At 40.1% G+C, this 243,793-nt stretch overlaps 2 protein-coding genes across 3 annotated transcripts; one reads left to right on the top strand and one right to left on the bottom strand.

Moving 5' to 3' along the window:
- The first annotated feature begins 10,283 nt into the window (after positions 1-10,283).
- Positions 10,284-26,574, top strand: RNF20 (ring finger protein 20). Of its 2 annotated transcripts, none has more exons than XM_067315832.1 (20): positions 10,284-10,339; positions 12,686-12,851; positions 13,003-13,170; positions 13,281-13,428; positions 13,602-13,784; positions 15,007-15,125; positions 15,924-16,070; positions 16,251-16,328; positions 16,624-16,743; positions 18,085-18,264; positions 18,487-18,622; positions 19,357-19,478; positions 19,838-20,235; positions 20,813-20,930; positions 21,661-21,810; positions 22,731-22,943; positions 23,443-23,568; positions 24,719-24,859; positions 25,242-25,343; positions 25,589-26,574. In XM_067315832.1, the coding sequence occupies exons 2-20, from the start codon at positions 12,723-12,725 to the stop codon at positions 25,763-25,765; spliced, it is 2,955 nt and encodes a 984-aa protein (XP_067171933.1). In that variant the 5' UTR covers positions 10,284-10,339; positions 12,686-12,722; the 3' UTR covers positions 25,766-26,574. The 2 variants fall into 2 exon arrangements, with proteins under 2 accessions (XP_067171933.1, XP_067171932.1); XM_067315831.1 differs by having other exon boundaries at positions 12,682-12,851.
- Positions 26,575-31,226: 4,652 nt separating this feature from the next.
- On the bottom strand, positions 31,227-111,427 carry GRIN3A (glutamate ionotropic receptor NMDA type subunit 3A). Its single transcript, XM_067315445.1, has 9 exons — positions 110,606-111,427; positions 80,321-80,925; positions 73,417-74,464; positions 57,268-57,413; positions 55,704-55,819; positions 52,035-52,186; positions 38,803-38,967; positions 37,442-37,515; positions 31,227-31,908 (listed from the first exon to the last, which is right to left on the bottom strand). Exons 1-9 carry the CDS (start codon positions 111,425-111,427, stop codon positions 31,572-31,574), a joined length of 3,465 nt encoding a protein of 1,154 aa, XP_067171546.1. The 3' UTR covers positions 31,227-31,571.
- Positions 111,428-243,793: the final 132,366 nt, after the last annotated feature.

Below are 243,793 nucleotides of genomic sequence, written 5' to 3'. Positions count from 1 at the left end.
GGCTATACACCATCCAGGCTCCCTGCTTCTATCAAAGGGAATCCATGCAGCTCTGTTTTCTGTTTTATCTTGCCACTCTGCTTGTTGCTCACTTCTCTCCTGCAAATTTTTCTCCTCCCTCTCAGGCAGCGAGGGTGGGATTAAAGGCATCTAAGCCTGGACATGTGACTACACCAACAGGGAGATGCTTAGAAAGGGGACAGACAAACTGACAAGAGTGAAAAAGCCAAAATCGAAAGAGGAAGAAGGTGTATGGAAGACAGTTAAGAAACAAAAAGCAAATTGTCTGAAACACGGAAGGACTTTCCAGGGTGGAGATTCCCAGCGCAGCTGGAGTCCCTGATTTCTGCTCTCGTCCCTGAATGCTCTCCATTAGGAGTAGTGAAATGTTAACCCGACTAGTGCTGGAGAGCTTTGTGGTCCTCTGCGACTGCATAAACCTGACCAAAGCCCTACCCTAGCTAGGAGTTAAAAGGAACCCCGGGCATGTCTCAGCTATATTTATTCATTTCTCTGACCACGCCTTTATGACACTGCCCTGTCTTGCTTGTTCTGTCACCGCTCTGATCTTTCTGATTTCTCCAGGTGATTTCTGTTCTGAACTACTTGTCTCACGCCGTACACCATGCTGGCCCTTTGCCAGCTGTCAAAGTCATGATGCCTTTATGGATAGAAAGATCACTCCCACATACTCAAGTTGGAAGTTAGTGCTTCAGAATCATCAGGAGGATGTTTTACCTGTACATAAACTATGATACATAGAAATAATACTGCTACCATTGATAGTATATTCATCAAAGTAAGTGGGGAGGCTCATCAGCTACACCAAATTTATATCAGGCTGTTGAGAATCCAAAAATCATATCAAAATGATCAAAGAGTCCTTCTGACCCATTCATTTCCTCCTCCCATTTTTCTCTGTGTTTTATTTACCTGTTTTTCTTCTCCATATATATTTTTAACTCTGTTACCATATTTCTTAATTCTACAAATTATTTCTAGCTACAGTTTATCTGAAAGATGACACAGACTATGGAAATCCTTATTTTTGTGCCTGCAGCTCCAGAAAAAGTGAGTGCATATTATTTAGGCTAAATTATTTTCAGGCTCTAACTTCTCTTCAGTAAAAAGATTTGAAATAAAACAATAAGAAAAAAAAAGAGGGAAAAATCCCTTACACTGTCTATTTCAGTGTTCTGTCAAACACAGCCGGAATTTTGCTAGAGCCCAGTCCTGCAATCAGAAGCTTCTAGCATGATGCGTGTTCTTTCTTTTTTTTTTTTTTAATTTTAATGTCTCAGTTTATATTGTTGCCTCTAATAAACATTATGGATCAAACAACTTGATTATGCATGCCTGTGATCCTCAATTCTTACAAGTGACAGAAATTATCACTAGCTAGGGCTTCTTATTGTTGAGGTAGTGTTGATGAAGGGGAAAACAACGCAAGAGGAACAGTAATGCTCAGAATAAAAATGCAATCATGCATCAGGCTTGGGTTCCTACAGTGACTTGCTCTCCCAGGAAAAGGTATTCTCCCAGAAGATCCACCAGACGTGCCCAGAGGCATGTTACCTTGTTACTCTATGGATGTAATAAGTAAACACAGTAGAAGAAAGCATAGTTTCTCAGGTGATTTGTTTTCCAGTATCCTTCTTTGCTGACCACCTCTCCTCTTTTTCTGCCAGTTTTTAACGATAATGATTCCTCCCACTCAGATTCATCCCTCTAAATCACACTCAGATGTTATCAAGGCCTCCAAATATTGCTGTACTAGAAAAAAGACAGATCATGGGACAGAACAGAGGCAAAAGAGTATATGAAAGTAGCAGATATGAGAGACTGTGCATTCCTGGGAGGTCTGTTAGCATGTTCTTAGGATTAGAGCTGCAGAATTCATGAGAAATAAAAAACGGGATGATATTTTTTTTTCCCGTTGTGTGGCAATATGTGTGTGGGAGAGCTATCGAGTGACATCACCAGAAACACATGTCACATTGTATCTAGTATTACATTTCAGATGGATTTTCAGCCAGCAGAGCAATCTGGCAGTAATAAATTAACAAGAATGGCAAATGTTCAGGCTAAATGTTTCAGTAATTGTAATTTTGTGAGGAGTCTGCTGCTGTGTCTCTTAGTTGCCCACTTTTCAGGGAACACTGAGCGCTCACCTCTAAACACTTACTCCTTTAAAACAACTCCTGTTAGACCTGAAAGACCAAGAGTGAAAAGTTGCTAGTAATTCTGGGGCAATGACACAGTTTAAACAGCAGTCCTGCCTTCCCTGACTGCTCATTCTTATCATTGGGTTGTCCCTGCTGTGTGCTAGCATAAGGGAGACTGGTCTGGCTAAAGAATAAACCTTGTTTTATGATGGATTATTTCTTATCTGGATCACTTCCTCTCTTCAGTTCACCACACAAAACAATTATGCCAGCACAGCAGGGAGGGGTTTGGAGAGCAGGAAGGATACATGTGGGAACAGCCACCACTCAAGCTGTATTACCTAACTGCCAGCTAAAATGCTAAGAAGAAGTAATTATTTCTGAATTTATTTGGCCTGTACAATAACAGGACAACACTTTAAAGTTATAATCAGGAAAAAAGCACATGGTGAAAATTTTCTCCAAGCAGGGGAAGTTCAGCCCAGGCATGCAGATCTGAGCATTCTCCTTTGCAAGAGCTGTCTTCCCCTCAGTCATCCAGTTAGTCACTCTAATAGCTCTCACAATACCGAGCATTTGTGCAAGGGAATGGAGCTAATATTTCCTTTTGGTTTGCTTGAGATCAGGTACAACTCTTGTCTTGCGTAGAAAATGTGTGTTAGAAGAAGGATGAGTTAGCAAGGTAATTTAGTTACTTGTATACTGTGTTTTGCATTCCTGGAAAGCAGCAGAGCAGAAATTCAGTGTCTTGGGGCAGTTGAACAGAGAAGCCTGTTTTTTCATGGATTTGTGTTGTTTCTCCCCTGTGCATCCCTATCAAAACATCCTTAGCTCCTGTACCATGTTCCTTGTCACCCCACCACTGTCCACATTCCTTAGCTTTCCTCCTATACAGTATCTCCTGGTCCTTCACATGTTTTTAGCAGAGGGAAAGGGGGTTGCATACTCTAGTTGATTTTGACCTACATGTGCTGATTATTCATCTGACAAACCAAACACACAAATACCCATTGACCGTATGCTGAAACCTTTCACTGTTAGATGGAGATGTGGGTTTTTGTCCTGTACACAGACTCTGCATGAAATACATAGTAGCAGACTTAAATTTGAGACTTCTCTTTCAGCCAGTTAAAATGAAATTTGACAAATGTATTCAGAAGTTATGAGAGACAGGGAGGAAATAGTGAAAAGCCAGAAAAAAATATTTTGTAAACCTTGTATCCTTAGGAAAACATCCAAAGTGATTGCATTCTAGCAGGAGGAGTGAACAATATGTTTAGCACAACATGTACTTCCGGTATGTATAATACATGATCAGTAGTTATGGGCTGTGCCTCCTCTGCAAATACTTTGGAGAGTTCTTAGTGTAATGACTGTATTATTCCTTTACCTTCAGCTATACCTTCAGATTATAATAATTATCTGGTTATTTCTGCACTTTCAGCTGCACAATTGGTATCTTCTCCCTGCAGGCTTTTGCTGCTGTCTTCAAAAGGTGTTTTAATATATTTTTTTCTTGCTAATTATTTAAAGAAAAAAAATACACAGAGAAATCAGTAACTAATATTTCCCACTTCTATTCTGTCTTTTAAGAAGCAGCAGACATTTCTGATAGCTATTTTAAAAATGAAATGCAATATTGATGAAAACCAAATTACATGAAATGGCTTTCTCTGTTTTTCTTTCAGACTCAGTATTGATCACTAGGGACAAAAAGTGTTCAAAGTCCTTTGTTGTTTACCAGAGGCATGGTGAGCTCATATGTCAGGACTACTGTGTTTGACTGTAGAACAACATTGGTGAGATAAAATACAGCTCCAAAGGGGATGAATTCATGCTGGCATGGCAGTCTAGGGTATATAAATGTTCTCTGAAGGGCTGGAATCTTTTGGTCTCTTCTTCATGCTGGTGTGTACATTGGATTATCCATTTAGGACCAAACACTCCTCATATACTTCCCAAGCCTTCAGTCTATGCAGTCTGCTATGTACAACTGCATTCCAGACTTTTCAGGCTTATTCTGATAACTCATATAATCATATTTTAGATACACTCTGATATACTGTTCCTGAAAAGTCTTCCAGCCTGGCTGTAGACATCTGCTAATTGCAGTCCAGTTCTTTTTAGAGACTTCTGCATGCTGCACGCACACACACACCAAGGTTTTCCATGCTTCCTTTGCCTCTCTGATCAATTCATTAGGTGGGCTGATTATAACAAAAAAAATACCAGTTAGATAACATAGCAATGTGTTAAATGATGACAGAATTTCAGAAGGACTGTAACTGTGGTAGCACTCAGAGAAATTGATGTATCTTATCTGTTTAGTTGTATATGCTCCAGTGATCTGACTTACTAGCTGTCTTGCTCCATCATTCTGAACTCTTTCAGTCCATGGAGTATTTCAAAGACAGGGACAAAGGTTTTTATTTAGAAATGGAATCAAGTGGCTCTCCAAACTATCTGCTAAAATACATTGGTTCTCAGATACTTGTTCTATGTTTTAAGATAGGAGAGTAATCTGGAACAGTGTACTTTTTGCAGATGCTAATAAAGAGAATCAGAGGCAAAACACCAGACTGACAAATTGAGGATCAGACAGGAATTCCCCTCAGGGCCTGCTGGAGAGCTTTTAATTTTCCCTTACAAAATGAAGCAAGGTTTATTTTGTATGGTTGCTGGGCACATTTAACTAACAAATTCTGTGCCTGTGTGAGAATCACAAAGAGTTAGTCATTTCTCTTGCTGTCTTTCACTGCAGATTTTTAGGTGTGGAGCTTCTGTAACTAGAGGTCTGCTGCTGGGAAAAGATATTTAGCCTACATAGCCAGAAAGTTTGGGTACCAACAGTGCAAGGTTTTAACTACACAAAGAATCAGGAAAATTCTACCAAATTATGGCTCTTTTAAAACTGTTTGAAATTGCTAGGAAAAAATTTAAATGGTTTTAATTCAATTTAGCTGAATGTACTTTGAAAGTGAAAGAAGCAGAATAATTAAAGCTTTTTCATTCTAAATGACAGTGTCTGTACAGGATGTAACACAGATAAAAAATATGAATTGAAAGTGAACTATTTAGTAATTAACTCAGACTAATTTTCTTGAGTGTTTCAGTTTAGACAAGTCACTGGCCTTACTTAAGAAGGACATGAATGTCTCATCTAGAGACACAAATGTCCCATCTAGATCTAGAAGGACACCCTACTATAACAAGTAGGCCTGCATTGGCTAGAATAAAGATCTGATTTCTCTATAGTTTATTACTTTTGTAAATTTCATTGCTGATAAGTAATGAGCATGTTCAGATAAATCTCACTTTCCTTGCCTGTCTCATAATGCAACAATATATAGCTTACCAAGATACAAAACAACTTCTGAATAACAGCTCTTTAAGTGCATTATAGGTAGGGATGGTAGACTTAGGCTTATTTTGAGGAAACTAGTCGCAGCACTGTTTCCAGAATCATATGTTCACAAGATCCCTCCATATACAGGCAATAAATTAAGGGGGTATGCTGCCCCCAGCAGATAGAAACAGGAAAAAAACGCTCAAACCCTTGCTCCATTTGCTGAGACTTTTATCCCTCATGATCATTATTGAAATTGGGCAGTTAGATAGCAAGGCCATAACTAGTAATCCTGTCGGTTCTACTCAGTCTGGGTCTACTCACTGACTGAAGTCATTCATTCTTCTTTCTTCAGATTGCCTGCCAGGATGTTTTGGGATTCCTGAGAGAGAGAGAGCTCTTTTCTTCTGTGTGGTCTTGACTTTAAATTGAGCTGCTTCCAGCATTTCCCTTTTTGGAGCTCTAGGGCTGTTTGGTTCTTCGTGCATTCTCATTGTGAGTAGTGTGGGCAAACAGCCTTTGGATTATTAGGGAAGGTCCTATTTATGATTCACTGAGCTGCGCAGAAGCCACTGTTGGAACTATTAGAACAGATCATATTCAAAGCTTATTTTGGGGAAAAGCATGGAGGGCCATCTTTGTCAGTTAACAAACAGGAGAAGTAAGTAGTATGGCATGTTTCTCAGACCTTGTTATTTCATAAAATACAACAACATAATCATCTGCATTCAAACTTGTATTCTCCATTTGCCTTATAGCATCAAATATTTCTTTACAGCGGGAGGACAATTTCAGAAGTCATGTCTGCAAGACAAAAACAAATATGAATTTCTGTGCAGAATATGAGATCCATTTTTATATTTCTATCCCAGTCAGTTCAAATAAGGGGAAAATGAAATTTCATTCCCAAACCAAAGAATATAATTCATATGCCCCTTCTTATGTGTGTGCACTAAGTATTCTTGCCCTAGAGCTGTATACTACTATGGTGAGCTCAAATGAGCAATAATTAAAAAATCTGGTTTAAAAAAAATAAAATTTCTTGCTGTAAAGTAGGAATGCGTTTAATAAGTGCATTGGCTATGAAGTTTCAAATGTGTTCATTTTCTTCAGTCTGCTTTTCTGCCAAGAAAATTATACAATCTTAAATAACATAAACAGCAATTGTTGTATAGATTAGGGATGCTGATGGAATAGGCTGCAAAGTGGTGTCTTTTTGTGTGATGTGATACACATATTGCATTGGATTGGTATTATTAGATACAGTGCCCTTGATGTTAGTAAATACAGTTCCATGGGTATCCTTAGTAAATGTACCCCAAGCCTGGTGCACTAACATGGCTTTTTCATTCCTTTTCATACCCACGGCAACAACATTGGTCCCTTTGCAACATTTGTGAGAGGAGAAAGAAAATTGTCCTACTTTCACAGTCCACCCTTTGGCATAGTAAGATAAAGGCAAAGCGATAAAACAGCATAGGATACTAGAGTAAACCTTAAAGAATCAAATTTTGAGCAAGGACTGAAGCTGTGTGCTTCAAAGGTCATATTTAAAATGTAAGCTGGTAATTTTCTTATTGGCTGTCAGACTTTGATAACATGCAAGTCCTTGTTACACAAATCAACCAATAAGAAAGGGGTGTCTTTTAAGGCACCAGTGTTTCTATTTTTGCTTCAAGAAGCCCATGATCAAACTAAGATATAACAATCTTGGAACCAGTAGTAGATGAATCAGGAAATGAAGGGGGTTAGGGAGTTCAGTTTAAACCCTTCACCCTATTTATTTATTGTGGTTGTTTTTCCAAGGAGAAAGCTACATTTGCTTTGAAGCCTAAGACTTGCACACGCACAGGACAGGATCTGGAACTTTCTTTTGGAGGTAAGTTGCACTAATGAGCACCTTCCTTTTTCTTTTTTCTCTGTTTTTCTGGAGACTTTCCTAACTTTTCCTGTCAACAATGTGATCTCATCTAGTAGGCTCTGGACATATGTGTAAACTACCAGAGAAAACAAGGATTATGTTTCATACCTGGTATTCTAAGGTAACTGCCCATCTGCCTGCCTTCTACTAAATATGTAAGAGGAGAACCTTGTACTAAAGACTAAGCAACCTTGTAATGCAACATAAAATCAGTATGTTATCATGAAGTAACTGATTTGCTTTCAGTTCACAGTCTAGCTAATGAAATGCTGACTTGTGTGCTCACACAAAAGAGACTTTTTCCACAAAAAGATTTACAGCAAGGGCTTAGCTCAATTTAATTGTGGGCTCTGGTTAGCTCTTTTAGGGCAGTCACTCTGCCGTTCTGGACACTATTCTGCTTTGGCCTTTCACAGCGGTTGCCCGACGACTGTGTTTTTATAGCTTATTATCTCAGGCTAGCTACTGCTTGTGAGGCCTTAGTCCTCAGTTCTATTTCTTTGACCCCTTTCCTTGTGTATGCAACTCACAATCCCGTTGTTCATCTTCCACTGACAGCATCAGGAGCTGACTGGCTGAAGTGCTTCTGGTCCTGTCTTTGGGATACATCTTTCTTCTGTTACTTGCTCAGCAGATTCCAGGGCACACAGCCTTTCTGGCAAAATAGAGGATTTCGCTCAGCCATCTAGGGCAAAGCCTTCTGTTAGCCCTGTTCTCTGAGTCAGTTTCACTAACAGGTTTTTATTAGGATCAGCTATGAACATCATGCTGTCTTTTATATAGCAATTTCTCCCAAGAGCACAGTTCTGCTGGATGAAGGATCTTTTCAGATATTGTCCTGGGTGTGTCAGACTTCCAAATTTAACCACATATCTGCATGCTGCCTGCCCAGACATACCTGAATAGTTTGTGAATAGTTCACATCACTGAGTCTCCTCACCTTGGTTTACTGAAGAGGAAGCATTTCAAGCCAGTTTCTAGGACTTCCATACCAAACGTTTGTTCTTCTTTCTGGGATGTGCATACACTACTTTCCTTACAATTTGAGGGACAGTCAAAATTTGGGCTCTCATAGGTCCTTTTGATTTGGAATTGAGATTGTTTTGGCAAGAGGTTCAGGTAATCTCAGCAAAATTCTGGTTACGAGACAATATAAAGTCTTGTTTACACAGGCAGAACCAGTCAATCTGAGAGCCTTTTGTGATCCCAGCTGTAGCATACTACTACTAGGAGCTCAGAAGTGTCCTCTGTAGGCTGTTCCTTACCCTTACACAACTTTATTTATTCAGTTTATCTCTAGGTTTGGGTTGATGCATTTCTTCAAATCAGTCTCCTCTCTGCTCATATTCAAACATGTACAGATGCTTTTCCAGAAACCCTCAGCCCCAATAATTCAAATTCCTGAGCAGCTGTAGTTTCGAATTAAGTATGTGCTTAACTTTCTGCTAGTGTTATTGCAATTGAAGGACCGTGGCTAAACCTGCCAGTTTCAACAAGGAGCAACACTAATTATAACATTTCTAACAGACTGAAAGTATTTCCAGATTGCTCCTGTACACCTTGTAGTTCCTATTCAGTGATATTAGATTGCTCAGTTCTCCCACTTTCTTCACACAAGTATCTCAAGTATTAATAGTCCCTCTCTTTCTCTCTCTTCAGCCCCCTTATCAGTGCTTGGATTTCAGTGATATTTGCCTTATCACCTGCACATAACAATTCATGAGAATGTGACAGTGAATCTATAAACATCACTAGGGGAACTGCATACTCCTTCTAAAGAAGGGGAGCAAGAATCTCAGTGCTCAGAGAAAGATTACATGCTTTTCAGAAGTTATATATAAGATTGGAGTGATAAGGGACAGGAGGAGGAGGGCAATTTTTCTGTCTTCAGTTTGCAGACTGTGTGCAAAAGTATACAGGTATCTTGAAGTATAGCCATCTCTTTATTAGCAATACAGTCTGGCTTGCTAAAAGGACCTTCCCTTTTAAGCCCCTTTTTAGGGCAAGTGCAGACAGTATGTGGTATACACTGGGTAAAAGAAGAGCTCAAAGATCAGACTGGATACTTATCTAAAACACAATAATTAGCACAGATACTGAAGAGAATGTGCTGAATGGGAGGCTGTTTTGCAGGAAAAGGTTTTTTTTTTTTTTTTTTTTCCCCCTCCTCTGTGAGGGAAATGCCAAGGTATGCAGAGAAAGAAGAAACAGAAGATGAAATAAAAGTTTGTGACTGTCCATGCAGTTACAGTTTTGCAGTGATGATGTAAGGCTAAACTTTTTTCCAGTCTACACAAGATCAGTGCCCAAGAAAAAAAAAATTAGAGGGGAAAAATAGCATAAAGGTGGAGAAAACACAGAGACTGAAAGCTATGCTGATTTGAAGACCTGATTTTGAGTTCACTCAGTTCAATAGAAAAGCTTGTATTGGTTTCAAAGATTTTCATCAAGGATTGTTTGCAGTAACTACCAATGAGTCCTCTTAGCTTTTATTCTCAGCAAAGTATTGTAAAAGTTTATATACATATATAAACGCCGCCTCGCTCACGCCCCGCCGGGCACCCCCAGGGCGGGCGGACGCCGCCGCCTCGCTATCCCTGAGCGGCTCGGCGAGGAAGGCGTCGCCGCTGCGGCCGGGCGGCAGCGGCGGCCATTGCACCGGAGGGCAAGGGCGGTGGCTTCAGACGCTTCGGCAGCGCCATGGCAACGGCCGCCATGTCAGACGACGGCAAGCGGCGGGCGGGGAGGCCGCCATGACGGGTGAGGGCGAGATGGCGGCCGCCTGGCGTCTGCGTAGCTAGGGTGGGGATTGGGCGGGAGGCGGTGGCCGTCACTTCCGGCCGGCCTCGGGGAGGCGGTGGCGGCGGGGGGCGCTTATGGGCCCGTGGGCCGCGGCCGGGAGTGAACGTGAGTGCGCTGCGCGGCGGGGGGCGGCGCGGCGGGGGTCGCCCGTCACGGCGGGACCCGGGGGCGTTGTGGGGCGCGTTGGGGACAGTGGCGGGGGGCGTGGGAAGGCCGAGGGTGCGGCGAGTGTGGCAGGGCTCCCTGAACGTCGGTGCTGGTGTGCGTTGGGGGCGGTCGTTGGCTGTGCGGGGCCGGAGCGGCTTTGCCGAGCACGGGGGAGGTGAGCGGGTGGCGTGGCGGTGGGTGCGGAGAAGGCCTGAGCCGTGCGCCTCGCTGAGGCGAGGAGAAGGCACGGGGGGATGTATTTCTTTGAAACTGGGGTTGATTGTGAGCTGTGGTCGGTAGGGGTGGGCAGGAAGAGGTGAAGGGTGGGACCTTTGTAGCGAGGGCGGCTGTGTGCACTGGGCAGGAGTTAGTCCTGACAGGTGGCAGACAGGAGCATTGGAGGCATGTGTGGTCGGTACTGAGTCAGAGAGCTCAGACCTGACTAGCGGGTAAGGGGCTGTATATGAGTGGCTAAATACTTAGTCCAGGGAAGCTTGCTGTCTGCAAACGCTTGAGGGGCTTGACTCCTGGCCAGCGGTAGGTGGGGGCGATGCCACGTGGGAGTGTGTTTTGGTGTCTCTGCGTGAGAGGGGTTTGAAGGTAAGAGAGCTGCTAAGAGAGAGATCAGAGGTACTATAAAGCAGAGTTGCTGGTAGGGCAGAGTGTCAGTCTTTGGTCAGTGTGGTCTGTTGTGGAGGAATGAGTGTGAATAGACTGCTGCTGAGTGTGGGATTTAGTTCCTAAGGGAAAGCCAGGGGCCATGGTCATGAAACCTTAGGGGCTGAGTCCTGCCACAGGGTACATGAGAAGGTGAGTCTAATGGAGAGGGAAAGCTAGGCCCATGAGAGATGGTGCCAGGAGGCAATACACGAAATATTTTGTACAGGGACAAAAAGGCTGAAAGAGGGTAGTCATTGGTAGCTTCCTGGGCTGATACATAGCAATATTCTTAGCAAGACACTTTTTGTTTGTTTGTTTCTTCTCCTAATTCTTTCTAGCTAAAATTGTTGCCCACTGAATTACATTGATGAAAAGAGGAAAATAATTAAATGAAAGTTGTCTTTGAAATAGCTTTTTGATTAGAGATGTATTTTAATATTTGTATTTCAAGACAGCTTATAGGAACACTGGGAGAGATGTGTGGTATTTCAGTAACTCATTTTGAAATAGCCTTAATACTGTTCTGGGTATGGTGAAAGCCATTGTCAAGGTAAAATGCTTCTTAAACAAGATTTGGCAAAGACATCGGTGTACCAGCTTAATCTTAAAAATACAATAGTCTCATTACTTTCAATAGGACTACTCAAGTAAAGTAAGTACATAAGTACTGGCAGGTTTATTTTGTAACCCCTAGTTGCACTGTAAGTGCCATTTTAGACTGAAATAGTATAGAAATAAGATTTGTATTTTTCTATGAGTTTTATTTACTTCTATGTTTTATTTAGTTGGAGATAGAGAGAGACCTGTAGATTGAATGGACATTGTGAATATGGGAGAAGAATGCTGTTTACATCAAAGGAAGATCTAATTTGTTACCTTGGCCAGCACTAGCTGCTGTATTTATTTTGGAAAACCTTTAAATAAATATTTGTTGTTTAATAAAAAACAAATTATATGGAACTAGTAGTCGTAAGTTTTTTCAGATTTCATTAATTTGGTCCAAGATACACTCTAAAAATGTTTGTGTCCCTTTTGAAACACACGCAGTAAAATTTGTCAGATGAGTCTTTAAAAACCTTTCTTTGGAATTGCCTTTCCTTTTTACTAGTGTTTCTAAGGTCTTTATGTAAAATCTTATAGGGCTCATCTTTGAGGTGCTGCTGCCCTCGATTTAAATTGACTGTGCCTATTGGTATAATAAGAATTTGACTGATGTGAAGTGTATACAAACTCAGGAAGTCTTTGGGTTATACATAGTCCCTTTTAAAAGGTGAACACAAATCATTTTGGTTAAAATAAAGAGATAGAAAAGCCAGAGACTGAACCTACGTGATTTTTTTTTTTTCAGAGGGGTCTGACAAGGTACAGTAATTGCTTCTGAACATTACAGAGCAGTGGCTCTAATGCTGTGTTATTTTTTCATCATCTTGCTGTTCACAGTGCTAGCGCTACTGGGGCTACTCACTTTTGAACAGCATTTTCAAAAACCTTCCGAGTTAGATTTCCCCTAATGTGTTTGGCATCTTATCATGATGAAACGGAACATTAGAAACCGTAAATGGAGTTGACTGTGTGTGTGTGTATGTATGTTTACTGTTTTTTCTTTTTCTTTTTTTTTAATTGTGTTCCTTAATGTTAAGGCAGAACTTAGAGAAGGGAGAGTCTCTACACATCAGCCGCCATGTCTGGAATTGGCAACAAACGGGCCGCTGCAGAGCCTGGCCCTTCTGCACCCCCAGAGAAGAAGGCAGGGGTTGAAGATTCAGGGACCACAGTGGAGACCATTAAGCTAGGTGGTGTTTCCTCAACGGTATGTCTTCATTGTATACCTGCACTCAAATTCTTGCTTATCTGGAAGCAGAACCATCTTATTTCCTTATTTCTGAGCCCAGTGACCTTGCTTGTATGTAACATGCCAGTGCTGTGTCAAATGCATTTATCTGACTTGTGCTTCTGCACAGGAGGAGCTGGACATCCGGACCCTACAGACCAAGAACCGGAAACTAGCAGAGATGCTGGACCAGCGGCAAGCAATTGAAGATGAGCTACGGGAACACATCGAGAAGCTAGAGCGACGGCAGGCCACTGATGATGCTTCTCTGCTGATTATCAATCGTTACTGGAACCAGGTTAGTAACGTACTTTGTTATGCTTTTTGCCCTTGTCCCCTCTTCCATTCACCTATGCTCGGTTATTTTATATCTGCCATTTATCCTTTTTTGCCTGTCCCATCTTCCAGTTTGATGAAAATATTCGCATCATCCTTAAACGCTTCGACCTGGACCAAGGTCTTGGAGACCTTCTGTCTGAACGAAAAGCCCTGGTGGTACCAGAGCCTGAACCAGACTCAGACAGTAATCAGGAGCGCAAAGATGAGAGGGAACGAGGTGAGGCATCTGGAAGGGTAATTTGTTGACTTTGACAGTGGAAAAGCAGAATTTCAGCTGTGGACAGTGTTGGATGTACTTTCTAAAAGGTGTCATAGTCTCTCCAATTATAAAGACTAATATTATGTTGCTTGACAAAGTGTGTTTATTTTATGCAACTCTCTCTGTTCCAGGTGAAGGTCTGGAGCCAGCATTCTCCTTCCTAGCCACCCTGGCGAGCAGTACTAGTGAGGAGATAGAGTCTCAGCTGCAGGAGCGTGTAGAGTCCTCCCGCCGTGCTGTTGCCCAAATCGTGATGATGTATGACAAGTTGCAGGAGAAAATGGATGTGCTGTCCCACAAGCTGAATAGTGGAGGTATGACTGAGCTGGCTGGTCTCTGGCTGATAGTCAAGGATCCCCACCTACCTCCAGTCTAGGGATGATCTTTCATTGAAAGTGTTAAGGCCTAGTTCTTCTCATGCTTGTTTAGTTGCTGAAATAGATTGACCTCGCTTTCCAAACTCCCAGTAAACAAAACATATAGAGCAGCACTCTATGCTAGAAGAGTATTATAACTGCCTTTAAATCTGAATGCTGAGAACTCTGTCTAGTGTGTTGAGCTAAGAGGAGGACTTGTTCATCATTGTGATGTGCTCATGCACCTGAGAAATTATTGATTCCAGTTAAACCTTACTTCCCTGTGAGCTTTTGAGCTTACAAGTAAGGAAATGAAGCCAGTATTGCAAACTGATGCTGGACTTCTCATTTTCAATTCAGTATAAGGCTTTGGTATAACCAACTCCTCGTTTCCCTCTGGTTTTTGAGCAAGTTGGTAGCCATCTGATTTCTTTGGTATGCCTGTCAATTTTGAATGCAAAGCAAAGTTCTGCAGAAAAAAGCTAAATGATTAGCTTCTGAAAATTAGTGGTAACAGATCAGTTTACGCTTAGATGAAGCTCCCTGAAAACCTCTGAGCTTGTTAGCTCAAGGTTAGAATTTTTATCTTTTTGGAAACATTTGATTGAAAATGTAGATGGAATCTCAAGTCAGCCTTAGTTTTCCTATTGCCCAGAGTGTTTTACATTCTCTGATAGAAGAGCTCTGGCAAATCTGGCAGTAGTATAGTGAAGTATTACATTCTTGGTTGACAGTCTCACACTCTGTAGCAGCACTGGTGTGAATGCAATGTGGCCTGTACTTAGTTGCTGTAATTCATGATCTGGTATATTAGCTGAAGCCACCTGTAGAGGCAGGTGTATACAGTTTTGAATTTGACCTGCAGTAGAGTGTCACTGGGCTGCAAGGGCATGTTCTGTTTTGCTGACGCTGACATGTGGGGAATGATTTCTGCCATTAGGGGACAGTAACAGATGATCAGGAATGCATAGCATCTTAAACTGCAGAGCCTTTTGCTTAGTGACTGCAAGTTGAAGCTTTGTGTGGCTAGAAATGAGACTCAGAAACCAGCTAGAGAAAATAATGGGCAGGGGTTAAATAGAAATGTTGTTTTCCATTTTATTTTTCCTTCTGCTATTGAAGAATTAAAAACAATCCTCCTTGGCTTTTGTTCATTTCCTGTTCTTCATGCATCTTTCAGATATTTCATTAATGGAGGAAGCAGTCCTGGAGCTGAATTCCTACCTCTCACATGAAAATGGGCGGCTGCAGGAACTGGCCGATCTTCTTCAGGAGAAGCACCGAATCATGTCTCAGGAGGTATAAAAAGGAGAGAAAAATAATCTGTCTAGAAGTCTGTGCTCAGTAGTTTCCTACTTAGAATAGCTGTGGTTACCATAATTTAGAAAGCAGATTATGCTTTGGAGAAGGACAGGAGCAGCAAGAGCTGGAAATCAGATTCTGGACAAAGGTTAAGGAAAGAGTTGTGGAGGATTTCGCATGGATTTTCTGTGTGATTCAACAGTATTTACTTATTGCATCACAGAAACAAAAAGGAAATGGATCAGTGAGTTGCGTGGATTCAGTTTTAGAAGAAAAGGCAGCAGAGGAAATGGTGAGGTGATGCTAAGGTGGCTGTGTAAACGTTAGAGACTTGACTTTTGGAAGTGTAACAAACTTAGTTATAACATGATCCCAGTCATTAAGGGATTCACATTACCACAGTTTTTCCTTCTGTAGTTTTCCATTTGTGTCAACCCTAGTTGAGTGCTAACGCAACAAATACTTCAACTATGGGTGTAATAGATGAGCAGAAGCATTTAAAAGGTTTAACAAGTGCCTTTTAATGTGCTTATGTAGGTGCCTCTGTCTGCTGCTGGCTAATACCAACTTCTTGCCCCTTTTCCATTTTCAGTTTTGCTTGTTTTATTTTTATTGCTGTGTTGTGATTTGGCTAGTCCAAAATTCAGAACAATTCAGGAAGTAATCTGTCCTCATAGCAAAAGACAGGTGGAAAGCACAGGAATCTAGGGTACACTGACTAAAGCTAATATTGAACAATCTTCGAAAACCTTATTTAGGTTCAGTATGCTGGCTGAAACACTGTTTTGGTTGCAGTTCTCCAAGCTGCAAGAGAAAGTGGAAACAGCAGAATCTCGAGTGTCTGTATTGGAGACTATGATTGATGATCTTCAGTGGGATATCGACAAGATCCGCAAAAGAGAGCAGCGACTCAACCGTCACTTAGCAGATGTTCTGGAACGGGTAAGCACTGTCCTCCTTGCCAGGAAATCCAAAAGAAGGGCATAGTTTTGAACTGCTTGACATCTTCCTAGTCACTTTGTGATAAAATCTATAAAGTATCATTTTCAGTCCTGAATTTGCTTTATCAGCAGAGTCTTGGCATTAAGTGTGTACTTATGAAATCTCTTGTCTTTTTTGCAGGTAAATTCCAAAGGCTACAAGGTGTATGGAGCTGGGAGCAGTCTCTATGGGGGCACAATAACCATTAATGCTCGCAAGGTAATGCCAGAGGATCATTTGTGGGCAAGGGGAAGAACAGAGACACAGAGAGCTTGTTAGGGCCCAGCTTGGATCTGAATTTAAATACTTGCTTTGCTACAAGTCTCCTGCGTGACCTTGGGCAAGACATTTTGTGTTTTGTGTTAGTTCCCTACTTATGAAACAGACCTTATGGAAGTAGTCACTTGGTAATGGTGAGACTTAGCTATTTCTGTTACCGTAGAGACAGCCACTTAATTAGTGCCCTCAAAAGATATGCTAGCAGTGGGGTTTACAAGCGTGTTATCTCCAACAGTTTGAAGAGATGAATGCAGAGCTGGAGGAAAATAAAGAGCTTGCTGGGAATCGCCTCAGTGAGTTGGAAGAACTGCGCCAGGATCTTGAGGAAGTAACAACACAGAATGAAAAACTCAAGGTGGGAGATGTGTACCTGTATGAGGATGAAGGTGTCCTGATGTGGTTGGTAACACTCTGTCTTGCTGTACTGTGTCTCTGGAAAGCCTCTTTAATGATCCTCAGCAGTGCTCTCTCTTTAGCTGGATTCTGTTTTCCACAAAGTATTAGAATCTAACATGTTTGTGTGACTGATGCTTGCAGTTCAGTGCATTGGTGACACCATGTGGTCACCTGTGAGAATCATAGTGGTTTTTATTTCCCGTTTTCCGTTCTGATCCACCCATTTGGTACATTTTTAATGATCTCTGGTTAAAACTAATTTCACACCTTTACAGGTCTTGACTCCCTCCTCAACCTTCTTCCTCCTACCCACCCACCCAATGGACAGGGAACTGAAAGAATTCAGGAACTTGTTCAGGAAAAGCTGGGCTCTTGGAACAGTGGATGCACTTAAATCTTCTGCATGTGGCAGAATAGTTAGGGCACAACATATGAATTCCTTATGTCTTACTGTTATTATATGGTAATAGCATAAAAAAGATGTGAATCTGTAGTAGATAAATATATGATGATATATAGGATAATCTAAATTTTATCGTGGTGGTCAATAACATATGTTAGTCTTTTAGGAGAAATGCCTTAGCTGATTACCCAGGTTTCAAAAATGAGGTTCTAGGAACTGTCTTTTATCCATATGAACTCATTTTGAGGGAAACACTGTTTGAGATACAGCCTTCCTTTTTCTCTTAATTAATGTTAAGCTGTATGTGTGTATATATGTATCTGTTTCACTATTGCTATTTACACTCATTTGCTAAATTTTTGCTTAAGGAAAATTCAGATTCTGTACTTCTGCTCTTTCTTCTTTGCTTTTGGTCTTTGTGGCTCATATTATTAAGAAGTCAACATGAATGCCTAGTTGGACCTATAATTTCTCTAGTCTTCTGTCATACTTTTCTGCACTTCCATCTTCATTGAATAAAGTGATTATGGTTTTACAGAAAATCCATTAAAAAGTTTTTCTTGTTTCCCTAGCTTATACCTTTGAAACTACTGCAAAGCCTGAGAATCAAAAAATCTTATCATGTGGCTGTGTGAGAGAAACAGCCTACTGCACAGAAGTAGGAAGAGATAATAAACTGTTTCTGAAGTTGCTATAAAAGCATATCACTTGCATCTAGTTCTCTGCAATACTATTAAAGTTATACTTTTGTCTTTGAGGCTTTTAAAATGCTTGTGCTACTGCCACTCTGAAGTTGTCTGTGTCAGCTCAATTCACTGTTCACCTGCCTTGCAAAGGTGATGCTAAAGACAAGGAGATAATGTTTCTCTCTGTGACATCTCCTTGTGTCCTGGCCAGGTTGAGCTGCGACGAGCAGTGGAAGAGGCTGTGAAGGAGACCCCGGAATATCGCTGCATGCAGTCCCAATTTTCTGTTTTGTATAATGAAAGTCTCCAGCTGAAGGCACATCTTGATGAAGCCCGCACTCTGCTTCATGGCACCCGCACCACACATCAGCGCCAGGTGGAACTAATTGAGGTAGCTGTATTATCTCTCCATCTGTATTTCCCCAGGTCTCATTAGACTAGGGGACATTGTTTTGCCATTAACTATCACTGTTGATTGGCCTGGGTGGCTCTGGGAATAGTCAGGTAATTTGTCTTCTGGGTGATAATTAACCTATTATTGTACCTCATGTTGATGAGTTGAGAGATATTCCAGGGTTTCAGTGCTAACTTCCATCCCCTTCTTGTTCCTCAGAGAGATGAGGTCAGCCTTCACAAGAAGCTACGCACAGAGGTTATTCAGCTAGAAGATACCCTGGCCCAAGTCCGCAAAGAATATGAGATGTTGAGGATAGAGTTTGAACAGACTCTTGCTGCCAATGAACAAGCAGGTATGGAGTTCCCTTCTGTTGTGTTTAAAAATAAACAAAACAAAAAGCCCATTAGAGACTGCATTGCAGTACAACACCTGCTTTGATTCTTTTTCTGTTGTTAAATACTTGTTCAGGCAGTTCTCTATCTCGGGTAAAAAAAAAAAGCTTTTATTGTAGTTTAGGGGATGGCAGTTCTGTGTTATCTGACTTATTTTTAGGTGTTGTAAATACGTCCAAAAATGTTTTAAAATATTTTGCAAAAATCTGGTTTATGATAGCATAGAGATCCTGTGGGATATACAGTACTTTTTGTATTATTAGAAATTGCTTCTGGGAGGAATGAATTTATACATCTGGGATTACAAGCTGGATAGGAAACCAGTAATGTTCTTCTTCTTTTGTCAGAAAGAAGTAAGAAGATATTTCTAAAGTAGCATTTAAATGCTCAGAGATTTCTGATAGTATGACACATTATCCCTATTAGGATTTAGAATGGGAATACGTGAAAAAGCAATGTTAAGAGGAATTTAGGGCTGACAGTTTGCAAAGGTATAGGGTAACGTAAAACTGGCATAACTTCTGTGAATATATTGTGTTACTTTCTTGTGGAACAGAGTTATTATAGTCTTACTTTGATTCTTTGTCATTTGTTTGTTTTTTGTTTTTTGGTTTTTTTTTTTGTCCATCTCAAAGTCCTCTCAAGATCAGCAAAACTGTGGCTTCTTACTATCATGTATGTTTCATTTTTGTAGGCCCAATTAATCGGGAGATGCGTCATCTCATTAGCAGCCTCCAGAATCACAACCACCAGCTGAAGGGAGAGGTGTTGAGGTACAAGCGCAAACTGAGAGAGGCCCAATCTGACTTGAGCAAGGTATCGGAGCAGGAAAGCTGGAAGAGAGCAGATAGTGCTTAGGAGAAGGATGAAGGCTGCCAGGCCTCACTTGTGTTATCAGCCTTTCTGATCAAAGATGCAGTATGCTGTGTAATTTTCAATGGAGCTCTAAACAGTAGCCCTGCATTTGTACTACTCGTACTCACCGAGTAAATGGACTTCCTTCTGAGGTTGTACGATGCTCCATGAAAAGTTTTAGCAGTAGCAACTGTGAGGGAGTTATGCAAGAAGGGACCTGGGAAGACTGGGGAAAAGTGGATAACTGTGAGATAGGCTTCTGGCTAAGAACTTAGAAGTTTGTTTCTCTTTGTGTTTTCTCTATTGCTATTCCACAACAGATTCGCTCTCGCAGTGGTAGTGCTCTCTTACAGTCCCAGTCCAGCACAGAAGACACAAAGGAGGAACCTCCAGAGATCAAGCAGGAGCCTGATGATCCTTCTGCACAAGTGTCTGTCCCCAAGGCTGCTTCTGAAGATGCTAGTGAAGCAAAGGCCAGGCGAGATGAAGAGGAACGGGAGCGAGAAAGACGGGAGAGGGAGAGGGAACGAGAGAAGGAAAAAGAGAAAGAGAGAGAGCGAGAGAAAGAGAAAGAAAAGGAAAAGGAGCGAGAGCGGGAAAAGCAGAAGCAGAAGGAGTCTGAGAAGGAGAGAGAGTCCAAAGAGAAGGAGAAAGGGAAGCATGAAGATGGAAGAAAGAAGGAGGCTGAAGTGATCAAACAGCTGAAGGCCGAGCTCAAGTAAGAGTTGCTGTCTCTCCCTTCCATGCTTGAGCTGGGCCTATTCTGAGGCATTCATGTAAAGTAACTCTTATTTATGAGACTAGCTCCTGAAGTTTGAGTTTTCTGGCACCCTCTTCATCAGATTATGATTCAAACAATGTAGTAACATTTCTCCTATGACAGCCTGAGGCATAAAAGACCTAACCAGATACTCTGTAGTTTAAGTCCGGTAATTTTTATTTGTTGCTGGCATTACGATGATGTAAAGCTTTACAGATGCAGTAGTCTTCCCTGTCTTGGATCAGTGTGAAAGCACAGATGGATAGTTTGTTGCTTACTGTTATGGTACACTTTTTTCTTTCTTTCTTTCTTTCTTTCCTTTGCTTTTCGATCCGTAAGTGTCTGAACATGTCCATTTTCAGTCTCCAGCATGTGCCCCTTGGTTGCTTACATTGCCAGGATAAGATGAGCCAAGGATATGCCACAGACCAACCTGTGGGAGGCAAAGAGAATATTGCTCTTGCTTTCAGGCTGGTCACATAAAAGTGTAGCTTTCTGGCTGTATTCTCACAGTTGTCTGTCTCCCTGTTTCCAGGAAGGCCCAGGAAAGCCAGAAGGAGATGAAGCTGTTGTTAGATATGTACCGCTCTGCCCCCAAGGAACAGAGAGACAAAGTGCAGCTCATGGCAGCCGAGAAGAAGGCAAAAGCTGAGGTAAATCTCATTTCTCTTCCCTTTTTCTTTTTATCATGTTACTTAAAGGTTCTTCTCAAATCCTCTGCACCTAAGCTATGTTTTTTGTCTTCAAAATGGAGATTGTTGCTCTTCTCATCTTTGTCGCTTAGGAGAGAGATTGGGACAGTTGGGAAGACAGGAGAGAAACAAGGAGATTTGGGGATGTTTTCCTTCTAAGGGACAGTGTTGTCATCACTAGTGATAAAAGCAGTTGCTCTTGCAAAGGTGTATTTTGCTCTCCATTGCAGTTACTTGTAGATTTGATATTGTTACAAACATTGGAACGACCTGAAAAGGATAGAGGGGCTAGGCAGCCAGTTAGAAAAAAACTATCACTTGATGTATTTAAAAAGAGGTTTGGACAAGAATTAGGCCAAAAATTGAAAAATGTGGCATCTGAATGGAGCTGCAGAGAGAGCTTAGGCTGAACAGAATTATTCAACTACAAGAGACTAAAGTTAATGTTCCTACTCTGATAAAAGGCACTGTGGCATTTTCAAGGATTTTGAAATCAAGATCTTAGTCTTACAGCTCATTTTAATGGTCCATCTGCCAGTAGTGTCCTGTCAAGATTAGAGGTGTGTTTCCTTTTCCTGTGTTTTGAAGGCATTCTTTAATATTTTAGAGAATTATGGGGAAAACAGGTTCTTAACAGAGTCTGGGCCACATTCTTGTGCTTAATCTTGTTTCTCTTTCATCTTTGCTGTAGCTGGAGGAACTGAGGCAGAGGGTGAAAGAACTGGAAGACAAGGAGAAAAAGGAGAGTAAAAAGATGGCTGATGAGGATGCACTCCGCAAGATCCGAGCAGTGGAGGAGCAGATTGAGTATTTACAGAAGAAACTAGCCATGGCTAAGCAGGTGAGAAGTTAGGAACAAGTTCTGTCTTGGTTTGGGCACCTGGGAAGTAAATACCTTCAGGTAACAGCCAAGAAGATTATCTGAGGGAAGGCATTCTACCCTGTATCTGCCAGATGCAGTTCTGCTTTTATTCTTGTTTATTGAAGGAAACAAAAACAATAGAAGTCACAAAGCTCATGGTGGGTTTGGGTGTGGGGGCATGTTTAATTGTCTGTCTGGCCTAGGTGAAGAACACGGAGGGCCAGGGTTTGTGTCTAGACGCAGAGGTTGCTATTTCATTTTAAAAAGTATTTTATCTACACAGTTCATGTAATTAATGAATGTGCATGGTGCTATGATATAAGCCCTTTCTTGTGGAAAAGGATAATATAAATTTAGGAGAGCAGGACCACTTGAGTAAGGGAGAGGCAAGCCAGTGACTTGAGGCTTGAGATGTACCTTTTTAGAGCTTATGTTTGTTTATAGTGCAAAACAGTTCTGTATTGTCCTTTACTCCATTAATGCTGAAGTGGCTGAAGTCAGTTTAAGGGCTTGGCAGCCAGTTAGTTAGGAGCTGTTGAGTTGTCCATGTATAGAATTATTGTTCTAGTTTGTATAACAGCTGTTCAGCTAACTGGGAGATCATTTCTGTCCAGTTCCTTTTCTGGGGATGACTCTCTGCCACGGTTGATTTTCGGAGCAGGTAAACCAGTCTGTGAATGTTTGCAGGGATAACCATCCCTTTTGTACAACCTCTAAATCCATACAATCTTTGCTTTGGTGCATACTTTTAGGGAGCATTTTTTCTGTTTTTTGGAAAGGTAGAGACTGATGCATCTTTTGTTCATCTGTGCTAGGTTTTGGTGTCTCTGAGTAAGATGTTCAGGTTCATTGTGTAGGTACAGGAGACAGTTGTGCCAAAACATTTTATCCTCTTGCAGGAGGAAGAGGCCCTGCTCTCAGAAATGGATGTCACAGGCCAGGCCTTTGAAGACATGCAGGAACAGAACATCCGCCTGATGCAGCAGCTGCGGGAGAAGGATGATGCCAACTTCAAGCTGATGTCAGAACGTATCAAATCCAACCAGATCCACAAGCTACTGAAGGAGGAAAAGGAGGAGTTGGCAGACCAAGTTTTGACACTGAAGACACAGGTAACCTGACAGAAGGAGAGAGGGCAAAAGAACTGATGGGAAGGTAGAGGGAATGTCTCCCTGATCAATCTAGGTATGCTACATCAGACTTCAAAGATATCCTTCTCAGTGAGCAACAGAGAGACTGCATATGAGTATAAAATTTCCTGCACGTTCATTGCTGTGTAGAGCAGGAGGAAGGAAGGAAAGGCAAAGTCATCTTCCTACAGTAACAGTACTTCCGGATATATTTTCTGCCATTCTTGGAACTAAGGCAGAACTGTTCACAGCCTTGGAACAAGTTCCTAAGCCACCTTCCAAAAAATAAATTAAATCATAGCTGCGAGTATTTGGCTGCCAGTCTGACTGCATCAAGGGGGAGAAGGACAAGCTGAAGAGAGGCTCCTTGGTGACAGGGAGGCAGGAATAGTTTTAGCTTATAGCTTTCATGATGACTCTGAGGACCTGCAGAACATGCATCTCATTCCTTTTTTTTTTATCCCCTCTATCTCTTTCCAAGGTGGATGCCCAGCTACAAGTTGTACGTAAGCTGGAAGAGAAGGAGCACTTACTGCAAAGCAGTATTGGAACAGGAGAGAAAGAACTAGGTCTTCGAACACAGGCCTTGGAAATGAACAAACGCAAGGTAAGTGATTGTTTTTTATTCTTGGATCATAAGGTGGAATTGTTGTCTTGTTGCAAGCATAGAAGGTGCCTAGCTGTCACTGGTGTTATGGAGCTTAGTATTCCCTAGTTTTGGATTAGTTTGTCAGAAGGCTGAGCAGTCCTAAAAAGTGTTCTAATTAAGGTATGGTAGACTGATAGTTCCTTTGTTAAAGAAGAATCAGGCATAAATGTGTCTTTCTGAAAGTCTGATTAGGGAGCTGGAGTAAGGTTCTGTTGAAAGGATACCTATAGTGGAAGTGGAAGAAGGGGCAGCAGCCAGGGGAAGGTAACTGGGGTTAGTTAGAGCTGGCACAGAAGAGATGAGGAAAATAAAAAAAGTAAAATGAGCTCAGGAGCTCATTTAACACATGTATAAGGTAATTAAAGAGAAGGGGTCTGTTATGAGTAGAATAAGACTGAATCTCATGGTAGAACCTGGCATCCTTGTTGAATCTCAAGAAACATAGGAATGACATTCAAACAGACAGAAGAGAAAACAGAAATATCACTTTGAAGAGGAGATGAGGGAGTTCAGTGCAATCACTTGAGCTGGATATCACAATCTCTAGTATTGAGGAAACTTGACTAATAAATTTATTGATGCAGTGGCAGTTACAAAGTGATAGAACTGGTGAAGAAAGAAAATTATGTGCCAAATTAAAAAAATAATAATAATAATAAAATACAAAAAGAAAATTATGTGTATTTAAAAAATAAAAATAAAAGCTTATCTTGAGGTTCTGTCTAAATCAGTTATACAACTGCCGCTAAACAATTTAGTAGAGAAAATGTTGAAGATGGAAGACTGAAAATATATGAATGAGAAAAACATCGTATGTGGGCATTAGTATTTTTCTAAGTGAGATGCATCGTAGTGCAACAAGAGTTGGTTCTGTTGGAATAAAGAGGAATTTTCAAGCTAAATGATTAGACTTTGATGATAGTAAGATATTTTGGTACTGAAGTGATGTTTAGGAAATAATTCCAGTTCTTCTGTTTGAAACTACCAAAATGAGACTGAAAAGGTAGGTATCAGCAGCCCTAGAAGTGCCTCTTGTGAGCAGTCTTGGATTGCCAGATAAAGGAGCTAGAAATCATCAGGACTTCTTTTCTCTGGTTTTCTTTTTCAGGCCATGGATGCAGCCCAGCTTGCAGATGATCTGAAAGCCCAGCTAGAATTAGCTCAGAAGAAGTTACATGACTTCCAGGATGAGATTGTGGAAAGCAGAGTAACTAGAGAGAAAGAGATGTTCAACTTCAAAAGAGCTGAGGTATATGCCTCACTCTCAGTCTCGTAATTTCTATCTCCCCTGGTGTCTGCCTCCTTATGCATTCAGCTTGGAATGGGTTTCTGTTATGTGAATTTCTTCACTGTCTCCTTGTTATAAGTGTTTTTTTCCAGTTTCACTTTTGCTTCAGCTTCATCAGTTCTTGGTTAGTTCAAATTTTGACCATTGATAACTGACAATACACATGACACCAGATGATGATGTAATCTGTCATAAGTCTGTTGAACAATGCGGGAAGAAAACTATGAGTGGACTGACTTAGTGAGGTGTGGTGTTGGCTACAGGTGCTAGTTCTCTTTGGTCCCTGAGAAAGCAGTGAGAGAGAGGACACTACTCACTTGTTTGTTCTCCTGTTTTTATGCAGGAAGACATTTCTAGGCTACGCAGGAAGCTGGAGACCACTAAGAAGCCTGATATGGTACCCAATTGTGATGAAATATTGATGGAAGAGATCAAGGATTACAAAGTGAGTACCTGTCTCCATCAGCCTCCCTCTGTAATTCTGTTTTAGCCAGTAGGCTGTGTACTCCTGTTTTCTATATTTCACATCCCTTGTCTGGATTCTGGCACTGTAGACGTGTTCTACATTTGAAGAAAAAAAAAAAAAAAAACTTTTCTTTTTGAAGAATTGTAAGACCTTCATCTTCTGTCATCTTTAAACTTTTCCAGTGCGGTTCAGTGGGATCTCACTAAAGCATTTCTGTCTTGCAGGCCCGCCTGACCTGCCCATGCTGTAACATGCGCAAAAAGGATGCTGTGCTCACAAAGTGCTTTCACGTTTTCTGTTTTGAGTGTGTTAAGACACGCTATGACACCCGGCAGCGTAAGTGCCCCAAGTGCAATGCTGCATTTGGTGCCAATGACTTCCATAGGATCTACATTGGTTGACTCTTCCCACTGGAGTGACAGAAAGGTGCCGCTTATGCTGACCACCCAGCCTCCCTCATTTATTCTGATTGTCACTTTTGGGGCAGTCAGTGCTTTTGTCAGATGACCTGCAGTCTTTTCCAGGAATTATGGTTAGAGAAGGGAAAGGAACAGACTGTGGATGTTAGTTCCTTTCCTATCCCTTTTCTTTTATTCCTTCCTTCAGTTTTTGTGAATTCTTTGTGTCTCAGAGGCCATTTCCTATCTATCTTTTCCACACTGCCAGGTTGGGAACATCTATCTGAAGTCTTGCCTTGAGGAGATGGGAACTGTCCATGCTGCAGCATAGATAAGTGGGGCCTTTATTTGAGGAATTTATTTTGGATATTTAGTAAATCTCATCAAGGTATGCGAGGATTTCTGAGAGTGAATAGCTTCCCAGTTAAAGGACCAAATAAGGAATGAATTGGTACGTCTGCAGGCTTCAAATTTGTAAGCAATGACTTAAGCAATGACTCCATGGGCACATATCTTCTTGAGTCAGGACGAGAATCTGTGAAGGCTGGGCATTAGAAAACATTCTTCCTACCCCACAAAGCATATGCACATCTTGGTATCCAGAAGGGGAGAAGGATAAGTCATAGGAAAATATTTAAGAATAGTATTGCACTGACAAACCCTGGTTGATATGGAAAATTTTCCCTTGGGCTGAGGCATTACTATCATTGTCCTTTTCAGAAAAGAATTTGTAGGGGTTACTTTGGTGCAACTTTGCCACAGAGATTAACCCTGTAATGCACAAACTTTAATAAAAGCTGCGGTCTGAATAATTTTTTCTGTTTTGCTTGCTTTTGTTGGTATCTAAATGTGGTTCTGTCCTTTGTTCAATCATTAGAAACGTTTTTCCAGAAGTTTTAATCTTCTAAAGTAGACAGATGAATTTCTTCCTCCCGTTGTCTTCAGGAAGCAGTTAAGTAGTATAACCTTTGTTCTTCTGACTGTGCCTTTGCTACCTTATTCCTGACCCAACAGAAAAGCCACACTGCTGCATTCTTTAAGCAGCCATTTTGTCATGACTGCTGAGAACTTCATGAAAGGACATGGCTTTACTTTTAGACTCTGGGTTCCTTGCTGCAAGGCCGTGTTTGAAGTCTGCTACTAAACATGAAAAGCTAGCCATTTATGTACAGTGTTTCTTCATAAGACATAGTGTTTTCCATGTAACTCTAATTTTCTTGGAAGATGTTACGTCGCAGAGATTTATCTCATCAGTGTACCTTCCTAGAATCATAAAATCTGTATTATCTTCCTATAGTCACTTTAAGAGATAGCAAAAACAATCATGAGGAGAAAGTAATTAATCAGACTGTCTTGTAATGTGCATTACTATTTTTCTTTTCCAAAACATTCAAAAAATATGAATAGAATTTTGTAAATTCATTATTATTCCTTTTTAATTCTCAGGATTCAAGGGGAATGCTGAAGGTTTGCGACATGGCTTAAGTTTTGTAATACAGTGTGTAGAGGAAATGAGAGCAGAACCCACTTTGCTCTCATCAGAAGTTGCTCACTGGATTCCAGTATGGCGTCTTGTCGGAGAAAGAACAGGGTGCTTTAGGAGTACTAATGCAGAGGTAGATTTTGGGATACAAATGCCTGTTTATCAAAAACCAGGACTTAAATTACCAAGAAACATTGTCTGGACCTTTGAACAATTTTCCTGTAACAGCAGACTTTCTATCACAGATGGGAATGATGAATTAAACTGCTCCTGTAGAGGTCTAAAAGCCCCTTACCCTTTCTCAGTCATTGAGTTGCATCACATTTCTAGTGGAAGTCAAACTTGAAATTTTTTTGCTTATACTAGCAGTGTTGGGCTCACTCTGGTCAATGGTAGCAAACAAACATTTGAAAGAGTCTGGGTTTATTTCACAGTTGAAGTTAGGAAACTCTTATTTTCACTTTCCTCACAGAGGTAAAAGCATTTTCTTATTCTAAAATATTTTCATTTAAGGTCAAGAAGTTCTTAAATCTCATTGTGGAATTGACTGAATTTCTCTGGGTGCTTATAATTTAAACATGGAGAAACAGTGAAAATTTTAAATGATCTATTCTGACTTGCCAGAATGAGTGGGAATAATTAAAGAGTTTATCAAGACTAAAAGTATTTTGGGTTAAAAGAAGGGAATGGATGACAAGTGTTCTTTAGAGGAAATCCATCTAAATCCAGTGATTGAGCCAGAGTACTTAAGTATAAAAGAGGAAAAAATTCTTGCAGCCCTAACCACATACATATATTTTTAAAAGTAAAGATTTTTCAAGAGCTCATCTTACATCTTTATTCTTACTCAGTAGGATTTTGATACAACATTGTTATTAAAAGGCAGCCTACAAACGTGGTAACGTGTATCATGGGCAAAATGAACTAATGTAGAAAAATAAATTGAAAGGATTGCAGTTAAAAAAATGCAAGATGGGGTCAGACTGATATAAAGCTACAAAGTCTGGAAATTTTTTTGCGTTTTTGCCTCCTGCTAGCCACCTTGTACAGGATGGAAGAATCTCTGGACTGGCCCAGGCTGATCAATGACAATAACTTGACCCTCAGTCAAGAACCAGGGAAATTGTTGTGTTCCTGTTTGGTCCAGAATTTGTGTGAGGTTATTTTCCTCTTCTGATTATTTTAGTTGGAAAAGCGTTTGAACTAACTGCTGTCCCTTTCCTTTTCCTCTATGAGGACAAGCTAGTCATAAGGATAGTGCTGTTTTTCCAGTCCACCAACTATTATTTGCCAGTAAGCTATGACTTCTTTTGCTTTCTTCCCTATGGCCTTTGCTTTCTTACACGGTGCTAGATAAATGCAGGTCTCTGTGGAATCCAGACAGGATGAAATCCTTGAGGAAATTAAATTCCTCTCTTGGTTTGAGGATGGAAGGAATCAAATGTGAGCCCCAACAATATGGACAGGCCAGGACCCTATACAGTATCCAGCGCATTTTCTTATCAAAGCCATTTTTTCCCCTGTGCAGCCTGCAGTGATTGACATCTGTGTGATACTCCCCATCCCAAAGAAAAGCTTTTTTCTCTGGCTCCCTTGGGACCAAGTTGGAGCAATAGCTGTATAAGACACTAACATGGCTCTGGACCTGCAGCCCAGACAGGAAATTGCTTCTCACATTTTTCCCCTGCTACCTGTTTTGTTGTTTGGGGTTGACAAATCTCAGATGTGAGAGGCCTGACCTCCTCTCCAGCCCTAAGTTTTTCAGCCATGGGGTCAATCCACTCTTCCCTATATATGTTCTTAGTCTGATGAAAAAGGTGAACTGCAATAACCTTTCAGGGTTCCTTTTTTTCTGTGTCAGGCTGATGTTTCTGATAACAGGGAATCCATGTGCCTCTATCAATTAAGTGAGCTTAGCATTAAACTGTGAAGCAGCTTTCAACTTTGAGTGGTAGCTGCATGACTATCTGAAACCATCATGATAGTGTTACAGAATATTTTTGTTTAGGAAGATGGCCTTGAATAAGCTGTTGAATAAGAGCTGCCTGTTGACAAATTGTCTCTATGTCAGGCAACTATAACTTGGACCCACTCCCAATAGGTTCCTGGCCATTGTTGCAGAAGTTTAGAGGAATCCCTATTCAACTTTTGACATGGGAGCATACCTGAAGGCTTCCACAAAGAATACAGTTTGTTGTCTGCCATCAATTATTAGCTGATTGACATTTTATCACTTAAATTTTTGCTTTTAAATGAAAAATGACCTGTTGAAGTTGCTTGGATGTTTGGATTGGAACTTTGACCTAAAATACATAATTTTTTGTTTCTTTGGCATTTTTGCAATTACTTTTATATTTTTTTAAACTAAAATTAATGATATTTTCTTGGGCTCATGCATATAGAGTTAGGGAAGTAACAAACTGCTGATAAACCTACTGATAGAATTGATTTGGGGTATTTCTTTCCTAGCGTTTGTCTCATAATAATGAAGAGAACTGTGTTCATCCATTCTAACCATATTAGAGATGTAAGTTCTGTGTACTATACAGTAAAGAGCTCTTCCTGAGAAGCTGATGATCTAAATAAGGAAGGGAAGTGAGGGGAACGGAACAGGTTAAGTGACTTGTCACTGGTCATACAGCATGTCAGGGGCAGGGTGGTAAGGAGGAGATCCTAACTCTTTCAAACCTGTCTGATGTGTGGGTCCCTGGGTCACACTTTTCTGTTTTATGTCCTAATCCAATCTTTTCTATATAAATGACTATGTTAAAAGAAGCATCCACAGGCCAAGGACTGAGCAGGGAATAGAGTAAGAACTCCTCTTGATGGGGCTAATTAGTGTGGGTATTGCTGCGTGCAGCTATCAGCTTTTAGTGGTCCATGCTGAGCTTTTCATTTCCCAATGTTTTTCAAAGGTTACAGGATCCAAAATGTATGCCTCTTTGAAACTGCAAAATAGTGTCTCAGATCTGCCTGTGACCTTTAATTATGCCTGCTGAGAAGATCACTTTTGGCAATATTCACACAGTTGGCTGGACATAGAGAGTGGATAAAAAATTACTTTAGTGACTTAGAGATAATTCTGACAGTGTTACAAACATTCCTTTTCTCTGTAATACAAGATGTGTTTGGGAGTGTTGTGTAAAAGTTAATAGAAATCGTGTTTAAATAACACAGTCACTTAGATTGATGTATTATTTATTCAGATGCTGAACAGCTTACCCTTCCTTCCCCTCTACTCATCATCCAGGTGGGAGGGAGTTGCACTCAGTACATTCCCTTTGAAACAGCAAATTTCATTCTGCTTTGCAGTAGAGCCCAAGTCCACAAAGAGACTTTGGTGCCTGACTCCCTTGACTTTAGTGGGAGTTAGATGTCAGAATGACTCAACAAACTTGATCCCCTTTATGTTACTTTGGCTGTGAGAAAGAACTCTGTTATCAGTTGTAGACAAAGAATATTAAGGGAGTAGTTTCACAGTAGGAGCCTTGGGTAGTAATTCTGGTTTGCAGTACCCTGCTCCTCACCCTCCTCTTCCACTCATTCTTCCTCTGTGCTACTGTGAACCCATCCCCTCACTCCTGCCAGTGCAGCTGTTTGCATGCTTCTCTCTGAGTGAGAGCAGAAAGTGAACCTGGCCTCAGAAGCAGACAGAGGTGGTGATTTGTTTCTTTCCGAGTTATTTTTAAGTTAGGTGATTTCCTTTATCACAGTCACAGAACAGCCACATCTGCAATTATGCTGATAGAGCTGAGGGAACAGTGAGTACTGGGATTGCCACCAAGAATTTATCTTGTGAAACCACAACCTGTGCCGTGAGGGAAGGGGTTGCCAACATAGAACTAGCACCTGCTGTAATAAGGCAACCAAAAGGAGCCTTAGCACAAATGGGGACTGGGCCCACAGACACCACAAAAACATACCAACCATACCAACAATGGACATGCTTCCACAGTTTAGATTTCCTTTTTTTTTTTTTTTTTTTTTTTTTTTTTTTTTTTTGAAATAATGCACAGAAAGGGCTAAAAAAGTGGGAACTTCACTGTAATGTCACGTGAAGGAACCAGGAACTCTTGCTGTTCAGATGCTCCTTGTTTCTCTAGTCCTTTGGGAATGGCTGATGTTTGCCAGGCAACCAAGAAACTTGTTATGAAAGGAGGACTCAGGAAGGTGGCAGTGGCTGTGGCTGCTGCAGTTTTGCTCTCATGAAGAACATACTGCCAGCTTTATTTTCATGCCTCTTTCTGGCATTACAAAAACGTGTTACAAATTTCACAGAGGAGGGGGAGAAAGGAAGAAAAGGGGAAAGGGCCAAAGTATGCTGGCCTAGGGCTCTGCAGTTCTGTTTGTCCTCTGATACTCTTCCAGCTCTGTTTTCCTGTCTATGGCAAGTTGCAGCTCCTGCTTGATGAGTTGGATCTGCTTCTCCAGTTCTGTGAGCTCTTGGATCACTGAGGTCCTAGCAATATTAAGGGAATCTGCTTTCCCATTGGTTGTTAACGAAGCTGGAGTCTCTCTCCTCACCTGAGGCAGGGGGATGTCTTGGTGCTTTTGGATCATCGTTTCATTTTGCTCTTCATCAGTGCAGATATATTTTTTCCGGTGACAGTTGCCTGGATTGGCCGTATTCCACACGGCATGCTGACTATTCCCTACATGGGACCTGAATAGAGATGAGAGAGTTAATACAAAATCATAGCCTCCTCTTGTGTGTATGCAACCCTTCCTGTGAGTCATTCCACTGAAAAATATGATGCTGCTATTATGAATTATATATAAATATTATTTCTTTATCCTTAGCATTATTTTCCTCAGAAGCATAAATTTGGGAATGCAAATGGCCAAACTTTTGTGATAAACTATTGGCAGAGACTGAAACAGAATCATGGAGTTCAAGTTCCTGCAAACTCTGTTGCCTAGTGGGTTACAGTCCCCTTAATTCCAGCTCAGGGAAATATAAGTCCTCCTCCAAAGCTTTCTGAAAGTTTATGTGGCTGCAACATCCAAGTTCATTACAGTGTCAGTTCTTTGTGCTTCAATACTCTGTGCTAGCTTGAGAATTTGTTCTCAAGGAGGCAGAAGAAGGCTATCTAGAGTTTTTGTGAACAGATTAAGGAGAAAATGTACCCTTTGCACTTAATGCAACTACAGGCCAGTCAGTCTCACCTCAATGCCATCTGAAAGGTGATGGAGCAGCTCATCCTGGATGCCATCTCCAAGCATGTAGAAATAAGAAGGGATCAGGAGTAGTCAGCATGGATTCACAAAGAGGAAATCATGCTTAACCAAACTGATAGCCTTCTATGGTGGAATGACTGGCTGGTAGATGAGGGGAGAGCAGTGGATATCATCTCCTTTGACTTCAGGAAGGCTTTTGACACTGTCTCCCATGACATCCTCGCAGGCAAGCTGAGGAAGTAGGGGTTAAATGAGCAGACAGTGAGCTGGATTGAAAACTGGCTGAATGGACAGAGTTTAGTGGGTTGTGACGAGCGGTGCAAAAGTCTAGTTGGAGGCCTGTAGCTAGCAGTGTCCTCCTGCGGTCAATACTGAATCCAATTCAGTTCAGTTTATTCATTGATGACCTGGATGAAGGGACAGAGTGCACCCTCAGCAAATTTGCTGATGATGATACAAAACTGGGAGAAGTGGCTGATACAGCAAGGGCTGTGCTGCCGTTCAGAGGGACCTGGACAGGCTGGAGAGGTGGGCGGAGAGGAACCTCATGAAGCTCAACCAAGGGAAGTGCAGGGTCCTGCACCTGGGGAAGAATAACCCCATGCACCAGTACAGGTTGGGGGTTGACCTGCTGGAAAGCAGCTCTGCGGAGAAGGTCCTGGGAGTGCTAGTGGACACCAAGTTAACCATGAGGCAGCAATGTGCCCTTGTGGCCAAGAAGGCCAATGGGATCCTGGGCTGCATGGGAAGAGTGTTGCCAGCAGGTCGAGGGAGGTGATCCTACCCCTCTACTCAGCCCTGATGAGGCCGCATCTGGAGTGCTGTGTCCAGTTCTGGGCTCCCCGATGCCAGAGAGACATGGAGCTCCTGGAATGAGTCCAGTGGAGGGCTACTAAAATGATTAATGGACTGGAGCATCTCTCCTATGAGGAAAGGCTGAGAGAGCTGGGACCGTTCAGCCTGGAGAAGAGAAGACTTAAGAGAGATCTTATCAGTGCGTTTAAATAACTGAAAGGAGGGTGTAAAGAGGATCGGGCAGGGCCAGACTCTTGTCAGTGGTGCCCAGTGACAGGATGAGAGACAATGGGCACATATGGAAACACAGGAAGTTTTGTCTGAACACGAGGAAAAACTTTTTTACTGTTAGGGAAACAGAGCACTGGAACAGGTTGCCCAGAGAGGTTGTGGAGTCTCCATCCTTGGAGATATTCAAAAGCTGTCTGGACATGGTCCTGGGCAATGTGCTTTAGGTGACCCTGCTTGAGCAGGGGGGTTGGACTAGATGATCTCCAGAGGTCCCTTCCAACCTCAACCCTTCTGTGATTCTGTATTGTCCGTTGAATAGCTGCTTGCACTTTGGAGGGAGTGAACCTGATGACAGGATTTCTCAGACCTTGGAGTAAAGAAACATGAGCTTCCTGATAGAATAAATAGAGTTTGGAATTTTCAGTCTGGGAGAGGAATCTTGATATTAGTCTCCGTTCGGGAGCTACGTTTCAAATGTTTCAATGTTCTCCTTTGGCAAAGTCTTTCCAAAATATTTTGATTAAAGTTTTTTTTTTTTTTTTTTTTTAAAGCATTTCATCACCCCTTTCTTGGTAACTTCTCTTTACAGCCCTTTCAAATTAGGGTGTTTCCCTGGATTTCTCCTAAGGACTCTTTTCTGTATAGGGAACATTGTGTGCTCTCTGCTCTTCACCTGGAAGGTAAGAAGCACTCAGTTTGCCCACACTGGAAAGAAGCTTGGCTTTCCTATCTGTTTTACCTTTTCTGAGTAATCATTTTATAAATTCAGATTGAAACTCTGAAGTAGTTGCTATGAAAACTGCTACATCATAGAAGTCTTATGTGGGTATCCTTCCTGAACAAAATGCCCATTAACATGAACCTACCAATCTATAGGTAATGAAAATGATTAAAATTTAAGGAGTGGAATTGCTGAAAACCACTGATTTGAGGAAGAGTCCGGAGCTGTGTGCAGATACTTTCCTAATCTTGCCTTTAGAGAATAGAGTTGGAAAGTGGAAATTCCCTTAAAGAAAGAGGCTTTAGGCAAGCCAGAAGCTTGCAGCACTAGCCTAGAGCACAGTCCAGCAGGCTAAGGGACCCCAACCAGAGAAGTACATGTAGGATTCTTCGGTTTTGTGTAGATCAGTTGTTTTCTCATGCTACAAAATGAAGGGCAGGAAGGCTCTCCAGTCTTGTGCTAAGTTGGATGTGTGTTTTGTGATACAATTATGTTAATCCCCTGAAGAAGTCAAAACAAACAAGCACCTCTTAAGGACATTTCAGACAGGAAATAGGATTAGACCTGGGAAGTAGAAAGGGGCAAAGCATTCCCAGGGCCAAGAACAAAAGGCCACCACACTGCATTTTCACACAGATAGCCAGAGGCCAATTCAAAAGAGCCATGCAGCAATAAGGGTCTCCACAGAGCTTAAAACACAGAAATCTGAGGGACTGGAAAGCAAATAGTGTTCTGGTGATGGTGCATCTCTGTGTCACCTGGGTTACACTGAGTTTGCTCCACATCATTGCTGATAGACAAGAGATACTAGAGACATAAGCTGTGTTTGTCAGCTGGGACTGCAGGTTAATATCAGCTGGGGAGCTCACCTCAGAGAAGGAAGTCACATGGAGATTTTGAGGGTGGGCAAAAGAAAGGCCCAGTAGACAGGGGTAAGGCGTCAAGGCAGAGAGCTTTAGTTGTGTTGTAGCAGTGGGAATCCAGAAAAAGTAGTCTCAGATTTTCTATCATTTGCCCCCAACAGAGATGATGTTGAAGTAGATAAATACTAGAGCCTCATCACCCTTGGCCTAAGACAGAAGGTGGTGTAGGAGCAGCTGGGGTTGCTGTGTAGCCAATGGAGCCTGGCACCATGAAGAGAACTACCAAGACTGAGGATTATCGCTGCTCCTTGCACAGCTGTAGTGCATGCGAAGGCTGACCTCAGAGGGTGAAGAGGGAAAGAAAAGCATGAGCAGCTGTGATGCCTGTTTGTGAGCAGGGTGGCAGGATGGCACAGGAAGGCCTTGAGGGCTGTGTGCCCAATGCTGTGACCTTGCTGTCTGGTGGGGAGGCTCTGCAGAGCCTGTGGAGCCCCAAGTCTTGGGCAGCCTTGTGCAACAGACTTGCCTTGAAGCAGAAATATGAGCAGTCCCAGAGATGCTGCAACTCCCTGGTCTTGTAAATATTTCTCAGTGTTGAACTACTAATCCATAGCTTCTGTTCTTCTCCCCCAAATCAAAAGACAGCTTTTTGATAAAGTTTTAGAAACTGACATAGCTTCTACTGCTTGTGCTGGAGGCTGTTCTGTCTGGGGCTATGGGCAGGTGACTTTAACAAAGGCCAGTGTCCACTTCTGAACACTGTCAAGTAGATGAAAACCCTTACAGCTTGGCCACTGATGCTCTGCAGTCTTCAGAGTTTAAAGATCTTTTTGTAAAGCTATGACCTAAAAAAACCAAGGCAGTTTCCTCCCTGAGAAAAATAGCAGTAACATAATACAAATTCTTTCCACCTCTTTTCTACTTCGTGGTGCTTTTAATAATTCCACAGCTTCCAGGAGGAATAAAAGAAAGTGTTATAAGATAATTGATTGGAGAGCACTGGGCTGTACCTTGACACATTAGTATTCATTACAGCTAGGTCCAATGTTACCAGGTTTCTTGAGTTAAATTCACTGCAATCCAGTTCAAATGGCAGCTCAGACCATGAGGAGCAGGGAATGGGTGGGTGTACATGCATGCACACATGCACGTGCGCACATACACACGCACGCATGCATGCACACTGGCTGCTGCGCAGGCAGGGATATTTTAGGAGCAGCAGCACTTCCTCATTCTTAATGAGGAAAGAATATTTTTGTGGTTCCTTAGTGTGGGCTTTATGGCCATCTCCTTGTGTTAGGGAACTTCTACACCGCTCGTTATCTGGCAAATAATTCAGCTGGTGCTTTTTGTACCATCAGTGATAGAGAGTTGGGGGTGTGCGTGACTGTGAATGCTGCTGCTTCAGTGAGCACCCAGTATGTGGAAGAAATGTCCTGCACCAGTCAGCTCCTGTTACTGCTGCTCAAGCACAAGGAGGTGCTGCACTGGGGTTTTTGTGGGGTGATAAAATGAAGGAAAAAAATGAGGAAATTAATTGTATATGTCTTTATGTACTTGTCTTATGTAGGCTGTCTAGAAGCCTACTGTTTACTTCTTACATTTCCTGCCATTGATGCAGGAATAACAAACTAAACAAAACAGGTTTATGTGTTTTGACAAGATTGAAGTTTCTGGGGAATTCAGTCATGCCAAATATCTAGACACAGCCTGGAAGAAGTTGCTTTTCTCTTGTCTGTGCCTCCTCTTCAGGAAAGCAATACTGTTACCTATACCTTTTAAAAGTGCCCTAATAGTTTTCAGTGAATTAGCAAATGTTTAGTTTTAGGAAAATGTGTTGTATATTGGTAGCTATAGAGAAGTAAGATTGTCTGTCCTTCAGAAGACCTGGGCTATGAAAGCAAAGAAGTTTTGTTACCTATTTTTTTCTCCAAGAGTTATTTGAGACAGAGGTTTTTGAGGGACTGCATATTCTTTTTTCAGCCTTTTCATTTCAGAGCTGGTGTTTGTGTGAAAAATTTTCTAACATACATACCCCCTGAGCTCTCCTTCACTGTGAAGCTATCTCACAGGACCCCTGGTTACCTGCTAGTGTTTTAGTATATGAGCAAATAATTCTCTAAAAACAAGGACAGCAGATTTCACAAACTTCAAAGCCTCTGCTTAGCTTGGGGTTGCTTTATGAGCCATATGGGAAATCATAAAAGAACAAAATTTCTAGAGTCAATAGTTGGTATCGGAAACAATTTGTTTCTACCTTACCCCAGAGTGTTATCTGTCCTGTTTCCTTTTTATTGGTCTATTATCTTTCAGGTATGTTAGACTCATAAGTAGGTATCCAGACACAATGTATTTCATTTCAAAGTAAATTTTGTAGTTTGTTTTTTAAGGCACGTGGAACTTCCTACCTCTTTTCTACTCGTTTTGTCTTAGGTTGGCGTTTGTCCTCAATAAATGAACTGTTCAGGGCATGATGTAATCTCTGCAGGGAAAAGAAGAAAATGAATTAGTAAACACAAGATTAAAAATAGCTCCATAAATGCGTAAACAATTTTTGGCTTTGTGTGATCTACTTGAGCATAAATTATTTTGCACGTTCAAGGATACCAACAATGCCTGTGCTTTGTCATTACAAGTTCATTTCTCCACAGTTCCTGAGGAAGGGTAATTTGAAGGGTGGATAAGTAGTTTGCAAACACTCCTTGGTGTTAGAATTCCTCGGGAAAAAGGATGGATCTTAGCAAACTTTGTTATGTTCTAAAAGATCTCTTTCACTGTACTACTCAAAAGTTCTTCTTGTGCCTTTTGCTGCAAAGTAACTTCTTTCAAATGCAAACACCTACAGCAATGTCCCCGTACTATTTTCCTTAGAATAATGAAGGAAGTTACCCAGTACTTGTGTGTCCACCAAAGGGCTGGGAACTCGTTACAGGGAAATAAAATCTTCTGTTGAGCCAGCCCAGCAAAATAACATTGTTGTTTCTGGTGTCTAAAAGGAGCTGTAAGGTTAATAGTACAAGTGGAAAGATCCTGTCTGCAGGCTTTGCAGTTGTGAATATTTGAACTATTTCCTTTGTGCTTCTCATTTTGTCATTTCTCATTTGTCATAATCCTCTTCAGATTGCAACAGCTGCTGTCACACTTCAAATGCCAGTCACCAGTGCCTTTCTTACAACCACTAACGTACTGCTATTGCGAGGCATAATCCAGCACAGGTTCAGAGGGCACTGTACTGTTAGGCAATATATTAGAAGTATTGTGTAATATTTTGTGTAGTCCATAAATGCCTTAGCATTCTGACAGTGACCTGTTTATGGTCTCTTATGTTACTGATACCATGAAAAAATGAAAACAGAATAAACCCTGGTTCTGGTGACTGCAGAAAGGGTCTGACTTATGTGGTCTGCTGTGATTCTCAGGGTCTTAAAGCACCGTGCAAGCTCAGATGCCATCACTATATGTAGAATTGGAAACTACACTTGTGTAGGTGATATCCTTAGACAAATATTGGAGGAGGACTCACTGGCAAGGTAGCAGGTTTTGCAAGAAGAATTCTGGATCTCAGAATGGGCACAAGTCAACAATACTGTTCAGCTACAACAACATTTTACTGGGATGGATAAATAAGAGTAAAGCTTATGAGATATGAAAGACAGTACTTCTGTACCAATCCATTTCATCTGGTGAGACCTTATCTTAGCACTGAGCCATAAATCAGGCCTTCTTGAACAACAACATGACTTTGATGTAGTTACTACTAAATACATACCTGGCTTGTATGGAGCCAGTACTTCAGCTTGGATTTCTTCTTGATTCGTGGTAGAAGTAGTCTGTACACTATGTGTTCCCCAATGGTAGTGAGAATGGACAAGCCAAATCCAATGCACAACATCACAAAGAGTCCGGAAAAATGTTTGATGCCCATTTGCAGTGTCTGTGAAAAAAAATAAGAGTGAAGTGGGCTGTTAGTGTATTTTAACAGATCCTTCTGTTTTCTCATTTGGAAATGTGGTCTGATTGAATACAAAGTGGTGATATATTGCAGAGTAGTCTGGATTTTATTCATAGTAAAGACTTTCCTGCATGGCCATTTGAAAGCTTGCTGTCCAGTCAGAGCAAAGGAATTCCTGTAATTCCTGTAACTGGAATGAGAATCAGGCCAAAGACCAGGAAATATTTTCCTTATACTTTTTCCCTAATGAGACTAAGTGTTGAACCATGAGAATCCAGTACTTGTGGTGTCTTTGCACTTGAATTTAGAGGAGCTTGACAGAACACAGTAAGTGAATTGTAGAGCAAATCTTTAGTCAGCAGTGAGCTAAGACTGACTGTTCCTGCTTTCTGGAAATTGATCACTAACTGCCCTTTTCATGTTTTGCCCTTGACAGAAGGTCACGAAAAAAATGTTTCTAAGTAGTAGCACAAATGTGGCATCTCTCCATTCCCTGAATTAACAGGACTAATTTCTGTTAGCTGGGAAGCCTGACTGCAATTATGAAAAACAGGAACATTCTCACTTTGTTTTCTCCCTCCCCACTTTTCATGTAGAGGAAGAAGCCTTTAGTCTCTTTGAGACTCTTACTGAGTCTCAGATTTGAGTCTTACTGGCATTAATCATGTTTGAAAGCTTAGCAACCATGTACTGTGGCAATCTGTACCACACATACCTGCACTGCAGTGCATGGGTTGGGTTTGCGTGCTATGTATAATAATAGTACCATTATTCACATACCCTGTGCCTTTATGGTTATGAGTTTAACAAGAATTAAAAATACTTCCTAATAATTACTGCCCACAGACTAGTTAAGGAATATTTCAAAGAATTCAAATTTTATCTGTGTATCTCTATTAAATAATGTGAGTCAGTAAACAGCCAAGCAGAAAAGTTAGTTCAGCAGCACTGAACAGATGTTGCTTGGGTAGGACAGTGTGTTAGTGGATGACATCTGAGATACTATCCCACTGAATAACTGACCTGTCTGTGCCTTGGTTTTGTTGTTAATTTGTGCCTGTATGTGCATGTGTGAGGGGGTTGTGCTTTTCTATGACTACATCTGTGTAGTCCAGAAAAAAAACTGGGCCTAGTTTGAAATTAGATACATAACAGAATGTTTGATAAATCCTGTTATGAGGTCATCTCCATGCCAAAGATTTGATTAGTGATGAATACACTGAAGTTGAAGGCTTGAAAGTCTCTTTATGTACTTCTGTTTTCTTAACAAGATAGAGCTTCAGCAGTCTAGCAGAGTGTGAGTTCTTGTATCTGCTAGCACTGGCAGTGAACTGTTATTTCAGGGATTCTCTGCCAAAAGTAAGCTGTTTGTCCAGAAGTGTTGAACAGAATTTCTGTGTTCCTGTACCAGGGAATAAACATTTGAAAGGCTATTATGGGGATGTAAAAGCAATTTCTAAAGAAATCTGCTGCAGTATGGAAAGGAAAGCAGAAAAACACTAGAGAGTGTTTCTGGGAGAAAAGGGCATCAGTCTCAAAATAATGATTTTCTGATATTGACAGTTCAACAATTCAGCCTAAAAGTGAAAGTTCTTTCTCAGCACTGTAATTTTTTCTTAGTAGGAACCTGTTATCCCATATTTTGTTTTTCCAGTTAGCAGAACAGGAGGAGGGGAAAAAACCCTCTGAGGTGGTAATACTTTAAACGACTCCAGCTGTTTGAGTACTAGCAGAGTGTATACAGAAGCCTGGAAAATCAGTAATGATGTAATGAAAGACTCCTCTTGTCAGTCCTATAATCTAATTTCCATGATGGTAGAAGGGCCATAGTTTAAAGAGCAGGACAATAATTTTCCAGGAACTGTGATTTAAATATCCCCATCTAAAGGACAGCAATAGGATTGCTAGAGCCCTGCAACAATGCAAATGAAGTATGATGCAGAATTGCCCTAGGAATTTAAGCTCAGAGGCTGGAGTCCTGTGTTGGTTTGTGAGCCAGGATATTATTGTAGATACTTGAAATCTAAAATATTTAATTGGATGTAGTGTTAGTTGGTCTGTTTCTTTTTTTTGACTGTAGACCACAAGCTGAGACTCACCCATGTTCCTAATTAACTTACGGTATTCTGCAATATGTATTAATTGCTGTTTCCTTGCCTTTTTTTTTTTTTTTTAGTAGAATCATTTTGTAATAGTCACTGCTGGACAGTTACATTCTTAGATGTTATCATGGCCACTGAAAGAACATACAGCTCTGTTAAATTTTGTGTGGAAGAGGGGAAAGAGTGAAGTATTCATGCTTCAAGGTAAATGTCAGCCATGAACCTGCTGGGGTCAAGAAGATGCTTTTTGTCTGATTACATGGATTCTTGCACCTTTTCTCTAAATTGCTCTTAGTGTCATGTTAAACAATGTACAGTGCTGATGTGGTACAAAGATTCCCATATTCTTACAATTGATGGAAAGATAAAGATATGGGTGTAGACTGGCCCATTCATTTAAGCACTCCTGTGAATATACTGCTGCTCAGTGTCTGCTCACCTGCAAATTCAATGAGATGGGGGGGTTTATAAGGTTTTGATGCCACTATTACATACGTATTGTTGCTGTTCCAGCATTTTAATACTATTAAAATTAGCAGAAAAACACAAGTTTTCCTCTAAGTCATGTGAAAGCATAATCAGGCCCCTGGTCTGATCTTTTTTTTCAGAGGTCTTTAGAGCCAAGATCTTAGAATAACCCATTTCTGATTTCAGCATATGTAAGTATCTGTAATGACTGAGGAGCAAAAAGGGCTTCTATCTGTACTAGTTGTACATACAGGCTAAATGTTCTCTTGTTAATTTTCCAAGAAGTGCCATTGCAAATCACTCCTCCAAAAAGGAGGACTATAATTGCTCAGAGGCAAGTATGAATCAACTTCCTTAGAGCTAGAGTTAACAGGAAATGGAAGAAGAAATTGAATGAGAAATAGAATGATAAATAAAAGAAACAGATTCGCTTGGTCATCTGAAGAACACACCTGCGTATACTCTCTGGGGCTCCTTAGCTATTGAATGGCATACAGAAGAATAGTCTAGGGGCTGGCAGTTTTCTAGGCTGAGCTTACTATAAACACTTGTGGTGACAAGAACCTGGAAATCCTCAGGGTGAAGGTGCTTTTCCTCAGCTATGTGAGAAGTAATGTAGGAGAGGCAAAGGCAGGAAAGATCAGTAAGGAGGCTTGATCCACCAGTGTTGGGTTGCTGTAGAGAGCAGAGAGCTGGAAGTGTTTAGGCTGGAGAAGAGAAGGCTCCAGGGGCATCTTATCAATGTGTGTAAATACCTGAAGGGAGGGTGTAAAGAAGACAGATCCAGACTCTTGTCAGTGGTGCCCAGTGACAGGACAAGAGGCAATGGGGCACAAACAGAAGCACAGGAAGCTCTGTCTGAATCTAAGAGAAAACTTTTTTACTGTGAGGGTAACTGAGCACTGGAACAGGTTGCCCAGAGAGGTTGTAGAGTCTCCATTCTTGGAGATATTAAAAACCATCTGGATACAGTCCTGGAAAACCTGCTCACAGTGACCCTGATTGAGTATGGGGATTGGGCAAGGTGATCTCCAGGGGTCCCTGCCAACCTCAAGATTCTGTGATTTTGTATGCTAGGGAGCATTTATATTAATCTGAGGAGTCAAGTTCAATGCAATATGATAAAACTCTTCCAATTGCAACAAATAACAAAGGAGACACAGTGACAATTGCAGTGGGGATTCTTGCATGCCTGAGATGTCTCCTGTGGCCTGAGGTTGGTGGCTGCTGCCATTCCAATATCCTCAGTACTGGCTGCAGAAGGAAGTCCTGAGCAGCTCTTCACATGGGAAAATAACTCCCTTATCTTCAGTAAAGTTGCACTGATTTATGCTGATGAGGGTCTGGCTCACTCTCTTGTCAGCTCTGCAGAATGACCAACCTTCCCTGGAAACAGGTAAAAGAAACTCCAGCACTGGTATCCCAAATGTGTTTTTCACTTGTAATGGATAGCTTTTTAAATTGCCCCAAACAAGACATCTTTCCCTAGGAAAGGAAATGACAAAGGAAAGCATCAATAATATTTTATCTAGCAATGAAGAAGATAAATGCAACTACCTGAAACAGCTACCTGATAAAGGCCACATATTAGAGGGAAATTTCTGAGAATAAATTAAGTGAGGCAAGGAGGTAGGGCAGAAATAATTAGCACAGTGTGTCTTAAGAGTGTATGTAGTAATTATCTTTAGTGATATTGGCAGATTTATGTACTACTGTAAATAGGCAATTTCTCCTCTGTTGATATTACTTCTGTCACACACATATGTCAAATAATAAAGGAAACCATCTAATAGAGACACCTCTCATTTTTATACCTTCATGCTGATCAATATCAGAGCAGAAATCTCCAGTAGTTATTTTGTAGTTCGTATATGTATTTGTAGATGTGTAGATATGTTATATTTGGAAAGAGCTGCAATAAACTGGCTACTCTGTATCACTACTTTTCTCTCTGCTAAAGTGAGGTCAGCTGTATATGCTAGCTCCTTGCTAGTAGTATAAAACCAACAGATGACTTTTTCTACTGCAGTATCTTTTTGGAACAACTTCAAGGAATTATAGTTCTAATGTGCTGTATTCTCTCTTAATCCAGAACAAAAACAGAGTTCTCGCCCCAACTTTGTAAGCATCAGTTCAAGAGGTAGCATCCTGCATTTTCGGAGAAGGAGCTCAGTTACACCCATGTGGCAGTTCTGAAGTTCCAAGCAATCATAGTAAATCCTGTGATGATTATAGCTAGTGGGTGGTAGGAACCAGTGGCAATAACCTCTAAGCAATTTGTTACTTACTAATTGGGAATGAGCATAGTGGTAGTTTCTGAAAACCAAAACATACAAGAATAGAAGTGGAAGTAGCAGCCTTTTTATATATTCTTGGAGAGACGTTTCTGACAAAACCCACAACTGCAATTGCTTTCCTGCTGCCTCCTCTGTATATGAGGGTCTTATATGTTTCTTCTTTGAGGCCTGGGGAGAAGGAAGTGTGTGCAGAGAAGAGATTTTGATGTTTATACTCAACAGTGTGCTGTCTGAAGGGGGACTAGAGACAAAAAACAGCACTCAGTGGTTTCCTTGTTAGATTCCATAGGCAAAACTCCTGATTTACTTCCTTTAAATGCTTAATTCTCCCTGGTGGTACTGAAGGCAGTGAATAAGTCATCAAATACCTCTGTTGTCCAGCTTTCACTAATTAGAAGGCTCTAAAGATTTTTGTGGATTCCTTGTGGGCTGACAACACACCACAGCTATTGATGCCACACACTGCTGAATTCAAGCACTAAATAGTGGAGTTACAGGAGTTACAGCTATAACAATAAAATAAGCTATCCTTTTTGATAGAATTACCCAGGCAAGGATTTTAGAAAGCTTTACTGAGATCAAGAAGTTAAATTTTGGAGCACCTCTGTGAAGAAGGAATTATTTCCAGCTTTACTGGGGATAAATGTGTATGAAGGGCAGATTTTTAAAGCCATTTGGGCATCTCAGTAGGTTTTCAAAATTCTGTGGATGCTGTTGCATATGTTAGGCAACTAAACAGTATTAAAACCTACCTTTCTCCCCAGATTGTAGCATTTCTTGTAACTGCATGGAAACTGTTCTTTTTATTCATATGGCTTTATGTGCTATTAAAGAAGTGGTAGCATTGAAGTAATATAAATTAAATTCCTGTAGGGAGCTTATTCCTGATAAAGACAAGTGACCATGGCCTGAGGGTTTCAAGGGCCAAAGCTTAAGATATGGTAAATCATTGTGTCTTGCACTAGCAGAACAAATTCCTTTCCTCTCTTGTTGTGCAGTTTTGCACAGATCTGTAAAAATACCTACTCTCTTTCTTGACAAATCTTTTTCTTTGAACAACATCCATTATTAAAACCCTATCTGTAACAGATAAAACAATACATATACCATCATAATTAGCTGATGTTCCCATGATATCACTGGCTGGTGAATTGGGAATAACAGTTTTGTTTCCTTGGATAATGAGCCTTTTTTGTTTTCTTTTTTTCAGTTTGGAGAGGTGATTACACATCTGATACTCATTTTCAAGGATACTCCAGCAGGTGCTCTTCTCCTATGTCTGTTGTCATACTTAATACTCATCTACTCCTTTCTTCAAGGACCACTGTGGAAAGTATTTTTCATCCCAGGACAAGTCCACATGGTACTGCCTCTTCCCACACTGAGACAGCCCTTTTACAATTCAGTGTCTGTCACTGTGTGATGCTCTCCTTCCTAACATTTCCGGTCCTGAAGTGAGCAAGGACCAGTCCTCCTCCCCAGATAGCACACATGCAGACTGACAGAGTAAATTGTCTTGGCAACAGTAATTTTGTTCCCATTATTTGTGCTTGTTTTTCACACACTGATAACAAATTACCCTGAAAGGTGACTGACAGAAGCCTTTTATTTATGAGCCAAACAAGCACAGAGCAGTATCTTCTCACCCTGCAGATGTCTGCATAGCCTTCTCTTGACACCTGCAGTGTGCCAGAGACACATACAAACTCTAATGTCAAGATGACAGGTAGAAAACTAACTATTGAATTGTAAGGTGATTGATACAACAAAAAGGGAAACTAACCATTGACCTTTAAGGGGACTGGTCAAAACTAACAGCAGAAAGGCATGGTTTGCCACATACTGAAGGCAATTGCATAAAATCATGGCAAGATGAAGGAGGTATGGCCTGATTGTGTGTCCCATGTGGTGCCAAGACCAAAGATCACCAATATAGGCACAAGCCACAGCAAGTCAAGTTTGGAGTATTTCCTTCAAAGACCCCAGAAAAGAGCTATTGGTGGATTCCACCACTGGTCAGAGAGGAGAGGATGCAGGGGATGCAGTCTTTGCTGTGTGTTGGGGGCAGAGAAGCTGCTATGTGTGGGCACCCAGGTCTGGATCGGACAAGAGCACCCCGGCTTATGGCAGTTCCCCACCATCAGCTGCGTGGGTGCCCTTCTCCAGGCACTGGTTGGGTGGTGCACGGGAGCGCAGTGTCCCCCATGTTGCCATGCTGAGTCCCTGGCATGCAGAAAGGTGGTGGGTCTGCCGTGACAGCTCAGTTAGTGCCGGCATTGTTTGTTTGTGCAAGATGGCTGTTGTGTCAGGCAAGATGCCAGTTGCTGTGAAGCATCAGTAAGCTGTTTTTGATACTAGTAGCTAGAATATTGTTTTATGTAACAAAGAAAATATAATTTTATAATCCCTGTGTTGGTTGTCATCTGATTCAACATTCAGTCTTTGTGCAAATCAGTCTTTAAGTTCCACAGCTCCAGCTGCCCTGTAACATTTACAAATGGAGAATAAGCAAGCTTTGGAAGTGAAGTAGAAAATATAATTTCAAGGGTAACATTTTTGTAAATGTATCTTAAAAGCTATGAAACAGTCTGTTAGCTTTCTCCAAAGACTGGCTAACCCCTGGTTCAGGAACGGCTCATCTCCTTCATACCTTCCTGAGAAGCCTGTTTGGGCCAGCTTGTTTCCTAAACACTTTGCCTTGTCTGGTCCTAACCTTAAAGACCATGGCTAACTGATAGGCAACTTGCCTGTTCAGGTTATTCCCCCTGCCCGCTATCACAGTGGCTAAGTGCCGAAGCTATTTTGCTAGCAGGAGCAGGAAGTTGCAACTTTACCAGTTCAGTGTATTTTGTTTCCCAAAAATGCCACAGAAAGAAAGAATTTTTGGTCTCTCCTGAGCTTAGGTGGAACTAATGTGCTGGATGGGAAAAGTCTTAAACGTCTAGTTCCTGCTGACATGGCAGTTATTCATCAGCAAGAGTGACAGTGGGGCAGAGGAAAGGCTAAGTGTATTGTATGCAAATTGAAAGTCTTGGAGCACACTGATTAAGTCTGGATGTAATATGTGCAACTGTAACTCTGCATACCCCACTTTCCTTCTGCTCTATGCTCTGCCCTAAATAGAAGCATAGCAAATTTTCAACAAAGAAATTCTACTGAGACTAGAATATGACAATTTTAAAACAAGATTACTGAAGTGATAATTGCTAATAACGGTCAGCAAGAATAAGCACTACTACCAACAATTACTTGTGGTGAAGAGGGTAATGTACGATTCAGTGTGGCAATTCATCCAAGTTCATGTTAGCTTAATCCCTCATGAATGACCCAATGCAGGGTTGTGGTCAGAGTAAAGGGCCTTGGGCAAGTTCCTTTGCTGCAGACATTCACAGAAAACAGTGGGGTCAAGCCCTACTAATCTCTGCACCTTCAAACTCCTATCTTAATTTGGTTTCTCAGCTTGAGGAGGCACTGAAAATTTTCCAGCCCCAGTCTAGATCATGCCTTTCCAAGACAACTCTATTTTCAAATGCAATTCAGAATAAGTAAAGTGCTGCCAAATAGAGAGAAAGATGGAAGGAGCCAGTAGGGAGGTCTGCCATAGGAAATACCACTTCCCCGTGTAAGATTTGAAAAGAATGATGAGTAGGAAGAAGAGTCTCAAAATAAATCTAAAGAAAAATTAATCTCAAAAGGCAGGAGTGGCAGACATATGAGAATCAAGTACAGCCTAAAAAAGAAATGACAGAGCAGGAAGATGGATATTTCATGCATTTAAAGGCTATACTGGTCAATATTTCACCCACGTGTATTCCCATTTTTAGGTCATTACTCTTGGTTGACAGGTGCAATGTGTCAAAAGCCAAGTTTATCAAAAAGAAGTAGGAAAATACAAAGCCTTACTCCAGCAAGGCAATTACTTACTCAAGGCAATTGCTGGGTCTTAGTTTGGTATATAATCAGCGTGAATAACCTTCCACTTAGAGGCTGAGACTTTTTTGAAAACGAGAGAATTATCTGCTACTGTTGATCATTGTCCATACCTCAGAGAATCTGTTCAATGTTTTCAGGACTTACTGCAAGAAGCTAAAGAAAGGAGATTTCTGGACTGTAAAGGAGTAAAGGACACAAACAGATCACAAAGATAACACCAAGAATTACTCCAGTGGTTCTTGAAGAAATGATGGGGAAACTATGCTATAGGGAGTGTCCCCTGCTTGGCCCCATTTAGGGTAGCAGATTTGTCCCACCTGTGAAGTTGCAAACTCTAAAACTGGCAAGTTCTTGGCCTAGAGAAGCAGTGGGTGGAGATGGGAGACACTCAGGAGGAATGCAGCAGGGGTAGGAAATTCAGGAAAAGAGAGGCCTGAACTTAGTAGAGCTTATCCCATACTAGCAGGGAAAGAATATAGCATTGGAAAAGAGTGAGATTATTAAGTGTTTTTTTGTTTCTGCTCTTTCCTTCTGATGTCATAGTGCCTTGAATAAGTGAGGGATTGGTTCGAAGGCTCTATTTGTAGTCACCTTATCTAGCTTGTTGGACAGTGGTCTCTGGAGGAAAACTCAGCTCTGCATGCTGGGTTAGCACAATTGAAGATGACATAAGGACTACAGTCAGATAACCAGACCAAAAGCATCTAGGCCTAGCCTCCTTTTCGACCATCACATTGAGGTTACACTCAAAAGACTGAGTTCCTTTAAAGTACAGCATGGCTTCCAGCTGTGGCAGCATGCTAAAAACCTCGTGTCATTGAACATTCAGAAAAACAGAATGCCCCAGGACCATGCATGTGACAAAACTTTTTTTTTTTTTTTTTAAGACTAGAGCACTTCTTTCCCCCACCTTTTCTCCCATTCTTGGTAGACTTTGGGGACTCTTTTAATCCTTTAACAATGTCATTGTTTTTTTGTATCTTGAACACAGTGAGGGAAGTATAGGGTTCACCTGGGAAACAATGTCTCTCAGTATTGCATCAATGAGTCCAGAGGAGTTAGTGAAAATTTAGGAAAGTGAAAAAATTAGTTTTGCATCAGAGATAAAGTGTTAGCAATGGCTGTGCAGGAAAAATTATATAGTCTTCCCTTGTAATTTCAAATTGCAGGGGCTTTCAGAAGAGTAACTGTAAAAAATGACACGCTGCCTACCATATCATTCTCTCTGATTAGAATGCAAGGTTTGTTATATCATTACTCATATTTGATTTTCTTCACAAAGAGACTGGTTTTATAATACGTCATCTTCTGTAGTTTGCCCAGACAGGGCTTATTTTCTCTATTACTGTCTTTGCTATTTTAGAAAATGTTCCAAGATTCTCAAGACACTTTTGAGAGCATCAGGCATAGAGGAGCAAATATATGTTTTGGGAGAAATAAAGTACTAAACAGAACCAAGATTTTTAACTGGAAGATGTTTAAAATTGATTCCATGGTTAGATATTTCTCTAGCTACACTGGGACAGCCGTGGGATAGAGCTACTGGAGTTAAGATACTGACAATCAGAGGAAGCTCCTTATGTCTCATTTGCCTTGCAACCCCTTATCCACATATGATGATGTAGGTGAAGGCATTGCAGATCTCACGGCCTTAGTTCTCAGGTCTATATATAGCTGAGCTATTTGTCTTCCTGTTGTCTGGATCACTGTAACTTTGGGAAGTTTTCCTTTTCTAGGTAGGAGCAAAGAAGCCACATGATGGTGACATGATCTAAGCCATGTGATATGGAGGAATGTATTTTTTTTTTCATTGTACATCTGTTTCTTAAGTAAAAAACTGCATAATGATGGACTAAATCAGCTGCTCCAGAGACTCCTAAGGTCCTTAGGGATCACAGGTATCTCTGTTGTCTTCCACAGTAAAAAGGGGTTTTATACTGTAGCTTTCTAAGCAATAGGACACTTTGCCCTTACGAAGATATCACCAGGCTCTGATTTAATTCTAGCATCTGGCATCAAGGGACTTGGGTAGCATCAGCATTTCCTAGGTATAATCTTTTGCTTGAATCTGTGTATAAGGATGGTAAGAAGGGGAGGAGCAGGGAAAAGAGGTAAAAGATTTGGTGGTAACAGTATGGTTGCAATGGAGGGGGCCTGAGTCTGTATCAGTGTGGGAGATTATGTAGGCATTTAAGAGGAAAGAGTCAAGGAAAAGGCAAAGGCTTTGACTTGGAGTGTTCTCCAAACTTTTACACTGAGTCTGTTACAGACATTGGGGATACCACAGTCAGGCTTTTGGATGTGGGTATCACATATAAATATAAGTGACAGCAACAACTGTAAAGCTACACTTCTATGTGACTAAAGCCTATAAACTGTAGAGGAAAGTAATTTTCATGAGGCTTCTTGTTACAGCTTCACACTTAATGCAAGCTCACATTTTGATTCAAAACAAATGATGCCCTGCCTTGCCAAGACTGAGGATTATTTCAAAAGATACTTGTCAGGTATATTTCTGACCTCTTTGCCATATTTAAAATGTACAAACTTAATAAGCCATTTAAGTGTTTCACTGGAGAATCACTAACAAGGTAAGTTTGTCTCTGCTGTAGGAGAGTTTTTAGTTTTAAGACAATTGTGGTAATTAATTTCCATTACCATCTGGTATTTTTTATGAGATTTAATTCAAAATAATGTGTTAAAATGTAGAGTAACAGGAGGTCATCAAATGAAGTTGTTGTCAGGAACAGCTATGTAAGCTACATTAAAAAGAAAATTCCCTGATACCTGTCCTTTTAGATGATAATATAGTCTTCAGATAAGCCGGATCAGAAATGGCCATGACCATACGCATTTTTCTTTAATTGTGTCTTCAATTCAGAATCATTCAATTGATTCAAGAATGATTCGATCGTTCAATTGAAGAATCATAAAACTAAATAAATTAAATTTTCTTCTACAAATGTCTGATGTTAAAATATAATTTGCTTCATATTGAGAGGATGCTAATGAAAAAATTAAAAATTAAAAAAATTAATAGGAGATGCAGAAATACTCAAACACCCTATGTACTTAAGCAGTTGAAGTTTTTGCTTGGTCTGATCTCTAGAAAGTTTTAGTTTTCCTAGTGATTCGGTCAGCAATGAGGTTTGCAAACAGGTTCAGATGACTACTAAAGAATGGGAGCTGGACTTCTAGGATACTGGGCTTCTGTTTTGGGGGTGTATGGTTATGATTCCACTTTCTTAGGGAAAATCAAGGGTTGATTTGATATTTGACTGAATCTGCTATGGAGAGGAAATAGCACACTTCCAAATACATGTTTTGTGTCAGTGAGAATATGTAACTTACGTCTTTTGGAACAGGTTGCACTAAATAATAAAGTACAGCATCATATGTTCTAAACTGCATGCATACCCAGTCATTTACTTCCTCAACACTTTTTATCTTTTTTCAGCTGTCAGTCTTGGGAACTTGGGAAAAACTCTTATTCAGTCTTTTTCTCGTAAATAGTGGCCCACATCTTCAGCTGCCATGAGTTGGCAAAACTCCTCCAATTTAATACCAGTTCCAGCACCCATGGAGATTTGCTTCCATTTCCTGTAGTTTTACTAAGATCTGAGAAGTGCTTCTTATCTCTTCTTAGAATGATATATTACTGGACCTTTTTTAGGCTGAAATCCTATCTTTGGGACAATTAGCTGCTACCCATGCAAGGAAATGGTCACCATTCCTGGTAACAATTTGGGATGTGCTTAATTCCCACTATCTCTGCTTCTCTTGCTCCTGCCATTCTTTGAGTTAACTATTTTAGATACAGATGTAGCGTGAGATAGTACAGGATCACTGACACTCTGTAGATGGTGATACATATAACTAAGTGGAATCAATTAGATTTGCTGTGCAGTGTGAGAGATCACTTAAGAATGCAGCAATCCTTTTTTTTTTCTTTTTTTTTTTTAAGCAACATTACACACCATGTTTTTTTCCAGAAGTGCTCCAATGCATGCACGGCCAGCCTCACTTAGCAGTGCAGTCTTGTCACTGTTATTCCGGTGCTCTGATCCTAATGCTGCCAGGCTTAACGACTGCTGCTCCTGAAGTTTAGTGCTACCCCTCAACTGCAGCCCTTCCTTGTCAGGCTTTTATGTCTGTTGCACATTGTGAATATTTTGTGAGAGGGGAAGAATGAGCAACTTGAACAAACCCTCAGCATCTTCAATTCTGTGACCGATTGCTCATTGCCTACCTTGGTGACGGCAAAACTTCTTTTCCCGCACGGAATGACCTTGTACCACTTGTCATGCAGAATGTCCATGAAACCGTGGGACTTGTACTGGCTGATCAATTCTGAGATGTTTGAGGTGAGTGGAGAGTTGGGAGGAAGGCCAATGCCATATCCTAGAAGGAAAAAACAGTACAATCATCTCTTTCTTAATTTGTTTGCTTTTTGCTAAAGTATGTTCCTTTCAAATATCAACTACCAGTGTGGTAAGTTGAGTTGGCTTGGCAGGTTGATTCTGCTTCAGAAAGCCAGTTCAAAGGTAGATGTTTGCTTACTGTGGACTGAAAATGCTGAGATGAGATTTTTTGCTTTGCAAAGTATCCTAATACAAACAGGGTATGTAAATTCAAAATGATTAAGGTCACAAGAATAATATGTGAAATTAGAGGTTCAGAAACTTAAGGTGGGGGTACCTGCATAAATCTTCTATCCTATATCTAGAAACACAACCTTTTTTATGCCTTTACCATAGGTTCTTTCTTTTTACACTGTTTTAGCAATGCAGAAGAGCCTTAATGTTGAGTAAATCTGTGATTCTATTTTTCACTGTTAGAGCAGTGCTTATGCCTGTAGTGGCAGAGGTGACATTTTCTTTCCACCATGTACATTTTCTGATGAAAAGCGTGCTTGTGTATGTATATGGGAGCTGTCTGTGTTGTTATCCCACAGCAATTTAAAACCCAGGGACTGTAATTTCCATTCATGTAATTCTGCTCTGGCAGTGACATGGGCCTTCAGTTAGTAATAAATATAGTTTTTAGGCACTATGTGGTCTTTTACCACTTCATAGTGCTAGTAAAGGACTTAATGTAAATGAAAGTAGATTCAGTAACTATAAAGGTGGTCTATTACACTTCAGAACAGTGGCTGGATTTTGATTCTAGAAAAACAAATATGATTTGTGCCTGTAATACAGTAGTTGCAAGCAGAGGTATCCTGCCAGCTACCTGCAGAATTTCCTTTCTAGCCCACTCAGTACTGTGGATTTTTGTTTTTGCTTTCGGTTCAGAACTCAGAATTTCAATCCATCTCCTTCACAAAACAAAACAAAACAACAACAAAATCCAAACAGAAATAACAAAAAAAAGAGAAACATAAATATACACTAGTGGTACATTTTCCAGCTCAGTGGTTTGCTTTTCAGTGATGCAGAGTGATTTTTTTTGATATGTGTACCCATAAAGTGATGCTTTCTCTTGCTGCTGATATTTGTGCATTGTGCCAATATTTCTATCTGAATATACCTGCTAAAAATAAAGGGATGGCCTCAGAGAAGGAGTAACTGGGATCTGTGAATACTACATTTTCATCATGTTTAAGTGTCTGGAAGTTGGGTGCTACAAAGTAAGTGGTAAAAATATGCAGGCAATATGCAGTAAAAATATGCAGGTTTGGGTTCATTTTGTTTTTCTGTATTGAAATTTGCTTTAATTGATTCAAAGTTGTGGAAGCTGGTGGATTACATCAGTACAGCTAACCTTCCTGAAATGGAAAGTTTATCGAGTTACATGTGCGTGATGAAACATGCTGCTGCACCCACAGGCAAATCCTGTCACAGCATAAGCAGCTCTCTCCCTCTGTGTCTATCCTCCCTGTTAAAAAAAGAAAAGAAGAAGATAGATGGCTTTCAGGTCTCTGGTGTGGATCCAAAAGGGAGACACTACTCAGGAATAGTAAAAGGGAGATTTCTACAAAATGTTTACTGCTGGTCACTTCTGCAGTTGAATTGATCAAAATGTTCAGCTTCCCCTGGCCTTCATGTAGGACGTTGCCTTCCTGAATCACATTTGAACAGTTCAGAAGGAGCTTGTTTTAATGCGTGATGGGGAGGGAGCAGAGTGATTGCCCTCGGAGCGAAGGAAATAGTGAGCTTCAGTCATTTTCACTCGCCACAGAAGTGATTTCTGAAGACTAATAGCTGGTAATGTCTTCACCCATGCTGGAGGCAGGTTCGGACAAGCCTTGTTTTCAGGCTGCCTGATCTGTTTTTGTTAATATGCCAGGATGACAGGAGTACCGGGAGTAGGCTCTATTTTTTTATTTTCAATTAGCTGCTGCTTCTGTGGGAACCTTAATCTGATCTTTGAAAAGGGAACAATATTTATCTGCTATGGATGAGAGTGAAACTGCAGAATGTCATTATGAACTTATTTTGCTGAATTTTGAACACATTGGTAATGAAAGTGAGCCCTGAAAAAAACAAGCCTTGTTTCAGGATCCACTTTACTCCACTGTGAGTAGTGAAGTGGGCTGTGCTTCCTACTTGTTTGGAGGGTGGACTTTTTTTACAGTGTTTTAACCAGATCCTGTTTACTGAATCAAAACTGCACATCATGGGGTTTGTATGGAGTAGTCTTAGACACTTACAACATCCCTGTGAGCAGAGAGAAAGTAGACCTGAAAGCATCAGACAGTGTCCAGCATGCCTCTGTGTTTCTCATTCTTCTCTTGCTTCAGTGTAGAAATAACCCATGGGAAACACAATAGCAGGGATCGTAAGGGACAAGGTTCCCCAGTGACCTCTTTGTGTGTCCCACAGAGCCATCCACACTGCCTTTTCCTCCAAAAGGAGGAACAGAATTTGCTCCCCAGCTGCAGGCAAATCTCAGCTGAAGTGCGTCCCTACACCTTGCAGGTGCCACTGTAACAGTAGATATAACTAGTGCAGTGTACATCAGCCCCACACCTTTTATCTAGCAGCTCTCAAGCCACGATATCCTTCCCAGAAATGATGCTGTGTTAGGTTACATGACAAAAGGCTCATCACCGTGTAGCAAAAGAGCATGGGAGCACAGTGGTAGTGGGATCCCCACTACTCCTGCCAGCCCCAACAGCCCCAAGGGTGCCCTTGCGCAGGGAGGAGCCCCCGGTCCAGGCCTGGTGACCCCATGGGGCCAGTGGCAGAGGCGCCCGGGTGGCCGTGTAGACCGTGGGGTTACTGCCTCCAGGGCTACAGGACCGTCAGGGGGTGGGAACAGCACTGGGGACTGGGCAAGGCTGATTATGGAGAGCCCTCGGGAAGCAGCAAAGGTGGGGAAAGGGAGGGATCGTGGTGCTTTGGGAAGGAGCAAGCGTGGGAAAATGGAGGGATAAGGGAATAAAAGGGACAGTCATGTTAACAGGCAACAAGCGGATCAGTATGCTGGTCTGGCCATGCCTGCACCTGGTCAGCCCAGTGTGTCCTGGCGTTTTGTTAAGCTCCATTTCGACCCGTTTTCCTGGGTGAGGGACCTGGGACCTTGACTCTGTCGTGCTGCTGGATTCAGCAACCCCTAGCGTTATGCTTGTCCACATTAGACTTGCTGAGGTGAAAAATTTAGACTGCTGTCTTTGGCCAGAGATCTGTGTGGTCTGTGTTCTGGACAGTGTCCACAACAAAGGATTTCTGTCCAAACCTGAACCTTGTGAATGCCTGCAATAACTACTACATGGAGTATGGCAATGGATGGTATCAATTATTCAGAAGTTCAAATTTAAACCACAAAAAAAGGGTGAAACCTTGGTTCCGCTTCATTGTCAAAAACCTTACCATCCACAGTTTATCCTATATTTTTCCATTGAGAATACCAAATGACAATAAAGCAAATGTAGCACATTAGAAATAGAGCAGTATCCTACAAAACTGATTATTACCTTCAATGGCGAAGGGCTTTCCCACAGTTAGAAGCTTGCAGTCAGCATCTATTGATACTTCATAATCTAAGAGTGCTTTATCCATGATGAAGGCATCAAGTTTCTCTGGATCATTCCTGTATTCAAGATTAAAGTCAGAAAGAGAATCACTTCACAGGTGAAGACTCTGCTCAGTGATACTTACTGAACATTCATCTATCTAGTTCTACGAAACCTTACCTAATGAAAACAGCAACCAGAGACCGCTATTTTAAATGCAAAAGTGATTTATATTTTGAAAAAAGGAATTGTGCATGAAGGATATGAACTTTGTGCATCTAAAGCAGAACAGCAGAGCTGGGACCTACTTTGCTCCCAGTGATACAGAAATGAAAATACCAGTGATCTGGAAGATGGAGAGTACTACAACGTTTTAGACTTTGACTCAATTTAATGGTAGCACAAGGCTTTACTGGAAGGAAAGAGCAAATATTGCTCACAAACTTGTGCTATTTGGGTTTCTTTGTGCAGTTTACGTTAAGATTATTAGAGTAAAAATGCAGGAGAATAACTCACACAAAGGTGTTCCTCCTCCTTCCTCCATAATATGTGGTAAATTAATTGCCTTCACCCAGATCAGCTTGTCTCTATGTTAAGTTTTAATGAACACAGAAGGATTAAATTTACCAAGATAACCATTTATGGCTAGCACATTTGCATATACTGATTGTATAAAAAAACACTTGCAGTGCCTTTTCTCTGGTGATCCAGGGACACCACCCCTTCCCCCTTGTCACTTCAAAGGTCCTGGTCTCCTGATGTGAAGTTACGTTACTTCATTGATGTTGACAAATGATTCTGATTTAAGAGGATAAGGAACTGCCAACTGCCACGTATCTTAATTATCATTAGGATGGATCTGGGAAAAATATGTAAACAGGAAACAACTTTTGACTAAAAAATTCTCAGACCATCTGTTACACAGCTCCTATCTGTAGAATGAATGAATTATTACAAGTCTATTAGCACCTTGCAGAGTGAATCAATCAGTTCTGTAACTCCAGACTGTTAGAAATGAATGTCTTTGAATCACAGTGATATCATGAATCCGTAAAGCAAGAAGATTTGGTGTTTATTACTTTTTACCAGTCTAATGCTGATTTTATTCATTTTATTGACAAATGCTCCAAGGTTTCTCTCTGAGAAGCCTTGTCTCCTACGAGCTTGCCAGAGATGCTGAGAATCCTCATGCTCAGCTTTTGCCCAGACTGCAAATTTTTTCTGAATTTCACTGCCTAAAGAGGCACTGCCAAACACAGAAATATGCCAGGATTTCTACTTCTCCACTGCTTGATGGCACACTAGCAGGTAATGTGAAGCACTGCCTCCCTCAGTAATACTCCAGCTGGTGCTGTGCTAGTCAGCTCTACAAATATCACTCCAGGTGATGATATGCTTACTTCCCTATCTGCCATGCTGCTTTCAATGCCTATTTAATGACACTGCAAGTGGGAAACTCATCATCATCTCAGTGCTGCTGAGCTCTGGTTGAGGGACTGATCTGCTGTTGCGTGCAGAAGCTCACTTTAGGTTTGCTACTCCATCTGGGGTTGCTGGGACATTGTACCGCCTCATGTACTCGTGCATCTCTGGGAAGCTTTGCCTCACGTAATCTTCTGCACTGCTTTCTCGCACGGTTCCGAAGCGAAAGCCTTGGGATGGGTGGTGGAGCTACGGAGATGAAAATATAGATTAACAGAGTCATTTGTCTCCTTCACAGCTCATATCTTGGTCTTATGTGTGGAAGATCTGTCAAAAATCATCAGCAATCCTAGACCTGCAGCTAATATTTTCCTGCAGCCAGCTTTCCATATCAAAGAAAAAGCTTGCAAAGACCTATCAGGTCCCTGATTAGCTTGTTAGTGTACTCTTAGGATCTTCTTAACAATGTGAAAAACATTTCCCTTGAGACATCCAGAACACCCAAATCTAAGTGTTTTGTTGTATTATTTGTCTTAAAACTAGTCCAAGTTTGAGGAAATGTCATGGCAAATCCAGTCTTTGCCCAGATCCACTTCTTGTGGCCCTGGAAATCCAGTAAAAGGCCCAGTATAGCCTGAGTTTGTTTTGGCTGAATGGATTTTATTGACTCTCTAAGAGTGTAATTTACTCTTCTGCAGAGGGATAACATCACCATTTAATTTCTAGAAGCCTAGAAAACATGTCACAGACCACTGCTGTCTTTGCTGTCATTTTCCACAGAGAAACTAAGGACTGAATTGTTGTGGGTAATGAAAAATATCCCCTGGAGGTAAGAAGGAGGAAGAATACCCCACTTGGCAAAGACCAAACAGAAAAGTGGTCTGCTGGTCCGTTTAGCCCCCTGCATTATCATCCATATAAAACAGAGTGTAGGGCAATACAGAGACATCCAAAAAAGCTTTCCCATCCCTCTCTTCATTGACCCCATGGACAAAAGAATATCCCCAGCTGTTACAGGAACATAGAAGTAAGGCACAAACCCAAGGTCGTCTACTTCAGTCTGACAAGGTAAAGAATGAGGTGTTTTGGATGGTATTTTGATGCCCTAGAATCTATGAATATCCTATATTTCTGGTAGTTTTTATCTGTAAGGTAGGCGCATGCTTTCCACATGGTGCTCTGCTGGCCTGGTTCCTGTGTTGCAATCCATGAGTGAGATCTGCAGGTAAATGCAAGTGTGTAGGTGTGGAGGGAGTCTTGGCAGTGGTTTGTGGGGTGTCCTGGTCTGGATGACCATGGAATCTGTAGTGCGGGGTATGCCTCTGTCAGGATTTGGCCATAGTGCACATTGTGCCAGACGGACTGTGGGTGCAGAGGGAAATTTTCTTGCCTGGAAGTGTGGAAGTAGCATTTAAGTGCCAAAGACATAAATAACAAAGTGGTGAATTAACTATACATTGTGAAGCCTTCCAGCACAATGCTGCCAGTCTAAATCTATGTCTAGTCTTGAGACATTCATGATAGCCTGGTTAGAAAATAGGCTTGGAATGGGTTCTGTGCACTCCATATCCCAGTGTACTTGCACTCCATATCCCAGTGTACTTGTCACCATATTTAGCACTAATTATTTAGGTTTTATTTATTGGCAGTTTCAATGGAGAGACCAAAAAAAATCGCTGGGTCTGAACACTGAACCATACTGCTGCCTCCCAAGTCAGCTTATGCTTTTGTTGTGACCTTTGTGGCCTACCTAGTGACGCCAATTGCAGTACAACATCTGATCTGCAGGCTTCACCGGAAGGCATCCTTCACTCAGACTTGCCAGTGTCTAAATCTAGCTAAATTTTTAAGTCTGTATGAGGAAGGCAAGAAAAGTTAAGTGCCTCTCCGTGCAGTTCTCGTGCTGAGGATTTCACTGGGGACTGGTCAGGCTTTGCTTTGTGTTGGGCACATCATCAAATTTCACCACAAATGATGACAGCATTGGAATACGTATTAGATCAGAAGTCCATCGGGGCTAGTATCGTATCTCTAGCAACAGCAGATGTCCGGAGGGAAGTCTTGTAAAGTGTGTGTGGGAAAGGTACAGGCTGATCCCTTCCTTCTTATGCTCTTCCTGTTTCTGGTAATCTATGTTTTTTCCTAAGCATAATAATGTGTCTTCAACTTTGTATTTGATGACTCTCGATTCTGTCTGAGAAGGATAAATCTTAATATTGTTCTAAACCTATATGTTTTTGATGACTCCTGTTTTTGTCTTACTGCTGCATATCCCAATGATGAAAAAGCTTGCTTGCAGCTCTATGGAACAGATTAACAGCACAAAATGCTGCCAAAAGCAGATAATGGATTAACTGCACTTCCTTCAATGTCTAATCTACTAATGCTCCTAGGGGTTACTTGCTTCAACAGCAGATACAAATTTCATTATGGAAACAAGATTCTTCATTTGTCAGTATTGCTTTCTTACTTTATATAGTCCTCTTTTGGGAAGATTCTGTGACAAACTGTAAACTTCAAATACTTGTATCCCTATACTATAGCTAAATTTCACAGTCTTCATCTGAGTCTTGCCTTATTAGTTGTCTCTTTTTATATTTATCTTTTCTGTTTCCATTTTCTGTTCCTTTTGTGTTTCTTACGTGCTAGAGTCCTGTGTTGAAAGAATCTCTCTGTTTCCTTATAATGCATAACAGAATGCTAATGCCTAGGGTTTCAGAGAAACCCTAAAAGAATGAACTCTGAGAAATCAAAAGCTAGACGGATGTTTGAATCTGAAGATTCAGGAACTGATTTTTTTCTTTTTAGCTGGTGATTTGGGGAAATGTAATTACTTATTTTTGTAATCAATAACAGTAAATATGGGAGCTGTCTTACTGAGAAGAAATGGTTGTGAAGAAGCCAAAATTATGGGCATTTTTAGTATATGAATACCACGCTTCTGGGTATACTCTATCGTGTTTTCTTTTCATTTGAAGTCTAGTCAGTCTGAAAAGTGAATAACCATCACAAAGCAGGTAACAGGCACAGGGAGCTGTTGACACTTCTCGTGCCTGCACAGTACCTGGAGATTTGCTGGTGATTCAAGAATGATTAAATATGAATGAATGCAAAAGCTGCAGATTCATCTCCAGGTTGTGACATGAGCTTTCTTGTCACACAGCTTAGATAAACTCACAAGGTCCCTCCAAATTCAGATATCTATGGCTGTAAGAAATCGAAAGAACAAGGCTTGCTTTGGCCTAGAGACAGGCTTTCATCCTCTTCAGGAGACAGAGAGGATCCTGCTTGATAATTCATAGAACAAGCTATAAAGATAGTTAGGATTACAGATGATATTTCCTTCTTTATTCATCTCTCCAACTGCCAGACCTCCCTTTGAAGGCCTGGGAGCAAAGGAAATCACTCATTCATTTTTTAAAAAGGGTCATTGCTCCTCAATGTAATAACTCCTCAGCCAGTAGGCTAACTCTGCGTGCTTCCAAGCAGCCTCTCCCATGCAGTGCACGGGTGTCAAACCCTGCTGCAGAGCACGGGGCTCATTAGCTTTTAGTGAGAAACCAGCAAGGCTGCTGCACTGCGGCAAGCCGCAACCTGCACAGTTGGAGCTGCGGGAGGGCTGGGGGTGCGAGGGGGTGCGTCCAAGGGCAGTGCAACCCCCAGCTGACACCCCACGGCTGGGCTGGCCAAGGAGGCAGGAGGGCTTATGCATGCCCACTCCCACCAGAGAGCTGCATGCCTGCATCCCTACTGAAAACTGAGAGGGAGATGACCAGTTTGAAGCCTTTCAAACTAGAGCCCTTTTAAAGGGAGTATTTTTGCAAATAGTGCCAGTACTATAAAGTTGTATGTAAAGCATATCTGTCATTCCCAGAGGCTATACAGAGCCTTTGAGCTCCTATATCTCCTAGCCTAGAATTAAAATATGATATCTGTGTTGGTGATACAATGCTCAGCCAGGCAACATAATAGTTAATGTGTGAATGAGTATATCTCTGCAGTAGTTAAAAGCCAGTGTTTCTCAGGATTTAAAAAGCTATTTAGTGTTGCTACTTAATGGCTCTCTCAGAAAAGGCGGGGAGCTCTACTGGCTAAAAATGGCATTCCTGCAGCTCAAATACTGGCCATCAGGGATTACATATTAATAAAGAAGACTGAGTTTTACCTCTGTAGCAGTGGTGTTGATCATAAATGGTTGTACTACCTAGATGCATCCCAAATTTTTAAAAGCATCTATTGTGAGATGGCTGTTACCCATGAAGTCAAATGAGGCACATCATGGTAGCCTCTTATTTGGATCTAGTTTCGTGTGGGGAGCAAACTTGAAAAGGAAGAGATGGTCATGACAGCCTTTGCAGCAGGGGGATGCAGGGGTCTGAGTGCTTTTCTTCCTGAAATGCAGAACCAGGGCTGTGAAATGCTGAGACCAAAGAATCTTGCCTGCACAGGGCCAGGGACCAAAAAGTTGGGGAAGAGGAGATGACCCTCCTTCTGGTGGAGACAGAGCTTTCAGGAGGGAGGCCAAGGAAATGCTGCAGGGAAGAGCAGGATGGAGGTGCAGGAAAAGGGCTAAAGAGCTCTGCAAATGAGTAGACTTTGTTGGAATTGGGGTACCAGTGCTGTCCCTGTGACCTCTAAGAACTATATCTACTGCAGGATGCGTGGGCTATGCTGGTATTTGTAAGGACAAGTCTTGTGTTAGAAAACAACGTATCCAAAGCTGGGGTAATGCTAATGACTTGAAGTGCTGAGGGAGTGAAACGACTGTGATATCTCTTGAAAAGAGTCACTGGAGCACTGAGGCACGGAGGTCAAGCATTTAAGGAAACTCAAGAACGCTGCAGAATATCCTGCTTCTCTGACGGTGTCAGCGAAAGCTTTGGAATTTCTCAGAATCATCTGTACTTCATATAACATTGTGCTAGTAGGCAAACGACGTTTGTGGTGCTTTCTACCAAAAGTGAGTACTGTAGTTACCAGTTCTCTTGACTTGACACCTCACTCCTAGATCTTCTTGGCTTCTGTATTCTCTTATTAAAACATCTGCTGAGTGGGAACTGGAGAACTTGTGTTTCGTTTGGAAAGGAGATGTTGAGAAGAATTGGGCATGCGCATAAATCTACGGCTTGGGGTGCCAATTATGCATGAAAATACCAGTGTGATAAAACCACAGGAGCAGAAACACAGAAAAATAAAATCCTAAATGTCAGGGATTTTATATTACTCGGCATATTCCAGTTTATGTAATATGGTGAGAGCTTATTATGTATTAACACTGTCACCATTGTATCTAGTGGCATCAGTCAGGATGAGATCACCTAGACTCAGACTTGAAAAGACTTATGCATAAAAATGTCCTGTGCAAGGTGGGATTTAAAACTGCACATCCATGAGATGCTGCCTGGAGACAACCCTGACATAGTCCAAAGGTGAGCTGTTGGGGTCTGAGATCTTTCTAGCAGGATCTGACTTCTGTATGAACTTTTGGTGCTACAAGGACAAAAGATTTGACTTGAAGACTTTCCCCCTCCGTATCTTGGTTACTATATCTAATATCATTGTGGTTTACATTACATTCAGTTTCACAGGTATCCTTGAAAGGTGTAAGAACCCTAAATTTTCATGACACAGATATAATGAAAAGACAGTCTCAGCTCCAGAAAGGTAGGGTACACAATATGGTGAGAAAAGCTGCCCAGTGTGAAGACCATATTTTTCTTGTGGAAATTCTGTGTCATGTCCACATGGTTCTTCTAAGTAACCAATGTTTGTGAGTGCATATGTGAATGAAGGGGAAAAAATGCATAGGAAGCAGGTGATTGTAATGCCCCACTGTATTCCTGACAACTTTAATAGAAATTAGTCACTGAAGCAGGACATACTGTGCTGTCTCAAGACTACTTAATATGTGAAGCACTGTGGGGTCTCCACATGATAGGGCTTGTTCTCAAGCATGAATAAGCTGGGGCACCTGCTGAAACGTGGTTTGGCTTTGCTTCCTTCCGCTTGTACAGAGTTTGAGCTTGCAGGGGACTGTGAAGATGTAAGAAAGGTTCAACACTGAGTGATTGTTGCTAAAGTGAAATTATGGCTAATTTGTATAAGCAGTGAGATTAATGTATCTATTAGTGATTTAAGTCTAGCAAATGCTTTCCCAGTACTTGATTGATGGGATACTGTGACTGCCTCACTGAATCTGCTTCAAAGAATGTTTTGTGCACCTTGATAGCTGGTTGGAGGAGAAATGCTTCTGGAACTCGATTTCTAATCTGCTGCTCAAATCATTAAAATGATTTCATCATTCATTCAGTTAGCCTTTCCCTTCCAAAAATACATGACCTTCCATTTCGATGAATTATTTGATGATGGAAACGAGAAAAAGGGCCACCTTTCAGTGGAGCTGCAGTGCTAGTGACTGCATCCTGCAGTGACTCCTGCAGAGCTAACAAGGATTCAGCTTTTACCACCATTGACAATACTGCTTTTTAATTTTAATAGGACATAAAAAAGAGGACAGTGGCTGAAATAACTTTCCTAATTTTTCCAAGAACTCCTGAGAAAAAAAAATATTATGGAAAGATTTCTGTAGCTCCACCACAAAATATTGCTTGTTACCTGCTATAACACCAAGTGCAGTGCTTAATGGATATCTCATATAGTAGCAGAATCTCTATTAATGACAGCACAGTTTCTGACAGTTGCTGCAAAATCTTGAAATAATATTCATTTTCAACTGTTAATCTCTGGAGGGTGGTGACATTAAGTGGTTGGCTCTGCTGTGAGGAACTGACATGCTTTTAGAGATCTGCTGTTTTGCAATGAGTCTTCCATCTTTGGCATATGAAGCAATAGTATTTTATCTTGTCTTATATAGCTAACACATTTAAGTGGTTGTCTAGCAGCTAATAGATTTGTCCTGACCCACTAATAAAAGAAATAGAGTTGCTAATGCTGAACTAAGTTTCAGGGGAAAAAACAAAACAAAACAAAACAAAACAAAAAAACAACAATATAGAACTCTGTTCAGGAACTTTCCCCAATTTATCTGCAAGGGTTTTTGAAAACTGACTCTAGTGAATATTTATGGGGTGGGGAGGGAGATGAAAGAAAGGAAAATTATTCATAGTGAAACACATGAATTTCAAATTTTAGAAGATGAAAATTCACAGTTGAACTGAAAGTGGAGGCTTTGTTCAGAAACTATCCCATGTATCCAGGATTGGGATGTGGAGGTGTTTCCAGGGTCTTCAGGAGCTGGTGCATGCAGGATAGATCTGAAAGTTTACCTTCGCTTCTCTATTTCAAAAAGTGTCGGTGGAGCTGGTTCTTGGCTTGCCAGGATAATGTCAGACTTTGTTAAAATCTCGTCACTTTGAATCCAGCTCAGGTAGGTCATTAATTGTCATTTATCTTTACAGCTGCATTGAGGTCTATGAGCAGTTTTAATCTGGAAACCAATGCAGTCCTGAGAGTTTATTTTCCATTATCCCAGCCTGAGTATATAGGAAAGAAGGTGTTATTTAGGCCTCTGTTTAAAAACATAAAATCTCTTTACTGACACTCCCAGTGTGAGTGCTAAGAATTAATTATAAGAGCTGCTCTATTCCTCTGTGTGCTGCAGAAACCTTATTGCTAAGGGGTAAAATTGCTCTATGGTAGGTGTTAATTTGTCAGGATTGCTCTGTTGGTTAGGTTGCTGGGCAGTGCCTTAGAGCAAAAAGCTCCACAAGAACAGAACTCTTGTGAATATCAGCGTAAGGGTGTGTTTATCTCTCCTCAATAGCACTTAAGTGTTTCCTGGACAGAGGGATCTTTGAGCTGAGATTTATTCTGCTGGATTGCAGAGCTGAGAACTGCAAGATACTAAGGGTAAATAGTTGTAGGCAAAGTAGACAGATTTAGGGGAAAAAAGAAAGGAATGTGATTCTCAATGGGCAGTAGATCACTGGTTCTGGTTGTACCTTAGCACAAAGCAGCCATAAAAATGTTCTAGATGGAGCCACAAATCTACTGCATTCTTTTTCTTCCTACCTGTAAAATAGGACTAATACTGCTTTGAGATAAATGAAGTCCTTTTCAAATTGGGACTGACAGAAGAGGGCTGTTTGGCTTAATATATGCATAATCTACCAAAATGACGAGGGAGATGATTGCTGGTTGAACTGTCTGAGACAGCATAGCATGTCTCTCTCTGCCTTTGAGACAGCATGGTATGTCCCTCTCTGCCTTTCATCTGGGATCAGGTTTGCTGAAGAAAAGGCAGAGAAGAATCTTCTCTAAAACGAGCTGGATGGTGGAGGGGGAAACCTAACATTATAGTAGCATATAGTGTAGGCAGCTTCCTTGACACCAAATGTTTCAAAATAATCTCCTTTCGGAACATCCTACAAACTTCTGCTCCAGCTATTGCTGGTTGATTAGGGCAGAGCTGTCAGCCCTGGCCATATGACATTTTTCTTCCTTGCCTGCCTCACCTGGCTAAATGATACACAACTCAGCTAGTGACCAGGCTTGTACCAGTAACCAGAAAATGGGGCTTAAATGGAGCTAAAGCTCTTGGCCACTTTTCTCATTCAGAAGGTCACGGAGTTAGGCAGGGGAAGGGGGTGGTTCATACTAGTGCAGAACCAGGTACCACGGGAATCTGTTAAGCACAGTTCTCTGGGGTGACTCTGTCTAAAGTTGTGAAGCAAGGATAGTGCTCTGTGTTTGCCAGAAAAGGAACAGACAACAGTTTTCATGTTGCAAATAGGTCACTATTTACTAGAGTGAAAATAATGTGATTAGCATGTTGTCCTTAGGGACATTAGAGCTTTTTAATTGCAGACTGTGGAACTTTACATCAGCAAAATCCTGATTTCCCAAATATGTTATCTGCTACTGGCTTTTGCTTGAAAAGCATCAAATGAAGGTGAATGACAGTGACTTTGCACCAGTGTTTCTTAGCTGCTAATAGATTCAACCTTGCAACTAGATGTTATTTGTGTGCTTTTGGAATTAATTTTAAACACAGTGAATCACATGTTAAGCACAAAGTTTAGAAGAAAAATGATGGGCTCATTTATATGATTTGACCTGTTTCACAGTAAAAGATGGAGAAACTATTTGACTGTACCTGGCATTTGGTCAGATCTTATCGTACTCAATGAGAACTCTATTTTTCCAGAGAGCTTGACCTCGTGGCACCCCAAACTCCAGCAGTGCTGGAGCTCACTGAGGGCTTGAATCATCAGAAAGCTGAGCCAGGCTAGTATCCAGGTGTGTGTTTGTTGATCACAACAGCTATGACCTTTGTGAACAATAATAAATTTCCTTAATGCTACTAAAAGTCAGCTCTACAATGATCTTCCATATGACAGAGGATAAGATCAACATTATTCATGTTCTCCTCTATCTGCTCCTCTCTGCCAGTTACTCCAGCAGCACCTCTTCTCATATTTTCTACTTGCATTACTTCTTGCAAGGCTGAACTCCATCTATGATGCAGTTGCTATTTCTGGTGGTCATTTTTAATGACATGACATATAGGTGTACTGCACTCAAGAGTAAAAAAACAGATGTGGAAACAGTTGGAAAAATATTAAAACACATTCATTCCTTCTGGTGCTGAAAGAACAACCTGCATGACCTACACCAAGTGCAATGAAGACAGCAGGATTTTTTCCCTCCTGCCCCTGCCCCTACATGCTTTGGATCAAGCAATTAGCATAGCAGGGTAAAGAGCTGCTAAGACAGTAGGTGACAATACAAGCCATTTTATGTAGATGAAGACCTGGAGCAGCAGGGGATAATACGCAAAGATACCAAAAGCATGGTCATTGGCAGGAAGGCACTAAAACTTGTGTCTCAGTGGAAAAGGAAATTAGTTGTGGAGAACAGTGCAGTGAACTGTGATAAGATGGATATCAGAATGATAACAATCCAAACTAGTCACATTCTGAGCCTCCAACACCATAACTTTACAAGAAAGCCTTAATGAGGTGATGGGGAAGCTAAATAAGTCATGCTTTCACCTCTATAAGTTGCAAAGCCTGTTCTTTATTCCACTTCAGTTTAATGCTTAATTTCTCTTTTGTTTTAGATTTTTTTTCACTTTGGTCTACATGAGATTAAAGTTCTCAAGTTCAAATCCTTCACTGACTCATTAATACTCAGAAAAGCACCATAAACTAATTAGCAGGCTGTGATGCTGTAAGTCATGACCTTCCTATGTCCAATAAAGTCCTGCAGAGAAAGGTATGTCCTATAGGTATTGCAGCCAACTTCTTGTAATTATACATAAAAAAAAGAATCCTGCAGTCCTATATAGATGCAAAACCCCATGGGAACAATGAGAAGATTCCAATTAACCTCAGTGAGTTTGCTGCTTGGATTTTGACATACAATTTAATGTATGTAATGCATACCTAAGTACATGTTATTAAACTATATATCTTTAGTACATAGAAGTGCAAGTAGCGCTCCCTATAATGGTTCGGCATAGCTTGTTGCACTGAAAGACCATGGCATGAAATAGGTACAGCTACCATTTCAACTTTGAAAAGCTTTTTCTTTACTGTAATTCTTAAAACGCTTCCTTTTTTTTTTTTCAGGAGGAAAAAATATCAATATATACACAACAGTTAGGGTTGCAGTCTAAAACTCACTGGAGAGAGAATCTCATTAAATGCAGTGGTATTTGGATCACACTTCTGACTATGAAAAGGGCCTATGAGCGAGCTTGACCTTTCCTTTTCTGCAATTTGGTATTGCTGAAGCTGATCTGCAGTTATCTGTCCGTTGATATTCTTGAAATGTTTTAATACTACATGTACATGAAATAGGAAGTTTTTAATTGAAATAATCATGGCCATAAAGCCTCTAAATTAACTGAGTTTTTCATAAATCAGAAATAATAATTTGCGGCATCACATTTTAAAGAAATGTGAGATATTAAAGAATTTATTTTAATTTTAAAGAAACAAAATTCTGGGTGATTGTAAGGATTGAAATCCTGAACAACAAAATCCCAGTTAGAAGCATCTTGCTTGGATTATTCAATCATCTGATTAGTTTTGAAATAAAAAAGATGGACAGCATATAAGAGCAGGTATTCTGGTGGCATATCAGACAGTGGGGTAGATGAGATTTTCAACAGAAAATAGGAGAATTCTGAGGATGAAATCTGAAGCACACCAAAGCTGTTGAGAGGACTTTTTGGATAGGGCTCACCAGATGACTGTCAGTGTCTGCAGTGTATTCTTCAGGGCTGCTGTGGTGTTTGTGTGACACTGATCCTGGCCATGCTACTGCACGATTGTGCATGGTGGAGAGAAGTAGGCACTATCAGGGAATAGCTTGAGTGATCTCATCCTGAAGTAATTGTCTTAAACAGAGGAATCACAGCCAGATGTGCCTACTGCTCCCAACTAACCGTAAAAGCATACTAGACTGAGCAAATCATATGTAAATGTCTCCGCTGGAGACAGGTAAAGTTTGGTGAGATAAAGCAGTAAAATTGCTGACAGTGGGATTCATAGGCCTAGCTCTTTTCATTAAATGAATCTCAGTAGGATCAGTATTTGCTGTCAAAATACAATGTGGAGAGCACCTTTGCCAGGCTCAAGGGGTGTTTTGAAGGCAAAGTGATCTAGACAAATTAAAATATAACCATACTAAATTAACACACACAGATGCTAAAGCAGATCCTAAAGATGGCAAAGAAAAGCTGACAGCTGTCACAGCAGTGATGATGTAGGATTTTTACACTTGAAAAGCTCATTATGCTGAAAAAATTACACCTTCAGCAGAAAGAAAGGCCAGGTGTTGGACCACCTGACGGAAAATCTGTCCAGCTCTTCAGTTTCTGCTGTTGTATGCTCTTCTCTTGGCATATTTGAATTGTGTCTTCTGTCCTCTGGGCTTCCACAATTGTTTTGCCTCAAATAATGTGCCTACTCAATAAGCTTCCGATTTTTCTGGTGCATCTTCAACATATGATCTTCCATGAGAAGCCTGAAAAAAAAGTCCCTACTTCAAAGAACTTGCCGCTGAGCAATCCCACTCCACAGGAAGATCCTTTAATCTAGGATCTTTTTTTGAAATTGATAATGAAGAGTTTCACTAGATCATAGCCTTAGATTGCAGGCTTTTGGGATAAGATAGGCAGTGGGACTACTCATGTAATTTAAAATAATCTCTTCTTTTTCCTTTCTGTGGGACTGAGACCTGTATCATTTACACACAGATGGTATCACTTTATGGAAAACACACTGGAAACTAAAAAGTAAAATATACGGACTTGTCACAAAACTGGCTAAAAGAGGCAATAGCCATAAAGGTATATGATTCTGAAGCAGAATGGTAGTAAATTCTCCTTTTTGTACCCAGAGCCCCTTGCCTGTCAACATGCCCCTTCTCTGCTCAGCCTGTGCCTACAAGGTTGTGTACTCAGCCTGCTGCTTTAGATCTGTAATGCAATCGCCACCTCTCAATCAAGAGAAAGACAGCAGTGGCCAGCTGTATTAGGCTTACCTGGCCCCTTCTGAGCACCTAAGTGCTGCTCTAGCACCAGCTCTGTTTGAGGAGTTGCTTATTGCGAGCTAGTTTTGCCAACTTGAAAACGTGCATCAGCCCTCATGAAGGATATAAGCAGCTTTTTCAAGGACGGCAGCTTTCTGAACTATGACTGAGCACTGTGTTATCATCAAGGTACTAAGGACCTACAAAATAAACAAGGTGATAAGCAGGTTTGGGAGATGTCAGCAACCATACCGGCTGTCTTAGAAGCCATTTCAGGTTGGTAGGACAAATCATCAGCTCAGTTCAAAAGCAGTATGCTGGTTGGCGTGCTTGTAGGCTGATTTACTGACTTTGCAAAGAAGTGGACTTACACAGAAGAGCAGCTGTTCCTCCAAACAGCCTGACTAAGAGGGGTATTGAAAATTTTTGTGCACCAAAAGATGTGACATTAGGTGAAGAATTCAAATAAGCTTCCGGGATTCAGAAAAGAAAAGGCATATAAGGAGCATAAGATACTCCACACACAATGTTTTTCCCCTGTCTGCAAGCTTTGAAACTTATCTGCACTTCAGCTGAGGGAATTAGGACACTTCTGCAACTTTTATGTGAGCAAACATCACATTCATGCTGTAGCTATCCTCTTGTGCTTAAACAGCAGTCTGAATATGCTCAAGTGAATGTTGCTTTCCCAAAAGTCATGTTTACCAATTTCCACTGGGAAGAGCTTATGGTCTAAAATGTGAAAGAAGATGCAAAGGACTAAAAAAGGGAGGAGGGAAAAAATGCTGGGGCCCAAAATTGTTCTTTTATTTATAAGAGGAGAATTTTAAGGTGTCAGTACATTGCTTTAAATTTTCTGCAACTTGCTGCCTGTATATATGTTGCAGCTCCTAATGTAAAAGAGTCACCTGAAATACAAGCAGAATGGTACTTTTCTAGAGCTTTATAAGTCAGGCAGACTGCTGTGGCTGTCTGCCTCTGAGATGTGAGCTTCCTGGGAAAGTTTTACCCGGTGCTCCTCCTTGCCTTACCCTATGGTGAAACTGAACGGAGATCGTTTAGTTCAGTACGGATGAGTGTGGTGAGAAGGACTGGAAGCGGCCAGTGCTGAGGAAATTAGGTAGAATACTCTTCTATTCTCAGCATTGTCAGAGGGATATTTGGGGCTGAAAACCTAGTAAATGGGGCAGCCAGCTTTGATGGACATCACAGAAGTTTGACTTTAGTGGCTTACTCTTGTTAAGATACTGTGGAGGCCTAACTCAGAAAACACATACAAAGTCGCCCAAAATCAAGACCTATTTCAAGAACTTAATTCTCCTGCCTCCTCTTGTTTTTCTTTTGCTTTGATTAATAATTCTTGCCTTACTGGCCACTCCTCCTTTCAGCGACATGCTGATATTTCAATAATTCATTACTTCTAGTTCTACATTGTTAATGCATTTTAAAATCTAACTGAGAGAACTTTAATTCCGCATTACCTTTTTCCTTGCGATTAGTGGTTGTAATGCAACTCACCTTCTTTTGATTTCTGACAAAAATATTGTGCCTTCAAGTATCCAGCAACATGGAAGGACTATGATTCCTTTGCTGAGTTGTACTAAGCAATTGCTAGAACAATGTACTGCTTGGTCAATTAAGCCTCTCTGTGGTAACATGCCTCTTCCTAGCAAGGCAGATATTATTTATTCAGGCTATAACTAACCTTTTTTTTTTTTTTTAAAAAGCAGAAAAGACAGCATAGATATTCCTGGGCAATAGTGACCTTAAATACCAAGTTTCTAATCTTGAAAAAAACTTTTTGATTTTTCACAACTTGCATTTCCTTCCTGACTCTTTGCAAGCTCAGATGGGATTTACTGTTTGTGGCTGCCAGCCTGAAGAAATTAGATGTGTCTTCCATCACCTCGAGAAGGTTGCTGATCTATTTTGGGCTTTGTTTTTTAAATAAACTTCAGAAGCACAGTACAAGGACATATTTATCTTGAGAGCAGCAGGAGAATGTTTAAAAATGCATTAATATTAAAAAGATTATTTTTGCATCCTGTTGCCATACTTTTGAAATGACAGTCTCCACTACTGAAAGGAAACAGGTAAGCAGATCTCATAACAACATAAAATCTGTAAATCATGTAAAAATAATTATAAGTAACTAAAGCACTGCATGGACCTCTACAACTGTTGGGCCACTGACACTTTCTAAACCTGAGCCTTAAATCTTAGAGAGACTTTTGAAAAGATAGAGCTCAAGTTCTGTGTGAGAAGCAGTTAGTATATTTTCAGCTATAACTACTCATAGAGTAAGACTTCTGCAGCAGATGTGTGAATGTTCCTGCAGTTCACGTTACAGCAGGCCATTCTTTTCCATAAAGCCTACCTCAGCTAATTCCCACATCAGAAATTGGTAGCTACCTCTGGGTTTAGCCCTACATACTCTATGAAGCAGTGAAGTGGCTACCTAGGAAGTGCCACTAATTCCACTAATTTAAAGGGATCAATGAGGTTGTTAAGCCCAAGCCATGGGTGATCAGTGTTTCGGTTCAGGACTAAAACCTTTGTTTGTAGCATCTGATACGCTGCAATATTCTGTGCTTGATTTTGTAACCTGCTAGTAAGGTGTCACAGTATGGCTTTAGAATGATTTCATTTTCTTGCAATTGCAGAAATGCCCCAAACCTGTCTTATGAATTCCATGTGAGCTCACAACAATGATGCATAAAACCCAGGATATAAATTGAAGTGATTAAATCTGATGGATTAGTGGATGCCCAAGTAGTAGAGTAATCTCATTTCTAAGTCAGCATTATTGCTCAGGCAATGACTGAAGTAGAGAGATACATCTGGAACTGGGGAAATTCAGCCTAAAGCTATTTGACCTCTCATTTGTTCATTCAGAATGCTTTGAATAAAATAAGTACATTATTCCAGGAATTTTGAGGCTTACCTTGATGACGTTAGCAATGTAATATTTATGACATTTTTCTGTTGAGGGGAGAGGCAGGTCATTATTAGTTATTTGCTATAAGGCATGCAGCAATTTTAGAGAGTCTTAGGCCAACAATAGAAAGTATTGTTCTTTCTTTAAAATATTTCTGCTGGTAAAGACCTTGACTACACTGGAGGTGGTTAGTCAGAAGTTGTATGCACAAGATCAAAACAGAATGTTCATTAGGTTGAATGAAAAGTTTACATAAACTTTTACTTACATAAAAGGTGGAGCCTGGCCTTTGCTGCCTGGAGGGACACTTGTAGCAACTTATACAACTTATGAAAGCAAAATAAATGATCAGTTCTTGAGATGATTCTTTTTTCTGGTTACATTATAAAATACTTATAAAATTCTGGAATATTAATGGTTATGGCTTCATAATTCAGTTTTGTTTGGGTAGATCTCAGGATGACTCAAATCATCTAACTGATCCAAACAACGAGAGCCAAAAGGACCTCAGAACTGAAACCCAACCCTTAATATTTATACAGAAGCCACTTGTCATTTGCAATGGGCAAAGCCAAATCCTTGACCCTCCTCCTCCCCCAAGATTTTTACACTTTGAAAAGCACAGCTGCTTAAAGATCCTCTCACTGAACTTTTCCACTAAGTGTAGGCAGATGATAACTAATTGTAGCCCAACTGTTGTTTTGCAGACAGATTGCTTTCTGATTTTATCAAAAAAACCACATAAATTATGCAGCAGTGAATTTTGACTGAGAAGAAGAAAATGCTGAGTTAATAGCAGTAGACACTCATTACCTTTGGGTCATGTATTCCAGAAAGCTCTTCATAGATCTTCTCTCCTACCATGACAGCAGCTAGGTTGGCTGTGTATGTGGACAAACAAAACAGACAGAAAATAGCCCAGAGATTCATTAAAAACCTTCCAGTCCAGCACTTGGGGGGTTTGATGGCAGCTGTTCTTCCAAACAAGATTGCATAACAGACATTCAGGGCTGAAGAGAAGGAGAAGACTTTGTTCCTATTCCTTCCCTTGGGGGTCATCCCAAAAGGACTTTTCCACTCGTATAAGGTGAGGAAAACAGCTGTAATGTGGAGAGCCACAAATATTCCCAGCCACATAGTCCAGTGAAGTGGCCACATAAAGGCTCCAATAGGAGCTGCTGTGTCTCTGGTCCTCACCAGGATGCCCAAGCTGGTTGAAAAGAAAGGGCTGGTGAAATCAATCACTTGGCTGCGGGCAGTGTTGATGCTAAACGATGTCACTGCCATGTGAGCTGTCCCAGCCAGAAGGTCTCCCACCAGACCAGTCCAGTGGCTGTTCTTCCAGGCACCATATTTTCCATCACCAACGATGTACAAGTCAAAATCAAAGTTCATATCCTCAGCCAGCTTCTCCAGCAGGTCAATGCAGTAGCCATAGCAGCACTTCTTGAGCTCAATGGGCACAGTGTCATTCCCTCCCTGAAGGGTTTCAAACAGGTTGTCCAGCACAGCTGAATCGTTGGTCATAGGATCCAGGCACAGCTGTCCTGCTGGGCAAAGACCTTCATCATCTACATCTCTTGTAAAGACGAATGGATGCTCAATCAGAGTTACCACTCTGAGGTGCAGCTGGGTAGGATGTTGCATGTGATTTTTATGTCTCTGGGCTTGTTCTGGCCATATCCCATAGTCCATGACTATCTTTCCCTCCTGCCAACTCCCCAGACGAGTCCACATTGGGTTCCCAACAGGGTCATGCTGCAGATTCCAGATGAAGAAATTGTTTTCTGAGCTGACAATGGAAGAGCCTTTCACCTTTATGTGGCCACTGAGACCTTCAAAAGTTGTGTTGGCTAAAAATCTGTTGGAGGGAGAAAGTAGAGTAATCAGAAGCAGACCGCTGAAGCTATATGCTGCAAAGGACATGGTGTTTTTGATTTTAAAGAATAAAAGTAGGAGATCTGGATGAAAGTCTACATCTGTCCTAGCTTTCCTATGGCACGATCAACAAGCCACTTAATTTATGAATAAAATATTTGTGAATATTCTCTCTCTTGTGTATCTTGTATAATATAAATGTAAACTCTTCAGGAAGGACATTCTTTTTACTTATTAGAAAAAGTGAGTGATGGAATGCAAATTTTTTTCATTAACTTTGTCTAATAAGTATATAAAATACAGGTTAATTTTAAGGTGAACTTAATAGGTCTGCAGTCATTTTTCTAAATAAAAATATGTATGAAAAATGGGATAGTAAAAATGATGTTTGAAATATTCTTCCAAGGAAAATTTTATATTCTTAGTGGGATCTAGTTTATGTAAGAGGTGCTACTGAAGAGCTGTCAACAACTTTCAAACACTCTGAAGTGAACAAATCTGGTTTTCAAATTGCAAATTTGGCATTGTTAAGTCACTGTTAGCCACTTCAGCATGAAGAAAGAGACTCAATTAAAGACTGTTGCCCCTGAAGAGTCAATTTTTATTCTTAAAAAGAAGAAAAGTTTATTAAAATGCCTACAAAACTAATTTTTTAAGAATTGGACTTTTATATTGGGCTGGCAAAGTTTGCTAATAGTTGTCCTCCCTTGGAGTAGAATTCAGCTTGTGATAACTCATTATACAAGATGCTAAAATGACATGGATAAAGGAGCAGGGATTTGAGTGTGAAATAAGTGTTGTAAAAGAAAAATCATTTTTGTGGAAGCATAAGGACCAGCTGAACTGTGCTCCGTTAATAAGAAAGGTGCTACGCATTTTGGAAGGCTTTAGAGGGCCCCTACAAATACTAGATAAGCCTTAGTAGGGTGATTCCAATAAAAACAAATGAGTTTCATTGCTGCTAATATAGTGGAAGATAAAAAACCAAGCACATAGGTTTCAGTAAGAGGCATTCAGGAGACAAACTATTTAGCTGTTGTAGTAGAATATAATACGTCACATTAGTCCTGGGAATTGGATGGAAGCAAGTATTGAAATAAGTATAAAGACAATAGCTGTCATTCTAGCCTCAATAGGTAAAACATAAACTGTAAGTAGTCTTAATCATTTATCAATAGTTAGAATGGAAAACAATAACCTTAAATTGATTTGGAAAGGGTAAATGCACAGCAAGTGTGTGTGCACGCACACTTTTGTCTGGTCTTCACTTTTTGTTTTATTATCTTTTGATGTGTTTTGGTGGATTATGAGCAGTTAAAACTCCTAACTGCATAGGTCTCAAGGTCACATCAATTTATTGTCCCCAGCAAAGGTCAAATTTATGAAACTAGATGAGACAGTTCCTGCTGTGGTTTTGTGTGTGACCTTTCTCTGGAATGGTTCCAAAACCTTCTCATGCAGTCCAGTTTGAGTGTGTTGCATTTGGAGAAAGATGATGCAGTCAGTATGGTCAAAATCAATTGATTTGTATGTGTCTCACTTTTGCATGAGAATTATGCCTTAAAATGCACATAGGTGTTTGTATTATGGGACTGATCCACATAAATGTGGATCACATTTTCAAAATGTGCCTTTACCATTTAATCTAATGCTAGCTAAATGGTACTGTAACATATTAATCAGAGGTGTTTGCTGTTGATTGACTAATGCTCAAAAATACTCAAAAAAAGGTGTGTGTTTGTGTGTGTCTTTGTGTACGTAAATGTAATCAAGGCAAAGTTTCTAGGGGAAGGCAATCCTAGGAATTAAAGATGGTGTCCATGAGCTTCTCTGTTTTTTATCTGTCTCCTCAATTTTTCTAAAAAATGATACTACTTCTTCCTTACAAACCTTGCTGGATTTATATGCTGAGATCATCACTACTACAGAAACAGTATAACCATTGAATGTGTAGATGTGTCTGTGTGTGAAATTTTGCAAGAAATGCTGAAAGTGTGGAAAATAGTGTTTGCAATTCAGAAAATGCCAAAATTAAGGGAGCCAAATCCTCAGATGGAATAAATCAGCAAAGCTCAGATTTCTACAATTTATATTACAACATAACTTGGATATTAGAATGCTGCAAACCAGGTGTTTTGGGGGTAGATGAAACTACAGAATATTGCATTAGATTTTTTTTAAACAGGTAGAATGAGAACAGTGAAATTTATGCACTGTGTTCCCTGACTTTCACTGTAGAAATAAGTGTGCCTGTGAGAGTGAATCAAATCCTCTGTACCTGTCTTGTGGCTGAATTGTGTTAGAAGCATTTATCTGAGAGATTTAGTAGCACTTAAATGTATGACTCTGCTACCTTATCGAGGTAGTGGCTTACTTTTACAGCTGATTTGCATGTTCTATATTTTTGGTAGTGACAGAACATTAATCAAAATAAATGGGGGGAACCACATGAGAGACACATTTTAACAATGCTTTGTTATATATGTGGATGGTTATGGCTGCTAATCATTTGCCTATGCTGTATGCAGCACTAGTGAAACTTGTGACAGAGGTTTCATGGAAAAGCTGCCTTACTCAATAACTTTCAGAAATAGTTAAGAGGGTCTAACTACATGGTTCAAGCCAGGAGTCTCCAGTGTGAATTCTTTGGGAATTATAGGTGCTGAGACACAGATACATTGGCAATATCTGAACATGTTCTTTTCAGAAGGGTTACAGAAAGACCATGTGTGCAAGTTTCAGAAGATAAAGGGCCAGATCATCAGATCAGGCAGCTGATTTAATTTCCTTTTGGTCATGTCAATATCAGTGAGCTGGAGATCAGACCAATAGGCCATGATAGCTGGTAACAAAGCTTTGCTAGTGTTACTTCAATTTGACCAGTAATCACAAGTTCAAACTGTACCATTTGCTCTTTCCAGCTTTATTCCTGTTTTTAGTGTGTTGTTGTAAGAACTGCTTATTAGAGCTTTAGCAATTCTCTCATATTCTGGCAGAGATATCTCTGTGGTACTTTTGAGAATGATTTAATTAAATAATTTCTTTTTTTTCAAGCTTGATGGCTTGGTTATTCCCTCTCTTTCTTGAACAGTTTACGAGAAGCAAGAACCAGAATGAGCAGTCAGTCAAATAGCAAGCTGCCGATGTTACCTGAGAAGCAGAGCTTCTTAAAGCTATAAGACTAGATGATTTTAATATTCTAATGCCTTGTTCTGGCAACAAGGATGCTCCCCTGAGCAGACTTGAACAGATCAGGGATCTGACCTCATCATAAGACGAATTAATAAGGATGGAGCATTATGACAGCCTAATCTTCAAATGTATTAAAAACAACAACAACAACAAAAAAACCCAAACCAAAAAGCATTCTTTGTCTTGGGCAGGATCTTCCTGTTTATAATTGTTATTCTGCTCTTGGGTGCCATAAGGTGGCATTTAAATGTCTGCACAGCCAATGTATGAGTGCAATATTGGCATGGAAGCTCAGGTTTCAGATATGCCAGCTTGTGGGAGTGCTATTTCACTATATGTAGTAGTTATGAAAGATGAAGGTCTGCTCCTCTGTGCCTTCTCCACCCCCACCCCTGGCCTTCCACAGCCCACTGCAGCTCTGGAGCTACATATAAAGACAGATGAACTCAAACAGAAATATGACTAAATACTAAAGCAAGAACGAGCTAAAAATTTCATCAGCTGAGGTAAGCTGCTTGCCTGAAAACACCACTGAAATTGACAAGGTTGTTCACAGCTAAGCTGCTCATCAGTGGTTCATGCCTCAGAAATCACTGCTACTGTAATGAATTAATTGTTAGGCTGCTAATTCAAATACACCAATCCTGGCCATCAGGTATCTGTCCCACTCACACATCATAAAAACAGTTACAGTGATTAAGGCCAACCTGTTATCCTGCCTTTAATACGGTCCACAGGCAGATGCTTAGGGAAAAAAAACAGCCTAAGCGTATGACGTTTTCTCCTAATGCTTCTAACTGAACTCCAGGGACTTCAAGAACCTGTAGCGATCAGTCTATGTGGTGTTTCCCCTGTGATCTCTCTTCCGGGTATTTTAACACACTTAAACTTCTTATGTTTGCTAAGTTTTTGGCAGAAATCTTACAGATACACTGCCTGTTGTATGAAGAAGTGCTGCCTTTCATTTGCTTTGAACCTTGATGATGCCATCTTCACGTCATGCTCTTGGTTCTTTTATGATAAAAGACAATGGACAATATGTATCTATCTGCTTTCTTCATTCCACTAGTGATTTTGCAGACCTCTATCATATCCTTCATTAACTCTTTTCCCAGACTATTCAGGTCTTTTCTCAGACTATTCCTTGCATGGACAGCATTTTACATCTTTGGTTTTCCTCCCTACCCCCGGCACTTTTTCTTGTACAGGATATGTTCAATGAGATGAAGCGACAAGAAATTTCATAGCTGTGAAATTCCATCTTGTCTCCCAAATCACAAAAAAAGCTACTGCAGTCACTGTTTGTAGGAGAGCTACTGATTTTTCAAAGAAAGTAACAAAGAAGGAAAAGTACTCAGGAATACATAATTGAGATTTGGTTTTGCTTTCTTTTCTCTTCATTCCTAGCTTAACTCTCAGTAAAAACTACTGTCCTCAGATAATTGGTACTTGGAAAGGCCTCTTGCTGAGCCTTACTTTTCAGGAACTTGGATACAACTTACAAAACAATAATATGAACTTACTGTCACAACTCAATGGAGAGATTGCAAGCCAGGGCAATATATGCTCCCAAGCCTTGCTTTATTCTTTTGAAACAGCTTTTTTGTGACCCTTAATTCATGGATGAGGGCTAACTAAGGAGCTGTCCGTGTCTCAAATGGTTGCTTTTTTGAACACTGCTATTACTGCATCATTGTGAAGACAGAGCTCAGGTATAGTTTCAAAAGAAGTTGGGAACATACCAAAAGTTTCAAGAACTTTTATCTTAACCTCATCCAATAAAATCTGTTTGCTGAAAGCCAGGAAAGATGTACAGGGGAAAAACATTCAGCAGTCACTGCATGTAAAACAGCTGATGAACCCACATACTCAGCAAGGACTTTATTTTTGTTTTTAAAAGGGACTCTACATTGCTCTCTTATGTTCAAAACCAGAATATTTGTGGACATGAGTCCCCAGGCTGTTATGGGCATAACTTCAGTATACTGAGGAGCAACAGCCTATAGGAATAGTTTCAGCACAAGCTGAAAGATGACTCCCCTGCACCAGCACTAGTGAGACAGGTTTCTGGGAGCTGTTTATAGCTTTGCCAGCTCTCAGCCTGCAGCAGTGGTCTCTGAGGGAGGTCAAGGTTTCTTTCCTGTGGAAGCATACCAGCACAGTGAAACTAAACACCTGCTCTTATACTTTGTGATTGCTTAGGCAGTGGGAGTTGGAGTTACTGTTCTTAGTGTGTTTTGTATTCCCTCAGGTATCAGAAAACCTCACAAAATTTGACACTGACCCTGCTTTGTCCCTGCTGTATTTATGAATGCAAACACAAGGTGCTTTCAGAGCTTAGTCTGTAACCTACACTATGTTTTCTATGCTATCTCTACTTCCACGGAACGGTATCTTATTCTATACCTGACCTTATCTCCCTCTATGGCTAAGTTTAGGTTTTGCTATTTGATCTGAAGTAATGAAGCAGGAAGAAATACTGAAACAAATGCAGGTATTAGGGAGGATTAACAGCATCATGGCCAAGCCATTTATTTGAGAATGGTGGCAAAGGAGAAGAAAATGAAGATTTGTTTTCTTACTACAAGTATTAGCTACAAAAAAAAAAACCCAAAAAAACAAAAAAAAAACAAGGGAAAAAACTTACTTTGACAAATATTGCCCTGAAGTGATATTCCTTTCATCTGTGTCCATGCAATTCATTGTACTTGGAATAAGAGCTAGTTCTGGCTGAATCATGGTGGCTGTGGCTACAGCTCTTGCTACCAGTTCCATTGCGTCCTGCACATAATGCTCAAAAACTGACTGTGTTGTCTTGCCATGAGCGATGAGACCTAATGGCAAACCTTCTGTCCTCAGTTCTTCCACATTCTGTGAATCCCCAAGAATCCAGTGAAGTTCTGGAGGCATCACACCAAACTTGGTGGTTATTTCAAAAATCCTCCGTGTTTTTTCCATGTCGCATCCAAACATCACAATGGTAGATGTTGTGTCTTTGATGCTCTCCAGGTAAAGCTGTAAGTAGTTCAAAAGATCATTGGTTGAAGTGAGATTTGCTGTGATATTTATAATGGATCTCAGGTGGAACTTGGAGCTCTGTTGTGTGAGGAAGAGGAAACCTGTGATGTTCCACTCCTCCTGGCATAACATCAAGCTGAAATTGTACCAGTTGTTCATTGCAAGGATTGAGAAAGTGACATCAGCATCAGAATTCAATGAGTTTTCTAAACTCATCTGCAGGTGCAGGGGATTCTGCAGTTAAAAATAAGAAAGATACTGATTAGAAAGATACTGCACCCAAACCTTAATGAGTTTGCTTCATTTTTATATGTCAATCCCATATTCACTCATCCAGCTCAAAGCTGCTGTCTGCTATTGATCAAGGGAACAGCATGAGAAACAAGGAAATTCATATCCACATCGCTTACATGGACTGGTAATTCAGGGACTTTAAGAGAGAGAGTTTGAGTTGACTTCAATAGTCACCAAAGAGCCTACTTTTAACAATTTGTATTTATTTAAACACATTAGTTGTTTTGGATTCCTTGGCATTCTTGGGCAAAGAATTCCATGCTTTCGTAACACTATGTATGAAAAAGCACTCCTGCATTGTTCTGGTTCAGCCTTGGCATCTGTTTAAATTCAGCAGATGCTGCAACCTTCTTTGGAAAAAGATAAAAAAAATTAAAGAGGAGCTCTCAGTTCTTTGTTATCTCCTGTTTTTGGTACTTGGAACCTTTTTTTACAAAGACACATGAAGAAGTTAATTAAATAGATCACAGTCTACAATCGATGCACATTATGTACTGCCAATAAAACATGAGAAGATTGATTCTTTGGTAAAGCACATATTATTGAAAGCATAAGAGGCTAAGATATGCAGACTCTGTGAACTATCTGCTGGAAAGTATTTGGTAAATAATCATTCCATACTCACTTTTTCCATGTCATTCATGATATAACGGAACTTTACCCTATTTCCCAACACCATCAGCGTTGGCTGTATCTTTTCCAAAAAAGGAGGAAGGATCCAAGGTTAATCAGTCTGTTCTCGTAAAGTACCTATTTCTTCTTTTTTTATTATGTGATCCACACTTACACTTAAAGTCTGTTCTTCATTCTCTTATATTGTAAGTAGTTAAACTGTATTATGTATAAGACTAATCAGATCCTTACTGCATTTAAAGTTGGTGTAAAATCCTGTCATATTGATTTTAGAGTATTTTAGTGCTCATTATAGACTCTAGTTTGTCTGGATCTTAGAAATGCCATTCTGAATTTGGAATAATACAATAATCTCTTGATTTGCATTAGTTTTACTAAGATCAGAATCTGGGCTCTCCAATGAAGATGTAAGGGCTGAATGCCATTTATAAATAGCAAACTTTCACTGTGTTAACTTGTGGTTCTATGAACTCATCATGTGTTTTCCAGAGCAGATAATTCAAATTCTGATCCTGATAGAGAGAATACTAAAATTGAAGATTCTCTCAGCTCTTTTTGTTACCTCTTGTTTTTGTTACCTGTAGGTTTTCTTTACACAGACACATGAATAAGCTAATTAAATAGATCACTGTCCACAATCAGTGCACATCATGTACTGCCAGTAATAAACAAGAGAATTGACTCTTTGATAAAGGACAAGTTACTGAATGCACAAGAGCCTAAGTTATGCAGACTGTCTGAATTCTATGCTGGAAAACATCGCCTATTGATTAAAATACATGATTAATTTGGAGGAAAAAAAAAAAACAAACCAAAAAACAGTGTGTGTGATACCTGGGTTTGGGCAGCTAATTCAAACAAATTAGTCTCCTCAACCTGAATCAAGAAAATTTTTTTTTCTTGAGGTTATGTGATAGTGTGGTAAATCAACTCCATTTTGTCTCTCATTGCAAATAGAAAGGATTTTCCTGGTATCATCTCTGTCTAGAATCAAACAAAATCATGAACGGTTTTTACAAGATGATCTGTCTCCAACCAGCCAAATTTGGTAAGTCTGTTGGCTTAGTTAATTTGAATAAGTTTTAGAGAAAAAATGAGTTATTCAGCAAAAAGGTATATTTTGCATACATAAATAATAGCACACAACCTGGCTATACCTGTATTAGAAAGAGAAAATGCCTTTAGTATACCCAGAAATATAACATCCAAAGCATAGTAGTGTAACTATTACAGTATAGGTACGGGTACAAAATCTATTGGATGCAGAAAAACAACCATGTACTGATGAGTGATAGAATTTAGCAATAATGACTGTGTCCATACTAATGAAAAAAACAGTCCCAAGGGAAGACAGATAATAAAAAATAAAACAACCGAGCATTGGTTGTACTGCTTAGTTGTTCCCTGGTCTGGTTTTGGCCCACACCATTTAGCTCTCTCTGACACCATACACTAGCAGTTTGGGTCCTAACACATTCTGGGCATTCTTCCCAGGAGGCATTATGTATAAGACTGCTGCATGGGAACTGGCTTTTCATCCTACCCAACCTTTAAAGATCTGTGTGCCCTCACGCTATAACCAGAGCATATCCTCTCTTTTACACTATCTAAAATCTCATCTGCTTGTCCACAGCACCGTATGTCCAGTGTTAAAACACTTTGAACTGAAAAAATACAAAAAAGGGTAAGAATTACACCTTAGTGACACTGGCTACCACGCTGGACACAGAGCACCAAGCGCATGTAGCCCAGAGAAGGACAAACTCTGTCTCAGGGCCAGAAAACTGGGCATATTTTATACAGCAGTGTAGATGTTGAAAGTGAGTGTGGTATTGGAAAATACTCTTTATTTCCTTCTGATGGATGGGTATTTTCACTGGCTTTACTGGGAACTCAACAAATGCAGGATCGGACTCTCCCACCGTAATGTGGCTGCAGATTTAGTCCTGAGATGCTCTAATGTTGGTGCATGTTGTATGCGCAAAATACTTGGATCTATTAATGTGGTCCCACAGACTGATATGGTATTGAGACACCATTTCCTAATTCAGTAGAGATGCATTCAAGATAACCTGTTTTAGACTGAGACTGCTTTTAAAAATGATTTATGATGTGCAGTTGCATCTGTGTTTTGGTCATCACCTTTTAAAGCCAACATAGGTGCATCCTGTGTGAGCTCTCATCACCATCATGATTTGTTAGTTACTAAATTCCTTGTTACTGTGTGTGAAAGATAAACTTTCAGCCCTGAAGAAGTACAAAATACACTATCTTTTTTCATTAAGTGTATTGGGAACAAATTATAGTCCGAAGGGAAATGATTGCGAACTTGTCCTCAGAATTTTCTGATGCAATGATATACATAAAATTCAGTCAGTATGGATTTGTCTTCTGGTTGAAACTTTCTGCTAGTTTAGCTTTCTGGTTTAGTTTTCTGGTTTAGCTTTCTGCTAATCCTCAGCTTAACATGCAGCACCTCTGCAGGTTTTGGGGAGGAACTGGCAACTTGTTTTTTCCAGAAGTTAATGTTTGCTTGGTATGGGAAATGAGGGTTGAGATACTTGACAGGCCACGCTGTTTTACACCTTAACCAAGGAGACCTCCCTCTCGCCTCATCTAGTGAACTATTGGTTAACTTTACTGTTTTTTGTTGGTTTTTTTTTTAATGCAAAATAAGCAAAATCTTCAAGAAAAGTGTGTAGATTAGTAATATTTGGAGATGTTTTGACTTAATACCTTCTTAATTTTCTACCAAAAGCTTTATTTATCATTTGTATGATTTAGTTGAGCAAATGGGCCATGAAAAATTTATATGGTACAAATCACATGTCAGGATACAGCCTTTGATATTACAGTGTTCTTAATGCTTTTATATATTTTTGTTGATTCATCATTCTTGAAAATGATAAACAATTACTGCTTTTTAAGGAAGAACATTCAAAAATTGCTTATTCAGTGATTCAGTATCAATCACTGAGACTGCAGATTCTCATAACAAAGGCTTTTGACAACTTAAATGATAGTTTGGAAGTACATAACTATATGTATCATGAAACATAAGATTTATGAGGTAATTTCAGTGTAATGAACTGTGCCCATCCATCCTTACTGAAGTTCTTAGGAAAAAAGCCTTCACTATCAACTCACTTTGGAAATTGCTAGAGTTTGACTATTTCTGTTAAATTGTTTCATTTAGAAATTGGAGCTTATATGGAAATTCAATTGTTTTGTTTAACTTTGGCTTTAATCTGCTATTAAAGATAATACAACTTGCATAAGTTTTTCTTTAAATTACACAAACAGAATTAAACCTCATTTGAATAATGTTAATTGTGATCTATTTTTAATAATGTGCTTGCATTTATGTAGTCAGACTTAGCAAAAACATTTTCTGTGTCTATGAGAACTTGATTTTTTATTGCACATCATTAGCTCCTGTTTCATAGACCAGCCAAGTCCAACTGACTTCAATTTTAACTGGGCAAAGGACAGGACTAGAATCTTTAATTTCTGACTAATGGCCTTTGGATCAGATGTCAACAGTCTTTCCATTGACTTTCAGTGGGCTTTGGACCAAGCCATTCATGGAATATTAAACTTTATATGGTCTGTGGTGTTTCACTTCCCTTCATCAAAAGAGACAGTAATTACTTATTTACTTTTTGTATAACAAGAACAGTTTTACAGTTTCATTGCCTGAGATACCTGAGATAACAGGTTCATTTAACAGCTGAAACACGAATTGCATTTCATTAAACTCTGTAGTATTTTTCAAGCCTGAGTTTCAGTAGTCCGTAGACGCACTCTTAGTCGTTGTAAATCTTATGAACATAGTGAATGCCTGGAGCTAGACTGACGGACTTACACCCTGAAGGATCTTACCATGTATCTCTTCAGCCAAATCTGTAATGCTAATTAGGCACAGTTACAGTGATATTTTATTTGACATTATTATAGCTTCATTAGCAGGGTTAAAAGCTTATATGCAAATGTTCTTTTGCTAACTGTAACAGTAAGTAACACACAGAAAATATTATTATTCCCCTCTGATTCCTGGGGGCAAAGGCAGTACTCAAACACATACTTACAACAAGAAAAAAAAAGAGAAAGAACATTATATTATTACATCAGAGGCAGTTGCACTTAAGGAAAAAAAAAAAGTCTTCTGGCTTACAGAGCAACTGTGGGGACTCACAGCTTTGTAAACATCTGAAATGGCAGCTGTGAGCAAGCTGATGCAGCAGCTTCAGAAATTGGGAGTCTCTTTCTTCCATGGTTGAATTTACAAAGTTTAGACTTAAAACCCAGTTCCCTAAAGGGTAAAGGCATATCCCTTGCTTTTTCATCTAATGCTATAAGGACAGATGCTTTAAAATATTTGGTTTTGGGGGGTGGAAGGGGGCATTTGCCTTGTTGCTGAGGTTGCGGTGTCTCACAGAGGTGTCTGTGCTGAAAGCTGATGGCTTGCTGGCAGGATTTCTGATGGAGAGGTCCTGCCAGCTGCCCCAGGGGCTGTTGACCTGCCCACTGCATTGCTACTCAGTTGCTGTACAGTGCACCTGGTGAAGCGGAGGGAAGCCGCTAGTTTGGGAACACCACCCCTCATTTCACCGTGGGCAACGGCAGTGCAAGTCGCACCCCTCAAAGGCGCTGTTGTGCTCTCACTCTTCATAAGAACAAAAGGAAACTTAAAACTACCCAAATCCTCCATGCAAGGTAAACTGTTTCTCTGCCTCACTCGTTAGTCCAAAGATCTTGGCGTGGCTTTGGGATCAACGCTGTGTCTGTGCCAGCCAGTGCCAAGGGCTGAAGGGAGACCCTGACCCAATGCGTACGATGGAGTCGCGTCCCGACTCCTCGTGGCGATGTGGCTGTGCAGCCTTCCCACGCGGGCCCGTAACGGCAGAGGGAGAGGTGAGGTGTGCCTTCACAGGTCCACCTCTCTCGATTGCGTGGCCAGGGCAGTGAGAAACCAGCTTGCTCAGCCATGGCAACTGGGCCCCCTTAGGCCATTTATCTTTTTAAAGATGGGCCTTTATCAAGCAAAACTTTTCTCTTGCATTGGCCCAAGAAGGGAAGGATGTCTTAACTAACTCTTCTCTTTCTTTTCTTACACAGCTTTTCAGTCTTCACATTTACACATGCTTGACAAAGAGCATAATATGAAACAAGGTAGATCTCAAAATTAAAGGTAATTATTTGCAGACAGTTTTCAGTCTTCTGAGAGAGAAAAGCTAATTTAAACTAGCTAAAAGCTGATCTGATTCTTGCAGCAAAAGAGGCCTGGCATCTGTCCAGGAAACTTCTATAAACAGATCTTAACAAGGCATTCACTGTTGATTTTAAAAAATACAAACCCACAACAACTAGATTAATTTAAGGCTTGATTTAGTTTGTCTTGAAAATAATTTCTAAATGATTTCTCTCTTTACGCCAGATAGTCATGACTTAGGGTTGCTTAACATCTCTAATGACTACATGCAAATACTGCAAACTAATCTGAATATGTAAGGCTCCCTACAAGGTCAAACAGACGGTATAAAATATGAACATTCGGCTGTTTTTGGAAAGTAAGACCCATTATTTATCCTCATAGCCACTTACAAATTATCATAAGTAATACTGCTTCAAAAACCTTGTGTTCTTTGCTCCAGAGGGGAAAAAAAAATCATTTAAAGTTTGACAAAGGTTATTTCACACAGATGCCAAGAGCCAAAATAGTTTTTCCCTACCTAAAATGTGTCACTGCAATTAAAAAAAGACAGATGATTGTTAATACAAATAGATCTGGGGGAACTGCATCAGTTCTCCATGGCAGGCTTTCCTCCATCCTCGAAATGGCAACACAAAGCCCTAGAGAATCACTTCTGCTCTGTGACAGGATTCATATTGGAGAAAGTGGTCCTTAACCATGACTCTAACTTCCAAGTGCAACACTATTGCAGATAACATAGGCAGTGGGAGATGAGATTTCTGCTTGCTTTTAAAGAGTGCACTGTTTATAGGTTATACTGGGAATCTGAATTATTACTTCCTGTTCCTAACCTGGCTATTGACACTTGGTAAACCATTATTTAATCCTTTCTTGTCAAAATGGTTATATGGAGAATCCTTCCCTCCAGGGAAAGAAGGTGTCATCTGTAACTAATATCTGTAAAGCCCTTGAAAATGTTTGGATAAAAGATGCCAGGAGATATTGACTGGGAATATTTCCTGCAATGGACAATTCATTACTGAACAGTATTTTCTAGAATCTCAACACTGCTCTGAGATCAGTCCCTCTCAAGCAAGCGTGCACGAGCCATCAAGAGTAAGGAGATCTTTGCTAGCTCTGCCCCAGGCTTTCTTTATCACGCCGTTTCCCAGGAACACATTTTCTGATGTCTGGTCTCATCTAGACTCTTACGTTAGCATGCACTTTGGGACTGCTAAGTTACAGCTCCGTCGCCTCAGTCCTGGCCGTCCTAACGTCTGAGGCATGAAAGAGGAAGGCCCTGTTGTTGTAATGTGGTTCTAACAACATATCAGTGGCACTGTTTTATCTGTAGATATTGGTTTATGCGGTTACCAGAGCACTCTGTGTGTGTGTATGTGTACATGTCTTCTAGTGGGTTATTATTTTTGTGGAGTGATTACTAGCCCAGATAAAGGATATATGTGTGATTATGCTGCAGTAATAAAATGTTATTTGGTTTATCAGGAAACCACAGCTCCAAGGCTACTGGGGGAAAAAAAAAAAAAGGTATCAAGGATGTCCAAAAGTACAATCACAAAATGATAGCAAAAGCCTTGAAACTGCAAGCACAGGATGACAGCAGACTTGCCAGGGCTAAAGATCAATTACTGGTCACTAAGAGAATGCAACCTTGGAGCTGGGTAAAAACAGTTTTAGGGATAAAAAAAGACAGAAAGAACAAGTATCCAAGATGTGTAATTTGCAGCATATACTGCAAATTTGGACAAAAGGTCGAATTGTGAATGAATGAGGGGCAAGAAATTAAGTAGAGTTAGCAAACACATTAAAAAAAAACAGAAGCAAACCTGGAGGAGGAAGAAACTCCCATCATCAACATCGTTCTCCTCCATCAGAGAACCTGGGACGCAGATGTCTTGCTGTCACAACCTCACCCCAACCCATTTGCTCTATCTGTCTCCCTAAAGCAGATCTGTGTTGTTGAGATTAGGGCACAGAGGAGCATGGAAGGATAAGCATAACGCCTGAGAAAAGGAATAGATACTAGAAAGCACATGCATAACAGTTTTAACTGTATCATTATTGAGAATGAGCTTTAATATTTGGAAAATTTGTCTATTAGTGTTACTGTCATTGCAATGGGACCAATAATAAGTCTTTGATTAGACTGTTAAACTTCAATTAGGCTAACAATAAATTATTGGCTTTGCATATAAAATGATTTTCTATAGCTCACGTAAACTAGACATGCTGGTTGGTCTGGTGCCTTGCTCTTGAGGACTACCTGTTAAAAATACCTGACAGAGAATTTGGCAACCAAGGGTGTAATTTACAATGCCTATTGTCAAGCATAGTTTCACACCATGCTTCTTGGCATGTCACCCCTGCTGGGCTCCTCAGCTGAAAGTGTCTTGCAGTGGCATTTCCATCCTTGCCCTGTTACAGCAGCTCCCACCTTCTCCTCAGCAAGATGGATTTTCTTGCAATAAATCACTGAAAAATGTTATTTTCTCATGAGGACAACAGTTTATGAGTACAATTCCAATATGACCCAGCTTTTCAGGCATGAAAAACATCAGCAAAAAAAAAAAAAAACTATAAAAAAAGTGTAGAATATAAGGTATACGTAGGTAAAAGGAATTTGATCCTGTTCCATGAAAACTGATGTTGTCCTTGCTCAGATGTACCCAGTGTACCCACACAGCATTTAAGCCAACTAGATTTTCATCACCATAAACACTTGCAGCGAGGAATAAAATCAAGGACATCTTTTTCACCCACCAGTCCAATAGTAGCCTGGCTCCAAAGCTGTCTTCCCCTCCCCCTGTGGCTTTGCATTTCCTATACTCTCAATAGCTGCGCCCTGTGTCTCATATTTACAAATGACTATGGGCCTACCAACAGGCGAGGCAATCCTATCCTGTCTTCACAGCTCAGCAGACTGAAACTAGGTCATTTGATCTGGAGACAGATGGGGAAGGAGGTGGCAATTCAACAAAAAAATATTGTTTCCTATTCATGCTGAGCCAATGCTGTAAAATGATATTCAGGATCATAGTGCAGGGCCGTCCTGCAGCAGGCAGCATGTCTGGACCCCGACAGCCCTGGCTGCTGTGGCATTTCTTGGCAACTCTTGCAGAAGTCTGGGTGCTGCTCCTCAAACATAGTGACCAGCAACCAAGCTAGCTTCTGTGTCTCTAAATGCTGCTGCATGTTGGAGAAACACCCAGGGGTTGTGCTGCATGCAGTTAAGCACAGAAGTGTCTGCATGCCAGCAGTCCCTGAAATGATAACTGTGCATGTGAAAATGTGGTGGGAGGAATGAATTCTAATCCACGCTCCTCAGAAGACCAGCACCAGCTCATCACTGCATCCTTTTCTTCCAGGCCTGGTTCCAGGCATGTTCCACAGAATTAATTGTACCTACAGGTGCATTTTGCTCTATATTGATTTTTCATATGAAAGAAAGCTGAGAATTAAGCCTGCAAAGACAGATCTCTTAGCTCTATTAAATGAGGCCAAGGTACATGAAGTTAGTAGTTCATCTTTTTGAAGCTAGACATTTAAATCACGATTCTGAGGTGAATTCTGTGTGTACTTACTTGGCTTAAAACCAGGCATAGCACTTAAAAATCTCCACTTGAGGTTTCTTATTTAATGCACTAAGGATTTAATTAGAAATCTAGGAAATTAGAAAGAAGAGTTATAATTGGCTCGTGGGGGGGAGGGGAGAGGCAAAAGGAATGAGAATACATCTAATTTGTCTTTTAAAGACAAAACAACTGTTTGTTGTTGTTGTTGTTGTTGTTGCTGCTGCTGCTGCTGTTGTTGTTGTTAATGGATGGTGCAAAGATTCTGTGGGTTCTTCTGGCTTCCTCTCCTCCACCAGCTTTTTAAAAACAGTTTAGTCGCGGGAAGGGAGGGGGAAGCAGCTCGTTCTCAGTCTCCCACCAGGGCAGAAGGCGCCAGCAGTAGAAGTGCTCCTTTCCGCCGAAGCCACTTCCCCGAGGGCTGCAGCGAGCGGCAGCCGCGGAGGGGCCGGGCCGGGCCGGGCGCCGGTAGGTGGCGCGCCGCGCCCGCCCCAAATCCCTGCCCGCTCTCACGGTGCCGCCCGCGCAGCCCGCGCCGCCGCGGGGACGGGGCTTTCCTGGAAGCGGGGTCGCTGCCCGCTAGACACCAGCGATTACTTCAGGAGGGGGAAACAAAAGCCGAAAACCAAAAACCAGCCCTTGGACAAGTGAAGTCTGCCCGCTCCCGGCACTCCCGTTCACAGTTTTTCACAAGAAGACAAGGATTTGACAAATGTTCACTTTAAATTTTTAACCATTGCTCCTTATTTTTCCTTCCCAACCCTGAAGTAATCTCCTGTTTTAAAAAACAAAAAGGCAACCATGCAATTTAGAACTTTTGTGGTGCTGTTAGCAAATTTCTTTTGGGGGGCACGTGAAACAAAAAATAAGGCATGATCCTACAATCAGAAGATGCCTACTCCCTCCAAAAAGCAGAAGCATTTGAATTTCCAATAAAACATATAGCAAATAGGCACAAAAGTGGGCGACTGACTGTGCAGAGCTTGTTACCGAGGCACACAGGGAGAGGAGGAGGAAGGGGCAGTAGGGGGATGTTGAATGTAGGATCTGGGTGATCCAGTGTCAAATCCCTCTCTCGCCTGGCACTTCCTTAGCGAGTAAACTCCTGTAATTGCTGCCTCACTGTAAAATGGGGATAACCCCTGCTGAAGTGCATTGTGGAAGGGAGCAAAATGAAGAAGAGTACAAGGTGTAAGAAAACCAGTTTTCTCTAGCAGATCCAGTTTTCTCACTCCTTTGTGAAATGGCTGTTTGCCCTCGAACTATTAAAGCTTAAAGCAAGATAAATATTTCACATCTTTTTACACAGGGAGAGATCAAGATTTTTAGAGAAACCAAGATTTTGACAGAAAAAGAACCTAGGGCTCAAAATTCCCATTTCTCTCACTGCTAGACACAGTTGCCTCACTACATAAAAGAATGTGTGAAGTAACAATCAGGCATTCTACAGGTTATTGCTAAAATAATGTGGACATTTGTACACTGCAGTACATTGTGGTATGTATAATACACCAGTCTCTCATTCCTGAGTAGTGTTAATTGATTCCCTGATTCTTGTCTCATCAGGACCTGATGTCTGCAAGCATTTGAGTGCTGTGATTTCCTCATTAGTTTTAAGTGGGTAAGGAACTTAATAATTATCTTTTGTACTCCAGTAGAGTCTTGGGTACACAGTCATGAAAACAGACCTCACTGTAACAGAAACTATACAGAACAAAAAGATGCAAAGTGGTTTCACTGAGTAATATGCCTAGAGTTAGGCAGAGTACACCAAAACCCACCATGACTGTTTTGGCCTTTGATTTACAATGTGTGAGACCATCGAGTGAATATTTACAGCTCCTTGTTGTGACTTAATCTTCATTTCTCATCTGAATGTTCAAAAGTGCCATCAGCTCTATTTTGTGCATAAATGTCTCAATGGATTACAGCTACCAGGTTTTGTTTTACCCTACACTCAGAGTGGATATTTAGACCAATGACCAAGTGATTGCATGGAGTTTGTAAATCACTGCAAAATATGAATGATACTTATTCCTTCTTTGCACTGGCCACTGAGTTTGGACGCAGTGAAGCAATGGTAATAGATTTCCTCTGAGAATGTAGCCTTTAAGTAATGTGTCCATCCCCAAGTATGCAGCATGTGACAGTGGGCACAGACTGAAGACAAGTATGTGACAATGCACTCTGGGGAATGCAGCATCCCATGCTTGATGGGACCACATGGCTCCACCGAAGATTTGTATTGCTGTCTGACATGATCACTTGCCAGAAGCTAGCACTAATCACAAGACACCGCACAGGTCAAACAAATGTAACTCTCCTTTCCTGCAGCTCCGCCTGTAGCAAGTACAGTCAGTTCCAATACTATACCATCAGGAGGGGAAGCCCATCAACTTTCGCCTGCAGGTACCTTTTCCGCACCATATGAACAATTCACCACTGGGGGCAGCAGCCCTTGAGGATGGCCACACGTTGTGTAGCTGGGCTCTGTGCTTTTCCAGCTCTAAAGTAACCTTTACCGCCCTCCCTCCGTGTGGTTGCGCAGCCTGTGTTCAGCTCCAGCCGTGGTGATATTTGGCCTCGGGGTAAGCTCAGCAGCAGAGAGGCTGACACGCTGCAGCACATGCTAAGGCTGAAGATCAGCGTAAAGCACCTCTATCAGGAAGAGGCTTTCCTGGAGAACTGGTGACACATGCAAGAGGAAAAATGAATGAATGAGAGGAAGGATGGGGAAAAACTGACTCCATTTTCTGGCATGGTCCCCAGGTGGGAACCCAGGAAGCTGAGCAGATGGGATAGTTTAAGTTTGTCTGTTTTGGGGTCGGTCACTCAAGTGGCTCTGTAAAATGTCTGGAGCTCTCTGGGTGTCTGGGTCTGCAGGCCATTACATGGCAAGTAGGTGTGCTGCCTCCTCTTGAATGTGTTGCCTTGGGGGACCACAGCTAATTTTTTGGGAGGCATCATTGACTTAGACAGGGACTGACGGTCAGGAAAGAGAAAATCTGTCCAGTTTGCTGTAGCTTTCTGAGCTGGTAGTGGTGGGTGGCACAGGCCTGCTGGAGCCTGCAGTAGTGCAACAGGGCAAATGCGGATCCCCACCCCTCCTGGGCACAACCTCCTGAGCTGGGGTGTGAGTAATGGAATGGCCTTTTCTCTCTCTAAAATCTTGCTGAAAGTGTCTTTCAGCTTCCCCCTCCCTTCAATATATGCACCCAAACATGTACTACTAAATCGTATAGAGTTGGAAAAAGTATTTGGAAATTCATACTATATTATAGAAATACAAGATTTTCAGTAGCTAATGAGAAGCTCAATAGGATATGGATAAAAAAGCTAATTCACCGTACTGCTCTTACTAATAAAACCTTTGTTAATAACAAAGTTTACTCTTGCAGAAAAAAAAAAGCTAGTGATGAATAGCCGCACAAACTGTTGTAATTGAATTAAGTATCAAACTTACTTTATTGTAAATAAAGATCTTGATGTCTGTTTATGCAAAAGCTTAGTTGTACTGTTACTTCATGTTTCTTGAGGGGGGCGGGGAAGAAGAAGAACTGTTGTGGTAGGTTAATAGGGGTTGCCTTTGTTTATCGGAAGTTAATGAAAGTAACAGCCTCAATTTAACAGGTTGGATATCACTGATGGGCAGCATGTTTTTCAATGTGGAAATGAGGGAAAAGGCCTTTACAAATCTAGTTTTGCTTTTGATACTCTATCTTCTCTGCTGCAATTCATTTAAATTTCTACTACCTCAGTATCATCCCCTCATAAAATAATGCATCTCCTGCTCAAGGCTATATAAAATTTGTACAGCTCTGTAAAAGCTGAAAACCACTATACTAATTGTAAAGCATCACTTAAAGTATGTTGAAAGTATATAATTTATTTTTTAAGAGCTTTGTGCTTTAGAATCTGGTAGGGCTGCACATTTTAGTGAATAGAAATGCTCTTAAATACTCTGCACCAAATGAATCAATAAACTTCGTCACAGATGAATTTCCTACTGACATTACTGACATACAATATTTTCTTCCTCCCAGCTCAGCTCTTCCTATTCCAGCCCATGTAAAGACTTATATCATTGCTATGCCTTCTTTAGGTCAGTTTTTAAACAATGAAATCAACAGACCTGTGATGAAGAAGCTGAAGAACAGGTCCTCTGCTTAACATAACGAACTCTGCGAGCATTTTGACACACTTCACAGTGAGACCAAAATCTCTCTGTGTAGGCTGGGTGCAGCTGGGGCAAATCAGTATCTCAATTTGCATAACCACAAATCTGAAAACATCAGACATTCATGCAACTGTCTGCATATGACTGCCTTCCTCTGCACTTCATGGTTTATAAACTCTTAATGCAAAGCAGCTGTAACTCGTTTTGAGTGCTATCTTGTTCATCTGAGCTACGATCCTTCAGCATTGCAGTATTATGAACTAGGAGTATAGCACTATCTAGTACCGTAGTACTACCAATACTATAGTCTAGCAGAAATAATTACTTTTACGAATTGAACAAACAATGTAAAAGCGATGAATTTAATGATCTGGGAAACAATCCTGAGTTATGCAAAATACCCTGAGTTAGGTATTCACAAAATTGCTTCGGCATATAATTGTCAGCACGTGGATTGTTTGCAAACAGCTAGCACAAACTACTTAGTGTTAATCATTTGTTCCGTGACATAGTTAGTCATGCACTATTTCTGCTTCTTGAGTGGGTGATTGTATCTTCCTAACGGAGAGGATAAGAACCAGTGAAAATGAAATGCACCCTGGGATTTTAACATGGATAAGCAGTCGTGATAAAATATCAAAGTGTCATGTCTCGCTAATCTCAGCAAGATGTTCATGTCTATCTCCATGCCAATAACCCATGATGGCTCTGTGGACTCTGGTGAACCAAGCCTGGGGACTTGGACTATTTTTGGCTTAGTGATTCTTTTGAACTATCTGAACAATGGGAAGTGTTGTAGCAGAGTATCTAATTCTCCCAGACAACCTGAAAGGAAGGGATGACAGAGCACCATTCTTATGAGTTTGACAAGAACATATGATGAGAGCTACTGCCTCTCTCTGCAGGAAATGATACTGCTTCAGGGAGAGAGAACCTGTAATAAAAGTAAAAAAACCCCAGTATATTCCCTAAGGAAACAGGAATGTATTTTTTTTCCTTTCCCCACTTCAGTTTTATTTCTCTTTTTACACATGACACTATCACTTGAATGCAAGTCTTGGTCAGTTTTCCAAAACATGAATTATATTTCTACATATTTGAAATGACTTTGGATGCTGCTAAGGAAGGTGAAAAGCTGTAAGGTCTGAATTCTGTTATACCACTGTTTTGATATTTTGCATCAACATGGAGACTTCATTGTCCCTTCTGCCTGAGCATGGGAACTGAAAATCATATAAAATTTCCTGCTTAAAAGCCTTAATGCTAACACACAGAATGCCATGCTGTATTACAAGTAAATGGAAATGAAGCAGGCAGCTGTGAGAAAAGAAGGGAGAGAGGGACTATTATAGAGAGTAGGATCTTCTGTGAAAAGCTTTTTTTTTTCCCTCCCCCTGAAATGAAGGTAACGTTTGTCTGGAGACCATTCTTAAACTGACTAAAGATTTCATACTCATCTGAATATCCTGATTTGAACACAAGCCAACTTTTAAAACCAACTGTGGGAAGAGGGGTTGGACAAAGAGTGTGAAGGTTGCTGGAAAAACACCCCCAACATTCACGGTGAAGGAAATGGGAATTTTCCCACGAGAAGGGCAGTGTTGCTCTCCTGTTCCACTCTGTGAGACTAGAAGCACTGCTCACGTCAATTAAAGTCCTGTGCAAAAAAAAAAAAAAAAAAGCTTTTATGCACTGTAAGGAATTTCTGGGCTGCTAATACCTTTAGAAATGATTCATATTTCACGCTAGGCAGTGGTCCAGCATGCACCAGGGATGGTCTTGCCCTTCTGAACGTGGGTTGCACCTGGTAGCTTCAGTACTTGGGCTCTCAGCTTGAGATGCTTTGATGGGTTACCTCTGAGGAAGGAGGCTGCGAAGGCCCTTTAAATCAGACCTTTTCAGAATCTCAGATTAACAGTTAGTTGCCTTTCAAAACCACAGGCCTTGGCCCCTTAGTCCTCCTGCCCCTATTAGGAGAGCACTGCCCAGCTTGATGCATTTACCCAGCTCCAGGGAAGCAAGTCAGTGCTATGGACACAGTTTCACCAGCTGGGTTAAGACACACAGGCTCAGTGCTTACACAAAGGTAGGCAATTAGCTGCTGCTAGTTTTGTGGGTCTTGGACAACTTTTAACCTTGTAGAGAAATTTCTGCCAAAGCAAGGAAAAGAACCTCCAGTGTTCCCGGGCTGGTGGACAAATATCTATTTCAGTCCTTAGCCCATTTTATTTTCCTATTCATTTTTAAGCCTCTGTTGGAGAAAACTGAATTTCCCTTTTGAGTCTTCACAAGTGTTCAATGGGCAGTTTGAATTTTCATTTCTCCTCTTCTTATTGACAATAATAAACCATTTCTCTGTTTAATCCTAGATAAGATTGTAATAATTCTTTATAGCTCTCGTAAGACATGCATTTGCTCTCATAATAAGGATCCACAAAAAGAGGAATTGCCTGAATTATCCTTGATCTTACTCAGCGGATAGCTTCCTAAATGTTTTTAAGTGGAGGCAACTCTCTGGTGAAAATAAGGCAAAGTCAGACAAAATTAAAGATTAAAGTTGACAGAATTGTTAAGTTTACTCGTGAATATAGATATAATATTGTAGCTACAAGCCACAGATCCTGTTGGACTAGTTCCTCATCCTAAGCAGAGGCACACCATGTTTAAAAACATGAAGTCTGAGTATATATATATATATATATATATTTTTTTTAAATAATGGCAAATACTCAGATGAATGAAATGATCCAGTTCAGCTGTTCTTGTACTCTTCAACATTTGCTTTTCATGAACATTGGAGTAATCAAATTACATTAGGATAAATGTTCACAGAAAATGAACAGCAAAACTGAACACTGCAGTATTTGCAAGTTCCAGCATCCATGTATGTCTCGAATTCTTATGTTTGTGCAATCAGAAGAGAAAAAAAAAAAAAGCATGTAGCTTAGCCAGGCAACCAAAACCACTTCTCAAACTGGTCTCTATTCAAAGCCAGTGAAGTGAAAGGCAGCACTTCCCTAAACTTTTGGAAGGCTCTGGGATGCAGGCATTCCTAAAGCTTATATTCTTTGTGCTTATTCCAAAAATTTTAGATGTTTTTCAGGCAGAAAAAATGTCTGTAATTATCAGATGTACTATTCACTATGAATTCTCAATTCATTTTCTCCTTAACATACACTTCTGGGGAGGAATACAAGAGTAATATGATCTGGGCAACTGCCTCCAATTTTCTGTCAAGCAAGGCATCTTTCTTATGCTAATCATGTGGTATGCTGCATCCCACCACAGGTCTCAATTTTCAATTTATTCTTTTGCTGTGAATCTGTATGGGTTGCGAATGCCCAAAGAGGACATCATTAAAACAGCTAACTTTCACATAACTCCATGTTACATATTTATATGCACTGTCGAAATGGTGGGAAGATACAAAATTCTGTTTCACTGGAATCTAGCAGGCTGAGCTATTTATAAATAAGTGTCTTATTTTTGGTGCTCTTCAGAAAATGTGATGAACAGTGAGTGATGAGCAATTTATGTTGCTGATCATCTGTATCACAATAGAGCCGTAAGGTCTTTTTCTGGAGTCAAGACTCTATTAATTTAGGATCTGTATAATCCAACAGTGGAAAACAAGACTTCAGAACAAAGATCAATGGGCTAGATTAAGAAAGGATGAAATGAGCATGCCAAACTGAAAAATGGAACAGTACAATAGAAAATGATGTGGTCAAAAGAAAGAGAATAAAATTTGAAGGTTGTTGAGGATTCTGGGCATTAATATTAAAAACAGGTCAGTCATCCACCTCTCACAAAATAAGTCCTCCGTATGAAGGAATCCTTTCCCATGAGTATTCTGTATTGAAGGATTTACTGTTTATAAAATGAAAGATAACATTAAACAAAATAGAGCATAATGCATGTGTAATACATACTGTTAGAAGAATTACATAGTCTAAAGAGATCTTATGGGTATACCTGAATGAAAAAAAGGGTGTTAATTAAGAAGCATTTAAGTAGCCAGTACTAAGTAAATAATTCAAGTGTATAAAAAGATGATCATAAGGGTGACTGGATAAATGATCATTTTAGCTTCCCTGTGATGACTGCTGATGCAAGATTCTCAATCAGAGCTCAAAAGAGTATTGTAAAGTGTACCAGTCTATCCAGCATGTTTCTACACTGATATATTTTTATACAACCTTTTAAAGAGGTGATTACTTAACAGTCACTTTTTCTCCCCAGAATGTCTGAGAAACAAACATGAAAGTCACATTTTATCATCTTCCCCTTACTCTTCACACTGAAAAACATAACTAATTGAGCAGGGTGTGTCAGCTACACTATTTAGACATTTTTATTCACTTCCTTTACGAGCCTAGAAGCCAGGTAAGAGACAACACTGCTCCCTCCTACCAACCTTTTCCTACATTTCAGACTCAAACAACATATAAGATCTGCTGTATCAAATTAGGCTGATCTTCTCCTCAATTTAGCATCCCTTGTCTCATGAACACTAACACCAAACTACATCAAAGGGAAGTACACACAGCTCTGTAGCAGGCAATTTTATGGATGTCCATGGGAGTCTGGCATGAGCTGCCCCTGTGTATAGCTGGAAGGTAGCTCATAACAGCAACAGACCATTTGCCTGACATGCAGGGCGGTGTAACTAGTTTTGCAAAGCCAGGAATCAGCAAGAACTTGGGAATCATATGGCACCAAGGTCCCTCTGGCACAGGAACTCTATCTGGGGTCTTGGGGCAGGAAAATGCCACTAAATGCCACTGGCACAGGAGGTGTGCATGCTAGATGATTGCAAAAAAAGAGATGACAGTAGAGTATACCCTTCCTTAAAAGAGTTGCTGATTTTGTACTCTGGAAATAGAAATAAGCTTTCTTGGAAATTCCTATCTGGCAAGTGTAACATGGTGCAATGACATTTGAAGCTTTCATGTCCTAAAGGTTACAACGAAAACACTAATGCTTTTTGCTTTAACTATTTACATGTTTCCCTCAAGTCAATTATTGGGTATATGTTTGTCCCCTAAGAGCTCTACAGTCTTCAGCTATCACATGAAATTTGAACTGAGGAAATCCAGACACATAACTTTGGTTCTTCTTATTGCCTTCTAATGTAGGAGCAAAATTAACTTCATTAGTGTGTTAAGAAAAGGCAAGTTATAGCTCAAACAGTTCCCATATACTGTCTAAAGAGGGCAGCTATTACCTCCTGGTAAAGTTTAGATCTATTTTTCTTGTGTTCTGCTGTTTGTATATCGAGTACAGTAAATTCTTAAAAACAAGTGTGCTTCTACTGAGAGCTGTTTAACTGATATATATGAGTGAGGCTTACAAGCTGAGAAAGTGATAAATAATTACGCTTTCATCTAAAATAGCACCGGAAAAATATCAAACTGTGAACTCATAATACTGACTTTTCATCTGATTTGCAAAAAAAGTTCTTTTTAAGCCGGTTTGAGTAAGTAGGCTATTAAGATGAATGTAATGTAACTGCTTTATCAGTAGCATCATTGAGAGAGCCCGGTGCATAATACAGCTGTTCTTTTTGGATATTAATTGCTATGTCTAATAGTTTTCTCCTTGCAACAAATTCAAAACTTCATTTTTTAAATCCTAGCTTATGCTTGAAAATCTATCTTGTCTTTTAACTCTCTCTTAAGTTAGAAAGCCTTGTAAAATGTCTTATGAACAGCATGGGCAATGATTTCCTTCACAGTCTTAAAAAAGCTGAAAGTAGAATAGTATGTCTTTAGGGAAATATGAAGTGTTTAAAATATGCCTGTGCAGCATATTCATAGATTTTTATAATGCATTTCAAATACTTTCCACATTGTAAAATAAGCTTTGGAAACTATCATCACAGATGAAAGCTGGTGAGGAAAAAGTAATAAAAATACTGTAGCAAGAAAGGAAAATGGTGCCTGCTTCTGAATTTCCTCACATTCGATTTCTCCTATATAATAACAACAGTCAAATGATCACAGTATTTTCCCTGTTTCCCATGCTTTAGTGGCAGCCGAAGGTGCACCTGTGTTCATGTTCACTCTTTTCTCCCCCTCCTTCTCCACCTCCCCATCTGCTGCCAGCAGCCATGCAGATTCAGGTGACTGAAAACTTTTAGATAAAAATTAATTAGCCAGCACACTGCAGATAAGACCTGTTCATTCCCATGCCACATGGGTGCCTGCCCGTCCACTCCCGAAGGCTCTCCCATGCTTCGATTCATTGCAAGGGAGACCCAGAGCAGCAGAGACCTGGGGGCGCATCCAAGAAGTTCAGTATCATCTCTCAACTATCAACAGATAATGCACTTAAAATACTTCATAGAGATAGGGATGTCCATACAGTACTGTACTGACTCTCTGCATATACCAGCAGGGAGGTTCATGGGAATACAGGTTGCTCATGGATGGCTGTATTGAAGGACTCAGTGGGGAGAGGACATCGTTAAGTTCAAGACTGAGGGGTGAACATCAGCTCTGACTGGGGTGAGGTTTTGCAGTCCTGTTTACAGCCAAAACCAGGTCCCAAGGATAGCTGGGCATAAGCATTTTGTCCCACTATCCTATCTGGGTGGCACATAAAAAATATTGTGGTCTGTTGCAGTTTGTGCAATTTGCCACATTGATGAGTCTCTTCTTAATATAAGGAATTTTTTGTGTAGTTGTCAATAATTACCGCGAATAATGTTAGTAGCTTGATGTGACAGCTGTGAAGCACTCGAGGCCAGATTGTGAACCTCTTAGTCACACTGCTGAGGAGTCCCTTGCACAAATGGCTTTGCTCGCGTGTGACTCCCTTAATAAATGAATCATCTATCTTTGCTGCCTACTCAAGCTTAAATCTTCCTCCAGATTCTGCTGTAACTTCCACCATCTGCACATCCTCTCCTCGTTGTGGTGAGAACCAATTTGGCTGATCAGTGGAGTAATTGGGAAAATGGAGAGACTTTCAGCGCCAGATCAGAAGCAAAGAATTGGCACTGATGACTAAAACTGCAATCCAAAAGTCCCCATGCCTGAGCTTGCTCCCAGTCTTCCTGTTTATTAGGAAATCCCTTTTGGGTACCTATTAGTCTGATACTGCATGTGTCCAGACTGGCTTGGCCCGTCTCCAGGAGCTCTTGAAATGCTGGACCAGATGATGCACCCCAGGCATGTGGGTTGGACTGTACCCTGAAATGACCTGCCTCTGCCCAGATCTCATTCTCAGTATCACGGGGGAAAAAAAGGCTTTCATTAATTATGACTGTCCAAACTCATACCCTTTGCCAGAAGCCCTCCCTGCAGCAGGGATAAGCTCCTATCCAGCTTTATCTAATCACTGTTCCTTTCACTGCTTCCTAGATGTTGGCTTAGCAGTTCCCTGTGAGGTTTTCACTATTTTTCTGGAAAGCATTACACTTTGGAGGTAACTGTCCTTAGCTAGAGATCAAGATAGCCCTGCCAATCCAATCCTGACTGTGCTTGGGCAAGCTGCTTCGCTCTGTGCTTGGTGATCCCAGCTCTTTGCAAAATGCTGTCACGTAAAATTCAGTTCTCTTGTTTTTACACTTTGGGAACAACAAAGAGTAAGAGACAGAGAAGGGCACTTCTTCCTTTCTCTCTCAGTTCAGTTTATTTTCTCATTCTCTCTCCCTGGGTCACTTACATTTATGTCTTTTAGTTTTCTCACTTCTTTTTCTCATTTTCTTCCCTCTCTTTTCTCCAGCTCATTTTAGCTATTTACAATAAACTCTACAGTATATAACTATGCACATTGCAGTAAGATTCAGGAGACTTCCTTGTTCAACAGAACTGAAAAGATGATCCTTCCCTCTTTAAAAGCCCTTCAGCCAGACCTTCAGATATACGGATTTATAATCTGATTCTTCTTTGAATGATAAATCTGGAATTTACAAAAGAACCTGAGTTTTTTCTGTTTTTCTGCTAATCGCAGTGACTATACAAATTCTAGCAATGCTATGCCTGGATTCCTTTCATATTCAAAAAATTACAAGGAAAAGAACATAACATAACAGTTAAAATTTTTATTTGATGACTTAAAACTGTAACTAAAATCAACATAGCCTAGCCTTCTCATGCTATAAGCATTCAATATTTAATGTTTTTAAATAATAAATAACTCATTAAACATATCCTAGATTAGAACTTTTATAAGTGGTCTTTGAAATGAATTTTGAGCATAACAAGATCCTTGGCTGTTTGCTAATTTCTACAGCTCTGCTTACCTAGCTGAACTATGCATGTTGGTGGAAAGATTAGGTACTCTGACTTTCATGGAGAAATTCTTGGGGAGAGCTATGCTGACCGCCCCAATTTACATTTGTAGGGAAAGCTTTCTTTGTAAATACTGGGAATAGTCTGTTTTCAACCATAATTTTTGTATTCATATGGTATCTGCAAGCAAATTGTCTTGGCCAAATTTGAATTTTTACTTAGTGAACACTGCTAAGTATTCTTTGGTGTTTCTTCTGATAATGGCTGTCCTTTAGTAAAATAACAGTTAATGATTAAACCATGTCATAGTTTAAACACTCATTGTTAACAAGAGAATGCTCAGTGTATTATGAAAGATTTCTTTTAGGCTATGGAACAAGGAAAACATTGTTTTGTGAATATCTGGAATTGCAAAAATACAGAAAAAGGCATCACAGAAGGTATTGAATTCAGTGTCAGCTTAGCTTTTTCTGCATAACAAAAGTAGCACGAGATCAGGAATGAGAAAATCTTGTCACTAGGCAGCTCAGATATTTTGTCCAGAATTTGATATTGTATGATAAGTACGGAAGAGGAATGGGAGTAATAGACAAATGCATTTCAGACTACAAAGTAAATACCTGTGCTTTTGATTTTTTTATATCAATTCAATACATACAGTCTTTTACTTTATGTAGTATGCTTCTACTGGTATAGTCTTCAACTAGAGAATTATTCCCTCCAGCCCCTTCCCAAATCGTAATTCTTTACAACCATTTTTAAATGGAATTAATATAACTAAAAATACTAAAGAAGTGATTTGATAAAACTTGACAGAACTAGAGGTACTTCAAGAACAAAGTGATCAATGAAATAGTTTTACCTAAGGATCATCAGAGACAGAGACCTTAAATAATTACAGGCTTAATGTTCATTCTGAATCTAGGTGATAACACCTTGATGTACTTGATACAGTTTGCTCAGTGTTTGAAGCCATTTGAATGATGAAACTTTGGTGTATGTATTTCAAATAATGCTGCACTATCCAGTTTTTAAGGACTTAGGACAATATGTAGTGCTTATGATTCCTTTAACTTGAAAAGTAGTAGACATTCAAACTGAGGGGGAGCCAAGATTTTCTTAAATAATAACTGCCAGGAAAAAAAAGAAAAAAAGAAAAGAAAAATGTAAAGGAAATTATGGATGGGGAATATGTTGTGAATGATGGTTGTCTAAACCAAGCCTCAAAACATATTATAAATTATGAATACTAGAAAATAAGAACATTTTTATGCTATTGAAGCAAAGCTAACTTAGTGGAGTTTAAGAAGCCTTCTGAAATAGTTCATAGTAATTTGGGTGGTAAGGAATGCAAATAACTTTCTAGTATTACAAATAACTTCAAATCTTGAATTAATACTCTTGAAAATATTTTTCCACCTCTAAGTATGGCACATGTGTACCTCCATAAGCAACAAAACAACTGAGCAGTAATAAATCCTTGCAATTCAAAATGTCACAGACATTTATCATGCATATATCATGCCAAAAGTCACATGGCAAGCTGCAAAATCCCTTCATTCAGAAACCCAGTAACAGGACAGCAAATTCAATGGGTTTCTGAGGGGCTTTCTTTCCAAATAAGAGAGGGTGACAATAGTACTTAGAGGTGCTACTTAGAAAAGTTCACCCCCACAAAGTTCTGGTTACTTCCAGCTAAATGGTATGTTAAAATTAAGGATCCAAAGAGATAATTGAAACCCAATATATTCTCATCACTTTTGGCATTCTGAAAAAAAGATCTTTTGCATTCACAATGAACTGTAGCTGGAATAAAAAGAATAGTTCCACATTTTCCTTCCATTGTCCTGCGTGTCTGTGAATGCAAAGTTTATTGATGGAGGGGTTATACTTAAAGAAGTCATCATGCATAATTAGGCTGCAATGTTCTGTTTCAGCCAAGAACTAAAATGAGTGGTCATCCTCTAATGGTGTTTCAAGTGATGTTTACCATGACTCTGACATTTTGGGGGGACAGATAAGGATGACTTCTTGCTATATCAAGTGTGTAATACTGTAGAGAAAACAGAACCTGAGCTAAGGCACTAAACAAGGGAAAAACCCCCAAAATATATTAGATGTCACTACAAATTCCAAACATTATGGCAACATCACTTTCAGAAAACTTATGGGCTCTCTGATCACAAACAGAATATGAACAAGGGCTCCTTTCCCTTCAACACGTCATTTATCAATTTAAAGATAATAGATAGATTGACTTCAGCTGACAAGACAGTGAACTATAAAAAATCTTCTAATCTAATAGCTCATGATGCTCAACACAGCACAGGAGCACAAGTAAAGCCATTCTCAAAATAACAACCATACTGTCCCTGAGGACAACGTGGGGTATCAGGTGAGTGCAAGTGATAGCAGATGACAAAGGTTAGCAGGTACCAGATTTCACCTCGATTCTGAAATTGAATCAGCTAGCAAATATTGCATTATGGCTTTTAAATCAAGGACTATTACAATTAAAAGATCTTTCACATGATACTAGGACAACAACTCTGCTTGCAAAATGTGAGTTATACCTCTGAAATTTGTGTTTAAAAGAATTAACTATTCTCTAAGATAGCTGACTAAAGAGAAAAACTGTTAGTTACGCTAAGCTCTTTCACACTGACTGGTAATGTAAACGGACTCACTTTATAGAAGATCTGTGGCCCAAATTGTGTAAGTTTCAAAAGCAGCACTACAAGCAGAATTTCTCAGAGACATTTGGCTGAGAGCATCAGCTGGACATTTGTGTGCATGTCCTTTCAATTTCCATCTTTTTTTTCCCCTTCAAGGCATGTCTCATAAACTCCCTTGCAGTGTACAACAGTTAACACCATACTATTTTTGCAGCATGAGGCAAGGAGGGCTGGTGATGAAGGGGAAGCCTGAAGACATACTGCCCACCTAAATATAGTAGCTAGTACAGTCTTCAGTATTCAGATTACATCAGATTAGGAATGACAGTAGGAAGTACCAGTGGCTGCAGCTAGATATTTGTGCTTTGCTGTCCCCCTTCATTCCTGCAATATTCTGTTAGGAAAAAATGGCCAAAGAGGGTTTTGTTGTTGCTGTTGTTGCTGTTGTTAATCAGAAATACTTCTGTGCAAAAAGTAGGCCTGAAGGGGGGAAAAAAAAGTGTCTTTGGGCATTTAGCTCGACAGAAGATTTTCCACTATCTCCACTCCCTTGCCGTAATGTCTGCCTACACTCTTTGGTGCTTAGAATAGGCAGTGTCTTGCAGATCAGTATGATTTCGAGGGACACCAGTTACACAGTAGTATTATTCCCGGTTATTTCCCAAATGGGAAGATATATAATGCCCCAGCCAAGGATCTCTGATACTAAAAGGCTATTTTCAAAATAAAGTTTAATTCCTTTAAAAACAAACTGAGAATTAAATGTTAATGGTCAGTTTCTTTTTACAGCATCTGTTCTGAGCCTGGACTTGCTACATAATCTGAAAATTCACATTTTAACCTAAAACTGTGTCTTGATTTTTTTTATTTTTTTGACCCTCCCTGAAGTCATAGCAATGAGTGAAAGTGCTGGCAATTCCCATTACTGAGGAAAACAGTTGAAGTATGGACTGGATGTGTAGGGAGTAAGATGATACAGATGTATTTTACATTGTTTTGTTGCTCGGTGAAGTTTCTTTTTAATGCTAAAAAATCTTAAGTCTAGCCTCAGAAAACACTCCATTAGTTCTGAAGTTCAGAGAATACTGCTGCAATCATCACCTCCTTTGTGCTTCTAATAGTACCACCTGCATAATGGATATTATGGGCTATATATGGGATATTCTTCCCAAGCTCCTGGCTCAAAACTGTAGTACTAAAAGTGATATCAGTGTATTTACTTCTGGTTCAACATCTGTGTCTTTTCCCTCTTCCATCTCTGAGAAAAATTAAGGGCATTGTCAGTCCTGGCATTCAAAAATAAAGTGTGCTTTTTCATACACACTTTGCTACATAACATGAAAAGTAGGTCTTTGCCTCAATGGCATCACTGCTTGCAAGCTGTTGTCTCAAAAATAATGATCTGTCAAAGCTTCAATGCAATCTGCATTTGTGTTAATAGCAAGGAAATCCATTAGCTTTTTGCTTGATAAATGCTAGTGAGTAACTGTTACTTTTGCTTGCTAAGAGTGTAAAATTTGCTAGAGTGCGAGTAAATTTTGAAAAGTAAACATCTTTTCTGCAGGTCAAAACAATGTTTGGATTTACTGTCAGTAGGCATTAGTCATTTAAATCACATACAGAAATACAAATGAAAAAGGTATGTCACATTTTATTCTGTGTAGCAATCCTTGAAGCCACGTGTGTGTTTTGACTTACACAATCCTGAACCTTCAGCATGAGCTGCCGCCTGTGGCAGAAGTGATGCTGTACCTTCATGGTATTTGGTGCTTTCTGATTGCCAGTTGCTGTGTGAGACTATTGTTTGTTCATTTTTTTAACTTCAGGAGAGTAGAAATTTAATGTGGAACAGATTTTTCTGAAAAGATGCTTCAGCAGCTAGACAGCTTTTACAAACCCTAGGTATCCAGCTGACTTTAGAAGCCCAGCTTTGATGTTGTGGAGTTTCTCTGGATGTTAAATGTTTGAAGTATGTCATCAAATGTAATGGAGGCAACAGTCAATATTAATGAAACATATTTCAGTTTTGGATCTTAATCTTCCTTTTCATTTAAGTACTGCTATCTCAGAGAAGATTTACTTAAAGATCAACAAAGTGCTTTATCACTTCCAGTGCATATCCGGTTATTATATACTTCTGTTGTTATATTCAACAGTAGTGTTACATGTGTGTGTTCCTGTCCTGGCCTGATGTGGAAAATATAACCTCAGTAGATATTGCTACTTTAAAAACACCCTAACAAAAAGTCTGAATACTGAGGACAGGCAGCCTGAGACAGTACCTAGCAAATCTAATGGCTGTTTGTATATTTTCAGTGTTGCTCGTAAGACAGAGAGTAGGAAATACTCTTCAAGGGCACAGAGGAGTTACAGCGTTGCTTCTACCCATGCCTGGAAGAAAGCTAACTGCGGGCAATGCCCATAGGTGCACCGCCGCGTTGCTTTGGAGCGAGGAAAGGATGGGCCTGCCCAAGTAGCTTAGGGAGGACGATACTTCACATTTCAGAAGCAGAGTTAGGATCTTAGCCTTCAAAATTTTCATAACTTTTCTCCCCCGAAAAGCTAGATGCTAGGCCTATTAGCAAAATCCATCTTACCTGCACAGTCGTCATTTGCCTCTAAACCTGCCCGTCACCGTAAGTGGTCAGTCTCTGGCTCTTGGGTGGTGAGTAAAGCAGGGCAGGTGAGAGGGCCACGAGACACCCATTTCGTACGGCAGCGCTAGCAGGCGACTGTGCGATACACAAAATCCCTGGCTGCCAGCAGAACGGGTAGCAAGCCAGCAGAGGCTGCTAAGGCCAGTCTCACTGGGGTCCACCCTGCACTAGATGGTGGTGAAAAACGTTTAATCCTGGGAAGCGTGTGAGGTAAGGCTGGTGGGGCATGGCCTCCAGTGTCAGCCTTAAAATGGTTCTGTATGAGTGTGCAAAGAACAGCATGCAGAAAGATGTCACAGCCCTCCAAATCAACCTTGGCACTTAACCTACTTGGATTACCTGCTGGCCTTTGGATAAGATTAAGGTTTTTTTAAATACACAAAGACTTGAGGAGTGATCTTTTTGGACTGATTTTTTTTTTTCTTCACCTGAAGAAAATTAAATCTATTCAGCCACTAAGCACAGGTTTAATGTTAGGCACTGGCTTCAATGTCACTGAAGACAACTTAAATGTCTGCTTAAGAACAAAACCCTGATTGGGACAGATATATCCAAAGGAAGCCTCAATAACAGTGCACAGTTTGCTCCCAACTGAGAAAAAAATTGAAAGTTAGCAAGAACCTTTAAGTCTGTGGAAAGGAACAATGAATCTAACTGTGGTTTACATTTATTTTACATTTAATACACCTTTTGTGTTCTCAAGCAACTTAGAGTCATTTTATATGGAAGAGAAAATAATTCTGATATTAACAGATACAGCAAAGATATGCTGGGTTCAGGCTTTCGTCTTCAGTGAGCTTTGGCTATTGCTCAGTTACAACTGAGAGTGTAACTGCAAGGTTTATAGATGCAACTGAGCTAACTTAGATGCTATTGGCACCAGACGTGTAGCAATTATGGCATACCACCCTTGAGTTCTTGGATAAATCTGTTGAGAAACCTAAGCTACATATTTTTTTGCTGAGCTAGACAAAACTAGCTCAGTTCAGATCAGGCATGCAGCAGTCACACCTTCAATTACAGCCTACGAGTTGCCTTGCATAGACTTTCTTTTCCTACCTTTTCTATCCTGTTATCTAACATATGAAATGCAGAGGTCTGAAAATGATCCAAGTTTGTTTTTGCATTTGCTTTCACACTTCTCAGTTGGTAAGCTGTTTTTCTGATTACATTTTGAGTGCAAAAGTTCTTTTTTTGAGTGCAAAATATCATCTTTTGTATAAAACAACTGTTTCTCCTGGCTACTTAAATGGCAGCTTCTGCCATTTTACTTACAAATTTCCCTAATGTGGACTACAACAGAAGAGAGTGATTTTTTCCTTAAGATTCCTCTTTTTTTTTGCCTGAACGTGATTACTGGCATCAAACATACATCTGCAAAATACTGAACTGTCATCTTTTTCCAGAGTGTCTAACATAAAGTTGCCATCCCTAAACGATAGAAAGTTTAGCTCCCCTCAGACACTAGCATTAATTAGACAGTCAAATACAGTCAGATTTTAGTTTCTACTATTTTAGTTTGACAAGCAGAGTCAGGCTTTAGCTTCTACTCTTTCAGCTAGGCAATTTAGTGCTCCAAATATCTGATCTAGCAGCACTGCAAGAACTATGAGGAAAGAAAATCCCTACGCTTTAGAGACCTCAGCAACACAAAATCAGATCATAGCCAACAACTTTCCTGAAAAGTGTCATCTGGCCCTGGTAAATAGTGATGGTGAATAATCTATACCAACCACCCCACAAACTGTCAAACAGTATTTACGCCAGTAAGAAATAAACCATCATGAATGCTAGTTTTGGCCTTTTTTTTTTTTTTTGCTAATCACACTTTTTCGGTCCAGGGTCAGAAGTGTCCTTCTCACAAAGAGAGGCCAAGAACCTTTAAAGAGCATTTTCTCATGAGCACACAGGCTGCACCAAAGGAGACCCCTTTATCTTCTCAACTCTGCGATGTACAGGGTATACGACTCTGCGCTCACAACTTAGTTTTTACAGCCGAGTTCCCTGCCTTGCAAAAGAAACGATGCTTGCCCCTGTCCCTGTCCCCCCCACACCCCTCAACGGGGACCGAGATCCAGGGCTACCGAAAGAGAAGATGCACTCTTGCAAGGAGAGAGACTGACAAGAAACAGCGGCCCGTGGCAGTCCCAAAGTCAGAGAGCTTTTCCTCGGTCTGGACCTGCACGAAGCCCCTTCCTCTCCCTGCGGACCCGCGCCTGTGCGCGCTCCCACCCACGCCAGGAGATGCGGGTGGGCAGAGGCGAGGGACAGGGGCAGCCGCCCCGCCAGCCGCCTGCGGGCCGGACCCCGACGCCTCTCCGCAGGGGGCTGCCCGTGGGGCAGGCGGCAGCCGTGGGGGGTGAGAGCCCGCTCCGCGGTGCGGGCGCGCAGGGGAGACCCCTGCCGCTGCCTGCCCCTGCCCGGCCGCCCCTGCGCGGCCGCCCGGCGCCTTACCGGGCTTTTCCTGGGGAACTCGCTGAGCACGATGCTGACGACGGGGATGCGCAGAGCCGTGGAGATGAAGTCCAGCTCCAGCATCTCCCCGCGGCTCTGCGGGAAGGCGAGGATGGCAGAGACCCCCTGCACCACCACGGTGTGGCAGACGCTCTGCAGGAAGGAGACGGGGTCGTTGCTCCAGGCGGCGCTGGGGGAAGAGAAGGGGAAGAGCGGCAGGTCCCCCAGCCCCGCCTCGATGGCCATGACCACCTCCAGGGACAGGTTGTAGGGCAGCAGCCCGGCCACGCCGTTGAGGTTCGCCACGGCCAGCAGCAGCGCGTCCCGCGGCGACGGCGCGGGCAGGGGCGCGGGGGGCGGCCGCCGCTCGCCGCCGCCGCTGCCCCCGGCCCGGCGGCCCCGCGGCCCGGCGCCCTCGCCCGCGCCCTCGCCCGCGCCCGCGCCCCCGGGGCTGCCGCCCGCCGCCGCCCGCCGCCCGCTCCGCCCGCTCGCCGCCCCCCCGGGCCAGGGCGCGGCGGCGCGGGGCTGCAGGTGGGTGGCCCCCACCCGGACCGTGTGCCCGATGCGCCGCAGGATCTGGCAGGGCTGCGGGTGGGACGCGGAGCCGGGCACCGCCGCCAGCACCAGGGCGCAGGGCGGCAGCAGCAGCAGGCACGCCCGGCCCAGGAGCCCGCGCACGCCCGGCCGCCACATGGCCGAGAGCCGCCCGCCGCCTCCCCCGGCCCCGCCGCCGGCCCCGCCGCCTCCCCCCGCCCCGCCGCCGGCCCGCCCCGTCGCCCCGCCGCCCGCCTCAGCCGCCCCGCGGGCGGCCAGCAGCGGCATCAGCCGCGGCGGGCGGCCCCTGCGCGGAGCCGCCTCCGCCGCCGCCCATGGAGCCCCCCGCCGCCGCGGCCCCCGCCCCGCCGGGGGCCCGGCCCCGGCCCGCCCCGCGCCCGCCGCGGGATGAAGCGGCCCGGCCCCGGGGCGGCTCCCGCGCCGCCCCCCGCGCCGCTCCCTTGCAGCGCTGCCCCGCCGCCCCCCCGGCAGCGCCCCCCCGCACGGTGCCCGGCCGGGGCCGCTGCGCCGCCCCCCGCAGCCCCCCGCGCTCCCCGCGGCAAGGCTGCCCTGCCGGCGCCCCGCGCACTCTGCTCCCGGCCCCGCTCCGCGGCGCTCCGCGCGCTCCGCTGCCGGCCCCGCTCCGCTGCCGGCCCCGCTCCGCGGCTCCCCGCGCACTCCTCTCCCGGCTCCGCTCCGCTCCCGGCTCCGCTCCGCTCCCGGCCCCGCTCCACAGGGACCCGCTCCGCAGCGCCCCGCGCACTCCGCTCCCGGCTCTACTCCGCGGCGCCCCGCGCACTCCTCTCCCGGCTCTACTCCGCGGCGCCCCGCGCACTCCCGCGCACGCCGCCCCTTTCCGCGCCGCCGCTGCGCCCCCCTGCCCGGCTGCCCGCCGCAGCCCCCTCCGCACTCCCCTGCCCGCGGCTCCGGAGGCGAGAAAAGTTGCGGGCGGCGGCGGGGCTGCGGCCGGTCGCTGGGCGCCGCTGCGCTGCCGCCGCAGCGAGCGCCAAGGCGAGCGCGCAGCCCCCGCGCAGCTCCCGCGCCGCGCAGCCCCGCGCAGCGCCGCGCGCCTCCCCGGGCGGCCTGCGACTTGTAGTCGCCGCCGCCCCCCGCGGGGCTGGGGGCCTTTTCGCCCGGGGGAAAGGCGGGTTTTCCGGAAAATACCCTCTGCCTCACCCCTGCCCCCCGGCCGGTGGCTGGTCGGGCAGCGGCTGGATGTTTCTCCCGAGAAAGCCTTGCAGCGGAAACCCCTGCCAGGGGTTTTCATGAGGCTTCCCTGCCTAAAAGCATCCAAGAAGTAGATAGCAGCAGCGGTGAAACAGTTTTAAGGAGCTGAGAAGAACCCCCCAGCTTCTAACAGCTGTCTAATGCTCTGGTTGTGCCTTCTTCTGGAGGCCAGGTGAGGGACAGACATACAGCCACCGGGTCTGATGTGGGACGCGGGCTGCAGCCTGTCCCTAGCAAAGTTGGGATAGGAAGCATTGCTTCTCCTGGCCCCCCTTCGCCTCTCTCTCCAAGGGGAGGGCAGCGGGCCTGGTCCCTGTGTAGAGCCAGCAGATTTTTCATCTCTGCACCATTCACTTTGGGAAATACAATATCGTTCTAGATGTCTTTTTCATTCAGCTACTGCTCCAAATCTAATCATTTTTCAACATGTGGGACCTGAAATCTCTGCTCACCAAGCCATGAACACTTTCTGAAATTGCTTTTATGATAGAGCACCCTCCTCCTAGGAGAAAATAGAGAGGGGAGAGAGACACATGTGTTTGTGAGTGTGTGCAAGGGACTGTGGAAAGTCCCTTCCTTGTCTCAGTTCTGGTAGTTTGGTTTATTCCTAGACACTGTCAGGAGACACACTAGCCCTAGATCTGACATTTTAATACCGATCAAGGCAGTGATACACTCTGCTTTATTCCCCTGCTCCATGACCAGTCTCCGGGATTTGAAGAAACCCTATCCCACAGCCAAGTAGTACATCAGAGAGGAAATAATACTCATGGCTCTCTCAGGCAGCTCTGAGCTATGAGGTGAACACAGTATCAGTGTGGTGCAGGAAAGCAGCAATCAGGGTGTCTACCAACATGATAGATACCCAAAGACTTGAATCTATTTTCTGCCTGTAGAATTTCTGGCATCCTTCCCCGAACTGATTCAGCTCTGCTTTAAAGCGATGTGGATCCCTGCCCTGTGCTGTCTTGTGTGGACGGACAGCTCCAGAGCTACCCTCCCAGAGCAGCTGGAGATCTTTTTGTGACTTCATTTCTCATAAGCAATTTAAATTGACCTAGTGCTAGCCTTATTCTTTAACTGAGTTCTTCTACTTCTTTGAATGCAAATGTTTTTTCCCTCTTTGAGATCTATCCTCAGAGGTAATTATGAATAAACACCATATGTCTCCTTTCCTTTCCTTTCCTTTCCTTTCCTTTCCTTTCCTTTCCTTTCCTTCCCTTCCCTTCCCTTCCCTTCCCTTCCCTTCCCTTCCCTTCCCTTCCCTTCCCTTCCCTTCCCTTCCCTTCCCTTCCCTTCCCTTCCCTTCCCATTTCTTTCCTTCCACCCTGCCCTATTTTTTATTTTATTTTATTTGGTGTAAGCAACCTTTGTGTAAGTGAAAACATTTTTAATCTTATTGTATAAAGAGGCTATCCATACCCCCTAAAGGATCTGAACTACATGTTTGCTGATTTAAATTAATCTTTTGTGGGCTGAGGTCACCAGCAGTGTACACAGCATTCAAAATGAGGTCTTGCGCAGTGGTGCTGATGTGCTCTGTCTCTGTGAAAATTATTTCATCTCATACATCCTTAGATCCATCATGTTAGCACTTTTCTATATCTGCATGTTGCTGTCATCTTCCAACTGATCTTCAAGCCTGTCTCATTCATACTGCACTCTCTTTATTTGCTCGTGGTTGCAAAATACCTCGTCACTGGTCCCTGGGTGCTCAGGGGAAACCCGCAAATGGCAGAGTGGTGGTATGTAGGCCAGGGCTGAGTGTGCGGCCAAAGACCTGCTGCATCTATGAGTAAACATGTACCCAGTACTATGTTTAAAGCATGAGTTAATAATGATTCCTATTTCCCCTTATCTTCTTCCTTTTCCTTCTACTCTTATAATCACTTATGTCTTTATTTCCTCTTATCTTCTCTGATCAGCCCCTGGCTTCCTCCCATACCTTTTCCTCACTGTTTTTGAAGGAATGGATCAGATTAATGCAAATATTCAAAGGCTCCTCTCTTTTAGCAATAATGAAATGTTGTCTGGGAGAACTGGCTTTGAATGTAGAAACATACAGTGCAGAAAAAAGTGTTTTCCAAAACTGCAGGAGTTAGGTTTCAGGATGGGTGAATAAGCACACTCTGTCTCTCAGGAGCAGTTACCTGTATTTGCATCCTTTTTCAGGTTTGGATAAAACTGGTAAGCACGTAATTATTCTGTTGTGCAGTTAGGTAATTTCTGGTTTTCATATGAGACTAGAGTCAAGTAGTATTGCTGCACTGTGAGAAGGGATGTTTATGTGGAACCTTGTTGAAACTACCATGTCTTCAAAACCCTGTGATTTCTAGCCTAATATCTACACTAAGAAGTTATATGAGGCTGATATAAACTTTACATAAATATGCAAACTTAAGAACTGAACAGTCTGAAGTTTATTCATTATTGTTGGATAAAATGCAGAAAAGGTTTTATAAGAAAGTATAGTTTTATAAGAAATTATATAAGGTATTTATCAGAAGCTTCATTATAGTAGTGGATGTCTGTCTAGTTTTAGGACACAGATTACATCAGTTAAAAAAAAGAGTGTTTCAGGTAATGTAGTCAAGCTTATTATTAAAGCAGCCCTAAAAGTTACAGAACTTGATTAAAAAGGAAAATTATTCTATACCTCCATCTTTTTTTTTCCTCGTTGTATATAACCTATCAGCAGATTACAATCTATAACTTTTTATAATCATGCAATACCACTCTTGGGACTACTGCTGTAAATAATTCTGGGTCTGGAGCTCATTTTTGAGCAATTCATAGCAAATGGTCACAGTTAGAAGCTGGAGCTGTAGAGAATGGGCCAACTCAGTAGGTGATATGATAATTTTGACTGGAATGACTCTGGCTCTTCAAGCCATCTTTTCAATTTGATTATTTATAATAACAAATTATGTGTTTGGCTTCTTTGTAACTTATGCTTATATTTACTTTTTCTTCAAATACACTTCTACACAATGCTTCTGATATATTAAAGTACTTAAACATAGGCATTATTGTCCATTTCAACATCATTTAAATATGACTACCCCCATGCTTAAAATTAAGAAGGCAGTTAAATCCCTAAATGCTGCTCTCTCTGCAAGAGACTAGAATATTTGTACAAAGTGATCTGAAAAAGGGCACAAACCCCATCAAAGTGTAATGTGTAACATTTAAAAAGTTGTATAATTAATTTTTCCCCTATATTTGCATACATATGCATGTGGAAAAGAGGCACAATTTGTTTGGTCTCATAAGGGAATTTGAGGCTGCTCTGTGTCAACAACTCTGTGCTTTTTAGCAGCCCTTCAGTCCCTCTTCCAAGGTTGCCAGCAGAATAAACTTCTAAATTTTGACAGACACTTGATTTTTCTGATCTTCAGCCTAAGGATTGGCTCCCTTCTACTGTCTTTTTCACCCTCCTTTTCCCTTTCTCATGGTGGCTGCTGCAGTATGAACATCTACTCTACTCTCCCACCCATGTTAAACATTCAATTAAAGTAGAACCAGGCAAATCATGGCAAAACGCCTCTGAATCAGTTGTCACGTAGTATAGCTGTGAGCACTGCAATGCTAGTGGCGTTGATTGCTAAGGAACGGTGACTACAGAAAACGTTCAGCCTTGATCAGTGGCTGAGCATCAAAGTTAAAGCTGGGGAAAACCCTTCTGCAGTGAGAAAGGAGTTAAGGAGAAGTGATTAAAGTCACCACTTGTATTTCTCTTGCTGCTTTTTCTGCTTGCTTGGCTCATTGTCATTTCTTTGAAAAAGAGAGTTGGGTTTTTTTTTTATTCCTTGTTCTGGGATGCAGAAGGAAGTACTTGTCCTGTGTATATCACAGTGACCTTCTGCAAGGCCTGTTTCTTCTGAGCGACTTGGCTCATTTGGAAATAGGTTGTGACTGGCTTCCCGTTTGTACCCGCGTTTCTCTGCTCCCCTTGCTCTGAGGGAGAAATTCCTTGGGTTTGCCAGAGTCTGAGAGCCAGATTGCTTAATCCTATGTTCATCCATCCCTTTTGTAGCCACTCATGTTTTTCAAAATGCCTGAGTTGCCATCTGAGAGGTATGATATCATAGACTGTCTTTTTGGCCCTGGAGAGGGTGGGATATTTATTTTGGGTCAGCCTGAAATGAAAACTTTTTTCCCCTTCATAACCATCACTGAAAAATGAGAATTAGGGGAAAATAAGCTATTCAAGTAAAATGAATTCTTTCATTTGCTCAGAAAAAGCTATTTGGTTTCATCTCAGATTTTTTGCCTTTTTAACTTTAATGGGTTCCCAAATTTATCTAAGTACCATTGCAGACATTTCGAAATGTTATGTTTTTCATTTATCTTGACATTTTAAGAAAGAAAAAAACAAAAGAAAATTTTGTTTTTTTTCTTACATTCCTTCCTCCACAACTGTTTTTCTGGTCAGAAGTATTTATGAAATTTGAAGAGGACTTCAGATATCCAAAGCTACTTTAAAAATGTAAAATATTTTCACTATATATGAAAAAAGTCACCTCACTCTAGTGTCAGTCTAGTATGAATTTACAGTGCACTTGCTACTCCAGATTTGTGTGTGCATATTTCCTAATCTAGACAAAACCCCGTACTGAATCCAAACAAGCCCTGTGAAGTCAACTGGATTTTCATCAGTAAGGGCTAAGTGCTACTTCCCTTGTACCTCCTAAATGAGACTGAGACAGTTCTTACTCCCTTTCCCTATCCCTTGTTTCTTCTGGCACTGTAAATCCAGAGAAACCCTGCTACTGTCAGATCTGTCTTGGCGTTGACTTGTACCTAGGATCCACAAAGAGTTGGTGAGGAATAGGTGAAGCAAGCTGTTTAATATGTGTTCTGCCCCTTTTCTGTCTTGTGGAAAAGTAGGCTGAAAGACCTTTAGCATTGCCAGATAGTGGCATGCAGCCCACCACTTCTGATTTTGGTAGTCTTCTCTCTGAAACTGTTGCTAGCTTGGGAAAATCTCAGGACACTCCGTGAACCTATAAATGGAAAAAAAAAAAAAGTGACAAATACTTTATATGCACTGCTGACACATGGTGTCCTGTACATTATATTATTGCCCCCACATCTCTGTGCCAAATATAAAATTATTGTGTGTGGTGTGCAACCTTTGAACTGTCTTGGCCAACTTCAGTAAGCCACTCGTGTAAATGCTCAATACAGATGAAGACTGTTTAACTTTGGTAAAAACCTCAATTTCCACAAAGTTAGGAGGGTATCTCCAACACCCCATAGCCTTGGCAAGATCACGTTTTTTACTGTGGTTTCCTCCCGCTCCTTCTAGATTTAGAGATGAAGGTAAGAAAGGAGAAGGAGGGGTGGGATATCATGGGTACTTATCAAACTTAAATTATAAGGGTAGTGGTAAAAAATAGGAAAAGACTGAATAATCAAAAAGGTCACAACAACATCTGTGTAAGAAATAATTCACCCAATTTGTCCAGCTAAACAATTCTGTCAAGTTTACCCAAGGCTGTAAAACTGGCAAACTGCCTGATCTCAGAGAAGCCCAGAGGCAGCACGGGCTTAACCCTGCTGTTTGCTGTTTAGGGAAGGGCTTTTGCACACCCTTACTCTGAGCAGGTGGGATGACCTTACCCAAATTAATGGCTTTAACAAGTATTACTGAGAGGAGCAAAACTGAATCACAGAATGGTCACCTAGCCAGCTGCAGGCATGACAACCACATGCTTGGGAAATCCCTGGGGCTCGCTCGTGCCTGTGGGCATTGCCTGAAGCTGCCTGGCAGAAACTGCGGCTTGTCAGGATTACCCCTGAGGGATGCAGGTCCAGATCCTGAAAGGGGTGTGAGCACCCAGCTCCGGTTGCTCTGAGGGTCTGGGCCTCGTCCAGAATCTCCTCTCAGAGAAGAAATCTTCTTCAGAGGGAGAAACATCTGCAGGGTCTACTTTTGTACAGCTGAACTCCAAAATGCTTTCTAGCCAGAGGGCAGATATGGTAACCACACCTGTTGATTGAACCCTGCGTGCTTTTTGATATTAAGCAGTAGGCCTCTGTTTTCTCCAGTAACTTGCTTTTTTCTGCCTAGTATTTGCTCACTGGTTGTGTGTGTGTGTGTGTGTGTGTGTGTGCACGCACACCAAATTCTGTATTCTTTTAAAATTGCTTCTAATTGAAATTTCCCTTAAAACACGGCATATTGAGAAAAAAAACAAGGAAAAAACAAAACAAAACAAAAACCTCCCTTCTGGGGCCACAGGTATAGTGCTGGGCTGGTGACTCTGCAAACCTCTAAGAGAGACTATACTCCATACTCAGTCTTTCAGAGATGTTCAGGGTGGACATACAGTGTGAGCAGTGCTGTCTAACCTGTCTTTCTGAGTCCAATTCCCTGATAAAGGAGTGTGTAGGAATGGAGATAAGACTCTTCTGTATCAAGGACGTATTCAGCAATTTGTTCCTATGCATCTAGGCCCAAGAATAGGCTGCCCGGTAGGGGTATGAGCTGGGATACACTCAAAATTACACTTACGCCCTCTTCAGAATGTTATCAGAAAAATCTGTGATACAACTAAGTGTCTTGAAGGCTGAATAATGCTGAAAGTTGATAGGATTAGGCTCACACAGGAGACTGCAGTGTGTGTGCGTGGAATATCTGTAAAATAGTGACATGTGAGATAAACTACAACTGAGAATGGCATTGGCCCAAGGTCATGTTTTTAGAAGGAAAGGGATGAACTGGATGTGTGGCATTTGTTCAAGGGATCCTTTAAATAATGTGATGCTGGATGGCCTTCTTGTGAGGTAGTATAGAAGAAGCAGTAGTTAAATCAGACATGTACATATGACAAATAATTTTCATCACACTCCAGAAGCAACTTAAGAATTGAAGAATTTAAACATCTGCTCAAGAAAAATGAAGTCTGATATTCACAGAGGCTATTTTTAATACAGAAGTTGCCTCAAACAATGTGCTCATGAAATTCTCAAGTACTAATACCAGTGTCAGATTACTCCCACTGTACAAATGGGTTCTCTTGGAGCAAGCTCAGATATTTTTAGCCTTGTGCTGGATAGCAAGAGATAGACATGTCCTAAGAAAAGAAAGAGTAAGGATATTTCAGAGTTTATGAGGTAATCCTGGGCTTGGAAATTGTGTTGCGCTTTCCAATTCTGCTGTAGACTTTATGGATCCTTACTGCATTTCAATTTCTCACTATAAAATACAGACTCTAGCACTGCTCTAGCTTCTCACAGGGAGACAGTAGGGTGTTATTGGAAAGGAAATATCTTTGAGAAAGTAGAGCACCACTTTTGTACCACCAGAGATTCCTGAAGTATCCTTTATGCTTTAAACATCTAATATTTTTACAAAGAGGAAGAAGGGAGTCAAAGCTTTTGCGTCTTTGGTACCCAGGGCAGGAGAATAAGCAGAGGTCAGCTGTACAATTACAGATGGTGTGGGTCACCAACGTGTAAATCTCCAGGAAAAAGCCCAAAGCATCAAAAATATCAGCATAATCATAACATGTTAAATGGAGATTTAGATTTTTTATATCTGAAGCCTTGTGCTCTCCTATCCTTTGACAAACAGTTATGCCAAAAAATATATTTTTTGTTTTCTATTAAAAGTATTGAAAAAGAAGGCAAAGCAGCTTGATGTATTCGAAAGGTAAATTATAAATAAGACTTTTAACCTCAGATAGCTTGGATTTCATTTTTGCCTTCTGCATTTTAAAAGGATACTCACATATGAAATTGGTTGGGTTAATATGACCATAGACTGCTTAGATGAGAGGCCTCTAGAAGAAGAACAATTGTCCTATCCTTAGCATGGTTTCTTACAGACTGAAAGGCCCAGCTGCTGTAAGTGAGCAGGCTGAGAGAAAGAGGGAATCTGTTATAGACAGCACTTGCCTCTTGGATTAAAGAGGAATTTGCCAAATGCATTGGCAACCTGCGTTCAGACACTTCCCTTACCTGCTTCTAGAAAAGCAGGACTGTGCTCCACTTTTACTTACAGCTTTCGCATTACAATTCAGCCCCACCACCGCAGGCCAAATGCTGCCATTGCTGAACCTGTGCATTGCTTGCCCCTGCAAATTAACCCTAGTGGGAGTACTGGTGGAGTTAGGCACTATGCAACATGAGCAAGCAAGGTATTTCTGAGACCATGTCAGTGACAGTGACATCTGGCGATGGGCTCATTGGCTGCTCCTAATTAATGGCAAAGATATTTTTATAACTGACAAAGACTGATGAAAAAGGAAAATTTTGGAGGCTCCTTTGAATGCCAATAAGTTTTAAAGTGTTCAGTTTCTCCTCCTTCACATTTTTTCTGCAGACTATAGGAAACTCTTGTGCAACACATCATTTGGGAAAATACTATTTTAGTTGATAAATTAAAGTATAAACAGGAAAGACATTCAGAGTCCTCTCTTTATCATGCAAGAGAGCACATTCAATAAGCCTGTTCAATAAGAAACAGGCTGAAGAAAATACTATGCCACATGCACACAAATGTTCATGAACTAAACCTGGATAAGTATGTAGGAAGGGAAGCAGAAGTATAGAGAAGCCCCAGATCCTTTTGGAGGATCTCCTAAAAGAATAACTTAGCCCTTTTAACATTACTCAGCAATGGGGGATATGTCATGTGGAACCATAAGCTGATACTTAACTGCTTGGCCTGGCTAAGAGTGGACCAAAAGGAGAAGAAAAACATAAAAATGCATCCACGGAACTCAACAAATTATATGTAGAAAAAACCTCTCTAAGCAAGGATTGTAAGCATTTTGGAATGGAGGGAAGTGATATAAGGCAATCAAATATTAGGAAGCTGTGTGAACAATTTATATAGTCTGAGTCTGCCAAATATAGTAGGTGGTTTGTGTAGATATTATTTTGAGGAAACCCTTCATTTTTCAGTTAAGCCACTGGTTTGTTTACAGGAATGGATTCAGCTGTATGAAAGAGATTTCAGCTAGTACAGTTGTGTGAATTCCTTATTTTTCCTCTGTCTTAATTATTTATACATATAAAATTAATAATTTTTCCTTGTTTGCTTTTGTTTCTGCAAATATCCTAACAAATTAGGAAAAGGACATTCTAGAAGGAAAATGGAAATCTTTCAAGGTATTTGTGAAAAATAAATATTTCATTAATTCAAGGCAGAGTCTAAACTAAACTGATTGGTAGGAAGTTGCGTGGTTGTATCACATGTTGTTGAAGTGTGAGGACAAAAGAAACTAAAATTCCCTTAGTCCCCCAAATAAATCCACATCTGATTGATTAAACAAATGAATTCTAACTCATATCTGTGTCCTAAAGTTCTGGTTCTGCAACCTGGAGAATAAGAATGCTGTCCTGAGCCCTGTGTGTCTGATGGAACCTATTGCACATTTGAATTCTCTCCCTCAACTGCTTGCAAGAAGCTGCTTTTGATGAGTCTACCAGTTGAGACTGCATTTGACAAATAATTTGGGGAGCAACAAATATTCCAGAAAGAAGCACAGGCTGATTGCAGAACAGAAAAAGAAACCAGATTCACTGAGGCTGCTATTTACTGAATAATAATAATAATAATAATAATAATAATAATACCTCTCAATTATTGGAGTAGATGTGCTACCCCTGCCTCATTAACAACCCATAGCTGATGTGGAGCACTGCAACTTTGTCATGGGGCTAAACCTATCTACAGAAGAAAGTTAAATCTCTTTAGCCCAATATAGCAACTGATTTAGTTATAGTGATGCCAAACACCCAAGAAAACAATCTTTATCTAAAATAAGCAGAATACAGACTAAAATATGTGGGTTTTTATGCAGTTCTCCAGACTGTTTTAAAAAAGTCATTTGAAAATTACATTTTCATTTAAACTAGTGCTATTTTTTCCTTGCTCAATTCTTTCTTTTTTTCTTTTAAGCTTGTAGCAAATTTGGAACAGGAGCAAGTCTATAAAAATGTGAGACTGAGGTTTCTGTGTGCTCGTTATTACTCTTGCAACTTGCAACTCAACAGCAAAACTGTAATACTCTGCTGTGAAGAGATGAAGTAGTGTACATGTTAACAGTATTTTAAGCAATGAAAGATCTGCATTTGTAATGGTTATATGTTGCATTTTCTGCATTTAGAAAGGTCAAATGGGTCAAGTGCCAGAGCTTATACAGTCAATGAAGTGCTGGAAGGAGAGCAAGAGGAGAGTCTGACCACGAGCCTTTGTGACCAGCAAGTGAAGGCACTTGAGGAGTCAAGAAAAACAGTGCTATTGACCTGTTCATCCCAGGTCATCTGGGAATGCTTTTTAAGGGCATGGTGGTGTGGGAAGCTTTCTGACAGCATCTGCTGAAAGCTTTCTAGGGCAGAGGGTTTGGTTAAATTCATTAACTTTTGGTCACAGATGACTCTGTGCTTGAAGTTAACTTGGATACAGTGGAATCATATGTTTATACCATAGTAGACCAAAAAGAGTCTAGGAGTATAAAACAAATAGGCATTCAGTAGAAATTTGCCCCCTTTTGACTGTTCCAGCAATAAGTCATCATTTCTAGGGGGAATAAACCCATGAGTTAAGCGGTGACATAGTCACATCAAACACATCTTGTTATGGATTTTCCCCACTTTGTTCATCATTCTTCCAGAACTGTGGTTATTAGGGTTTGATGCTTAAGGCCTTCAGCTGAGATAATAGGATGTGTTTGGTAATGTAATTTGTTGTTGCTCCACTGAGGTCAATGGAGTTATATGAATTAACAGCACTTGCTGAAGACTGGGTAATTTGACTGAAAGATTAGAATCCCCCCCAAAAGGACTTCATACACTGAGTTAAATTTCTAGAAGCGCAAACATGAAATTCGTCTGGTACCATGCCAGGGAATCATCTACTGCTAAAAATTCTGCAGAGGACTGCTAGAAAATCAGTGAACATTTGCAGTTAAAAAGTTGTCAAAATACTCATGTAAAAATAGCCTTACTGTGAATAATGAAAAATACAGGTGAAAAATGTGTACAGTTAATGACTGAACAGGAAGCAAAATGAGTTAGCAATGCTTTAAATGACATTTTTTGTGTGTGTTAGGTAAAGGGCAGCTTTCTAATTAAGTCAACAGTTATATATAAAGTGGGAATATATTTTATGTCTGTGTGAAATTTAGACTTTCAGAAAAGATAATAATCTTTTGTTCGTGATTCAGAACATTCTTAAAAAGTTTAGAGGGAAACTGTATTCCTTCTGCAGGATTTTATAGGGCAGACAATAGCAGTGTGGATAATAGATGATGCTTCTGGGGGAGGCAGGGCTTTTCTAATCACCTTCTACTGATACATGAGCAAAGGAATGTTTAGAGGAACTGAAAAGTAGCAAATATTTTATCACTCGCCCTATTAATTCATTGTTACAGAATAGCATTGCAAGAAGTTTACAGGATTTTTAAAAAGGGAATTGCCCACTCTTGCGTGTAAAAAAGCACCTACAGGGAGGCACCTAGGGGTGCTCTGCAGCTGAGGATGACCTGGGTGTCCCCCGTGCCTCACACGGTGTATTTTCTGTTGGAAAGAAAGCTGGCAAGAGGGAAGGAAAGGATTCAGGGTATGCACAAGGAGGCTCCCTGTCCTTGGTGATACAGTGAAGCAGGACTACAAAGAGCTGTAATTCTATTTCTATATTCTATTGATATGCAGGGCCAAACGTTCATTGACTCTGCTGAAGTATGTTGTCTCATGTGAAGATTCACTGTCATGGGAATAAAAACTTCAAAAAGCCAAGGGCCTCGAAGTGGTATAAACCTTGGTGACCTTGGATCAAGCTCTTTTTATGGCAGTTAGAAGGAAAAGTTGCTCTTAGACAATTTTTTTCCATTTGGGCTGGCTTACATAAGGGAATGCCACAGAGTAACTGGTGTTGACCTCAGGGTGAACACACAAGTAGATTATTTGCGTTTGATTAAGTCAGTTCTCTTGGTGCTCATGTAGCCTAAAGAAAGGTTATCTGTTAAAATTCTACGTGGATATTTATAGCCGCTTTTACAGAACTTGTTTAATACCTCCAGAGTCTTTTTTTGGTTATTAAATTCTGTGTGACTCTTCTTCAGAGGAAGACAAGACAAAAACCTGAAGGAATAAAAATCTTACTCATCCACCGATCCATGCATTTTTGTACACTTCACACAAAAATACAACAGATGGGTTTTGGTCTCTGCTGATTGTTATGCCTTTATCTTCTGCTGCTAAGGTCCTCTTTTAGATCCACAGAATTCCTTGTTTGAACAAGACATGAAGATTTTGGAATTCAGTGACCAAAAGAAGATCACTGATATTATCAAAAAAACCTCCAAAACCCAGAAACAAACAAAAAAACCCACCACAGTTCACTGGGTTTATGGGCGCTGCAGAATATCATCCTACTTCTATTCCAGGTGTGATGAACATGGTAACTCCTTGCAGGGGGGTTCAAATATTTTCCCGCTTAAGAAAAAAATATTTCTGTTGGTAATTTTCAGAACACAACAGAGACTTGCTCTAGTTGAGCTTGTGAGCCATCTGTGTCCCTTCCTGCACTTTTTCTGTTATAGTCTTCATCTCTACGGTCTGAGTGAGATCCTTTGGCACTCTGCCTTTCAGAGCAGATATCATGCCCCCTTCAAGCACCTTCAGTAGTCACTCAGGTCATGCAGGAAGCAGTGCTTTTTCTATCTTGTCTGCAGTTCTTGTACTGTTTCTTCACTTTTTGTTACTCATAGTTTAAGGCCTCTGCAAACATTAAGCAAATTAGTAATTCTGCTGCAAGTGACCCAAGAGAGTGAAGTTACATGTGCTCACAGAATTTTTTCAAAAAAGTGTACTTGAAAATTTCTGGAATAGTTTCATGTCTGAAAGACACCATGCAAAATACATGTTCAGTGTACTAACACATTGTGTTAGACATGAAGGACACAAGAGCAAAATCAAGCCCAGGCCTGTAGACTTACAAAATGGCAAAGGAATGGATTTCTGATCTAAACATTGTTTATTTCAAAACTGCTCTGGGAAATGTTTAGGCTTTTCCCCCTGCTGAGTCTTCTTTAAGACTTCAGTAGTTCTTTTTTCTCCTTGATTCTCTGCTACTTTTCTCATTTAATGATCTTCACATTGTAGCAGCCTTTTCTGGAAAAGCAGAAAAATTGAGTGATTTGAATATGTTACTGGTGTTTTCTAGGATGGGCTACTAAAGTGAACACTCCTTGTGCTGTTTCCTTCAAGGGGTGAGGACTAAATTTTCAAAGGTGCTACTTAACTAACTCGTAAGTCCTGAGTGACTATCACCCCATTTGACATTACAAGGACTGAACTGAGATTAGGCATAAGAGTGTCTGGTCTCCCCAGCAATCTTTTCCTAGCTGTTTCCTGACATTGAACAAATGCCAGAAAGTGTTAGTATTAGCATTACCAAAATATTTTCCCTTACTGTAGAGAGGGAACAGTGAAGACTGGGTTGTTTAATGTGTACAGGCCTATTTAATAGACCAATTGGAGGAATGATAACTGTACTGTAGTATGATTTATAAGTACAATGCTTTAACTGACAACAGAAGAGCTACAAATGCTAATGGGTATAAGCAACTGACAGAAGGGAGTCAAGAGGATGGGGCCAGACTCTGTTCAGTGGTGCCCAGTGGCAGGATGAGAAGCAATGGCACAAACTGAAACACAGGAAATTCCACTAGAGCACAAGAAAACCAAGAAAGCATTACTTTACTGTGAGGGTGGTTGAACACTGAACAGGCTGTCCAGAGAGATTGTGCAGTCTCCATCCTTGGAGATAATCAAAACCTGACTAGACATGCTCCTGAGCAACCTGCTCTAGCTGACCTTGACTGAGCAGGAGGGTTGGACTAGGTGATTGCCAGCCCCAACTATTCTGTGACTCTGTGAACTTATAACACTTCTAAAAATGTAAATATATTTGGGAGTAGGGTAATGCACATTTTTCTCTAACAGCTGCCTCTGAAATTGATAGAAACCCTCCTGGAAGATAAGAGACTCTTAGTTAGAAGTCAACTTTCAGGCATCCAGATAAAGAATATTGATATTAAATTCTGGAATTTAATAGCAGTCAAATATTTTAAAACAACAAAACTTCTGGCTCCATTAGGGTCTTACATTACAAAACTTGTGTTATCTTTATTTTTTCCAAAACCTTCATGCTTTGATTTTAAAGGAGACCTATACATTCTCTCCTTGAGTTATCTTCACTATAGCTGATTGATAGCTTTCAGCCACTAATGTAAAAATGGAATTCCCCACAGAAGTTCAAGAATCAAGGTGGAATTCTGCAAGAAGAAACTGGCTTATAACCGAAAAGAAAATCAAACACAAAGAGATGAGAAAAAAATGTCAATGATCACTAACTTCTGAGAAGGTTCGACTACTGATATTTTTCCCCAAGCTTGGGGGAATATTTGGAAAGTTTTGATAGATATTTGTGCTCAACTGCAAGCTTCAAAATCTGGGGCAAATCATGACTGCCCTGACTGTTGCCTTTGTTGATGTGACTGGCTCTTGTGAAAAGAAGAGAACAGTAGATGTTGTATACCTTGACTTTGGCAAGGCAAGGAAGAACTGGTCTGAGTGGTGAAGGTGGAAAGCAACCCTGGCTGCAGCAATCATGAGAAGACAAGGGAGTTGTAGCTCCCGAGAAAAAACAGCAAAATGAAATGATGAATGACTACCCTGGATGTCAGGAGGGCCAATTTCAACTTGTGGCAGGATCTGTTTGGCAGGATGACATGGCAAAGGGAGAAACTGGACCTCCCCATGATTATGTGAGCAGCAGGTATGCACTCGAGGGCACAAGGGGAGCTGGCCAACGTCCTCACAGGGCCTCTCTCTGGTGACTTGGGAAGGTCCTGGTGGCTGGGGGATGTTCCTGGGGACTGGGAAATGATGGGCAGGCTTCACTCATCTGATTCTGTGGCAGTGGTTCTGACTGTCCTTTCAAGGAAAAAGAAAAGAAAAGAAAAAACTTCTGAGAAGCATTTTTAACTTGAAGTCTTTAGGTTTGTTTTCTGTTCTGTTTCTGTCCAATCTATATGAGTTTGTTTAATATGTTAATCTTTCACTAACTTCACGCACAGATCATCCTGGAAGAGTTACTATTTGGCAAATATCAGGTCAATTAGACTTGCTTGATACCAGAATCAGAAGGCTTCTAAATTCATATATTATACAAGTTTGACTTTTTCTGTTTTGCATGGTATGTTCACCTTTGTTTATTTGAGTAGATTTGGCTTTTACAGAACCTGAATAAACAGGGGCATGTTTTCTGTTTGTCAGTGCAAAAGAAATACCAATCAAAGGTGATTTCGTCATGGCTAAACTATGAAGTGTCAGGTCACTTATGTTCTTATCCATCCGCGTAGCTAAAAAGATGCATAGTTTTTTTGACTTCAACACAGCAACCCTTTTATCCCCACAATTTTCAAAAGCCTTGAGCCATGGCCTATTTCTGCTCCTCTGTACAGGAGTACCGAGTTTTGGCATCTTTCAGGATTTAGTCACTCTCACCATCATGATAACTAGTTAAAAAGTGAGATTTCTTTTCCCTCCTGAGTAGAAGTTTTAAAGATTTACTGTTTTAGTCTGTTTGCATTGATTTTTATTCCCTTTCCGATTTCATGTGAAGGCCCCTCTAATTTTTCTGTTCTAAACAAAAGACAAGGGAGTTTGGAAATTTATTCTGTTGAAATTTGAGTAGAACTTTGTGTAACCACTTGGCCTCTATTTTATTACCTAAGCTCGGTTCTTTTGGAAATTGCAAATGAACAGGATATGGATTCTTACTTCCTCTCCTCTAACAGGTGGATGAACCCTTTGCAGTACAAATTTCATCATTCTGTGGAGATGGAAGTCATTGTAATGCTCTAGTTGGTTTATACTAGGTCTATAAGCTAGAAAAAGACACCAGCTGATGAAAACTATCTTTAATAAACTAACTTTATTAATTTAAGGGGAATCAGCCTATAATGGATCCTGAACATAAATTTCTGTTGAATATAACTTTCTGAGTAAGAGAAACTAGTTTATGCTAAAGACTCTTCAGTGCATAAAGACTTTTTAATCTGTTAAAACAGACGTTTTGGGGGGAAGTATTGAACTTGTTATAAAGGTAGAGTTTACTACTAAGGGTATTGATAGTTAGAAAAAGTTCTTGACATGATCAGTGGTAGTTACATGAAAATCTGATTTTATCAAAGTCTTCTAATGCTGAGATATGAAGAAAATGTTATTGCATGGATATTTTGATTCTGTTTTACTGATCTCAAGAACTTGAAGTTCCTTCATTTATATATGTTTACCATTTATATATATTTATCATTAGCATTAACTTTTTGAAGAACTACTTTAATGAAGGTAACTGGGAGAGACTGTATCCTTCAAAGAGAATCATACCGTCTTTTAAGACTAGTTTATTTCACCATGAGTTTCGGTCCATAATCTGTTATACTGCTGTCGCAGGTAATCAACATCGTTTTCTTTCCTCTTGTAAGTTTTCAAGGGAATTCACATTTTCATTCTCTCCATGACAATTCCAGTTTGCAGGGAAAAACAACCCAAATCTCTTCCTTTTCCCTCTATCTGCCGTTCCCTTGATAGACTCTTTGCTCTGTGTACCCTGCTCTGCTCTGAAAAGGTCTAGTCTGGGTTTCTTTCAGGCACCTTTATTTCCTCCACATTGGGTTCTGATTTGACAGCTGCAAGTGGGAGTCTGTCTATTAATACTCAGAGAGTCTGCCTTGAACACACTCTCAGCTTCTTACTAATTCTCCTGGAGATTATCTGCCAGTCGGTAATTTCCCAGATCTGTTCATCAGGGATGAAATCCTCCCAGCCACCGCACAGAATTTTTTCCAATACCCGGAATGTCTTTCATGACATCTGCTTTCCCATCTGATACTTTTTCCTTGGGGAACGTTTGCAACTGGAGGCAAAGGATGGAGATCTCTGACCGTCGGCTCCTCTTTGAAAGTCAAACTCAGCCAAAGAGACTCTTGCCCTTCTTGTTCAAGGACTGGTGCACCAGCCTTTCCAGTATAAATGCCCAGACATAGAAAAAGCTCTGCAGGTACTTTGGAAAAGGAACACTGGTTTAATTTATCCAAAGAGTGTGAAATAAACTGTTATGTTTAAAGATCTTAGATGAAACTGATATGTTCTGGAGTCCTAACAGACTGTTATCAAGGACAGTTCAGCCCCTTTCAATAATTCAAAACAAGAGAAAGTAAGATCATCCTGCAAATACACAGCCAGAGTTGCTTTACTCAACCTTATGACTCACTGGTTTCTTCTGCCTGCTCAAGCCTGAATTTTGGATTGAAATCCTGTTATAAAAATTCCTGTAGGCAATAATGAGGATGTTCTCTATCAGCTTGTGCCGGATTAGAGTTAGCAGAGTCCCAATTCCAACCAGTCATTCCTTGCAGGCTAGATATTGTCTGACTCAGAGTTCATTATTGCTACTTGTTTTCTCTCCTATATCTCAAAATTCACGTATTTTTTTCTTTGATGAGTAAACGAGTATGAACACATGTTGTTAAAGAAACAAAACCAAGGTTTTTTTTTAGGGATTGGTGACTAATGGTCAAGGGGACTAGAGATTAAAAAAGGATTAGAGATTGGCTATCCAAAAGCTCCGGTTTACCAAGACTGAATACCAAGGGCTTTCTGGAAGTGAGATGATTTTGATGTATCTGATCCTGGAAACATTAAGTCAAAAATTAATAATTGACTTTTAAAAGCTGGACCTTTGCTGAGAACAGCCCAGTGTTCTAGGAGAAAAAAAAAATATACCCAATCAAGAGATTAACGCTTTGAGGTTGTACAGCACATTGGCAAATCTGGATTTTTGTTAGAGGATAAACCAGCAAAATGGCTGCAGTTGAAAATTCTGAATAATCACTTTGACTTCTGTAGCCATAGATGGAGTTTATGATACTCTGTGGTCACAGTACAAAAGAAGTAAAAATGTGCATACCAAAGGGATGGCATGCTCCACAATTAAAAAAGAGCAAGAGCACTTGCATATTTCATCTAAAAACCTGTGCACTAAGAATCACATTGTCTACTATAATTAACTTGACTGAGTGAAATAAGTAATTCTGTTGCAAAGGGGAAGACAGGGCTGTGAGCTGCCTTGTGTCATTTGTGGTGCTGAATAGCAGACAGAGTACGCAAAAAAAAAATGATTTTGAGATAATTTAGGAGGCATTTTGCATGTGAATAAAATTGCACCTACAGTGGATTTAATGGCTGCCATTTGTCAGTGGAAAGGAATAAAGCAGTGGGGATATAGCGGTGGATTTGTTCCCTGTGTCTGTTTTGCTGTCGTTCTATGTCTCTTTTTGCTTGGTGAGCGGATCATGAATTCTAACCAGGTCCTGCGCTTTAATTATTTCTACATTCATTAAAGCAGGTAGATCTCTGGGCAGGTGTCACACCACTTGGTGAGCAGCTTCTCTCTTAGACATGTAATGACTTTGGCCTCCTTCCTTCCTGTGTGCACTAATGCAGCAAGTGAAGCCTCTGCATATAGTTTGCTGAATATCTGTGTGTACTAAGGGCTTTAGGAAAGTCAGTTGTGTCTGGCATCCTTGTCTTTATTCTTAGTCTTTTAAAGCAAAAACAAGCACATTTGTGAGAAAAGTATTGCAGACATCAGATGTTACCCAAACAATCACTTACATGAGATGTATGTCTCCCCCTTTGGATTTAATCTCTGGAAACAATATTATGTGGGTTTGCTAAGTACAAGCCCTCCTGGCGGTAAAATGATGGCAAAGCACTGTAAATCTGTAATTTTCCCCCATGAATTGTTCATGGAATGTTACTCCAGTCACAGACAGGAAACTCATATGTATGAAGTTAGCCAGGCACACTAGTTCATTTATGAAGAGGACTCAGTCATGTGAAGGCTTACCATATGGTCCCTGCTAGTAGAAGTAGAGATCCAGGGCCATATTTTCTGCTAATGTACAGAGACCTAGCTCCACTGACTTTAATGAAGCTTCAGTTGACATTAGCTTAAGATTTGGCCCTTTCCTTTGAGAAGTTTTGTTGTTGTGTTTCTATCGTGGTTATATGTCCTTTTTATTTATGAACATGTGACCCAGTTACTTTTCTCTATGTTGGTTAAAATGTGGTTATAAATCCAGGTTTATAATCTCTCTTCCGTAAATGTTTAGTTTTTTTTCTGATCTTCTGGCCCACAACATGAATATTTCATGGGAGAAATTGGATATTTTGTGCTTTGCTTGAGATTCAAAAGAAGTCAAATATTTGGCAAAGATGAAAAAAGAATCTTGAAAAACATTACTAGTATAACTGTAATAATGGCTACCATGGTACATTCAGCTTAGGAGACACTTAAAGCTGTTAATTCGAGAGGTCTAAACAGCCTTTAAGGTTAGCATCTCCTGTATTAAAAATTAATAGTAAGTTATTAGAATGAATCCTGATTTTGTTTGCTTCCTTCCTAAAGTTCTTACAGCAATGTCTCATGCCATATAACTCTTTTGGGGAACATGGGCCGTGTTTAAAATTTCCCCCTTACACCCATACATATTTATTGTCCCATATTAATTGAGAGCACTGTAGAAGTAGTATGATTTTATGGGCTAACTGAAGCCTTTTTATCATGACCTCATAAATGAGATATATGTGATAAATGTGCAATGGTCTCCATGGTGGAATCTCTAGCTACAGCAAGCCTTTGTATTAAGTACTGCCTGGATACAGGCTGTGCCTCCAAAGGCCAGGGTGTTCAAAGAATACCAAGATTAGAATTGTAGTAGTTTATGGAAGGTCTTGTATCCGACTGGTGGGAGAGATGCAGTTACTGTGATGGGAGAATTCCCCAATTTTTTATGGCAAAAGTTCCAAAATTAATTATATTGTACTTAGTAAACACGCAAAGGCATTACAGAGTAAGGTTGCATCTGAGTGCATCGATTTAAGTGATGATTCACTAAAATTTTTCCTGCATTGCTGGCTGGCAGTAGCCAGCCAAATGTGTTTTAAGCTATTCCTGATACATTAGGCTTGGTAAAATTGCTTCTAAATATTCCTGTCCTTGCCTAGGAATCTCTTCTCAGAATGATAGTTTTCAAAGCAAATATTAGAACATCTAAGAAGCTGCATAAAACCCATCAAAGGTATGGATAACTGGAGAATGTAGTACCAAATTGAATGGAGTCTTGGGGAGTCTGCCATCCAAACCACACCCGCCTTCATGGTGCTTGTCATATGGGGGAAAGATGACTTATTCTGTCCCACCTGCTTAAGAGTCAACAAGGATGTCATGACTAACTGTTGGTCTTGCACTGTGGAAGAAGAGGAAGGCTACAGGCTGGAGAGAAAACTCATAATGGCGGTGTAGTTTCTTTGTGTGCAGTGCCTTGGTGGAACGGGACAGGCCAAGGAAGGGAATTTAGGAACCAAAGAGGCAACACTGGCATTAGTGAAGAACAGTCAGAGACTCCTTCTAGCTGATCCATACAGCTCCCAGAATGGGAAAACAAGGAAGGAGTTCAGCTTTGGCAAACTTGTGTGACCGACCAATAAACCCCTACAATGGAAGAAAGCTCAGAGGAGATGGGCAAGGGCGAAGTGCTCGTGAAGCTCAGGAATAATGTAGAATGTGACTCATTAAACACAGCTGTTGCACAGAGAGCTGACTTTATCTCAACACAAAGGGGACCGGAGGTGACCTTTGATTTAGATAAGCAGCTGTATCTATTGAGTGGATCAACTGGTGTAAATGTTTCAACCCCAGCAGACTGGTAAATAAAACATGAAATACCAGGCCACTAGATACCGTTGCGGTATGACTGATATATCATTCACCAGGTACACCATTCATGCCAAATAAACTGCCTTCTTAAGTTGATCAGATCCCACAGTATTGAAATAAGCTATTTTGGAAATTTTCTTATATTTTCATATTTGTTTTAACCGTTTCCTTTTCATTCTTGAATAATGAACTAACCTGGTCATTTCAAGAAAAAGTGTATAGTTGGTCCTGCAACAATTCAATATTGTTTGGACAGTGGCAGGGAAAAACAAACTTAATTATTAAAATAAAAAAGTGTATTTCTTTTTGTCTGAAGTGAAATAAACTAGAATATAAATTCCTTACCTGAATAGTATTCCATTACGCTGACAAGATTTTTCAAAACCTGCACACATGGGGCCTGAAATAACCTGTTACTTATCTGTTTCTGATGTCTGTAGTAGATGAAACTTTCATAGTTAATAAATAAGTGAATTCATCACAATTACATGGCAAATCTGTGTCAGAGCCAAGTGCTCAATATGAAATTCAGTTCCAATACTATACTTTCACCATGTGGATTTATCTTTTCTTTTGACTATGGAAAGGCTTGCTGTTAGATAGTTGACAAAAGATGGCTACGTTTTGGTTCCACAAATGATGAGTGGAGGTATTGTGGCTTTATGAATTATTGTTGATCACAGATATGGATTTATTACTGGGAGAGGGAAGAAGAAGGTGAGGAGGGAATAAGGAGGCAGTAACTGGTGACTACCTGCCCTGGTGCTGAGATGTCATTTCCCACTGACTCCTGAGCCTCACATGGTCAGCTCTAAGGGATTTGGAGAGAAAACTTGTGTGAATGTGCTGGGAAACTTCCTATGTGTGTCCACATTACCCTGATGCAACCACGCTCCATCATCTGGCCTGCAGGAAAGGGGCTCTACTACTCTGTTTGCTTTGGGATTGTGCCACTGCTCAGCAAACATCTCCCTGTTATAAAGGTAGGTACCACCAGGATGTATGTGGAATTTACATCCCAATGTAATGAAACATGATTTGTTCCAAGTTCCACAGAAACCTCTAAACGTAACTGGTGGATTTGTTATCCATCATGCATATCTGAGTAATTTTGAGAACAGCTGAAATGAGCTATAGGAAGCACATGACAGCATATGATATGATACTTGTGACAGAGTTTTACCCAGAAATTTCATATTTATCAGAAATCACAGCTAAATGTGACCAGAAACCAAGCTCAATTTACATCCTGGATTGGACTTAAATTTTTGAACTATATATATATTTTTTCTTTATGTAAATAAAGTAATAAAGTAATAATAATAATAATAATAATAATAATAAATGACATTTATCATCAGAGTCAAATGCCATTTTTACATTTTGAAATCTTTTCCTACACCACGTCAAGCTGTATGAACTGGGACTGAAGAAAATTTATGTTGTGCTCACTAGAAATCTAATGGGAAAAAAGTGACTCAGAATACCTAGTCATGGTCAGATGAAATAACATGTGATGACAAGACATGAAACAATATCAGAGAAAACATGGAATTCTGCCTTTTGTAGAGGAAATAGCAAAAGTTACATGCTGCATTTTCTGCATTTAGAATGGTCAAATTCTAGACTGGTCAAGTGCCAGAGCTTATACAGTCAATGAAGTGCTGGAAGGAGAGCAAGAGGAGAGTCTGACCACGAGCCTTTGTGACCAGCAAGTGAAGGCACTTGAGGAGTCAAGAAAAACAGTGCTATTGACCTGTTCATCCCAGGTCATCTGGGAATGCTTTTTAAGGGCATGGTGGTGTGGGAAGCTTTCTGACAGCATCTGCTGAAAGCTTTCTAGGGCAGAGGGTTTGGTTTTGAGTTCATCAACTTCCGGTTACTGATGTAACAGTGCACTTGACAAAGTGATGCAATGTAAAAACAGTGCATGCTGAGACAAAGTAATAATAGAAGAATCTAAATTTTTGGAGTTTTTACTTTAAATAAATACCCCCCACATGCCTGGCTCAAGAGGAAAAGCTGGATTGGGAGTTGCCAAAAAAGCTTTTCATGAAAGAAAGATTTTCATGTATTCCTTTAATCTTGTTCTTAAACCAGGAATTTTGGTCAGAGTAAGAATTAAGAGATATATATGGTACGCTTTTTCCTTTGTTTTGGATCAGCTTGAATCTGCAATGAAGTTATCGATCAATACACAGGTGTATTCCATCTTTTTTTTCTTTTTTTTTCTTTTTTTTTTTTAGCAGGGCAGTATGTCGGTTTCAAATATTTTTTGTAAATATCCAGTAGGTTTTGCCTTGCTTGCTCTGGATTAAATTGAGAGGTTTCAAATATACCCTTCAAGAGAAAAACATCCTGTCTGTAATTCCCTTGACTTTCATGAAGGTACTGTATGAGATGTGAGATTGTTAATGAGAAGAGTCATGCAGAGCTGTGTTTCTAGAAATGCACTAGGAATGGGAGCATATATTTCCATGTGGCTAATATTTCAAGAGCTGAAATAGCCAGAGGTCAGTAGCCTGAGGAAATGAGCAGTGACTCATGGATATTCATTGACATTTTTTATAATGTGAACAAACTTCTTAGGAATTCTTATGGTAAAAATCATCCATTTTAAAGAAAATAGGGATGAAACTAACGTCTGATATAACCCATGCCATTGGCTAGAAGCAGGCTTATACAGACATGCTGTAGTGATACAACAGGGGATCTAAATGAAATATATTCCTAAAAAAGACAAAGTATGTCTCTTAGTCTTACTGCTCATGTCAACCTGGGAAACTAAGATAACTTCTGAAATCATAGCAGTAAAGGAACTTGTCATCGCTTCTACTTCACTTTTAATTCTGCAGAATCTAACAATACTTGCCTGTCATAGTATTAGGAAGCTGTGATGACTGATAAGTTAACATTCATAAATACTCATATCTCAGGGCTGAAAGCACTCCTACAGAATACAAATGCTCATAACCAGCAAACACACAGCCAGAACTAGGATCTCAGCATCCTGGCTTTCCATCCCTCTCAACCCTAACGTGTAGTTGCCCTTGCTTTAATAACAGCTGGCTCATGCTTCTGCTGCAGGTGCCAGATTATGAAAGATGCGTGTCCAGGCTCAGCAAACAGCCAAAACTTTGCTAGACAGTCTTTCTGAGGAGCTCTGCTCCTAGTTTGGCTGTTAATCTTAGATAAAGTGGCTGGCCTTTTAAGTGCTCTGAAGAAAAACTGCAAGCGCTGCCCATTCCCTAAGAGTTTTTTTTTCCCTATCTGGATAGTTCCTTTAGCAGTTTAAAAGAGATGGGGAACTCTGAAAATCTGAAACTAGATTTTTCAGAAGCTTATCTAGATTTTTTCATTGACCTGATAAGCATATGAAAATACCCTGTCTTGTAAGCTTTCCAGTGCTGGCTGCTTCTGCTTACTGAGAAAAGTGTTTCGTTGTGGATTTTGAAGGTTTTTTTGGTTTTGCTTTTTGGGAAGTCCCGAAATTTTTCCATTTCTTGAAGCCTGAAAATGACTTAAGATGGTTGTCAGAATAGTATTTTTCTACTAATTCTGCCACTCTCTCTTTCTTCTCTCAGCTTTTCTGAGTTCTGTATTAAAGAATTTAAGAAATCTTTCAAAGTGACAATATTTTTTTGGAGCGGCAGGCAGCTGGGATGCTAAGGAGCTGTGCTGATCAACCTGGTGTGTTTCTTTCTGCCCTGCTGCAGTTCCCCTCACTTGTGCTCCCTCCTGTTATTCCCCTTGCATTTATACTGCGTGGGCTCCTTTAAAGGGGCTGTCTTGTTGTTCTCCTTGTGTGGTGCCCTGGAATAATGAGCTGCTGGCTCATGACCCAGGTACCTAGGAAGGAAGTACTGATGTTAAGTACCATAACACTGACTGTCTGAATAGGCAGGTAACCGGAAATAGTACCTGCAAGAGGAGACAATTGCCCTGTTCACCTCAGACAGGTTTTGTTCTGAATGTCGGAAATTAAAGAGTGACACGTCCAGTGGCTGCTTGTGCAGATTGTTATCATATAATTGCTTTAATCAACTGTGGCTTCATTTGCAGATTTGAGGAGTTTAAAAACATCCCAACATCTGTATTTTTTCTCTCTGTCTTTGGATATGACCTTTTTGGTTGGTATAATCCTTGATAATGCAGTGTATCCTGCCATCTTCAAGACAGCTGTTTTGACGAACATATAGAAAATCTCGTCTCTAAGAATTCTTGATTTTGTCTATGTGCATGTTTTATTAAGAGAAGAAAAGAAGAAAAATTTCTCAGCAAACTGTATCTGAATGTCTTGTACAGTGATTACATGATTAAAATTCTCTAAGAATATCAGCCTGCATTTTTGACTTGCACAATACAACCTTAATAGCTGGAAAGTGCTGAATTTTGTCACAGATGAAAAGAACACAAAAAGTGCAAAGCTTGTTAACATGAGCCAAGTCTGCCATTTATCTGATATTTTCAGCACACTGAGTATGTTTAAGCAGTTTTGCTGCCATTATGGAACTTATTTTAGACATATCAAGTGTCAATTTTCTTTCAGATCATAAAGAAAGAGAGAAAGGAATTTAGTTGTTTTGTTGATAAAGCTTGTCCTAGATCATCACAAAAAAGAACCACAATAATTATAGGGAGGGCTGCTTGGTGCACACAATGCAACAAATAGCAGTTTTGTCATAAGTGACAGAATTAGGGGCCAATTCTTCCTATCTATGCACCAAAATGTAATTGAATCAAAATCACGGGAGTCAGGGAAAGCAAAGAAATACACTTCTGTGACAACCGCGCCTGTGTGGTCTGAGTTTGCTGAAGCTGGGGGCTGTGCTGTAATGACTGAAATCAAGAAAACTGGAAGTACAGAGATTCAAAGAGATCTTCTCCTCAGTAGGCGTGGGATAGAGAACAAGTATCTTTATGTTCACATAATAGGGGAGCACTCAATCCCTAAAAGACCACTAATTCATATGACCCAGTGGTCTGGATTTTATTTACCGTTTTGTCTTCAAAGAAACTTCAAGCAACATGTATGAGTTGGAGGAGGAGAATCTGACTACCTGTCAAATAAGACTAAGAAACAGGGACAGATATGTGTGGTGAAAAGCTTTATGGTAAACAATACAGAGGAACAAACTGTCACTGCTCATGTTAATTCTGGGCAGAGTTGTCAGAACTGCTGACAGGACTGAGAAAGGAGATGTGATGGTTAGACACTTGTAAGGTAATTTTTTCTCTCAGTGGCATAATTCAGAAAACTATGCTGGTTAACAATATCTTTGATCATTTTCTCCCCATCTCTACCTTGTCTTCACATTTTGGTTTTGCCTGTGTGGGTGTGCGTACCCACACATTTTAATACAGGTTTGCATTATCAACTGAGAGAGAAGGACATGTGATCAAAGGTAGAAATGTATTAGTGGAACTAGATGAAAGACTGTAGTCCAAACTGTATATGAAATATAAATTGTTTCTGATGGCAGCAAAATGGTTTTGCAGAGGAAGGAGGAAGACATGTTCCACAAGGAGTGAAACTCCTGCTAGTGGGGATCTATCTGAAATTTGTCTTCAGGTTTCCTTGTGCATCCTGAGAGAAAAGAAAGTTTTGTTTTTCTAAATTCAGCCAAAACAATAGGAGTTGATCATATCTGAGTCATAAACAAATGAATAGACAAACAAAAGAGCACTCCACCAAACAAACCAATAACGGACGTACCTGGTGATATGCTCACTCCACAGCTTTTCACAAACATCTGTGGGCTATGGCTGAAACTCTCAAATTGTTCCAATAATTACAAGATCAGGTCTAATTTAGTGCTTTTCCTTGACAGGGTAGCTGGTTTGCTGGGAGAAACAGCAGTTTGCTGAGAAAAACAGTAGATGTGGTATATTGATTTCCTGACATAATCCTGTGAGACCTTCACATAAATTGAGTAGTAGAACATGATTTTGACTTATGGACTGTAAACCCGTTTGTTGTCTTATATTGGGAGGAGGTTGGAAATGGTGTCCCAAGGGTTAATCCTAGCAGAGTGATAGTCAATGTCTTGTTTAATAAATTAAATGATCAAATAGAAACGATGTGCTAAAGCAGATGGTGTAAAGTTGGGAAGAGCTCAGAATATGATGAGTATGATGGAATTAGAATTAAATATGATTTTGATAAATTGGAGAAGGTGCACAATATCAGCAAGATGAAACTCAGTAAGAGCAAATGTAATGTGCCATGTTTAAGGAGAAACAAATAAAATATGGGTAACAGAGATGCAGCAGAGCACAGACCAAGTCTGTTTCAGCTGTGCTGTTAGGGCAGAGGGAGAAAGGAAAGGCAGTTATAATTGAAAATATATTAAAAGGAACATGAAATGTAGGATGTGGGAGGAAATCATCCCCCGCTCCCAGGCACTGATGAGGCTGTGGAAGGGGATATTTTGTCCCAGTTTGAGCACTGCATTTGAAGAATGTTGTATACAAGCTGGAGAGAGTGAAGCAGGGAACACCAGAAATGATAAGAGATTTATGAAACAGGTCCTGTGAGAAAAAGCTGAATGAATTAGCTGTGTTCATCTTAGAAATATAAGACTGAAGGGAGAAAAACAGTAGCTGTTTTCTAGAATTAAAAGACTGTTACATAAGGGACAGCAATAGACCATTCTGCACAACCTCTATGGGGAGAAAGTTAAGAGCAAAAGAAAAGAAAAAAGACCTGTAAGGCCTCAGGGAAAACTTGCTACACTAAGGATAGGTGATAAATAAAAGAAGATACCTAGGGAGGTTAGAGAATACCTTTTGCTAAGAGCTTTATGAAGGAATAAGAAAAATATCTTTTTAGAGGTAATTTAGGATGCACTAAATTCTTCCTTAGGAGAAATGATGGACTACCCATGCTCTACTGCAGACTGCCGGGGATCAGTGAGGTAGAAACGGACTTTATGGACCCCTAGCCTCTGTCATTTTAAAAGTCATAGATTTCAAGCTATCATCTACCTGTTCTGGAGATACGATGTATCAGTTATATGCTTAGGAATATTTTGTGTTTCTAGTGGGTATACTGGGAGGTGGAAGCAGAATAGAAGAGGTGTACAAGAGACATAATAGTATAATGATAATGTAGACAGCCAGAAATGACAGATATATCCTTAAAAATAATTTCCATTTTGTTTAGTAAATGGCTGCAATGAGCGTACTAAGCAGGGGAGCCTGTAAACAGTGTTTGGTATCCACTGAAGTTTTGGGATTATTGCTTTTCTTTAGCAATGGACTATCAAGACAATGTGTATTCAATCTGTTGGTGCCTGTGCTGTTCATATTCCCTACCATGCACTATTGTCAATGCTTTCACAAAGAGAAAGCTTTGCTTTTTCTTCAGGTATGGTAGTTTGCAAGTTCATTTTAATAGATCACAATCAATACATGAAATTACTACACTAAAGTTATGCTTGTCTTGGGGCAAAGAAATGAAACTGGATGACTTCTCTGAAGCCCCTGCCAGCCTTACTTTGCTGTTGAGTCTGTGTTTGTCTTCTCATGACTCAAATATCAGAAGTTCAGAGAATATTCCTAAATGTCCTAATATTCCTAAAGGTTACAGTACAGACATACTGGGATTTTCATGCACAATGCTGTGGGAATTTAGGCCTAGATAGAGAAAAAATATTGTTTTTTTTTCTGTTTGTAACACCATTTTACAAAAAAGAGAATGCAAGGTTCTCCTCGAGGAATTAATAGAAACAATTCTACCAAGGTTTACCATGTTAGTGTTTGCCATAGTGGGAGAGGAAAATGGCTTCCCTTAAGATATTTCAGGACACCTGTGCAGTTGAGGAGGCTGTTTGTGTTCTCAAAAAGTTTTTAGGGTTTTATTTTTTTTTTTTGAGTAGCTTTTACAGTTTTAGATACAAATAAAATGTCCAGAGTTTCCCATTTGCATTTTCACTTCACCACTGTAGAAAACTATAGCTGAAACTGGAAACTAAGTAAAAAAGATTATCACACTATATAAAAGGAAAGAAATACCTCCAGTTGAAAAAAAAGTCACAGTAGAAACAGGAATAAAATAATAATGATAATAATAATAATAATAAACAAGTGAGTAAAATGTATGAAAAGGAGGTATCTGCAGGGGAATTCATAGAGAGATACTTGATGATTGTCCAGGACAGAAAAAAAATCCTGTGTCTGGAGTCAGGACTTGCTGAGTCTCAGCTAAAGAAAGTCCTTCAATGAATGAATGAATGAACGAATGAATGAAAAATTTAGAACAGTGCTTTTTAATCAGAAGGGGTAAACAGCATGAACTGTGGGGGCTCTCATTTTAATAGCAGAGTGTATTTGTTTCAGATGGTTGAAATATATTCAGACCTTGGATCTCTTTAAATGTGAGATTGTTCCCTCCTCTTAATTTGCCTGGTGGTGACAGTGAAGATGCATGGTTTTAGAAATGGTTGTGCTTTTTCCTAAACTGAGTTTCCAGCATAAAATTTCAAGGCTAAAGCTATGATTTCATTAGAACTCCAGATTTATACTGCTTTGACGGAGGGAGCATTAGACCTTCTGTTAGTTAAATCAGCCCCTTGCTACTTTCATCTTCTTCTCAAAGTATATTTGAAAGACTTTTCCTCTGGTTCTTTAAATAGGGACAGTCTCTGTGAAAGAAGAATCTTGTCTCTCGGCAACCTCATTAAAAACAAAATCTTTTGTGTCTGTGTTCCTTTTGAGGAGTTAAGCAACTTTTCCTATACTTCTAAATAGGGATGAGTTCATGTATCTTTGTGATGATAAATGCACAAAACCTTGCTATGCCTTTTGCAGCAGTACCTGGAATCAAACTGGGATTGTAGTAATGTCGAGAGATGGTGAAATGACCCCTGCACCTTTTCCCTACCCAGATGCCTTCTGTGGCCTCACAGAAGGGCTTAAGGGAAAAAAAAAAAAAAAAAGAAAAAGAAAAAAAGAAAAAAAAAGCTTCTAATAAGCTCCACCTTAATGTTAAAGAAACTGTGTTCTTCAGAGCAATGTTCAGAACTTTTTAAAATCCCAGGACCATCACATTTTTGTTCAAACAAACAAAAGGAGCAATTGGTATGTTGTTGCCATTCTGGTTCTCATTTGCAACCAAATAAAAATGCTGCTTAATTTTTTTTTAATTCTTATCCATGTCAATTTGTAAGTTTACTTATGCTTGCAGGAGTATCTAACTGGGCATGAATTTGTTATTTTATGGTCATTTTGTGGATGACTTTTTGATGTCTTATGACCTACTGTGGGTCTCACAGGTTCTCACAGATTGAAAAGCACTGCTTTGGGATACATCCTAATTGTAGAAAGGGGATATCTATCATGAAGACCAATGCACTGTTGTCTATATTGCAGATAATAATAGATTTTCACCTTCATCTAAGGTCATGTCTACATAACAGTCATTTCCACAGCTCCTGAACTGATACTGATTCAGATCACTTCTAGATAATGCTGCCATAGTTTCCATGAGAGAAGCACTTGTTTTATTATGACCTCGGTTGTATTATATGCTAAAACCCCAAAGTATTTCCTTATCTTCTTGAATTATTTTCATCACTTTCAATGAGGCTAAAGCTTGCTGTAGCTGCTTGATGAAGAAAACCAGCTGGAAAGTTAAAAAGTTCTATGTTTACAAAACATTCAGACATAGTATTGCCTGTAACATAGGCCTTTAAAATTTAAAATAGATTAAGGATCAGAATTTATTAAACCAAATCTTTGCTGTTATTATGCAGACTGAGAAGGTGGCCTACAAAGTAGATGAGTAGCATAGAAATACATTTTCCTAAATTATTGAATTGACAAGGTCATGCAAAGACATTTTTTTACTGCAGAACAGGACATTCTAGCAGATGAGTCAGGATTTTTGAAAGTTACGCTGCCAGGGGAAGGGAGAGACAAAAATGAAATGATAAAAAAAACTCACTATTTCTGCAGTTCATCCTGGTAATTTCAGCATTGTTTGTTCTACTGATGACAGCTTTTTAGCAGTTTTTCTCTGTTTTTTATCCAAACAGTTGAAAGGTATGAAACTTTGTCCAAACTTCTTATTTTCCCCATTTTTTATCAAAAAAACATGGATTTGACATATCTCAGTAATATCTCTGTTTTTCAATATAAGCAAGCACTTCTCTCGGCATTTCTAATAGAAGGTAAATGTTTCTTTATTAATTTAAATGATGGGTATATGTGATGAGGTGGAGTTATTTAAGATAAGTGTGGTAGACAGGAAAAGACTGACTAGCCAAAATGTAGCAGTTACTTCTTGTTCCGCCCCAAATATCCTCTTAAACACCCCCCCCCCCAAAAAAAAACGAAGAGCGAGTATTTGATGCACTTTACCCACATTGAAAACCTAAGATATGAGAAAGTTCTAGCTGGTTAAAGCGCTGAAAGAAATACAAGGAGAATGAAACTCAGAGTGGCCATTTAGTAAAATAGATGGTTTGGGTTTTTTGATTTGATTGCCTATTTTTTCTCCCAGCTGGACTTGCCTACAACAAATACTGGATATGTATTAGCAAAATGCCTGCTAATAAGAATAGGGCTGATGGCAAAGCAGGGACCACATGCTCTGACTCCTGCAGGTAGCATTAGATTAGAGGGTTAAATGATCGTGGCTTGGCAGGTGCAGTTGAAAGCGAATACTCCTTTCAGAGTTATTATTAAGATATTATATGAGCTCACAGTTCTCAGTTTATGTGCTTCCACCTCTGCTGAGCCACATGAACTGGGGAGTGGAGCTCTTAAGTTACTGCCTGAAATTGTTTATCTGAGAAATAGACCATTCTGAAATGGCCTACAGTGAAGTGGGTATATGCTGTGATTGTTTTATATATGCGATTACCTTATACACACATGTGTGTGAATCTATATACCTATGAATGAAATGCAGGGCTTATTTAATTATACTGAGAACAGAAGGGTACCAACCCACAGCGTGTTTAGACTACCCAGTGAGCCTGTGGAGGAGGCCAAAGATGGTTTAGATAAAATCCATCTTTTGGGTGTGAAACCTGAGTTTTGCAAGGGCACATGAAAGGGCTGGAGAGGGGCAACCAAGAGCTGTTACTGGAGTTAGGAACACAGAACGGGAAGAGGTCTCTCATTCTGGTTTTCTGTGCCAGAATCAGTGCTCTGGGGTCACTGAACCTGAAAAGAAGAGGTTCTTCCCCATTGATCTCCAGCCTTGCGCAATGACACATGCAAGACCAGCACTTGTGTGTGCTGAAGCAATGTCACGTGACAAGTCTGCTTGAACAATAAACTCAATACACATTTTGAAAAAAAAAAATATATATATATATAGCTGAAAAGAGCCGTGATAAGTGAAAGGCTGAGCATGGATCCATGCTTCAGAGAGCAAAAGGAAATTGTTAATCTTGTAAATAGAGTTATTATGCTCCACTTAGTATATACAGAAATCTGCTGGGTAATTTTGTTATTCTGCTAAGTTAGTAACTTAATTTTGCATCCTTATCTTTATTCTAGATTTATTTTTTGAAAAATCAGATGCCATAAGTATGTTACAATAATCAAAGACATCTGTCCCTCTCTTAGCTTGTAGAGCACTTAAAGGATGGCCAGAATTTATAAGACTTCCGGAAATTATGAACATATTCTGTTGAGACATGGGCTACTGGCCAAATAGGCCAACATTGAGAGGCAGAAGCACATGCTTGGGATTCCCCCAAAGATATCGTGGAAGGAGTTGTAATGGTTAACTGAAAATACATGCAAAATGCTAATTAATTCCCATAAGTAGTGTTTTTTGTTTGTTTGTTTTCATATTCTCTTTGGGTAGAAGTACAAAGCTGTGGCTTTGCTTAATGTAATCCAGAGTACAGATAGCAGTGAATACCGAGTCCTGCTAGCAGTTCTAGCACTAACTTCAAAGACAAAGTAACTAAAAACTCAGTTTTTCAAGCTGAGATCAGTGCTATCATGTCTAGATGAGTACCAGCTCCAAGATCAGGTGGCTCAAAGACACCTCCAGGTGCCTCCGGAAGAATCACTGTCCTGGCAGTGACCTTCACAAAAAAGTGCTCTCAGGTGCTGAGGGTGCCTCTCTCCCCACATCCCAAAGCCTGGACCTCCTGCCTGTGCAAAATCTAGCACAACATCCTCCACCCTGGAGTCTGAGGAAAACTTTGTATGGGCAGATAAGCTTTAAGTAGCTGATCTAATTACAAGATTAAGGTCCGGTCCTTTAAGACACCATGTTTGGTAATGGATTATGGTTTCATGTGATTTCAGCTTTTTTCAGGCAGGGAACCACTCATGGGTTAGCAAGAAGATATTGAGCATGCCCAAGAAACGTAGCCACTTGTACTTCCCAAAGTTAGGATGACAAATGCGCTCTTGTCCTGAAATCAACGGGCCTATGAATGCCACATACATTTCAAAACAAATGCTTTCAGACCTCTGTAGGAAAACCTGTTCTCAGCCACTGCTTTCTAACAGTGCCTATTGGACTGTGATATCACTGGTGCTAATCATGCTCCTTCTGTGCTGTCTTGGAATAACATATGCAAAGATTTTTAAATAATAAACATTAAGATTCATGGTGGGATAAGGTGGTTGCCTTCCTGTCTCTACATTCCTACCTTTTCCTTCACTTCCCACCTGCCACTTCCAGAAAGACATTTATCTTTGAGTTACAAAGGATATATTCTTATATCTTTTAAGATTAATTCCACCTAGTTATTGATACGAGTAGTGTCTTTTATACAGGCTGGAAGCAGGAATATATTCAAATACTTGTCTTATGAGTGAATTTAAGTCTATGTACTTTTTCTCCTCCACTTTCTTTCCTTTTATGTGGCAGACTTAAAAACAAACAAATAAACAAACTATAATTATAAATGATCCTTCCCCAGGGTTCCAGTGAGTGGAAATTGAACTTCGTTTTATACAGATGTCAAAAAAGCTAATCTAGCAAATGGCTGGAATAGACATATATAGTAAACATTTCATAGTCTGTTTACCTGTCTAATTGAATAAATGGTTAAAACCAGGATGAACTTTTTGTAACCTGCTCTTATCAGAACTGCTGCTGGGAATAATCACTCTCTCTCTTTATGTATTTTGTGGCTTAGTCTATGAAAACAAGGCTAAAAGTGTTGAGTTCAGACAGTAAGGCTAAAGAAGGAAAAATTTCTGTCCCAAAGGAGTAGAGAAAACTCAATCAACAACAAAAAAAATTACGTTAATAGATTGATGCATATTGCTATGTTATGCTATTCAGTCTGCCATTGCAACTTGATGAGCTGTTTAAATAGATTTTTTCTTTGAGTAGATTTAGTTAGAGTATACTTAATACGAGCCATCATCCAAACTCTTCTCTGTCTTTCTTTTCTGTTTTGTTTTGTTTTCAGATACAATGTAGTTAATTGAGGCTTTGTGTATCAAACTGGTGTAAATTCCACACTAGATTAAAAAGACACAGCAAAGTTGCAAAATGATTCTTCATTCAGCTATTTCTACATTAACACCTCATTTTTCTTACCACTTTCTGTTTCAAACACTACACTGTGTTTAAAAAGAGATACTAAATAACACAAAAGTAAAGCACTATGTGAAAGGGCAATTTGTGAAGAACGTATGCATTTGTTAAGCTATGCTGTGTGATTAAGATAACAGGTATTTTCACGTCTAGTCCTGAAGACGTAATATAATTGAAGAATCCCTGTGTCCAGAGGTTGCCACAGCTGAGGACTAGATGTGAGACCTGCTGATCAGTTGCTCTTAGGCAGGTCTTCCAAGTATTTCCTTGAAACATTGCTTTAAAACTGCTCTAAAAATGTAACCTGCCTGGTCACTAAACTGCTCTGACTGGCCTGAATCCTCCTGGCTTATCTGTGCAGGACAAAGAGATGTAACTGGTTTGCTGTGCTCAGCTAAACTTGGATCTCAGACTGGTGAAGTGTTGCCTCATCAGAGCTGAAAACAAAACCTTTCTCAGTTCCCCATTTCTCCTTCCCTCCCAGAAGCGCACCCAGCTCTGTGCCCTAGGTCGCAGGCATTTGATCTTCGCCTACTGATCTCAGGCTGGGTCCCCCTATTCATTGTCTGCTGCCTTTTTTCATCCCCGCCCATTATGCTGCTCTGGATTTTGAGAATGCCACTTGCCCACCAGTTCACAGTAAGCTCACAGAGATGAGCTTTTGTTTTAGGGGAGAGCTGTGGCAGAAGACTTTCTTCTGTTTGAGGAAAGACTAGAGAGATTTCAAATGCAGCAAAACCTCTCTTTCCTTCTCTTCCCCTTCATCTTCTGGGGAGTCTGGAGTTCCACCAGAACTCCTGCAAAAGCAGCATTTCCCATTGAAAGCTGAGGATGGACTAGTCTCCAAGGACACAATAACTTTATCCTGGCTGTGTTCAAAATTTGCGTTCATTACATCATAAAAGCAGCTGTATGTGGATTTATAGAAGACACTGAACTCTCAAAATCATTTTGTCTTGACTTGCACTGCAGGCTAATATCACAGCCATTAATCTTAAACCATCAAAAATTGGTGGGATAACAGATGTGCTGGATTTTGTCTAATCTGCCTTCAAAGTAATAAAGAATAATGACACTAAGAAGGAAGCTCTTCAGGGAATCTGCAGAGCAGACTTAGTTTTAAACCATTTGAGAAAACAGCACTACAAGCCTAGCTGATAACAGGCATTTCTGTATGAAACAGTCACATTGTACTCCAGGTGATATTAGTTGCTTTTGATACCTTCCTTAAAATGAAGTCAATGACAATATTCCTGCTGCAAACTGGGTAAGATCAACAAATACTGGCATATACTCCTGAGTTTTCTGTCAGTAGGTCAGCTGGATGCAGGATCAGCACTGTGGGACAGGACATCACTACAAGTCTGTGTGGTATTCCTCACTGCTTTGACTGAGAACCATCCTTCTCCATCCTTGGAGACATTCAAAGTCATCTAGACATGGTCCTGTGCAACGTGCTCTAAGTGACTCTGCTTGAGCAGGGGGCTTGGACTAGGTGATATCTAAAGGTCCCTTCCAACCTCAACTGTTCTGAGCTTCTGGGAAAGCATACTTTATCAGGAGGTTTCACAGCACTGAGGTCTGCCCATGACTGTGACCTCTGTTTTGCTAAAACCTAAAGCAGCATGACTGTGATCTAGGGGAAACAGGGCTCCAGTGTGTCGCTGCTACAGAGGTATAGAGGTGGTGAGAAATGTCTTACCTGGAGACTAGCTGAGGATCCTTTGAAAGTAATAAACAAAAGAATAATAAATGGTGAAATTGCTCACAGGTCTGTATCAAACTGCAATCTTTTCAAGGTATAGGGAATGACTTTTAACATTTGTGTTTCTGGAATTATAATTTCCAGCCATTAAGAATGGGAAAATAAGCATTTATCATTTGCTCTCTATCTTTCAGAAGTCTTACCAGACATCTGGTATGCTCCACGTGTCATGTGTTGAAGAATAAAGTTGCCAGGCTATCACAATTTCAAAATGTAGTAATAGTTCAAAAGTACTTTTTTTTTCTTTTTTTTCTTTTTTCTTTTTTTTTTTTTTTTGGAGAGAAGTTGCATTGTAATCAACTTTAGTATGTGCCTGTTACCTTGAAGCAGAAAAGTATCCAGCTTTCACTTAGAGACTTCACAAGATGGAGACTCCCCCATGTTGCTTATTTTCACATGCCATATCTTTATTCCTGTTGTGCATTTTTGTTCTTCTTTCAAGGACATTTTTATATACTATTTTTTTCCCTCTTTTAGCGTTGAAAATCTCAACTTTCCATCTACAGATCAGAGAGGAGCTCTCTCAGGAAAACTATATATGTCCTATTTTCACAGAGGGACAGGAACACAGGACATGGCAGATGGATTAGATCATCCAGTATCCTATTTCTAACAGTGCAAAGCACTGGATACCTCAGAAGAAGATGTAAGAAACCACAAAAACTTTGTACAAAAAAGCCATTAACTAAAACTTTAAGTTATGATTTTATCACAAGAGTTTGGCCCTTACCCTTTCACAGTCCTTGATTATTACTAAGCTGCTTGTTTTTCATGTGAATCCAGCTTACCTTGTTCTTGATGTAACCAAGATTTTTTATTCTCTTCTCTCTCTTCTCCTCCCCTCCCACCTCATCTGTTTTCTTTCACTAGTGTTGTTTTGCATCTTCAAAATGCTCCTTGCTCTGATGGGGTGAAGCGGCTGCTGGCTGCTGCTGCTGTAATTCACATTAGAGAGGATTTTATTGGGGTTTGGGTTTTTTTTGTTTTTGTTTTGTTTAGTTTTTGCATCACCAGCAGATGTAAAGGAAGCTGCATTCACAAAACATTTTAAGCTACATAATGGCTCTTGAGAGCCAAAGGAGGGTGAGGAAGGGAACGTACTCTGAGTGCTCTAGAAGGGTACATTATGTCTTTGCCAAATGTTGTGCTTTAGAGAGGCACCAGCTGAGCAGAAGTCCAGTGAGTAAATGCGTGTGGGATAAATACTGCTGGTGTCGGTTGTTTTCCACCTCACACCACTGCGACTGCAAAAGGGTTTAGCAGTGGGTCTGAGTCCCCTGGATGACTGAGTGTGTCTGTCAGCCCCAGCTAATCCTTCCCCTTCTATGCTCTGAGGAGGAAGTCTGTAGTGAGGGTGTAGCAGCCCTGGGACAGAAAGGAGGTCTCCGCAAATGCTCCCCGGAGCAGGGCAGAAACGGAAAGGAGAAAGCAGGTTACTGTCTTTCCCCACATGTGAAGATGTTGAAATCACTGTCTTGGTCTATAAACTTAGTGGAAGACAGCTATGACTCTTGAATTTACAGTCCTTGTCAACCTCTTCAGGAATGGAAGAAATTGTCATTTTCCATGGTAGCTTCTGTGTCTTAATTTTTTTCTTCTTCATGACGATTCTGAGCATTAAGTGGACAGCCACTTTTTTCACTACCTTGGCAATGAGACGAGGGGAGAAGGAAACAGGACTGTCACCTATATAGCCATTTGCTCTGATTCTTCTGGAGAAGCAGAGATTTCTTTAAAATTCTGTGCTTGTAAAAGATTTCCTTTCCATCTGTTCAGATGTTTTGCTGGACTTTGAGTGGTCTGCTCATAAGAAAGCTTTTCCCAGACTCTGTGTAGATGGATAAGCTCTCTCTTCCCTGAAATTTTCTGAAATAACAGCCTTTCCTGCTTCCTATGTGATATTTGTTCCAGCCTCTGCAAACTTGCAGGTCATGAAAATAACCATAAAAACACAGGACAATGTGTGGTATCTTTGTACAGAAATGGTTTTCACCTACTGCAAATATAAATGACATTATTTCTTCACAATCTGTAGTAAAGATTTCTTTGGTATGATTTGAGAAATTTATTCTTTGCAAAGTGCTGGTAGTGATCTTGGTTCTTTCCTTTGATGCCAACTCTTTATTCCTTCCTTCTTTTATTCTGTATGATTTCTTCCTTTTTCCACTCTCCCCTTCTCCTTCCCTTTCTCACTTTCTCTCTTCCCTTTTTTCTCTTTTATTTTCTCTGTCATCATCAGATTTTTATATATTCTATGGATTAAAATTACTGCTTTTCTGTAAGATCTGTTTTATGTTTTCTTTAAGCAAAACTAGTATTTTCTTTAAGGAATCCTGCCACTACTTTTTGTGTGTGTGTCTAGGAGACAGCGGGGATATGGTTGGTGTACCTGAAGATTTCTCTAGGCAATAAAACTTCCTCTCATCCCTCTCTTCTGTTGATTGTAGATTATTTCTGTCCTTCATTCTCAGATGAATTTTAAATTTCCCTTTGTGAATAAAGCTTTTCTTGCGTTTGGTCTTTGGACCCAATCCACCACCAATGAAAACTATATTAATCTTACTGAAGTCAGTAGTGCTATGGAGATTAATAACAGCTGAGGCTTTAGCTGAATTTGTTCTATGATTTTTTTTGCTTGGTAATATATGTAGTGTGCTTCTGGAGAGTCCTTTCCATCTTGTACTCTTCACAGTCCAAACTCACTGTGCTTCTCTATAATGTTGTCACCTCTGCATCTAATTCCTGCAATGCACTGTGCAGGGGCCACACTTTAACACATTTTGGCAATTACACTCGATGAAGAGCATTGCTTGCTAGTTGAGCTCCAGCTCCTTCAGATGAGGAGAGGGCAAACATAAAACCAGTCATAACGCCACACTGGGTCAAAACGAAGTCCAGTGTCATGACTTAGACTGTAGCAGTAGCAAGTCTTATGGGAAGAGCATAAGCCAGCTCTGACCCTAAGCATTATGTACCCTCAAAGTGTTAATCAGTCTTTGGCATAGACAAAGGATGCACATTTAATTACAACTGTTGTCCTTCCATTATTCTTTAAGCTTAATTCTCAACAGCAGAGAAAGCGAGCTCCATTTTTCTCCTGAGTACTGTAGAGGTACTTGGTTTACATTTGCTGCTCCCTTCTCCTTCCCGTCCTTCATGGGCTGCATTGAGTGTCTCCATAGCAGATGGGTCGAAAGTCTGAGAGGGCTGTAAACCTTCTATACCTGAATATTTGAAGGGGAAAGGAAAAATTTGTACCTCAGTAGTGTTCCTACTAATATGTCTATATCTGTATCTCTGTATTGGTACATCTTGATATGTATTCTTGCAATTTTTCTGGTGTAACGAGGATTTTCTCTTTGCCTTTGACTGTTCTTTGCCTCACAAATACAGATTAATACCAATTTAATGGCAGGCCTTTCTTCTGTGTCCTGGGAAGAAAACAGTTGTGTGCATAGCATATCACCACTGATGCCAGCTGTATCACTTCCTGGCAACAAATGTATTGAAACAATTACAAGTAATTTTAACTTTTTTTGATGACACAACCCTAAGGCCTATGGGTTGAATACTGAGTTCAGAGTTAGACACTCTTCAGCCTTTGGTGTCCTACTTGCTCAAACAAAAGCTTTGTTCACCCACTTTAGAAGTTCTATGTATCTGGACCGGTGTTAATAAAGACCTTGTTTCACGTGACATCTTGAAAGGATTATTGAATTCCAGTAAATGATAGTAAATGGAGGTAAAACTATTCAGGCCAGAACCTACATAGCCAAGATGAGCTAGATGAATCTTCATTAACGGAAATGAAAGATGATGTTTAGGAAAAAAAGACAAACAAAATCTTATCTTACAGATAGACACAAGTTATATTTACACCATATTTGTGACTACATACACAGTAGTTAAAATGGGCTGCTATTGTTTGGTCTATCATAATTTTGCTTTTTCCCTTAGTATTTAGCAGGGAAAGTCAGTTTATCCAGAATGTTATACGAGAGTATGACCCTGGAAATCTCCTATGCATACCATTGCTTAACAAATACTGCAGACCCCTTAATGACTCTGACTAGAGGTCCACTTCTCATTCAAATATTTGCCATAATGTTAATATTAAGTAGCATTAGAGCCTGCATATTAAACAATAACACTCCTAGTTAAGGTCTTGAAACTTTATTGTATTCCACAGTTAAAACCAGAGCACAGCAAATATTCTGGTGAATAGTTTATTCACTAAAAATACTGTTTTGGGCAAACAGGGTCATCTCTATAATTTTGAATAATCTTTGAATCACTCACTTTGAATCACCAATTGAAATGCAAGGTGCTTTAATGACCTTCTTAAGGCAGAGGTAGAATTGTCACAGAATAATAGGCAGACACGATCCTGAGATGTGAGAGTCAGTTCAAATCCTCTTTACCTGATTCAGCAGGGTTTGATCCAAGGTGCCACACTTCATTAGTGACTACCTAAATTGGTGTGTGACAAATTCTGGAACAGAATTTCCTAAATATTTCAGGGCAAAGAAGTTCCACAAAGATATGCAAAACAGACACCAGAAAGATAATTGCAAACTAGCTTTTCAATGCTCATAAAAGTGTCCTTGCTACTGCCTACTGAGTTATTTTTAAGTCTCAGTTCCAGTTAGTATATAATGCATTAATGGCAGACACTGAAGTGAATTAATTGCAGAATGCTATAAGTTACATTTATAAGATTACTCTTCTAGGAGGTTAGAAAACTACAATAAGTTTCCTGCTTTCAAATCAGTTTGAAGGAGGATTTTGAACCATTTCCTCCTACATTATTACCTGACTTCTGTTATGCAGCGCATAAAATTTTAATGCATCCTTCTCTAGTCTTATAAACTGTCTTTTATTTATATTAAAAATATTCCCAAACAGGCTTCTCTTTGACCTAAGGTCTTGTTTTCTTTTTTCTTGTTGAAAATAAGTAAATACATTAAAAAAAAAAAACAGTTTGGAATCCAAGCAAATCTTCATTCAAAAAATTGATTTAAGTCACTATCTTAAAAAAATGAATGTTCTCTGGTGTAACTCCATAAATTTGGTGTACATCTTCTAGAGATTTGGCCAATGAGTTTAATATCATGTGTTGGAATAGGATAAATTTTATAGTCCTGACTGACTTAAAAATTAGGAAAGTGTTTGCAGATTCATTTGAAAGATGGGAGAATCTGACAAAGATAAAAATGGAGCATCTTCGAGAGCTTTTGCTAAATATCTTTTACTGTGCACAGAGACCCAGGGGACAAGAATATTCTCTGCCTTGGCATCTTGTGCTGGCTCTAAATTCATTAAAAATGTGAGGAGCACTTAAAATCTTTTTTCTTATATGTGGCATCTTTGTATAAAAGTAGAAAGAAATAGTTAACCAGTGAGACATTGAAGTTTTCTATGGAAGAAAATAAAACAGGCAGGGAAAATAAAGATTTTCTGCTTATGTGAAGATTATGTATAGCAGGAAACCCTTTTAATGGTCTGCAAAGTGGAGTGGGACATGGCATGAAAGTAATTGCCAGAATTTCTAGTGAATTTCTACTGATTAGCTGCAGTTTCATAAAACTCTTTTTCCCATTTTAAACTTGGTCATAGGTTTCATATTTGCTCTTGAAGGTGTTGTTTGATATATTGCCTATGAACTACTATATGTAATGGATCTGGATTCTCATGGAATTGCAATTTAGAATAATAGGATTTTTTTTTGCCAAAGACAATGTTCTTGAATAATATACTAAGTGTGTCTAATGACTTTTAAAATACCTCTTCCCTTTCTCACTTTCTCCTATTTCCTTCTCTTCTCTTCTTGGCCAGGAACCAAGTTCATCTTTGATATCACACTGTTTAAGTCGATGGAGTTATGTAGCATGCTGGGTCTAATTAGTCCTTGATATGCTTAGATCCAGCTGGTATCAAGCTTTTTGCTGGTTTCCTGTGATGTCTTTGTTAAACTAATTGCCTGGCTTGACCACCTGTGAAAAGGGTGAATTGCGCTCATATATATTGCAGTATAAAACTTACTGAATTTGTTCAAGGTCTGGTGGTAGATGTGTTTGTGACTGTTCTCCTCAGAACTGAATAATTAAAATAGTTGCTGAGAATAACTCAAGACTGAAATGGCACAACAGGTCAGTCCAGAATTACCTGCCTTTACAACACCAAGGTCAGGTTTGTATAGGTAGATTGCCCCTGGAATGACTTTGAAATTGGATATTTTTGAAAGTTAATAGGAGGTACAAACCTACTAGGGGAGAAAAAGCAATCCTATCTCTCAGGTTACTTCCAGTGACCAAGCAATTTCTCGCAATGGTGGCAATGCCTTTAGGACTCTAACCATCTCTAACCAGGATTTCTAGCAGCTTTCCAGCAATAATTTAGGAAATTTTTTCTTCCAGCTCTCTCCTCTGTCTCCTTCTCTTCCAGAGATCATTTACAGAGCAAAGTCAGTAAACAATACCAAGAAATCAGCCATCAAGGATGCCTTAGTTAAATGATAACTCTGTGGATGGTAACCCAGCAAGTCAGTGATGTGGAGAAGTTATCATTTCAATTGTTTTCACTATGGCCAGGTCCATTAGTGGAAACTTTTTAATGGGTTTTTATGAGCCAATCAGATGAAAAAAAACCCAAAACATATTTAGCTAAGGTCTGCCACTCTTTTGTAGTTTGCATCTTTGTCTCTCTTCGTAGTTTGCAAACTGGCATTTCTGGGAGCAGTTTCAGGAAGATGACTTGAGACTGGGTAGGGACTGGCTTTCCAGTGAAATAATTTAGGTGAGCTAACAACGAATTTCCTCTTCTGACATAGGAGGGGTGCTCAGGAGAGTTCCTTTTTATACAGTTTTACTCTACTAGCTGTCTTGAAAAATTGTGCTTGCAGACCAATCTTACTTTGTGCTTAACTGATGCCAGCAGAAAGCCATGTCTCCTGCCAGCTTTCAGAGTCATGGAAGTACCACAGCAGGATGAGCTGGAAGCAGGAAGTGGGAGACATTGTTGTACCTGGGGAAAAGATAATAATAATAGCAGGGGATCCAAATCTATATATTGAGACCATATGAAATCACCACCTAGACTATTTCTGCGCTCTAGCACTTCTTTTACAGCAAAGCGTAAAATTGACTAGAGTTGAGATACTCCACCCTTTTTTTCTTGCAGTGCATCTAAGGCTGAAGGACAGAATTTTTAGCCTTGCTTATGCATACAGATTATTAGGCAATCACATAACAAAGCCATTCATTTAGATTAAAATAATATATTCCTAAACTAGTCAAAATCCTAGTGATTTTGGGATTATTCCTAGGGTATTTGGTTTACCCAGATGAACTGGTGAAAGCTGTTTGCAGTCTGTAAGAATGAAAATGAATAGAACAGCTCCTTCAAGACGATTATTTCACTTGGAGGAACTCAAAAGTCCCTGTACCATTTCCTGTATCACTTCTAGGGTCCATTATCATAATTCAGCATCTCAGTGACATTTGTATTAGAGATATCATGGAGTTTAAGTATTAAATGTGCCTGCTCCATGGAGGAGTTACAGAGAAGGAGGTTGTATGAATGGAAAGAGATTTCTTTGGGCCAGATTCACCACTAATGCATGACTGCTGAGGTCAGTGGTGCAGATCCAAATTACACTCACTGAAAATAGGGCTTCCTTTTTCAGATAATTTGTCTAACTCCAGTTCTTACCTACTGCTAACATGAGAAGCAGTTTTTTTAAACCATTAAAATTTCAAATCTGATAAATAGGTACTTATTATATAAAAGAAATAAAATGTTTCCTGGGGTGAGTGGGAAATAGAATAGGTGAAACTATAGTCAACAAATTCCTGGTTAAGGTTCGATCCTCATAGCTGATTTCTCTGAAATTCAGTGACTGCAGAGGATACTCTTTCTTTATATTATTAACATATATACTCTTAACAATTTGAACTTTAAATAGGTACATTCCATTTGGAAAAGACTGAAAATACTGTAGGTTTCTAATGTAGCTAGGATTTTACTGAATTTAGCCAAGGATCCAAATTTCTGGGGTGTTGAAATGTTCCTAAGAACAGGACAGCCCAACTGAAAGTACCATAATCTGTCGTTCTTCTAAGCTACTGCATAATTCAAAACAGATTCTTCATGGATGGATCCCAAATATAAAGAAGAATGGAGCTGTACAAAAATAGAATATACTTTATTTATGCTTATAAGACATCAACAAGAGAAAGGTTGGGTTTTTGTTTCTCAGCTGAAACAAAATCCCTTTGTTTTCTGTCAGAGTTCAATCTTTCCTACCAGAAGGATCAAAGAAGGTACAGAAGGAGGCACAAGCCATACTACCAAACTGTGTGCAGAAATCAAGAATACAACTTTCACTTGGGAAGGTGTCTGGAGAAAGACCACTCTTCAGGCCTAGTATTTTGCAGAGTGGTAGAAGGAGATCCATAATCTTCACAGCGATGCTTTCATAGTCAGTTATCCCACTGACACAGAGAGGCAGCATATAGAGCCTACTGTGCAGAATTTGTGTTAGGAAGGTAAGAAAATGTTGATTAGACAAATTTTGGGCTTCTGTATAAAATTCAACATTTACAATAACATATTGTTCCAAAGATATTTCTTCCAGGGCTATACCAATCTGTGCAGGACAGTTCTTAACACATGTGTTTCAGGAAATCACAGCCTTGCTAAAGATTCTGGCTGGGTTTGAACACAGGGTATTTTTACAGAACTATGTTTTTGCTTTCCAGAGCTTTAGAAAAGGCAATATTAACACAGCTAAGCTTGCTTTTCAAGAACTTTCTATGAAAGTGATAGGAATGGAGTCACCTCCAGTCTGTATACACATAGCAAAACTCTCAGCCACTTTCTACCCACTGAACTCAGCCTGTTAGATATGCTGGGTCTCTGAACTTGTCATTTAGGCTTAGACTAAGCTTAGTAAACCTCTTCAGGGTTTTCTGCAGTATCTAGATATGTGCTCTGAAAGTCTCCATATTACAGTGGAAAAGGTTTTCTTCAGCTTTCCAAAAGAAAATGTAGAATTGCTTGGTGAGTCGGTGAGTCAGAGCAGGGGGCAGAAGGCTGCAGCCAGAGTTCTCTCGTCAAGCGAAGCTGAGGTCAGGGATGAGGAGCCCGAGGATGTGGGGGCTATGGAAAGCAGCTTATTGTGCACCTTTCATAACCTCTCACTGAAAGCAGAATTCATTCCCTCAGACTTGTTTATGATGCTTTGACAGAGTAGTTTGTACAATATGAAATACTAAATTGTTTAGCTTTCAGGACTTATAATACACTTTATTGTCTTCATTTTAGAGAAGAAGCGTACAGGGATAAAAGCTAGAGAGTATTAAAAATACATTCTTGGTCAATCAAGTTTACAAGCCAAAAATAATGAGGCCACATCCATTAGTTAAAAAATAAAATAGGTGATACAAATTCTGCAGTTGTTTCATATTGAATCTAGTTGTCTTGCAGTTTTATGACAGTCTGTAGTGCTGACTTCTGCAAAAAGCAAAGCCAGTGGTGCTGCAGCCAGTTTTATATAGCACTGCTACTATTCCTAATTCTGAGAAATTAGGAAGAGTCTTTAAGATTGTGAACATCTGGTTAAAACCAGAATAACTTCCATACACATAGAGGGACTAACTTAACATTTTGACACTTCATAACCAACATCTGACAGTGTAGCCTTACATCAGACTTCCCCTACCTCCCCTCCGAAAAGTGTACTATGTAATAGGTCAGGTCTGGATCAAAGAAGAGACATGAATATCAGAACAAAGTTGCATAAAATGAAAATAATCTTTTCTCAGTTTCAAACAAGCTATTTATTACCCTTCACAGCCAGTGAAAAGGGGACAGAAACAGTCCCACCTCAGCACTTCAGCTAAATCTTATGCTTTGAAATAGTATTTTTTAGCAATAATGAGATTTATTAAAGACAATCACTATTTCAGTGGCTTTACCACTCTCCCATACATTCCTTGACTACTATTTTGAGCTCTTTTGACAACTTATTGATCAGCTATTCTGAAACATTGGATGAATACTGCCACTGTCTATAACAAGATCATAATGCTCTGAAGCTCCAAAATAAGATTTGAGTAGAATTTAAAAAAAAAAAAAAAAGGCTGTGAAAGATCCTCCACAGTTCTAGGGGGAGCAACTTAGCTATCAGTGGGCTGTACAGTACAGGTACAAACTCTGCTCTGTGGATGGGGGTGTGTCTGGACTCTGTTTTTGCTGAGAGGAGCTGACAGGAGTTTCTGGAATTCTCTGTTGCAGGACTGATGTTTCCATGATCCAGACTCTAAAACACTCAAACTCAACTTGTTACCAGTATCAGCAGGATATAATATTTTTCATGGCCACCCTGCACTTAACGAAGTAATGTGACAAGGATGGGTACCATTTGATTTTGAACCAACCCTTTCCAAGGCAACATTTCAGTTAGCAAAGTCCTTTTGTAAGTAGTTTTCATGACATTAAAGTATTTGTTTTATTAGTACTTTCAACATGCTCTAGGTATGAGTAATGCCATAAAGATAATAATTACTATAGAGCACCAAACTTAGACAAGGATTGTGGCGGTGTTACAGGACTTAAACACATGTTGGAAATAGGAATATAGAAAATTATTGCTGTGTCTTGTTATCAGGACTTTTCACTTTAATATGATAATTTCATCACTGTGGTGTTATATGTATACATGTGCATAGGAACAATATAGGGCATCTTAGGGAGCACAGCTGAATCTTTTTGACAGCTAATGACTGCATAGAAGCTGACTAAGAGGAGCTGTTTTGGTTTAGAGTCAGCAACCTCTTAAAACAGCCAAGCTGACATTTCTGTGCTCAACCAGGATAGGTTCTGTTTGAAGTACTAGCTGAAAGTGGAACATAACATAATCCATTATGGATGGATGTTTAGAAGAAGAGTTGTTCTCAGCACAGATATACTTGTACTAAGCTGTCACATGAGCTGCTACATATGGGAGTTTGGTAAACAGAGTGGCAAGTCCTCCAACTTTGCAGAGGGCATGCACTGAATCTGTAGCAATATAACAGAAGTATATTAACTGAAACATAACACAAACTCTGGAGGGCATAAGACACCAGGTCAAGTGGCACGAGATGACAAGTGAGAAGAAATTAGAGATGAACTCAGGAACAACCAACACAGTGAAAATCAGCTTCAGTTTACAGTGAAATGCTCTTTTGAAAGAAGGGTGGAGGCAGGGCAACAACGAGCAGACATGCCAGTCTACTTTGATCTCAGCTTTCATTCTTTGAAAACCCTATTGTTTACAGAGGGGAGATGCAGGTCTTTCACAGTGGAGGTGCAGACCTCTCACAGAGAGTCAGTGTCCACAGGTGTGCGCTAAGTTTTCCCTACTGAAGCAATAATCTGCAGGCAAATTGTTACATTCCTCCTTACTGTACAAGTCTTCAAGTGAGTAGTACCATAAGAAGAATTTTTTGTTAACAGTTTAAAGACAACTCCAAAGAAAGCAAATGGAGAGAAGGACAAAGAATTACATGAGAATTTAAGTCTGTACACATATTGCTATCTCAGTTACTACTGCAAGCAAAAGGGAAAGCAGTGATAGAAGCACCCATCTTTTCATCTACATGTCCTTAGCTTTTACACCCTTTCTTCCCACTTCTGATCTTGGTATTTCATTAATAGTGAATGTGTTTTATAACTATTCCTTTTTCCTTCTCTCTATCCAAAAAAAGATCATGTGGACTTCTAGCTGATCTAAAGCAAGCTAATATATAGAGAAAAAAATCCTTGGCTGCCAGCTTATTGAACAGTCAGACTGAAGACACATCATGGACTGACTGCCAGTGGTTGTCCCAGGAGCTGGCAGCAGCCTGCTACATTTTTGAAGACTTACAGCCTCAGCTGCAAAAGATAAGGGAGTTGATGTAGCCCAGAATTTGCCAGTAGCCTTGCAAGCCATACCCATCCCTCAGCACACCCTCCAATACCACTGTCCTAGGACAGAAGACCTCTTACAAGGCTCCAGTGCTTGCAAATTTGTTATGTGAAGGGGATTTCTATCCTCCCTCCTACTGCTCCCACACAGATAGTTTATTTTTCTGAAAGAATTAGGTAGTTTCTTGAGAACGCAGTTAGTATTTACTCTGAAGCAAGAATGTTGTCTCAAACAAAGAATTTTAATATTAACATATTGTGAGGTCAGTCATTAGTTTTGTTACAAGTAATCAGAAAACAATTTGGAACAGACATGTTAGATTAATCTCATTTTAAATGTTCAGTGTTCTGTTGGCTGACAGCAGATGTTTAGCTAGGCAGGATGTGAACAAGTTTTACAGCATATGTAAAAGTTTTTCATGCTGAAAAAACTTTAAGACAAGCGAACTAACCCGTTTCCTCTCCCTACACACAAAAATCCCCTGCATGTGTGATTTTCCCTCAACTACAGGTGCTAGCCACTTCACTGAGGCACAGGAGTCAGTTCTTCCTCCTAGCATCTTAGCTGTTGCTAAATCCTACTGTCATGCAGTTATCTACAAAATGACCACATAGGGCATGTATACTTGCAGAACATATGAGTTAAGGCTGTAGACATTGGGGGGGGAGGGGAGGAGGGAGTGTGGAAATCAATCCTTACATAAAGATATTGATTTACCATTCAGATAAATTCTAGGTGTACTGAACCTGTCATGAACCATATCATTTTTACATAACCCGAGAAAACCACAATTTGTATTTAACTCTTCCAGCTATTCTTACCACTCTACCAAGAGGAAACATGATTAATGATATCTAACATCAAGTCTGAAATATTGTCAGCTGAAGTTATCTAGCCTTCCTCCTCCTCCTCCAAAGAGCTTTCGGAAGGAATGAAGACTCCTACATGCCTTTTAAGGGGGATATTTTGAATTAGGTACTCCAGTAGGACATCCAGACACTCCTTTCCTCTAGCTACTCTCTCTCTACTCTGAAAGAGAGCATTGCTAGAAAGACTATGGAAGGATGTGGCAGCAGAGAAGGAAGCATGAACATCTTCAATGTGGTTTTTGATCTGGTGGACTTGCTCTTTGATGTCATCTGGGAGACTGTGGATGCCAGGCATCAGGCCAAGACACATGTCCTTCAAAAACTGGATAGTACTGCAAACTGCTGCCAGAGCACAAGACTCTATTTCCTGTAAATAAGTATTAGAGATTTAGAAACTTCTGTTCTACACAGAAGAGCTGCAATACAAGTTTAGCAATGCTTATGTATTAGGATAATATCATGCAGTGCTTCTCACTGGTGTACCTCTGGCTGGGCAGACTCCAGGTCCTCATTTCTACCAGGCTGCTTCCTGCTCCATTCCAGCCACAGCTGCTTTTGCTTCTCCTGGGCATTTGAAAGGTTCTTCTCCACAGATTCCTTGGACCAGTCAATCTAACCATTGGGAAGACAAAATATATTGAATACAATCTCAAAAGGCAGAAAGTAAGGAAAACTACATTTATACTACTACTCAGGTTGTAAGAAATGAGTTTAGGCTATCAGTATATGATTTATAATAGAAGAGTTCCTGAAAGCACTGTCTGCATCTTTTAGTCTGACTAAGCACCTCCCAATAGGGAAAGGAAAAAAAAAATTAAGTACCTTGTGCAAGAAACTGCATGCTTACAGCTTTATATAATGTTTAACTTACAGCTGGGCTAATGTGTATACAGAAGTGTCTATATCAAGCAGGATGTACACATAAGATGTCCAGACACATCATATACAAGTGTTTAACCTTTTGACTGAAGTTATCAGTTTATATATAAAGAGTTTATACACAACTGTCACAACCCTGTCAGGGACATTGTATTCATGTTACTGTTAACAAGATTTTTTAATTAATTGATCAAAATAGATCTTTTTTGGCAGAAATGACAACATATGCTGAATCTGTGAGATCCTTCATTAGGAAGTAGATATTAGACACTTGGTAGCTATCCAGATACAATACCTATACAGACTGAACAGGGAACTGCTGAAATAAATGCTGTTCTGTTTAAGCTTAACTAGAGAGGCTTGAACTTGGACACTGTTTGAGAACCCTGCATGCTTTATTACCAGGTCAATTGCTTGCTGAAGCTGGGAGAAGAATTCCTTCATGCTTTGCCCAATTTGTTTCATTTTCACCAGGGAGCGCTGGTAGACTCCATGGTATAGTTTGGTAGAAAGAGATTCCAGATGCACATAGCGGCTTCTCTGTTGTTCCTGCTCCCTGGAAACAGTTTCGGACTTCTCCAGAGATCTTGCAAACTTAGCTGTAAGCAGTAAAAAAATATTATTTTTCCTAAGGGACAGATGCAGACTGCTGTTAGATGATTGTATACCATTCTGGCAGAGATGAACAAGCTAATGCATGTGTGTCTCTTCTGTACAAAAGATTTTTAATCCTACATGCTATGGATATGTTACTATGAGGATTCATGCAGCCATCACAGGAACCATAACAAGATAAGCAAAGTCTGGATATCTCAAGGCAGGAATTAGTGATTTATGCTCATTAGGCAGTGAACTCTTATAGACCAAAATGATTAAGTTTAATCTTCAGTGAAAGTCTATCCTTTAATCCAGCAGAGAAAAATGTTAGCTTAACTCAATTTCTTAAAGTAAGTGCAGCATACAACTTCACAATAGCCATTGTAAAGGGAGGAAGCTACCAGACTCTGGATCCCTTGCACATTTACCACAGATGTCAGTTACAGGGAGGTTTTGGGATCAGGATTCATGGTCAGAGAACTATTTACACTCAGTAGGATGCCATATAGCATCTATATTCTTTAAAGGGAAGCATAATTTTGAAGCGTCCTTAAAACCAGTTCTGTTGGGCAGTAGCTGTTACTGCATGTTTAGACTGCTAGTCTTGGAGTTTCCTGTAAGCCCAAGGTGGTTTTGTCACCTGTGTTAGAAGTTGCTTACAATTTATTTTTACTGCTTAGGAGTGAATAGTCTCCTACCTTGAATAGCTAGGATGTGACAAGTCTGTTAGTGCACTCAGGAAGTGACCCCACTTCATTGATCAAATAGAAGCCATATTTATTACCTTCAATTTAGCACGCAAGTATGTTGGCATGAATCAGTGCTTAACAGTAGCAGCAGCTTCATTACATTCCTGAAACACTGAGTAATTTTGACAAGCCTCAAACTTTTCCCTAGCTGTTTGCTTGGAAAGTCAAGTGCTTCACAAAGCAAGGAGAAAGTTTTAGTTCTGCTTCCCTTCTGTGAAAAACTAACTCACTTACACACAACAGCAAGAGTGTTATTTGTTTTGCAGATGTTACCTGTAGAAAGCTTAATCCATTATCAAGCAACTCTTAGATCTAGTTAGCATCAAACCAGTTTATTCTACAAACTCAGTCATGTTTCCTCTTTTCAAAGAGTCAATATAAATTACTCACTCAGTTCTTCATCATCCATAGGTAAGAAAACATCGTCAGAATCCTCTGATTCCACCAGAAAGGTGTGAAAATCAGCAACAGCTTTCTGGGCCACACTTGATTCTGGAACTGCATCCATGCTGCTACTTGCCACTGATTTGGGGGTCTCCGCCTCATCCCAAACAGCCTCTTCAGCTCTTTCCATTTTCAGTTACAGAATCCTTTGCTTCTTCTGTTACAGAAGAAATGAGTTCCTCCCCGTCAAAGAATGTCTAGGAGGACAAGAAATATAGAATGTTAACATATTTAATAGATCAGAGTTTAGCTATCAACACCATGTTATACTTTCCTATACTATTTCTGGATGCATTCCAGCTTCTTTTACTGTGTTATGCCAGAAGCACATAGTTTGAGTCCATCCATCAGCTTAAGTACACTTTCCCTCAGTGACCAGGATACAAGAGATGTGTTATAGAAATCTGATGTGAAAAAGCACTGTAAGCATTTTAAATGATCATTCATGAAGCATTAATATTTGCCCAAGGTGGGCAAGGAAAGATGCCCATTCTTGACAGAGAAACTGTTGTTAAAGTCTACAACATTTTTTTAAACAGTTTATACACCCTTCCATGTCATCTGTCCTTTCTTATTATTGCAGGTTTTTCAAAGCAAGGCCCATTTTCCTAAGCGTGATCTTCACTGTTCTGAAGCTTAGGTGAGATAGTATATCTTCATTACTAGATCTGACTAGTGGTAGATCAGTCATTCTGTTTATTGCACCCTGGAGAGAATATCCATGTCAGTTCTGTGCATGCTCTTTGAAATACCTGGTGATATTTACCCTCTGCCACCCAGGAGATTCAGTGGTCAGAATAAGGATTATGTTATGAGAAAAAAAAGACACCCCCCAAAATAAAAACCAAACTATGCAGTGTATAAGACTTCCTTGGGTAACTTCTCCCATATGTTCCCATGTTACAGTCTATAGTATGTCTCAGTCTGCTGCCCAAAGGTAATCAGTGAATGAAGCAAAGCTTAAGCTTCCCAAGAGAGCCTGAAAAGGTGTTTGACATGTTGATAGCCTAGACACTTGCTAACATCATGCTATACAAATAAGAGCTAGCAGTTTCCACTGCTTTTTCTGTGCCCCAGTTTCCACACTTCACTACCCAAAACTGAATCCATCTCAAGACCAGCTTCCATATTATAGGAAGTCCATGACAATAGAAATCAGACCTAATGGATGCTTAGCTCTGGAAGACTTAAAGATTATGTTGCTAATCAGAAACATGAAAACACCATTCCAAGTTTCTCTAGATAAACAGGGGTAACAGTCAGGCAAAGGATCGTTTCCTATGATATTACCAATAAAAGATATTATCGTCTTTTGACAAGCTTGTTAAAAGATACCACTGATGCAACAGACCATGTTCACCTATAGTTCTTCATCAATGTCCACTTTAGAAACACTTGCTTATTCCTCCTTAGAAGACATGGTAAAGTTAGGGAAGGGGTAGCAAGAGAAGTGTCTCCAAATCTAATGTCACCAAAAGTAAGTATACATGTGTTTCTTCTCTTCACTTCAGTCCCTTCAAGGTCATTGAAGAGCGCAAGTATGCTAGCAAATGCTCATCTCTATTCTCACAAGACTGAGAAAGAAACTGCATGCAAGATCTTTGACAGAATATTAGAAATTGCATCTACAAAGTTCTCGTTTCCAGGATGATTTCATCACTTACAGGCTACTGTGAAGGAATGAATACTGCACATAGCAATTGCTTCTACTAGCAGTAGTATAACAGATTATAAGACTGAAGTCACACCTGTCCTCTGTGCTCTGAACAACCAGCTCTCAATAGCAGTTATGCTAAAGAGGGAGGGTTTTGACAGATCAGGTTAGAGGTATCCTTCTCATAAGTGAAGATCACAGCTTCTTTATTATATGTGGGGTGTAACTGCATTGGTCAAATTAATATTTTATTCCTTCATATAAAAAAATTAGAAAGGTGGAACAGTTAGTGACAAGAACCATTGCCACATGATGTTTAGGGTAGACAGCAATGTTCCTGTTATAGCAAGGTACTTCATTACAGCTCTTCCCAAGTATGTCTCATTCTATCTTAATTTTTAATATTATATACTGTTTTCCTTCCTTCACTGTATACTTGCTACCTTCCATTATTGCTGAGATTTAATTCCCCTAGGATGGTCTCATCAGGGGGGAGTTTAACTAAAGCATTTGGTGGCTACTATCTCCCTTTCAGACCACTTTATTTTCCAGTCAGATCATGCAAGAACTAAGATGCTCTAAACTTCTCGTTTTGCTCATACAGAAACCTTTATGGCTCAGATATTATAGGTAATGATGGGTCTTATATCTTTACAACATAGCAGTCATAAAACTAAAAGTTATCACAGTATTTGAGATGAGTTTTTAATTGTGCTCATAACTCACTGAATTCCTCACTGGCCAGCCAGCATGTTTCTCAGGTCAAACATAAAATTTGTGTTTGCTAGTGGAGACTATGGAGATAGCTAGGATTAAGTTTTTTCAAACTAAGAAACAAAAGCTGAAAGCTTTAACCACAGTTTTATGAAGACATTTGCTCAGCTCTACCTCTAACAGCCTGTTAGATAGTACTGAAGTCCAAATTCAGTAGTTTTTGATTTCTGTTACTGATAAGCCCTTTTACACTGCCCCTAGATAAAGGGTGGAGCACACCTTACTCTTGGCAGATCAGGACAAACTTGTGTCCTCTACTTGAAGCTGAGGATACTGCTATTCACAGCCTTTGATTTATACCAGTTACATCCCCTTATTAAAGGGGATCCTTCCAAGTTCTTCAGTTTTAAGCAGACCCAAGTACCACCAACTGCCCGGAACACTTTATATATGAATATGTATTTATACAATAGTAAACTAATCTGTCCTGAACAAAGCTGCTTCCTATTTAACTTAGCACATACCATTCTCCTCTTAATAGTTTCTAAGGAATGATTTTCTGATTAGCAGAGAACTTAGCCTTTCAGAGAAGCCATTAAAAAAATAACTTCAGGGAGAGAGATTTGTAAAGCCTAATTTTTTCCTTCTGAGAGGCTGAAGAGGTCTTGCATTGTTTTGCCTTTTAAACTTGCAAATTCTGTAGTCTACTTTTTACAGCTTCTCATTCAGCATGGAACTGAAGGGTATTTCCAGGATAACTGGACCTGACACCAAACAAAAAAGTTATCTCCATCATTTTTCCAAAGTCATTCAGACAGATGCCATTAACATACTGTAAATAGATAAAGCACTTGAGTGACCTAGCTTTCTCAGTAAGGAAAAAAATAAAAGAAAGAGGAGGATGAAGTGACTGATGCTCATCTCTGTGTGAAGTCTCATCCTGTGATGCGCGTTAGCTTTACATGTAGCCATTGTCTATAGAAGTTACCCAGTGTTTCTTCTGTAAGCAAACTTCTGGCTTTTAGGAACACACACTTAGCAGCTCTTTTTGCTGCTTGGAAGGATCAAATGAATCTGTCCATAGTTTTCTTGAGGTTTCACTATTTATGATTACTAATAAGGCTACTTAGATTAGCCAAAGTGAGAGTCAAACCAGTTACCTAGAATGCTTTAGAAGTTAAGTCTCAACACAAAACCATTAAATAAAACAGGAGGTAGTTTGACTAAGTTTTGCATTGCCTTTGACATAAAGCCATTGTTTTGTTAGAAAAGTATGCATTAGAATTAGTACTTCTAGAGTGGAAGCTGTTGCTGTTACACTAGACTTTTCACCAATTCAATATTGGTGAAGCTTGAGCTTTTAGCATCCATTAAGTTTTCCTACTATGCAAACCTAATTAAAAAATATATATATTATAACACCTTAGAGACTAGAAACATGCATGGAGCAGAACAGGCAGAAAGAACCTAGAACAACTATTGACCACAATCACATTCATTTACCATTAGAAAATGCTAGTGTTACTACTAAGACTATTTCCTTCCCCATGCTCTTACCTGGTCTTCCTTTATACAGCCTAAGTTGTGGAGGGTAGGTCTGCTCATCTTATATATCAGACTGATGAATCCCCATAGGGCATGGCAGCCAAGACAGGCAGCACAAGAAACCAATCAGGGGATGTTAGGTGGTTGGGAAATACATTTTATTCCACCACTGTTCTTCATTATGTCTGAGATGGTGAGTTTTATCTGCATGCAGCTGCATCTAGTCTAGTGTTGCCTTTCCTTTTCCTATTTCACAGAAAGGTTGAGGTTGAAAGGGACCTCTGGAGATCATCTAATTCAACTCCCCTGATCAAGCAGGGTCACCTAGAGCAGGTTCCTCAGGGCTGTGTTCGGTTGGATTTTGAATATCTCCAAGGACTGAGACTACACAGCCTCTCCAGGCAACCTGTTCCAATGCTTGGCTATCCTCATGGCTTAAAAAAAAAAAGAAAAAAAAGTTTGTTTTGTTTTGTTTTAAACATTTAAATATAATTTCTGGTATGTCAATTTGTGTCCATGGTAGAAAAACAACAGTAAGAGCAGAAACAGATACCTTGTACATGTAGGGATTAGAATCCTTTTTTTAATTAAAAAAAAAAAGAAATAGAAAAGAGTTATGAAACTTTTCTTTTCACCTGAGTTTAATTGGTTTGCTGTTGCTCAGGTCAAAAAAGAGAAGACAGGCAATCAGCCTTTCCCTGATAATTAGAATCAGCTGGTTGAATAAGCAAATGTGCAGGTGGGCTCTCAGGAAATAGAATAGATACATGGTCTGGGCATGGAGGAAGTAGGAGCTTTGAGAAGGGAAAGGGGGTGGCTTTATCTGTTTGACCTGCAACTACAACTTATGTAGCAGAAGGATAGCTACTGGCCTTATTTTTGTAACTGAATGAGAAAGCACAATTTAGCATGTGTCTTCTCTTTCCAGTTCTTAGGTTTTTAAGATGAGTTTCATTATATCCTATATGTATTGGTCTGGTGCATTCTCATGTTAATCAGTGAACCTGCCTAGAAATTTTACTAGGACAAAGAAGTAGATTAGTATGCAGCCTGCTTTTTTGAAGAAGAGGTAGGTCCTTCTTGTAGTAGGTGCCATTCTGCTGGTATACACATATATATTTTCTTCTGACTCCTCCTGTTGCTGATTTTGCAAAAGCAGGAGTTATGCTTCAGTCCACAGCAATTAGACCTTTCATCTGAAGTGGAGGAGGTGCTCATCTCCTTGCAGAGGTCTGTAGTATGACAAGAGGAACACACCTTTCTGACACCACTTATGTAGACAGTAAATGGTTTTAGATTCTAAAATCTCTTTTTGTGCCCCTTTTCATTTGAGAGGACTATGCTTTTTCTAATTGGGTATTTCTTGTCTCATGGGAATCCAGTGGCAAGACTGGCATAAAAGGAGAGAGATTTTCTTTTTTTAAATCCCTGCAGTTACTTTGCCCTTCCATTACACTAGTATCTGTGTGCTTCTAATGAAAGTCACATGTCTGAAAACCTTTCTAAAAGGAAAACTGGAAATGGAACTGTATTTTCAGATGGGGTATTTGAATGCCTTGTATTTTGGCAACCTACCAAGACACCACAGTTTGTATTGGAAAAACTATCATAATCCTGTTTTTTTGTTGTTGTTGAATCCGATCTAGAAAATGGTTGTTATGTACCAAGATATTATCTAGTCTGTCTGCTTTCCCTAAGTCAGGACGAAATATAACTACACTGAACAGTTGTAATTTTAATCTGATCTTAAGAATTTCTAGCAATACAAGTTCAACAGCTTCCCTGTAGTGTTGTTAAAAATTGTTGCAATTTCAAGTAATTTATTTCTTTCAAGGTTTTGAGCCTACAGAAGCCCCCCAAAACAAAAAAAAAAGAAAAAAAAAAGACACTATTTTTGAATATGTGGTCATAGAAATGTTCCTCCCTCAGGGTAAAGAATTTATGCTTCTATGTTTATTAAAAAAAAAGAATAATTTAAGGTTGTAAGTAATCTGAAAGGTCTATGCTAAATAATGTCTGATATGTTTACAAAACCAAATAAATGAAGCATCTGTTTTTAAGGAGGTAAGGAATGAATGTAACCTCTTGTATATTTTGCTTCCTTGTCTTTAACACTATCTTTAGTCAGTCTCCTGGCTGGAGTATTCTCAGCTGTTACAGTAAATTTCAGATAGATGAATTTTGCCTAATATATGCAAATACATGCAAATCCAGATGATTAAAATTACTGTGAAAACTTTCAGCAAAGAGCTTTTGTGCTCTGCTTGTATTTCTTTTGAAATCTTGTAAGTCTGGCATGTTTTACAGTATTTGTTTTTGCTGCTGTTGCATTATTGGGAAATGTGTCCGTGTACAGCCATGAATGTTTGTCTGATGAAGGCAACTTTCTTAGTCTGTGTGTCAGAATGCAACATCCATTTTGAATTTGAAGTTTAATCTTCTTTAACTTGCATATAGGACTGAATTTCCAAAGGTCTAAAATACGTGGCTTTCAACAAAATTTAATGTCCTTCTGGTCACAGGGAAAATGCCTCAGACAAATAGTCGTCTACTACACAGCATTTATGGCTGGTGACAAATAAGTGGTGGGGTTGCTTGAAGAAACTGATCAAGGTCATGACAAAGTGGTCAGGAAGCTACTGAAAAGATCTCTGACCGGATATTTTTAGAAAAAAAAGAGAACAAGAAGAGGAGAAAGAAACCAAAATTATTCTTTCTAGGAAGAGGGGAGGGGTAACACTTTTATTCCTTGATCTGGAATAGAAGCCAAATGGAAGATGCCAGGGGGAGTTAAAGCATTGCTAAACAGCTAAGAGGGCTCTGCTCAAAAGCAAAGAGTGCTCAGAATTTGTGAGGCGGAATGGTAGCGATGTGCACAAAATCCTCCCCCCCAAAAAAACCCAAACCAAAACAAAAAAACAAACCGAAACAAAACCCCAAACTCTTGTGCTGGCTGAAGTGAATAGTTATTATTTTTTGAAACTCTTGGAAAGTGTGAGTGTCCATCTGAAAAGAAGGAAAAACCTCTTAAAGTTTGAAGCATTACTGAGGAGAGAGTTGCAACTTGAAGTGTAACACTGGTTATATTTTGTGACAGTAGATGCACTTCTGTGGCATCACTTTGTGGCATCACTTTATGTGTTTTGAATAATACCTATAATATGCAAAGATTCCACATAAGTACTTTATATATATATATACACACACATATATACATACAAACATACACACACACATATATTTTATATATATATATATATATATATATATATATATATAAAACAGACCACTTTTAAAGTCCTAGTACTATTCTTACCTATTAAGAATGGGTTAAAATTGTATTGAATAAAAACAAAACAGAAAACCCTGATTTCTATCATAATTATTTGATGATATTTTTCAGAATTGTCACTGAGACATTAAGAGAAAATATCAGCTTTTACTAGAAGGCTGTTTACAGTTCAATTGTATTCTAATAAATAACGTAAGTAACATGCATAGAATCCTGACCTTTTGAAAGTTTCAGTTAAAGAACTGATGTTTTTGTGTAGAAAATAGTTATTTTAATTAGCACTTTTTTTAGCCAACACTGTGGACTCTGGATAGTATACCGTAATAAAAAGTGAGGCAGAGTTTACTTATTGAAGGGTAGGGGGAAAGGAAAAATAGAAGATATCATATAATACCAAAATAGAAGAAATCCCAAAAGAAAGTCCCCAAAAAAAGAAAAAAAAGAAAGCCCAGAATAGAAGAAATCATATAATACCACAAAAATGTAATACTATCAAAGTATTACGTAGCCTTTCATTCAGTTAAGAGCATCAGTTGCCAGTCACAGAGATATTGGCATCAAGGTAGGGAAAGGATTCTTACTGCATTATTCAACTAACATGATAAAAATGTAGCAGCTCCCTGAGAGTTGTTTAGTTCTTCTGCAAGCTGCAGGAGTTTTAAGATTTCAGCTGTAGAAATATATATGTGAAAGGGTTTGTTCCTTGGCCTTAGGATGGAGAGCCTTAGATGTTTCTCCATCTGGGCAAACACTGAAAATGGAATATAGAGGAAGAAGTAATATAAATATTAAGTGAGGATCTGGTTGGTGACACAGGAAAATGTCCTCTGCTTCTCCAACTGGTTTGCCTTTGTTTTCTTTCTGGATTACTTCAAGTGTCAGGTATGTGACTTTTCTTCCTTCAGTTTAACTCTTTCATTCTGTGTGATGTGGTAGCGGCCAATGCTTGCCTTGCACCCTCTTTTTACCATAAATGGATGCTTTCTCTGACTTGTGGACATTTTGCCTCTTAAATTTCTGTGTGTCGTTTCAGCCAAGCACTTTTTTACCTCCAAATTTTCAAGTTATTTGCCAAGAAAGCAATGGTGACCAGAATTATTTCACAAAGTGTCAACAGCTTCAGTAAGATGGATGAATGAAAAAATGTGTGGAGGTGTTTGTACTCAGCTGAACTGTTGTGGCAAAAAAGGACTGTTTCTGTTTTGTGCTTGTGCTTGTAAAAAGATTTACGTTCCAATAAAAAAGTTGGGGAATGGGGAAGTAGAGGCAGTGTTGATAGCTTGTCTTTCTCTCCTTATGGAATTTAACTCAAAAGCATTGGATATTTTGCCTCATAAAACATAAAAGATGCAGAACTGAAAGATCAGTTCATCTCACCTTCTTATGTGTCCGCAGACTTGCTCAATTCAAGCTAAAAATATTTAATACTTTCTGTAAGTTTTCCAATCTTCTACATTCTGCAGTCCCAGAAATTATACAACTGCAGAAACAGAAAAACTCAGTGCTGGTATTTCCATTGAAAAGTCCTTTGCAGAATTTCCAGTTCACAAGAAACTTTAAAAATATTTTCATTTCAAATAAGAACAAAATCATGTTGAAAACGAGAAAATTCCTGTAAAAAGGTATTTCTGAGACTTGAAAGACTCTACTCTTATAGCAACTGGGTGAGAATAAATATAAAAAAAAATTAATGAACACAAATAAAATCTTACATAATTTTGCTTTGATATTTTTGGGCAGAAAGTGTTCATATGTGCTAAGTAACAAGCTGGTATATTGAGAAAACCTGAACAGATGCATTACTGGATGAATGGGAGAAAATGTGAAAGGTAGATGAGCAGGTGCAGCTGTAATGATCATTTCAACAACCGGCATCAGAATTTGAGTAATAGTGAGAACTCCTCTGCCTTTTCACTCTTGAAATTTCATTCTTCAAGTCAGGTTGGGCTGTACCTTTAAGCTGTCTTTGTGATATCTCCACCTGCTCTGAATAAAATGGGAAACTCAGTGATCTGATCTGTCAAAATCTTTGAAAAATACCCAGAGAAACAAAAAAAGAAAATGTTGAATACAGTCAATGGTGCTAAATAAATAACATTCAGCAATTGCTTTCATTATTCCCAAGCTGTAACATTATGGTGTGTTGAGTCACTAAAATGCATTAATTTTAGCTTCAGTGTTTTCTCTAGGATGGTAGTGGAGTGCTGCTTCAGCGGGTCTGAAGTTGTTCATAACTGATTCTCTTTTCTTTCTTCCCCACTATGGCAAGACTTATCTAATAGTAGAACCATGTCCAGGCCTAAAGAAAAAGATCAGAGTGTGTGAGGGGCATATAAATAATCTTCCTTATAAATGCAACAGACAAGACAGGAATGTGCTCCGTTGCTGACAGGTTGCTCTTTCAGTTTTCAAGGTTTTTCCAGAAAATTAATGTATATTGGGATGGAATATGAATATCTAGACTTTGGTCTGAACTGTTGTTTCCACCCCCTTAGCTTCACTTTTGTTAGGTACACCTTCTTTTTACATGTGACAATTTGAAAAGTACAGTTTAATTAATCACTTGTTGCTTGGATACTGTCAGTCTTCTTTGACCTAAAAGTGCCCTTTTAAATCAAACTTACACAAGTTGGATGAAAGTCTAAAATAGCTCTAGAGTAAGTAGCTTTAGCATTGCAAAGGCATAATTTCTTCAAGATTGACATGAATTTGTGAATTTGTTAGGAATTTTCTTGGTTTCACTTCTGTATTCTTCTTGTACTAGGATTATGCAGTCCCTTACCTGTATCCTAAAGTAGGTTATTTTGTCAGGTATAATTTTTTTATTGATCGTATTAAGAAATTAAACATTCATTTTCTGTTGTACTCTTAGAGAATGCTACAGAGACACAGTTCCCTAGGAATATTGTATAAAAACAACTTCCCCAAGAGTAAAGTTTGGATAGCAAAGAAAGACTTCTATTTCAAAAACAAATAATTTCTAAATGTTTAAGAAAGTCCCTTCTTCCGCTAGCAGTAATATTTTGCAAATCTAGCAGTTAATTCATATTTCATTATATAGGAGACAGTAAAAGATTGATTTTTCTTTAAGAAAGCAAAACGCTAAAAATTGGAAATGCTTCTACGTATGAGCCTAATGTTCTTGCACAGCAAAATACTTGTTTATGTCATGCATATAATTGCATTACTGAATGTTAAGTTTGTATGGTTGTAGACACCAAAGCTTTACATGCAACTGTAACTATGCCTTCTTGTGTAGTTAGAAAGCAGAATGGAAATGGGAAGTGTAGAAATAAAAGCACGTCCTGTGCATGCTAACTGTAAATAATCTCCTGGTTTCCCTGGATTACTTACTGAATACCAAGGTAATCTTTCAAACACTTACCAATTTGATTAGTTGTCTAAAAAGAAGTTGTTCTAAAAAGAAAAGGGGCAATGCCTGAATTCAGGGCACTGTTTGAAGTGGACCTTGTCCCAGTTGTGCCAGCCCATTGAGTAATTACTGGATAAATAAGCATGAAATTCTGGTTTCTCTGAAGCATTAGGAATGAACTATAATGATGCTCTATTTTGCAGGAATTCTGGCTAAGCAATTGTGAAGCAATTGCTCAAAGGCTCACACTGGATTTAAAGCCCAGGTATAAATTTCTTTCCTTCAGGGAGCATTTTGGACTGGCATACAATCAATATACTGTTGTTAGCAGATTAATGCTCATCAGCTGTCCTCATTGTGTTAACTGCCTGTGTCTGCAATCCTTCACTGCATGAGCCTGAAAAAAAGCCTTTTCATTTTACGTCCTTGTCCTGGTGTTGTGGGTTAGCTATCTAGCTCTAGTAAAAATCAGACACAGGCTTTGATAAGTGTGAATCTAGTGATCACCCTAAAGCAACTAGTGAATGGTGAATCAAGATCATAGGAGATCTGTGCAAAGGTAGACAAGGAGACCACAGCAGGGTTTCTAGGGGGAGGGGGTGACACATGGGACCTGTAGCAAAAATTTAGTAGTTCATGCTTAAAAAATATTCATCTGTACCTAAAAAGTTGGTAATAGTGAAAAAGACAATACTTTCATCTATTGGAAGAATTATCTCACTCTAGGAAAATTTGCAGAGCATCTTAATTTTATTTTTTTAATATGTCCTTTCCAATTTCAGAAACCAATGCAGATTTTCTTAGCTAAAAAGCTGACTGGATCATTTTGAGCTTTTTTTCGGTAGTACCAGTTGTATAATTTTTCCTCTTATCTTATTCAGAAACTTTATCTTTTGTTCAAGAGATGCCTTATGTCATCTTCTCCTTTTAACAGACTGAAAGAAAAGGTTTTTTTATGTCTCGGACAGATGCATATTTATGAATTCATTATGAATCCAGTATTAAACAAAGCAATTAGAAAGTCAAATAGAATTGATAGTGAAATTTCTACTAATGTGAGCTATACAGGAGGGAATGGAGCCATGAAAATGAAGAATATTTTATTTTGAAATTTAATAGAACCACCTAACTGGACTTGTTCCCTCATCTGTGGCCCTCTGAATAAAGTGCATTCATAAATGACAAGTTAATTCACAAAATGGAGATGAAGAGTTTGAAAGGCAAAATGAATTGCTCTTGTCTGAGTCTCTGATTGTGTCCTGGGAAGTTTAGATTAATGAATCTGCAATGTAAATGAGTTAAAGTAAATGAACAACATGATATTTCTTGCACTTGTCTGGTGCAAAAGAAGGCAAAGGAGAATGAAATGTTTTGCTTTGTCATTTTCTAAAAGGAATGTTTTAACTATTCTATATGTACTTCTTGGCCACCTCTGCCTTCAGAGAGAATATAAGGTAGGTTTCACCACATCAGAGATAACTAGCTCAGGAGCTGCTTGAAGATAAAATTGCTTTTGTTCTTTGTCATCACTAAATCAGAAGCCTATTTCGCAGACTAAAGAAGGTACCAGAAGTTTATGTCCTTCCTGTGGTGCAGAAACTACTCTTACTAATAGCCCTGAGCTATCTGCACTAAGAGGCGATGATACCTGCTGTGCCTCTTCTTATCCACCTCACTGTCATAAGCTTTTCTAGGTACCTGTACTATTTGTATTAAGCAAAACTGCAGCTGCTGGGATGACCCTAACCTTAGTAGGTCCTGATCTTGTGTTTTTTAAGACATCTTTTTCACTGTCTTTTTTTTTCACGGCTTTTCTAGAAGGAATTGACTGTGAAGGTTTGAAGAATTTCATATGTGACTGAATAGATCTTTCTTTCCATCTCTTGTTTCAAAACAAGCTAATTGTGTATGGAGGAAATACACATGCTGTTCCCCCATTTCTGACTAATGATAATTTCAGAATAGGCTTGAGGAAAGAGTCTTGGCCAGAAGCTAAGAACCCACTGTGCTGAGAGGTTTCCATATCATTTTTGCATATGAATCTTCTATGTGAAAGGGCCTGGGATGGCTTCCTAGGTCTATGATAGATTGTCAGAAGCTCGATAGATTGTGGTAGTGTGACATGAAAAACTTTGCTGATTTCTGATGCATGCCTTTACAGTGCTTTAATTCAAAATCTTGTTAAGTATCTGCTTTATATAATTGGTAGTACACATTACTATTGTTTTTTCAGCTCCTAATAATAGTTAGATGCACTCTCCAAATTCATTGCATTTGTATTGAATAAGGTTCACTCTGTCCCAACTTCCTTAAGTCAGTGTTATAGCGTTTATCATAAAAAACAGCAAATAAATTTGTATGTGGGCCCCCCTGCTTTATAAAACAGAAAAAAAGGAAAGGCATTGTTAGAAACAGCACTGTGTTGGACACAGTGGACACAGTTCATCTTAGTTTTATAAGATTTAGGAATTAATTAGTATTAGGAGAAATTAAAACAATTTCAGATCTGCATAAAGCATATATATTTGATGCTACAGTCACTTACCTAAGTTTTTTACATGATAATGTCCAAGGCAATAACCGTTTACCAGTTCATTAATGATAGGTATTCTAGATGTGTCTATGTTGAACACATATGTAGTTCAGGAAGCATACAGTCTGACAGGAGGAAAAAAAAAAAAGATGTAAATAGTAGGCATGAGGAGATGAAAATTAGAATCATGTTGTCTGAAATATAATTTTCTGCTTTTCCCCTTTTCCATTCTGTTCCTTGATGAGTATTTCAAGTTATGAATTCTACTTTTTTTATTGTTGAATACATGCATTCAGATGTATACATAGTATGAAACTCAGGTTATCCAAGCAGCTGGGAGTCCAGCCATACAGACCTTCTCCACTTTGGAGAGAGCCTTCTCATTTCCAGAATTCAGAGGACCAATAAATGTCCCTCATAACCAGCATAAGAAAGTACTCACTAGCACTACTGGTAAAATGATAGTAAAATAAGTGCTCACCATATAAAAGAGTTGCAGAAGAGGTTACAAAAGCCAGAGCTGAATGCAGTAGGGACTAGCTATGACCTGGCACCCTGGCAGAGCCATCATTTGCCCCTTTCTCCATTTTTGTGTGCCACTGAATCCTGTCTCCCAGTTATCTCGATGCAGCTTCTGGTGAAGAAGAAAGAGTAGCCGGATGCATGGTTCAAAACTGATTTTTCTTTTGCTTATTGTAGTGCTTGCAGGAAGTGCAAAGGCATTGTTGCTGTCATATTCCCCAGGGCACTGCAATGGCTGTGAGTTTGCCTTGGTGCTCGGGGCCTGGATTGGGTGGGGAGAACGTCAGGACTGCAGCTTTCCCTTGGATCAGCATGGAAGAACCCTGGCTGCTGTTACTGCATGAGTTAACGATTTAGCTACCCACTTATCTAGCTTTCTGATTTTGATGCTCAAAGGCAGCCTCTGTGATTGAATCCAGTTTCTGCTCCTTTGTTTTGCACTGTTCTGAGGGGTTAGTCATTAGAGCTTCACTGTGCCTCTTTCAATAAGCTGTAATGTGCGTGGCAGTTGAGTTTGGCTTTTGGATTTAATCTGATGACAGCACTCCTGGAAATCAGCTTTTAGGGAATATAATCCAGAGGGATCTTTATGATTAACATTGGCTATAAAAGATTTTTGGATTTTTGCCTTTTTTTAATAAATTAGTAGGTTGAATATTTTTTCTAATTCAGTTTTTCTCATTCCCTTTATCTTGATCTTGAAATGCAGTAGCCTATTACCAGAGGCCTTGGTTATTATTTTATTTGCTTTTTATTTTAAAATTTAGAAAGACAAGTGTGAGGAAGAAGAACTGGATAGGGCAAATAGACTAAAAAGGGAAGTATGTAGAATATGTGATAACTGGAGTAGTAACCAAAACTTTGATGTGAGACATTCTCCTGGACTATGATGAATAATTTGGAAAATAGTGAAACAGTTCACTTCTGTAAGTCAGCCTTTCAGAAGGTGCACCTAACTGGAGATGGGTCTCTGCATATGTGTCTGGAGCCACATGGGAACTGTGGCCCAGTTTTCCCTGAGATAGCTGGCCTAACAGTTGTAATAGGAGGCTTATGAAATAGACCAGTAATTTGTTGACAGAAGAAACAGCAAAGAAACTGTTTTTCTTTAAACTATAACTACTTCTCTAGATTGCTCCCGGAGAACTACAGCAATGGGCGGATTTACAGGTCTTGACCATCTTGTGCTTATTTTTCCAGTCATGTGGAGGAGACTTATGTCAATTTGTCGTTGAGTACATTGTCATTTTCTACTTTTCCAACTAATGATTAGCTAAACATTGCTACAAGGAGGGCAAAGCCATGAGACAAGAAGACTCTTATATTTCAGAATGAAAGCTAATTATCCAAGAAGCCCAAGAGGAAAAAACAGCTTCTCTTTTCTCTACAAAACAAACTATCAAAGAAATGGAAAAGATAAGGCTGGAAACTTTTTTAAAGATCATTATTCTGGTCAGCTGCCTCTAGGCAGGATCAACTATGCTGCTATCATTTCTGGCAGATATTTGCAAACATCTTTTTAAACCTTTCACTGTAAGAGTTCATCTTTTGGAAAACTCTTCCAATACTTCTCTTTTCTTTCAGTTAGAAAGATTTTCTTCAAATCTTGCCTAAATCATGATACAGTTTAAGACTATTGCTTACTATCTGCCTCTCTGGAGCAGCTTTTCCATGCTTTGAAATTGTTATCATGCTCTCCTTTTTCTAGACTAAATGACCCTGATTCTTTAAATTTTTATGTAATACCTTTTCTGGATTGCTGATTATTCATTTTTTGCCTTTGTTGTCTCTCTTCAAGATATAACTTTCTCTGCATTGGATATGACACTTCTGTTTGTGTCACCCACTATGTCACTTTCTTGTTTTGTAACGGCAGGGCATTGTTGATGCATCCTCAGGCTAACTAAGTCAGTTGCTTTATACCCGTATATAGAACTATTGACTAATCAATAATTCCCTAAATTAATTTATGCAGTTGCTTATCTCTACCCACACAAAGAACTTTGCCCTTGTCCTTACTGAATTGTTTCTTCTGTACTCAGGAATATTTTCTTCCAGTTAATCAGAAGTTTTTTGAAACGTTAATCCCATTTTCTAACATTCCTGAGGCTTACTAGCATAATGCCGCCTACAAATTTAATAGGGGTCCATAGTTGGAGTCACTAACAAAAATACTGAATGAGAAAGTTCTGTGGAATTTCTTTTCATGCATCCTTCTGTTAATATATGAAGTCAGAGTGCATTTTTCACCTACTTTTGCATGCATCTAGACCTCTTTTTACCCTCACCTTGCTTACAATTCTATAAGATGGGATCCTTGCTCAAGTCAAGATGAATGACAGCGATTGCTCTTTTCTATTTCCTTCTCTTTGCCTATCAAAAAGTATATTAGATTGATTTCTGCTGTCATTAACACTAGACCAAATTACACATGCCAAAACCGTGCCAAAAACAACAGAGGGCTATTCTCAATTGATTCAATGCTAATATTGGTTAGTAATGAGATATTGGGTTAGGAATTTGCTTATTACAAACTAACCCACAGAAACTCTGCTTCTGCTAGGAAGGAAGAGGGATACTTAGAAGACAAATTACATCTAAGAGGTAGCCATTTATTTGTTTGCAGCTTGGTCAAGAGTATTTACAGTCAGAAAATCATTACAAAGAAATGTGAAATAAAGACTATTTTGAAGTTTATAAAAGTAACTCCTGCTAGATGTCAAATTCCCACATTCATAAGATCCAAGGAAAATGTTTAATTATCATGTGCTGTACAAATTTTTTGTAAAAGAAAAAACACCCTCCCCCCCAACCTTTATGAAAGAAATAATAACTTTATCCTTTGCTGTACCCAAATAACTTCTAGGTGTCAATTCTCACCTTAAATGAACCTACAATCAAGATAGGTTATAGAAGAGGGCCTCATGTTTTAATATTTTAAGCTGGCATATGGTTTGAGAGTACTGGGTATGATTATTGCTGTTTCATGCATGAGTTCATAAAAACTTTCTGATGAAGTCACTTGCATCACACAGATGATTTTCTCCTTCATTCCCTCTGTTGTCCACATACTGTAGCTATGGAGAAGCTTATTCATCTGTGGGCCTTTGTATCTGTGTGCGCATTTTTGGGAAGAGGAGATGGCAGTAGGCTGTCTGTGTTCTGGCTTAGGATTGTGACAGTGAATAGTTAATGGGAAATATTTTGAAACAACTCACCATTGTTTGAGTTTTTTTTTTTTCCTTATAAGCTCTTGGGAAAAACAAAACAAAACAAAAAAGCCATAAAAATAGACATCCTTTAAGGGAAAAGGCCATTGGCATACCTTTGAGTGATATTAAAAGTTATTATATGGAAGGGGTCAGGTTGAAAAGAACAAATAAGAGATGTTTTCTTCCAACCAATGAAACAAATAGAAATCTAAAAATCCATAGTAAAATAAGGAACTAGGTTATTGTTTGTAAAATTAACTTCCTAAAACTGCCAGAATGGGAGGCCTGGGGAAGATCTAGTTGCAGATGCAGGACATGAATATTGCAAAGATCTCAGAGATGGACTTCCAAGTTGAGTTGTCTTGGAAAATCAGACAGAGCACTAGACACCATTGCTTAGTCAGGGATTAGTAATTTAGCTAAACTGCACTTGAGGAAGATCTGCTATCCTGGAGTTCTGTGGAATTCCATTTGCTATTTAAAATTGTCAGTTTGTAAAAATGCTTATAGAAATAAGTGATAGCTCTGTTAATATGAGCTTATCTGGAAGAAATTCTCTCAAATGCTATGTTGAGTGCATTTATCCAAACTCTAAACAGCCTTAAGTGAGGCTTACATGATATAGTTTCCAAACCTTCACCTGTAAAGAACAAAAACTCAAAACATATTTCTCATGGAGAATCCTAAGTACATCAAGAAGTCCAAGAGATGAGATTAATTAATCATCAAAGTGCTGTTGAATGACCAAGCAAATCTTTAATAAAGCTCACTAAATACAGTAGTGAATTCTTTTCTTGAATTATATATGCTTGATGCTTGCAAAATTTTGATTTGTGCTAAGAAAGAATGGTGACAGAGATTTGAGCTGGAGGTTGCTCTAGAGACCTCCTCATATCCCTTCTAGTTGTAATGATTTTACATTTCTATGGGAGGAAAAAGAGAGAGAGAGAGAGGAAAAAAAAAATAAAGAAAACAGTTTGTATTATTGAAGTGTGTCCAAAATGTTGCTTAGTACTTGTGAAAAGTGTGTGAGAATTCAGTAGGCTTGTATTTTTAATTATGAGTGGATCTTTATGGCAAAAAATCTTGAAAAAATTTTCTATGTATTCCCCCCCTTCACCCAAAAGGATCACTCTATTTAAAATTTTGGGGGGTACGAAGTTGCTACAGTTGCCTGAAATGATTGTCCGTACCATGCTACACTGAAAGACAAAGATGAAGGAAAAAAGCACAGATCAACATTCTGTCTTGAAAACAGAAAATAGTTTTCCAAACTATGCAAATAATAAACACATTGTGTAGGGGAGGAAAGGATGAGTTTGCTAAACAAACCAGAAGCTAGATTCTTTATGAATATTATTAATAATTGATAGTCATCTAGTTTTGGCTTTTATTTCCTTTCCCTGTGCTACACTGCTGTACTTACTAAATCATTTTAGGATACATGTAGCTATGTGATCAATTTTTTCCACCCCTGGAAAACCTCTAAATCTCAGAGGAGAGACAGACATGTCTCTTTGGAGGACAACTTCCATTTTCTCTCTTTTGAAAAGTAACATTCCCTACTTTGCAGCTGTTAAGGGACATACTTGCTATTACTATAGTGATCAGTGTGTGAAATGGCTTTGAAAGCTCAGTAGGGAAAAAGATGGAGAGTAGCAAAGTTGAGCATGGCAAGGGGTAAAAAAAGGGAAGTTTGCAGTGCAGTGGATATTTTCTAATAAAAAGTTCCTTTGGTTTCAGAAATAATGCAAACACAGAAGCTACCAGGGTTTCCTGATGATAAAATAGGGTGGAAAGAGAGCATAAAAAGAAGGAGCAGAATTAAGAATGCAAAGATGGTTGCTATGTGCCTGGATGTGAGTTGTCAGGAGCTTTTCTTTTTTGGAGGAGGGGGAAGAGGGAAGAACAGGATTTCTGCCACAGAGAAAGAAACTAAAGCCTGCAGCACACTTCTATTTGACTTGGAAACTCTCAATTTCACAACACAAATGAGCTTTATGGCACTTAATAAATGGATATCATTATGTGAACTGAATGTGTCGGGGTGAATGAATTTTCAGGGGGATTTGTATATTCATATCATACTGAAAAAGAAAACTTCTCAACTGTTGCATGCGAAACAAAACACTTTGTTTGCCAGTAGCTGGAAATCTCATGGGGGGGGTAGAGGAATGACATCATTATTGCCCATGGAATCACTAACATTAACATTTGGCTTGGCCAGAATATGCTAGAAATAGGCTGAAGGGAGTTCGAAAGATTTAAGTAGCAGGGAAATGTTTCTGTTCTAGTCCATTTCATTTCATTCTATTCCATTCCCTCTAAAGCAAGGCATTTTTTAGCCTTTAAATCTGTCCAAATATCTGAATCCTTTCCCCAATCATTTTGACTTAGTCACTCTGAATCAGTCAATCTGCATCACTCTCTAGTCCTAACTCCTCAATCATTCAATATCATTCTTCTCAGGCATTATGATACAAAAATTCTATCTGTTTATTTTGGCCTTGTTTCCAGGATTTCTGGATCTTCACCTTTCACATCTTTGTTCCTATCTTTTTTCTGTTGCTCTCCAAACAGACAGATCCTGCAGGACTATTCAGTGTCCCAGAATAAGAAAATCTTTCCACTCCCCAACACCATAAATGAAAGTCATAACAAACTAGTGACTTTATTGAAATTATTGAATACACCAGACGAGGTTTCTGAATTAAAATAGAGTTCAGGCTTAAGTAAAAAACTTCCTTGTTGGAAGTTGTGGGGCTTTCTGAGGACCTCCAAGGAACTAGAAGGTGATTGCTGCAAACAGGAAAGGGGAAGCTAGGCAAGGACAACTGCAGGAGGCCTTAACTTCTCCTGGGAAAAGCTCTAGCTAAGAGTAGCTGATGAGCTTTCTTGGTTGCCCCTGATCAGAGGGAGTTGGGGCCTTTGATCCAGGTGGCCCTTGATTAGGGCAGGTCAAGCACCCTGTTGAGTCAGTGCTAGGGAGAGGTCTATATAAGAGCCAGGCCTAGAGTGCAGCTAACAGACACAGCGGTTTGCACAGAATGGCGCAAGAAGGCACCTTCGTTTCCAGTCCCAGCAGTGCACGCTTTCTCCGGTATGGTCATGACACCCAGCAGAGCACGTTCCCCTGTGGCTGTTGGAGTCGCTGCATCAGCTGTGTCAGAGGCGTCCACCCAGACAGACCCTCTGACAGCAGATGCAGCTCTACAGGTCTCAGGCTGCAGGGAGTGCTTGGGGCCTCTCCGGGAGGCCTGGGCTGGCAGTGAGCTCTCCTGCAGAAGGTGTGTTGTTGTTGATGAGTTGTGTCGTCAGGTGAGGCAGTTACTGGAGGATGTCAGTAGGCTGCGCAGCATCCGAGAAGACGAGCAAGAGGTAGACAGGCTATTCCTGGAGACCATACAGCTCCAGGAGTCCCAACCCCCCACAGCAATGGAGTTGCTGGAGGTCTCTGTGCTCTGTGAAACAGTACAAAGTAACACTGTAGAAGGCAGCTGGAAACCGGTCACTTCTTGTAGAAGCAGAAAGGCTCCTACTCCTCCTGAGGACTTGCAATCGAGCAACAGGCTTAGTGCCCTCCAGGCTGAGGAGGAGCTGGGCATGACTTCAAGGGAAGCAACTGGGCCGACAGACCCTGTGCCGTGCGGGAACACCTGGAGGAAGCGGCGAGTGATTGTTGTGGGTGACTGCCTGCTGCCGGGGACAGAGGACCTGACCTCTTGTCTAGAGAAGTTTGCTGCCTGCAAGAGGCTCGAATATGAGATGCCATGGAAAGACTGCCCAGGCTTGTCCATGCTTCAGACTATTAGCCTCTGCTGCTCTTCCATGTGGGCACTGACGATATCAAGGGCAAACTGGAAACCATCCAAGCATGCAGTTTCAGAGCTCTGGGGATGGTGGTCAAGGGTCTGGGAGGCCAGGTCATTCTCTCCTCAATCCTGCCAGCGAGGGGCATGGATGGGAAGAGGAGGAGATGGATTTTGCAAGTTAACAACTGGCTGCGCCACCGGTGTGGGCAACAGGGTTTTGGTTTCTATGACCATGGGACCCTGTCTGAAGATCGACAACTGCTGGGGAGAGATGGGATCCACCGCACTAAGCGGGGCACGCGTGTCTTTGCCAGCAGGTTGGCCAGCCTCGTAAGGAGGGCTTTAAACTAGGAAAGATGGGGGAAGGGGAGAGTTATAGAGACAGGGTAGCTGGCAAAATGCGGCTCAAGCTGGGATGCCTCCAGCAGGTGAATGCAGCCAGGGAAGTGCGCATGGGACATGACTGTGGAGGATCTGCTTGTACCCCTGCTGGGAAGCCTGCATGCTCGATCACCTCTCTGAAATGCCTGTACACCAATGCACGCAGCTTGGGGAATAAACAGGAAGAACTAGAGATGTGTGTGCGGTCGCAGGGCCATGATCTCATTGCCATTACAGAGACATGGTGGGATAGCTCGCATGACTGGAGTGCTGTCATGGATGGCTATGTGCTTTTTAGGAAAGACAGGCCAGGAAAGCGAGGTGATGGAGTTGCTCTTTATGTGAGAGAGCAACTGAGATGTATCAAGCTCTGCTGAGGGGTGGAAGAAGAGCGAGTCGAGAGATTATGGGTAAGGATTCAAGGGCAGGCTAGCATGGGTGACACTGTTGTGGGTGTTTACTACAGGCCACCTGATCAGGAAGAGGAAGTCGACGAGGCCTTCTACAGACAGCAAACAGAGAAGGTCTGGTTGGAGATGTGAAGGTCAGGGGCAGCCTTGGCTGCAGTGGTCATGAGATGGTGGAGTTCAGGATCCTGTGAGGAGGAAGCAGGGCAATAAGTAGGACTGCAACCCTGGACTTCAGGAGAGCTACCTCTTCAGGGACCTGCTTGGAGGAATCCCATGGCTTAGGGCCCTAGAGGGAAGTGGGCTCCAAGAGAGCTGGTTAATATTCAAGCATCACTTCCTCCAAGCTCAAGAGCGGTGCATCCCTATGAGTAAGAAGTCAAGCAAAGTGGGCAGGAGACTTGCATGGATGAGCAAAGAGCTCCTGGCAAAACTCAAGCGGAAGAAGGAAGTCTACAGGATGTGGAAAGGGGGAGAGGCCACTTGGGAGGAATATAGGAACGTTGTCAGAGGATGCAGGGATGTGAGGAGGAAGGCTAAGGCCCATTTGGAATTAAATCTGGCAAAGGACGTCAAGGACAAGAAGGGCTTCTTCAAATGCAGCAGTAGCAAAAGGAAGACTAGGGAAAATGTGGGCCTGCTGCTGAATGGGGTGGGTGCCCTGGTGACAAACAATACAGAGAAGGCAGAGTTACTGAATGCCGCCTTTGCTTCAGTCTTTACTCCTAAGGCCAGCCCTCAGGAACCCCAGACCCTGGAGACAAGAGAGAAAGTCTGGAGAAAGGAAGACTTTCCCTTGGTGGAGGAGGATCAGGTTAGAGATCATTTAGTCAAACCTGATACCCACAAATCCATGGGCCCCGATGGGATGCACCCATGGGTGCTGAGGGAGCTGGCGGATGTCATTGCTAGGCCACTCTCCATCATCTTGGAAAGGACATGGAAAAGAGGGGAGGTGCCTAAAGACTGGAAGAAATCCAGTGTCACTCCAGTCTTCCAAAAGGGCAAGAAGGAGGACCCAGGCAACTCCAGGCCACTCAGCCTCACCTCGAGCCCTGGAAAACTGATGCAGCAGCTCATCCTGGGTGCCATCTCGAAGCATGTGAAGGAGAAGAAGGGGCTCAGCAGTAGTTAGCATGGCTTCACCAAGGGGAAATCATGCCTAACCAATCTGATAGCCTTCTAGGATGGAATGACTGGCTGGGTAGATGAGGGGAGAGCAGTGGATGTTGTCTCCCTTGACTTCAGCAAGGCTTTTGACACTGTCTCCCATAACATCCTCATAGACAAGCTCAGGAAGTGTGGGCTAGATGAGTGGACAGTGAGATGGATTGAGAACTGGCTGAATGGCAGAGCTCAGAGGGTTGTGATCAGTGGCACAGTCTAGTTGGAGGCCTGTAGCTAGCGGTGTCCCCCAGGGGTCAGTACTGGGTCCAGTCTTGTTCAACTTCTTCATCAATGTCCTGGAGGAAGGAACAGAGTGCACCCTCAGCAAGTTTGCTGATGATACAAAACTGGGAGGAGTGGCCAATACCCCAGAGGGCTGTGCTGCCATTCAGAGAGACCTGGACAGGCTGGAGAGGTGGGTGGATAGGAACCTCATGAAATTCAACAAAGGCAAGTGCAGGGTCCTGCACCTGGGGAGGAATAACCCCATGCATCAGTACAGGTTGGGGGTTGAGCTGCTGGAAAGCAGCTCTGCAGAGAAGGACCTGGGAGTGCTGGTGGACACCAAGTTAAGCATGAGGCAGCAATGTGCCCTTGTGGCCAAGAAGGCCAATGGTATCCTGGGGTGCATCAGGAAGAGTGTTGCCAGCAGGTCAAGGGAGGTGATTCTCCCCCTCTTCTCAGCCCTGCTGAGGCCACATCTGGAGTACTGTGTCCAGTTCTGGGCTCCCCAGGACAAGAGGGATGTGGCACTACTGGAGCAAGTCCAGCGAAGGGCTACAAAGATGATTAGGGGACTGGAGCATCTCTCTTATGAGGAAAGGCTGAGAGAGCTGGGCCTGTTTAGCCTGGAGAAGAGAAGGCTGAGAGGGGATCTTATCAATGTGTACAAGTATCTGAAGGGAGGGTGTCGAGAGGATGGGGCCAGACTCTTTTCAGTGGTGCCGAGCGACAGGACGCGAGGCAATGGGCACAAACTGAAACACAGACAGTTCCATCTGAATGTGGGAAAAAACTTCTTCACTGTGAGGGTGACAGAGCACTGGAACAGGTTGCCCAGAGAGGTTGTGGAGTCTCCTTCTCTGGAGATATTCAAAACCCTCCTGGACGTGATCCTGTGCAACATGCTCTAGGTGACCCTGCTTGAGATGATCTCCAGAGGTCCCTTCCAACCTCAACCATTCTGTGATTCTGTGATTCTGTGAAAAAGAAGTGCTTGCTTTGGGCGGTGTCATAGGAAAACAAGGTCTTTTGCTGGGCCTTGTTTCTCCTCTTTTCTCCTAGTCTTCTAGTGTTGTCATTATCCTAGAAAATGTGAGATCAGCTTTGGGAAAAGAAAGGGGAGATGAGGAAAAACTCTGTTTTTTCATTTCTTTAGTAAGTGACATTCATTTAGCGTTTGCATTATTTTAATCCTATTGAATTCTTTTGCAGTTTGTCAGCACTTTTTATAGATTGTGTAATATCACTTGGCATATTCTCAGCCAGCAAGGTAGACTTTTTACTCCTTTAGAGCCTTCCGTTCTGCAGAGCAAATTCTATTGAGTTCCTATATAAATATATATATACACACACATTTTTTTCCCTGCAAAGCAAGAGAAATTCTAAGGACATAGGCTTAATTTCACAGCTGGAATCCTGAAAAAGGATTCATGGGGAGAGCATGGAGGAATTGATGGGAACACCCTGAGTCTCTGCTGTGCTTCCTGTGTTCCTTTTGTAAAATGGGTTTCCATCACAAGAATCATCAAGAGCTCACAACTGGGTAAAATAAGTTTTCAAAAGAATATTGGACAACTTGCTAGGAATGGGATATCTTTTGAACTTGAACAGGAAGTGGCAAGAAATGCCAGAATGCCACCCTTTTGGTGTCAGCAGTAGTTGGCATTATTAATTATGTTGATTTTCCTAATTACGATGCCAATATTTGAACTGTTCTGCCCAAGAAGCTAGGTTCCTGTATGCCTGAGACAAATGGGGTAGTTCTACCAAAGTTGTCCACATGGCCTACGTAATCATGTTAAAGTCTCACCAATATCAGCATGTTTATGGCAGAGAAAGACTGTAAGCCCTCCTAACAAAGAGGAACTGACTGAAGAGGTTTCTGACCACTTAATAGAATGAGCAAATAGAAGATGTTATTATACTTTAGATGCCTATGGAAGTTTGGAAAAGGGGTAGGATGTACAGTTAAGGGTGGTTACTTCTTACATTGTCCCAACAAAATTCCCCAGAGTTCATTTGTTTCTGCCTTGGCTTGCCCAGAATATTTTTGGCAGAGGAGGAAGACCTGACTAGATGTCTAGTGAAGCATTTGTAACAAACTCCCAAATGTGAATCTACTTGTTTTGAAAAGCCCATCATGCTTCTGTCTTCAAACTGGCTGCCTGAACATCTTTAAAGTTCTTAGGATTTTCGAATTTGTGACTTATTTCTAAAATGACAAATTTAGGGAAGGTGGCATTTCAGAGAGGACAGGCTTCAAGATGCCAAAGGCACTTTTCAAAATGTTTTGCTATAATTTATGGTGTGTTTTGAATATGTGCTTTGTGACCTAGCTAAAATATCTTACTGCTTCTTACTGATCTTAATATGGACAAAGAACCTGCCAAAATCCTTACCTGTAGTGTAAGGCTATTAGATATACATAATCTTTGGGTGGGTTCATCATAGAGGTATATGCATATGAGATATATCTCTATATACACATGAACATACCTCTGACAGAAATGGAAGCTGCCACAGGGAGGACTGGGATTTTCAAAAATCCTTGAAGATCTAGTGGCTTCTGAGAGGTGATGGTGAAAGCTGAGCTTGGTTGATTAATTAATTAGTTGTTCCTTTGTCTTCCATATCATCATAGAGCTAAAAGATCTGCTCTTTATTTCCTCTTCTCTCTTCCTGTGACAGTGAATGGTTTCTGGCTTTAAGTCTTAAATTTGCTATCAGCCATTGACAGGAGTGTATTGTGTATATGCTGTTCTGGATGTACCTGTGATTTGGAAGGACTGAATTTGGTGACTCAGACAAGTCTCCTTCACTCCTGACTTCCCTGTGATTTGGGACATGAGAAAGCTTGAATACTTTGCATCTTGACATAGTCCTGTCTTAGTATATCACCTTGCTATTAGCTGTTTTCCTGTTTAACCTTGGTACCATGATGACACAACTCAGATTCAAGAAAAGGTGTTTTAAGATATAGCCAAAATTTAGCCTTATATTTCGATCTGGAGAAGAGACAGCTGAGATCTGGAGACTGGGCCAACAGTAATAGTGTGTGTGGCAGAATAGTTGTCATTGTAACCTCATTAGACAGCTAGATTTTATACCAATCTATAAACTAAAGCATTTCCAGTAAGTGATGCTGGATACCTCATAAATTAAAGGCACCTTTTGATGCCCTTAAGCCTAAATATTACACTTCACAGCATTAATACCACCATTTATGAACTTTTCAATAGACAAATTAAATTATCTTGATTCAGTTGATTGATTTTATCATTATATGTTAAATTGGTTTGGGAGCATGCTTGGTATGACTGATCCAAAGATGTGCAAAGTGACAGGACTAAGAGCTTCCAACAGCCCCTACAAGAAGCAACTTTTATGTTTGTTCTCCCTTGTTTATAGGAAGCTGTGTCTGCACAGGGCAGGATTTTATATGCAGGGCTGTCACACAGCCAAGAAAGAGGAGAAAGGGAATCAAATTTCAGTATGGTATGTGTTTGCCTCAGCACTTATAAAGAACAGGTCTGGCTCACTTAAGCTATCCTAAAGGCTGCACAGCTCTGTTTTTGGCATAATAAATGTTTTGTGGCTATGAAAGAAAGGATAATGATATGGCTCAAGCCTAAACGAAGTGGCAGCAGAGCAATACTTCTGATGACATAGTTAAACGTAAATGTGCTGTCATGGAAACCTTTTCTTACCAGGAGAAAAGGGAGCACAAGGTAGATTTGAGAACTTCAGGCATTCTTGTTTATGGGCAGCAATGACTTTAAGCAAAGAAGGCTGTGATATAATTACTTGGCATCAGAGGGATGCTTGTAATTTTTACTCATCTTAAGATACTTATTAAGAGAGTTAACTGATTTTAACTATACTCCAATTTATCATTCAAAACTAGCTGAAGTCAGGCTACTGTGAATCTGCTTTACAACAGGTTCCGTTTATATACAGTGCCTGGATATGAGTAATGTTAAAGGCACCATCAGGTGTCACAAAAAATAAGCACCTCCTGTAATAGTTCACCTCTGAATGCTGTTTTTATTTGTAGTACTTTCTGTTCAGCAAATATAGGTTGGAGACTGTGTTGCAGTTGCATGTTATTTTATTGAGGGAGTTTCTGAATTTGTGTTACATTATCACACTGAAGATATGATGGGGAAGAAGAATTATATTCAGATATCACATCTCATTGTGCCTTCTTCGAAACAGCAGGTTGGGGTTTGGTTAGTTTCAGTGTCAAAGAGAGTAGGGGCTCTTCCTTGCCATACTGAGTGTGTTATCATGAGCAGCTCAAAATGGGTTCAAGAACCATGGCTGGACATGGGGACAATTCCTAAAGGCAGGGAGATGTATTTCACTGCTGAAAGAAGAGGGCATTGATCTCTATCAAAACTCTCCTGAGTTTTGTCACGTCTGACAAAGATCCTTCTATTTATAAACAAATCTCACACTGTGCTTTATTCCCCTGTCCCCCTCCCCCCAATAAATCAACAGAGGGAGAATGCGTTGGGCATGAGCCCACAGTTATTACTCAGGCAAAATACCCACTGAAATCAATAAACACATTATCATGTGAGACACTATAACTTTGCAAATTATGTGATTTCAGTGCTTGCAAATTATGTTCAGCCTCTTCCCTACCTTCTTTTTGGACTAGTACTTTAATCCCCTGCTAGTCCTAGAAACCAACCAATGGTGAAACTGGCTGATAATGAAACCATTGGGAGCAAGAGAAAAGTTTGAAAATATGGTAAATCTGGTCTTGGAGTCTGTAGTAACCTGTGAAAAACATCATTTCTTGGCACTTCCTGCAAGGCAGTGCTGAATTGTTTTGATGGGTAAACTTTGCATTGTCAGGCTTCGCATTGCAGTGCTTGTCTTCTGCAGCCAGCGTAAAGCAGCCAAGAAAGCAGAAGGCTGACAAAGTCTTGTTTTTGTCATATGACTAAGCTAAAGGCAGTAAGATTGTGTCCTCACACCTGGTCTGGAATAAATTTCTTTTGCTGTGTAATGCAGCAGCCCAGGAATACAGTACTAATGAGGATAGATGACCTAAAACTGTAACAAGGGGTGAAGGTGTTGGAGGAAATAATATTTAATGACAGAGAATTATGTATTGCTTTGCTCTATAAACTCAGTAGCTCTCACGTTTTTTCTTCCACCACTCCGAATTGCACGCTGCCTGTCTCTTTCTGACTGACCTTTGATACTTCTCATCTGCAGGTCTTGATCTACATATGAGGAGGCCTGGAGCATTGTGATAACTGAGAAAAATGAAGCAACTGTTGAACTCAGCCCTGTGGCAAGTAGAGCTCTGCTAAAAGGACACCAAGTTATAGTAACTCTCTGGGGGAATGCAAAGAAAGCACTGAAAATCAGGCTTTGGAAATAGTTCCTTTCATTAAACAATTCTGGTTTTTAACAAGTGCTCTTAAAATCAAGGACGTGAGAAAGGAAGTGTGTGAAACCTCTCTTCAGTATCAAGACATTCTTGATCTGCTTACGCTCAAGTGTAGCCCTGTTCACCATGTTAGGGAAAAAAGAAAACTTTCGAGCGAGTGCCAGAGCTCTTTTGCAAGTCATGTGCTTATATGCTGAATGATCTTTGCAGGGGCTTTCCCCCATCTTCATGTCATGTGCTCTTCTGACACCACTGCAGCTACCCATTTTAAGAGGAACAATAAAATATTATTTATTTTCTAAGCATATCTTCTGCTTAAACTGCTCTTGCCCCTTCTGTCAGCCTCTATCCTCCTTTTAATGTTGCATTTCTGTTTTTTAGAATAATATATACCTTTTTCTGACCCAGCTCTTTTTCAAAATGTTATTTCACTAAACTCCCTCTGCAGTGAGTTGAGGAGCTGAGTTTGTATTTATTATCTACTGTATGTGATGAATATGCTACAATGATTGTTATAGCTAACGAGGAGCAGCACTGCTGTAGGATTGTCTTGATCAAAATCACATTAGGAGCTGGATATAAACTGGCATCATTCCATTGACTTAATAGATTCATAGATTTTAGGGCCAGAAGGAACCATTATGATCAGTGAGTCTGGCTTCCCATAAAAAACAGACCTCAGAATTTCACCAAGTGATTCCTCTATCAAGTCCAACAACATTTCATGGAACTGGAGCATATGTTATAGAAAAATATCTGGGTTTGTTTTTTAAAATGTCAAAGAATTAAATATTCTCCATGCTTGTTCCACCTAGTTAGTTGTTCTAGTGGTTAATACACTTCTTTGTTAAAATATGTATATTATATGCAATTTAAATTTTTCTCACTTCAAGTGTCTGTTTCCCATTATGCTTTAGTTAGCCAGACAAGTATCAGAAGTTTTCTTACGTAGGGCCATGGTCTGGTCCCTTCTGATCTTGTAAACGTTTCATACCAGCTGACTACATTTTGTGGTGTCTTGACTTGAAAAATACTTAAATACACATAGACAAAGAAGTAAAATTCATTCCTGTTAAGAAGACAAGTCCCAAAACACACACATTACAGACGAAAGTGAGGCCGATCTGTATTGCTTGTATCAAATCTTTGCATGAGAGTGAGTTTGTCTGAGGCCTGTCAGCTTCACACTTATCCTGGCAGTGTATTTTTGTACTGACCTGCGACAGAGCTACATCTCAGTAAAATCAGACAATCCTTCGTTAGCTGGTTTGACTGAAAAGTCAAGCACCTGTTAGTTTAATTTCAAACTACATTCATTCTGAAAAGACAATATCACAAAATTAGCTGTTGAATTACATGTTCGCTATCCCTCTCTTGTAAATATCCGCGAAAAACATCTTGAAAATCTTTGTATTCCGGACTGGAGCCTGGGGCGAGTGGTTAGACGACAGACAGGGCTAAAGGGGACAAGGGTGGTGACAGAAGAGGGATTTGTTTCCCTGAGTAGCTTTGGAAGGGGCAGATGGACTTGCTGGAGGAAAAGGGAGCCTTGGGGACTGGGTTGCCTGGCAGAAGTTGGAGGAAAATTAATTCGACGAGAAGACTTGGTTTCCTCAGGCAGATGGCTGATGGTAGAGGGCTCCTGAGGCAAAGCAGCTTTCAATATAGGATGCTGGAGGGTATCAAATCCCAGAAAGAAAAAGAAGAGTGTAGGATGGGAGACTAGAAACTAAAAAGAGCCTGAAGATGGAGGGATGCAGAAGATATGACTGGAGTTATATTAGCTTTTAATTTATATTTAAACAAACTTTAAAATTGATTTTTTTTTTCTACCCACAGACAAGGATACAGTTGCATTACTGAAGATTGCCTTTAGCTGCAAGTCAAATATTCTGCTTATTTTGAGAAATAACCCCGTTGTTAAGATGGGAAGAGGGCCTTTGGGCCAGACAAACTCCTTTTCTTTGCCCAGTGACACTCCATTTCAGTTTAGCTGAGATGGCAAATTTTTAACAGACCTACTATGATAAAACTAACACAAAGATAAGCAAGTGACACGAACTTCTGGAGAGCTGTATCTTTTAACAGCAGGACTGAGATTATTGTAGAGGGTGTACTCCTTCTCAGGTTCTTTAATCCAATGCATGAACTCAACATCCCCTTTTTCTTCTTCATCTGGAACAGCATTCTCCCCATGCAGGTTTCTGATCAGCGTCCTATTGTTCATCAGGGAAATATTACATGCCAAGTTGCTAAAGACTCAATGTTAAACATAGATGAAAGAAAACTCCTGGGATTTATCACTCTCCGACTTTTGTAGTTTTGCTCGGAAATCAAACAAACCCCTGTCATTAAAGGAAATAACATTCAATAAAGTTTACTGAGAAACCTCCCTTTTGCTACTAGGTCAAAGCACTGAAAAGTTGGAAAACATTAGTTTTTCAGTGTCTTGTGGCACCCTAATTTGCCTATCCAATACATATGATATTAAGATATTGTCTTACAACTATATTATAGCGATAGTCCTGTTTTTTAAAATAAATAATACAAAGAAGGTAAGTGGTAACAGTTATATTCCACTAGTTCAAATGCAGTTTAAGACAGTTCCTTGAATATATTGTTTACATAGGCTCTGATTCTTTGTTAATCCAAAGAGGGAGCTGTGTCCCTCTGGCAATACAACAGGGGGCTGAACTCCACCAGATGTGAGGACCAGGGCAGTCTGCAACACTAAGTCTCTCATCCTCCGGTTCAATGGAGGATTCAATGGATTTGAATAGAGTTACTTGTTTCTAATGTAGAAGTCGCATCTTAAAACAGCCTCAGGAAATACAATCTTAGTTATGTTTATCCTGCTTAGATGAAGAATAACCAAAAACAGAGGAGGGGAAACAAGAGAGAGAGAGAGAGAAAGAGAAAGAAAGAAAGAAAGAAAGAAGGAAAGAAAGTTGTATGCTTTACATGTTACATTTAGGTTTGCAGTGATTAATACTGCATAATTCATAACGCACTTTCAAATGAATCCATGGTGGAAGTTTTGTGAGGCTTTTGAATCTGTTGTAATTATGTGGGATGTTAAATTCAAACAAAAAGAATAAGCATAAACTGACAAAGGAATACTGGTTTTAATCATCTTTTCTCTGGATTAACAAACACATTATCTTTTCGCCAATGGTGAGGCATACTTCTGATTAAGTCAATTAGGGCTATTAAGATAGATGGCTTCATGAGAGAAAAACATCTATCAGGAACTGAAGAACTAACAGATTGCTTTCTGAAAGTTCATAATGTCAATAGAAAGGTTCTTTTGGGGGCCATAAAGAGGAGTTCTGGTGAACAATTATGGTGTCTCTGAGCCCAGAGAGGGTTTCTCAGGACTGAATTCCACACACAGCTTCAGTCCATTTGCTGCACAGCAGCTGCCCAAAAATTGAAAGATACCTTTGAAAACCTCTTAATTCCTAACAGCTGTCTCACAGCAGTGTGGTGGCCACCGGCTGACCTGAGGTGTGCTATGGGCTGGGGACAACGTTCTCACAACAGGCAGTGCCAGCACAGCCAGCGAGCTCTGGCTGGCAGCATGGGCAAAGCTCAAAGCACTTCGTATTTCATTAAGTCCTTCAAGCTCATCTTTTCCCCCCAGGTGCTTTAAAGGGTTGCAAGTGTTTAAGTTGCCTGAATTCCTTGTGGTGGGTTATATCAATTTGCGCTGTGCATTTGGGGAGTTCTGCTGATGTGCTTTTTAGGTATGTGTCTATGTCTTAAATAATCAAAAATTAAGAGGTAAGAAAGAGAAGGGGACTGAAATTTTCTCATCTGGTATTTTTTTATTTGTCCTGCAAGTCCAATAAGTCTTAAAAAATGGGAGAAAGTTTCTTTAAACCATAGAAGTCTTATTTTAAATACATCTCTCTCATATCTGTAAGGCTAATTTCATCTCTGTTCCTTTCCTATTATTTTTCAAAACTTTTATAGTAATTTTTGACTCTGAATTTTCCTTATGGCAGAATGACACTTAATGTTCTGTAGATTCCTGACTATCTTTGCCCTGTGCATTTCACAGACTTTTGGTATCTATAGCTTCTCTTGAGCCAGTGACATTTTATAACAAAAAGCCTGTTTAAAACAAAAGTAATTTCATTAGTAAGTGTAAAAAGGGATCCAAAAAAGGGATTTGAAATACAGTTGGCTCAAAATGGCAATTCTTTTTTTACGAAAACCTTTGAGGACTTTACATTTATTTTTATTTCATGCTGGAACAAATTCACAGTCTTTTAAAGGTTGTAGTATCCATTTTTGGATTGAAAAAGTCAGGTTTTCAAATTTGCTCACACTTCTTAGACAGTCTACTCAGGATTTACAAACTCTTGCAACAGATTTTGTTGAAATTGGTGGTTTTGTGCAATTTCTTATTTCAATGAAACATTGGAGAAAAAAAGTTTTTTTGAATCCTCAAGTTCATGCTTATCTTAGAACACTGGTTCACATACTTATTTTAAGCCTTTCTTCCTTTGATAATAACTGAAGAGGGAGGCTTGTTTCACATGACTTCAGTCAAATTTTTCACCTACCAATGCTTTTTGCCAAGAAAGATGACTTGTAAATTGTTTGTTCTTTGTTTCTCTGAAACTTTCGCAATTCTCATTAAACAAGTTTCACAGGTTGGCAAGAAATAATAGCCAATACTTCTGTCTTTGGCTCTTCACAAGTGGCTCTTACATTATGGTCCTGTCTTGAACAACTGTTCTCCTTTCTGCCTGAATTCATAGAAACATCCCTTGGCATAAACCAATATGATCAGGTAGGAAAAACAGTCCCAATAGCAGGGCAATATAAAGTAAATTCTCACAGGACAGTTATGTCAGTTAAAATATAACAATCAATATAGAATAATTTACATAAGACAACAATACTACAAGACATTTACTTCTAAATGTCTTAGGTCAGCCACACAGCAGATCACTTTAGTGGAACAAAGATCTTTCCTACACTGCAGAAGAGTCAACACTGAAATTAGGGGTTCATTTTTGCTGATCTTCTGTGACATCTGCTATACTGTCCTATTAACAATTTTATCATTCCTCATGCAAAAATCTTCTTTTCTTTAGTTCTTGAAATTCAAACAACCTTTATTTATTTTGCTATTTATAGGTCTGCTTTCCAAATTTAGCTGGATAACACGGTGATCTTTTTTTTTTCTGTTTTCCCAGTTCTATGCTTAACTTGTCTGCCCTTTTAAGCCTGCAATCTGATAGGAGATTGATTGATGTATAAGAAAGCTAATCTCTCAATATTTTACTTCTCACATCTTTAATTACAAGCAAGCCTATTTTAATATTACTTCTCCATTCCTGTTTGCCTCTTAAACAGCACCATAGAGGCCGGACGGCTAGATTGTAGTTTAGCTAAACTGGTATATCTACACTGACATCCAAACAATTCAGATTCTGCTATGTCTCATTCTGAAGGAAACCAAATTCTAGCTCCCACCAGGTGCAGACCTGAACTAATTTCAGTTCTGGTGTCAGTGATACTCACCAGAACCCAATATGCCCAGAAAATTAATTGCTGTTGTGATAAAAGTAATTCTAGATCAGGATAAAAACTCTCTGTGTTAGAGAAATTATTCTTTCTTGGTCATATTTCATACATTTTGCATATTTTAATCTATTTTAAACCATAAATTAAAGGATATCAATTTGAGATTCACGTGTGCAGTTTCTTTCATATTATGTAGCAAGTGTGCTGTGTGAAATACTTTTTTTTTTATTCTGTGATGATTCTTCTTAGTGTCATAAAAGTCACTTGGTGGCAACTCATGAATGGTCAGCTCAGCTGACAAATGAGCATATGTGTTTCAGGCAACTTGTCGTACTGCTAATCAAGCTATTTAAGGCTTGATTCCTCACCAATTAACTTAAGACACAGATCCATGCTCTTCGATGGTGTTTAAAGAGCACTGAAACTCTACAGAGATGTATGAAGATCAAAAATATATACACACACTCTGAGCAGATGTAAATCTGAGTACTTTCAATGAAGTCAATAGAAGTGCATGGATTTATATCTACTGAAGACATGGCTGAAAGCATTTGCCCTGGAGAATTTGCTATTTATGGACAACAGCATAAAGCAGTGAAAATTAAGGATGATCAGAGCCTATCTCGTCTATGAAAGAAATGGAGTCATCTGGAAGGAAAAAAATAGTATGAGAAGGTGTTTTGTAATTGAACTGCTGACAAATTGTGAAAACACCAGCCTTAATTGAAATGAGTAACGAGCAAGTAAGAAAATTATTTTCAGAATAATACCAACTCCTTGAATAAGCAGACACGATAAAAAAGAAAGTAACACAGAATACTATAGAATATCAGAATATTTGAATATTAGAGTATTAGAAAAGGGCAGAATTAGGTCTCTCATGGCACAACAGTAAGCCAAGGGACTGTATTCCATGGTGGAAATGTGATGCTTCCTGCAGGGACTGTCTGCTGGTTTGTATGCCGAAAGGAGCTGTGCCATGAATATACTCTTCTGTCAGTTCCCAAGTCATATGTCCATTAACACTAATGGATATTGAGCTAGCACTAGGAGGTGAACAAACCTTACATTCTGCATGCTGTGAAACAAAGAGAAAGATAGAGTGATTTGTTATTAAAACTATTAGAAACATGAGCTTACCCTTACACTGTTTACTATTTATGGACATCAGTGAGTATAGGCTTTTTTAAAGAGTGTGTGATTTTTTTTGGTTTTATTTGCAGTTTGCTTTCAATGATTTTATAGCACATACATTTCTATGTTTGTTCAAGATTCAATCTTGAAGAAAAAGTCAGTAGAAATAATACAAAGTTTTCATTTATTTTTGTATCTAAAAATAAAGTTCACTTTAGAGTCCTTTTAGTGATGCTTTGAAAGGCTTATAAATGCTAATTTTTATAGACTAAGATTTTTATGAACTGTTTTGGAATCCAAAGTATTCTTTCCAATTTCTCCAATTTACATTTTTTCTTGTACAGATTATTTTTTATTCATAAGTAAGAATAATTTTGTTTTTTGTGACTTTGCACGGACTTATACACTATCAAGTACAGATATCTTTCCCATTTCACAGCATTTCCTCACAGCATGCTAACCATTATTCTTCCCAGCTTTTTCTTATTATTCTCTTTGTTAGATTTTGCTTTACTGATGTTCTTTGTCACATTGTTATACTTAGACAGAAACAGTAATCATGCTGTATAGCCACTGTGCACTAATGACACTCTAAGAGCTTTGTCTTGGTAGCCATGTGATGCTACAGGAGAGTTACTCAGTGAAGATAACACATTTTGTGAAAAAAAGAAAAAAACCTCCAGACCTTTGTGAAGGAAGCCCTCCTTTCCCACTCATGTAAGTTATTTTCATTAGCAGACCACATCAATCATTCTTCATCTAATAGTGTTCTGGTGTCATGAAAGCAAGGCAAGATATTACTGTAATTTTGATAGCAATCACTCTACCTAAACAGAGCAGCGTGTGGGGGACAGAAAACTCAAATGATATATTTGCTTTTAAGAAAGTATTTTAAACTATAGGGACATGTAAACTGGTTTATTTATTTCTTGAATCATGTGTTGCAAATATTCATATTTCAGTTTAGACTTGTGGTTGTATCAACAGTGCAAAACTTTGCAGTTGTGCCTGCCAGCTTCTGATTAATATGTTTCTGCAAGAATCTAAAAGTATGTATTTCATTCAAATGTGGAACAAACTAATTTCCCAAACATGAAACATTTTATGATATGGAACTTTTTTTGTAGGCAGACCCAGTGATTTGATTGGAAGGTATCGCCTTAATGGAGCTATTTTTTGTACTCTTATTTACCATGGGCAGTTAGAAAGTATCTATTTAAAAAAAAGGAATATAAAGAGAGAAATCTATTCTAGTCTTTATTTGGATGAAGGAAAGTGTTGAATAATTGTACAGCAATGTAAAAAAAACAAAACAAAACAAAACTTAATGGACTGATTGCAGCCCTCTAACTTCCTGAAATAGAAGAGGTCACTTAGAGCTAGTGTCTTTTCATGAATCTGAAGTAGGTGCATATAGTCTTTTTCCCTCTGAAAAATCATTGAGCACCCAAGAACAGTCTTACAAGATACTGTAAAGCTGCCCTCAGTGATTTGGTTGAGAGCAAACATCCGCTTACCCATCAGTTGTAATCACTGAAGGGCTCATTGTTTTGTTCATTTACATTTTCCTCATAAGAAAAGTGATCTCAATCCCTAGCCAAATCCTGCAAAAAAGGGGTACTTTTTAATATTCTGTCATTAGCTCTTTTTGGTTTGATGATGTATTTTTATTCCTCTAAACTGTTTAATGAAGGAATACACTCTGTATTTTACCCTAATGGTGACTCCACTTCAATGGGAGAAAAAATATTTCTAACATAAAGCTAGCAAATTCAATAAAGAGATTTTACATTCCTTTTAGAGACTTACGCTCTGCAGATATTATTGCACAGGCTATTACTGTCATTGCATTAGCTGTATTATTCCTGTGTCTTCTTCCACCATTCATTTATTTGGCAACAGTGGACTTAAAGGATTATTTTTTCAGTGTTAGACATTTATGTGTTTATAGAATCTTAAACTCCATTAGTTTATGGAGCACATCAAACTGTCATGTAATATTCAGAGTTCTCATGTTCTTACTTGCCTTATATTTAACAGAAGTATATGTATTAATTATTGCATATACAGATTATTTGCTTTTTTATTCTGTAGTGTATTGCTAGATGCTTTAGCTATGAATAATCTAAAACCATGTGACTCAACACTGTATTTTCCAAATTCCCTTTTCAAACAAGATTCCTATCTTCTGTACCATTTGTATTTTGTGTGGGTTATACAAGGATAATAGTTTATTTTAGCGCAGAAGAACTTGGTGCATTAAACATCAGGAGACAGTGTAGTAGAAAATAGATGTACAACTTTGAGATATTTAGCTCAACAATAACATTTAACTCTGAAGAAAAAGCTTCCCCCCCCCCCTTTGTAAAATGATAAAATTCTCCTGTTTTCCCTGAGGTGTTTTCTATAGAAAGGACTTATTTTTCCTCTTTGGGAACATACGGTGTACTTTCTATTCAGAGAATCAAATGAAAATATATGACCCCCTCCCCCCCACATACAACTTTTCTGGTCAAAAGCCTTTTGCAATTCACACAGATGAGATTTGTCTAGAGGAACAGGAATATATTAACATTATTGTAAGAAGGTCCCCAAAGCTGAAGAAAATTACAGTCTGTCTTTCTATCACGTTTAAGAGAAACTGTTCAATTGAACCAATTTCAGTAGAGATATTAAAGAGAGCCCACCCCATAAACTACCCAGCAATCCTTCCAATTTAATGTCATCTGAATTTGAATAGTTATCGTCCATGAAATGGAAAGCTTTCTTTTAGAAAAGACAAAGTAAGGTATCACTGGAGCAAATCCTAATTTATGAGGTGGAGTCTTATGAGATTCCACCCTTGGGATTAAAGATGCAACCAGGCACAACATGTTGACTCCTGTAAGGGAAAAGGGGAAAAAGGTCCAAAAAGGGAAGTATTAGCATCACTTAGTTTCCAGACTTGTAAATTGGAGGACTAAATTAAGAGGCTAGACTCCTACACAGAGCTGACAGAGCAAACCAGCTCCCCCTGGAGCCTTTCAGAACCGGATCCTGGTGCCGACTCCACCTCATTAATTAGGATCCACTGCCCAGGAGGGCCCTTTTCTGTCCATGGACAACAGAAGGAGGACTTGGTGTGTATGGCTGGATTAAAGGAGAGAGGAGGTTCCCTAGGGCTTCACAGTCACAGCACCAAAGTCTCATCTAAAATCGGTTTGAATTTAGGAGCTACAGACTGAAAGCAGTATTCTTGCTTACCTACCTGGCACGTGTGTGTGAAATTTCAATAGTCTGTCAAGTATTCAGGCTCTATTTATTCTCTCAGAATTTCTGTTTCTCATCTTCTAGTTTCTCAATTTTCAGATGAATCAGAGGAGAAAGAAAGGAAGGCAGGAAGAGAAATAAGAAAAAAAAAAGAAAAGAGAGGAATTTAGTACGAAGTGAAAAATCACAAGCTTTGAGAAGTTCCAGTCATTGACTTCCTGAGAGTATTTATTTATTTATTTATTTATTTATTTTTTCCTCAGATCTGGTGTTATGACACAGCCTCCACATATAGGCAACTGGCTTGAAGTATAATAAGCTCCCAAGAGTGGAGCTTCTATGACTGACTTCACACTCACTGTTGTGCTCTCTGATTGTGAAGTTAAATTTATTAGCTTAACCCACCATGCAGTGAACGATGCTAACCACATGGGGGGGTGTAGAGAAAGCGATAGGTGTAGAAGATGCCTAAAAAGATAGGATACTATTGAAATCCTAAGGTTTGAGATTCTCCTTCCTGACTCCTCTTCATTCCCCACAACATGTGGACATCTGTTCTGCAGGCCAATGAGATTACTTAGTGATATTCTCCCGCTCTTTTCTTGAAACTGGCTGTCAGACACACTAAGCTTGGACATTATGTTTCAGATAAAATGTCTGAAGTCCTCAGTAGTGATCTGTAGAGCACAGAAACATTCCTGTATAATACTGGCAATTTTGAGATCCCACCACAAATAAGACCCTCTGGCTAGGTGTTGAGCCCTCTGAGTTCAAGAGGATGGAGCACCAGTCTAATTTCATGTGGAGCAGTGTGGGGAGTGAAGAGCCATGCTGAATAGCTGCTGTGGCATTAATAGTTTAAAAAAGAATGTGAGAAAGCTAAACTTCTCTTGTTTTCCTCATTCCTTTTACCATTAACTTTTAAATTATTATTATTATGATTAATTATTATTATTTTACTGATAGTCACAATTTGGTCAATACTGAGGTATAAGTAAAACATTTTGAGTGTAAGTGAAAACAATTTGTAGTTCAAGTGACATATTCAAAAGATGTCTACTGAAATAAAACTGTAATTTCAAAGGTCACTTTTTATATTGAGCAAAAAGAGAACTCTTATTGCTAGCATAGGCTCTTCATTCAAGCAGAATTGTGAGTATTCTTTAATACAATGTTTGACTAAACATAAAAAACCCCACTTTTTTCATAATAAATTACTTCCTCTCTCATGAGCTTCTTCTGCTGTCTGTTGCAAAGTTAGTGTATATAAAGTTATTAATTCAAACTTTCCATTTGCCCTTTATTAAAGCACTGAAATGGTATGTATATTGTCATATGTAAACATCTTGTTTAATGTGCTGTTTTCTCCTTCTTCCATTAGCAAACCAAATTTTCAAGAAAAAAAGAAGGCAGGCTTCAGAGCAGAATGCAATTTCCATCCTAGGTGAAACTTTGACAGTTCGAAGTGTCCTTTGTGTTTTGAAGAGCAGCAAGCTTGAAATGTGCAATGGCAATCCTAAATTCAATGATTTCAAAGGGCAAGAGTCTCAAAATGGCCTTATTGAAACATTTTTCCAATCACCAGTTCAGAACTGTTGTCAAAACATTCAGAAGAAAACAGTCTATTGTGATTTAAAATTGGCTTAAAATGCTGACAACATCTGATAAAAATCAGAACATTCCCAGGAAACAATTTGATTTTGAGCGAACTAAATTTTCTTATACAGCAGGTGCAGTGGATTTTTTTCACCAACTCTGATAGGGAGGGTGTGATAACATTTTGCATGCATCTTGTTTGGAGAACCCCACTCTATGCTGATTGGCTGAGGTCCTCATGCCCATTAGAGTGGTATTTTGGCTATGAGTTTGCAACATTCACCTCATTACAGAAAGGGTACTTTATTATGGATGTGAAGCCTTTAAACATGCTTTTAAATAGTGGCTGAAAATAAATTTAAAAAATGATTTAGTATCCTTAAGTTCTGTTTTTGTTGAAGGTCCTATTTTTCAAGGATATTTAAGCACTTGATAGTGATATTATGTTTCAAGCTCCACAGATGCTAAGTCCATTTGAAAATATGCCCCTTGGGTCACACAGGCACTTCTGAATGAATTGCATATTTAGAGCCTGTGAGATAGGCAGCACACAGATGCTACCATTTTCTGTGCTATGATTGCTTACCTGTCACCACTGACTACCCAGAAAAGTACACTTTCCTCACCTGAAGCACCTTCACTGGGTGAACCACCCTCCATAATGTCTAGTTTTAGAAGGAGCTCTTTCATGACCTAATCTGGTCTTCCTGAAAAAAAAAAGATTCTATTTATTACTATCATCCTACCTTGAGCTTCAAATACCTACTCTACATAAAACCTCTCTTGATGCCAGGCTTTCTAACTCGTCTGTGTTTCTTTTAAAGCTATTTGCACCAATATATAGAAGTAAATACTTATCTTCTCTTGCTCTTCTAGATGACTTTCACTTAATCCCTCTGAGTTCCCTTGAAGTAGAATCCCTTCTTCAGAACTAGTAGTATTCTAAGATTTGAGGCAGTATGTTTTAGTTCCTGACTGTGTGCATAAATAAGGATTAGAGGTACCATTTTTGTTGCTCTATTGCTCCAACTGTTTGCACTCATTAAAAATGAGCAAAGAATAAATGAGAGGAAAATATTTACTAATATATCAGTTATAGCTTGAGTGTTTTATTGCTGATAAAATATGACTTAGAAAAAAATCATATTAAAGGTTCTTAATGAATCTGACTTAGTAATGGAGTGGAGCATTGTATTGCTGCAGGACTTGCTTCTCTTCCATTAGGCAACTGTGAGTCATCCTACTAAACTACACAACAGCAGTGGGTCAAGAATATTTGTCTGACACAGATTAGCAATATGGGGTAATATCAAGTTGTTTAGGGAGAAAAATAATGGACATTTTTTATGGCTGAGCACGTATTAATGGCATTTAAGGTATTACATAATTGCAGTAATATTTGTGTTAGGGCTGCTCAGATTTTGTTGTCCTTGTCAAACCTAAGCATAAGGGTTTTAGAGAAAATGATTTCACAGGCAAAATCTTTTTTCTTTCTTTTTTTTTTTTTTGGTGTGTATGTGGCTAGACTACACTGTAGTCTTACTTCCTTCTTTGTTTCTAATAAGAGTAGCAATGTTTAGATCGCCTCATAAAACAGATATAAACATGTGAGGAAAGCGTGTTGTAAATATTTGGTAAGTCTATTTCAGATCGGCGGGATTGGCAAACTTAAAAGCTCTTTATATAGCATTTATGAATAAAGCATTTGCTGTCAGTTGTAAATTAAATTATTATTTCTTCCATTATTTGATCAGACTTCATGAATATATATTGCAGTCATTTACAGAGCAGGAAATTAAAAGATGCAAAAGTTTAAGGGATGAGTGTTGTTGCTTTTTATTGAAGCACATAGTTATTGTGGAGACTTACTCCTCCCATGCAAGGCTCTGTAAAAAAGACATACTTTCTTATACACCAGATTATTATTTCAGTGCCATATAAGGCACTGAAACTTCCCTTCATAGGTTACATTTCCAGCACACTGTGTATTGTTCTAACCCAAGGCTTTGCTTAAAAAGAAATATGTATTCACTCTGTCTATACTTACACAGTGAGACAGTGTCAGAGCAAGGATCTGTTGCTGAAATACAAAGGTACAACCTGAATGTTGAGTGAAATTCATAGACTGAAAAAAAAAATTGCCTGATGTGAGTTGAACAGGAAGCTTACTGTACTTTATAGTTTGATAGTCTCACTATAGTAAAATGACACCTTTCTGTCCTCATGATGGTCCTTCATGCTGGCTGGGAACTGACATTTGACTGCCTCAGGGTTGGATGTTGTCTGAAGACATTGGGACTGGTGAACTGCAAGGGAAAAATACATCCTCTAAGCCTCCAAAGGGATTCCTGTGAAAACATGACACAAACCAGACAGCTCTGGTACAAATGGTTATTTCTTATAACATCTGAAATGAGAAAATACAGAGTTACTGCTTGATTCATGGAGTGGGGCATAGAGAGATTCTGTTTATAACAGCTTCAACTGTCTGCACCTCATCGTTACATTTTGGGCCGAATTCTAAACTGCAGTAAATCAGCACAACAACCACAATGACTCTAGTCCTCGGTATTTCAAAGAAATGAGAAAAGATGCTGAGAGAGAAATAGTGTCACTTTTTTTTTTTCTTTCTTTTTTCCCCTTTCTGAGAGATGGTCATACCTGGGTTATAGAAGAGGAATGTATACAAAAGCTAGAAACGGAAAAGACTTCAGAAGATTCATGAGAAAATTACACTCTCTAAACTACCGGCCTGGAGTTTTTAAACTACCTACAGCCAAAGCCTTTGATCTAACTGCAGTGTGAAATATCACCAATCCTGGTTCAGAGTAACTTTTAAACTTTTGTTTGCCAGTAAAATTCACAGGACAAATGTTAAATATGAATGGAAATGCTTGGGAGAAACATCCTGAAACCTTAGTTTCTTACATTGCTTCCCTCCTTATTTCAAAACTATTGTCACATTGTGTATTTTTTTCTTGTGGTTAAATAAATAGTCAGATGGAGGAAAAAGTGTGAGTTCATTGCAGAAAGGCTAGCATATGCCTTCTTTAAATAATTATTTACTTGCAATCTAACTGTTGTTTCTTGATAAGTAGGTATGCCAAATAACACATGTATCTGGAAGCTGCAACTTTCTTGTCCAATTGTCCAAACAGTGGATGTAGTCTTATTTGATTTGTGTTTTCATGGGCCATTTTAAATTAACAGCATATTTATACATAATAACAAAAGGATCACTGCTTCAATGTATTTAGGCATTAAAGGAAACCATTAATCATTGCAGGGAGCACAGAGGCAAGATCTGTTGGGAGAAGGACACTGAATATCCTTTGGCATATGCAATTGATCAGTCAAGTTAGGCTGAACCTAACTGGAAGCTGAACCTTTTCAAACTGGGGGCAGCAGCCAGGTGAATTCCCATCTCTATTATCCATTTCATTAAGGGCTTGTTTGGTACTTGTTTGTGATCAGAGACCCAAGACCATGCTGTGAGTCTCAAAGGAGACTTTCAAAGACATAAATGATAGCAAGTTCCCAACAACTTTACCTGTTGGATATCTTTTTGAGAACATCCCCTGTGCTTACAGCTTGGTGCCGAGAAGTTTACCACGGTGCTGGGTCTGGTGTCCTTTCCTTGCTGCTCCACTGAGGGAGGAGCCGTTGCTGGAGGGGAAGTGTCCTCAGCCTGTAGACGTTGGTGCCTCACTGCTGTCCCCGTCTCTTCTGGGTGGTTAATCCATCTTGAGCTATGGCCATTGGTGAGATTTGTTACTTGCTCCCACACCCACCCTGGTTAGCCGTACTCCTTTTCGCCAAGTGTGCTTTTCCTACATGGTATCATTTCTTTAAATATCTCATTCAAGAGCCCTGCCACAAACTCTGCTTCATATTCCACTTTTCATTTTCTTCATTGCTTTTTCCTTTATAGAAACTATCTCTTTATTTTTTGCTCTCTCTTTTATTCTGGCCTGGGTAATCCTCTCCTTTCCATACAGCTCTTTGTGGTTTAATGTTTTTGGTAAGCAAAATGTTTATGCCACTTTGTTCTGAGCAGCAAGAATAAAAACAGATGGAAAGATTATGAGCCTATTGTTACTTCCAACAATGTCCATGTATGACAGAGTAGCTATTTTGCTTTTTTTCTTGCTCTTTGAGTCAGCAAATGCTTTTTTTATAGATCAGGTGGCTTGAAAGCTCTGTCATGAAAGTAGTGAGTCACACCAATAGTCATGTCTGAAAAGAATTATGATTTTGAAGCATTTTTTAAAAATAAATGCCGGTTTGCCAAACAAAATAAATTACTAATAATGTCATAATAATAATTAGGGGGCTACCTTTATCCTGTGTGGCTTAAATTGAGAATTTTCTGATGTTCTTGTAAGTCAACATAGACTTTGTTCCTCTCTTGGGAAGTCCTGCACCTACTCTAAAATACCTGTTTCTCTGCATGCTGTTGCAACTGAATATATGTGTATATATCTATATCTCTATCTATCTCTATCTATATATCTATATATCTTGGGGAATTAGACATTGCTATGATGGGTGTTTAAGAATACTGACAAATCAGGCCAATTTTAAACTTTACTAAATTCATTCATTAACAACATCTTTAATTGCAATGATCAATTCTTACACAATATTAATCATAATCTCTACAAAACTATATGAAAGCAAAATATTCAAAACTGTTAGTCTTTAACAGTCATATTTTAAATTAGCTGTGGATATATAGTACCATGGAGCTGGTGCCTCATAGTCAGCCCTGCTGTCCAGAGTCCTTGGGGTTTCCTAGTCACTGAGGTCAAGGTGACCAGGCTTGAGAGCTCTTCAGTGACAGAAATAAAAACTGAACAGAGTTTGTCTTCTTTTTTCTTGAATTCTCTGTGCTCATGCCTGTTTTTATGCTATTGTCCTCCCTTCCAGAAAAAGGGAGGTGGGGGAGGTCTCTTCTGCTCCCTGCATTGCTTATCTTGTTTTCTTTTGTCTTGCCAGTCATCCTTCTATATTTGGGAGGATGCCCTGCCTATTTGCAGTCCCTTGTGCTTATCTTGCCCTCTGCCTCCCAACTTTTGTTACTTGGACATTTCCTATGTGCAGCTTCACCCACTTTGGCCTTTTGGTGATCACATTGCTACGTATTTACCCAAAACTGTGCCTGGCTATGCCCTCTCACTGGTACAAAAACCTTGAACGCTATTGTTAATTACACTATTTTAGTACACTTACATTCAAGTTCAAGGCAAGTTAATGTTAATTATATCCTGATTGGTACATTTATAATACGTAGGTGACACAAGCCTCTGCTTTGGCTACATTACTGACTCACCTATGAATACCCACTCATTCCCCACAGAGCTGGAGGGCTGTAGCTCAGAGCAGAGGGTTCATTCAGAGTGCAGAGAAGAAAATTTGGACTTCTCTCCTGGGTAACTCAAAAAGTGAGAGCAGCTGGCTGGGGTCTGGTGGTGCAAGAACAAATGCAAGTGAAATCCTTCTTGTGTGACTCTTTAGCTGAATGACTGTTTTGGGGAAAAATGAAAAAAAAACTTAGTATATTGATTTGAATGAAAGTAGTGCTGCTGTTTGTAAGTATGGGTGCATAACTAAAAAAATGTAATGAATTACACTTTTACAATTTTTTTTGTGTTGTTTGATATTGTATTTTGAATCTGAGTTTTCCTATGTTCAACTAAAACTTTTCCAAAATTTCTTCATGAGAAGCTTTGTTGCCCCCCCAAAATTGTGTCTTCCTTTTTTTCAGTCTGACCAGTGAACCAAAAATTGTTTGCACAGCTTGACTAGTGGGGACTGTAAAATTTGACTGAACCAACACTAAGTGATCTGGTCCTTTAGCAAAGAATTTCTAATAAATTACATATAAGCAAGTGTATGTTTAATGAAGTGCTTATGACAATCACTGTAGTATCAACTCATGTTTTATTTAATAGGGGATTTATATTTGCATAAAATGAGCATAAACTTTCTGGGACTGAAAATCCTTTATATGTATTGCATTTATAAGGATTTTTTTTTAAAAGGAAGGAAAAAAAAACAACCGAAGTACAGTCCAGAAATACATGCAGTGCACTAAATTCTGAAACAAAGCATGACCCTTGGTGTCCTTTACTACTTTCAAAAGATTGCACCATTTCAAATAGGAGAAACAAGTCAAATGAGTTAATTAGTTTGCAAACTATTTCTGTTCTCTGTAACCAAAAATATTCAGGATGACAGAAGAACGAGATGAAAATTGCACTGTACAGATTGATAGGATTTCTTTTTTTTCTTTTAGTTCTATAAATAGACATGTACCACTTTAAATTTTCACCAGGGAAAAAACATTTCATCATCTTGTACAAGTCACTGAGCATTGCACAAAGTGACGATTACATACCATGACATGGCGACTTTTTTGTGTTTCCCTCAGCATTATTTTTTTTCACTCTGGTATTTTAGGATCATATTTACTTGGAAGCTGAAACTGGTATAAAACATAAGAGGTTTTGCAGTCCCGCAAAAGTGACTGCCATGTTATGAGAAATGGATGCCAGATTGTCATTCTGAATTGGTCTTTTTCCTGTAATCACCTGATTGTTAATCAAGATATTGGACATTGCTGGAAAGTCTCATATTTATTTGGCAAACCCAGGGATAAGGAAGTCAGGTCTATGCGGCTTAGAGGACATGGCCAGCATGGGTGTTGAGGAACCTGGACCCCGTTTTCTGCAATAAGTAGCATAAGGACTTCTGAAGCTTCAGTGGTAGGTCTGCCATTGGCTTGCCTTGTGATTAATGTTACTCATAATCTCTTTGAGTTGTGCTCTCTGTCACTGCCAGTGCACCTGATACGAGTCCTCCCTGCAGCCCCTGAAAACCCAATCAGAAGAAAACTGCAGTAGCCTACAAATATCACTACAACAAAGTAGTTGACATAACTCAAAAAAAAAACAAAAAAAAAACAGGTGCACAAAACGAGACAATGTCAAGATACCTGTGGAAACATTACCTCGCCAGAGCTGAGCTGGTTCTTGCAATTTACACAGATAAAGTTACAGCTCTGAGTGGGAAGAGGGGGAGCAGTCAATGTATGTAATTGTCTGCATTTATTTAATGAGCTGTGAGAAGGGTTCAGGAACTGAACTGAGCAGCTTTGCAGAAACACATCACACCATGCCAGCATTCCTCTGGTGGTTTTGTCACTATCTGTAGTAATTCAGATTTAAATGAAAAAGAAATATTTGCAGCTTACAGGGCTATGGAGAGGAAGAAAGTTCCGAGCAGGAAGAAGTGCTATTTTCCTGTAGCCCTCCATTAGCCTGAAACTAGAGCTCTGAGAGGGAAGAACTACCCTGCTTGGCTTCAGAAGATGGTTTTATGCAGAAGCCTAGCAATCCGTTGTTTCCGTTTGAAGTCTATTTTATCATCAGTCATTTCAGCAGAAACTCCATCTGTTCTGAGATGGAGAGCCGAGCTGGGTATATTACCAGTTTCCTCACACTCTGAGTGTAACTTAGCAAGCTCTCTGAGGTATTTGGAAGCTTAATTAGTACTTATTGCTATTGCACTGGGACAGTTTTAGAATCTGTGTTCTATTAAACTGGCATCAAAGAAACAAAACTCAGCAGCTTGTCTGAGCCATTGGTCCTTTTCAGAAGATACTAAGACCGTGCTGTTCATACCCCTTTCTCATCCAGATTTTCTGAGCACACCAATGCAACAAAATTCTTTCATCTGTTCTGTCCCTCTGCCGGGGGAATATCTCTGGTCTTCTAAAAAATGTTGAGTTCTCAGATAACCCAGAAGTGCCATCAACAGGCAAATACAGTGGTCTTCCAAAGAATATTTACAACCTTCATCCTAATGTCCCAGAAAGATCAACGTTTTTAATTTGTGAAGGAAACTCCACAAGAAACATTCTTTTTCCTTGAAAATGAGTTACCTGTTGCTCGGGTAAAGACATGCAAGCATATGAGGCAATGTACTTCCCTTTGATTTTGGTTATCTTGTAATTATTCTGCAAAGCATCTTTACTGACAGTATTCCTTTTTTCCCAAACGTGAAAGTGTGATCATGCATATGGTCTCTGAGAACCTGTCCTCTTTCTTCAGTCTGCCTATTTGCATGCCTCTGGATTTCCATGGCTTTTGTCACAGATCCAGACTATTGTCTGTAAGGTGAATTGTACTGTTAGGTTTCTCCATTTCTGACTACTTTCCTAACTGTTTTCTAACTATTTCTAGCTCCATTTCTAAATATTTTCCTGGGTGAGGGACTCTCTGCTCCGTGTGCATGTGTGTGCAGAGGTCTGAAAGCCAGCAACTAGAGGGGGACACAGAGTCAGAGGGCTGATATGACTGGGGTGCCACCATGGGTGAGTCTAGGGTGGGTGGCATTAAGTGCCTGGAGAAGGACCACAGCTGAGTATGTGCTCACTAGTGAACATCAAGCTGGACTAGCTGGCGAGTAGGATAACAGTCTTGGGAGCCAGGTATCAAGTAGCCATAAGTCTGGGCTGAATATGTGTGTGCCTCTGGGAAGGCGACCACTGGAGGATGTGGCTCCTGGCAGCTCCTGGAGAGACTGCAGGGCCTGGGTTGACTGAGAGCCCCGCATGTGTGTGTGTGCAGGACAGCTGGAGACAGGAGGACCCGGGTGTGTCTTTCTGTGTTGATTTGTGTGGCCAGACATATATATGAATATATGTCTATATGTATATTTGTATATGAGAATTGTATATGTGTGTCTGTGTGCGTGCCTCCTGGGGACACCTGCTCAGACTCACTCCTGGCTGGACCTGGGGGCATGGAGCTGCCTCAGCCTTGCCTCTGAGCAACCTGATTTGGCAACTCCTAGTATGTACCTCTTGTACTTTTAATTTCCTGGCTTTTATCTCTCGACTATTTTATCAGTCATTCATTTTGTAAGGCTTTTCCCCATTAGGGAAGAAAGTACTATTTCAGTGCCTGATCTCTATCCTTGAAGAGTAATCATCTGAAACGACATTGCTGCCTTAGCTCTCATGCTCCATTCCCCAAATTCTGTTGATTCATTTCCCCTTTGCATATTGCTGTGTGCAAGTTTTTGGTTAAGGTCTTGTTCTTCAGCATGATTCTCTGCCTAAACAAGTTCACACTACTGCTTAAGTAATGGTCTTGTGCAGTCCCGTGTGGGCTGAATGTGACTTGCTGGAGGGCCAGGCTGAATCTGTGATTAGAACAAGCTTCTTGTGAACAAAAGAATGTGTTTTTTTTGGCCCAAATCATGTGCTCTGAGGAGAAGATACCGTCATAGCGTTGTTGCCTCTTGTACTGGTTTTGATAGCAAAAGCAGAGTTTAGCAGCGTATCTGCTAATATGACCTTTGGTGTGCACAGGTCAGGGCTTTTCTAAAGCAGCTCCTGAAGGTCATTCCGGAGCAAAGGCTCTGGTTGTTGGTTTGCAATCCCTTCCTCATTTTTTTCCTTTTGATTTTAGCTCTCCATTTGATAATCTTTCTCAAGCTTTGCCTGACCTGGCTTAATCAGCCCTGTGTGTTCTGTTATCTTAAAACAGTTCTGTAAAACTGGTTCTTTTTGGAGGGATGTTAGGTTTTTGGCTTTAGTTTCTTTAATGTATTTGAAACTGTATTTGAAGAAACATCAGATTTTTCATAAACAGTTTTTTGAATTCTTTCTCTTTTATCTGCATTGGTTAACTCCCCTTCTAACCTATATCAGTGATTACAGCTTTATTTCCTGACTTTGGCAATATATCTGATCTCTGAATTAACTCCTCCAGCTTTTCCCTATTAAGCTGATTGTTTACATTTAGTTGACTGACATTAAGTGTTTCAGATCCCTCCACCACTTTGTTGTTTTTTTCCCCTAATGAGTGACTGAACTACATACTCATCTATTACGCTGTACGAAATCTGTGCTATACCCACATGAAAGACTTTTAGCTCATCCACTCTAAGTGCTTGTAAACAATCAGATAGGTCTTGGCAATTTTTTCCCCAAAAGCCACCTACAGCATGTTGATCACTGAGTCCGAACCATTACAGTTCTGTCTCTCCTGGCCAATTTGCCAAAGATCATGCTCTCAGATTGGGGTCATTTTCAAAACTTGGGTAGTTGGCTGCCTCGCTGAAAAACTTTTTCAAATTGTGTGAATATACCTTGTGCAGGTTGCAAGTTGGTAGTGTGGGACAGTCCTTTTGTCTGCAGTGTTCAATATCCTGTAGTACTAACCCTGGTTTTGACTGGATCACTTTGCTTCTGCCACCTTGATAATAACCGTTTATAAAGCAATGATCATTTGTGTGCAGCATAGCCTCTTGAAATGCATGGTGGGGATCTAATGTTCAGATGAATTGAACTCTTACTCCTGTTACTCTCTCCAGTCATTTTGATCAGTCAGAACCAGACCCTTGCCATATGCTGTTAAAATGCTATTTTATCTGAAAAGGAAACCCAGGATCTGCTGAAAAGATCATTGAAATCAATGAAAAAAACCCTCATGATTTAGACTGTACAGCCTTTGGGACATGCACGGTAATTCCAGGCAGTGTTTGAACGGTGCTGAACACAATGGATCAATGAAGTCTCTGATTCCTTCATGTGCTACCACAGGGCAAATGAGTAATTGGTAGCTGATGCCAGTGGTGTAAGTGCTTCACTTCAAGTAATACACAAGAAGATATTACTGGTGAAATACGTATGCTTGTAGTGAGATTTGTAAATGTCTTTGTATAAAGAGGATTTTTTTCCTAGGCAATGTGAACTAAAAGCCTAAAAAATGGCATTGATAGGATCGCACTCAGTATGCTGAACGATCAAAATCTTTAATTCCTACAGCTTCAAGCTCTTATTGCACTCATATCATATTGACTCAGTAACCTTTTAATATTTTCAGATGATTTAGTGATAAATAATCCCTCTTAAAGAGCTACTTAGAGTGAACATCCTGCTTTCACTGACATTGTATATCTTTATTACCTTCTCTTCCAAGGTTCCTTGGCAAGGTAACTAGAGATTTAAGAGACTGTTGATAAAGAAAGTTCAACAGCAGGATCCTTTTCAGTACATTCATCAGAAGCACTTTTTCAGATCATGCGCAGTGGTGATCTGAGAGTTCACTATAGAAGAAATAGTTGCATTCATATGCTAGCATGTTCTGAGTACTTTTGTCAGCCTCTAATTGACTGACAAAAATAAAGAAGTCATGTAATGTAAAAGGCACTGAGGGACACAGGGGCTTGGCCATAAAAGTCTGAGCTCAAAGAGAAAAGTTAAATACATTTCATTTGAGCTATAAAAAATTCCTTTATAATATAGAAATTGGTAAAGAGGAAGAGCAAATGTTAATTTATTCTCATTATATAGTGCCAGATCCCCTTGAGTGTCTGGCAAAGTGAACAGAAAGCATTCAATGGAAATTCATTGGCACTTTTTAATTTTGTTTGAACTAAGGGAAATGCTCTTCTTCTTGTAGGTCTCCAGAGGAATTTGTGTGTATAATTGAGTATAAATAAGCGCAGAACAATTTTTGACAGAGCACTCTAGAAATTGCTGTTTCATTCATGCTCTTTCTAAAAGGAAACGGTCACTTTAAAGTGCTTTAAATAATTGATCTGAAGAGCTTTTTATATAAATTATTATCAATATCCCTGTGTTGTCTGAGTCATCAGCCAGCCCTGTCTCTGGTGAACGGATACTTATGCACAACAAGAAAAGTCCCTGTCCAGGAGATCAAAAAACCTAAATAGGCAGGCAGATTGATTATATGCTATTACTACTGTATAGATGGGTAGTGGAGACAAAGTATTCAGTCTGGTTCCATTTAAATCAATAGTGAGTTGCTGTCAGGCTAAGATTTCGTCTTCATCTCTTCTCCTTACCCTTTATCAATTTCATTTCTGTGACCATTAAATTAAGGACAAAAAAAAAAAAATCTGTTTTCCCCTTCTTTGATGGACACTTTTTGTGCATTTGAAAGCATTTAGCACCTTGCCACCATTTTCACTCCATAGTTATTTAGGGTAAGTGAAACTATATTGTTTTAGTTTCTGTTTGGTGTAGTGAGTTTTCTTATGGACTTGCCAGTTGCCATGGAAACTACTGAGCATGCAGAGATTAAGCTGTCCATGTCCAGAAACCGTTTGTCAGATGACAGCCATTAAAAAAAAGAAAAAAAAAAGAAGTATTTCAAGGGTGACAAGCCACAGCTGGGAGCTAGTGATCTGTGTAGGGCTAATGGGGAAAGTAGGAGGAAGGATATTCATCTTCCTGTGTAAATCCTAAAGTTTCTTTTACTTCAGGCTATTGTGATTTCATGAATGGCATATACAGACGCTGTAATTGAAGCTTCTTAAGTGATTTTTCCTAGTTCCAGCTTTCATTCATAGATTAAATCATTTCATTCTAGCTCGACATAGTTTGGTCTCGTCACTAGGAAATGAACATCACAGCAAAATAGCCAAAGCTTTCATGTAGTTACTAATGACTGTTACTAATTTGCCAGTGTTTCCAAAATTAATAAAAAATATTGGTTTAGGTGACATAGACCAGACACCCATCTGAAATATGTGCTTCATCAGTCATAAGTTACTTGGATCATGCCAAAAGTGAAGAAGTGGACTTATGAGATAAAGGAAGTCTGAGCTAATCTAGCAAATTTCCTTGCCCCTAAAGTTCTTTTCATCTATGAACCCAGTATCATTTCAGCTGCCTCTGCTAAAATATGACCAAGTAGTTGACAAATAACCTTGACAAATAAAGCAGCCATTAGCAGGGGAGAAGGGAGAGAAACCCCTCACGACTTAAGTGGGACCAGATAGGCCCTCAGCATTTTTCAAAATTGACCATCCAGTTTAGATGTCCTGCTACAGATTTAGTAAATGACCCTGAAGAGAGGGGGCCTGTTGATATATCCTGCATCCAGTAGTTCTCAGGGATGAAGTAAAAGCTGCTGAGCACAGGGCAATTGGGAATCGGACATGGTACTGGGACACCCGGTAGAGTTCACAGACAAAACCGGCTCTGAGGAGCAGGAGAGCACCACGGCTGTCCAGGCATGCAGACAGATGTGGCTGCAGACAGGGGTGCCAGAAACCAGTCCCAGCTAGTTTATCCAGAGATATTTAGCTCACAGGGTGTCCGTGTTAGAAAATGAAACTCCTGCAAGTAGCACTGAAAATCTCAGCTTTGATTTGAGTTGTTTGGAAAATTTTGACCTTTAAGAAGTGCTGACTTAACTAGTTTCCATGTGGCTGTCAGTGGCATTTAAATGCTGATTGTTCAGTGGGTTGTTAGGAAAAGAGCAGAGAAATATCTACACATTATCAGCTCAGTATTAATATAATCTATCCTTTTCTTCTGGACTAAAGGAATGGTTTAGCACAGAGCTTGTAAAATAGAAAGATGCTCTTCCAAAGAGCAATAAAACAAAGATTTTTATGATTCTTGCAATTGAGAAAATAAATGATGGAGAAGTGTCCAATTCCTCTCTTTAAAAATAGTTAATAAATAATACTCATCATACAAACACAAAATGTACGGAAAACACTAGAAAACAATTCTGAAGCATACATTCCATTTCACTCCAGGCTAGAAGTAAATTTAAATGTGAAATGTATCAAATGTAAGGGCTCAAGAGATAGGATGCAAACACTATTCTTAAATGATTTAAAGTTTAAGCAGACATATCCATAAAAGACATAGAAATATCAGAACAGGGAAAAAAAAATCCAGCTCAGGATATATTGAAACAAACAGCATAATTTGAACAAAACAGAGTACATACTTACAGTATATCACATACTTTTATTTTAAACAAAACTTTTAGTTGAAACTGTTCAGAACATTCAAAACTAAGAACTCAGTGAAGAAATCCCTTAAAATTTAAGTTGTAAATGTAAGGCAGGGAGGAAAATTATTTTTTCCCTGATACAAGCAGTTTAGAAGTGCTTGAAAGTATAGTAAAATGAAGGAACTCTATAAACATAGATTGTCTAATGGATGCATCAAAACCTTTTGGTAAAAGGCTTTTTTTTTTTTCCTCTTTCTTTCTTTTTCCTGGATGCAAAATATCCATAGGTAGTTGATTTTATATAATTATTGTTTGGGATTTCTGAATTCACTGTTGCTCTAACTTGAGGCTGTGAGGTGGAGTTTAAGATGGTGTTTGGAATAAGAAAGCACACTTGAAAATGTGTGGATATGAGTTCAGTGAGCAAAGTAGTTACCAAAATTTGTATTTGAGAATGAATATTTTAAAATTTCTTCAGCCAGACCTAGACTGTACAATTTTATGAAATTATAGAGAAAATAGAATATCACATTTTTCCTACATTCTCGAGTTCTGTATGAGTAGTAAGTATCATTGTTTTCATTCAAATGAGGAAACTCAATTTTGGAAAATGCAGGCTGAAAGAAGTATATCAACATTTGCATTATTGTTTCTCTGAACAAACCAGTAGCTGACTTGGTGAAGGCCTCTAATGAATTAGATATCTTTTTCTTCTTGGCTCTAGGTACCTGCAGGAGCTGGATTCAGTTGTTAGAGAAAAGCTGTGGTAGGACCTCAGGTCCACCTCAAACTACAGCTTTGAGATGGATCTTTCGAGACCTTTTTCCATAGTCAACTCACCCAAAACACCAGATGGCCTTTAAACCTGGATGGGGTATGGCTTATTGTTTGCTTTTGTGAATAGAGAAAACACAAGGTGGCTAAGTTAGAGCAGAAACAAAAGCTGTTTACCCCTTACTCTTCAATGCTTACTGCTACTTTATGAAGAATCCCTTGCTTCCATGTTTGGAGAAAGGCCTTGGAGTTGTAGGGAACACTGTGCAGTTCACTCCCATCCTAGGGAAGTTTGTCTTTCCTTCATCTCTGGGGCCTGGCTATATATTCCTGGTGCCCCTTGACCATTTATTGGTTTCTCTACATGAACTGCAGGTTCCCAGAGCTGTGTTGCAACTCTTGCTCTCACATGAGTGCCACATTTGCTGCCTGGTGTTTTCCCAGAGCTCTGCTGCTCCCCAAAGGAAGAAGGGAAGGAAATGTCTCGTCTTTCCAGAGGGCTCAGCATTGCTCAGCCCTCAGAGAGGGACGTCGCCTACACTGAGAAGAAACAGACCGTATGTATCATCTGTCTCACAGTGACAGAAAGGAAAAATGAAGAGGCCAGGGGACAAAGAAGCTCTCTCCCACCCAGAAGAAAGAGTGGGTTTTTCCTATCCAGACTCCCTAAAGTAGGGTCTGGAGGCCTTGTATGGGAGTATGCCAGCATCCTGTCTCTCAGGTCCTGTTCCTGGACCCCATGGCCCTCTTGCCCTAGTGAAGCTTGGTGCAATGTCTAGGTTCTGAAGACTTGGCACGAGCTCTCTGTACTACTTGCAAAAGGATTGTTTTTCCTACATTCTCTCTGCTTCTCTCTGTGCATCTGAGTTACAATTGCCTATTCCTGAAGAAATCTCTGGGAACGTTTTGTATTGTGTGTCAGCCTCCTCTCTGGAGTTTAGCATACCAGCTCATCTTGAAAAGTACAAAGGTTCACAGAAGTCTTGCAAAACAAGTTCTTTGCTCCCGATGCTTTCTGCATGTTGGGTAAGCAAAGCAAGGTCTGGGGACTGTAACTGCTGTTTGGCAGTGCTTTGGCAGAGCATGAAAATTGTTTTAACATCATGCCTGCAGTTTCTTCCAATGCTCTTTCTTTTGAAAACCATGTAAAGTTTTTAAAAAAACCCTTAAATTAAGACACACTGTGTCTTAATCATCCGTATATTTCCCACTCTTAGGCACAAGGATATGATTGTGTGCACATGAAGATCTTGGGATCCCAGAGTCAAGGTGTGATAGTTCAAAATCTTGAAACAGTTGTTTAGCAACCTCCTTCCTTCTGCTGTGTTGGCCTCTTCCTGTTCTTCCTTTCTTCAGTATGACCTTACTGCAGTATTAGGCCCTCCGTAACAGCAGTTCAGAACTACTGTGATTTTTTTTCCCTTCACTCTTCTGCCTTCATTTTTTGAAATGAAAATTCTATTTTGTCATCTGTGACCCTCCTTTCCTCTGTCTCTTTCTAGTTAATTCTGGGGTTCTCTTATTTAGCTACTTAGCTACAGGATGTTTTGATAAATTATGATGAAAGAAATTATGTTATGTGAAGTCTATGATTTAGAAATTTGTTTTTTTTCTTTTTTTTTCTTAAAGAAAAGCTCTGAGTTGGTGAAGTAAGTAGCTTGTTCTTGAACTGAAGGAACTGACAGATTTTAGAAGCTGATAAAATTAATGACAGGTTGTATGCCCTAGAATGTTTCCTTTGCCAGACAGTGTAAGTTTTCTTGACAAGTGTGAGAACAGAATACAAACTGTAAGAAAAATCAGTGCTATTCTTCTAATGCATTTTTAAGTGCAAAACTGTAAAACTGTGTCTATGTTCCACAGTGCTGCAGAAGCTATTTTAAATGTGCAGCTGAAACCAGTCATACTCTACCTGATTATAGTTTTACTTCTCATTCTACCCAGGTTTGATATAATTCTTGTTTACTGTGTCTATAATGAACCCAGTTCTGTCATTATGTCTGGGGAAAATGGCACATAAGTAGATTAATTAAAGAGGAAATACAAAAAAAAAAAAAAAAGCAGAATTTATGGTCTGGGAATATTTGTGCTTCATCATAATCTCTAATTTACATTTTTAAATGATCTGTAGTAAAACTCTCAACTGTACATTTCAGGCCAGGATGTGCTGAACAGCAGCTGTGAGAATGTAAAGATCTTTGCAGTTATCAGGAAACAGAGGGGGATAGGAAAGGGAAGTTGTGAGGGAAAAGAGAGTCACTTGCTTAACCTTGATTGCTCAGCTACATTTTTTTTCGTTCCATTATTCTTCTGAGCAGGACAATCATGAAGTGACAGATGTCCAGGTATATTAAACTAGAGCTAACCTGTAGTTGGACAAATATTTCTTGTCAAACTTTTCTAAAAAAGAAAACAAAAATTAGGTTCTTCATGAAATCTTTTCCCTTCCAAAATGTCCTGCTGTACCCAAAATGTTGACCTCCTTATATTGGGAGATTCAAAATTTTCAACTAAAATTCTTCCTGCACTTAATAAAGTTAATTTAAAAATATCTTCCTTCTCCAAATTCTCTCACTAGCCCTAGATGTTGTGGCACCCCTTACCCTGACAATAATTACCTCTCTTTTCCAGTTCTGTCCGAGGGATGCAAATGCCATCTTTTCCCCCAGAGCAGTTCTTGGGGTTTTAATGTGCATGTGTCACCAGCAGACACTGTGTCACTTGCAGTTGTCATGTTTTATCACCTACTCTGCAAGACTGTCAACCCCTGACAGTTCAAAATTGCAAAAATGGAAGAGGGCTATTCTGAAATGCCCCTAATTACTCCAGAATGACTGAACCCTGCTCCGGATGGGTCTGAGTTGTCAAAGCGCCTTGTAGAAGGAATTGACTTTCTCTGATGGCTGAGCATATAGTGACTAGGTCTGCTCCCTGATCATTTTTTTGAATCCCCTCAGCAGAAACTCTGTATTATTATTATTATTATTATTAATTATTATAATTATTATAGTTTACTTTTAGTGTAGAGGTATCCCTTCCTGGATTATGAGCTTTTATGAATTATCTGGCAGCAGCCTGCACATCAGTACCAAATTGACTAGGTTGGCTGGTAGCAAAAGCTACAACACACCCTTTTTGTAATTCCCTCATGCTTATTTTTGTTTTGGGGAGCTTGGTTTTTCTCCCTCAGCTTATGGTATTTACTAATACTTCTGAAGTTATCTCAGACACACCACTGAGTTTTAAGGAGAGCATGCTGGAGTATTCAGATCACCTCTCTAGTGACCCTCTGCTTCCTCATAATTACTCAGTGCTCTATGAAGTTCATTTCTTTCTAAAATTGGTGGGTACACGGGAGAAAAAACAGTAATTAGCTGTAAGCCGGTGGGCATTAATGATGACATTTTCAGGACAGATGCACTGCTTCTGTTACAGCTAAAAATGTCATATTTCCATAGAAATGCAATATCTTCTAATGCATCTGAAGTTCTGATATTTCATAAGACAAAAAAGATAACACAGGGCCAAGTAGTTAAAGCCTGTGTCATTGTGTACAGGCCATAAGAGGTACGAATGAAGGATGCCAAAGAGAACTTAATTTTAATATGGCCTAACTTGTGATTTTCTACGTTTGATCCTTTTGGAGACACCATTAGTGTCCCTCAGAAGTGATATTTTACCAGCTTTTCAGAAGGATGAGCCCTTGCTAAAGTAAATAAGGTGTGGACCTGAAGATACAGAAGAGCCTTATAGTGCTTGTTATGCATGGTATGCCTGTATAGAGGTTGCTGGTGGGGATCACCCCAGATCTATTGTTATCACAGAGTGGTTTAGGAAGTGTTTAGCAGAGAAGACATTGCACAGAGGAAGACACACAATGAGTTACCAAAAGATCAGTAGGAAGATTTTCACTTGTTAAGATGAAAGAACTGTTCATTGACCAAACAAATACTGACAGTGACACCTGGATTAATAAGGAGATATTTACATCTTCAAGAAGATGAAACAGTTTTGGTTGAGTGTAACAGACAGGCCACTTCATGAACAAGAAGGAATGAACAAGCTTTGGGAAGACAGATCTAGTCTGTCTTAAATTGTCTTAGTCCCTACAGGACTTCAAAGGCAAGTTTGGCTGTAATAGGTGGAAAGCTTCACAAGGAAAAGATTCTCCCTATTGAAAGTTAAACAGTGATTCCCTGACAAAGTATGTATTAGGAAAATTTAAACTCAGTTTGCTGGATGGTGAAGGAGAGACCAATGCAATTCTGAATTAATACAACTGTAGAGGGGATTAAATGTGCTTTTTCTTTCATTTCTTCACTTAACTCTGTGTAGCTATGCTTTCTGTTCTGGATGTTGTGGAAAACAAACAAACAAACAAACAAACAAACTTTTATTTGCATTTTGCTTTAACCTGGCTTGAGATAAGAACAATTTCACGGTAAACTGGCTAGCAAGACATTCTTCGCACGACACTGTGGTGAACCTATAAACCAGGGCATTGAGACACTCCCCAGCGCATTCCCCAGAGCATCCCAAGGGTACCAAAATATGTCCCAATAAAAGAAATTTAGGCAGCTGGAGAATTGACATCACAATGTTAAGAAAATAAGAAACATCTTCTAATGACTAAGAGTATCCAGGAAAGCTTTCTCAGACTTAGAAAGTAATTTTGGACCATTCTTCTATACAAAGATTTTCCACAGTGTCATCAAAACCATGATGAATAAGACCTAGGAAAGGGGAATTTTTTATTGGGTGTTCTGGCTTTTACTTATGTTCTTCAGGTACTCAGATATTGCAGAGTATATTCCTGCCCCAAGGAGACGCAGAGCTGGTGTCATGCAGAAAGGGAGAGAGATTCGTAGGAATGGCACAGTGCTCTGATAAGGTCTGGGAGCTCATGCGTTTTGTAGTCTTGGGCTTTTTGGAGCTTTGTTTTTAATGGTGAAATAAAATATTTAGAGAGTTTGGGTAAACCATGTATATCCTTATATCTTTTCTGGCAATAACCAGAGTTTACAGTCTGATCAGCAGTCAATTGATAATCACCAGTGCAGCAGGAGCTAAAGACCTTACTTCAAGGTGGTTTAATAGGTCATGGTGTCTGCCACACAAACATTTTGGGCAGAAGAGAGGGTTTCAAGCACTGACAGGTTAAAGGTCTGATACCGTCTGATGCCACTTTCATAGAGAGAAGTCTCTATTGGAGACAAGTGCAAGTATAAGGAGAGCTGTGAAACCTAATTGTAATTCAGTAAATATGCATATTTTTTCCGGTAGCATACAAATCTTTAGATTTAATCAGCAGAACTCAGTTCAGTGGCTTTATTTCCCTTAAAACTTGGAAGTTATTAACAGCAGCATAAGAATAATCATTTTTTAATTACAGAACTCTAGTTAAAAGGGGTTATGACATTTGTGCGAGATACTTATAAATTACTTTGGAACACAGAGCTTACTTATAGGACGAAGTTACATTGTTTTTAATGAAGAGTGTGATTTAGTTAACTATATAGTTAAAGCAGTGAAAATATGGCTGTAGAGGGAGATACTGTAAATTTATCTGCAAGGTACTTCACAGTATCTTTAACATGACCATTTGCAGTATTTTAACACTGCCATCTAACAGAATGGTACTGCTAGAACTGAGTGAATTATTCAGGGCAGGAGCTTGTTTGACTGACTGCAATCTGAATGAAACTGCATGCAACTTGCTGAGAGAGAAAAAAAAAAACTTTTCAGCTAGGCTCATGCGAACAGAATAAGGAAATCTCCACATTTGGATCTCTTCTGTATTGAGGGGGGTTTAGACACAGGATTGCCTTTTCCTAGGGCAATGCCCTAGACCTGATCGCTAGTAGCTGGGTTGCTGCTGAATGCTGGCTCATTGCTAAATCTGTATTTATAGTATGCAAAACAGAACAGGTAATAAACCAGAAAACTAGGGGCATTCCGTCTCTGAATTGTCACTAATATGTTGGTTTGGCTAGTTACCTTAGCTTCAGAAGAGCCATCTTTGGATTCTTCTACTTAAGGAGACCTGAATTTGAATCCTTTATGAAAGATTCACATTATTCTTTCTTTATCATAGACTGCAGATGTCTTCTGACACACAGACTGCATATCAGGCCAATATACAGTTAGCAACACGGCTTCTAAACAGAATTTTGCCTTCATGTTAAAAGGTTAAAACACTTCTATTTCTGTTCTTTTTTTTTTAATTTTGTTTTTATTTCCTCATTTAATAAAATGTTCGGTCCTTGTCATGTTAAACTTGACTATGATTGAAAAATGGTTAAAGGCTGCTTATATGTGCTTTCCCTACATATATTTTTGAGGTTCACTTAGAAATGCTCTAACTGATTTAATTTTCAACCAGATTTCCACCAGAAAAAGTTTTCATCTCTCATATTAATGGTACATGTTTAAGAGTCCTCTATTCTTCTTCAACCACAATGCATAGCTTTCTCAAGTCAAAATGAAAACATAGATCCACTTGCCTGGGGAACCCAGTTTGTCCTTTTCTTTGTTTCAGTCTTGTATGGTTCTTACTATCTCACTGAATTTTTAAAATTGCAAACATTTTAAACTCAGGTATAAAGGCAAGCATTCATAGATCAACATATCTGAACAGAATTGTATTATAATAAATATAATCTCTTTAAATCACTGCTTAAGATTACGTTTTCACTGAGTGAAAGGAAGTCTGCAATGTGGTACCATCTAGTGATATTTAGAGGGAGAACATTTCAAACCAGTCTTCAAGCACTTATTGTATTTCAGTTCTAATATGCATTTAAAAAAAGAAATATTGTATTCCTTTTTTGGGGGGGTGACGGGTGGAGGGTTCTGCTACCTTTATTGCTAGATTGTTAGTGGGAGGAAGGTAAAGACATGTAAATTTGGGGGGGAGAAGAGAAATGTTTTGTGCTCAGTTATGACCATTGTTTCTTCTAGATCTGATTTACTCGCACTGTAGAGATCTATAGCTCTAAATTCAAATAGCTGCATTTCATTATTTTTTAAAATATGTTTCTAGTTTCAGGATTTTTATGAGCAAAACAGAGAAATATTACTTCATACTTCTTTCAACACTAGTGCCACAGTGGACTTTATTATAAAGATTGACTTGTTTTACATTCAAACTGCCAGCTTCATGTTATTAATAAGAGAAAGAAAATAGCATAAAATTGTCCTGATAAAGTGCACAGGATAAACATTAGGACCATTGGTTATAAACATACCTAATGCTTTCAATAAATAATGATGTTTTCATCTAAAAAAAAAAGGCTTGGGCATTTCAAATCTATTCAAATGTTATGCCCTAGGTTTATAGTGGTATTAAATAATTCCCTTAATACAGTACAAAAGTAACACTGAACCTCAGTCAAATTATAATGACCAAATAAAGGAATGACAGTGTTTAAGCATCTGGTCCTCAACCTTCATGCAGTGACCTTTTTCTTTTTTCTTTTTTTTTTTTGCCTGATGGAAGGAGATGAACAAATATCTCAATCCACTTTAGCAATAACAAAGCAAGATAAATGACATTGTGTGATTTAATCATTCTGTGGCTTTATCTTCTGGTTCAGAAGCGAACAAGTGCCCAGAATGACTGTTAGGCAAAAAGACAGGCTTTTATATGAAGAAATTTAAGGTCAAATTTCCTTAGACTTCAGTGGACTGTTGTTAGGCCTATATGAAAAAGACTCTAATTATAATTGTTTTCATCGTTTGTTATTTTTATTATGAAAGGAAAGTTGTTGCAAATGGACTAGTAAAATTCCAGCGCAAACTTGCAATTAGCCATGTTGATTTCTTTCTGCTGCAGAAAGATATATTGTAGTTAGTTCCCAGTTCTGAACATTTTCTGACTTTTTTGCAGAAAGGTTATTTCTGTATCTTCAGTACTCACAGGTAAGTCTTCCAGCCATGCCTCAAGTGAATTTTATCTAAGTACTGAGAGGCTTTCTAATGTATTTCACAGTATAGTTTCTAGGCATACAATAAGGGTACAAAATTAGCACAATATGTAAATAAATACAAGTGATTCCCAGATATAATTCTGCACATAACTTTAAGCTGATAAAAGCTTAAAACTGTGCAGCTATATCATGCTTGCTTTTTGTCCAGGTACAAGACTACAATGCAGATAAAGACAAAAAAAGGGAGAAAGTGAATGTCATATTCAGGAGAGGGAAGTCCACTTCAAAGGCTTGTAGCACAGTTTACAAATGAGTTGAAATATGGCCGCAGCAATATCTTTGACAGATCATATATTCTTGCTGTGATCCACTCAAATTTTAGCATTTAAAATGCACAGTTGTTGTTGTTGTTATTTTTGCTGAAGTGTTTTGTATAGCCTTGTCAGAGATTGCGTGGTAGTCGTTAAAGGTATGTTCTTTCTTCTCTACTCTCTCATGTGCTAGACAAGGGATATACCACAATGGGTTAAACCAGCACACAGGTTAACCACTAGTGTTGTAAACTCATTAACAGCACTAGTGTGTGTGTAGTCAAAAGTAGTATAATATTTTTATATTGATTTTTGAAGAAGAATGATCACTGTTTCAGGCTGCCATAGACAGTAGGCACATTCTGCACCCAGCTTCTGGAGGAAGAAGCTCTTTCTGTTCTTTTTTTTTTCTTTTTTCTTTTTTCCAAAGTAATGTTTTTGAGGCAAGCATGAGGGCACACCACCCTGCAGCGGCCTTTGCAGGGAGCTGTAGGCAGTTATTGCAGCCCTGGATCAAAGAAGTGCCCAGGTCCTGGGCAGAGCAAGGGGACCAGGCCACTGACCTGCCATCACCAGGAGAAGGGAAGCGGAGAACGATGATTTAAAGAAAATGCCATGAGTAGGTGAGGCTAGAGGAGAAACGCAGAGAAGTGAGCAGGCACGGGAACCCTGTCCGATTCCCTTCCCTTCCTTAGAGGTCTCCTTTCTGCTTCTATGCAGGAAAGTAGGCAGTCCTTGCCCGCCTTTTGGGAGATGAGGAAGGGCAGGGTGAGGGCTGCAGCAACAAGACAGGCTTGGTGGCTTTGGAGGTAGAGTTTTAGACATGGTTTGCTTCTACCTTTTATTGTGTTGCTGTGGGACAAAAAAAGCCTTTCCAGGAGACCGCAGGTATGTTGACCAAAGTATTTACTAGCATTTTATTTATTAGTCTTCCATCCATCTGCTTTTTAGCTAATTGCTACCTTAGAAGCAATTACTGCTGCTGCTGACTGAGTTCACAGGGTCAGCAAGTATGTAGCCAGCCTTGGCTGGATAGCGAAGGGGAGAGGAGAAGGGATACTGTGAAGCCAGATTTTGTTAGCGTGTATTAATTCTCTCCTATTTACAAGCCCTGTTATTGCTAATTTTCTGTTACTTGATAATGCAGAAATTAAAACTCTAGAGCGGCTTTGGGCTTTTTTTTTTTTTTTTTGATTTTTGATTTTTCTTTTTTTGTGCCTGAATAGATATTTGACAAACAGTGAAGGGGAAGGGGAACAGGAGTCAGGTAGGGGAGTTGTTGTCTTGTCAATTTTCCTGGCAGAGAAGCACAAAACAGTTAAGGGTGGCTACCTGGAAGACACTATCCTGGTGCTGTGATTACATGGGCAGTATGTTATTAAAAATTATTAGGAAGAATCCTGCTTCCTGTTTGATTTGGGTCCTTGTTCCCACTGCTTCAGTTTTCCTTACATTAAATGGTCATGTACTGAGCTAGATCAGAGAAATCATCTGGGAAAAAAATAAATAAATAAAAAAGAAAAAATATTAAAAGCTTAAAAAAGAAATGATTAACCTGGTTCTAGCAGATCAGCAGGATCATCTCTGCAAATGTTGGTGCAGGGATAAGAGAAGGAAGGAGAGACTTAGGACCACCCATTTCAGCAGCAGTTTGAATTTACACTGTATTAAATTGATTGTGCAACCTCAATCTAATTTAAACAATTCTATGTCGCATTTAGGCTTGAGATGAGATTTCTGTGCTCTGATTTTAGACTTGTGGGTGGAATTCAGTGCTGGGATTCAGTGGGTGGTCATGCCCTCGGTTCATAGGATGGCTTTAGGTACAAGCCCTAGGTCTCTGATTCATGCAATGTAAAAATATCCTTATCATCATATTCAGAAAATGTTTCTCTTCTGATTTTACTGGTACTTCAGCAAATTCTCAGGCATTTTACTGAGGAGAACTTAATCTTTGAAGCCACTATTTTATGCTAAAAAAGGTGCTGTTATATGCTAAGAGGGCAATGTAATTACTGGAAGTTAAAAATTTATTATAGAATCATAAAATACTTTAGGCTGGAAGACACCTCTGGAGGACTTCTGTCCAGTCCAGCTCCTTGACCAAAGTCAGATCCATTAGTTAGAACATTTTATTTACAGTTCTTTTATTTTCTTTTTTTTTTTAATTAGATTACTTTGTTATAAACCTATCCCTACTTTAAAGAAATGAAAATAAAGCTCATGTTTCAGTCTTCATGTCACTCTAGTAATATGATACACTTCTATTCCAAGAAACGTATGCAAGGGACACATCGCTACAAACATTTTCCTTGGAAATATCCAGTGAGCTGATTGACATGTAAAAATTATGACCATAGAGAGAGGAGAACCTCTCATAACTAATTCCTATTGCACAGATTGGCCCTGAAAGCCTCTATAAGAAGTTGAGGGAGAGAATTTGGGCATTTCTCTTTGCATTATTTCTTTAGAATTTCTGCATTGCTTCCTGCTGCCCTGCTACTGTCTGGTGCCTATTTACTGCTGGACCTGAAATTCACCAACTTGGTTATTAAAGCTGACTAGAGTTTAAAACTGACTGGGAGTTTTTACAGATATTTTTGATGAAAAATATTGATTCACATACAACAACTCTTTCTACAACAATGTAGCAGTTCCAATGAAATTTTCCTTGGAAGAGGTTTTTTCTTAGCTCCAGGCTGATATAAAGCTGAGATCTCTGGTACAAAAACACCCTGCCACTCAAACCAACACAATTCCAGTCCCTAAACCCCAGTTCCCCTGATTTGTCTCATTCTGAGAGAGGAAGGACCAAAAACTGAGTCTTTCCTATCCTGATGGGACATTTTGTTTGATAAGAAAAAAGAAGTCTAGTCTATTTTGAATTAGTTTTGACTCTTTTTCTTTAATATTTGGATATGAAAGCAAAAAGAAATATTTTTTTCCCAGTCCTGCCTGTATTTTTATTATGGAAATGTTCTTTCTAGTTTTTCAATGAAAAACCTTTAAAAGATCACACTTTTAGTCTCTTGCAGGGTGACAACTTTTTTTACTTCTCAGTTTCATGGGAAAATGTTACTGTTTCCCATAATCTCAGCATTGCTGACTCCAAATATAAACATTGCAGTGCTAAAAAGATTTTTTTTCTTCAGTCTTTTCTAATAGCTATGCCTCCTGCTAATGTTTGTATTGCAGTGAATATCAACAGATTTTTATTCTGAAATTCCATTTTACACTGATTTTGTTCTGTCTCTTCATTGTACCTTTTTCACCTATCTCACAATATGAGAATTTTCTGAGACATGTGGACTACAGACCCTCTAAATACTAGTTAGTGGCAAACTGAGTCTTGTGTTATTCCTTTAAGGACTTTTGTATTTGCATTCATTGGAACAATTTTATCTGGAACTGGAGCTGCAAAAGTATTCAGGATTGTTTTTTAGGGTAGGATTTATTCTCTTGAATCCCTTTATCAAAGAAATTGGTAAGTTTTTATTTACACTTTTACATTAGAGCATATCAAAACACTCTCAAGGAAAAACACTGTGAACATGTTATATTCTCTAGGAGGTAGTTTATTATTCAAAGAGTCTCTCCAACGGGGAATGTTAAATGCCCTATTATAAACAGATATAGCTAGGAAAATATTGAAGGTCTGGGCAGTTATGTTTGTAAACTGATCACTTTTGGGTAGAGTAAAGGATTCTGACAATATACTGATTTCTGTTCCTCTGATAGTGTAGTGAACATATAAGCTTTATTCTCTTTCTGGATAAAATCTGAAGGTTTGCATGCTTTGAACCCTCAGCTTCCTTCTTGGGAGACTGGATAGTGCTGTCCAAGCTGCAGGCGCTGTTCTGTCATTGGACTAACTTGATGTTTCTGGAAGATCAGAAAGGTAACTGTCACAGGAAAGGCTTCACCTCTCGACCTTCGCCTGCGTTTCATCTTGGTTGTCTAATTCATCCTACCTTAAATTTCAGAGTGAAATTCAAAAGGCAAAAAGAGAAGGACTAACCTGCTGGAAAGATTGCTTGAAATTCATGCATCCCAAAGCCACCTGGCACTGCTAATTTTTCCCTTACAATAGCAAATGGACTTGACAGGAATATCTTTGCAGTATCAGGCCTCCGCTCTGCAGGGGAGCAGCTCCTGTTGCTGCTGCTGTCAGTGGACCCCCCAGTGGCACCTGACCCAGCCCTGTGGATTAGGGGTGAAGGAAGCTAGTCCCTGCCCCTATTTTATTAGTAGGGAGTATCTTGTCATAGTTCTGTTAGAGGCTTGGGCTTTAGTTGACTCTGCCAGGCAGCTCAATGAACATTCAAAGTGTATGTGAAAGCTTCTAACTTGAAGAGTACATCCAGTCTCCATTTCCTTAAATGCCTTAGGGGATTAAGAAACCACTTAACATTTCAGTGCCTGACAAAAGTAGTCATGACACATGGAAAAAGGAAGGCTAGAAACTGCTGCGAAGAAGAGAGTAACAGTGCAGTTCTGAGTCCTGTGTTTGCAGCTCTGTGCAATATACAATGTTATAGTGCAGAATGAGCAAATGCTGCTCTCCAGTGAAAATATGAAGTGCTGTACACCTATTTTTTCAGTGAGAGAGGTGAAATAAAGTTTCTCTGCTAGTTTTCATACCTTTTTGCTGCATGGCATCTCTAATAGTTTTCATACCTGAAGCCTTTTCCTGCGTGGTATGCTAATGTAGTTACAGTAGTTATTTATTATTATTTGCTGCATGGTATGCTAATGTAGTTACAGCAGTTATTTGCTTGGCATGTTATTTGGTCTGTTATTGCAATGGAATACTAGAGTATTTCTCTAATAAAGAGTTGGAAGTATTTCAGTTTACTCTCAGACACTTTAAGGTCAATGCTTCCTGCATATTTTCATCAATAACACTAGGAAATATGCCTCATTCCAGTAGTCAGCACTTGGTCTGTACATTTTAAAGTTCCTTAAAACAGCCAGGGAAGAAAATAACGTACACACCTACTTGGCATAAATTAAATCTGCCAATGGGTGAACTTAACTCATATTTCAATTTTATGTATGTTTCATGCAAATATTTTGTTTTCTTTTAAATAAAACATGAGTAGTTGCTCTTGGTATGGCTACCAGCACTTCATAAAAGACATACCTTTGTCAGTATTTATTGTGATACAGATTAGTGGTCTGAGATCTATCAAGGGATTTGACAACACTTCCACTGGTTGCAGAATATAGGACATTAACTGTAGGGGAGGAAGGTCATCCAGTCTCTAACTGTGAAATGTGTCCCACTGCTGAGAGCCAGCAAAAGATTTCTTCATGAAATACTAAATCCTTAATTCAACATTGCATTCTTGTTTATCAGAGCTAAGTATGAGCTCAAGTGCTATTGATATAATATGTTTACTACCTTGCTTAAGAGACACTTGTTTAAATGCTTTGTTTAGTAGGTGTAATGTGAAAATATGTTTCTGAGATTTGGAGGTATGACACCACAGTGAAAGTTAACTCAGTATTTTCACAGCTATTGTTCAGGGAGGATTTGGGTATGTGCTAGGTAATCTTGTTGCTTCAGGTAGTCAAACAGGAGCTTCCAGGTCAGGGCAACATATTTCAGTTGGCTCAGGAATTCCAGAAACAAAATATTTATTTCAGCTTCCCAGTGAAAATTATTACCAAAACAAAATTTTGCACAGATTGTGACTTTTGAATGACAATTGACTTAGAATGCATGAAATGACTTTCCTGATGTCAAAAGAAGCATTATTGTGCCCCAGACACATCCTTATCATTTGTTGTATTACATAATATGAGGCTAAAATAGTATGAATCATAAACTGATCATCCTTGTCATGAGGGTAAGCAGAAAAGAGCTTGCATCGATGGGTATCTCAGGTTAAAAAACAAAGCAAGATTAGCATGGAATTAACTGATTCCATCAATATCTTACTCAAGCACAACTTCTCAAGATCTAGGTATATGCCCTGTAACTTTCATTCTAGAACTAACTACTTTTGTAATTGCTAATGCACAAATTTTTCCTCTCTCTTAAAGACTTCGGCTCCCGTAGCATGAACACAAGAAGTAAAAAGGTCATGAACTTATTCTCCTGTATTTGGCCAGGTTCGTCATGGAACGGAGTGTGAATTTCACAGAGGTTCTCAGTTTTGTACAGCTTAGTTATAAATCAGATGATGCAGATCAATACAGAAGAGAATTGGAGGGAGGATACGGTTGATTACGTGAGTTGGAAAATTGTCAATTTTCCAATGTCTGCTGAAATTACAGTAGATACCACAGGAAATGCACACTGTAGCAGAACATTAATGAAGTATAGCACATATGCAGTGACTCTGATACAGTGGTCAGCATTTGTATTTTACTCTATTCTGAAATTATTAAGATTTAATCTTGGAAAAATGCAAGAGATCATCTTAAATTATAAAACTATGGTTAAAATTCTTCAGCTTCATAATTGTGAGATGACACAGAACAACATATTAAAACGTGTTATAGTTATGATCACCAATTTGTTTTCTCTTCCCTAGCCCATCAGATTAGGGATCAGGATCAGGTATCTTTTGTATGACTAGTTTCCTGGTAAAGGCTTTTGACACTGCCCAAAATAAAGCTGAATCTCGTGCCTTTGGGATCCCCCTCTCAGATACTTTACTGCTATATACCTTTCTTATCTTTTAATCTTCTAACAAAGAAAATCACATGATAGGAATTAACTAATTACCTTTCTAGTTTTACGAAAACTTCTCTGGCTATAAGAATTGTGCCATTAGACTGAAGAAACCTCGGATGCAACACCTAGCCCATGAGACTGGGAAGGAGAAACAGGATCCTGACAGATGATCACTTGCCTTTGGGGCCTGGAGATAGACAAGCCCCTTCTGAGCACAACAGCAAAGCCAGTGACTCCTACACTGCATGGAGGGATTGCTATCAGCCCTTTAAATGCCCTGATAAGGCTAAATTTCAGCGATGAAAGCACAGCATATGGATGGGAGTTAGAATTAAACAAAATATTCCAAGCATTTGAGAGCGCTGTCTATTATGAGCTGCTGCAGCAAAGCTGTGTGTGCCAGTGTTTCAGACATCTTCATTCAAAATATTAAACACCTCATGCCAACTTGGTTATACAGGTTTATAATGTATGTTTTGTTTTCTAACAAGAAGTCTGATATTATTCTTCACTCTCCAGGATGGCCTCAAGGATGAGTTCTGGTTCATGCAATTGTACCTCTTTATGTCTTTTTTTTTTTTTTTTTGAACCTGCTGTGTATTACTGTACATTTGTCAACATTAAATTTTATTCACCGTATGTCAGACCATTTGCAGAGCAATTCCAAATCCTTATGAATTCTTTTTGCAGCTGTTTTGGGGTTCAACATTTCACTTTCTCCACCAACACTCCATGGAGGTAATTTATATAGAATAAAACAGCAAGGGCTTCAATTCTTGACCCCTCTGAGACCTGTTTTAATACTTCTCCCAGCTGGAAGCGATCTTTCAGTATTATGCTGTTTTCTATTTTGTGAACCATTACTTTATCCAATCTTTTAACTGGTATCCTTATTGTTGAGTGTTGTGCAGAAGCTTAGTATAAAGTGAAACTTTTTCAAATTCAAATATTGTGCGCTATTATGTGAATTGTTCATCTGTCTCATTAGTATTAGCTGGGGTGTAATTTCCTGTTTGTCTTCTATTTAAGCCTATTCCTGAGTTTTTGTGTAAGCCCTACTGAAAGAAATATATTAGAAATCACAGCAAATGTCTTTTCTACAGGTATTAGTTAATCATGAGTACTAACATCTTGAATTAAACTAGACGTATGCTGTGTCTGAAGAGATGAATTAAAATGGAAATGGACAATTTTATTTTATGTATATTATGAGAATTGATCCAAACTGCTGGCAGCAAAATATTATCTTTGTTAATAGAACTTTTGGTTAAAAATATATGTATCATTCTTCAGATATCTTAAGAATCACAGATGACTGAAGAGTCTTGCTCCCACAGAAAGAAAGGGTAAATTTGCCACTGCTTTCAAAAAAGCCTCAGCTGAATGGCATTTTAGAGAACTGTCTGAAGGGAAATTGTATTGCATTAAATAAAAAATGGTGCAGATCTTTGGCTTACCTGAAATTAGAGGTTGTTGGTGTTTAGAAGAGTGGTCTCCTCATTTGTTCTACTCACCTGGAGCTTTTCATTGTGCTTGAATACAGAATATAATCAATAAAGATCGACCTTCTCAGCCTCTCACCATGTTGTACACTTATGCCTCCCCTTGGTACAGTTATACTCTCTCTTTCCCCCCTTCTTCATCCCAAACTGACAACCTGGAATTAAAATGGAGTGAAAAACTAGAGGATGAGGACTGTGAAAAGAAAGTCAACAAAATATTTCAGGCTTCATGGTCCTGTAGAGAAAAACTCTCTGCAAATCTTTTAGAGTGAGAATTTTGCTTCTCCCATATCCAGGATATTTTCCTTCCAAACTGTGCTTTTGCTCTTGAGCTTTCTAGCATGGCTTAGGCAGAAAAAATTGCTGATGACTTCTTCTTACCTTTAATGCCACAACTGTGTCATCTCTAGACATCTTGTTCTGCTTACAGTCAAACATGTTCAAACCACAGGAAGTGGCTAGTTTCTAGCTTGTGAAAGATGGGAATAATTACTTTTTTCTTCTGTCTCCATGAGCCTTATGCTACTTTTGTCTAGTCTTATGCATTAATAAAATCCAGTAACATCACTTTCTACTCAGCACTTTTTGACATCACAACTTCTAAGCAGTTCTGGTGGTGCTTTCTATGATCTCAGTATGTATTAATACAGGAGCTAGATATAATATATTAGTTGCTGGGATTTTTCTTAAGCAATATTTGAAAATATTTCACTGTATTCTAATTTTAGTGACTGATGGGAGATTTGACACTTGAGGTTTTTTTAGACTTTTTAGAATTTGCCATCTATTTGTAAGCAGTATAAAAAATTGTCGTGATGGTCTTGTCTGTCTAGTAAGGAAGTCCAGGTAGACTGGTATTCCTGCAGAGGACAACTTCAAGTAGGGTCTGAAGGCATAAGAGTAAGGCAGAGATCAAAGTAAGTATCCTCATTCCTACAAATGTTTCATCATATTTCTTAAGAGCTTGAGCCTTATAATGAAGCTTTATACCTTTGAAAACTTTATCTGCACTGGTTGGTATAATTTAGAATGTCTTTGCTGATTAAAATATACACTCAACTTAAAAAAAAAAGAAAAAAAAAAGAAGGTACCTCATCTCAAAAACATAAAATGTCAACAAGCTGCACTGATTGTGAACCAAGCAAAATATTTATCTTTTACTGCTGCCTTTTCTTTTTCTACCTGCAACTATTTATTCCTTACATTTTACCCAAGAAACCATAAGAAAATATGATTAAATTGATACATAGACATTGAGACTTTTTTCCACAACACTGGAACAGGTTGCCCAGAGATGTGGAATATCCACCCCTGGAACCATTCAGAACTCACCTGGAGGCCCTGAGCAACTTTATCTAAGCTGGCCCTGCTTTGAGTGGACAGCTGTACTAGATGACCTCCTAAGGTCCTTTATAACCTATACTATTCTACAATTCCCCCCACCCCCTTTTTTTTCTGTAGTGCAAGACTTTGTGGTGCAAGATGCCTTGCTCAAAAATAATAATTTTGAAGACAGTTCTCTCACTTCTGGAGAAGTGTCTTAACCAGTGCTCTCCTAAGTAAAGGGAAGGAGTTGATATTAATGCCTTTTCACTGACAATGCCAAAGCTTCCCTTCTATTGAGTCTCCATGAAATTCACCAAGCACGAGCAGAAGGTTTCAACTAGAAAAAAAAAAAACATTTAAAATTCCTTCATTTACATGAAACTTAACACTTTTTGTTGGGACAGTAGAAACAAATTATATTGGTAGATAGAAAACAAATTATAGTTCATATTTTGAGGGATATGTAAGTTGCTAGAAATAATTATTGTGGGGCTTTTGAGGTAAGTGAGACCTTTTAAAGTTAAATAACTCTTTTAAAGTCTTAAACTCTGCAAGCAGGATTCCAGCTGTTGCTTTGTTGTGTTTTTTTTTTTCCTTCCCATTACTTTGTAGAGAAACACAATACATTATAAATTACTTTTCTTGAGATATATTCTGGTATTATAATTGTCCCTGGAGAAGACTATCATCTAAGTGCTGGACTCTAAACTTTTTTGTTTTTGTTGTTCCCTATTGTAATTCTCTTTCCTACTTCTCTTATGTTTTATCCCCGTCAAGTGCTGATGATCATGGTTAAAAGTCTCCAAGCTTAGTGAAATGATTCTCAGTTGTCTGAATTATTATATATAAAAAGATGCAGAGGGTGCTGGGACTGCTGTGAGGTGCCCTGAAGCATTCCCTTCTCCAGGCTGACCCAGCTCAGTCCCACAGCCTCTCCTCGCAGCGCAAGGGCTCCAGCCCCAATGGCTTGGGGGTCTCCTTGGATCTGCTCCTGATTGTGGATGTCTCTCCTGCACTGAGTCCCACACAGGTGGCAGTGTCCAAATGTGGTCTGGCTCAGTGGCCCCTGATCTCCCATTGTATGGGACTATCCTGAGGATAGTTTCTGCTTCACCTTCCACAGATGCAGCAGAAGGGAGGGGGAAGAGGGCAGGCAGGCTCAGGACCTGCTCACTGGCCACCTTCTCCAGCAGTGGTAGCCGCAGTCTGGTATGGGCTATGGGGACTCTGAGTTCATCTGTCTGCATCAAGGGCGCTGACATCCTGAGCCAAAAGCACAGGAGAAGTATGCAGAGGGGTGAAGCTACTGTGTCCCTCTCAATATCCCTGTCGGGTGATGCAGTACTTAGGAGCGATCAGGACACAGGTCTCTGGGGGGACATGCAGTGACAGGCAAGATCCCAGCCAGAAGCACCCAGCAGAGGCTGTGAGAGACACAAAAGCAAACCCGGGATGCTGGTGGCAGTCCTGGGCAGAGAGGCTGCCTTGGAGACATGCTGCATGGTGACAGCAGTAGTAGGGCTGGTGCAGGCAAGCTAGAAACCCCTGGGTCAAGACCTTCGGGAACACCAGTGGGAGCTCGGAAAAATGTCCTGCTGGGTCCTGTATGCAGCAGGTGTAAACGTGAGGGAGGGATGGGGCTGGCGCTGTGACCCCTGTAGCAAGGAGCATGGGTGCCAGCAGAGCTATGGGTTGTATTTCGGCTGCCTAATGAACTTCATCTGATGAGCGGAAAAATGCAATGCATGCTCTTAACCATCCTCAATTCCCTACTATGTCTGCAAGCTCCCAGACCCATGGGAGAAAAATGAGAAGCTCCTGGCTCAACTCCTCCCAAAGCCTGCAGGGATTTCTCACAGCAGTCAGAGATACTGGGGCTGACAAGCACTGTGTCATCCCTCATACTGCAGAAAGTGAGCGAGATACACTGGGACACGCTCAGCCCCATAGTCTAATCTGAGGCCCTTGAGCTGCATCCACCCTGGCAACAAGTGCCTGCAGGAACCCCTCTTTGAAACCTGGCCTGAAAAGTGACCATTGCCCCTGGTGTCTCCAAGGGGGCACCTGGAGGCAAACCTCCTTGGCAAATGGAGAGCCAGGACCTGGGGCTGGACGCAGCAATACAGTTACATTGTCCTGCAGACAGGAGAAAATCACCCACCACAAACAAAGTGCTCTGCTCGAGCTCAAGTAGGAGAAATATGGTGAGTGTTACAGGGTTGGCCAACATTGCTGGACTCGGCAGATCTGGTAGACCTTGTCCTGTAGCCTCAAAGGGAAGAACAAGGTTTTATGTAATGAACTCTTGTTGCTGTACAAGCCTAGAGATATGTGCCATGCCCAGAGCAGCCTCACAGGCCTCCATGAAGAAAAAGTAAAGGCCTTGGTGACCTACATAAAACAGTGACTCCTAGAAAAAAAAGACCGGGGGAGGGGACTGAAAATGACATTCAGGTACTACTGAAGCCTTTCCGAAGATTGTGCCCATTCCTAGCCAGAGTGATGCCCTGGACAAGCGCTGCTGGGGGCCAGGATGTCCCTTTGTGATGGCTCTCAAGTGCACAGTGCTGCTGTGGTCCCCGGGCAACTGCAAAGTCCTGCCCAGCTCACTCATTCTTGGACTCCCGCCTGCGTGAGGTGTGTGGGGTCAAGTGAGGTTTTGGGGTTGGTCTTGGGGTCAGCTTCTGGGGGCTGGTTTTTCTCAGGAAACATCTTGTGCATGGTGGGCCATGGGGTGGGGCCATGGAGCTCAGGGACCTGCCAGCACCGCAGCTGGAGCATGGTCCTTGCTAGCAGGGGGGATGACATGCTGGAGCTGAGGGGGGATGTCGGCAAGTGGAAGATGGCCAGGGCTGCCAGGGAATTTTAGCTGGCTCTTGAGGTTTTGAGCATGGCCCAAATCCGAAGGGAGCAACTGCTGAGGAAATGTCCGAATGTCCATGCTCACTGGTGCTGCCATCACCTGGGGGTGAGGTGGGAGTGGACATGGTGGTGGAGGTTTAGGTAGTGGAGCTGGTGGAGGTGGAAGTGGAGATTCAGGTGGTGGAAGGGGGTGAGGTGGTGGTGATAGAAGTGGTGGTTGTTGTGGTCGTGGAGGTTGTGGAGTTGGAGGTGCCAACGTGACTTCCCCTCCCAAGGAAGGAGAGAGGCAAGTGCTGTGGGGTCACAGCTCCTGAGCCAAGGCATTTTTCTAAGCCCTTTGGTTTTATCTGGGAGCTGGAGGCGACCGGCCCTTGTCATCTCCCTGCCTTGGGAGGAAGCAGCTGCCTAGGGGGAGAAGCTGAGAAGGGCAGCTGTGGAGCGGTGCCCTGTGGGATTATGGGTCACCTGAGCTGTTTCTTTACAAGCCATAAGAGAAGTCTGGAGATCTTCTTATCAAGGGACTTGAATACTTCTTCCAACCCTTCCCCAGGCCAGGCCATGACTGTGACCTCTCTTCCTTTTGCAGCATGTGGCATCCTTCACTGCCTCGCCATGAAGGAGGAACAACTCTTGTCCCTCAGCTCTCCTCCGCCTGCTGCAGAAGACCATGCCCAGCATCAGACATGACCTGTCCCATCTGCCTGGACACCTGGGATGATCTTGCCTATGTAAACCCTTGTTTTCATCAATTCTGCTTTAGCTGCGTGCTGCAGTGGACTAAGAGCAAACCTGAATGCCCCCTTTGCAAACGGGCCATCGAGTCAGTCCTGCACTTGGTGCAGGCAGATGATGACTTTTCAGAGTACATCATCACACCCCCTGCAGAGGCATCCGTTACCATCTATCCTGCAGGGAGAGCTCCTGACTGCCCAGCTACCCGCAGCCATCACCTGATGGCATCCCTGCCATGGCCATTGTCTCCCCAGAGAATACCATCCACCACTGAGCAGGATGATGCAGAGCCTGTGCCCATGGCTCCTGCAGCTGGCCTCCACACTGATGTCTGGGCAGCCATTTTCTGCCACAATCTGGCTTGCCTCCAGCCACTGGTGCCCTGGTTGCAGGGGGAGCTGCGGGTCCTCTTCGGGGCACAGCAGAGGCTGGCGGCTGCTGCAGAAGGTGTAATCCTGGAGAACCTGAGGTGTTATGGGCTGGACAGTGAGGCCCTGGCCCAGCACTTGGAGCCCTTCCTGCGAAGCTGCACTGGGCTCTTCATCCGCAACACCATTAGCTTTGCCTTGCACTTGTGCAGGGGGGAGGCATTTGGTCAGCTGACCCCTGGAACCTTCTGCACTGCCGAGGGGCAGGAGGGCAGCCCCATGGCTGCCCAGAGCCCCACTGCCTCACCAGGGGCATCCCCAGCTCCCACCCCGAGCTTGACCCCATCAGCAGCCCTTGGGGTCCCAGTCAGGACAAGCTCCCTGGGACCTCATACGCCATTGCCCAGGGGGTCCCCAATGCCCCAGGCTCTCCCTTGGAGCCATGTGGAGGGTCTGATGGGGAGGCATCACAAGCAGGACTAGTGGCAGGGATGCCCTCTGGGCATGGGGTGCATGTGGCCCCAGCAGTGGTCAGGGAGGCTGGGCAGCAAAAGGAGCTGCCCTATGTGCCTTCAGGGCACCTGTGCGAAGCCAGCTGGGGGCACTGGCCATGCTGTCCACAGCTGCAGGGGAGCAGTTATTCCTGTCCCAGTTGCCTCCCCACCATCCCCAACCCCAAGGAGCAACGGGAGCCTCTGGAGGAGCCCAGGGAGGTGGCAGCAGGGGAACAGGGACAGGTGTCACTTGCCTGGAGGTCATGGAGCCTGGAGGGGACGTGCTCACGATGGTCATACACATTGTATATATGAATTGAAGAATTAATTATAAATCAACTAATTATTAGAATGAGTTGTTTAATTGCTTAGATGAATTAGTGTTGGCATAATTGTAGTCAGTTGTAGGATCATTATTAGTCTAGGTCTAATTGTTACTGGCTGAAAGGAAACAAACAAATGAAGACTACAGAAAAAGCTGCAGTGTTACTAGCTGGTTTCTCCCTGTTTTCTTGGTGTTATGCTCACCTTTCCCTTAGGGCTCTGCTGGGACCTAGATGCCAATGAACATTGGTCTGCGTGAGAGGTGGTATGGTGATGTGAGTCCTTTGCCTAGAGGAGCAGGATATTAATGTTGATGGTTTCTGTTTCCTTGCTTTAGGAGTGCCTTGACATCATATACAACTATGATAACACACCTCAAGCATTTTCTAACATGCTTTTACATCTTGCACCATCTTCTTTGATCTTCAATTCCGCATTTCATCTCAGTTTGTTGTATATGCTTCTTTCTATGTATACCATGTATACAATGTATTCCTTTGCTCCCTCTGTTTCCCCCATGAAAGTGGGTTCTGCTCTGCTCCAGGTCTGCAGTTCTGTACCGGACCGCTGGTGAGATGTTTCTAGCCTGGTGACCTTGCCTGTGTCCCATCACTCACTGTCCCAGGCCTGGCCTCCTCTTCATGGCACCCTCTGTCATCACTTCTCAGGGCTTTTCTTCTCCTACCAGGCTGCACTGCTCTATACAGTGATGTTATGGAAGCACCCTGAATTTCTCCCACTATGCAGAATGATGACTTGTTACTGCCATCTCTAAAAACTCTGGTGATACCCTACCAAGATGAGAAAAATGAAAAAGCCACAGCCACTGGTCAGCAGAGAAATCCCTGTGGTGGCTCAGCCAAGTGAAAGCACAGTTCCTGGGAAGCCAGGACAAGTCCAAACAGAGACAGACTGACCAGCCTTATCTCAGAGGCCTTGGAAACTCAACACAAAGCCTGTGGCCTGCTATTGGCAATGGCAGTGCAGTATTCTTGGTCAACAGGGTTCAGGAAACTGATGTATAGGGGCACATTGCTGGGGGTATTGCAACAGTGGGGGCACAGGAATGGGCACAGGAGAATGGGTGATCCTTAGGTCCCTGGAGGGGGAGAGGCAGAGGCACGAGACCCTCTGCTGTGATTCCCCATGAGAAGGGTGGGCATGTCTTGCAAGAAACACTTCTGGTTTTAGTGAAGGTGTTGGTCTTTGGAAACAACCCCCCGGTATGACTGGGGTGTGTTACGAGTGTTTTGGAGAAGTCTGTCAACTGTGTGGAGCCCTGGTGCAGATGCACTTCAAAGTTCAGGAAGAGAGAGCATTGCTAGTAGTGAACCTGACAAGGGTTTCCAAATGTGTGTCAACTTGTAGAAATTGCAATGCCATCATCACACAAACCTTGTTTCTGCCAAGTCTTTCCGAGTTGTGGGGGACTTCTTTGGGGAAGAGAGTTGTTGTTTGTTTTTACCTTTGGTTTGGTTTTCAAAACCAATCCCTGCAGACAGAAATGGCATGCCTGGGGGCTTGTTCTGACCTGTGAGAAGAAAGATTGTGTAGTTCACAAAAGTGACGGAGGTTGAATTGTGCCATTGTTTTGTCTGTCAGTGCTGTAGGCAGGAAGTTTGACAAAAAGAAAGCCAAAAAATCAAAAGGAGACCAAAAAACAAAATAAAGACAGAGTTCACATCCCCAAAGGAGTCAGCCTTTCCTTGCAGGGCAAGTGCACCAGCCCTGACCACCTGAGTGGCCCTCTGCTGATCTCATCTCAGTTTGTGGACCTATCTCCTGTGCGGGGTCCCACCCTGGAGGCAGTGTCCAGCTGGGGTGTGATGAGGCTGAGCAGAGGGGGCCGTCCCTGCCCTGCCCTCTCTCTGGGTCATGCCCCTGCTCGCTGCTGCCCTCAGGGCTGCCCAGTGCATGGCTGCCCCAGCTCTGCTCTCTGCTGCTGGGGCCAGGGCTTCTCTGAAGAGCTGCTCCCAGCCCTGGCTGGTGTTGCTGCTGGGGCTCTGCTGTCCCAGGACAGGGTGGAGGCTTGTCTGTGCTGGATGTCATGGGAGCCCTCTTGGCCCCTTCATCCTGCCTGCCCAGGGCCTTCAGGACAGCACCCCAGGCCTCACCAGTATTGAGTGGTCCCCTCCCATCCCCCTAGTTTGGAGTTATTAACACTTTCAGCAAAAATTTTTGGAAGCAGATGTCAAAATTCATCTATAAATCAAGGAGGACTACTGACTACTGATCGTTTTTGAAAACTAAGCCACTGAATGGCAACGCATGTCAGGATGCAGTTGGGAATAACTTGATCCCTTTTCTTGGGTTCTTATACCCACAGACAGTTTCCAGCAGTTGCAAAGGTGATGCAGAATTTGTAATTCAATTTTATGTCATGCATAACTTCCCTCTTTTATCTGTATAATAAAAAAAGTATGCCCATGAATTCAACCATGAAACTTACAATTTATGGTTAGGCTATGAACTTTGCTTAGTGTCAAAGCTTTCTAATGAGGAACAGGACAGTGAAAATACAACTGGTGTTGGTAATGGGGAAAAAAAATTTGCAGATAAAAATCATACCACAGAACATAACATGAATGTGCTAATATAGCTCACTGTATTTCACTAAGATAACAGTTGTCTGAAGTTAAGCTTTATTTCCTTCTTCTTCCTTCCCTCCCCCTACTGCTGGTTGCTTTGCCAAATCCAGACCTAAAATGTACTCAGTGTTCTGGTGTTAAACAGCTTTCATCAGCCAAGTGCAGGTTAGCTGTTCATCTGCATCATTTATATTCTACTGCATGATAAATCTGATTTCCTGTCAGTCTCTTAGAACACAGATATTATTACAAATAAAATAAATAATAGACAGTCATTGTGGTTTAAACACAAGACTTTTTGAACACTGAAAGTATTTCAGTGTTTGTAAGTAGTTGATCAAATGATGAATATTTGAAACTGTATTCAGTAAAATCTTTAAAAGACA

The sequence above is a fragment of the Apteryx mantelli genome, chromosome Z (assembly GCF_036417845.1).
Source record: "Apteryx mantelli isolate bAptMan1 chromosome Z, bAptMan1.hap1, whole genome shotgun sequence".
Lineage (NCBI taxonomy): Eukaryota > Metazoa > Chordata > Aves > Apterygiformes > Apterygidae > Apteryx > Apteryx mantelli.
This window is presented reverse-complemented; position numbering and strand designations above follow the sequence as displayed.

Coding starts and splice junctions, on each gene's coding strand:
- GRIN3A (XM_067315445.1), bottom strand. CDS start 111,427: ATGCCGCTGCTGGCCGCCCGCGGGGCGGCTGAGGCGGGCGGCGGGGCG. Junction 55,820..57,267: donor GATGGAGTAGCAAACCTAAA/GTGAGCTTCTGC, acceptor TCTTGAATACAG/GAATGATCCAGAGAAACTTG. Junction 37,516..38,802: donor ACTGGCTCCATACAAGCCAG/GTATGTATTTAG, acceptor TTTTCCCTGCAG/AGATTACATCATGCCCTGAA.
- RNF20 (XM_067315832.1), top strand. CDS start 12,723: ATGTCTGGAATTGGCAACAAACGGGCCGCTGCAGAGCCTGGCCCTTCT. Junction 13,171..13,280: donor TCAATCGTTACTGGAACCAG/GTTAGTAACGTA, acceptor CCCATCTTCCAG/TTTGATGAAAATATTCGCAT. Junction 18,623..19,356: donor TGCTGCCAATGAACAAGCAG/GTATGGAGTTCC, acceptor TCATTTTTGTAG/GCCCAATTAATCGGGAGATG.